At 36.5% G+C, this 288,358-nt stretch overlaps 1 protein-coding gene across 1 annotated transcript; it reads right to left on the bottom strand.

Moving 5' to 3' along the window:
• Positions 1-78,196: 78,196 nt before the first annotated feature.
• Positions 78,197-252,752, bottom strand: LOC124167640. The gene is made up of 7 exons (XM_046545620.1): positions 252,727-252,752; positions 235,692-236,120; positions 156,187-156,261; positions 125,575-125,649; positions 103,833-103,910; positions 86,639-86,713; positions 78,197-78,266 (listed from the first exon to the last, which is right to left on the bottom strand). Exons 1-7 carry the CDS (start codon positions 252,750-252,752, stop codon positions 78,197-78,199), a joined length of 828 nt encoding a protein of 275 aa, XP_046401576.1.
• Between the last annotated feature and the right edge of the window lie 35,606 nt (positions 252,753-288,358).

The following is a 288,358-nucleotide window of genomic DNA, read 5'->3' as shown; positions in this document are numbered from 1 at the left end:
ATGATTGATACAAAATCTCCGCCGGATGGTATTCCTTACAAGGTTATATATTTTTCTTTGCTAGTTTCATGTCCTTGACATAATTTCGCGATACGCCTCAATTTAATTACTATAATGACTTATGCAATAATAAATACACAATTGGAGTAAATTTATGCTTCACTCCACACTATGAATCGTGGTACCAGAAAATGTACTTAATTACAATGCCCTTACTTCTTGGAAATAACACGAGCCGCAGCTTAGTGTGGATGTAGAATATTGTGTTTCTACAAGGATGTTTCATTACTGCCGGCATTAATAAGATAAGATATTGTAAGGGCATAGGTGGGATTGTACGGATGAGACAAAAAATCTTTTCTACCACTCGGATGCAGCATTCCAAGGAGGTTGTGGATATCTGGAGGCGTTATTTCCGTGTTTTTAGCGTGGTCAAAGTTCCGCCATCTTGATTTGACAATTTTTAGACTTAGTCTGCGACTGATATATTGAGGTGGCTAAGTTTTGTTCGAAAAATGAACTACATTAAGTGAAAAATGCTATCAAAATCATCAGTATATCGCCGATGAATGCCATCGGATTTTTCCCATCATTCAAGATACTTCTATTAATGTGTAAGCTCTGTGTCTGTTAGCCTCTTTACTTTCGGGGATATCCTTGATAATATACTTTATTTCTGTGATTTTTAGATTTACGTTGGCTATAATAAAATTAAATACCAGCATAAGTGCAGGAAAACGACTAGTATACCCTCGTAAAACTATATTTTCAGCTGACCTGGATGTAGAACGTAACCATGGTGATTGATAATAATTTTTCCTTGAGAAAAAAATTTTTGAGTCCTGAATTCGCGAGAACTTCCAATTAAATAAAATAAAAAAGGGTTACATTGCGCGTTCCATAATTTATTTTAATGCAAAAACTAGTTATGGCAAAAAATTTCATCAAATAGTAAACATTAACCCTTATGGGATTGTCAATCTTTTGGTCAAAGTGGGCGTGGCTTGCCCTTCCCAAGCACCCCCATTCCGTCCAGTGGCACAGCGAGGGGGGGGTTTTGAGGGATAACCCCCCCCAGAGCTCAGAGAAATTTTAAATTTTAATCCATTTTACTTAATTGGATTGATATAACTGATAGAATAGTGTGAGGATTAATAAAATATCCCTCAGAAAGCCGTAAAACTCACCATTTTGAACGATTTATCTTAAAATTCTGCAATTTATTAATTAATTAATTTATTTATTTATTATCAACTTCCCCGTAAACAGCTCATGATGGCCTTTTACAACGAGGGTTTCCGACATTAACAAAGTACAGCACAGACATCCATGCTCTGGATAGGGATAACCTACCCAGGCGGGATTCGAACCCACGACCTACGGTTTGGCAGGCGAGGACTTTTACCCCACCGCCACCAAACTTGCAACTACCGCTTATCCTGGTGGGTATACAAGCCCCCACACACCCCGGTATTAGCTGCACCTAAACCCCCCCCCAGCCTTAATTCCTGGCTGCGCCCCTGATTCCTTCTACACTTCGCTCCACGGTCGAAAGCAGTGGTGCCTCCTCCAGATATTTACAACCTCCTTGCAGCATTCCAAGAAGAGCAACATAGTCATAGCAACGATCTTGCGGTCCAGTCTCACGTTTTCAACCAACTAATGGGCGATCAGGGAGAGGATGTCTTCGAGGTCTACGTGTATATTCCAGCAAAATATGAATTCTTCCCAGAAGAAAAATAATTTTTGAGATTTTACACTCGTGGAAACAGTGGGACGAAGGCCGATACCGTGAAATATTTGATAAAAAGGGAGAGGCAAGCAGCAATGGCCAGCCTCTAGCTAAAGGGTATTGATTGTAAGGTTAATACATTAAAAAATAAAGTAAAAATTAAATCTTGGCGTCGTTTTAATCCCTGCGGAACATAAAATATACAGATGATGCTTATCGTACTTCATATGCATACACATTGTAATCCATAACAACATACTAACGAAGGGAATAGTCTCATTTTCTTCCAGCATAACCACAAGAATAGAATTCACCGTGGGATTTCTCCTGGAAAGAGTCAACAACTAGACGTAAATGAGTCGGATATACATTTTGAAAACATGTTTTTCTCGGTGAATAAGACAGTTTCGGGGTTAATGCACCTTTCTTTCCGGGGTTAATGCACCTTTCTTTAGAAGAATGGCTAAATATACGCTTTATTTTTTTATTTTATTTTTTTTCTTACAACTTCCCCGTAAACAGATTACAACGGAGGATTAACAAAGCACGACCCAAGCATGCGTTCCCTGGATGGGGACCACCTACCCAGGCGGGATTCGAACCCGCGACCTACGCTTTGGCAGGCGAGGACTTTACCCAACGGCCACCGAGGTCTGCTTTGGCTGAGGATTTTAGCACGTAGGCGGGGATTATTGTTGGACAATTAAATGAAAAAATGCGACTGATACTTAATAAGCTTAACAACACCATAAATTAACATTAGGCTTTGGTTAGCGGTGAGATTTGCATCTAATCCTGATGATATACAAGCTGAACAATCGTCAAGTAGAAATCGAGGAAATTGAATAGGGCTTTAAAATATTCATGCCTATATACTAAAGCGGCAAAGTTTAATTTTTTCCTACTACTCCGAGACGATCGTCTTCTACGATCCTTTAAAAAGATAAAGCCTTACATACCTTTCCTTGAACTTGAGGCAATCAATCACAAATAACAAAGAAAATCCAAAACATTTAGAGAATAAAGTGTATGAACTTAGCGATAACATTAAATTTAAATTGCATTTGTAATAAATATAGCCTGAATTCCGCAATAAATGGGTCTTAAAGGAAAGATGATAGACTTTAATGGGACCTTACGTGTCACAACCCCGCATTTCGGGGCTTGTATCATTTTCAACGCGAGCAATTCAGTCTAAAGGCGGAAAATGAGCTACGTGAGGTTTCCTCCTTACTTCTTTGCTACGAAGCTTTAGCCTCTGAAATTTCTCGGAATCTTACAAAAATAATTTTTGGAGCGGAAAATACAAAGGGAGAAAATACAAAGTCCTCATAATACCAAGTATTTCTCTATATCTTCTTTTCATCGTTTCGTGTCTCCATTGAGGTCACAAGAATTAAAGTTCCTCCGGTAGCATCTCAAAAGGAGTCTCCCGCTCGCAGAATTAACCTAATTGGCGGAGGGATTGTAGCGACAGCTCACCTTCGCCGTGAATGGGAAGCCGTGGTATCTCCGGGAAAGCGCATTTCACTGACAGGATGTCGTCAAGAGCGAGGGGTCGGTGCGTTGGTGGCATAGTGACGCCGTGATCGAAGTAATGTGGGCGCTCCTAAGCAGGGGCGCCGACTTATAAAAAATATTGGGGGGCCCATATCGGAGGTCTTTCCCCGGGAAGAGGTTAAATTCAAAGTTAGTCGCAGCACCCAAACACTACCATGATTCACACTACTAATTCAGTTAACCTGCTTAACGTTATAATTATTTGTTTCAACACACATTGTTGAATTTATTTAAAAGGTAACTATCGTCAAACATGGGAAATAAAAATTACCAATATATTTTTGTGATTTCACAAAGCATAACATAACTTAATTATTTTCTTGAATTATTGAGGGGGCTCCGCCCCCCCAAACGAATCTTTGAGGGGGCTCGGGCCCCCTCAGGCCCCATGGAGTCGGCGCCACTGCTCCTAAGTTAGCAGCAAGAAAAATAAAATTCCGGCGATAGACCCAACTCGATAATGTTCAATAAAATGGGAACATTTTCGCTTGAAAAGGAAATTAACCACCGTTAAGCTAGCATTCTCGTTCACTGAAATTTTGCCCTACATTACCTTAAACATACGTCGTTGATTAACGTCTTGGAGTAGAGGCCTAAGAATAATATGCAAAATTGTTTGCCAACGTTTTGATGTATTTTTTTTATCTTCTTCAGGGCTATAAATGGATATTACATCATTAAATTGATACATGAAAATTTCGAAGTTCCCGTAAAGTTGATACATGAAGGCATGATACATTATTACAATGTTATTTTACAATAATAAAAGAAAAAATAAAAAGAACTTGATTGTACATAAATGAAAAAGAAGAGAAACAAAACTTTGGTATTCCTTATTACAAAGCTTTGTTTATTGTTTTCAACCTAGGTAGTACAAGCCTAGCACGCAATTATGCAATATTATTTTTTTGAACTGCAACTTGAAGGTAGGCTTCGGAAGGTAATGGTTTAACTCACCCTAGGCTAAGCACAGGCAATCCTTTTATGCTAAACATTAGGAGCGAGGAAATTCAGGGTAAAATTCCAGTTTCTACTGGGAGTTACCGATTTTAAGAGTCATTCCGCTTGTAAACTAAATTAACAACCACCAAGCTAACAAGCTTCATTTGTCCAGCAAAATTATGCTAATAGTTACCAAATAGGTGCAATACGCTAAATCTATACTCATAATGCCAACTGGAAGGACGAATAAGCTAAGAGAGACGTCCAGTTCCTAACAATGATCACCTCACCCGTTCAAGAAATAACATCCACTAAAACCAGTATTCCAGCTCTCTCTATCTTAAAGGTCCCAACCAGTCTGCTTCGATCCTTTACAATAAAGTTCCCGAAGAAATAAAAAATAGCAACTCACTCTCCGTATTTAAAAAGAAGCTAAAACTTCTCCTAGCTGAAAAATGCTACTACAGTGTTAATGAATATCTGGAGGATGCATTGTAAGGTAATTTCCTAAAAGGCAACTAGAATTGCCTATTTTTTCCATTCTTCTGTTAGTATTTATTAACCCTCTGGACTCTGTTTTAATGTTGTACATATCATAGTTGAATGATTATATTGGAAATTCCCAAGAATCTTATCCTGGTGATTTCAATGCTCATATATGTATGTAATTGTATGTAAATTTTATATTTGACTCAAGCCTTGCAGATGTGTGTACTACCGATGGTGAAATAAATTTATTTCGTCAATCAAAAAAAAAAAAAAACAGAGAAAACCTTTTCGCGTGCAAACTGAACGTACAACCACCCAGAAACAAGCTTTCTTGGCAGGTGAAATTATATCACAGATCTTCTTCTTTATGCATTTCTGTAATATTTTTACTATGAACTTCGACCTTAAGGTTGATTTGTATACGTAATCGCAGGATATGTCATTCAGCTATATTGAACAGTCAAACTATTATATGCCGTACATCGCCATAGGGATGAACTTGTGCAACATCATTATTACAGAGCTTCAAAGTGAAGGTATAGTTCGATACGCAAGAGTAAAACTCACACTAAACTCACATTTAGGGGTGCAGGCATCCTATTTTCACGGTAGATTTTCAGTTACTGCTAGAGGTCACCAATATATTTACTCATTTCCAAGAGAATGAGCTTTCTTAGCCGGTCTAACTATGCCATATTTCACCATTAAAGTGCAATCAATTTTTAATTTCAAATATCTGCAATGCCCCGAGATCAGCCCATGTAAGGCTTTCAGAGCGGGATAATGTAACATAAAACAACGTAGAAAAATCACAAACACCCATGCCCCGATAAGATCAACCTTCCTAGGCGGGACTAGAACCCGCGACCTTCTATTAAAACGTTCTAAATAATAAAAACTTTTCAATGCTATTCCTCGCAATCACAAACGTTATACTCCAAAATATTGGAAAAAAAAATTGTGCCGAATCGCACTCGTCACCGCATTACGGACGTTTTTGAACACCAATTGAAATTCGTTCGAAGTTGTAACGAAAATCAGCCTTCCAAGGGATGGAATTTGACCTCTTATGTAATCCCCTTGAAGCGAAAGATCGGCATGTTAGTATTTATGCAATTTTGTTACTCAGTGCTTCAACCTGCAGGTCGCTGTGGATAGGTAGAGGCAAGGTTCACTTAAGACTATGAAAGGTGTGTGAATACCACGTATTCAGGGTAGTAGTCCGATTACATTTCCTCATAACATGAGAATCTGTGCACGCGGCGTTCTAAGGACTAATCCGAGATCAGAACACGGTATCCATTGGCACACAGCCAGATTATACGCTACCACGCTCTCCGCTCTATGCAATATCCCATACAATATGCCGGCCTCGGTGAGGTAAAGTCCTCGACTGCTAAACCGAAGGTCGCGGGTTCGAGTCCCGCCTGGGTAAGTTACCCTTATTCAGGACATGGGCGTGTGTAAATGTCCTTCATTGTTAGCTGTTAAAACCCCATTGTAAAGACCGTAAATATGCTGTTTATGGGGTAATAGAAATAAATAAATAAATGAAAAATGAATAAATATACTCCACCACCAATGATATATGCTAAATGCTAAACTAGGCTGCATGGAAAAGTTTATCATTTAAAGAGCTCCACTTTTTCCTTATTTTTCACTAACCTCTTTGATTTTATTCGTACTTATAATTTTGGATCCATTCATGAAACTCTACTCAATACTTACAATTTACATTAAATAATCATTCACAGAACTAAAATTACATTTAAGTTACATTTCATAATGCCTTCCTATAACAAACCATCAATATAACTTTCAGCAATATTCAAACGAAATTTATACGTGATTTATTATAAGGTATGGTTTACTGATGCGTGTGAATTGATAAGGCCCCTATTAGCCGAGGCAACCAGACGCGCCACCGGTGGCGCGTCCGGTGGCGCGTCTGGTTGCCTCGGCTAATAGGGGCCTAAGAAAACATCAGTGTAGTAACCCGCTCAATTCTGAAGCTACCCTTCTTCATATCTGCGTTATTTATGCATTTTAATTATCCAATCTCCTTGTTGAGCTATCCTGATTTCTAGTTGGGTATAGTATTACAATAACCCTGATTATTTTAAATTACGACATTGGAATAAGTTGTCACCAGTCGTCAAGATAAAGAATTACAACCTAAAAAGAAGAATAAAGGATCGAACGTAGAATGTGCGTGGAAAAAGTTTATTCCACTATCACGACAGTTCTCGTGGTGCTTTTCCCTGCATGGGGATCCAGGCTTGTGCCAAAAGCAACCTATAAGTTCAATGCTAAAGTATACTGCATGGAAAATTTTATAATTTAAAGAAGCCAGCAGTAAAGCACTGTATTTTAAATAATAATATTTATTTCAATGTGGAGCACCCTCAGGAAGGGCTTTCAACATCTATATTTGAGCCTTAATACGTATATTGCGTTTGAGCCTAACACCACTTACTTAATTTTAAGTTGTAGATTTGATTCGATTCGGACGAATAATTTTTGATCCTATCATCAAACCCTACATAATAACTACTATTTACGTTTAGTATTCATTCACAGCACAAAAACCTAAGACTGATAGTACAGCTCTCCAATTCTTCCTTTTTTAACCTTTTCCCACTAAAGACGTATGTATACGTGTGGACGTTTCCTGACCCGGGAGACGAAAGCCGTATATTTACGGGTGAGATTTTCCTGGCCAGGAAAACGAAAGCCGTATATATAAGTTTTCTAGCTCTCCCTCTTTTATGAGTTATTGGTAGGTAGGGGTAGTTAATTCCCAGCAACAAGCAATTATTTCACCATACAAGCTGCGTCCCATCTACCAGCCAAATGAATGTTTTCCTTTCTTCCCTGGTTTATTATTTGCTATTTTTATATTGTTATTGTATTTTGTCTCATTCATGTTTTGCGAAAATTTTCACTGTAAATTGGCGTCACGACTGCGAGTAAAAATTATTTAAATAAACAAAAACAATATGCATCAACATATTTCAGCATAAATATATCAGAACAGACACAAGTGCGAGCTACATTGGTTGTGCTTTCAGGGGCTTGATTATCATACACATAGAATGTGAAGAACTTTCAAGAGCGAAAGATAGGATGTGGGTACCAATAGACCAAAAAAAAGACGCGCTATTTCGGCATTTTGAAATCGGTTCAAAATCGTGATAACATAGGAATACTGCTTTCACAAAAAAGTGATTGCAGGATAAATAAAGTTATCTCCTCCACGAGGCAAATAATTGAAAACACCTGGTTGGACATAACAATCTTAGTGTGGATAATTTTTCTCATGACCCTCACTCAGGAATCCTTACGTAAGCGGGAAGAGGAACGTAAGAGGACGCCACACGGTCGATTAGGTACCCATCTAGGATATAAAGAGAGGAAAATATCTTCCGCACATTTTTTCTTCCCACCGCTACTCCTGCCCTCACCGCCTTTTCTCCCGATTTAATATCTTCCGCCACCGTTGCTCTCTTTTTATCTCTCATCCTGACCCCGTTCTCACTGTATGGCATATCCTCTTCACAATTCCCCGCACACCTTTATCCACACTCATATCAAGGAAAAAAGGGATTTTCCCCCTGCCAAATATTTTCAGGCCCCCTGTATCCATTAGTCCAGGGATCTACCTTTGCCTTATAGGTCTTATTTGCTCCTCCAACCGTAAACGTGATTTAATTCTGTTGGTGAATAAATGTGAGCAATTTTATTTTTATTTTTTTGGCCTACCATATTCATTGTTTGTTGTTGGTTTTTAATATATATTTAAGTTTATGTGTTAAAACGGAGAATACATGTTCTTTTAAGGTTGAGGTTATCAATTAATTTCTATCCATCATAAAAATAAAACCCACGACAGCACATTCGTGCATTAAGTAGTTGATTGAAAAAAATAGTAGTGAAAGGCCTGTAAAATTTATGACCAACAAACCAATGGAAGAGAGTTGGAAAACCATTAGAAGTGGTCTGCAGTCGGCAGCTGAGGAAGTTCTTGGTAAAAGAAGAGTCGTTATGAAAAAACCATGGATCACGCAGGAAGTATTAGATCTCATTGAAGAAAGAAGAAAATACAAGGCTGCGAAAACAGAGGAAGGACAGAATCTTTACAAGAGAATAAGGAACGAAATATGTCGTAAAGCGCGGAAGGCTAGAGAAACGTGGATGAAAAGCATTTGCGAAGAAGTGCAAAACAATCTTAACCATGGAAAAGTAGAGGCCGCTTATAGGATAGTGAGGAACCACCATAAGGAAAGGGGCGTAATATGTAATACCCTTAGGGACAAAAACGGAGAACTATTGATTGAAAACGAAGAAAAAGGGAAGAGATGGAAGGAATATCTGGAAGATTTGTACAAAGGAAGTCGCCTCAGAACGAATGCTATCGAAAACGAGAGGGAAGTGGATGCCGATGACATGGGAGCCCCAATTTTAAGATCGGAATTTGATGCGGCTGTAAGAGACCTCAGGATAAATAAAGCGTCTGGCATTGATGACATTCCTGCAGAACTAATTAAAAATTCAGGAGAGAAGACGTTGAACAAGCTATACAAAATCATTAGTGAAATGTATACGACAGGTGAGATACCAAAGGATTTCAAGAGGAACATTATAATCCCTATTCCTAAGAAGAAAAGAGCGGAGAAGTGCGAAGATTTTAGGACCATAAGCCTTACTACACATGCGTCAAAGATACTGACAAGGATCATCTATAGAAGAATAGAACGAAAAGCAGAAGAGTACTTGAATGAGGACCAATTTGGATTCAGAAAAAACAAAGGCACAAGAGAGGCAATATTGGCCCTAAGACTGCTCATTGAGAAGAGAATGGAAAAGAACAAGCCAACATTCGTTGCGTTTGTGGACTTAGAGAAAGCATTTGATAACGTGGATTGGAGCACAATGCTTGGAATCCTAAAGGAAATTGGGGTTCTTTATAATGACAGAAGAATCATCCACAGTTTATACAAAAACCAAGTAGCCGTGATAAAATCAGGGCCCAGCTGTGAAGAAGCAAGAATTACGAAAGGAGTGCGACAAGGCTGTACATTGTCACCCGTAATTTTCTACGTTTACATTGAAAAAGCCATTAATGAAATCAAAGAAAAGTAATTGGTAGTGAATATCCATTGAGAAAAAATAAGCATGCTAAGATTTGCCGATGACATAGCCGTTATAGCAGAAACTGAGAAGGATTTGAAAAATATTCTGGTTAATATGGGTAGGGTAATGAGTTGATATCAACTGAAAATAAGCACGGAGAAAACAAGGATCTTAGTATGCAGCAGAAGAGAAGAAGTCAAGACCAACATTAAAATAGGGAGGCAAAAACTGATAGAGGTGGATGAATTCTGTTATTTGGGAAGCAAGATAACTAGTGACGGGAGAAGCAAGAAAGAAATTATCAGCAGAATAGCCCAGGCGAAGAGAGCATTCCACCAAAAGAGAGACCTGCTTACAGCGGGAAACTTAAATATGGAAGTAAAGAAACAATTTATAAGAACCTACATCTGGACTATGCTCCTATACGGAAGTGAGGCATGGACAATGACCGCAGCGGAGAAAGCAAGGATAGAGGCCTTTGAAATGTGGTGCTACAGAAGAATGATGAAAATCAAATGGATCGACCGAGTTAGTAACGAAGAAGTCCTAAGAAGGGTAGGAGAGAAGAGAAGCCTCATGAAAATCTTATTTAGAAGACGGAACAACCTTATAGGCCACATCTTGAGACATGATGGCCTGATGAAGACAATCGTCGAAGGACAGGTGGAAGGCAAGAATGGAAAAGGAAGACCTCGAACAAAATATATGGAACAAGTAAAGAGAGATGTGAAAGAGAAGAAATACGTAGGAGTGAAAAGATTAGCTGATAGGAGAATTGTGTGGAGAGCTGCGTCAAACCAATCCTAGGATTGTTGACCAGTGATGATGACCGATTTATATATAAATTTGTCCAATATTTAGTTTTCTCAACGAAAACAAAAAGGTTGGAGCCTTAAAATCTAAGAGTTCAAAATTTTTGACGGAGTAAGACCAGGGCAACAAGGAAATTAGGATATAGATTTAACAAACCTTGCTAACAAAATCACTTGTGCACACGGAAGGATAACGATAAGTGTATAACGTGGGTAGAGGCCCTGGGTCCACGGCGGAGATTCCCTTCCGCCCGACCTAGCCAGTCCGCACCTGTTATTCGGTATTTCGCAGTCGATAGCTTAAGAGGGAGGTTGAAGTTAAAATGTAGACAATCTTAAAGAATAAAAAGAAGAAAAGGCGGAAAAATGGGCCATTAAAGTTTAAGAAATACATTTATTCCAGAAACCAAATTTAGGACTTTTGTCGAATCTCATCCCACATGATCCAAGGCACTATAATCGTATTATACTGAAACTGTGAGTTTTTTAAATTTGAAAATTAATCCAAACACATTTCATTTCTATCACCAGCCCATTTAAGCCCTCAACTGATACCACAGGTTGCCAGATAAAAATATCCATCGACTTCCTTTTAGCGCAGATGCCCTGTAACGGGGACGCGCGGGCATACTCCCAGCTATGTCGTCAACAGCTTATTCCGGACGTAATGCATGCTATCAATAATTATTGATCACGATACAGTTTTCCATACCGCGGCTAAATAGAATTGATACATAGGTTTTACAGAAAAATATAAATTTCATAAGAAAATGATAAGTAAGTACTAAAAAAATTAAGGATAATATTCTAACTAAATGTATGTCATATTAAAGTCTCAAGAAAGAGTCGGCTAGAGTCGTAAAAATGGGTATATATAATAAATGGGTGAAATGGGTAAAAATTTTATTGGTAAATGTAAGATTCCTGGTTGTTTATCTAAGTAACGTTTCGGGAATAATGATTGGTCTAACAAAAACAGACTAGCCGTCTAACAGATCTGTCTGTCTGTTTGTTGAGTCTGTTTTTGTTAGACCAACATCTATGCTCCCGAAGCGGTGCATTGATAGACCACCTTGTATGTATGTATATGCTTACACGAAAGTCAGTATGTTTTATTAAACCAACATCTATGCTCTCGAAATTGGTATCTGCAGGCTATTATTAATAAATTATCCACCCCAATTAACCCGAAAATTGTCAACCTTAACCCAAGTAGAAAAATGGGTAACTTTAATACTTACGACCTCAAATTTGTGAAAATTCATGGCTAATTTACGTCATATTCTCTAAGCGCAATTTTATTCATGTCCCTCCTTTGGTAGACAATTGGCTTTTCTCTGATGATGTCTGCTATTGCATGAAAATCCGTCAACAATCATAAAAAAAAAGAAATTTGAGGTTTTCGATTTAATGACCTAATGAGCTTGGGGTTTATGCTTCTAACGTATCGCTTTACTGGAAATGCACAAACATGACAAAAATAAAATCATTGCCAAATATGTGAATAATATGGCTGATGGAACTTATTAATTTGTTAATGAAGGCTTCCGGAGTGTGGTAACGTAGATGAAGCTTTCCAGGTTGTCTTCCGCGTCGATTAGTGTTTGTGACAACAGTTTCACCAGCGTTGCAGAAGGCGTAGTCATGTCTGAAGAGTCGGATACATGTTATCAATAAGAGACACTTTGTTACTTCCACAAAATATTTAATTTTTTGACTGATTTCCGTTGTTATTTTCTGTACTTGATAATGGTGCAACAGCAGAAACCGGAAATATAATTTAAAAAAATATATATAATGTAGAAATAATAAAGAGTCTGTTATTGATAACATGAAGCACTCCCACCTCGCACAAGCTTCAAATTTTGATTTAAAGTCAGCAATGCATGTTTTTTACCGTCTTTTATAGGCATTTGTTATTGCCTGCTGCACCCTGATTGGTCGGTTTGTGAAAGAGCCTCTTCCAGGCATCGGTGAGCAAAGTGCTGTCCTTCCTGTTTAAAGTAGATGTTTTGGCTATTTCGATAGCCTCCCGTATGAGTCGGGGATAGTAATCCTTATTTCTAACGATGCGTTTAGAATTTTCGAAGTCCATGTTTTGTGTTGGGCCTTGCCACACGTGTTCGGCGTTGGCGAATACGCGAAGCTGTAATCACGAAAATAAATCGACTCGCAGAATAACCAGGAAACCTAACTGCACCAACTTATCAATTTGATCAAAGCGAATAGTTCATGCGAAACTCGTTCAACTGCGGAACTCCAATAGAATATAACTTAAACCCAAAATAACCATGGTAAACGATTCAAAAGCCTCGTACGTGATCGCAACAAGGTCTTTTCCCTTTACATCAGTCTCATGAGTGCAGCTTTGCCTTGCCATATAGAAAGAGGACTAACGTATCTATGGATGTGAGGGAAGAGATTAATCTTTCGTCACGTGCAATATTGGAATTGCTGAGTTCAGGCGCAATAAGCCTGGCAGGCACAGATACGAAAGAGCATTATTAACTTTTAGCATGGCTCGGAGGTACATTCTTAAAGTTGAAGCCATAATTATTAGTGTACTCGATCACTTACATGATGTATTTCGTGCTGCACATATACCCCTTCAGATGCCATTATACGGCCACGGACCGATCCAGCAAGGTGCGATTTAACGTAATCTTTAAGGTAATACTCTGCCGGCCTCGATGGCGGTGGGGTAACTTTCTCGCCTGCCAAACAAGAGGTCGCGGGGTCGAGTCCCGCCGCGGCAGGTATCCCAGGTCCAGGGCATGGTTGTTCGTGTACATTTACTTGTTACACCTGCTGAACACCCCCGTGTACAATAGCCAATAAGAGCTGTATCCAGTGGTTTGAGAATAAAATAAAAAAAATAAGTATCGTTATATATAATGTATTTTGGAATGTAAATTCTGTAAGGTCATTGTTTTTATTTTGCTATCTTATTTATACAATAATGCTTTTTTATTGATTATTTTTGCCATAACTTTGCTTAATTATGTTGAATAACCTGCCTTGTGATCTGTCGGCATAAATGCGGAAAGTGAAAGGATTTATAGAGCGTGTCAAAACAAAAAGTTACTTTAAGTGTCAAGGGTCTATGCCACCTAGTGTTACTAAGGAATAAAAAAATAACTTGCGCTGTGCCTGTCAGACCCATTACGCCCAACTGAAGGTTAAGGAGTGTACAGCAAAGATCGTCGTCTTGAAAAATGAATCAACGTGAAGGACAACCTGGAAACTTAGCTTGCCATCATGGTAACTAAACAAAACGAAAAATTCATCCAAGACTCGTTTAACTACGAAACGCAAATAGAATATAACTTTGAATAAAATAACCAAGGTGAATTATTCATAATCCTCGCACGTGCACGCTATGCGATATTTCCTCTTTGTATCAGTTTCATGAATATTCATTGAATACGCCTTTGATTTAACAAAAAGAATGAGGACCAACGTATCGGTGAATATGGATGGGGAGATTGAGGGATGCATAGCATAGACTGTCGTCACGAAGATGAACCGACGCGGAGAACAACCTGGAAATTTATCTGCGCCACCTTAATAATTTATTAAACGGAAAATTCATGCTAGACTCGTTCAACTGCGGTACACTAATAGAATTTAGCTTACACCTAAAATAACCAAGGTGAACGATCTAAAAGCCTCGCACGTACGCCCTACAAGGTTTTTCCCCTTTACATTAGTTTCATGAGTGCACCTTTGATTTGCCTAACGTAAGGAGAACCAATGTATCGGTGGATATGAGTGGGGGATTGCAGGATGTATGGTATAGATTGTCCTCCCGATGATGAATTGACGCGGACGACCACCCAGAAAAAACCTAACTGCATAACGTAGTGATTTGATTAGACTAAAAATTCAAGCCAGACTCATTTAACCGTGGAATACAAATAGAATATAACTTTAATTAAAATAAATAGGGATGTGCGAGTACTGGAAAATTCAAATCGAGTCGAATAGTTGGTACTCGACTAGACTCGAGTCGAGTAGTTTCCGTTACAGAGCTGAAGAAGACAGTTAGTTCTGAAATCTGCCGACAGGAGGCGCTATAATAAAACATTATTAAAGTGGTGCAAATGCTTTTAAACAGGGCTCTTTCCAGCAGTTTAGATACACTTATATTAATTAAATTGACCTCATAATACCAGAATTTTATTCATTTCAATTGTGCTTATGGAACTGTTCAAGTCGCTTTATTTTTTTAAAAATTCTTCTCCTAACTCTGGCACAATTACCGTCAACGTTCGCCATGATATTTTCCTTTTTACATCAGGCTCTGCTTTCTCCCACAATGGTGGAATACCTACCGACGGCCGATATCATCCACAACCATGGCCAAACACCAGCCCCCGAAGAAAGGCTAATTTCTCAATAAATTAATCACCAGCGCGGGAAGCCGTGCATCAACCCAGCAACAGCGACTGAGAGCCGGTAAGGGCGAAAAGTCGAACCCGTTCCCCGGAGAACGGGAATATCCTCACCTGCTATGCTTTCAAAATAGATAATGTACTATGGGATTAGAAAAAAGAGAATATTTTGGAGAATGTATTGTTGTACTGCCTGGTCCAGAAATGACGAAACTCAACTCGACTCGATTCGACTCGACTGGACTTCATTCGACTCGACTTGACCCGATACTCGCGAGTAGTTTTCAACTCGACTCGATGCTCGACTCGATGCTCGACTCGATAGTCGACTCGATACTCGAATCGAGATCAAAGAGTACTAATCGCACATCCATAAAAATAACCAAGGTAATTGATCAAACGCCTCGCACGGGCGCTATACACGGTCTTTCCTGTTTACGTCCGTTTCATGAGTACGCCTTTGCCTTGCCACATAGAACGAAGACCAACGTATCGGTGTATATGAGTGGGGGGAAATGCGGGATGTATGGCATAGCAATTCGCTCGCTTCCGAGCGCGGGATTGTAAAGGTATACCACCCGCTGTGCGATGCCGCTGTAGGTATTTCCCTTCCCTATTAGCACGGTGCTGAGGGGGGATTTTTGCCGCTGAGCCTGGGGTCCCCACTACCGCGTCTGCCGGCTCGAAACTCGATAACCCCATGCTCGGTCGCCCTTGCTTATCGAGTTAAATCTACCCCAGCATCACTCCAACGCGCACTCAGCTGCAAACGGGAGTTCCCAATTTTTTTCTTCCCCCATGAGGGATGGGGCTCAAACGATTGGGTGGAAACCAGACGATCCTCATTGACAACGGTCGTCGCGTTGATGGGAATTGACTGTGGTTCATGTGGAGACGACCAGTACGCATGGAACTACTTCGTCTATACTCAACTAAGGAAAAATTGCCATTGAGTGCAGTAATTATTTTAAGATTAGTTTCTTTCAATTGAAAAAAAAATTGTAAAAAATTGATTGTAAAAAAACATGATTTTTAGTTAAAATTCATACTTTTTTACACCATATTAACTAACCTATACTTCGTGAATAGTTAATTTACTCACTCAATGTTCAATCAAATAATAAACCACCTTTAAAACCTAAATAAAATCAAACATAACTGATGTAACATAATGAAGGATTAAGTCATAAGTAAACGGTTTTCCTTTTTTACCTACTACTCTGCCATTAGCTCAAAGGGATATTTGTTTGCATAAATGAGGATAGAGTTCACTCCGGACTAATCCTCAGGGGAGTTAACGTACGCATTCACGAATAATTAGCCACTCATTACTGCAAAAAACTATAAGTAATTTTTGGCTAGAGTCATAAAGCACTCGGAGATATAAAAACATGGGCTATGTTTTTATATCTCTGAGTACTTTGGAATACGTGGCGGAGATGATTTGTGATAATAGTTTCATTCATAGGTATACGTTTTGGGAAAACATTACTAATATCTTCAAAATAGAAAAAACGATTTTATTTTGATAAGTTTTATTATCGTAAATTTTAGGCACGGGCAATGCTGGATGTTTATTGTTTGACGTCATTTCTCATAGCGGTTGCTGTTCTTGGGATTACTCCTCGAAAACTAATGTATATAATTAATTAAAAAGTACCATATATAAAGTACCATTTTCTTTTATTCTGTCTGCTATTATTGTAGATAATATTTTATAAAACCTGAGTGCGTTGCTGTTCCCAAATGTTTCCGAATAAGGTCTGAAAATTGTAATCTCTTTCATTAGTGTGTTTGCAAGGATAGTAATTGTAATATTCGGCTGTAATGATTATCGGGGGGTCATAATGGCTGAGTAAGGGGAGCGCTTGGGTGCTGACTGAAGGTTCTTGGGTTCAAAACACGGTTGAAGCCATCGGACGCACCTAAACGAAAAAGCTTTGAACGTGATGTTACCTAGATACAAATGCTGGCTCTGTGAAAACCTTAAATATTATCGCTGATGAAATATATTAAATTGAGTATTCAAAGAATTCATCCCAGAGTCACTCAACTGCAAGGAACAAATAGAAAATGACTACATGAAAATGATCATAGTCAACGGTCTAGGTAAATAAGGAAAACCGTTTACTTATGTCGACATCCTCAATTTTTTATTTGAGTAATATTTGATTGTTTTAAGGTTGTTTATGGTAGGTTATTATTTTGTTGAAATGTAACTAATTTGTAGATTATCCAATTGAATAATATATATTGCTTACACTGACATTGCATGGAGGGTTGTTTAAATGTCACGGCGCGAGCTATGATGGAACTCAAGCAAAAAATTACTTATAGCTTTTTGCAGTAATGAGTGCGTAATTATTCATAAATGCGTATGTTAACTCGTCTGAGGATTAGTCTGGGGTTAAGGTCACAAACATTCCTTATATCTGTTCTCCACGATAGGGTCGAAGGTATATGTATGAATGGATTTTTGTCTCCCGCTACATAAGCCTTAGTTGAAATTATGACCCCAAATCATTTTAAAAACTTTATTATTCTCAGTAGGGTAGATTTCCGGGTCATTTTGATGGCAACGTTTCAGCTGCTGTCCTGTAGGGGTCCTCATTTCACTTCAGCCTACCTTGAAAACGCCTACAGCACAGTAAATGAAAAGTCGCCATCAAAATGACAACGTGAACGGAACCCGGATATTTACCCTACTGTGAACCTGAACGCCGCGAAAATCTACATCAGAAACTTTATTATTGTCTCAGTTCTTATATATTCTTTAAAGATTGGTTGAAGAGCATGCTAGTGGACTCACGTCCAAAATAGGTCCTTCGTGCCGCACCTCGTGGGAAACGGTTTCTTTCCCCCTAAGGATCCCCATTCTGTATCCAAGTCGCGTAAACCACATTCCGTTTCTCTTCTTTCTTTTCGGCCCCTTTTCGCGTGCCGAACCCCATTGTGAGACGGTAGCCAGGGCAAACACACGAGCCTCTAGCGCCGTCATTCTTCATACCCTTCGCCGCCGCCACCACAGCGCTTCAACATAGCGCGTGCACGTTCGCTGCATTACTCAGCTCGCCGCTCCTCGCGTCCAAAGCGTTCCACATTCTCGTGGTACCACACAATTTGAGATTTTTGTGGGTACTTACCGAGTGCACTTGGGAGCAGAATATTTTCCACTGCAACTGCGAGAAAGCACCATTTTACTTTACTTTTCTCTTTCGATTCTTTGAACATTGATGCAGTAAAGATTACCGAGCTGTTGTTAGTGCATTTTGAGTAAAATATTTTGCACTGAAACTGCGTGATGAAATTAAGGTACCATTTTAATGTACTCCATCATTCTTTGAACAATGATGCAGTAAAGACTACCGAGCTGGTGTTAGTGCATTTTGAGTAAAATATTTTGCACTGAAACTACGTGATGAAATTAATGCACCATTAAGTTAAATGTCCTGTATCATTCTTTGAACAGTGATGGGGTAAAGAGTACTACCGAGTAGCATGTTTAAGTGATTAGGCACAACTTTAAAAGCAAGCGCATTTCTGTTGTGGCCTCGCGACGTTTTTTTTACAAGAAATTAGCATTTAAATTAGGATATTTAATCACATTAGTCACTTTAGACCAATAATGGATTATTTTCAGAAACAGATTGCCTGTAATCGTAGATCTGAGTAGTATGGAATAAAATAAACTAGTTGCACCGTTTAAAACAGAACGAAATTATTTCAATCATGCCGACGGCATATTTCAAAGTTTCTTTTGGCTACTTCTTACAGGCATAAATGCAGGAAAACCGTTGTAAAGTCAAAAAGCTGCTCAATACAATGAATGAAATATTACGAAACGATAACTTTCAAGGAAGTTTTTATTACATTATTTCTGAGCAGAGGAGTAAGGTGAGGATGGAGAAAAAAATCTTGCCCTTCCTTCTCCACCCTCAATGGATGTGCAAATGGAACAAACTATGGGAATCCAGAATATATTTTCTTCGCTACCGAGCGTGATGGAAGAAGGTGGAGCCAAGAACTGAGGAGGGAAAGCTCTTAAAGGTGGGAGAAACCGGAGGAAATTGCGAATGGAAACTAGGAGAGAAAAATATAGAACCTTGCCACAAAGCAGAAGGTTTATGAATTTTCGGAACACTCTCCTATGGAAGCTAAAAAGTATTCGGCCCGTAGTAACAGAAGGTGAAAACGAAAAACGTTACCTCTCAACACATTTTTTCTGTATGGAAGACTGCCGACTGCAAATCTTGCTTTCCTTATCAGGGATTGATATCTCTGTACCATGAAAAATGAAAATGAAAATTTAAAAGGATTATTAAACGAACAGTTTGCCAAAAATGAGATCGTTTTCAACTTCGGTCCAGTTACGAAAAAAATATTACCAACATTAAAATGTTTTCTTTAGTTTACTGCATTATGAAAAAAGATGCGAGCTTTCAAGTCACCATCAAATAGGGGGACAGAAGCGGTGGCGCGGAGAGGGGGATTTCAGGGAATAAATCCCTCCCAGAACTCATATAAAATTTAAAATTCAATCCATTTCACTCAATTGTATAAATATTACTTACATAATAGTATAAGGATTACCAAAATATCCCTCAGATAATTGACCATTTTGAACCATTTATCATAAAAACTTTCTGGAGGAGGGCACCCGCACCGTATTCCATACCCCCAGAATTAGTTGCTCCTAAAATCCCTCCTAGACTTACTTCATAGCTGCGCGCCTGGACATAAGAGTACTTAGAGATGCATATTTCACCTCAGTTTTCATTAAGTTAATTTTAAGTTTTTTAATTATTATTATTATATTTTTTTCCTTTTCTTGACCTTGTTTAATACATTTTATGATATTTCTTGGAGTTTAGGTCAATTAAAACAAGTTTCAGCCAACGTTTCGATTTATTTTTAAATCATCATCAGGGCTATGTAAGAAAATAACCTATGTACTATATAGCTATGTAGCTATGCAGTTTGTAAAAGGGCTATGTACTTTTTTCTTACATGGCCCTGATGATGATTTAAAAATAAATGGAAACGTTGGCTGAAACTTGTTTTAAAATTGACCTAAACTCCAGGAAATATTATATTGTGTTTAAGTTTTTTTAAATTATGCATTTACATAATTATCAAGCACATAATTTGTCAAGTATCGCATTGAAAAAGGGAACCATTAGATAAAATATTTAAAAGACAAAATATTTAAAATAAGTTTTATCTGCATAAATAATATTTTAAATACATTTTTCATGCCATTTACGTATTAGTGATTGTGAGAACTGAACGCCAACCGCAATGCAGAAAGCTACACTGACGCCAAAAAGGATTTAAATAAGGAATGAACCTTCCAGAACTATTTCAATGTTGCAACCACCCTATTAATTAGCTGGTACTCTCAATACGAACCTGAATTAATCCACGAAAGTAATAAAAAATTGCAGATGGCAAGTCAGAATTTAATATTTAGTTTGAATATGGCTTGGAAGTAGTAAAAAAGTTTTCAAGTACTCAAGTTCTTGTGTATATTTTAATTTAAATCCGCGATTGAACAAAGTATGGAAATAACATCGCTCGACCTCTTCCACCATAATTTTGGGCATCAAATATTCATTTAAATAAAAACCATGAAAGTAAATCACCCTTCCAATAAAGCAGCAGTATTCAATCATTGATTTAATTAACGTGGCAATTCGACTGCGAAGAGGAGTCGGGAGAAATTTTTGGTGTGGTTTTTCAGTTTACAGGTGAATATTTTTTAGACATAAGTACTAATTTTCGGAATGAAAATATCCAACGTTGACACCGGAAATATTATTCTTCAATATAAAATTTATTAAATGCAGTAACAATAATGTTCAGGCCGTAGCAGGAAATAAATACCGTGGCAACCGGGAAAAATGAAATGTTTTGATGACCATATTATTTTTTATAACTCTTCCCCGAGGTATTTCATAATATGGTTCGCATTTCATTTCTCGTGGCTCGATATTTAGCGAAATTTTGCTAGAGCAATCCAAAGGTCGGTTATATATTCCTCATCTTTACCCAAGCTAAAGGATCAGTAAATATCATTGCAGGGATTCTCTATATATTTACAGGAAGATTTAAACTAAAACTAAATAGAACTAAAATACTTTGATATTGGATAAGAAATGAAAAATGAAGGTGCCTGATGAGCCAGAAACTGCTTTTTAGTAAATGATATGTTACGGAAAAGATTATATTACTAGAGCCGCCAGCTAGGTTGTTCAAAGATACATTCCATTTTGCTAAGTTGCCTACTTATCCTTTCATGATATTCACGACATCCATCCAGACTAAACAGCGCAAGTTTTTGCTTGGTAAAAATCGCAGACTTCTTCTCAGACTAAACTCACTCATGAAGAAAACATACGATCTATAATGTACCAATGAGTTACCTCTCCGAAGCTGATATTGTGAGTAGCTTTTTCACTGTAAATCTCAAACATGTATGATCTTGATTCAGGCAAATTTTAAATCCTAGGCAAATTTTAAATTATTTTATGAGGCATAACAATCGAGCTTTTTGAACCTCCTTCCATGCTGAAAAAGTACTATTTAACATATTATGCTTAGCCTTACCGCTGTCATAGTTTAAATCAAAAGAAAAAACGAATATATTTGAAAGATACCTAGAAAGTTCATCGAGCAATCTTAATGGATAACAAATAGTCAGAATAAAATATAAGCATGAATCTTCACTCCAGGAGGTGAAACAGACTGTGAAAAATATGATGACCTTTGTATGAGAAAAAAATTAGCAAGTAAACCGCTAGAAGTATCCAATAGAAAATGCAAAACAATTATTCATATTTTCATTTCATCGCTATAGAAAGTTTCAGGAAAATAATAATATTTTCACAATGGCTGTTTGCAAATGCGGAATGAATTCATTTTTAAATCCACTTTTGTTACAAGCTTGGCTGATGTTACCCATATTTAAAGTGAGCCGAGAGAACATTACGGTGATGAGACTTCGCGCTAATTAAGCAGCTAATTGAAATACAAAAACAAGATAAAATGGCATAATTGACTTAGTATTCCGAAAATATACGTTTAAAATTATTTGATTAAAAATTCTTGTCAAGAGAATAGTATAAGCATATTCAGAAGCATAGTTTCCTTAAACAACAGACAGCTAGAGACCTTCCCTCTAGACAGCTGTCAGAGAGGTTAATCATTTTGAAAAATATTTTATTAAAAAAAGATTGCATTTAATATTGCTCCTTAAATACTGCTTGATATAAAATTGTCTAATTTTTCGTTTAAAAGCGATGTAATTAAGGCATCATATATGCGTTTTAATAGAGCAAAACCTCAAAACTATGACATAAGGCCAAAGACAGAATAAAGAAGATTCATTTCTCATCATGGATAAATGAATTTAGCCGTTAATGAGACTACTCCAACCTGCTCTTTTTTGGATGACTTAATTTTAAAATGAAACTAACGAGATAAAGTAGGATAATATCATTGCAAGAGTGGAGTGATCAACATTTCTGGGAAGAATTAGTGAAAATATTTCAATTACGTTAGTGAGTTATATTCCAGCATTCGTGTATGGAAATACACCTTTAGGCCTCAGTATATTAATTAAGATCAACATTCTGGATGTTTTATTCTCTGAATGACGACGAAAAATTTTATCCAATATCTAATTTCGCTTAATAAAATAAGAATCGTATGAGAAAGGTATGATGTACACAGCTAAACGTGACTGTTGGGGTTTTAAGCAACTGGGTAAGAGGAAGTAATTTGATGGATATTTCCTGGTTAATCTTCCAATGTAAAAGCAGCAAGGGTAACGGTTTGGAATAAAACATTGTAAAGGAGGAATATGTGCTAATTTCATCATTGCTTAGTCATTTACATATGGCGAACTAATTTTTCACCTCACAATTACCTAGCACGATTAATGCAATATAGTGAATACATTTAAATTATCGATGGCATCCAGTTCTACTTATCCTATCAATAATATCCTTCTAACATGGAAATAGAAACTTCAATCTCTTATTCAAGGTGACTCGTTCTGATTTACTGATTTATTCACTTATGAAACATATATCGCCCAAAATATTGCAGATGTAGTCGTAAGGGTTTCAGGATGTATTCCCCGTGTCTTTCAAGGTCTCACTAAGAAATAGCTATTGCGATAACTATTTTGGGGTTATGTTAACAGTAGTACTACTTACTGTTTTACTCCCATAAGGATAGCATGGTAGAAGTTTGTAGCGGTTATGGAAGCATATTGGCCACAGTGTTTGGCTGCCAATACATACATAGCCATAGTCATTGAATGCCTCATGGAAAAGCGTATAACAGGGTGCGCTCTTAAAGAAAAACCCAACAAAATCATATTTACACGCCTATTAAAGATTATTTCAACCTAATAATCATTAGAAGCTAGAAGATAAGATGTGTGATGAACGATAGAAAATCTTGGCAGGTATATTAGCGAACAAGGTTCTCTGAATTCCATTGAGTGAATTTGGCCAGTTAAAAAAAATAAATACATAAGAAAATAAAGAATCGAGTTATCTCGTTGCGTCAACCCCATTTGGGCCTATACTACTGCTGCCATTCACTCTTAGATTCTGATAGTTCACGAATCATTCAATAGTAAATATATATTTTATTTTTACATTAACTATATTCTTTAAATTCAATAATATCCATCTAAAATGGAAATATAAACTTCTATCCCTTATTCAAGGTGGCTCGTTCTGACTTATTGATTCACTCACTTATTAGCAATTTTTAGGCCAACGGAAGAGTTTTATTACCTTACTTGCAGGCCACCCGGCGTCTCTCGTGAAGGATAGGACCTGGAATAGTGGTAAACTTGGAACTGGGAATTCATGGTTAAATTGCAGGGTTTTTAAGTTAAAGAACTTAGCAGGTGTGATGATGGTACACATATATCACAGAAAAAAATGGGAAACACAATTTTTGCGTGCCACGAACTGGATATTGGGGCCGATTGTGTAACTTTACGTTCGAACGATCGTTAGAGATCCGTTCACTCTCGATTGAGTTCCCGGTATTCGAACGTAAGCCGTATGTGCGATTGTGTATGGACGATCGTCAACAAGCAATCGAAAGTTACGACGTTGTCATATTTACTTGGAATTGGGAATACGTTACGCGATTGTTTTCTTTCTGCTCATGCGCAGTAAGGCTGAGAGTGCTTGTGGTTGTTTTGAATAGCGAAACTAACTTAACAATATTGGTTTCAGAGACAATTGGCCAATTAAGTTTATATTAATGAAAGAATTTAACTTTGCGTATAAATCAATCTCTTTCAATTCAGTATTTCCTTTCCTCCTTTTCGTTGGAGCGTAGCTGATATTTGGGATAAGTAGTTTTTACTTAGATATCGCTGACTATTTAGAAATGCCGCGGTAAGTCTCCGTTTCGTTACTTTTGCAATTCGCTAAATAATAACTTGTATCATTTGTAATTGACTAAAGTCATTTAGATCAAACATATGAACGGATATTCGATATTGATAGGCTCTCGTCTTCGCCTTTGTGTGTCTGCAAGGAGCAATGCCGCAGAATATTGAATATTTGCAAGAAATAAAAACTGACGAGTGTGAATTAGTACAACGTCTTAATAATAAGTCGTAAGGTAAACAGTTAAAAAAGCATGTAACTCACGAAATAAATAAGTACGTTAATATTCTCAATCAAAAACATTCTCATCATCACAAACCTTTCACCCATTACTTGAAAGAAAAAGCAAATATGCAGAGTCATCTTTGATATCCCCTCTCGTCTCAAACACCCGAATATCACTTCAAAAAATTTACCTTTATTGAGGAAACCATATCGCATCAGAGACATTAATGGAAGTACATAAACCATATAAATTCAACTTAATTTACGACGTCATTGAGAAGTTAAAATAAACTATTTGAATACATAAATTAAATCATTTACTTGTCAATAACCGCCCGATGATCCGAATTAAATTAAACCTCGTAGAGAATATAAATTTGGCAATGTATTATAGCACAACTATAATTTACCTAATATACTATAGTGGAACCACGTTTAAATCAAGCATACAAAAAGGATAACTTCATTTGAATTGCACACACATTACATAGCGAAGCAATTGTAAACGTCCTCATCTTTGTATCGTATAGTAAACTAACACGTACAAATTGTAGTTATCGATGTAATTTCACTACTTATTCACGTTATTAAAAACATAACACAATGATGTATAAATTAAATAGAATGTTTAATTCACTTAATTCCACATGAGATAATTTCATTTCAATTGCACACACATTACATAGCGAAGCAAATGTAAACATGCTCATCTTTATACCATAGTGAACTAATACGCATAAATTGCAATTATTAATGTCAATTCACTACAATTCACGTAATCAACAACATAACACTGCGATTTATGAATATAATTGATTGCATAATTCACTTAATCCCAAAAAAAAGGACATAAAACGTGGCCATGAAAGGTAATAAACATTTAAATTCCATCCCAAACCTCACCTGTGAACGATTCGATAGCCTTATCGCCAAGTGATGTGTTGACGAAGAGATGCTTTCGATCGAGAGCCGGAATACTTTCGAACGTAAAGTTACACAATCGCTCCTTCAATTGTTTTCGAGTTGTTGATCTAAATTCCACGGGAACCGGATCGTTACGTTCGAACGTAAAGTTACACAATCGGCCCCATTATCTATATAACATGAAGCCCCTTAACGACCACTCATTCATTCATTCATTCATTCATTCATTCATTCACGTATACAAATGTTTGGGGTGAACGAGACGAGATATAACATGAAGCCCCTTAACGACCACTCATTCATTCATTCATTCATTCATTCACGTATACAAATGTTTGGGGTGAACGAGACGAGATACGGCAAAAAGTCTAATGAAGACCCCCTCTAAAATTGTCTGAAACCCCAGGAAAAATTATGAAAACACTAAATTTACAATTATTTATCCGTTTATTCATATAAAATTGAGTGTATGGGGATTAGTTCAAAAAATGGCCACCAAATTCCAATGGCGGCGCGGCAGTCATACAAACGAACAATCATAGCAACAGATTTGTTTATGCAAACAAGAGGAGCTAAATTGGGAAAGAAGATAAGGGAAATGAAACGAAAAACTGATAAATATAAGGTAGGAAATTAAGAAAGTAATAATTGAAGTGTCTATTTCTTTGCGTCTTCTTTCCGCAAGAACAAACATCTGTTTAAATCAAAGCGCATTCAAATCAAAAGCGGAGAAATGTAAGGTAAGAAATTAGTTGTTGTTTTTGATATATTGCCTCGAGAGTGTGGTGGTTATTAATTTCAAAGTTAACAAGTGCTCTAAATGCCATATTAGAAATATGATTCGTGCTGTTGACTATAGTTCGTATCTTGTTGGCGATACACGATTGTAGTAGAAAGACTTTTAAACAAGTCTTACATAATATAGGTTGGTAAAAATGATTTTATTATCGTGTTTTGTGATGGTGATAACTTTTTATTTTTGTTTACGTTCTTTTTTTCCGTTAATTTCCTTTTTAATGTATAATGTTATCCGTGAGCTGCAGGAGTGAATAGGCAGTGAATAATACAATATGGAAGATAAGTGCAAATAAAGGTATTTCTTATTCAATTATTTGTCTTGCGTTAATCACGTTTCCTTGAGTGACTAAGTTATTCAACTGTGAAAATTATCGAAATCTTGACATTCACAATGTCTTGTACACCAAAGGCTGTGATCCGTTACTCACTCCGTTCTCACCAGAGTTATTGCGCATTGCGTTTTGGATATTAAAGCTGAGATATTTGTGTATCCCGATTCATTAAAACTTTAAATAGAGGCATTTCTGAAGTGAAATCATTCACGATCACGATTAATAATATTTCGATAAAATTCGTTATACTAGCCCCAATTCATGCTAAGGCGCATTTGTTTCTAGATATTGATATTCAGTCCCAACGTAATTCGCTTACGAAGGGGAACAGCTGTTACATCTTATTCGTATATCAAGAATTTGGTTGTTTTGTGGAAAATAATTAATAAACGTGTTTTTCATTGTAATTCGTAAAGTCGTTATGTTATGATATTACGTATGCATTGGGTGTTACAGTGGAACGTGGTCTCAACGTTTTTTGTATTTGAATTGAATAAGTTTGAGAAACTCGTAGAAATTTATTTTACTTTTTTAGCCCCTCAGAAAAACGTTTCTCTTTATAAATATTTACATTCACATTGTAGCCTACGTACCATGCGCTCGTTTTACGTGAAAGTGGAAATATTGCTTATACCGAAGTTAGCCAGCTTAAAAGTAAACGATCCTTAAGTAACAAGTAGCAAACAAAAAGTGTAAGACCTCCCACAGTGAGCATAACAGGCCGAAGGCCTTTTTCGGGGGGGCCTAGGGGGGGCAGAGCCCCCCCAGCGAGCTAAGCGAGTACAAGCATACACCCCCCCTACGCAACCTTGACCGGTATGTTGGTCCGTACGTACACAGACCAAAAACGTCTTGTGAACGCATACCCCAGCAAAAAGGTTTTCACCACGAGGATTAATATGTACTATTATAGGGTAGTTTCCTTCGCCAAAGAAAACGAAAGGCAAATAATGCGATTCGTTACCCACCATTAGTGTAATCATAATATACAAATTATTTGGTTTTAGAAATCTCAGTTCAGACGAATGGCAATGGTCAATTTTTACCGCATTTGAAAAGGCCAGATTGGCGCCCATGCGATACCACTCCACGTGACGTCACAAGGGCCTAGTTTCTATCGGAGTAGATAGGAGTTTTACAGCGTCTGAGGTTACCAATGCATGCATGAGGCACAGAGCTCAGGGAAACGTCTCTTCATAATCACCTATTAAAACTTCCTAAGGTTGCAAAATTTCCTTCGTTTGATAGGGTATTAATAATCCTTATTTAAGCCAAGTGTTACCTGCTAGCAGGGTACTCTGCTTCGTGCTAGCAGCCTTCATCGTATCAGCGCTCAAAGCCTCACCCCAAGGTCACCTCATACGCCGACAGCGGGAACCAGAACGATGTCACGCGGGTTTTTCCCAGCATTCATACTTAGCTGTCGCGTTTTCTCACGCTTGAAATTTTTCACTTTTCATTTAACCGCTAAAAATAGATATCGTCATTTAAAAATCTAAAAGCGTGAAATACGTACTCCAGGAGTAATAATCTTTCGATTTAGGCAATTTAATAAATAAAAGGAAACCACCCTTTAGGAGTAGAATCCCGTGAGTTACGCTATCCCTTCAAGCGCATTGAGGCATGTGCCTACACAAGAGGATGTACAACTACAGAAGTTACTCCAACCCAAAAATTTGAAGATAGATAAATACGTCGGTACTGGGTTAATTTGGCCCATGAACGGGGCCATATTCACGTTCTTAACTTGCACTAGCCAAAAGTATTTTTAGGGAGCACTTTTAAGGCATAAAAATACTCAAATGGACCAAAAGTTAGGGAAAAAATTTCTCAAATTTCACATTAATTAACTACGGCAAGGGTTTTTCCTCAATTTGGAATTGGCTCTTGAAGTCACTAGTTTAAAACTATTTTCATTTCACATTCGAGAATATATGCTATTGATAGCAGTATTAATTTTGAGTGACAATGATTTAATTTAGTAAACTTTATCGAATGGATTTATTTATTGAATACAGCTAATTAGTTACTCTATACAGTGGCGTAACTTAATTTAAATATATGAGAAAAAATCATAAAAGAAAACCAAAATCCCTTTTCATTGTGCCCTAGCCTTTCCTCCTGCTGTTATTATTTTCCACAGTATCCGCTGGATAAAGCTTACCCAATTCAATCATCGTCTTGTAGAATTTAGGCAGCTATAAATAGCATATTTTCTCGGAAAAGTAATGAAAATAGTTTTTAAACTTGTGACTTCAAGAGCCAATGCCAAATTGAGGGGACGTAAAAGAGGAAATAACCTTCAACAAAGTTATTTGATATATATACTCATAAACTCTGGTAGACCAACGGCGAACATCCTTTTTCCCTTCAGGCCGGAGCTTCTGTTCTTGTTGAGGATTCTCGGCTTACTGCGATTCAATTTCCATTCTCCGACGCCGCTTCAAGGTGAAATCCGCTTTTCTCATAGGGAAAACCGGACCGACTACCGTGTCTAATCTCATATTGGAATCTTTCGCTCGAGAGAAAACTCCGAGATATCAGGACCAAGTGAAACGGAGATATGGGCTTTCTTGGTATCTGAAGCATAGATTTCCCCCATTCCAAAGAACCAGGTTGGCAATACAAGGAAGAAAATTTGCATTCAATTTCTTTCTTTGTTTTAGCAATCCCGATGCATTCCTATAGTTCCTTTGCAATCTATCCCAATATAGATTATATGCCTATCCCATTTTGCGCTAATGACAGCTGTCGTTCATCCAAAAGCATACGCTCAAGCATCAAGTAGGTTTTCCCACACCCACTTATTTCTAAGTAGTCACTCAAGGTTAGCCAGCGGGATGTTGCGCACAGTGGCATTTTGTAGAGGTTTCAACTGCTCGGAAAGAAGTAATATTGAGAACGAAGTATACACAAAAGGAAGTGTAAACATAAGGTGATTAGAAGAGACTATGAATGGAGACAAAAAGAATACCAGGGATACATACTGCATTCAGTATTGATGGACAGGATATAACTCAGCCCAGAGGGGAACGAAAAACGAAAGTTGTGAAGGGGTGTGTGTCTCCACAAAAAAGGAGTGAATAAACTTAATAACTCCCCTAGTATTTTACTAAATTTCTGTGAAAACATTTTAAAAAACTGTAGAAAATTAGATTTATTATATTATCATATTAGTTTGGATTAGTTTTGTAATTGTTCGCATTTCATATGAGGGTTCCATGAAACTAAGTTAATGAGAAAAACAGTTAACTGATGAGTACAATCCGAAATTACGTGAATGAAATTCAATTTTTCAATCAAAATAAAAAAAAGACCTCAAGCAAAAAGATAAGTAAACATTAATTGCAATCCAGTCAAAATGGAATATCAACGTTACTTCCACAGAAATAGATGCTTTTACTGTTGGATATATGAAACTAACCAACGCAGAAAAAAAAACGAACTATACAGTTTTCAAGAAAAGCAGCTGTCACAGAACAAATAGAACCGTTTGACATAACACAAGAAGCACAACTAAATGTGAAAGTGCATTTCAATATAAAAAATACAATATGCCTACAAAATATCAGCAAAAAATCACTCGCGTGTACCTTGTCGGTAGAACTTAAAAAAAGGTTTGGGGTACAGAAGAGTGGAGGCCATGGATTATGGACGGCTCTTGCTAAGAAAGAGAGTTTGTTTGTAGTTAAAAGAATCCGGTACCCTACGTTAAGCGCACGATTTATTAATTATCCGTAGTAATATATGGAATGCACTCCAAGAAAGAAGCCTTTCAGTGTACTTCTTGCAGTACCCAGCGATTGCATAATACGAGTCATTCGTAAAAATATTTATTAATTTTACTGGAGATTATTTTCTATCACTATTATCCAGATATAAAGTGAATATGGCAATATCGCATCCACGCGATTGCCGCCTCGCCGTACTCTCCGCCGCCGTCGGCCAGAACCGGAGTCGACCGCACGCTCAAAGACACGATTTAAAATTCGGGGTTGCGAATTGGTGCACGATTTTATTTTAGATTCACAATTTAGAAGCTTCATTGAACGACGTAGTATAAGTTTTTTGGCGAAATCTACTTTTTCTTTACGTTTGAGTAAAATTTTTTTCTGAAAACAGGCTCCACCATTTTGTTATATCTATCGCAAATGATGAAACAAAACTTTAAAAACCCTCCAAATGTAAGAAAAGAAGTATCAATTGAGATAGTATAACAATTTGGTCACATTCATTTGGTCATATTCGACTCTTTGTATAAAGTGAACCGTTAATGATAACAGAGAAGAATATACCATTTTTCTAAAGTGCAGTTTAACGGAATAACATATAATGGTAGTATATTCAGACAGAAATATATGCGAAGAAATGGTATTCAAAAATAGATGACGGGGGAGGAGTGCATTATCACGGCAAAAACAAATTGATTTGTCACAAAAGCCGGGCGTTAAGTATCGGAGGAAACAACAAGCTAGGAGGATCAAAATAAAATGAGTCTAATTTAAACTAGCAAATCCTAAATAAACGAAGCATGACCCTAAGTTCCGTCCACGCATTTCGTATACCCATTCGATGAGTATCTTGAACCAGATGCTGGAGCAACAATTAATTCGAGACATTAATGAAAAATATGAACGTTTACATATTTGAGGGACCGGAGATGAAATGTAGGATATTGACGAGGAAGAAACTGAAGGATATGTAGTTACAATTTAAAGAGGTAATTCATTGGGATTTGAACCTGTGCCTCACAATTTCCAGTCAATCAGTACCACTCCTACTAATAATAATCTATAAAATATTGATATTTGTGAATGTTGATAACTACTATAAACGTCTTTTTGTCTGAAGACTTTCACAGCTTCTTTTATCTATGTTGCTGGTGGTTTTCGGGTATTGCTGTGTAGAAAACATTTTAACTCGACGTTTCACTCCTCCTACTGGGAGCGTTATCAAGAGAATGGAAGGAATTTATACTCGTCCCGAGCTTATTTATGTTTTTTTCGCTACTCATTGTTGTTCCGGATTTGAATTTTAGCCGATAGCCGTTGGCCATTATATTGTGCTAGGAACCCTCTCCATATACGGCTGAGGTTATACCCATCCTCCCTATTAAAGTTATTAGGTCTTTTCGCAATCTCGATGGATTCACGTATAAGACGCGGATGGTATTCTTCCGTCTTCGCTAACACCCGTGTAGCGTCAAACATTATTCTATGCCCAGGGCTGGAGGCAAAATGTTCAGCAACAGCTGATGCGTCCCACTGATGTAATTTTAACGCCCTTTCGTGCTCCTTAAGCCTTTGGGAGATTGAACGCTTGCTCTGTCCCACGTAGCTTCTGCCGCAGCAGCAGGGAACCTCATACACTCCCATAGATTGAAGGGGAGGATGGCTATCCTTCGGTGAAGGTAGGATATTCTGAATCTTCTTCACGGTGCAGAAGCGAGTCTTAATGTTGCCTTTATGGAGGATTCTGGCGATTCTATCGGTGACCCCGGAGATGTATGGAATTTTAGCGTATGTAAGTGGCTTCTTCCCCTTGTGGCCGTCATCTTGAGGAGGGTGTTTTTCTTTCATTGCCCTTTTAATGAAAGAGACACTATAACCATTGCCTTTCAGTGCCCACATAAGGTGTTGCATTTCATCACTGATATGCTCAGCATCACACACGATTTTGGCTCGGTGGGTTAGCGTTTTAATGACGCAGGCCTTTTGATGTGGGTGGTGATGCGATGATGAATTCAGATACCTGTCTGTGTGGGTCTTCTTTCTGTGCACTGAATGGCCTAGGCTTCCATCCATTTTTCTTTTAACCAGTACATCTAAGAAGGGAAGACAACCTCCTTCTTCGAGTTCTTTTGTGAATTTTATGTCTGGATGTACTGTATTTAGATGTATGTGGAATTCCTCAAGTTTTTCTTTTCCATGTGGCCAGATCACAAAGGTATCATCCACATATCTCAACCAGCATGATGGTTTCTTCTCGCTCGTCTCAAGTGCCTTCTTCTCGAAAAACTCCATATATAAATTGGCAATCACAGGTGAAAGTGGGGAACCCATTGCCGCACCACTTTTTTGTTCATATATTTGCCCGTTGTAAAGGAAGTAATTGTTTCTAAGGCAGAATTCTACCAAGTTTGGGTAGTCTCCTGGTAGTCCATCACCTGTAAGAGTTCTTAAAATTTCCACTGAATCGGGGACAGGAACTTTGGTGAACAGCGACGTGACATCAAAGCTGACTAAAATATCTCTTTCGGTCACTCGAAGGTCTTTCAGGATCTCTATAAAATGCGCCGAATTATTTATGAAGGAGTCTGTTCTACCGACGAAATCCTGGATGCCTCTTGAGAGATAACGGGCTAACTTATAGGTCGGCGAACCAATGGTATTTACAATAGGTCTCAAAGGTGTACCTTCCTTATGGATTTTTGGTAGACCATATAAGCGTGGAGCTCTGGATGCGGAGGGCATTAATTTCCAATGATTTTCCTCGGGAATTGAAGACCTCTTGATCAATTCTCTCACTTTGCGCTCGATTCTGGCTGTCGGGTCTTTATTTAGTCTCTCGTAAGTATCGTCATCCAAAAGGGAGAGAACTTTCTTGCCATATTCTTCCTTATCCATGATGACCGTTGCATTGCCTTTGTCAGCTGGAAGTACGAGGATGTTGTTATCACACTTTAATTCGTTCAAGTAACGTAGTTCAGCTGCTGGTAAATTTAATTTAGGCATTTTTGAACGTCGAAGCACTCGCACAATTTCATGTCTCATGCTGTCAGCCTTGTCTGGAGGAAGTAGACGTATTGCAGCCTCTGCTCCTGCAATGATGTCTTCCGCTGGTAGGTATTTAGGCGCAATTGCGAAGTTCAACCCTTTTGAAAGAACTGAGACTGTCTCTTGGGCCAAATTCTTCTTCGATAAATTATAAACCGCACTTGGTAGTTCAGTCTGCGGCTTCTCCTGCCTCAATGCGAAATTTTCAAATTTGCGCTTCTGCTTGAGAGTGGTATCTTTGAGAGTATGAGCGGATGAACTATTAGTAATTCTATCTACGATGTCCCAGTACTCACGATTCAATATCCCAGAAAGCTCCAAATGAAGGTGATATAATTCCTCCGCCACCACAAAAAGTGACATACGCGTAGCACGAACACGTTCACGTAGGAGAGCTAGGCTGGTTCGCTTGAGAATATTCTTGGCCTTTGGAGTTTTCAGGTGGTGTTTCACTCTCACACAAGTTGGAATTATTTCTGTATCCCGGCACCGTTGTAGGAAGGCAAGGGATGAGAGAAGTTTACTCTTCTTATTTCGAAGACATTCCAGTCTTCTTATCTTCTTATAAATGTCCTCCCCGTAGAGGATATTAATTTTCGTCTGAAGACTTTCACAGCTTCTTTTATCTATGTTGCTGGTGGTTTTCGGGTATTGCTGTGTAGAAAACCACCAGCAACATAGATAAAAGAAGCTGTGAAAGTCTTCAGACGAAAATTAATATCCTCTACGGGGAGGACATTTATAAGAAGATAAGAAGACTGGAATGTCTTCGAAATAAGAAGAGTAAACTTCTCTCATCCCTTGCCTTCCTACAACGGTGCCGGGATACAGAAATAATTCCAACTTGTGTGAGAGTGAAACACCACCTGAAAACTCCAAAGGCCAAGAATATTCTCAAGCGAACTAGCCTAGCTCTCCTACGTGAACGTGTTCGTGCTACGCGTATGTCACTTTTTGTGGTGGCGGAGGAATTATATCACCTTCATTTGGAGCTTTCTGGGATATTGAATCGTGAGTACTGGGACATCGTAGATAGAATTACTAATAGTTCATCCGCTCATACTCTCAAAGATACCACTCTCAAGCAGAAGCGCAAATTTGAAAATTTCGCATTGAGGCAGGAGAAGCCGCAGACTGAACTACCAAGTGCGGTTTATAATTTATCGAAGAAGAATTTGGCCCAAGAGACAGTCTCAGTTCTTTCAAAAGGGTTGAACTTCGCAATTGCGCCTAAATACCTACCAGCGGAAGACATCATTGCAGGAGCAGAGGCTGCAATACGTCTACTTCCTCCAGACAAGGCTGACAGCATGAGACATGAAATTGTGCGAGTGCTTCGACGTTCAAAAATGCCTAAATTAAATTTACCAGCAGCTGAACTACGTTACTTGAACGAATTAAAGTGTGATAACAACATCCTCGTACTTCCAGCTGACAAAGGCAATGCAACGGTCATCATGGATAAGGAAGAATATGGCAAGAAAGTTCTCTCCCTTTTGGATGACGATACTTACGAGAGACTAAATAAAGACCCGACAGCCAGAATCGAGCGCAAAGTGAGAGAATTGATCAAGAGGTCTTCAATTCCCGAGGAAAATCATTGGAAATTAATGCCCTCCGCATCCAGAGCTCCACGCTTATATGGTCTACCAAAAATCCATAAGGAAGGTACACCTTTGAGACCTATTGTAAATACCATTGGTTCGCCGACCTATAAGTTAGCCCGTTATCTCTCAAGAGGCATCCAGGATTTCGTCGGTAGAACAGACTCCTTCATAAATAATTCGGCGCATTTTATAGAGATCCTGAAAGACCTTCGAGTGACCGAAAGAGATATTTTAGTCAGCTTTGATGTCACGTCGCTGTTCACCAAAGTTCCTGTCCCCGATTCAGTGGAAATTTTAAGAACTCTTACAGGTGATGGACTACCAGGAGACTACCCAAACTTGGTAGAATTCTGCCTTAGAAACAATTACTTCCTTTACAACGGGCAAATATATGAACAAAAAAGTGGTGCGGCAATGGGTTCCCCACTTTCACCTGTGATTGCCAATTTATATATGGAGTTTTTCGAGAAGAAGGCACTTGAGACGAGCGAGAAGAAACCATCATGCTGGTTGAGATATGTGGATGATACCTTTGTGATCTGGCCACATGGAAAAGAAAAACTTGAGGAATTCCACATACATCTAAATACAGTACATCCAGACATAAAATTCACAAAAGAACTCGAAGAAGGAGGTTGTCTTCCCTTCTTAGATGTACTGGTTAAAAGAAAAATGGATGGAAGCCTAGGCCATTCAGTGCACAGAAAGAAGACCCACACAGACAGGTATCTGAATTCATCATTGCATCACCACCCACAACAAAAGGCCTGCGTCATTAAAACGCTAACCCACCGAGCCAAAATCGTGTGTGATGCTGAGCATATCAGTGATGAAATGCAACACCTTATGTGGGCACTGAAAGGCAATGGTTATAGTGTCTCTTTCATTAAAAGGGCAATGAAAGAAAAACACTCTCCTCAAGATGACGGCCACAAGGGGAAGAAGCCACTTACATACGCTAAAATTCCATACATCTCCGGGGTCACCGATAGAATCGCCAGAATCCTCCATAAAGGCAACATTAAGACTCGCTTCTGCACCGTGAAGAAGATTCAGAATATCCTACCTTCACCGAAGGATAGCCATCCTCCCCTTCAATCTATGGGAGTGTATGAGGTTCCCTGCTGCTGCGGCAGAAGCTACGTGGGACAGAGCAAGCGTTCAATCTCCCAAAGGCTTAAGGAGCACGAAAGGGCGTTAAAATTACATCAGTGGGACGCATCAGCTGTTGCTGAACATTTTGCCTCCAGCCCTGGGCATAGAATAATGTTTGACGCTACACGGGTGTTAGCGAAGACGGAAGAATACCATCCGCGTCTTATACGTGAATCCATCGAGATTGCGAAAAGACCTAATAACTTTAATAGGGAGGATGGGTATAACCTCAGCCGTATATGGAGAGGGTTCCTAGCACAATATAATGGCCAACGGCTATCGGCTGAAATTCAAATCCGGAACAACAATGAGTAGCGAAAAAAACATAAATAAGCTCGGGACGAGTATAAATTCCTTCCATTCTCTTGATAACGCTCCCAGTAGGAGGAGTGAAACGTCGAGTTAAAATGTTTTCTACACAGCAATACCCGAAAACCACCAGCAACATACTATAAACGTCATGTTGCCAAACGGGGCCGCGCCGGGACAGTGCCGGTTACCAGGAAGCAAAGGTTCGCGCGCAAGACGTGGCAACGCAGCACTCGTACGCTCCCGCGTATTTTTTTAATGCCCGTATATAACCTAAACTATATAAAAATAATACATTTTCGGATAATGGAAAATTTTCAAATAACTTAAGAAGTGTTTCTACAAGTTCTATTTGGTAAACTGTAGGACTAGATAGTGTTTAAAAACTTTTGTTATTTTACAACAAAATATGCGTTTTAAAATTACGAAAAAGCCATTTTATTAGTATAGATTAATGTTTGCAACTTTTTGTGGAAGATGAATGTTGTGGACGTAGCAATTTTCCCTAGGTTGAGATACAGATTTCATGAAGTTGACAAAACGGCTAATTTTATGGTGCGCGGAGTCATTTATTGCACTAGCGTGTCTAGATTTTAAAAATTTTCATAAAAAAATTAATTATAACTAAAAATAAAATTTCCTTTAAAATGATGTATTATTTATTGCTATGGCATGCACTGAAGTCCAGAAATACAGTTGCAAAGTACAACGGCACATAATTCTGACGCCGACAGTAAATCAGATCAAGTATTCGTTACGGGAATTTTCATTATTGAGGATTGATCTTCACTAGGAACGGACACATGAAGTAGTGATACGACAATAGAGTACAATCACTTTTTGAATCACCAGATAATAGATTTATTTAACTTATTTATTTAACTACATTTAAGTTACTCTCTTCCAATCCATCAAGATATCAGAAGGATAGGAAGAAAGCTTCAATGTCAGGAGGAAAGAACATTTAAGTGCATACAGAAATGACAAAGATGATAAAAGTAATTTTACTAAATACTTAACATGCAACTGCCATGGGAGAAATTTTAAAATTAATATTTTAAAATTATGCAAAAAACTCAACGAATTAGATTCTAGAGAGCAGTTATACTTTATACTAGAGCAGAGGAGTTGTACTAGTTTAACTTTTATTTTGCCGTATACTCTTATCTGAAAATTGGACCTTGTCCTTATTCTCCCCAATGGAAAAGATTATATGGGAAAGAACAACAAAGCTTCACTTATCTAAGCATACTCGTTTCATCCGTCTACTGTAATATCCATATAGGTATATTCGAGGCCAGTTTAGAATGCTGTAAATAACGAAATTACAGAAAAGACTGAAGAATGTAGGTTTGAATATTTTCCCGGCATTGATCTGATGATTTCTGCACTTTATCACGGTTCTCTCCGCGCCCGTTTCCTTTTGTTGGCCATCGACCTGAAGACACTTACTGGCAGCGAGAACGCTATCGACAAAACCCAGCGGACTCGGTGAGAACCCGAAGAAAATACAGTGATCAAGATTGAAGAATAACAGATTTCGTGGACTAGGGTGTATTTGAGATTGGAAGGGGATATTCCAATTTAGCGTGGTTAGGTCGAACTTGACTAGTATTTGAACTCAGATATTCCTACTTCTAGATAAGTGTACTACGTACCTGAACATCACTGAAACGGTGCTACCAGATGCATGGTGGAATCGGGTGAAGCGATTTTAAATTTTAAATTTCCTACTCCTATAGTTGAGAAATATCGACATGAAGTCTCAGAGAAAACATTAAGATGACCGAAAGAAAATGGTACCTAACGTTTTCTATGGATTACTCACAGTTATCTGGTCTTAAATCTCGTAGGCCTGAACGTGGAACTGTAACCAAAGTATAACCTCGTCTTTACTGCTTGTATGCATACTATCTAGTGGATCTCTTCAACTTGCTAAAGCATTAAGTTAAATAATGATGTATCTAAGGAATGATTTAAAATAAGACAGAATCTGGGGTCTGGTGAGGAAATGAAGGGTACATTCGAGGAAGGACGGAAAATACAAAGTACGAACAAGGAGCCCTGATTTGACTGAAATACAAAGTCACACCTTCCACGAGTACTAACCAGCTACATCACTGAATCAGGCCATACAATTGTTCATGAGGAATATGTGTATAAGGAAGCTGGACGAGAAACATAAGGAAAACTTAAGAAGACAAAAGCTGCTATTATTGTGTACAGCGTTAATTTTAGCTACAGCATATCTATCTTGTCTTGTAATTAGGTCACCTAAGCCTATTGATGTTGTAAAAAAACAAATTTAGGAAAATATCAAGATGGTTTCTTGGATAGTTAAGTATTAGCTCTCTTTCACATGTAGCAACCCGGGTTTCGATGAGTAATCATTTTTATCCGGCGTAAATTATTATGTATCAATCTGATTATTTCTACCTTTGTCTTGATGATAAAAAAATCAAATTTGTAACAGCTCTCTAGAATCTAATTCGCTGATTTTTTTTTGCATAATTTTAAAATATTAATTTTAAAATCTCTCCCATGGCAGCTGCATATTAAGTGCTAAACCAAATTAATTTTATCATATTTGTTATTATTGTAAACACTTAAATGTTATCTCTTCCTGACATTGAAGCTTTCTTCCTATCTATCTGATATCTTGGTGGATTAGCAGAGAGTAACTTAAATGTAGTTTCATATTTCCTCCGCACGCACTTGCTAGAAGATCTGTTAGACCAGTTCAGGCTGTGAAATAATAAATAAATTAACTAAGAGAGAGGTTGAAGGAAAACAGGATTAAGGGATAAAATAGGGGTTAGGTACTTGCTTTCAAAGAGGATAAAATGCAGGAAACCGACGAGAAAGAAACAGAAGGATGTGTTGTTACAATAAAAAGGGGTAACGTCATTGGAATTTGAAACTTTGCCTTCAAATGACCGGTAAATAAATGAAACCCTTAAATTAGAATCAAATATTTTTGGGGACTTTTTATTCATGAAGACGGATCGACACTAGGGACGGAAACATGAAGTAGAATTGTTAACTCTACTTTAAGGTCACCAACTGATAATTTGGAAAACCAGTGTTATGGTGTAGAGCGTTGATTATGGTATAGACATAGCGGTTCCAGTCTTATAATTACATCTCCTAAGCCTATCTATGGTGTAAAAAATAACATAAAATTTGGAATGTATCTATGGATTAGCTGAGTGTTAACTAAATTAAGTTTCATATTTCCTCTGCGCGCTCTTCCTAGAAGATCTCTTAGACCGGTTTAGCCTAAGAAATAATGAATGACGAAACTAAGAGAGAGGTTGAAGGGAAGCAGGATTCAGGGATAAAATTAAGGTTAGGTACATTGTAGGGGAAGGGAAGGAGATACAAAGTTGGGGGCTGGGCCGAGGGTGGGTATTTCGGGTCATTTTACCGCTTAAATCCCTTCCGCCGAGCGATGAAATTAAATCCCTCGGAAATCGTATCCTTTCCGCGCGAGGATGATGCAGGCCGGGCGTAGGTACCTTACACCGCCTCAAGTTGCCGTCTCTTCCTTCCTGCCCCCCTAGGGGTCCGCCAACTCCAGATAACACCACCCTCGCACATGTCTCTCCCCATTCCCCACAGAAGAAGACCTCCAATCAGGTCGCGTTCTCCGGAAAGTCTATTAGCTGAGTAAACCGACCCCTACTCCCTTAGCCACGGGTGACTGCTCATATACTAATCTCCGTGCTCAGTATCCATTGCACGTGTGCCGAACACATTGAGGAAGTGCTCACGATGAATTATGCGCGTGCACAGATGCAAACATCGATCATTCACATGATAGACTCATAGTATTATGATGACGGTTTAGTTTTGCTCAGAAAACGTTGATAAGAGGATGTTTTAACCTACTTTTTGCGGACATAAAATTCAATAATAACTGATCGCTTGTATTTTGAACGTCTCTTCGTCCTGCTTCAACGTTCCTAAACCATTGGCGCGCGTTGCCATGAGAGTTTCACAGTACAAACAATTTTTTTATGACTTTCGGAAGTATTGAGCACAATGAAAATTGAAATTGACACTGAGTTTGAAATGCTTTTCTTGCAACATTTAAAAACACCGTCCACCTATTACTGCTCACAATGAGTAATTGAGCAAATATATTGAAGTATGTATATATGCATTGTAAATTGTTTTGTTCTTAGAGGACATCAGTCCTAGAATAATAAATAATCTTTCTATCTATCTATCTATCTATCCACATACTTTCCTACGTAATTTACGTTTAGACTTTGACATTTTCTGTGGAATAGCAACAATTTTTCAAAGCCCCCATTACATTTGTTAGCCTCCTGTGCTCTCAAAAAATCCTCTACGCTGGTCTGTACATATTTTTATACAATATGCTGAATAGAATACGGGAGAAAACTCTGAAAGAAAAAGAAAGTTCGATGGGAACGTCAAAATGGTAATATCATCGTAAATTAGAGAGGAGAATAATACTTAAATAGTCGAAGGGAAGTACGTGAACTGATGGTGTTACCTGAAGTCTACCAGCGTTATGATTGACTGAAAATAAACAATAAGGTTGATAGCATAAGTAAATGAATAGATTTTTAATGGGTTTGACCTACTTTAAAAGGATACGTATTTTTTCCCTTGGAAAGACGGTAGAATATGACGTTTAGGCTTAAATAATTATCTAAGAAATAGGATACTTCGTCAAAAGAGGTAAAAGGTTCCATTTTTAAACTCTACGCGGATTCGGGGAACCCATATTCGCATGGAGGTGAAAAATTATTTTTTCTTTGATGAATTTATGCATTTTTTGCAGAAGATTTAGATTTATCAAAAAAATTTATTCCTGAATAGCTCGTAGTTTTACCATGGCAAAATGGTTAAAGAGAGTGCGCAGAAAGAGGTGAAAATAAATACGTTAAAGTATCCAAAACAACTAAGTAGTACGAAACTTCTGAAATGTGATACAAATATTTGCGCAGAAAATTATTAAAGAAAAAGATAATAGCAATTTCACGAATTGAAGGACATAAGATAAAACTTTTATGCTCACTCTATAATCTCACCTTTGCAAGATTATATGGTATATTATGCGCGCGTGACCTTATTAGGTTCATGTAAAGTTTCCTAAATATATTATATTTCATTGATCACCATTGGTGCACTAAAACGGATAGGTCTAGCTGAACTGTCTCTGTCGCTCGAAGATTTCTACAACTGGAACTACAACTTGAATTTTCACAGCTTTAATAGCAGCTTAATCACGGTTTGCAAGCACGACCCCATATATAAATATACAGTCAGAGGCCTAACATAGCAATATAAATGTAATCATTGCAAGCAGGCCAGCAGTCGGGCGGAATGTCTTAAAAAGCTAACTTTGAAACTTAATAATAGTGATAAAATATATATTCATACAAAATAGAAGAGAAGGAAATCCCACTCATCTATCAAAGAGAGTAATTTACCACTCATAAAGTTTAAAACACATCACAAAAAAGTAGAAATGTATGCCGAAAAAATAAAATATTGTTGGACCTAAAAAAGGTATGAATGAATGAAAATTGTACTTTGTTTTGTAATTGTACGCACTGCGTCATCATCTGGCGAGTAGTACAGTACACGTTGTACTCCTCGCCAGATGATGACGCACTGCGTCGAAACCGCGGTCGCGTGTAAATAAATGTATTTGGAAAAACAAAGTACAATTTTCATTCATCATGAGCAACTTACATAAAGTGACGCCTCAAACCATCAACTTCCTAAAAAAGGTAAATTATGCCTGAGATGCTCCACGGTTGGCGGTGCACGAGGCCGATGCAAAAAAAAAACACAATGAATTATCCGTGTTGGGTCTTCTGCAGTGAAAATATATTCCTTGCGTGATTTTAAAAACGAAGTCCACCTCTTTCAGCAGACCTAAATATTGATAATTCATAAATTTGCAACTTTTGAATCCGTAGTAATTTATGTGGCTGTTAATTTGAAACTAAAGAAACTAAGGGATTTACATATTCAGGTTGCATGGATGAAGCACGATTCAGGGGATACACGCTTGGAAGAGGCTTGAACACTTTTATTTCAAGTATCTTGGAATGTCTTATCCGGTGCGAAGAATAATAATTAATGAATATTTTTGATAGAGAAAGACTTTTTCATCAAGCTGAAAAATTCATCACCATTGAGCTTCTCTTTGAACTTTCTCAATTAGAAGATTATTTATTCACGCCTGGTTTGTCTATATTAAAAACAATCGTAGGTAGGAGTATTGTAACATGCATATAAATGAAAACTTTCATTTCAAATGTGACTGATATCGAGTAAAATTTGGGCATTGGTCGTGCTTAAAAATTGGAAGATGTAAGAATCGGCCAGCCTTTACGAGAAGGACGCGGGGCAAATAATACTCTGAGAAAAAAACATCGCGCGGAGTCCCACTCATTGTCAGAGCAAAAGACCATAAATTCGCCGTGAAAGTAACCTGCCAGTGTGCGACTCGGCTAATTATATCCGGTGTGAGAAACTCATCCACTGCCGAGCTGAACAAGGAGACGATGTAAACAATGAGTAAAACTTTATCTCGAGCATTTTGCTATGTGCCAAGGTACACTCGAAAAAAATGCAATGTCGGCATGACCCTTTTCAGCGCGCAAACGACTATTGTAGTAGATGTGCAGCAGGTGGGATAGAGAGGAGAGAAAACATGATAGGCCGAAGGAAATGCTGAACAGGTTATTCGTATTTTATACAAACTCTTGAAATAGAAGGAATATTGTTTTTTCTGTGAGAATTTAGCTTTAACGAGAAAACGGGTGATATTATGACCCAAAAGAAAATATAGTGATACTGATGGGACATAATTTTGCTGTCAAAATTACGATCCCATGATAATACATCTATTATAAGAAAATTCGAAGTCAAATGAAAATCATATTTTAAAATCTCCATTGTTTTACAGAAAAGATGACAACTTGCTGTTGGAAGTTGAAAAGATACTCAGTCATCAGAATTGAGAAGGAAAACTTTTGATGTGTTCCAAGCATTCATTGGAACTCCTTGTTCTGTGAAGTTTAAATCAGGCGGTGATACATATTCCTGTAATTTTATCATATAGAGCATAAATAATACCGGCTGTAATGATTAATATAAATGACTTTGTAACATAAAGTTGCGTGTACCATAGCTTTTAAATCATTTGGCAATATCAAATAAACAAGATCCAGTAAGTAAATTCACAAAAGCACAATGGAAAATACAGTGGCCTAATTGGGAATATACATGACGCATAAATGTCTTCTGGGGGCATTAAAATGGAGTATAAAGCAAAATGTTGACTAAGTGACCGTTTTTATGACCGCAACCGCGTGGTTTTACGCGAAAGTTACCACCAATTGAATCTTAGAAGTAATATATTCAATTATTTTAAGAATAAGAGTATTAAGGTAAACTCCTTTCGTAACATAAAGCTAACCATGGTTTCATTTAAAATGAAATTGCGCTGCGACATCGTATTTCTTGGTGATTGTCACAATCGCAGGAAGAGAATATGATTCAAGAGCATCAAAAACAACATCCAAGCGCTCTGATAATCCTCTCTCGGCTATTAAAAGAAAATTATCCCAGTATTCATCTGTGACAACCTAAAAAAACGATGCTTACGTATTAATAGAGTAATAACGAGTTGATAATGCACGGTTTAATATTTTTTAAGTTATTTACTTGGTGCAATAACGCTTCAAGGGTGAAAAATAAGTACCTGATGGAGTGATGTATCCATAAATTTCCTTCCTTCCTACGGGTCAATTAGGTCTGGCATCCCTCAGCAGCACTTATTACTCTATCATTCCTCTTCAGGGTGTGGGCGGGTATAATTCATCCCTACGGCTTGAGCATCAACCTCCTAAATGAAATGAGTCGGATTTTGTTGCCTATATAAGTCAAAGGCGTCCGAGGTGAAGTTTCACTCTGTCAATTAATCAACATAACTATCCAATCAAACCTTCGAGTAGAAAATTAACATAAAAATTTGGATTATATAGTCAAACTTTTGTGCAAAGAGGATTAAGATAATGTGAAAATACATTTTTTGATTGTTCCCCATCAAATTGCTATTTGGCCACTACAAATTGGCAACATTGCTGCATGTGGGCAACACTTTTGATTTGAAATAAATTAACTCATTGGCAGTGGAAGAGAAAGTAAATACGGATTTTTTTCCAGCGTATCATGAGTCATAAAAGGCGTGACTAGACAATAATGTGGCATATCCATATCTCGGACTCACCTATAACGGAAATATACAGGCAAAGATTCGAGAACCATTATTGAATCTCTATTAGAAGTTGTCACTTATATGACCTAAAACTCGATTAAAACTGAGATCTTAAGACCTTGACACCTTGTAAGCACAAGCTGAAACATTTTACTAATTAAAAGAGGTTTCCCCCTCAATTGTCAAGGCTTATGTCTATGCGTAGCAAAAATTATACCCACTACATACGAGAGGGGATAATTAGCTCCAGAGAGTAGACTAACTTGCTATTGAGGCGTAAATCAATTTTCAATTCCCCCGAACATGCAACGATAGCACCAAAATCGTCCTCCAATGACCTCATCAACTTGATATCCAACCCTGGGAAAATATAGTGATGCTCTTGATTAGACTTTGCATCTCACACGAGGGATCAATTTGTCATCGGGTATAATTGATTTTGCTGAGCACGCTGAACAAGGCAAAACTAGGCATCGAATTACGGTGGAGGCATCGTCATCACCTTTCATTGGGTATTTTTAAGCTGTATCATGTTCCATTCGCTTCATATCATATGATCCTTTTACTGTTTATTGGATCTCAAGCGATCCTAATTCCTAATTATAATGTCATCTTAAGCTAAAATTTCATTGCAAATTAAGCATGAAAATGCTAAATTTCTCTACCTTGCCTAAGATCATATGAGATTTTACTGATTATTATGGTACCTTCTGGATTAACTGATCTCTATTCATAACTATTCCGCTTCTCGCATGGAAATCACAGGTTTTTTGAGAAACAGCATTAATTAAAGTTTTATCCATTAATCCATATATATTTTCAAATATTTCCTTTATTAGGCGCTTAAAGAAATATGCGTGAAAAGATTAGCTGATAGGAGAACTGAGTGGAGAGCTGCGTCAAACTAATCCTAGGATTGTTGACCAGTGATGATGATAATGAAAGAAAGATGGATATTTTCTCATCTCTTATATCCTCTGCCAACTTTAATAAATCTATTGTATCTTGGTGCCTATGGTATTATTTTTCTTCTCAAGGGGTTATTTGTCAGGATATAAGGAACGATATTATAGAGAAAAATTTACAGTGAGCTGATTTGCAATTACTATAAGGTTTTTAAAATTCCCCGTAAAAATTATAAACGTAATAATTTTATGCCAAAGGAGTTTGCATTAAAATTCCCTTTTATACATTTTTGATAAAATAACGATAATTGCTTAAAATTTTCCCTTTCCTCTGGCTACTGGAACTTACTATAAATATTAAATATGAGTCAGTGAAAAAATGATTACAGCAATACAATTTTTATTTAACGAAGTCTGGAATAAAGTTCTCCAGGCCAAGGTGCTGACTAACATTAAGAAAGAGAGGTTAGCTAGGAATAAACGTTTGTGGGAAAATTATAATTTGAGCAGATTGGTGGTTTATGAGAGCTGATAGAAAATGAGAAATCACAAGTTTGATAATCCTCGCAAATACATTGATCAGTTTATTGTTACAACGGACACCGCGTTAATGTACCAACATCACTTAAAACCAGATCAGTTCTTCAATTTGTGTGAGTTTATTTTATTTTATTTTCAGAAATGATTAAGCCGTTAGCCAGTGACGGATCTAGGATAGCGATTAAGGGGGGCTAAGTGGGGGTTAAAATTCCAGCAGTAGTGGGGGTCGGAAAAAAATCACCATTCTATCTACTGTAAATTGGATAACCAAGGAGGGACCGTAGCCCCCTTCCCCCCCGATAGATCCGCCACTGCCGTTAGCATTTATAAGTACATATTTTTTGCGACAACAGTATGAATATGAACAAGGGATAGATCTAGCAAACGCAATTAAAACTTTCCGAAATACTTATTTTTGCATATGAAATTAAAAGAACACTGAAACTGCTTCTAAAAGATTAAAGCTTGATCCCTATTCATAAGCAGTGAAAAGTGCTTGTAGCCTAAGGGTAAAGGGATGAATGAGAGAAGAACTCCAGAGATAATGAAATGCTAATTCAACATCGCAGTCGCATATTCCTAGACAAGGGTATTTTACCCCGAGTGAGGCATTATAGTCCACAACGTAATGACATGACCTAATACGGTCCCAAACAATGGAATGTGTTGTGGCCAATTCTCAGAAGCAGCGCCTCCTTGTTTACCTCAAAAACTTTTTGGCATTATCTCTCCAGTGAATCCGCATTGAGTTATCTCAAGGCTGCTTATAAATGGGCCACGTGACGTCAATTTCCCACTCTTTAAGTGCCTCGTGACGTCAATTTCTTTAAGTGCCTTATCTGAATCTCTCTGAAGGAAGTCTTAATGACAACGAAAGTACCCATAGTTTGCAAATATCCACTTACCAATCCAAAAACAGAATAATATCTTTTAATGACATTCTTTTTATTTTTACCCAAATTTTCTTTCCTCATTATTCAAGAATGTCCCTTCAGGCAGTATAGTTCATTGCGGCGCCGTTTCCTTCGATGCATCATGTGTGCACGATTTTTCTGGCAACCAATCAGTCCTATTGTGGCTTTACCTATCTAATCCGTGTTTTTAAGCTAAAATTTCATTTATATTTGGAGCGTAACTTGCCCATATTTATCGTAGTTTTCAAAATGTATACGAAATGCAAGCTTTTACGGTTTCACAGCTCTTGTACAAATGAGTGCATAAGTGAGTTTCTGGTAGTCTTTTGGCTACGTATTCGGAATATTTATTCACTTTTTTCCTATCACTATAGTGATGTAAGCTATTATTAAGTATTTTGTGGCTCTAAGTGAAACAAATATATTAGAAAAGAAACTGACCTACTCTATACCCTATGCTCAATATTTAATCCCCTAAATTCACGAAGAAGGAGTAAAAAGTAATATTTTATGTTAAATCCACGAACCATTGAGTATCAAAAGAAGCTAAATGAAGTGTTTGAGCTTTTTTGAAGTAAGTTGACAAGACAAATTCGAATCACACTACCTTTGAGAATTACGCCTCAACACGACGCCACCTGCATCTAAAGATGTAATGTAAGCTGGAAAAACTAGAGGCTAAAAATTTGTTGTTTAATTATCATAACCCATCAATAATTAAAAACAACAATCTTATGAAATTTTCTTCCAGGTGAGATGCCATAAAACTATTCGGGGGGATTCAAAAGCGGCAGACAAGCATTTTATAAAATAGACATTGATAATCTAATACCCCTCAAAAATCTTAGGGCGCGAGAAATACGCTCGTATTTTCATTTTGAAAATGTTCATTCTTAAAAAAAAATCATTTGGAACTTCGCGCTAAGCCGTCTTGATTAAACTTCATACCGGAAGTAAAACTACCCATGATAAACACCTCTTTGGATTTTAGAATAGACTTTGTCCTTGAAATATGACTCATTTGCCTGAGTACATTTAGCAAAGAGGAATAAACAAATGATTCTTCTTTAAACAAAAATAAGGATGCACGTGAAGGAAAGATAGAACAGTTACAAACATTAACTAATGGAAAAATATATTACTACTATTCAAAGTGAGATTTTTTATTGTGAATATATAATTTTTTACATGTTATTTACATTTTTTCTTGCGATACACAGTATTAATGCCCCAAAAGAAGATATAAATGAAATTAGTAATATACTTAAGAGCCATGAATTATTAGTTGTTTCACAGAAAGCCATCCTTGGAAATATTATTAACTCTGTGGTATTCTAGACCGCTATCGGTAGCTAGCAAGGATATTACTCCACCTCTATCGATGATTGTGGTCGGATTCCATAATCGAGAAACTGCATAGCCTCTCCGTGAAATGTAAACAGTGACTATGCTCAGTCAAATAGATTCAAGTGAATTCATAAAGTAAATTATCGGTTAATTCCACCCTAACTTATTTTTCTGGACTAAATTGACTTCCGAAAATACCTTCACGTTAATGCTAATTAAAATCTTTACACTAATCAACTGTTGTCAAAGTGAAACGAGAAGTGAAAGCTACAATTTATCATGTTACCTATAATGTTGCTATTCAAAACGACCACTAGGTGAAATAATTTGCCTTCCAGCATTGAAATGAGCGGTGATAATCTGTAAAATATTTCTCTAGCTTTAAAAGATTCCACTGAATTTTGCACTATTTTTTATCATTTCGTAAACCACGGCTAGTTCCTGTTTGAAAAATAAAAAGAACATTATATGGTAAGATGCCGTATTTATGCATGAATATGTTTACCATATGGCCTAAAATTGGTTTAATTGAATAATTTTTAATGAGAGAAGTGAATAAGGCAGACATTTATTTAATTATTAAAGAGATAGCCAAACATTGACCTACAGTCACCCCACTTACATCTCAATGACTAAAGTAGAAGGCTTGTTAAGATGAGAGAGCTCACAGCCTCTCCTAGCGCGTGTAAATTAATCTCGATATTAGGTTAATGGGCCTGTTTCTTTCCGTGAACCTACTCGTCATCCAAAATTGCTTAGGGCATCTTAGGATCACTTTCGGGGTAGAACCGTGACCCTTAGATCAAAGCCAAACGTTTGGTAAGGGCTAATAAAAATTGGCAATTAAAAAAATATAAATGACAGATTAAATTAGTTTGAATCCTTTCCATGAACTTACTTGACGATTGTTCTTACAATTCCGTGACTAGCTGAACTATGTAACAAGTTATAGTTTTAAGAAAATAAATAGCATATTAATCTTGTTTCCCTGCATAGAAACAGTCCTAGAGTTACAATTCCTCAATATTGCTCGAAAAAATGGTATATCCGACAACCAAAGTGCTGTCTCGGACAAAGGAACTTTGACGAGCATTTTTCTGAACATAAATTTATTCTTATGATTAGAAAGTTTACTGTGGTTGGACGCAAAACTAAATTTTTTACACTTAAATACGCAGCTTCGGCAAAAGAGAGAAGCGCAATCATTTACTCATCCTGAAAAAGCATCTTAGAACCACACAGTTTTACTATTCACGAAGTGTATTTTGAGAGAATAAAATCGGTTGGCATGCTCGTAAAGGTAGTCTGTATAAATATAAAAAGATTGAATATTCGGTGCTTATGTTGAATAATAAGTATTGGATGAAAAAATCCAAAACAGAATGCTAAAGTTGTTTAATAAAATTAAATTGAAAGACTAGTTTAGTCTGAAATGCCTACTCAACGACGCCTTCAATTAGTACAGAGTAAATGTAATAAAAGAGGAAGTACCGTCATATTTGCGTATTGAAATTAGCGTCGTACATGTCAAAGCAACATACGCGCTGTTGCAAGCCTCCGTAGAGAAAAAATACCAACGCTGAGTGTAGGAAATACAAAATACGGCCGAAAAGCAGACATCAACATACTCCCGCTAAGCCTATAAGTTTTTCCGAAATCCAATCCAAGATAGGTTGGGCAGAAGAGTAGAGCGTTTAGCTTCATGCAGTGCTGAAACAAAGGACTAGAATACATTTGACTTAGAGAGAGGACTATGCTCTTATGGATGTGAGGAAGAGAAAATTAAACAAGCCGCCATTAGCGCCCATATAAGAGCAACAAGTAATTTGCATAGTAATCATCTCATTGAGCTAGGTTTCATCATAATTACTCAAGGCTACTTATCAAGGCAATATTCCTCAGTGGAATGGCTTTTTATCATCGAGCTACGACAATATCTCGGGAAAGCGTATTAATTAGTGGGGAGAAGGTTTATAAATATCTAAGGATAACGTTTACCCAGGTTACTGATTTCATTGCTGAATGAGATTAATCTCAGATTTTATTTTAATTATGCACTGTATAATCACAACATTAGACCTAGGATACTGCGATCGTAACCCTCGCTAAACCTTGCACTATCTTCAACATTGAGTCAGGGAAGGCTCGCCTCCTGTTCACATAGTGTCAGAGGTGAAACCAACGACCGACTGCTAACTGCTTGTACGCTCCAAAAAAGCGTAATTATAATGTTAAATATCTATAACAGCAAGCTGGCTCAGTTGTATAAATAAACGAGTCGATAGTCGCTTGAACTCATCAAGCGGGTAATTAGGGGGTGGGGAGCATTGTTGTGTCACGTGTTTCCGAGTTATGTGCCCATAAGTGGCTTAAAAAGGAAAAAAACTCATAATATCGTTTAAATGGATGAAATATACGGAGAGTACGCTTTTTCGCCGTCAACAATATTTAAGGTCGTCTTAGTAACCACGATGGTATAAGCGTTGAGAGATTGTTTTGATTTTAATATTTACGTAATCGGGAGATATAAATTAATAATGACCGGTGAACTTAAAATTATTAAACTTAAAATGGCCGATTTTTTGTAATTTAGACATTTCTCTATGATTGCAGCTACTCCCTATCTGATCATAAGGGTTTTAACGAAATAAACTTAAGAAATTTATAACAGATTTAAAAAAATGAAAGATCCGAGACCAATTAATACCAATACTACCAATCAATACCAAACAATATTATGGACGAAAATAATGAATACGAAAAATCAAACGCAAGATCCCCTTGTCGAGAGCAAGTTAAAAAACACACCGCTATTAAAGGTTTGATAAATATTTCTATAATAAATTGCAATAAGATTTTTAACTATCGGTATCCCGCCTCAGTTATAGAAATTTAAATACTTTTCAATTTTAAGCGTTTACATTACAAGCACCCAACTACGGATAAATATTTCACTAAGTCTCCCTCTTTCATCGGCTATTTCATTATCCAACGAATAAGTGCTTTAAATGTGATAAATACATGCTTTTGTTCAAAAGCACTCTCACGCAAAAACGACGAAAACTTGTAGACCACTCTTTTTTAGCAAAATGTCAGCAAATCTTTATTTTAAGGCATTCTCGTCACTGGGTAAAACAGATTAAAATTAGTTTGAAGTACATGCATACGGAGGGAATAAATGTAACTCCTGACAGATTCATTCCAGGATAAATTCGTAACCCTTAACCCATCCGTTTAATCATGAATACTTGAGCTAAATATAAATAGCAATCCGTGGGCTACCAGAAAAGTAATTAACAAGCCACTATTTATATATAGAAAATTGTTTCCGTGGAGGCGTGGAGTTAGTTTCAATAGTGGAGACAAAAGTCAATAAAATTTAAACTTATTAGCATTAGAGTATGGAAAATGATTATTTGGGAATATATATCACCAAATAAGGCCGTTTTGAAAAATTGGTAAAACCAATAATTGTTTTGGATTTTTTCATTTTATAATTCACTAAGTTACATAAAGCACAATAATACTCGTTACCTTGTAGGCGTTAACTATGTGGATAAGCTAATTCTATAATATTTATTAATTATGAGAATTAATAAAATATTTTACCTCATTACGTAAAACAATAGGCCAACGAAATTTTGGCTCATGAAGAGCATAACGTAAAAATAGCTGCATTAAAATATTTCAGTTATACCGCAAAGTAAATTATTCGTATAATTTTAACTACTGCATACTCTATGGTAATAAAAAAGTTATAATTTTTAGCTAGAGCTAGAAGGAATTGTGGCCTAAATCAAGGAAATATTTATACTACCGTGTTTACAGGGGCTTATGCTAGCACATAAGCAAAAGTATCGCTCAAATATTAATGAATTATAACGTTTTCCCACCAATAGAAGATATTTCCTGCTATATAGGTATGCTAGTGCATGAACAAAAGTGTCTCTCAAATCTGAATTACAACGCTTTCACGCCAATAGATGATATTTTCTGATAATACATTCATGATTTTAGTTCCCTGAAGAGTATTTCATGAATTTCATCATTTTAATTAAAGGAATGTTGAATCGCTGCTGCTCACACTCTGGATACCTACTTGTGATATGCGACGTAAAAGCTGAGCGCATAGCAGGGAAGAAGAGAAGGTACGTTCACAACAGCCTATCGTGCGAACGTACAGAGCACGTTTACAGCAGCGAAAGGGTTAAAGTTAAGTCAAATATTGCTTGAAGACAGAAATAATTTTTTTTTACCGGTAAGATTTTAATTGAATTAAAGGTGTGGGAGACACTCAAAGGCAAGAATCTTTCATATCTTTCACCGGGCTACATACACTTCTTAATCTTATCAACAGTAAACTGGAAAGGCCATCTAATTTTTCTGGTAAATTTCGTATTTCGGATTTGAAAAGCACTAATGTGCCAACCCAAAAATCTAATGAAATAATCCAAGCTAGGAAAGCTGCAAAAACATACAACAAGATGATTTTTATACTCTTTGGTGCAAAATCATCGGATAATAAACTTGCAAGCCATAGACTCCAGAATAATTAAATTTACTTCAGATCTTCCGCAAGACCAGAGCGTCGAATCTGGTGATGCATGCATAGAATATAATCCATACCTTGACTAATATTGAATATGGAATCTTAATTTTCGACAGTCATCGTAAAATCTGACCTTTCTTCCCCGAGTCTATGTCAAAAATACTTCCCTTCGTTGGTAAACTAACTAGCATATAAAAATGAGAATTTAAAAATCAGATTTTTTCTCCTGAATGCAAGCGATGAACGGGATGAACAAAAGTTAGATGCGTCAGTAGTTAGATAAGGCAAAAGACTCGTTTTCTGTTTTTGATTTTTCTCCGGGAAAATTTCTGGTTAAATTTCTAATCTGGTTAAATCTGGTTCTATCACAGAAATGAAAACTAGGCAAGTAGAAAAAGAAGTGGAAGAAATATAGAGTGATAGATACGAGGACCAGGAGAGACCTTATTGGATAAGGGGAAGGCACACGTCTATGACTATTCCACAAACATAAATTACGCATAAACTAACCTTTAGAATGGTAAATTTAATGAAAATTGAAGTGAAGATGAGGAAATTTAATGAAATTTATGATAAATAAATAAATAATCGTTGATTTTCAGAAGGGCATCAGGAAAGTAAATAATCCCAAGCAGGTAAGCTCAGTGCTGTCTATTTCATGCAGCCAGCAAGATATAAGCCTAACCATAAATAATAGAGTTTTTAATGTTTAAATGTCAGTTAACCAATGAAGACCTTAGATACTGGTTGGTTGAAGTGGGATATGTTACTTGAGGGACTTAATGACGCGTATATTGCGGCTTTTGTGCTCATCAGGTTAACAGCGAATTAAAAATGTTTAGATGATAAATTTAGACAAAAAGATTTACAAGATATTGCCGTTAAAATTATTTATTTATTTAGGAAATCACATTTGAATACTTTACTTCTAAAATATTTTAATTAGAATCCACATTGTTCATAAACGATCAGAATTGGCTTTCGACGTGAATTACTGATGAATTCATGTCATTACTTTTGTCAAAATTTTCTTTAATATATTTCTGTAAATGACAATCATGATGTAATTTAAATATTCGTTACTATTCTAACCACTTAAATAATATCACTGTACATGGCATATATCGACATTATACAGTTTTAAGGCATTTATTGCATGATGAATATTCCTATTTTGTGACAATTTGCCACCATAATGTGAGGTTTAACACGAAAAAGATGACAAGAATTCGGAAATTGTGTTTTGCTGAACCAATTAGCGTGAAAAAATCAACAGCTCCGCAGATAATTGATTCTACATCACCAATAAAACCACGGAGGAGCACTTTCAAGGAAATATCATTTCACAAGCAGGGAGTAGCTGCACATGAATATTACCTATAACATACATAGGCTACCACTCGAGTCGATAGCAGCATAGGATTGAGGATAATTGATATTTTATAGGTGACAACAGCGTAGTTTCCGCTCAAAATTAACTTCACGTATAGCAGTTTATCGGCAGTATTTCTAATCATATAATTCATATTTCATCGTACCTTTCTGTTCGTAATACGTTGTATCTAAAAAAACAAACACAGGCAATTAGGTCAACAGACAAAATGCAATCTGAAAAACAATCGATTGCGAATTTCATTCCTTCTTTTATGTGCGCAAAAGGAAAAAAACTAATGAATGTACTAACATGTACTAACATGTACTAACTCCCTGACTTCTTATATACATTTTGGTAGGTATTCATGGTGATGAAGGTCGTGAATAACAATAAATGTCTAGAATAGAATTTAATCAAGCTAATCAGTTATTATTGAAATAAAAAAATATTCACACAATAAAAGCTTAGTTTTTTTTCAGAAAGCTCACACTTTCTTTCTAACGGCCGTGATGAGTTTTAAGTAGCACAAAATTATTTACCTTTTTCTTCATCTTTCTAATGAAAGTTTTGGATGTGGCTACAATTGTCAAAAATCCAGCAAGGCATGTATATTCCATCAATTTTTATCGGATGAAATTTGTTCAATGTAGAGCAATATGCAATGAAGGAAAATGGAGATGTACCACCAAAAGTACCTGCTACGTCATGCAGGAAAAAGCCTAATTGCGGATTACTTTGGCAGATTTACCGGGGAGGAAACGTTTGAATTGGGTGCTAATGAGAGATAAGCTCACAAGTGAAAATAAATCTGACAACTCCCTCTCAGTGTGCTTAGTACAGTTCGGATATATCAGCGTGAAGTGCACTGAGGTGAAAAGAGCAGTAATTTGGCGCAGACCAAGCTTAAAGGGCGATGAATCAAAATTCCTTTCGCAAGAGTGACTTTGCCATCAAATTCTCAACTCCGACCAACATTAGCAGCACACGCTCAAACTCTGCACTTCCTTCACCACTCAAAGGCAAAATTTTCGATGAAAAAAATATGAAGATCTGATGGAGAGGCATCCCAAAGGGAACGAAGTGATTAAACACCCTTATGCGACTATCAGCTAGCGTCAAGTTCCAAGTACGTCTTGAAAGGGGGCGCAAAAGGGCGGAATATAAGGTGAGGGCTGTTGAAAGGATATTTTTTCACATCTCTGATGGAATAAACACATGGCTACGAGCCTCGCGAAAAAATGTAAACGTGCCAAACTTGGAAAAAAAGGAATGAACGAAAAGAAAACATTTTTCGATGCGCAAACGAGTCTGAGACCGTGGAACTAAAAAGAGCAGATAGGATCGTAGAGTACAAGGAAAAAAAGGACTTGGCGCCCAACCTACGCTACGACAGATTGAGTTGCCTCGGGGCTGAATGGAATGGTTTATTTACGTTCTCTCTTAGCTCACCGGGAGCGAGAGCATGGAACGGCAGCGCCATCGGAGCTCAGATTCTGAATCTAGCCCCCCGAGAAAGTGAGCACGCACGCAAAACAAAAGCAGAACGCGTGCACAAAAAAGAATAACAAAGGCTCCCATTTCATGAAACTGAGGCCCCCAAAAGCGATTTGTTTTGGCAGGAAACGTCCATCAAAAACGGTTTTAAGACGGGAGTATTTACCTCAGTACAGAGATCTTTCAAGTACATTGATTTTGTCCTCTAACTTATGTAGAAGCATAAACAGGCACTAATAACTAAAACGGGAAAAAATAGAACAACTTTTTTTTCTCAAGTTAATCTTTCAAACTATTGCTTTTGCTATTATTGGAGAAAAATTGAAACCAGCTACATTAAAGTCATCGCTATTTAATCACAGCATTTATTTCCTGGTCCCAGCTGTCTTTTTAAAAGAGAAAACACCTAAAATAAGAACATTTGCACGAATGGGTGGGCAGGTGACGGTGATACTAAACATGCCGATACATTTGTATGTTTCAGAAATTTGAGGCGAGATCAATTAGTCGGAATATTGCCCATATTTACATATATTAATAAATAAAAACACGTATATGCAGTAACTGGTGCCCTCGCATGACCTTCTGCTTTAATAAAAATTTACGCATAATATTTAAAAAATCAGAATGGTGATATTTTACTCAAAATAATTTTTGAACATAAAATATCGCGAACGCTTTATTGAATTTTTTAAAATTTTCGAATACCATATTCACATCAAGGATGAAATTTGTTATGACAAAAAACATTCAAACCTGGATCTCACGATAATCGTTCAGGTATGTTACTAGTTACACAAGCATTTTATTAAATTATTCTTAATTCCGTCAACAATATCTATGCCGTCACAGTACCCTACTGAACTTCTCATTACAGAGTAACGTTATTGTGAACTAACGTCACATGAAAATTAGCAAAAAGCAGCAAGCGTACAGCAACATACCAAGCAAGCTGTCTTAACAGGCGTGTAGAGAGGGTGATAGAAATCAGCCGTTTGCTAAAAAAAAAAAGAATTGGATAGGTGCGTTGGAAATACGTGACTATTGACCGTCACGTAGCATTCAATAGTATCCTTTATTGCTCGAATTCCAATATCTATCCGTTCGGAAGAGGAAATTTCTAATTTTACCATTTCTGTCGCAACTAGAAATATAGCATTGTTCTCTGTTGCGCTCTGAAAGATATCTGCTCCTCAGAGCTCACAATTAGCTGAAAAAGCTCGGGAACTTATCCAGAATACGTCAAGGAAACATCTATTGTGTAAAAAAATATGTGATGATTTGACCATGGTATTCATACATGAAGTTAAATTAACCCATTTCTTCCCAACGTTGCGTGAACGCAACGCAAAATTTGCGATTTTTTTCTCCGTATTTGTTACTGATAAGTAGTTAATATTTTTAACATAGGTATTTCAATGCTTTCTAAAATGTTATGAATTTTTTCACAGAAGAAGTTTCATAACTTTTGTTTTTACAATGGCCTTTTCATTTATATGTAAGTCGTTATTTTAGGTTATCTTCTAAGTTTACATATTATGTTAAATCTGAGGCACTCGATGATTACCTATATCTCTCTGCAAATACAATGATGCATTTGTATTCTAGGCCATTGCAACAAATTCGGTGAATTTGATTAAGTGGTTTCCTAATTATTTAAGAATAAAGCAAGTGTTGCGTTCACGCAACGTTGGGAGGACCCCGGCAATCTAGGGAAACGGCGCGCCGCGGTGGTAGTCGTGTAGAGCGTTTCTTTTTGGACTGAAAAATGAATAGCTTATCAAGAATATGTTACCTTTTTAGGGTGAAACTTTAGTTTCAAGCAATTGTACAGTATTTTAGTCCTAAATATACATCTACATTAGTGTTGAAGGGTATTTACTAGGATGTTTGGCAGGTGGTGAGTTTTCACCGAGTTGTGACTGTTTGATATTTTTAACTTCACGTATCGAGCTAGATTAAATCAGCGTTTATTTGTGCTATAGTGGAAATTTACTGTGACCTAAACAACGGATGCATAAAAACTTTGTTATAGAGTTGTCCAGAAAATATAATGATTTCTGTAGGCGTCTGCAATTTCAAGATATACTGGCATCCTAAGGTAAGAACGATCTGCTTACCACAGTTGACAAGTATGCAAAAAGCAAGTGAGTATGTGAGGGTTAGCAAATAGATCGTAAATTCGTATTTACGTGGTGTTGTTGACTAGGATCCAAAGGGAAGGTAGTGGGAGGGTAAAAAACATAGTTAGGCTGGGCGGGGATATCCCGGCACCAATGGGTCTCCGTGCACAGCGGGGGTTGGCGAGTGAGCACAATGAATGGAGAGATAAGAGGGATCACATTATCGCAGTATTTTCTGAGAAATTCATGCCCACTGGCCGCTGACGATAATGAGCTGGTAAGGCTCCAAATGAGGGTGTAGGTCATTTTGAAAGAAATTTTTTGAGAACTATGAGTGACTATGAATGCACAGGGATTCCAAGAAAAATATTTCTTGGTATATTGACTCAGGTCTTTCTGGGTATTACGGTATATAGAAGGGGCGATGTTCCGTTCCATCTGCTTTTACTATATCTGTGGTTGTCTGTTGAACAATCGTTCCCTCCAAATAACCTGAACTCACATTTGCAGCCTAAGTTTTTCACTATATCCAGTGATCATAGTGCGTGAAATTCTCAGAAAATATTCCAATAGCGTGGTATTAATTCCGTTCTGATGTTTAGTGGTAATTGCACCTTAGCAAAAAACATTACTGGAGTAAGGGTGCGTTCCTAATGTGCGTCAAACGATGTCCCGGAAGCATTTTGTTGAACCTAAAATGTTCTAACGCCTGACTGGTAACAGAAGTTTGGACCAGGGGGATAAGTTTTCTAAGATACGTCCATATTTTGCGAGCTCAACCAAATATTTCTACGGTTTGATGCAATTTCTCATAAATTATCTTTTGACGAGAAGATGATGCCATATTTTGGCGAAAGTGAAGGAGTAATTAGGTACTCATTATCAACAGCAGACACTTTGTTATTTCCGCGATGTAAAAATTCCTATTATTTGACCGGTTTCTTTATATTTTCTCTACTTTATAATGGTGTAATAGCCGAAACCGCTTAAATAGTATACATTTTTATAAATACTTTGCGGAAGTCACAAAGTGTCTGTTATTGATAATATGGACCTTCTACCACGTACAAGCTTCAAGTTTCAATTTGAGCAACTACACTTTTAGTCACTAAACTTGCCGTAATATAGGACATAACGGAATAAATAGTTTGCGAAATACAGTAAGGAAAGACAAGGTTGGCCACAGTATTGTCCGTGACGAAATAATTCACGACGAAGATGCCGAGTTTGTAGCAGCCAGATGTTTAGTGACAACCAAAAGTGCAATATTCATTTACAAACTGATTGGTCCTCTAAATTTCATGAAAAATACCAAGTTTAATCAATATTTTGGGTTAATTATATATTTGGGTTACAATAAAATCGAATTATTTGCAAAAATAAAAGAGTTCCCAAAAAAAAGCAAAACGGCTCATTTGACCCGGGGAACTCCCAACGTTGCGTATACGCAACGTTTCACCAACCGCAAACTAAAAACAATAAAAATATAAAAATCGATAATTTTCCTTATTTGAGTCTTTTATTGCTAATTCATCAAAATATTTGGAATTTTTAAGTTATTAACATGCTTGGGATTTAATGGGTTAAGTTCAAGGTCTTTTAAAATTCAGCTATAGAAAAATAACTAGGGATTTTTTTCAGATCCAGGATTAACTTTCAAAAAGTTTGATTGAAACTTTGCCTATCGAATAAGTAATGCCGACCCACGAAGGAAATTCTAAAAAAATATTAATATTTGCTCCGCAATTTTTCATTAATATAATCTATGTATTGTAACCTGTGATAATTATTATATTAATTAACCAGTAATAATTATTATAATTGATTATGCTATAAATTTGGCTATGGTAATGAAATAATGTTGGTTTTAGCCAAACCTGAATTAGGAAGTTGATAGTGCAGAGGTGCATGGTGATGCTTGCTTTTTAATTCCTGTTACAGGGGAATATTGTGTTCCCGGGATACTTGACTACATCACCGCCATTCATGCGAGAGGATTGAAGTATTTCATATTCACTGTCAAGCACGGTTAATGAACTTGTATTAGGTATTGAACTGGTTGTGAGTTCTTGGAATTCCATTCTCCTGAGAGGTGTTAGCGCCTGGCACCGTAAACAAATAGAAAAAGGCAATGGAACTCAAGGAGCAACGCATTGGCCTTGGAAGTGGCCCAGGAAATCAAGAATCTGCGGTTTATTCCCCGGTCATTAGGAATTTTCCCCAGGGAATAATGTGAGCATATGAAGATGTTTAAATTTAACTTCATGAAATTATATAGCCTTCTCATTACATGAAAGCGCGTATTACAGATTAAAGGCCATGTAAAGACTAAAAAACCAGTAATTTATTTACTATTTATTAAATACACAGTATTGATATAGTCGGAAACGTAAAAGCGTTATTTGAAGGAACACTGACTAATGTGAATGGTGTGGTACTGGAGTTTTTATTGCTGTGAAAAACTAAATTTTCAAATAACGCTGGGAAATTTTGAAATGGTTAATGCACACAATTTCATACATACCTGCTTCAAACCTAATCAATTAGAGAATCAAGAAAAGACGAAAATATTATTTAATATTTCTTACATAGCTGCCACCAAAACAAGGGAATAGGCACTAATTGATATTAATAAGGCAGTTTAAATCCTTAGCAGACATTTTTCGAAGCATAATTCCTATAAATGAAACTATACATATTTTCTATATTTTTCATTTTATGAACCACAAGTTTTCCTTGTTTAGCATCACATTTCTACGATAGTCGACAGTTATTAAGGCAACATTCAGAGCAACAAAGTTATTTACAATGAACCAGACGGCAATTAACGCGACGAATTAAAAAATCTTGACCAAAGATACTCTTCAGGTACACTAAAATCTACGAAAATAACATTTGAGAAAATATTTTACATTATTCACATGTTATTATGCGTATAGTTTCCGCTCCTTAACCTTGATAACATATGTTTTTGCCGTAATTATCTTTAGACTACACGTAATCCGACCAAAAGTTTCATCATATGCTTCATCCTTTGATGTATTCAATTGGTTCATACTATGCATCTCATTCAATATTTTGTATTCGTATGTATCATATCATAATTTTTCACTACGTAGGTTGTCGCAGGTTTATCGCGCCCCCTTTCCCTTGGCGTTTACCTGCCCTGATTTCTTTCGCTGTGGTAAATTACTCCCCTATTCTCATGTTTTTTCCTACAAACAGGAATGTATTTTATAAATATTTACCTGTATATTTGGTTAGACATCTCATTAATAGTGAATATTGTGAATTGTAAATTTTTCTATTGAAATGTATATTTTTCTACTGAAAATGCTTATTAACTTTTGTAAAGGTATATGTTTGCAATGACGCTAATGAGGGATTAGGTGGAAGAATAGACTTTTTAGTCTCAACTTCGCCCGAAAGGAGACAACTATGTACATTGATAACCATCGCGTATAGTATTTAATATGGCTTATGAAAAACCCCTCTCTTTTTCCTTGTTCAGTGTAAAATTATTGCGATAATCGAAAGCTTTTATAACTACATTCAGAGCAATAAATTGATTTCCTAAGAACTAAACTGTTATTAACGTGACGAATAATAATGAAATAACCAAGATACTATTCAGGTACTCAACAGCTAACTAAAACAACATTTTAGCATTTATTTTACGACGGTTAAAATTTGCTTTGTGAGTTGTTTTCCTTCCCTTGGCTTGATGTAGTAATGCTTTTGGTAGTGATGAGCTTCTGACTTTACGTAATATGGTCAAATGTTTCACCAAGTATTTCATCACATGCATCCATTCTATTTGTGCATACTATGTACCTCATTGAATATGCTACATATATAATATCACAATTATCTATCTATTAATCATGCTGGCTGACTATAAACAAAGTAAAGGATATGATATCCAACTCACAATGACCACCTCAGTCATATAATATGTATCCAACTACGAAATAAAAATCTTAAAAGAAAGAAAGCACGTATTGTGGGAGATCAAGAGAAGCATTGAGATAATATTTCCTTTAGGACCACGGAAACAAGAGGTGGCGTGTGGCGGGGGAGGGGGGAGAGGTTTGTGGAGTGAGACGATGGAAACCAAACTGCTCTGGGGACCTTGTGTCCGTCCCAAAGGTCATTCTGAACCTCGACCTTCTCCATTTCCCCTCCCCCAACCCTACCCGCAGACTTCCTTTGCAGTGATTGCGTCCCTTTCTTCAACCTCCTCATCCTACCTCACACACTCCTGCTTCATTTCCCCCTTTTCGTTCTACGTCGCGGCTTTGCGGCCCCCTTGATTAGAGCATCCAGGAGCCTCGACATTTTGTAACGTTCGGCCATCCACTCCCAGCTTCCCAGAGAAATTCTTCAGGTTTTCCATAACCATCGAAAATGGAGAGAAAAAATAAAAGGAATATGAAAAAAGAAATGCAGGGGAAAACAGCTACACGTGAATTGTCCGTAAAATTGGAACTGTTCTAGGTCCAATAAAGAGATAAAAAATCGGAAATGAAAATGGAATGCTTTGAACAAAGAACTCTAAATGTTTCATGGTAAAGAGGCTAGAGACTCTTCGACACATTCAAGAAATTCCTACACTATACCAAACAAAATTGAATACATGTCGCATTGCTGAAAGGATTCATCTTAGAAATGGGAGCATAAAAATGTAAAATCTATATTCATTTTTTGTCAAGAAATTTCGCAAAAGGCAAGCATAAACAAAAAAAAGAAATAGTGGGCGAAATGTCAGCACATGGTTAGGCCAAAATTCTACTTATGGTCTGGGTAGGTTTAAAAATGAATCCGTGAAATTAATATGGACTTATAAATATTCATTTGATTTTCAATTGAAAACGAGTAACTATTTCTGCTGGCATACATTTATATAATTCTGTGAGGTGTTGAACGAATAAGTATAAATATGCCACATTGCTGTAAACTTTGGCCAGAAATAGACTGTCCGAAAAACTTAATCAGCATTATAGGCAAAATAAACAAAGAGTTGTGGATTAAAATTGGGATTTAGAACATGGGGCATATTTATTTTCCAACTAAAATTACACAAGAACGTTTTGCTAAATTGTATTCACGTGTTTCCTACTCTTAAACGAAGGAAAGTGGCCAAAAAAACAGCACCATGCTGAAATCTGTATTCTATGTACTCAATAGCTCTATTATTTGACCTGCAAGAGGAGCTAAGAACATAGAAAGTCTTTCATTTTTAATATAAAATGTGTCATACCTTCTGCTTCGTCGAATTTAAAAATCACTAATTCCCTTTCGAAGAAAGAAAAATAAAATTCTTGCAGAAGCTTTTCCAAGAGAGAATATCCAGAAAACATGAAGGTAAAAGAATTGCCCATAGTACAATTCTCTGGATGAAAGTTTCCTCTGGGAATGCAGATGACTAAAATCTTGCTTTCTGTCTTCATATTTCTTATATACAATACTGAAACATTAAAATCGTAAATCTTGCCAATACGTCTTATGCAAGTCTATGAATCATTGAAGAAAAATGGAACACATAGAGGAAGTGGTGATAATATGCTTGTGCAAAACATACTAAAGCTAAGGCATTCTAATATATATAGAAATACGAAAAAATCAGAGAAAATTTATTCCTTCGTAAAATTGAACTGACACAAATTGGTTTGAATAGAAACCACAAGCTACAATGCATTACTGAATGATGAATTATTAGTATGAATATCTAAATCTATATCAAAATTTCTATGTTTCATATTTGAGGGATATTTCAATAAATTTGTTCTTTATAGATGATTTAGATTAAAAAATGATATTCCAGCGGTGCTCCAACTGCTCTTATCTATTAGACATTTGCTCATATTAGGCTACCAAACATAGCCTTTTTCATTAATTCGGATGTTATAAAAAACGACGCAATGGATATTGAGCTTTAAATAAATAGCAATTAAAACGACTTACAGAGAGTCATACATCTCTTCGTGCATAACTTCTAACATACGATATTAGCAAGAATGAACAAGGTAATTTATTCAGCACATAGTTCCTTCAAGTCAACCAATAGGAAGTTAACTGCCACACTTCCACTAAGAGGCAGTCTTTTCTAATGAAAATATTATGTGCATAACATTACAGAAATAATTTTGATGACAAATCCATTACTAAAATAATGATTGAGTTTCCTTAAAAATGATGGATAGATATATTAAAAAGCAAGCAAACCACAAACTACTAACATTTCGAACGAAATAATATCCTACACTATATGCTTCTTGCAATGGATGAACGCCACACAGGTTGCGTGTATACCGAATTGATAAACGGGAATCGCAATTCATACCTCACTCAGCCTGAACTAGATTTTCTTCGTCAGTAAAAAATTGTTTATGAAATTGAATAAAAGCAAGAAAGCCTTTAATAAGTGTAATAGACTCTGAATTCCTTGATGAATAAATTTTAAAAGTAATGATGGAGATTTTTTTAAGTAAAAGGAATATGGTATTATCAATAACGCTTTTTGAACTTAATGAAGAAATTATCTCTTTTACAAATATAACCTATGTGAAACGATGCATAATTCTGATCCCATTTTTAGCGTGTAAGGCAATAATTGCTATAATTCCCAGCTCTTACAAAAGGTTAGACAAATGATAGACATCATCCAAATATGAAATATCATGAGCAAATTGCACTCTACTTTCTCAAAATAATAAATTCCCTTCAAAAAATTCTAATTAAGCACCAAATGGAAAGCAATATTTGATATTTGCAAGATACATAAATATTTCTCTTTCATTCTTAAACAATGTTTTATCGATCTCATTCAACCTGAAGCATGTCTATTTTAGCATAAAAATATACGGTATTAATTATAAGAGCGAATAATATCTCAGTATTTATCCGATTACGCACTTTTTATGACTAATAATATTTTTTATACAATGCCTATGGATTTCACATAAAAACGATACACATTTTACACTGCTATCAAATTATAAAAATGCTAATACATGCATCATAATTAAGACGTAAAAAGGTATTGTCGATCAAATTAGCCAAAATACATAAGTGATATATTATGACAGTTATAGTTGAAATATATGTTTCTAATGGCATAAATATGATATTACAATATCGAAATAAGATACACTCAATAAACAAAAGAACCTTTACTACAGTTTTATCCCAAAAAATTCCATGAATATAGCAATTAAATGTCTTCATATGAGTTTTAAAAGAACCTTCCCGAGATATGTCGTCGATGCTTATGCCGTCGAAAATTCATGAAGGAACTTATTTAAAAACTGACAAAATATGAGGAAATTATTGAATTTTATTATAAAGAAAAATATTTTTAAAAACTCAATTGATCAGTATTCTCTTTTTTATAATCAACTATTCTATTTTTTTATTTTATGGGACTACACCCTAATATGTAGCCCCAGAAATCTTGTTATTTTCGGATAGGTATAAAAGTCTGCAAATCAGATTCACTCCTTTTCTTTGTCATGCAGCGCGCATAGCTTAGGTATAACACGAAAATTTAACTCTTATGCCTGCATGCAATCCTTGGCTTTGTACCAATCTAAGGATGCTAGCAATTTCAGAATTTCCAAGAGGTAAATATGAATGTAATTAACTGTTCTCGGATGAGTCACACGATTCTTGGACTTGCATGACTTGTGTTAGGGATGGTTTGCTATGCTACCATGGACATCCTTACCTACCGGAGTGCAGAATGGAGAGCTGATATCGCAAAGACTGCACAGTACGGAAAATCAAACACGAGATAGGCCCAAAAAATATGTATTTTTCATTTCTTCTATATCATCAAATGACGATTGTAATGCAAACGGTATAATGAACACATTTTATTGATTGACGCCCATTAGTGGATTAGAAATAATAAAATTAGGAGGGCGCCTCAAGAATAAACAGTAAACAGAGTAAATAAGATTCAGTATGTGTGCGCAATGATGGTACATAGTTCCCAAATACCAAGGTTAATATTATAACTCCAATTTCAATATAATTATAATAAATGTACCTAAACGGTTTGCAAAAAAAAAAATAATTTCTAATCTATAATTTTTTTTAACACTAGAATGCCGGGAAATTTGTATCCCCTAGAATGCCGGGAGGGTGTCATTTTGACACCCATGCTTTAATATGCATTTAACGTTGAAGATTAGGTTTATTTTGGAGTAGATAGTGTCAACTTTTGTTTAACACTGATTTTTTGCCCTAATATTAAAAAAACTTAATGTTTTAATAGAGTACCACTGAATTAAAAAAATTTTTACAAAAAAATACTCTCCTGGAATGCGGCATCCATCGAAAATATTGCGCTGAAACGTCGGAGAACGCATGAAGGTGTAATAATACCTATATATAATCATTGAATACTTTTTTGTAAGTATTTGTTGTTCACTTTAATTGGTTAAATTTTATGTGCATATAAAATTAAAATGAATATGACAGGATTGAAGAGATAGAATAAAATGAATAGGACATTGTTTTTATTTTTATTATTATTGTTAACTTTTTTCATTAATTCTTCGTCATAGAAGTGTGCTTCAAAAGACGAAAATTAAAATAAAACCATTGCGGTCACAAAACTACGAAATTTTTAAAAATAAAATACAAAAACCTCATATGAACCCAAAAAGAAATCGAATTCTTTTTCATAGAGACTTACGAAAAGCTTCATCAAAATAGTAGATTCTCTACATTCTGGCACTTTTGGTCTGTTTTGGCCTTAGGTTTACTGACTTTTCACTAAGCTTACAAAAAGCAACAGTTCTGTTTTCATTGCATTTTATCTATACTTGACAATCCCTAGTCAGTTCCAGATTTGGTTGCCAGATATTCGTTGACTCAATGTAAGGGAAAGCAAGCTATTCTGATAAATTTTGTAAAAATAATTCGGGACATCTTTTTTGAAGTTATTTCATTATATATAGTATTCAGGAATTTATAGTGACCAAGTCAAAAGTATTTTGGAAAGAAAAAAACAGGCAATCGCCTGGTTCTAGTTCTGACCAAGTATTTCCGCCCCATATGATCAATAATATTTACTTCAAAGTTTATCTCATTACAGCACCTCACTGTTTCGGGCGATTTGTTAGAGTTGTTACTAATGCCAATATGAGGGCGAAGAGATCATAGAACAAGAACACATTTTTTTCTGTTTGCCCTGATGAACAGTAAGTGTTACGTCACCATTTTTGTTCAATTTAGTTGATTACAACTCTTCCCGAGAAGCTTTTATTTCACCAGGTTATTTCCTTTCTTCCCTTATTTACGGTTCCCGAAAGGCAAGTACCCTTTTGTTTCGAGTAGAGCTAGCAAAAGTGATGTGAAACAAATGCTAGTGGTTACATTTCTGCCCTTGCTCATGTAGGGTTGCATACGTTTCAATACAACATGATCTGAAACGCGATCGCCAGCTTGACGAGAGCAGTCCTTGACGCCTCTGGTCAATTTGGAAGTTAATGGAATCAGTTTACCAAATACATACTGTCTTTATATACTGCAAACCAGTATTTATGCCCATACTTATCAGGCTTTGGTGCCATGAATTGCTTGAATGGACATCTAGCTTTGCTTAGAAACAGCTGTTCGTCAACGGTTATATTAGGCTCATGTTATGATTCCTCAGCATGGCCATCTCCTTCTTAGGATCTTGAACAAGGAGTTGAAGTCGCCTTGAAGTCTACCCAGCGCCCACGTCGGCACACCATGTCACGACCACGCACAATTTCTTTTCTGTCCGATAACCAGTGCAGATCCAGTAACTCCATTATGTGTATATGCGTATTGTAAAATAAATATGTGTATCTTTCGTGATTAAATTACTAAGCTGTAATATAAAAAACACTGAAACTGACCGTGCTCACTATTTTAATCATTTTTGGATGATCTAAATTGCACCTCCTGTGCAACCCAATCGTTGTCCGTCTCAAGATCTGCATCAGACCCTTTCTCCGACACGTCTCCAGAAATATCGTTTAGTATTGCAATACTTTGCTCCGTCGTAACACGTCTATGCAGTGCCATTATCAAGACAGAACTGCCGAAGCAAGTCAAGCAGCACGTCGCGACACACAAGCGACCCAGTCCGCCAAACACGCGCGCGAGCCAGGCAGCCGAACACAGAGGCTCGGCAGCAGCTAACTGCATTGTCGCGCGCGTCACTTCACTGCAATGTTTCAGGGCAAATAAGTGTCACCGCGGTAAAAAAAAACTAGCTGGTTTCAAGGCGAATTATTTGAAAAAGGCAGCGGAATATACTTACCTTACGAGCTACTAAACTTTTGAAATAAGTAGTATACAGCCTATGCTCATTGAAATTATGTAAAACAAACAATCATGAAGGTAATATACTATACTAAAATATACTATACTATACCTAAAGGTACTACACATGAAGATAATGTACTAAACTATACTAATTTGACAAATAATTATCAAGCCGCATCCCACGAGAGACCTAAACCGAAGAAAGAAATGATATTATATACTGGGTGTCAAAATGACACCCTCCGGCATTCAAGGTAAATTTGAATTTTTGAGACGAAAAAAATTAGGGGGGGTATCCCTTTTACTGTCGTTTTGTTAAGATATAAAAATGAATAAAAGTCACGAAAGATTTTTTTCTAAAACACTCTCTAAGGGCCAGCTCCGTAAAAAATGTACGCGTAGGGTGTCAAAATGACACCCTTCGGCATTCTAGTGTTAAATCATTGAAATTTAACTTCTTCGCGAGTATTTCATTTGATTGAAACAAAACACATATTCAAAATGAGAAACAGGAAAGCAAATGATATCGTCCTGGTCAGCCATTCAGGCCCCACAGATTCGTCGTGATATGTATGTTTTTTGCCATTTCAATAATTGCCCTATGTACAGGAATCGATGCGCGCTGTGAGGAGGGTACCACTGATGAAAATGAGCACAATAAGTGAAGAGCTAGGAATAATGGAGTTTTCTAGTATGCTAACACTGAATCACATGGCACTGACTTAACTGGATATCCTGACTTAACTAGAATACTACCTAATTGTAAGTCAAAATGTAGCTTCCTTGGCCAGATTGAAGCTTACCCTCCGTCTCAACATTTACGTAGACCATACTCCAGAACCTGATTCAAAGTTAATTATTCACTGTACCTTGTTAGTTAGGATCAAATGCTGAAATTAATTACTGTTAAGCTATTTATTCTAAGTTTTATTTTTGAAACTAACTTCAACTCAACTCACTAAAGCCGGAGTAACTGTTAAAACATTCAGTCTTATAAAATTTAAAAATAATGCTCGATGAAATTGATGATAATAGTTGCGGGAGAAATAGATGGCTAGAACGGAAAAGGAAGACCTCGAAAATATCGAGCAGGTAAAGAAGGATGTGTTAGAGAAGAAATATGTAGGTGTGAAAAGATTAGCTGATAGGAGAATTTAGTGGAGAGCTGTATCAAACCAATCTTGCGATTATTGACTGGTGATGATGACAATTATAATGCTATCATGAGCAGATTTATCAATTTTACAACAAATCACTGGATGGCAGTGCTCAGTTACTTTTAGAGTCTAATTAAAGTAGAGGTTCAAAAGTTGTACAAAAAACAGTAATAAGAGGAAATTTGTAGTAATTATTTACATTTTATGGCCACGGAAGAGATCGGAGAAAAGGTTGTCTATAATCACATCACATTGGACTGTGTTCGCGGGAACGCAACTCACTGCGAAATATTTCGAAGTCTGCCACGTGTAAAGCGGTGATACATGAATCGTGATGAGTAAATATTCCCCTGTGAGATTCGAACCACGGACCTTTAGATTTCAGGGCATCTGCGTAGACCACTACGCTATCCAGGTTTCTGATGTTCCAGGTCAATTGTCCAAGGCTGATTGCACATCTAGTTAACGTATGAGTGCCATGAGCCTTGGAAAAATTTCCATGGGAAATAAGAAATCTGGATAGCGTAGTGCTAATTTTTGATGAACAGGGGATGAATATCAAGCAATGCTCAGTTACCTTTATATGAATATCAAGCATATATATATATATAAATATGAATATCAAGCAATGACCCAGAAACTCGAAGGTCCGTGGTTCAATTGCCGGTCCATGGGGATATTTTTTCATCAGGTTCATGTGTCAATCTTAGGATTGTTGACAACTGATGATGTCACTATCACCAGACTGTTACCTAAACTCTTGCCACCTATGATCTCCTGTTCATTAAAAGTTAGCATAACCTGAGTATACTATTTCGATGTGAAAAGACGATAAATTTAAAATATATTACTCTACGGCGGAGGACATCTTAGATTTTGGAAACTAAATTTGAACTTGATTTCACCCTATCAATTCTGGAGTATTTTCTGAACAAGGTTGTGGACTCGGCGAGTTCTCATAATACCAACGTGGCAACCGATTTGAGTTTGAGTCAGGATCAAGACTTGAGTAACGTTCTGGAATACGGCCATTAATCCCCAAATCCTTTCGGTGAACTCCCCGCACTTCTCCTCCAACCTCTCCGATCTCATCGCTAGGCAGTCGCTCAGGACTTACGCCGGGGCATCACGCACCCAAATCCATTCCGTAATGAAAAGCGTCTCATCCCCTCAAGGAGCCGCAGTTTTCGAGTGTCATCCCAGCCCATCCTCGTCCGATCGACCAAATCCGCTGTCCTCAAGAGCTCAACATACTTACTCATCCCACGGCTCATCTCTGTACGTCCTCTCAGGATAAAAAATATTCATACGATAAAAAATTTTAGCGATGCTTTTGTTTTCCTTGGTGGACTCTCTCAAGGGGACATCTTTTCCTGAAAATTTCCAGTGAAAGCGAAAATATTTGGGATGCATTCACAAGATTTAAGCGAAATCGTATGGGAGCAAAGAAAAAGTTCATAAGCGTTAACAAGTATTCGGGTTAAATTTTTGTACTTGACCATCTTGAAAAGAAAAAATTCAGTCTTCAGTAAGTTTGGCTACCAAGTAATGGCCTAAACTGATATTGATAATTCCGTTTTGTATTTTTCCAGCAAAAATTTCCGTAAGTTACGGCATAACTTACTACTGGCAATCATCCACTATGTGCATAAAAATATCATCACGGTATTCATTTCATAGTTGAGGCGATAAATTACCAAACCTTTTATTAAGAGTAGGCTTTAAAATTTGGGCTCGCTTGATACATTCCTAATGCGCATTGGAATCCATTTTGTTTGATAAATGGGAGGGTGCAAGGAAACGGAGGATATGCTTAATACAGTGGCGTAGCCAGGGGAGGGTCCGGACCCCCCGAAATATAATAACACAATTTCTCTCGGAAGTTAGGAAATAAAACTTTGTAAGGTTCACTGTTATTTAATTATGGGCACGACCCGGGTTTCGTAACTTGGTTACACCGTCAGGTGACTGATCTTGCATGCATCATACATTTATACATAAAGTACACAAGTGACAGTGAGGACATCTATCGGAAAGGAAAAGGACTGGTTGATCCTTTCCGATAGATGTCCTCACTGTCACTTGTGTACTTTTGTATAAATGTATGATGCATGCAAGATCAGTCACCTGACGATGTAACCAAGTTACGAAACCCGGGTCGTGCCCATAATTAAATAACGGTGAACCTTTCAAATTTTTATTTCCTTGCTTCCAATATGGAGAGGTTTCACAAAGTAAAGCCTGAAGTTATTAGTTACAATTTATTTCCTTCATAAGGGAAAACAAAATTATGGAAAATCATAAATTTACAAAAGATTTCTCTTACAAATAAAGTTTTTCGATTATGAAAAGTGCTAAAACTAGTTTAAAACCCTCTATTTAGTACCCCCCATTTTTCAAACATTTTCAACCTTGGTTTTGGACCCCCCCCCCCACGAACGCAATTCCTGGCTACCCTCCTGGCATAATGTATGAACAAGTGAGCACTAATTTCCAACCAATACTACTTCGCATTTACCTAAAGCCTGTACCACACCCTATCTTTTAGGCAAATAGTACCGCCTAAAAAACTTCAGTGGTTTCGTAATATTCTATTGCACACTTAAAATGTATGACTACAAAACCATTGGATTTAATGGGTCAATAAATTGACAATTTTTCGACTCCATATGAGACATATGGTGAATAATGTACGGTGAAGTAAATGAGGGACGCACCAAAAAAATTAACATTTGTAAACATACTCATTATCTTCAAGCCCAAATTTAGGATAAAATGCATCAAAAGTATATTTAATACAAGTTATCCTTCCAATGACCTAACTTTTCAATAGTTTTTAATCACTACGGTATATAGCCAACAATGTATCACATTTTAGCACACAAAACAAAACAAATTTCCCCAAGTATATAGTTTCGGACAGCTAAGTATCATAAAATTTCATGAGCGCCATTTTTACATGTTAATGAAATAACTGAGTGTTTTAAATTGAAGGAATTAAAAAAATGAAAAATCACTTGAGGTAGGTAATAAAATATAGACGACTTTAAAGAAATTATCTCAAGGTTAAATTATTTATTTTAAATAAATTATCATATTACGGTTGCGTAGATGTACAGATAATATGGAAAAAATTTAATAAGTCTACTGAAGGTGTAATTGCTTAATCAGCAATTTGTAACCCAAGTTCACGGGACGGGAAATCGTGTTAAGAGATATGTTATTGTTAAACTAGTACACCACGGAGCACGACATCTACCGCAAAAATATATTTATAAACGTAGATCTTACCATTCTATCCTCATGGAATGGGTGAATGAATATTTAGAATTTATCCCATCCTTATCGCACTACAAGCGGGAAATCCGTTTGTCCCTGATGGATACAAATTGAGAAATAGTTACAGTACACTCCGAATACGACTAGCTACTGACACTACAACATATGAATGATGAAACTTTCGCCAATTAGTACATATTTGTGTAAATGTGATGTTAACTGCCATTTAAATTGTTTTGCAATTTAATTTTATTTTATGTGTAGCTAAAGAGAATTAAGTGTGAGGAATTTGATAATTTTCTGTTTTCAAAATTGATAACATTAACATTTTACCATAAAGAAAAGTGTCTATTTTCCTCTCAGGAACTCATTAAAAAATAGGGGATAGTGAAGGATGCTTAAATTTCCCTTAATTTCGAAAGAAGCTTTTATTTTAATTGGGTATATATCTCCTTCAATTAATCCCCAGAAAAAGGACACACAAGTACCCAAGCATCTTTTATTTTATGAGAAAACTCTTGAAGAAAAGTAACAAACGCCTCACATCCTCCTTCGCTGGTAATGCATTATGCCTTCTAATTGCGCGTGAGGTATAAAATTTTGCTAAAAACATAAGAACTCCATATTTTACGCTAAAGTCAGTGGCCAATGTTTGAGTTTTACTCTCTATGTTTTTTCCACATCCTTTAACTGAACCTAATGTGAAATTGGCGGTAAACTAGAGGATATTTAATGAATAAGATAATCTATTACAAGAAAATTAGTGGAAAAAGGCAGCGGAGGAAGACAATTATCTCAGTAAAAGGCTAAAATTCGGCAGTTACCTTTAAAATAAACTCATGGTTTACATAAATATTTACTACGAGCGTGGTGCCTTGGTGAGCAGTAATGGAGCGTAATTTTTCTGTCAGCACCCAAAGATAAATCTTACAATTTTACAATTTGCGAAGTTGTTCCATGTCGATTGGAAAACATTTTATGGAGTTCCATTCACATAAAAATGAAACTAAATTGTTGCACCCAACAATTATATAATGCTTTACCATCTATATTTATAGTATTTAAATATTAGAGAGTTATTTAAAACGGTTCTCGAGGAAAAGCTTGCTGCTAGATATTGAAAACTTTATTCCGATGCGATACGACAGAAAAATGATTTCCATGGCAGGGGATTATTATCCTCAGGATGAAAGCATAGTATTATGATTTCCCGAAGCAGACGTTTTCGCATTCCAAAGAAAGGAGCAACAGCCGGTATGGAGTAAGTACGAAACATGCATGCCCTTTCCTAATATGAGCCGCGTTCTCTGCCTCAAACGTTCAAAACGGATCTCTTTGCAATATCGAGTCGGCAGTTTAGGTTTTGTTTCCGCCGAGCCACACACCTATTGCCATGGATATCCCACGATATGCGATTGCTTTTCATGCGGAAAAATGCGGAAATTGTGCCTTTCCGTCGGGGATCAGTGAGCAGAACCGTTTTTGCCCTCTTCGATTTTTCTCGTGGAAACATTGGGCCCACTTGGAAAAATAAAGGTCAGAGAAAAAAGAACCTCATGCTGATTATTAATACCCTCTATTTTTGTAGACCTATTCCATCTCATCTTTCCTATTTGTATACTCTTTCTGAAAGTCTTATAAAACTTAAGGGATTCTGAAGAAAATTGCTAGCTAAGCTTCGATTATGAAACACATTTGTAAAAACGACAGTAACAGATGAAAAAACAAAACTTTTTTCACACAAGAAAGCTTTAATGCACAACCAGTTTCCACGCTTTGCGAAATCTATAGATAGAAATACAGACATATGAATTTTTTGTTATTATGTAAGTGTGGTTGAGAGATCGTAAGTAATGTTATTTCCTGCATTTTTACCGGCACATATTATGTAATTTTAAATTAAATGGCAAATAAAGTTTAATTTTTTTGGAAAAAATATGCAATCAAGTTCCGTTTCAGGTGAAATTACTATATTAACCCTATTCTATCACAAAGCGATATAAAAAGTCACGTAGCAGACCATTCGTTTTTATGGTGTTTAATATTTGGATTCAGATTTAGGCTTTGAAAGAATAAGTATGCTCTGACAGTGATATTTATCTGAAATACTTTATTTCTTCACCCCACTTTGCGATTGAACTTCCAGCCACCTCGTTGTTTTCACTGGCACAAAGGTTTAGCGACAAGAATATCATGCTGATCATTAATACCCTCTTTTGAAATTCGTGCGTAGGTTTCCGCGGCGTTGTTCACGATGACTGCTAATTTCCGGGTTCTCCAGCCGCGTCTGTCGTTTATGGTTGACTACAGTTTCGGAAGCCATCCTGCTTCCGTCTTCAGGTCGAAGGTGAGAAGTTTCCATCTTTTGCCGTCCTCCTGTGCGCTGAGAGTTCTGACCTATCAGTGCACAGGAGGAGATCGGCCATAAGACGGCAAAAAATGAAAACTTCTCACCTTCGACCTGAAGACGGAAGCAGGATGGCTTCCGAAACTGTAGTCAACCAATACCCTCTTTTTATGTGAATCTCTTTCATTTCATCTTTCGTACTCATTCAATTTTTCTGACAACCTTATGACACCCAGGTTTGTGAAGAAAATTGCTTGTTAACCTACGATAAGAAATGCAATTACAACAGGAACAAAAAAAGACGCAACTTTTTCTGACAGAAAAAAGCCTCTAATGCGCAATCGGTTTCAACGCTGTAAAGCATCTATAAATAGAAATGCACAAATATGAAGTTTTTAATTATGTTAGTGTGGTAGAGAGGTTATAAATATGTACGTACTGTTATGTCAACCATTTTTATTTTTACCAATCGATGTGCCATACCATTATAAGTATATGAACCTTAAAGTTTTACACCACATGAATTTTTCAATGCTGTATGCGTGGTATAGAGGTCATAAATATGTAAGTTAGTTATTTCTTGCAGTTTTACCTGTAGGAACTGCATAATATTAAAATTCAATGAACGTAACAGTCAAGTTTATCGGAAAGAATGATGCAATCAGGTTACATTTCAGGTGCGATTACTACCTTAAACTTTATCCATTCATAGATCGATTAAAAATGTCACGTGGCAAATCGTCCATTTCTATGGAATTGAATAGTTGGTTTTAGTTTTAGGCTTTAAAAGAACAAGTACACTAGTCGATCTCTGCATTCTATTCGTGTTTTCACCACGTCCGTTGTGTTTCTGTGACCACAGTTTCGCTGACATTGCAGTCAGCGTCTTCAGGTCGAAGGTGAGGAAACTAGGAAAATTTTTCCGCCTTTTATAGGCATGCAATTTTTCTTTTGATGCATTCATTGCCGCATGATTTTTGGTGCCGAATTCAATTTTAAATATGTGGTACCATTCCAGTTCCTTATTTTAGAGAGGCCTACTCATGCTTCTCGACAGAAAAAAACACATGGATCATCTATAATTTATATGGAATATGCTAATACCATACGCTGACTGCCATGTCAGTGAAACTGTTATCACTAAAACACAACGGACGCGGTGAAAATCCGAATAGAATTGAGAGATCATCTAATCAACGCCGCGAAAATCTTCGAACCTACAAGTACACTAGTCATTGATATTTATCACCACTAACAAAACACAAATACGCCTCCTTTGATAATGCACCACTGAACTTCATTTCCTATTCCTTAGGTCAGTAAAATACTCTTCTGTATTTTTCCACCACAAATACAAGGAAAATTGTGAATATAAATGCAAATTACGAATTCCTATTTGGAATATTCTCTTTCCCAGCTCCATCTACTGACAAAAACTTCTTCCAAGCACGCTGTTTTCACTGGCTCGTGCCAACTAGTACTGGTTTCTCCACCCCAAAATAAATTTTGTTTCTTGGATCATCCCCAGCTAGGGGACCCTAACCTGCCTTCATGTTCAACTTCCCTGACAACACCCCCAGAGAGATGGCCACAACCCTTCTTAAATAAATACATAAGCCCTACACAACTCCACTATCATTTGTGTGCACCCGGAAACAACCTAATGTCGTAATTGAAAATAATTATAGATGATCTTTCAGATGAAATTGTTCTTTTAATATATTGGCATATTCCATGTAAATTATGGATGATCTAGGTGTTTTTTCTATCGAGGAGCATGAGTAGGCCTCTCTTAAATAAGACAATGGAATGGAAATATTTAAATTGAATTCGGCACCAAAAATCATGCGGCATCAAAAGGAAAATTGCAAAAATAAAATTCTCCAGCGATAGCACAAATGCACGAAGGAATATCTGAAATTTTTTAACATATTTTGATTCCCAAATAACATTATCATCGACAATGGAAATCTTGAATTTCTAAAGATGCATCCAAAAAGTTGGATGGACATTTTTGATATCCTGCACTAACACAGAGACTAAACTCTTTTAAATAGCTATTCTTTGGTTGAAGGTTGAAATAATGACTCATAAAATGAGATTTCTTCTTGAAACAGTTAATAATGTGTGTTGAACGTTTGAAATCTCTCACAGTTTAGCCTTTTTCCTTTCTTGATAAATGAAGCTGAATTATTACGTGAAATAGGAAGACGTGAGCCTGGGTGAGATGAGGAGGAAAAGGACACCGAGCAGCTATTTTCAAAAAAGCACGTGCAAGGAATCAAATAAAAGGAACAAGTCACAAAAAATAATTTTAAGCCGAGCATTTTTTATAAAAAAATATAAAGCATACTTTCCCATTCGCGTAGGTATATCATGTCCCATACATAATTTGCAATAAAAAATTAGGACAAATAAGATATTACGAAAAATGAGAAAATTGATAGAACAATAAACCACATGTGGTTATTATTATTGCATTATATATATTGTATTTATGGGATTTAATACGTACTAATATCAGTTCCAGTGAATAAAGGCGATTATTGATGGGAATGTACGATTTTAAATCATATTGTGGCAGGGGTTATGTATAATTGTGCGAAGTGACATGATATCGGTAAATATAAGTCGGGGAAGCCCTGCTTTCATTTCGAAATTTGACGAGAGTGCGATCTCAATGCTCTTTTGATAGTGGAAACACTGTTTTGCATTTGAATTGCTATTAATTTTTCGTTAGAGTATCGACGAGCAGGTAAAAGCGTAGCTTTTCTTTCGTAAGGCTATAATCTACTCTTTCTATTTTCTTTGAATTTGGAGATTTCAGGGTATCAATTCCTCTCATCCAGTCGTTTATTCTTTACATATATTTGTCATTTTTTATTATTTTTTTTACATATTTTTGTATGCAACTTCCTTCTGCCCTCGTTGATCATGAAATCTATTTTAAATGTAAAACTGTAAATAATAGAATTTTACTTACAATTGCTCACTTCTCACTTTCACGCTGTTGGAGTAAACCCGCTCTATCTGGTTATTCTCCAGGTCACTAGAAAAGAAAAGCAAGTAATTAGTGTTAAAATTTATAACCAAATGGATAAGACGGAATTCATTCACTCAAGTACGAGGATGCAACTTCTATAACTTCTACAATTGTAAGACGGGAGGAATGATGTATCATAATAATGTTTTTGATAATAAAATAATAATGTTTGCTCACTGTCTATGCATAATGGATATAGCAGATTAAGTATGGTTGTATATTGCCAGAAAATGCGTGAATATAAGTATTTCTCTTCCGGACCTTCGACAATCGTACTGTCCAAAAAGCTCGTCGAAATAGCGGCATCTCTGTTGTGGTGAAACCATCCCAATATAAGTATCAAGTAATCTCCATAGCGTGGAATAATGGAGACAAATGTATTATTCCCATAGTTATGAGATTCCCAAGATTCCGTAAATATAAGTTAATTTCGACTTTGAATATCAGCAGTGAATGTTGACCTGGGGTTGTAAAACGCTATTTAATTCTAACAAGTTTTCGAGTATCTCACTAAAACTGGGGACACAAAGACGATAGATAGCAAATTACTCATAAAAATTGTAAAATTACCATTAAAATCTTACATTCACTCTACTACAAACTGATGTTTGGAGCTTTCAAAGAAAGTTTACATCACATTTTACCGCTTAATTTAAACAGACCACTGGCAACTGCTTGCAAATTCGTTGTCTACTTCTTTACCTTAAATATCTTTTAGCGAAAAGTTTCCTAATGCCAGACCAATTATGGATGAGGAGAAGATGTAAGAATGGAGGGAGCCAGTTAACAAAACACTGTGATTCCAAGATTTTTTCCACGATGCATTCGCAAGCTTACGGACTTTAACATTGGATTCATTGTTCTTTTTCAAGAATGCTACATCAAAGTTATTCCACTTTCTATCATCCTGGTCTCAATTTTTTCTCTAAATAAACAAAGGAACCAGGCCTGAAAATGCCCAGTTGAAAGCAAATTCTTATCGCAAATGTAACTGAAAAATTGTTTCTCCGTCACTGTCATCCTTAAAAGTTAAAACGCCAAATAAGGGGAGAGATGTACGATTATTCCATCCTTTTAAGTTAATGCTACTTAGCTATTTGAGCAAACTAGCGCCATTTTCATGTAACTAGAGTAACTTATATTCAAGCACAGATTTTTTTGTTCAAAGGAATCAAAAAGTAGTCCAAGGGCGAATCTTAATTATATTTCTTCTATTGAGGCTTCAGGAAATTTTTCCTCAAAGCGACTCATCTATTCCAGATTTAATCTGCATTTTGGGACGCATATACTAGTATTAACACAGTAACCTTTATACAAGTGTTGACTTTCAATTGCAATTACCACAAAATATGGTTCAAAAATCGTAATTTTGCGTTTTTAAACCAATGAGGTCTGAATAGTAAATTATGATTTAAAATTTTCACGAAAATGATATGGATATATTTTATTTCTCTTACCGAAAACTACCTGACGAATAAATTCATATTACAAATGGAATATGCGAAGTTCTATCCAGCAAGCAAACGGAGATCGAGATTTATTTCATAATATCTCATCCTTGGTTCGAAATTGAACCCAGGACCTTGGAAAGGGATGATGATACTCAAGAAACATTAAAGAACAAAGGAAGTGTTTGAAAAATAAGTATGTAGACACATGGACGTAGACGCTGGACTTAATGGAGAGGAACCATGGTGTAAATGAAAGAAAAGGATCAGAAAAGCTGATCGAGATAATTTGCCTCAGAGGTGAAGAAAGAAATGACTCATAGATCCACCAGACGAAGAAAAATAATGAAAGGTATTCAAGCCCTCTCAAAGGACGATAGAATCGCCTTTTCATGACTCGAATGACGAAATACATTTTCTAAAAAAATAATTAAAGACCTTATAATGATTCCGCATAGTCATCAATCGGCATTTGATGTATCCAAAAGTAAGTATGAGCCTCTTTTGAAAAATTATGGAGAAACAACTAACGCAGGAATAATCTATCCTCCGCAAAGAGATTTAGAACCAATTGATTTACTCGTGAACCCACTTATGGAGTTTTTGGATCTCCTCTAGTTCGCTTGCGTGAAAAAACCCTGTTCCATCCTCGCATTACCGGTAAATCTTTTCCCAACCGCTAGATGTCTCTTTACTAGCAGGATAGAAATGAATCAAGAGATAATTTGCCGCATACGTAAAGAAATAAATGACTTATAGGTTCACCATGCGAAGAAAAATCATCACAAGCATTCATGCCTTCTTACAGGACGAGGAAAATCGCCCTTATATGATAGGAATGGCGAAATGTATTTTCGCAGCAAAAAATTAACTAAACGATTAATAGTGATGCCGCATAGCCATTAATCACGAATAGATGCATCCTAAAAGAAGTATGAACATCGTTTCAATTACTATGGAGAAACAGCCCATGTAGCAAGTACACAAATAATTTTAGAACCATTGGATTTACTCGCTTGCGTGAAAAAAACGTGTTCCATCCTTGCATTCCGGTAAATCTTTCCCCAACCACTAGATGTCTCCTTACTAGCAGGATAGAGTAGTAGTTATCCTCATCACACCCGTGTAACTGGATCCGTTCCAGGGATTCACAGGGGCGCACATACTTCGGGCGAGAATCCCACAGCGTAACGTTTACTTCCTTTGGAACTCGTCCAAGCGTCCTAAAGGAGAGCAGGAGGGACAACTTATTCGGGAAAATTTGCTTCGCTACTCTACTCCCCAAGTCTTTGCATGAAACGCTCATTTAAAGGCAGCCGATGGAAAAATTCGGTGTATTCTGCGAGAAACACGGTTTTAAGTCCATTTCTTCTTTCGACTCAACGAATGTCGCAATTCAAGCATCAGCGAAAAGTTTTATTGCATATTTACGGGTTATATAATAATTATTATCAACATACCAAGTTGAAGTCAGCTTTTTTGCTGAGAGATGTCGTGGAACAACATATCTAATGGTCAACTAAGATATGGTATTGCCCACAAATAATATAATAAATGTTATAATGAAATTTTTGGGCAATAAAATATCATAGTTCATCTACATCTACATAATACCCCGCAAGCCGCCTAAAAGGCGTGTGGCAGGGGGTGTTAGGACACCAGCCGTTTACAGCTATTTAAAAAAAAAAAAAAAAAAAAAAAGAAGTGCTCTAACGAGGTTGGGACAAGCGTTTATTAAAGTCCTTTATTGTTCGGGGGAAAAACGAATTCTTATACCTATCCGTTCGGCTAAAAATCTCTCTTAATTTATCGCTTCTGTCGGACCTGGAAATATAGTGTGGCTCTAAGATTATGTTCTCTGTGTCGCTCTTAAATATATCCATTCTTAATTGTTCAAGCAATCTAAGCCTAGCGCGCAGCCTCCGAGTCTCCAACGGCTCCCAGCCTAATTCGCTTAACATCTGGGTAACACTGTCTGTACACCCGTAGCGGTTTTTGACGAAACGCGCAGCCTTCCTTTGTATCTTATTCAGCTCGCGGATTAAGTCTTTCTGCACTGGATCCCATACCCTCGCTGCATATTCAAGGTGCATATTGTGCAATAGTTGACCATACTAAGATGAAGATAACGTGTGCTATTTAACTCGAGAGGAAGAGAGAGAGATATCAACTTTTGTCAAAAATCGAGAACATTTCAGCAAAGATGAAAATCTTTGCATTCCATTGAAAACGCATTTTCTTTTGCTATTTAACCGATCTCAAAGCACTCTAAAGGCCGTATCACACTAGCGACTGCGGCCGGCGCTGCGGCTGCGACCGCGACTGCGACTGGCCCGTCGACCAATCAGAGCGAGGCAGTCGACGCTGCGACTGCGACTCCGTAGAATAGCCGACCGGCTATTCTTCTGAGTCGCAGTCGCAGTCGCAGCCAATCAGAGAGCTCCATTTCAATCTCGCGCGCTTGCGGCAGACGTGTTTGTTTGTTTTGGTTACCGTAGCGAGGGAAGTTCAAGAAGGTTATAAGATAACGCTGAGATAATTTCGGATTTTTAAAGTGAAGATGGAAGCCCAGTATATTGGATATTGCACCCGAGTACACAGGTGAATGAAAATGAAGTACGTTTTAACATATTTTAGGAACATTTTCAACAATTGCTGCTCTCTATCTATTCTTTGGGCTTTCGTAAACAAACATGCCACAAGCAGAAACGTTCATACGTGCGCATGCGCGATCGTGGCGTCGGCCGCAATGTGTGATGGGGTGCAGTCGCAGTCGCAGCCGAAATCGCGGTCGCAGCGGCGGTCGCAGTCGCTAGTGTGATACGGCCTTAAGTAGGTAAGGATACTGAGCGATAGTGAGTTGAAACCAAATGAGCAAATTGCTAGGCGACAATGTCATATCATATTTACTGAAACATGGGCATTTTTATTGCGTCACCGATTAAAATGCTTGAGTTATGCGGCGTTATTTCCGATAAATATAAGACTATATACTCCCCCACTCCCCCGACTGTATACCGCATATCTCAAATAAGAATCGCCATTATTCCCGACTATTACTATCTCACTTTACTATTCTCAATGTGTAGTTTGTGAATGATATTGTGGCAATAAAACTAATCTTTGGACTTGCCGTTATGCATATTATCTTATTATATCGAAGCCCTGGAAACAAAGTGTTTTGCATGGTGCTGTATCCAGACTATGAGGAAAGTCGCTGTTCTATTATACCTAGAAACACACGAATAGGTGAACTCTTACCAAGAAACTTGTTTTACTAGACATTGGGCTGATACTGATAACTTTTAGCGTTATGGTGACCACGAGCTCAGTATAAATAAAGGAGAAAGAAGAAAAAATATTTTTAGCTTTCAGTTTTTATGATGTTTTATAAAGGTCAGTTGTGTATTTACAACTCCATCTAAGAGAAAAAATGCAATTAACGCACTTCTAAATTATTTTTTTTTTGGTGTGAGCAGCGTAAATTACTTCTGAGATCCAAACGAAGGATGGAACTTATCCAATTAAAATGGTGATGCACTTATAAGGAGTGGCTGTCCTCTTGAAAGCACATGCAAATTGGCTTTAACTTTTCAACAGATCCTAATTCAATCTGTCTTATGGAACTTTACCCTCCAAGTCCGTGAGAGAGTAGTAGCATATGTACATCACCTATTGTAGCGATCAGTTTAAAGCTTTGAGTCCCACCTAGGATGCGTATAATAAACCTTATCCCAAATCTTCTCAGCTACTTTACTGCAGAAAATAATCATATATCGTCTTCCCCATGCAAAGAAAACGAACTCGAGTAGTTAAAGAATTGTTTAAATAGTTAAAATGTAGCTGCCTGCATAGAATAATAGTGCTCCTAGAGGTAAACAAAATCTCGTATTTGAGGTTAACTTAATAGATCTCACACTTATTTCGGTTATCATTCTGATCTTAGTTCGAGGACATGAATGATCATGAATGAACAGAACTTCGCATACTCCATTTTCATTATTAATTTGTTCGTCAGGTCGTTTTCGGTAAGAGAAATAAAATATGCCTATATCATTTTCGTGAAAATTTTAAATCATAATTTACTAATCAGACCTCATTGGTTTAAAGACACAAAATTACAATTTTTTAACTATATTTTGTAGTAATTGCAATTGAAAGTCAACACTTGTATAAAGGTTATTGTGTTAATACTAGTATATGCATTCCAAAATGCAGATTAAATATGGAATAAATGTGTCGCTTTGAGGGAAAATTTCAAAGAAAAACCGCTTGATTAACCAAGAAAAAAATTATAATATCTCACTGGATACGTTAGGGAAGGAAAGTGAATGGAATCAACACATGTTGGAATCTTTGCTGAACGCGAGAAATCAGAGTTGTAACGGTTTCCTATTCCCTCCGGCTCCCTTTGTTTCTGGCTCCGACCAACACTTTGGTATTCGAATGTCATCTTGGTCGAGCACGTAGTCCCGGATTCCCATTGGAGTGAGGGAGAAATGGAAATAGAAATAGACCCTTGAGGGACACACATGCGGGATGATGGTATGGGTAGACTAGATGGTCACACTCAAGTTTCCTACTTCGGTTCTGATATCATTTTGCCCTCATGTTTCTGCTTTATAAAAATAAAAAAAGGCATGAAAGGCGCATCAAGAATACGGGGCAAAAATGATAAAGCCATATTCAATAAAATATCCACCACTTGGTAAGGGAGAAAAGATATATCTTTGACGCACTTAAATTGCCATATATTTGCAGCGACATACGTTTGATGTCCTAATAGCCGAAAAAATAATTCTCCAGACCTTCTAAAAGTATTTGATCATTTGTAGGTACAAGAATTCATTTTATCATTTCATGCGTGTACCTACAAACAAGTCATTATTGCGGAAAAAATATTGATAGAAAAAGCATGAAAGACTTCGGCAACACAGCATTGTTATTTCACATGAATTGGTAAACATAATGACGCCATTAACAATCTTACCGCTAAAGGAAACTTAAAGCTAACAGCTATGTTATGAAACATCAAACAATTATTAGTAATCTGATAAATATGAAACGGTAATATACGATATTAACGTTTTTGAAAAGTTAAAAAAATCAACAAAGTAAGCAATTTCACAGTTTTTCATGAGTCTATGCTGAAGCCTTCTTCCGTGTGCCCCCGATGTTTTGTGAAAAACTCGGAATTATTTAAGCTAGTTAGAAATAAATTGGATTTTAAAAATGGCAAACATTATTCTAATGATATTTTCATGCACTTATTACGTTTTTATTAACTAGGTTAATTTTGCGAAAATTCCACGGCGAAAAAAATCATTCGCATCAAACCAGAATGATTTTTTGTGTCGATTTTTCGCACCATTTGTGCATTGCTGGCGACTCAGTAAAGTTGTCGCCGTGGTTAGTCCCGGTATTCTGAAATTAGGTTAATTTTGATAAGTATGCCAGAAAATAAAGGATAAGGTATATTTTTTATTTGACTAGCTTCAATCAATTCAACACAATCATTCAAATGTTTAAACCAAGTTTTTCCATTCATCTTAAAATAAATTGTAAATTAATGAATTATATGGATGAAATTTCAAGGCAATATAAAACGTATGTCAGGTAAAAGTTACAAAGCTACTGGTAGTATCTGATTTGAATTGAAGTTCAAAAAATTATCACTGCTGCTAGCATTACGTCATATGGTGCAATTGCGCGAGGTTGATTGAATGTTTCAAAAATTAAGTACTGATGAAATTACATTCTGTTTTGTATTATTTTGATAAATTCAGTAAAAGTAGGTTCAATAAAAATGGCGATGTTTTTTTTATATATTTTTCATGTAAAAAAGATGAGATAACCTAAGAAGTAATTACCGGAACAGCCGAATTTACTTAAGTGTTGGGGGACTAGCTAATTGGAGGGCAGCGTAGAGCCGCGTCAAAACAATCTTCCGGCTGTTGACTGATGGTCATTAAAACAACAGTTAAAAAAGAAAACAGAATGATTTTTTAAAATTTTTTAAAAACTAACTATATACCTATGTGATAAAACGATAACTAAGATGCAATTTTTTTCATGCTTCAAGGAATAAAAATTTAGAGCTTTACCAGTTGCTTACATATAATATTTTGTAGACCGACCATACGATGATGATTATACCAATATCAAAGGACATATTTATTACTCATAATGTTTACGTTTAAAAGCAGTTAAGCTTATCTTCATTGGCCACTGACGAAAAAAGTAGAATTGAAGTTACTCAGCAGCCTCCACTCTGGGTGATGCGAGGTTAGGATTCGTGGAGAGATAGATGTAAGGTTAGGCTTTGAGGAGAAATTTAAAGTTAGCCGTCGCGGAGGGATGTTAGTTTAGGCTTCGTGGCTCGTAATCAGCGGTGGTGATGGATACTGCAACCAATACGAGATGATTAGGAGAGAGGGATGTGTCACTTAATGCTAGCTCTTAGAACGGATGTTATTTTAAATTTGGATTATAATAGCGATATCAAAACAACTCTCAAAACGTATTACCGAAGTAAAGTTATGGGAATAATCGGTGTGAAAGATAATAATCTCATTTAAGTATACAGAGTGTTCACCGCTTGGGCTCTCAAATCAACTCATCCTCCCTTCATTCCGGTGATGACAATTGTAATTGACAGACGTAACTGAGAGCCAAAACGTTGGCTCTCCTAGCCGGCTAAAAACCCTAGAATAGTTCTTGCATGCAATTTGACGAGAAAGTGCAACGTTACACTTTGCACAGCCAATATTTGAGCCCATCTACTTAATGTGATAAGTGAAATAAATGTTATGTATCAAAACCACGTTAAATGGCTAAGCATCACAACTAATAAGACTACAGCATGCGTAAGGATAAATTTGAATATTTATGATATTTGAAGTTCTAATTATTAAACATTTATGTACTTACATCATGTGAATAATTGCATCCACCCTTAGGTCGGAGAAATTCGGTATTTTATTCAGCCCTGTGTGCACTATTCTCCTGAAAGATGAAAGGAAGTTTTTTTTAAGTGAAAACAATCATATAAATTACAAACATATTTGAAAAATTAAATCTAAATATGACATTTATATTTAATGCTATAAAGTAACGGATCAATTACTGTAATTACTCAAGTAAAGTTCAGTAGCTTGAATCCGCAAAGCTTGCGATAAATATTTTCGTGCTGGCCTTGCATAGAGTTAGCAATGCTTAGTCATAATATTATGCCAGAGACGTGTTTGAATGCATGAGAGTATTTAAGAAACTAAGCACTTATTATCAAACTCTTTTTTACGGAACCACATTTTATAGTGAATATCCATACTTAATCAAATTTTTTCCAATTAACGAAAGCGTAATTTCCATCTCTGTAAATGTTCCTGGGTGAAAAAAGTTCAAATTCATACCCAACACATGAAGAATTTTTAATAACTAAAACTTTTAGAAAGACACTCAAACCAATCCACCAAATATATGCCAGTAGCTAAAATGCATTGAAATAAATAAAATAGTCCGGCAATATTCACTTCACACTGATACATCAGCAGTTTTAAACTTCCCACTCTATTAATAACTTTCTCACCATTACTCATTGCAGTGGCATAATAAGGGGATGATGAGGTGGATAGGACCCTCCACCAACCCCCAGAACCATAAAAATTGATGTAATAAAGAAAAATTTTGCGTACTGTTACCCATGATGAGGTGAAATTGAATCTGATTCATATCTCCTCCAAGGCCACATCCTAGTTACACGACTTACTGTTAGTAACAAAGAACACGGAGCTTCTAGTGGTCAACACATCAGTTATACTCGAGGAAATACATGTTACACCAAAACGATGTTCTGTACGATTATATTTTTTAAGCAACCCTGATATTTCTATGACAATATTTGTAATTGGTTCTATTTTCTATCGCAGTACATGCTATAACTTAATATTTTTTATAATGCCTTTAAATTTCCACCTGAAACACCCTGTGTTTTAACGATGTGATTTACAATAGCAAGTACATAAATACATGTGTGGCTGAGGCCATTGTCAACAATATTTTATGCCATAATATTCTATTCATGTTTTAGTATCATTATCGTGGATTGCATGGACCAACTTAGTAACTCAGCATTAAATGGACACATGCTTGTTTTGTGGTTGATTATGTCCCTCAGTAGGCTTATGATGAGGCGAAAAATTTTCGATTTATTTTATCTCATTTGCCTAACGTTAGTAACTGATATTAATTAAGATAATTTTTCTCAGTTAATCAAGCTTAAACATAGAATTTCCTAATCATTAAAATCATTATATCCTACAAATGGACTCCACTTGAAGCTACTTCTGCCGCAAGTGTTCAGGATTAATGAAATTTTGCTTTGAATGGCAAGGACCCAAAAACCGGTTATTTTGATTGGCAGAAAGAAGGAAAGAAAACCTGAAATAATAACATAACAATGTTTACATCAGTTAAGAGATTGTAATTGCGTTTATGTAAATACTCACTTTCACACGAGTCTGCTCTTTTTGAAAGAGATGTTAGAGTAATTACTAGCTAATATCCTTTTATACAACCAGAGAGCTTATTGCGTGAATTTACGTGGTTTAATCTTTTTATTTTAGAAAAATATAGTATGGTCGCTCGCATAAAATGTATACCTATCAACCAATCAATATATCTTACCAATGAATTCAACCCAACGACTCAATTATCCCATTTCATTATCCTCAATTATCATATTTTCAATTCCAATTATTCAATTCAATAGCTCAAAATGCATTTCAATACTTACTCTTTAGAGATGTGTATTTTAAAAGGGACCCTACAACGTGGTAAAATGAACTTCTTGGGAATTTCAGGCATATCACTCCTTCCAGTCAAGAAATCCATAGCACGGTTTAAAAGGAAAAATATATTTATAGCGATATGCTATATAGATTAATTTAATTGGTGAGTGTGGGACAACTTGACCGTTTATATAAGCCCTACCAAGCTGAAGAAAATCCACTTGCGGTCATTTCATACGATGTATCTATAATTGTTGCCTCGCTTGAGGAATACAGTATCCATGCAGAGGGAAAAAGAATTTTCTGAAGCCATTTTAGAAGCAGGACAGCATTTTTAAAGGTACAAGTAGCAGAGTTATGAACCAAACAAATTCTACGCGTATCCCTCACTCAATAAAATTCTAAAAGAACAGTATCATAGGCGGATTTCGACATCAACGAAAGATTTTCTGAGAGTCCACACTGTCTCGCAATATCTTTTTAGTTTTCTTACTCCAGTTTTTTAAAATTTTTTTTGAGTGACTAATGAATTAAAGTTTTGGTTAATGTAGCTTAATATTAACTTAGCTTACCAGTAATAATACGATTTAGTGCATTTTGGCGGATGAAACACATAAAAGAGTTTCTTCAATTCAATTGCCATAGAAGTGAACTCTTGCTGAAAATGTCACCTTACTGTAATTCTAAAGAAGCAATAATAGCATGAGCTGCCACCAAATACTGAAGTGGTAAATTACAAAAGCAGGGGAAAATAAGATAAAGAAACACAACAATCAAGTACATAAACTTTCCCTCAGCATTTAACTGCGCCCTACTGAAGTTTTTATGGACGCAACTGAGCTTGGAACAGAATCAAGAGGTCTTGAACTACTTATTAGGGAAGATCCTAGAAGCTAGAAACGTTCTCCGAGAATCTTAGGTGAGTAACTGACGATAATTGAGTGCTCTCGAAACAGACCCAACAAATTTCGAAGATCTGGTGAAATGAAATAAAACCGCGGTTTGCTCTGCGCATTCCGATCCGTAAAGACATAGTGACGTTTTACTGCGGGCTTCAAAGAACATAATTCACCTCTGCCAACAAGAAGACGTTCGCCAGCTACAACGCTTGTGTCAAAGGAGCTTTTTATAGCCGCAGAGAGTAAATGGTCCGCGAGTAAATCAACATGGGGTTTGTAAGGATGTTTGCAATAAAAGGCGAGGCAAATTCTACGAAATAAGAACTTCCCCAAATGAGAAGAAATAACCCAACCCTTCAATTAATCCCCTTTAAAATTGCAGCCACTAACAGCGGAGAGAGTTACAGGCTACCCGGTCACTTTACGACTATTAAAGAGGCCATTCCTTAGGGCTACTGGAAATGAAATAATACTGATGAATTAATTTTGGACTCGCGTAGGGCCAGATAGAATCGAGGACACTAGACTTAAAAAATTGGACATTTGTTAGCAATTTAAAGGATAAACATAATTATAATTAAATTGTTACAATATAATATAATTATATTGTGAAACAATGTAATTATAATAATATAATTATATTGTTAACGCATCGAATGATTGTAGTCTTACACGTTCTAATAAATAATAACAGAGAAGCATTGATAATCGACAAGTGTTGATGACTGCCAAAAAAACTAATAAAATTTTCATTGCTACGTGATTTTTAAGCCGCGAAGATAAAATATTTTGGCCTTTCCCTGACGATGCATACACGTTGTTTTTTTCAACAGGTTTTTACGACAAGTGATTTGAATCTCAAGGATTGAACGTCTATAAAATATGAACGTCTATATCCTGGGGTGGAGTAGATTGATTTTGCTAGTATTATCTAGAGCCAGTCTGCCGTCCTGATACTCTACATTAGAATGGGTTAAATTTACCGTGAAGAAAAAGAAACAGCAGTAAAAAAATCAGTACTTCTTAAAGGCTCTCGCGCACATAATTTGATATCTCATACACTATGTACTAAAATGATCGTGAGCCCCTGCATATAAAAACCAATATATATTTGAATTACTCTGAATCCCCGTGGAGTATTTCAGTATCATATTGCTAATTAAGTAGAATCTCAGATTGATTCCTGGAAGAAATTTGCTAGCTGAATAAATGCTTATTTGAAATTGCGAGTCACGAGAAACAAAGAATCCATTCCTAATTCATTTTAAGCCACAAACGCAGTCCGACAGTTGGGCATTTAGACGGAAAGGAGTCCGGATTCGGCTCCTTCGGGGAAAATTTATTGCCCAGCATTGAGCCGATCCTTGAAGGGATTTCAAGACCTTTCTCCATTGTATCTTCACCAAGACCTATGAATTAATGACCGAGTAAATTAGGAAGATAAATCACTGACCAAGAACAGCGGCATTGGGCAAATAAACCCGTATTAAAGGGCTCTACTGGCCGCACCATTCGTAAAATAAGAGCTATTCTTCCAAATAGAATATTAAGTACTCTTAAGCGGCATCGGCTTATACCAGAGTATTTATAGTAAGCCGTAGTACCTACATTTCTACGGTAGTATTAAGTATCATTTGTAGACTACTCGAGAAATCACTATGGAAATAATAAGCCACATCAAGCACCGTTCTCCACCCTACAATGCTATTCCCATATATTTTACTCACGCCCTTCTAAAGGGCACACATAATGAATTATCTTCCGTCGTTAAGCACATCTCCTGTTCGTGCTTTGCTTTTTATAATATCATTTTCATTTCCTTAAAATTTATTTACCCATTTTTCTTCTTAAAATTTTTCTCATCCGTCGCATCTGCCGAAATTAATTCAACAGTATCTATATGCATGTTATTTCGTCACATTAGGTGATTAAACTTTATAAATATTCCGGACAATGTCTCTCGCCTGACTGATTTCGGCGCTTACCACGGAATTATCGTATTCATAATTTTAATAGGTATTCAATCCAGATGATGGCGCATTAAGCGCCGAAAATGGTTGGCTCAATGAAATTATGGGGAATATTACCAAGGCTTATTTAACTCCTATCTTTTCAGCTGGAAATTGACGTCATGTGGGGTCATTTTCTCTACACTGGATTACGACGATGAGTGTCAAATTAATTACAGAATGTATCCATTGCAAATAATGAAATAACCAGCGTATGCGAGGCAGAGGGAAATCTAATAAATTCATAAATTAAAGTGGCCATATGGCCTGTTGAATAGAGTTTTGGGAGAAGAAATACCCAAGGAAACCCGAGTCACTCTCGGGAGAGTTAGCTAAGGGCTAGCCAAACCAATATCTCTCAACCCAAAATTACGGCTGAAAAGTCTAGTGAGTAAATGTTTCACAATCTTTGAAGTACATAAAGAACAGTAGAAAGGTAAGGGAACGCCTCAGATGAGATAAATGGAGCAGGAAATGAAGAATCTAAGTAAGAAGAATAACGTAAGTAATGAATTATTGTTTGATAGGAAGATTGAGAGGAGAGCTTCGTCGTATCAGGAATCGGAATGGTGATTGCGAATAATGAGCAAAACTGGGCAAGTATGTTTAAGGGGAAAAAAAGGAAAGTGAGAAGTGTTTAGAGGTAGAGAATAATTCATGCATGATGTGTGTTCCTAATATAAGATCGTAGGCAAAATACTTGATAAGTTTTCATCACTGCTTAATTTTTCAGAAACCCTGGCGATGTAAAGCGATGGTAAGTGATCAGAGTATTCAGACGGATATTGACTTTCTGGATGGAAGAGAATCAGGAGTCATTCCAATAGAAGAGTACAGAAAGACACGGACTTGGAATACAGGGTCGCGGAAATTACTAACGAGTTGTCATGGCTTTTTCAACAAGTGTACTCTAATCAAAACTTTCTCTCCATCAGATTATTCTGGTCTTTAAAAGTCGTTCTTAATAATTTAAAAGGAATTTTAATGATCCAATTTTGCAACAAATAAAGATTATTTCGAAGTAAATAATGCTTCAATGAAATATTAGCAATTTAGCCTGAATGCTACAATAGCCAACCAAAATTTAACACCAAAAAAATAGTTGTCACGATGAAAGAAACAGATAAACTTCCACCACTTTCCCTATTATATAAGTGACCGCCGAATAAATTGGGCACCCGCTTCCGATTCAGAAAGATGGAAAATTTCTCGGTTTTGTTTGTTATTTTACTGATAATTTGTGGCTAGCTCAGGCTGTATGAGACCTCGCCAACTCCTCTGAAAGTACGTTTTCATGAATACGTCTGGCGCGCACCCTCACGGCAAGACGCGTGATACTTCGCGTGAACTGTTCCCATGAAGGCGAATATACTCGTAGGAGGCACGCGCGCGCTATTTACAGCCGAGAAACGACAATAAAACAAACGAAACGTGACGAACTTAAATACAGTTTCCACAGTAGTGGTGTTATAGCAGCCTTGTATGGATCATCTAACCCAAATAAATATAATTCTTCCATTTTCTCTAGGAGCCCGTTATTCTCATCCACACGTGGATTTGCAGTGGATTCTGGATGAGATATTTGTCACGTAGAGATTTCCATCTGGCCGACACATCTTTCGCTACGAAACACAATGATATTACTACTCAAGCTTCATTATTCATAACCATTGAGAATCATCAGAAATTAATGTTCTCATTATCTTCCATTCCAACAGATGCTTTCAACAAGTCTACTCCAACCAAATCGTTCTTACACACCACACATTCCTATATGATTTATATTTGACATTTCTAATGCGACAACAAAACAAATTAAACGTGACGAACGTAAATACTTCCAGTACTGGTGTTATAAGGGTCTTGTGTGGAACATTAAACCTAAATAAATATAATTCTTCCATTTTCTCTGGGAGCCCATTACTCTCATCCAAACGACAATTTCCAGTAGGTACAGGGTGTGTCATTTGTCACGTACAGACAAATGTAGAAAATGCGAAGCACAATGATGCTGCTACTCAAGCTTCAACATTCGTAACCATTGCGAATCATCAGAAATTAAAGTTCTCATTATCTTCCACTCTAACAGATACTCCCTCCAGCGAGACATAATTATATCTCAGGGATACTCATTTGAGATTTCTGTTTCGGTATCTTTAATCTCTAAAATTGTATAATTAAGTATATTCCTCCTTTATACCGGATTTTATGAATGAGAAGAGTCACAAACAGAGACCAGACTCACGCAAGCAGCCGAGTTTCACGAGTCAAAAGTTGAGAAGATTTCAACTTCGGGCGACAATTTTCGCGCGAATGCACGCGAAGAATCCCAGGCTTCTGATTGGCTGAAGGACTCGCTTTCGCGTCCCTTCGCCTGAAACGCGTCCATGAAAATGTACCTTTACTTTCACGGTCTCACTATTGTGGCTCGGCTACATATCCATTTCAAGGTCCAAAGATCTTTCACAAAATGTTAGGCGGGAATGAACAGGTCGGGACGCATGAAGATGGATGTATGGCAAGGACATTAAAGCGAGGGAGTATGACATGCATGAAAGGCAACTGGAAATAACGGAAGAGAGTGAGTAACGAAGTGATAATACAATTTGACAGGACCAGAAGGAAATCGTTTTGAAAATTATTCCTTCGAACGTTTTGGACTTGTTGCTAATGTTTGTAATGTAGTGTTGCTGTTTATTTACAATTATATTGGGATATGATTAAATCTCTCATTTATATAATCAGCAAAATTTAATGAATCCAATATAGGACAGCACAAAAATTAAATCACCGCGAACTTATCAGTCAAATGCTATCTCTGGTATAAAAACTGAATCATAAAAAATGTGATCATATTTATACCACAGTAAATGTTAACCACTACTCCTACGAATCAGAATCAGAATTTCTAAAACAGAGAGATTAATTAAATTTACATTAAAGCAGAAAAAATTGGCGCGCAATAGCCTTTATTATTTTGAGAGATTTTTCTTGCCTGCAAGGTTTTCTGAAAAAGCATTTAATTAATCAAATCCTCGCATTCTTATTTGGGATGTTTCTCTCTTCATCCTCATCATACTCTTATTCGGGATGCGAGGAATCCCCAGCAATATCGAGCGTAGGGTCAAGGATTGCCTTTTGCACACAAATGAGACCCTGAAATACGGCCCCAGTGACTGAATGATGTGCGAAAGATGCATAATTTTATGTCTCTTCAAGTCGCCTTGTTCGTTAAGAGCATGTTCTGAGGTCACATTACTTGTTCATGCTGAAATTCCCCGCAGATATGCTGAGACATCTAAGGGTGGCCTCATTCATATGAATGAACCACAGTGTTTTGGTGTCAAAAAATATTTGTATTACTAATTCCATATGACCAACCCATGAATATTTTTAGTATCATGAAAAATGTGTTTCGAGAGAAGTTATGGAGTTATTTTCCCGTAAGAAAAAAGTCTCATGTTTAAAAGAAATTACAACTTACTATGGCCACTTGGTATCAAATATGTTTAAAATGTACTATAAAAAGAACAATCAAATGTGAAACAGCAAGAAAAAAACGAGAAAATTATAACGAACTTATAAATTTTCTTGTGAAAATTTCATTATAATTATATCTGAATGGTAATATAAGCATTTACTGGAAATCAAGGCCAGAATAAGTAAACACCCATATATAAATAACCAATCCCTGAAACTACTCAGATAGCGTGATGAAGGGAAATTTTCATATCCTCCACTGAATGCAGGCCGCACTTTCTGCCTAGGCTGCTTCCACGATTGAATATGAAGCAAAGTCGTGGCTTATACAAAGCGGCGGCTAAGTCCACTCTAACTAAGTAACTAACTTCTCTCATCAGATGGACATTTCAGGGGCTGCGCCGAATTTCGGCAGCATTTGCAAACTTCATGCGCTCCCGTACTTGAATGTGCGTGAATTGCCGGAGGAAGAATCGGTAAACCGTCGGAACGCGCGCAAATTCTGGCCGCCACACGGTAATAACCGTCATACGGACTCGGTACGCAGCACAGCTTGCTTCGGTGCCAAATAAACGCCAGGTCACATCAAAGGGCAATACTTCCGGGTAGTCCGGTCGGAGCAATCGGTGCATGGAACGGAACGGAAATTACGTTTCGGCCCAAGAGATTTATCTGTCACGAGATTAAACCCGCGTAAATAATCTTTCCCTCACACGTGGCGCAGTACTGCACTTGTGTCATAATTCTGAAGGGTGGACCCCTGCGTTTCCAGGGTTAAGCAATTCTCATTTCCCCTGATGATGTAACACGAACAGCCATCACATTACCCTTAAAAATTTTGTCTGCTTGAAATACACTTGAGAAAACTGAAATAAAAACTTACTCACGAAGTTATAAGGTAAAATTTAAAATAAATTGGTATAATTTAAATTTTAGTTAATTCGTCATAGTTTAAAATTCCTCCACTATAGAAAATTTCTCGAAAAACTTCAGATTTTTGTAGCAATATCATAATTACGAAGGTTATTCCCCAGAGGTATTGAGACTAGCGCCGGAAGGCCTTTCTGGCACTAGTTAACAAAGACATAATAGTCAAATAACACTTTTATCAATTTTGCTGCCGCAAAATTTCTAGTTTATACATTCGTAACCAAAAAAAAAATTAATAATAAAATGTAAAAAATGACTTGTAATAAAAAAAAACAAAATAAATATTTCACTTCTAAAGAAATTAAGGAAAGTGCGTTCCGGCACCGCTAATTTTGACATGACGTCACTGGTGTTCCCCAAATATTAAACCGCCATCACGATTTTATTATAGAGTGGCCTTAAAATGCTGCTTGATCGAAATACACCTGGAAAAACTTTCGAAATTATGACTTGAAATATAATACACAAAAAATTATTATTAACATTTTTAATTATTTCATAATAATTTACCTACCTCTGAAACGAAGTGAAGCAGCAAAAAGAATGCTTTCCTCAACCTTTGTGTAGGTTTTTGTAATAATTCCATAATTTTAAAGGGTGCTCCTCAACGTACCTAGGGCACAGAAATACTATAAAATCCTTGCCTCATAGGCGTAGTACTGCACTTGTGTCATTATTTAGAAGGGTTTAGCTCAGGTGATGAAGTAATTCTGAAATCCGTTGATGATGCACCCTGAGGTGTCATCACGATCATATTAGTGTGTACTCTTAATAATTTAGTTCGATTGAATTACCCACCGAAAAACTTCAGAAAGTATTAATTAAAATGTAAAATGCCACAAAGCAATCCTCAAATCTCATGACGGTGAACTAACTCATATTCGGTATACTCATTTTTAATTCTCATCAGAAAACATACTTATTGCTATAAGAGCATCAAAAGTTTGCTAATCCAACATGTTCTACCAAATAAAAAAGTGAAATTGTTCACAGTTTCGTTATTTGTGATAGTTGAAATAAAAAAAAATACAAAATGAAAAAATATGAATCAACGAAGCAAGACAACCATGAAAAAAAATCCTTTCTAAGGTTGAGAAAATTTACTTTTTATTTTATCTTTGAGGAAATCCATGGAAATTCTTAACTATGAATCCACATATTATTCTTAAAATGAAAAATGTATTTCATTTTTCATATCTTTTAAATAAAAAACAGCTGCTATTAAATATCAGACATTGACAATCTAAGTAAAATTTATTCTATTTAAAAACTCGAAATTGACCGTAACTTTGATTTTGCACTAGCTTAGTTACAGTCAGTAAACAAAACTTGCAAAAAAGTCATATCTAAATCCTTATCTCTTCTTTTTAACTTATGTACAAATGCATTATTTTCGTTACTTCATTTTAATATTGTAAATTATTATTATTATTATTAAATAATTGGTTACAAGTCGACCATAAAGTCGGGTGGTAACATAAAGTTATTACACATACATAAACCAAAATGCAAAACAAAGTACTTAGTACCACAAAATTTTTAAAAAGCCCTAAAAAAAACATTTTTATACAATATATAAAATAAAAATAAATATAAAAAAATATAAATAAAATAAAATAAATAAATAAAATAAATATAAATAAATATAAAAATAAATATAAATAAATATAAAAATAAATATAAATAAAAATAATTCTTTCCCAAAAAAATGGTGTAAATTTTTGTACATGTACCTTAATTATGAAGAATGCTCCCCTAAATATCTACGGCGCATAAAAGCTAAATATTTCATAACCCCACACGTGGTGCGGAGCACTGAACTTATGTCGTTATTTTGATGGGTTCAACCCTGCGTTGCTCGGATGAAGCAATATTCAGATATTACCGTGATGATGCATCAAAGCTGCAATTACGATGATATTACTGTGCACTCTTAAAAATTTATTTCGATTGAATTACACACCGAGAAACTTCAGAAAGTATATATTAAAATCAAATATGCTAAAAGGATGTTATTTAAATTTTAATTAGGCTTTAATTACAGATGCAGTGTAGATTCTCACACGAGATAAAGCCGCAAAAATAATTCTTTCCTCAAGCGTGGTTAACATTTTTGTTAACATATTTAATATTATAGAAATATTTCGAAAGAAAATGCTAAATTTTGGTGTCAATTGTGGCCCGCCCGCATAACGTGTACCAAAATGCCGCATGCCTACTTAAGGGATAATTTTTTTTTTTTAACTTACATACACGCGGAGAAGGCGTAAACAGCTGCAGTTAAATTTCCATCATTATCCATAAAGTACATACGCATAATGGAAGATTACAAACAGCGTTGCTACACGAATTGTTACCTACTTTTATAGCATTCTTCCTTCAGAAATATTTTTCATAATATAACGAATACATTTTGGACTGAGATAAGAATTAAAGAACTTAATAATCCGAATATTTTTGAGGTATTCTTCTACATTTAAAACATTAAATTAAGCACATACATCTTGTGCACGCTTTTTAGTAGCTCACTATTAGCCCGATGGTTATTTTGGAAAGGTATGATTATAGATCAAACCCTACTAGTCCAAAGACAAGTGAAATTAAGATATTCTAGGTCACCTCACACTTTGAGGATTAAGTTTGAAGCTGCCCAAAGGCTTTAACTAGGATTTCAAACCAAGAATCCGGTCAGCAGCCAAGCGGTCCCTTCATTAAGTGAACGCTATCTTCCCTCTCCACCGGTCATATCCTTCATTTTTTGGTGACGAATAACTGTGTAACAGGTAACATACCGGACCGGCAATTGGGAGAACCAGGTTCGAACCCCGGCAACGTTTCGGCCTGGGAAATTCGAAGTCAAATTATTTTTTCATGACAAATTTCTTGGCGAACCTTAGTGTTTAAAAAGAATATCATCTTTTAAACTTGTGTTATCATCTTGATATTTTCAGAGAAAATAAAGTGGATATGTGTGAACGTTTTCTTGAAATTGATTTTCAAGTACAGCAAATGAGAAAACACTTAGTCAAGTTTTTCAAATTTGAGATATAGGCAAATATTCATAAGACCTCACGTTCCTACCGAGTAATTCGTCTCTAAAAAAGACTGGTCCCTTATAGTGCTTTGCTGCTCAAATATAGCTAATACTAATAAATTTTTGCTGTCGAATAACTTATTTAAAACTTACACTCTCATATTTAAAATTTAAGAGAGTGGACCTTATTTATCATTAACCTTGTATATAATCAAATATAATAATTTAGCAAATGAGAAAATACCGAGGAAAATTTTTCTAGTTTGAATACAAGCACAAGTTGATCAGGGTCTATCCAGCAGGCTAAAATTTCAAGATTAGAGCTCACGTTTTTAGCGGATAATCCGTCTCCAAAAAAGACCAGTCGAGCGGTGAGGTAATGTACTATCTTAAGGTGCAACGCTCTCAAAATGTAACTAATAAGTTGAAAAAAATAAGCATTATTTTGTGAAGTGTTGATAAATATATTTTTCCAGCGAAATTCTATTTACGCGAAGGCCAAGCTTATCTGACCACGAGCTTGAATTTATTTAGCAGGCGGATTGAGACCTTTGGGGTCATTGGGTCATAGAATCGTGAATAAGATCTAGGCACTTATCGACCTAGAGGATGATTGTCCATGTTTACAACCTGCAAGGTTACGCCTGTATCGATCAAGCGTTGCGACACATATTGTTTACACCTTTTCAAAACTTCCCAGGCATAAATTCATCATTCCCTGCTCTGTTACTTCCGACAAGATAGCTACCAGTCGTCCATCACAACTCTGCCAACTCATGCAGGCGATTCCCCCTTCCTGAGTAATTTTTGCTGGTGAATTTTCATGCCTTTCCCTTGAGCATGACGCTTGCATAATAGGGACGTGACGTCAAATCAAATCCTACACATTGAGTGATGAGATTGATGCCTGAATTTTAATTTGATATTACTTTGATAACTTTTTATAGTGAATGGAAAAAAATGAAGATTAAATTGCAAAGATATGTATTAAGATTATATATTTGTGAAATTAATGTACATAGGAAATAAATTTGCAAATCTACACAGGCATATATTTGTCGATAGAGATTTCGATGCGCTAATTCAGAGGAAGTATGCTGGAAGAACTTTCTCAGACGGGACTGTAACCAGAAAAACTTATTCCAAAATATTTATGAGTTTTTTGAAATTCTTAACGGCCAATTACCTCATCTCCTACTCCTTCCTCATGATGATTGCTTCATTCTCATTTACGCTAGAATTGAGGCTGCCAAGGGCATATTAAGCCAATTATTAAGCACTATGCGCGCGTTAAACATGATTTTTTGCATAATTTTCGAAATTACTTGATGCTCGTAATACATAAGGGAACGAGGGAATAGAGAATGATCTTTAAGCATTCCTATGCCGGCCTCGGTGGCACCGGGGTAAAGTCCCCGACTGCTAAAATAGAGGTCGCGGGTTCGAATCCCGCCTGGGCGGATTGACCACCATCCAGGGCGTGGATGTTTGTGATTATCAATCAAGTTAATTGTAAGAGAGGACAATGTTGTCCTAAATTCGCTTGAATAATGAAGACGAAATTATTGCTATTATAGTTATTATTCCTTTGCATAGTTACTTTTGATTTTCTTCTGCCTTAGTGAAATTATGAGAATCTTAATAGTTCTAAGGATATGTATTTCAGTAGCCAGACTTCTGCGAATGTTGTGCGCGCAATGTATGACTGGGCATTATACTTCAAATTTCGGTGGCAATTGGATACCAGCAAAACGTTGATCTGCCCATTACAATTGAAAATTTAAAGGGATTCTAAGTATATCCTCAACTCAAATGTGTTGGATCGATTTTTAAGAGTAAACGTTGAGGAAATTCATCGTAAGATAGAGAGACAACCATAATTATTCTCCACAAATTTTTGTTTACCAACTTTTTGAAACGCGGCTGTTGGTATCCTTCGTCTCGATAAAAATTGACTGTCCGGGCAATTGGAATGGACTAGAGTAATATATGCTCTCTTTTTCAATTATCTGTGCTTCGTTACTTTTCACGTCGGGCCCTGTGGTCCAGGCCAGCTCTGATATGTCGGAGAGTTGAAACTGTCAGTTCTTTGAGGCTACCAGGTATTCCTGCATGCGCAATTTCAATGGCCGGTGATTCTCTCCATTACATGACTTCTCGGTGTGGTATTTGTGACTTCGTGGTATTAACCAAGAATGAAGAATTTCATCGCGCATAGCAGATATTTGCGTTCTCACAACAGAGATTCAATTAACTGATGGAATGCTGTAGCACCTATGGTAAACGGATTTAAATAGAGGTTACAAATTTGAATCACTTGAAGGCAGTAAGGGCTTGAATGGGTTTGGAAAGCCGATAAATGTATTGACTACAGTGGATTTCCCAAACCTCCTCAAAGGCTCAAATTAAACGTTCTTGGAAAGGTGTATTAGGTAGACAAAAGGTCCTCTCCGAGAAAGGACAATTAAAGCACCTAAAAGCCAACGAAGTATTCCCCTAGCAAAGGGAAATGAAGTGAGGGAACCAAAAGAGGGTTGTTTACGTCAAACTGTAAAACAAGATCGTGAAAGTCTAAATCCCTTAAACCGTCTTGTAGAAACCTCAGGGGCAAAAATAGAATGTGAAATTGTGGATTGAGGTACTTTAGTAGAAGTGCCGTACATAAAACGACACTTTAGATTCAAGAAGCCTGTCAGTTTTTAGTCCAATGTATGATTACATTAAGGCTAGAGATATTCCCAGTTAGCGATTGAATAAAACTAATTAAAGTTTTTGTGATCAACTCTTCAAATACTACTTTTAGAACTAAAGTGAGCTAAATTACATTTTTAATTTTAATTAATCTAATATGGCATTTGGAGATATATTATTCTATTAAAACCCCAAAAATATCACAGTCAAATTTCTAGACAATTCCAACTTTCAGCAGCTTAAGCTTATATTTCAAGACACAAAAAGTTTAAGTATAAGGTTATTCTCACGTGCATGTTAGTATATGGAGTTCACCTTGAACATGGAACTTATAGTTGAATATAAATAATAGGTTCACCAAGGTACTACAGGTTTTCCTACCAAGGTAATAATGTTTCTAATAAAATGTAAAAATGTGAATTTTTTAATCTCATAGGTTACTGTTGAATTAAAACTTTTGGGCGATGTCGCCGCGTCAGATTTTGGGTGGCCCCAACGTTTCCCGATCGATGCTGGTCGCTTTCTCAAGGGAATCTGAAGAGGTGGGATTTAAAATTGGTATATATAGGTATACGTGTCAGAAGGTGGGGGGAGGGGAGTGAGAGGTTGGAGGAGTAGGTTGTCGATTATTTTTGCCGATTACGGGTTGCCAAGTACGTTGCCAAAATCTGACGCGGCGACATAGCCCAAAAGTTTTAATTCAACATGACGAGCACCCACGAAAGTTTTAACGAAGAATCACAGGTTACTGTCGAAGTTAAATCAAATTGAGGCATGAAAATGCTCCGTTTCTCACAAATTCTAAATATTGTTATTATGATGGCCGTCATGACGCGACGAAACGTTTTTTTTAAATTTTTTTTAGTTAAATTTTTACTAGATAAAATTTTTCGCCAGAAACCATGTATTTGATCTATTGTACGCGTAAATATTCAATAAAAATTCCTCAAAGTGGAAGAACGTATTCCGCGCTCAATATCTACAATACTGCTCTTGGCATATGACAGAAAGATTACGGAAGTTAACCAATTCAGTTTGAAGGCTTTCTATACGGATGCAAGAAGAAATCGTGACGCATGGCTAGTATCTCTAGAGTATTTAATTCTTATTGGAAAAATATAATAGAGAGGCAAATGATTCGAACTTGACAGAAAGTACGAAACTGACAGAAAATCGCTTACAATTTCATTCTTTTGCTTCAAGCAGTAAGATATAAAAAAGCTTCTCTATTAAGAATTTGTTTAGTATGTATTTGACTTAGAATGGAATATTCGATCCTGTTTCCTAAAACAATTAAACCAACTAAACCAAAATCTGATAGCAGGATGGTTAAAATTAAATAACCTTAGATTAGTACTTGTCTATGAACGTCTGGTCTATGCTATTATAGAAAAGATATTGACATGTAAATTTGTTTTGATTTCCCGAATTACCATGTAATTCTCCTGTCAAATCGTGCAAAAGTTATACATTATAAATAAAAAGCTGTTTATGCGCTTCAGGAAAGATTTTACCTAACAATTTAACCCAAAAAATTTAATCAGGAGGATCAAATGGGCACCTTGAAATTTAGAACAGAGATTTCTCAGCCAGTGCTTAAGCAACGCACTTGCAATCTTTGTAAGAAGCCCCAATGACAAACACATATGGGTAAAGTATGCGTCCACAAATGCAAATTAATACCATTGTTTGGCGCACAAAGGGAATTGATAATGTTATGCCTTTAATCAGGAAATAAAAACAATGCCTTCCTTATTTCGACAATATAGTGTACAGTAAAATTCATTTACTCAAGAAAATCTGAGGGCAAGAATGACGGAGAGAAATAAATAAGTATAATGTGTTTCATAATCTATGCATGTACTAAGTGTGAAACAATATGCCTGCTAGGTAGCTAGCTAAACATGGCCTCTGAGTCAAATTATACCAATTGACGAAGTGCTTTAACTCCTGTCCCGAAATTCTATCGTATCGCCAAATTGAACGGCCGTGGAAATGATATTTTCTCAAATGGATTAAAATTTGGTTGTGCACCTAATCACACGCATAAGTATAAATTTTTATGCTGGGTACTTCGTGACAGCCACTATGTTAGATTTTTATCTAGACATCTTCGATACTATCTTATGCAACACTGTGCCTGTTTCACACTTAGGTAACTTTGTCATATGTTGTCCGAACTATTCTAGACTATGCAGTTTACTTTCTGCCTCGGCACACATGCTCAAAACACATATTTGCGATGGAAATGGAATGTAATTAAATAAAAAATGGAACCATCAGAGAACTTACAGTATCCTTAGCCGAGGGAGATGGTCTCCAAACACTGAGTCTGATATGTTCCGCAGCTTCGGTGCATGGTCGATGTATCTGGAAGGTTAAAGAAAAATATTAAGACACCATAAAATGTGGAGGGCTACCGTAATGAGAATATTATTTCACATGAGCAGAATACAATTAGCATATTTTATATCATAGAGTCCCATGAGTAAACCATATTATTTTAACTCATTTTAATGTTTAAACAACGTACCACTTATGCAATTATTTCTCCCCTCATGCAAATATGTAACAAAAATATAAGTAGGCAAGTAACGCAAATCCTAGAGGTTGAATTTATTGAATAAATACTTAATATTCGTATTAGTCACGAAAAGAGTAAAAGCCAGTTTATTAAAATCAGTGTCAATCTATTTAGTTGGAAACTTGCCATCAAACTGCTACTATTTAAAGTATACTCTAACTTTTAATTTTGCAAATTCATTTTGCACTTATCACAAATTTGAGCAATATTATCTACACCTCTAGCATAGCTCCTCAACCATGACTTTTCAAACGCTAGACTTGAATCAACGAATTTGATTTCACCCATAAGATAAGATTAAAATAAAAGGTAACTTGGAGCTTTGAATAATAAATTAAAATAAGGTAAGGACCAACCTGTATTTATGCTTAGAGAACGATTTTTAACGAAGAAACTGATTTGTTGAGTAAAAGTAGCTCCTTTTAAACCCAAAGGTCTGTGATTTTTTTGCGATTAGGTAACCGACATACCCAGCGGGAAGTAACAGCACAAAGCTTCCGGAGAGAAAGATAATCTCTTTCCTTCGATAGAAAGATTGAGCGAATAGGATGTGCCTCGTCTTTCTTTGGTGTCTATTCCTATTCTATGCACTCTCTCTTGATGGTAAACTCATTAGTCTCAAGAGGTTCTTCTATCCAACCGGATTCTCCACGAGGAACAGATACAAGAGCGATTTCCACGAAGCTTTTTCCTCTCCAGGGCATTAATTACGGCTCTTACACCGACACCTTTCCCCTATTAAATCCTTTGTTCGGAACCAACATTCTTCCAACAACTGAACAATGGGATTACCTCGAATTAAACGCTACCCATTCACTTCATACGAGTTAACCGCCGCATTGCGTCATTAAGGATAGAATAGGAGCCCATGTACTTAAATAAACATAAAGATGTGCTCAGACAGCTAACTACAAAAAACTATACAAAGCAGCTTAATAATTTTATGGTTTTGAAATATGAAACTATGGAATGATCTATCAAGCTACCAAAAATTATTTTCTTTTACTCTCAGTGGTTTCTCTTACAGCCTTATAAGATTTGCTCAGACAAATTACCTCGAAAAACTATAAAAAGCAGCTCAAAAATTATGTGGTCCAAAAATATGAAACTGTGGAATCTATCGAGCTATCAAAATTATTTTCTGCTCTTACTTGTTAAATTTCTATCCTGAAAAGTAAAATGGCTCATAAGTTGATACCAAAATTGTTAATGTTTCCTCACGGCTCTAGTTATAGGTATCAATCTTTTCTAAAAATGGACGATTTTGTTCCAAATTAGTAGGACCTACGATTCTAGTGTTTGGAAATAAAAACATAAGTTTGAAATTTCCTGCACAAAGAAGCCTGCTGAGCGAAGGTACTAGCTTCCAAATATCCGTGCTCTCCACCCGTTATCCGCCAATGGATTGGATTTGGAGGGCGTGAGATGAGGACGAGAATCGTTTTCTTGATTATTCCAATATATTCCTTTCATTTGGAAACTTAAGGTTATACTCCCGCTGTACAAAATGAATGTTTTTTTTTCCTTAGCACTAGAAGGAAAAGACGCGTCATTTTGACCGGTAGCATCTACTTACTAAATCATATTGTCCTTATTTTTTTCTGTCGTCTTATTATTTTATGACTTATTTATTTTTACGGTACGTATTCTGTTAAATATGATTTCATTTTTTCGTAAGGTAATATCACCTGCCTATCTTGAAAGAGCAACACCCGTGAAAATGATGAGTTAGGCGTTTCTAATTCATTTTAGCGGTCACGGGTGTTTTATTCACGAAATCACTACACCATATTCCCTCTTCACTTCACCATTTTTATGTTTCAGTTAGCATAACTATGCTTGCAACATCCCTTATTAAATTTTGAATGGGAATTAGCAGCATATCTGCCTTACCGAATGGCGTGTGGTAGGTGAGTGCAGGGGAAATAGGAGCAACGTGACCTCTGTTCAGTTTAAATTTTTTATTGTGAAATGATTAGTAAAATACTACTTAGTTGCACTAGGGAATTTCCATAAAAATGTCAATTATTTCTCTCAAATTAAAATTTTATCTTGATAAATCAACAGAAAAATAGTAGAATTCTATAATCAATATTTGAAACATCATTCAGAGCCTTATTAAAAGTTTTCAAATTATACTTTGAATCACACAGTTTTGAAGATGTTTGGAATCATTACACATAGGAAGTTCACCTAGCAGTAATTCCGTCACATGTTAATTTTGGGCATATTTAGAAGGTATTTCGATTGTTATTTTTGCGTACGTATATGAACATCACCTTCATAAATGCTTGTTGATCATGCACCTTTAGAAGTTTCGAATTCTTATTGTATTTTACAATTTTATCGAAATATCCAATCACATATTTTTCCTCTAAAGGAAATTCCGTCACAAATGGAATTGCCCATTAGTAAATAAAGGAATATGTTATATTTAATGAAATTATCAATTGATTTTTACATAAAAGAAGAAATATTCAAAACAATTACTACCCATCAATAATGACGGTTAGTGGTTCTTCTTCAATATGTAGCCTGCATGGCTACCCCGGTCATTCTAGTGTTACGTTGGACAAAATTTTTAAATTTTTGAGTATATTTTATGGTATTTACTGCCTACCGAATGAAGAATAGAAGATGCATTTTTTATGAGATCACTTCCTATAAATATCATGGCTTTAACGGAGATTTTATGCCTGGAAGAAGTTTCATTCGTCATGAAAAATATATTTTTACTATTAACATTACCATTTGAAAGCACATCATCTGCACCAAATATATATACCGCGGATTACACAGACAACAATATTTCATTCTAAAAAGAATACTTATCAGTACTGACAGCTGTGTTTTCCAGTTTTAGTACGAATTGGCGCCTGTTTTCTTCGAATAAAACGTAGTCATGTTTTTCGGTGAATTCAAGATTTATACGTTAGATTCGAGGGACTACGCTATCGCATCATTTTGACGGCCTATAATTCCCTTTTCACATTCACATGTCATCAGTACCAATTGACAGTGGCTAGTATTCTAGGAAATGACGGATTAGAACTCCGAAAACGCCTATATACACGGCTACAAAGCATTTATAGGAGGCAAGAATGTAAAAATGCCATGATCGCCGCTCATCTAATGTGCGGAAAATGGATCCCTCGAGTGGTAAGTGCTTGCGCGTATCGATGTAACTAAACTCGCACGAGATAATTTTCTTAAATAGTAAAAATTCCTTCACATAGCGGACGGGTCACCATTAAACTCGTATTTTCAACAGTCTGCCTTTATATGTCACATCGTAACCACATTGTACTAGCAGTGATTAAATTAGTGTACAATCAGTGGGGAATCAGGGGATGTCCAAAACCAAGGGGGGAAGATTTTTGAAAAACGAGGTACTGAGTAGGTAGAGGGTTTAAAAATAATTTTAATAATTTACATAATAAAAAAAAACTTCATTTGCTAAAGAAATCTTTTCTAAATTCATAAATTTCAATATTTTGTTTTCATTTATAAAGTAATTGTGTTTTCATATTTCGGAGAAGGTCCGGACCCCCTCGCTACGCAACTATAGACAATGTATTACATTCGATTGGCTTTATGTTTACGTTAGTTATTAAGTAATTGAGTATTTAAATTAATCATATTGACTGCATAAAAACAAGCTTGCTAGAATATTAACCCGGTTATAGGAGTAAGTTCGAAAAAAAATCCATCCGGTCTTTAATGTGTTAAGCAAATATCAGTTTCATTCACCATTCCTAAATACCCTACGCCTGAGAAAAAGCTATTCATTTGCTCAGCGGCTATATCATCCTTTGTGTCCCTGTAAGTCCCTTAAGCAAATAAAATTATCGGATTAATCAAGAAACTTCAACGGAAAAGTTTTAATTAGTAAAAAAAAGGTAGCCACCGTGCACACAAGCGCAGCTGATAAAGTACAAAAATGCAACAAAGGGCGTAGAAAATCTAGTTAAAATGCATACAATAAATACTTTTTCCAGATATATCATGAAACGAGCTCAAAAATTCCCCAAATTCTCTCCTATCACTTTCCTCTCCCACTGGTTTCCATGGCTCTTCTCGAGGCGAGACTACATTTGACAAGGGTTTGTGAAGAGGGCGTCTGTTAATTATTTCCCTGAAAAGGCGCGTGAAATTGCGGGTGTCGCTGAATAAGGACTGCGCTTGGCGTTTTCTTATCTCATTCTCCTCAAACCGCACCCTCCCTGCACTCACTTCTTTCGAGCACTTCCACGACCACGCCTCCTTTCAAGCAAAGTTCACCATAACTTTTCTGCGGGAAGGACTCGGTGGAGGAGATAATTTTTCCCTCGTCTTTCTCTTCTCCTCGAAGAGACATTCTCCCCCTAATTTTGCACTCCTTATCTCACTGTTTACAAATCATTTGAATACCATTCGTCAACTTAAAGCTTTGATTGAATAATAGAAGAGATTTTGAGAGAAAAATGAATTAAAGGAGGCTCACAATTTTCACCTCTCGCAACTTTCAGAAAGACTCCTCAATAGATGTTGAGACACCTTCCGTTAAAAAAAAAAAACTGAAAGTGCACGATGAAATGGTTTCAGTTCCACTTAAAATTCAATTTAAGCCGTATTATAGTTCAAGAAATATTACTTCCCAGACCTTTCCTTCCGGAACAATGTCTTATTTCATCGTTTTTGCCAGACCTGTGTAGATAGACATAGTTACTACGATATCGTTCTCCTTATTGCATGTTTTTAATTAATAAGTTTAACTTTATTTTTCCATAGAATATTTTATCAAATCACGACCATGGTTTCAGTGGTAATGTCATCATCTTTTTTACCCATTTTTAGATATTTTTTTCCAAAATTTTCAGAAAATTCCACAAAGTATCGTTGGAAACCACCAACTTTCTCCAAGTTGCTCAAAAGAAATATCCCCAAAATTGCTCAGGCAATGTACCCATGCTTGGCGCGTAGCATCTGAGGCAGTAGCGGCTCCCAGCCTAATCCGTGCAAATGCAGTGTCAAGCTTTCCGTGCGCTCAAAGCAGTTTTTGAGGAATTGCGAAGTTTTCCTTTGCGTTTTATTTGGTTCACGCACTAAATCGTTCGAATACCATATGCTCACCGCGTATTCAGGAGGTGCGGCTGTAAGTGGCGAAGATGCACATCTCTTTTTTTCTTTTTCATCCGTAAATATTCCCAAAACACGCCAAGCGAAACCTAGCTTAGTAAGGACTCTTCCACAAATATGTTTCCCACGGTAGATTTGAAGTAATCGCATCTTCCAGATATATTAGTGTAGAAGACTGAGGGTATTAGTGCCTCCGCCGCGATGACGAATATTAAGAATAACGTAAAGAAGTGTTGGGTTGATCGTAGTTAAGTAAAAGACCAGGACTCCTTATCTTGCTAAAGTTTCCCTTGCTGCTGCAGTCATGACCTCCAAAAAACTACATCTTCACCCTTTACCTTTATTTGGGATGTACCATCACAATTCCACCTCTTGGAAAACGAAAACCCGAAAGTCTTTTTGTAAAGCATGCAAAGGTTCCACAACATGCAAGACGAATAGAAGCTGCTTTTATTTTCTGTGTGCTCACCGATTAGGCATTTTATGCTCCGTGAATATTTAATTAAAATGCACACATATTTATTACATGCGCAAATACTCAAGTTTTATTTTTGCATCAGACCACCTTACATAACGCTCGCTGGTATCCTACACTTCCAAAACGTCTACAACACATTTCATCTACCCCATTTTACTCATTAATTCAATCCAATGGTTGGTATGCATTGGTGAGCGTAGAGCTCATCTGGGACTAAGAAATGGATTCTCATTAATTTGATGGTAAGCTAAGAGTATCTTTTTGATTTTGTTCTGCCTAGGAAAAAAAAAGATTTGCTGCGATATAGGTGGATTAATAGGCCGGTGATAAGGGGAGAGAGTAAATATTGCAAGCCATATGAAGTATGTGTATCTCAAAATCTGATTGTTGACAGTGATTAATTAGATAATACACTCCAAAGGCAAACTAAAGGGTAGGAATCAGGGTCGGCGGGCAATGGTATATTTCCCTCTCCCCGGAGGAGCAAGCGGAAACAGGGGGAAGTGGGATCAGGTGGAAAACAAACAGTGAGCTCTATTCGAAACCACCCAGCGGAGCGTAGTGGAACAAGACAACCTCGGAGAGAAGCAGAGGGGGAAATGAAGAAAACACAGGGGTTATCAGACGAGAAAAGATAGACCATGTCCCAAGGACTAGAAATCATGAGCCTATCTCTGAATAAAAACGACCTGGAATGATTCACAAGCTTCACGATGTTGTCACGTGTCTATTATTTATAATTTCTCGTTACTGAGGTTAATAGCCTAATTGAATAAAATACTTATTCTGGAGGAATAACATATATTTTAAAAGCACACGGTATAGTCCCCTCATCGTCGTGTAATAATACCAAACGGGCTTGCAACAACTGCGAGTTACATTAAATATAAAATATTTTCATACATATTTTCTCATTGTAGAGTAAATGAATTGGGGCATCTTATGTTTTTAGTTGATCACTATAAACTAATAATTTAAATGGGATTCTAATATTTTAAAAATCGTTGTGAAAGTGAATTTGAACGTTCCTATGGTTCCAGATATTAGCCATTTTATGGAAATACCAATAAATGTTATATATGTAGAAGTTTCTTTTGGGTTTACCCGGGCTTATAATGAAAATATGGCCAACTCTGCCAGATACCTTGTCAGAGATAACAATATCGTCTATTATGCGTGTCAATATATTTTTTTACGATGATAGGAGTGGATTTGGAATATTCCGGATGATGTTACATAGAGAAATTACTGCAACCTATGCGTCACTTATCCTTTGTCCTTCGTCGCTATTTAAATTGTTTTTATCTTTCCTAACCCCTGGATTCCAGTAATTTCTAGTAGTCACGCCGTCTAGAATATTAAAAATCCATCCTCGTGATCGTGTATTGCATATATATTGATGCAAACATAGACATGATTATAATCTCTGACGAGGTCTCTGGCAGAGAAGAAACGTTCGCCATTTTTTAATCATTGACGCGGGGAAACCCAAAAATAACTCTTTTGCATATGAACTCCACCCGAGAAAGTTTCATTACTATGACGGAGTATCATTGTGTGATTTTATTGATACACCGTAGGATTGGGAGCCAGGAATGATTATAAACAAGCATTCCAGATAAATAAGGAAAAACGTATGTAACTTTGTATTTGCCTCACAATTCACTACACTTATTTGATATGTGCCACGTCATTACTTGCTGTAAGGCTTTTAAAAAATGGCTATACCCATGATATCCTCATCCAATAATCATGGATAATAATTATGTATTCCAGCCCCTCAGGCTTCTAAAACGGAACTCGAGAAAAGGGTTTACCAGTTAAAATGTTACGGGGCTCGCAATGTTTTTTTTTCAGTTGCTAGCTAAGCGTTCCAGAATGAATTGAGAAGAAAAAAAATGATGTTAAGTAAGGAAGTACAATGTATGATGGGTGAGGAAAGAAAGCTTCTAGACGAGATAAGAAGAAGACAGTGAGTGCGGTAATGTTGTCCTAAAATCCTTCAAATATTACAAAGAGACAATTAAGGAGAGAGGAAAATGAGATGAAAGAGAAAAAAAAAACGTTTGACAGCAAACAGCGAAAGGTATGGTGTGGATCGTGAAGATAAAGTGCAATTCAATGCTGGGCATGGTGGGTGAGGAAAGGAAAATTTTATACAAGGTAAGGAAGAAATAGAGGGTATAGATGGAACGATGGACCCGCAGTGGTTAACAAAATATCCCATGTCTGCCTATCTACTAAGACACCGCAAAACTCCGCAGGGATTTATCCGGTGTACATAAACTACTTAAAGATTTTATTTAGGATTTTCCAGGATGTTGGGTAGATACGCGTTGTCAACATTGCGATATTTTTATTTTTTATTTAGTATTTTCCTATACCTCACACTGAAATTTTCTCCGTTGTAGAATTAATGTATTTGTGGAGTATTTAAATTTTGGCAAATTTGGTGCTATCATACATGAAAATGACGATGATGATGATGATATTTGATAGACATAGATATATATCACGAGAAAATTTCAAGAAAAAAGATTAATTTTCAACAGTAACACGTTACGAAAGCAGAAAAAAATACGCTTGGTTGTGAGAAAATGCTGTAGCCACTCCTCAGACGGAATATAATAATAATGATATACGTATTGCTTCTTAAAAATTTTAACTTTTAAATATCTAAGATACAAAGATATTAAGGTTAAGGTGACCCCAAGAGGCTATATCCTGTTAATAATAATGAATTGCGGCCAGCTAATATATTTTTATAAATATTGAAGCTTGTTTCCTATGCATAAAAATAGTATTACTATTTTGAGAGTCATCGCGGAAGTCTGACGTTTCTACGCTCTTAGTAAGGGAGGAAAAGGACTGACCTACATGCCCCTCCGAGCATGACTTCGACATGAAATCCACATCTTGAGTTTGTTCACTAGGATATATCTGGGAGTTTTCCCTTCGGAAGAGGGGGCAATCAAAGCGAGCCGTGACCTTGGGATATTGCAACTCGCAATCCTTAGCGTGACCTCTTTTTCTCAATCCGAAGCCTCATCCTTCCCAACCTTCGCCCGTTGGTTGGCTATAAACAGGGAAATTGATGCGGCAACGTTTTTCTTTTTTCCTCCTCCCCTCGACAGTGCGCCGGATTTCCCCGAGGTATTCTAGTCTTTATATCGATCTTCAAAGGCAGGATGAGCAAAAACATAAGAGGTACGCCGCCCGAGTGATTGCGTGCATAAAAAATGGTGGAGTAAAAAATGGTCTCCTGAAAGGTCTGATGTTTCCTGCATGATTCGGGATCCTTCTCAAAGTGCACAGTCGTTTATACCACCAGGTCCTATATTACCCTTCTCTAGCTCTTAAAACATTTTCCAACTACGGAAAAATAAATACCGCACAAAATTTGACTTTCGAAGCCGGATCTAACGAATACGTTTTATTGAACATAATGATTGGTCACCTCGTTACCATTAGAAATAGCCCGGTCAAAATAGACATTGACCCTTGCATAAATTCCCAATAGTGTTCCAAGATCCAATAATGTTCGGAGAGCGCAACAATATAGTCACGCATATTACGGAGAATACAGCTCCAGCCTACATTCGAATGGCTTTTTCTCAGAAACGGTTAATCTTAGACAAAAAAGTCAGGTGACAATTTTGTAGATAATGTTTTGATCTACAAATTTGTTCTGAGAAATTTTTATCGTAAAAGTAACCGTTTGGCCAAAATATGCAAAAAACTCAATTTTGTGACCTTTGACCTTGAATAAAATTTTTTGCACAAACGGGATCGATGGGGACTTTTCAGGATTTAATTAGAGTGGTATCCTCAGGGTTAATGCAAATTTTCAGACTTTTTTTTTTTGGGAATATATGCAAGGGTACCCTTATTTTTTGGGCTATTTTGACCGGACTAATACAACAAGAATGCCCAATATTTAGGGTTCGGTAAAAATACTTAGCGCTCACTGGCAGTGAATAAAGATAAAGTCACACGTAAGGGAAATTTTCGATGCGAGAAACATATAGGCTTCAGGACAAGAGCCGTTAATCTCACAAGAAGACTTTAAAACTAAGATGCGTGTAAGAGAGTTGACTGCTCGAGTTCGATCTTGCATTTATTCAAGTCCTTTAATGTTAAAAGAAAAATGAATTCCTATACATATCCCTTTAGAAAGAAATCTGTTTATATATCGCAAAATTACTCTTGAATTATAAAATGTTAAAAAATGTGCGTATATCACCAAACTTTTTTTCAACTGTGACGAGATCCTCCGTCGTATCACGTTCAGAATCACTTTTTAACAACTATGGTTCAAATTAGTTTTAACCGGTAAATGGTGAGTATAAGGCCGCAGCCAGCAATCATCATTCAATTCACCTTTCATTATTTTTTCGCGTACAAGCGAATTCATACGTCACATTCCATATTTTTTGTGTTGATTTCCGTCCATTTTTCTCGCGGAAATTTTGAGAAATGGTGCAAGTAAAATATTTTCTGGCAGTGTCCGACATCACAAGTGTTATGGCTCTTTCTGCGCGCATACTTTTTTGATCACTTCATCAGGAGAAAGGTGTGCGGTATACTAACGTAGTAATGCGATCTTATGTCAGTATTCATATTGAATTCAATCAGTTTTTAGTTAGATTGATAATTTAGAGATAATTGTCCTAGTTTTGGCAAATTTCAGCAATGTAAACTCGCTGAATTGAGCAAAGTTGAAATTCCCATTTGAAATTCCTTCAAATTTGCTCGGTTAAGGAATTTTGGAATTGACAGAAAGAGTAAAAGAATTTCTGCTCCTCGAAACCAAAGGATTTCAGAATTTTTTTTAAATTTATGCAAATTGTTATTGGCTTATATAATCGGCTCAACAGTAAAATTTCCGTTGCTTAAAAATATTATGATGCCATCCACGCTCTGTAAACCGGTTCAAATTCTCAAATAGGAATTTTTAAATTGTTTCAAACCTCAGACCAGCCAGTATAAAACAGCGGGTGTAGGATAGATAAAACTTTTTCCTTAATTTTTTTATTACGTAATATTACTTTCAAGCGCAATTAATTGAGAACTAACATTGCGTTACCCTATGCTAATCTATGCTAGGATATTCGTTACGCTCTAAAAAAATATGACTTATGAATTTCCAACAGTGCTGAGATTAGAATTATTATTTATTAGAATTAGACTGATTATTAGGTAAACAAGCGAGAGGAAGGATAAGAATAGGACTTTTAGATAGAATGAAAGAGAGTAGGCCTTGTTGTGAATTTAAGAGGGGAGTGCTTGATGGAAAGGGAGGATTCCAAAATTCTTCTTAAGTACAACATGAAAACCTACCTCGAACGGTAGAATACTTAAAAGAAAAAGAATTTCATTAGATTTACTTACCTAAAAATAATGAATTTCCTTGCGTCGTACTCAAGGCTGACCAAACGCTATCATCGAGTTCCGAGTGTTTCTATTTTTATAAACCTATGCATGAAAACATCGATAAAATCACCCATATTATATACCCAAAGCTGCCAATGGAATTATTTTGTGACAAAAATATAAGCTTCATGCAAAATATAATTAACAACGAAAATGCCAAGTTTATTTATTGCGACGAAATCTGTCAATTGCGACGGAACATAACGAAAAAATACTCACATTAAAGACCATATATGCTGATCTGGATTTTTATTCCAAATCCGATTTCCTTCCCGATCTACAAGGGTGGAATATTTTATCACATTTACAGGTTTCTCATCACGTGACTGGTTCTAGTCCAAACTGTCTCCCCTTATCTATTTTTTCGTGTGGTCGCAGAAAATATCGCTGTCCTCTCTGAACCGCTGATACCATATAAAATACTGAGTTGCGAGTGGATGAAAAACAACTGCGGCAATAATTCACTTCCACATCTCAAGTAGCCGACAATTCCAATGGATATCAGAATATCCATTTTCTGGTTTTTTTGCGTTGATTTCCGCCCATTTTCCCGCGGAAAATTTCGAGAAACGGTGCAAGTCTATTCGATTACTACATCTAAATTTCAAAGTTCACCAATTCAACACCCTTTCATAAATTTCCAACCGTCCACTCAATACTTCCAGCACATTTCCTCTCATATTCTTCCTTTTCAACGCCACCGGATGCGGGTCAATGACAGCAAATTCTTTTTCATTCCATAAACTTAACCGTTTCACCTTAAATCGATTCGACTCTCGGCATAAAAACCTGTGCCGTTCTCACCGCTATCAAGCACTCAAAAACGTTCAGCCCTTTACCTTAAAAATAATTCAATCGGAGAAAGACTCACTGGAGAGATTGGACAGAAGATATACGTGATCGTAAATCTTACGTATTGAGTCGTGGGATAAATTTACTTCTGCCACATAAACCATTGATCTATCGATCCAGTCAGGTCCCATTGGGAAGATCCCTAAGGCTCCATAGAGTTCGTAGAGCGTCGACGATTTTTCAACTCATCAAAGTGTTTTCAATTCGCGTATCAATCACTCTAGCTAGGGACACCCGAGAAGATATAGCACTCTTGGTTGTCTTCACTCAGCATCTCAGAAAATAGATATTTTTCTAGAGGAAATTGGGGACCTTCTTACTCAAGAAGCCTTATGCTAGCATAAACGTGGTTAATACCTACCCTTCATCTTTTTCCTGTAACACTTGAGGTCAAAAATCCGTTTTATATTTTGGAAATTAACACGTCAAAATTATGATATTAATGGCGGAATTTACTATTTAGGGATACATAAGGTGTATATACGGAGAATTAAACGACTGATTGAAGTAGGCCTGACTCATGCTCAATATTATTTTGCAGAGATGGGACCAGAAAAATTTGACATTTGTCAAAAAAATTCACTTCAACCTAATAATGTTTCTTTAAGATACTTTTCCGGCTGAGTCAAGTAATTATTTGCAAATAAAATAATATAAATACACAAATAATATAAAAACACAAAATATGAGAAGTAATTTAGCTTTATTAGGGTTTTTCAATGTGCATTCTCTATGTAGTATGTGGGCCTGGCTGGCTGCTTAAAGAAAGAAAGGGAAGTAAATTATCACATTATAGATCCTTAAGCAGCAGAGGATGAAGTCATATCCATATTTACTATATGCTGATAAAAAATAACCCTGGCTGACTCGGATAAAATAAAAATTCATTTTCAAAAATTCTATAACCGTAGTGGTGAAAAGGCCCGACCACAAAACTATGACATTAGAGCTTGGAGAAACTTCCATATACCTAGGCCGACGACCGAAATTTATCGACAGTCATACAATTACTTAGGGCCTAAATTGTTTAGCATGTTGCCGAGTAATGTAGCAAACTCGGAAAAAAGATGGGGATTTAAATCCGCCGTTAAAAAATGGCTTATGATGTGTGAGGAAGTAGAGTTTCTACTAAGAAAGGTGGGTTAAAAAAGTTTACAATAAAAGGTATATTGTATATTCTATGTATGTAATTATGCGTTTATATAAGAAAAATAAGAAAAATAGTTATCCTTGTCCAAATATTTGAAATACGTTTTGTAATAATGAATGCAATCGGCAATAGAACAAATAACTGAATACAAAGAAATTTTACTTCTCATGTGTGCTAGCACCAGACCTATGTAAAAAGTTTATGATGGTAGCCCCAAAACTACTAAAAGGGGTACCTATATATTCCAAAATATTTAAGTATGTTCTAAAATGTAATATTTGATTGTAAATGGAATAAATTATATATTATTATTATTATATATTATTATTTTAAATTGACATTTATCATCATCACCATCACGGTCAACAATCCTAGGATTGGTTTGACGCAGCTTGCCAACCAATTCTCTTGTCAATTAATCTCTTCACACCTACGTATGCATTTATTCTCACTAACAAGCTCCTTTACTTGTTCAATATATTTTATGCAAGGTCTTACTTTTCCGGTTTTGCCATCCACTTGTTCCTCGACGATTTTCTTCAAGAGGTCATCATAAAATTGCCATTTAAATTTTTATAAATTAAATGAAACTGATGAACACTGGCGTAAAAATCCTCGAAAGTCTAAGACCTTCTTTAAACTGAGGGAAAAGTTAAAAATTGCAACTTCCACTAATTGGATATTTTAATATTTAACCTCAAGGTCTTACCAATTTTTTTTGTTGGACTCATCTGTGCCACCTTTCAATTTATCTGGGGTGAGTTCTACCCTCGCCAATCTAATCAGCTCTTGCGCTCAAGCAAATAATGAGTAAGGTGGAGCTAAGCGATTAACTTTATATATTAATAATCCTCATTGCAATTGAATTGCAATGAGGATTATTAATGAACGAATGACCATGAATGAACATGAATAAATAATATTACTTACTAAAGAATGAGCTAAAGAATAAATAGAATATTTCCCTTACTAAAGAGTGAACAAGGAAGTAATCAAATATATAATAGAATCCAGGGCAATTCTACAAAAAGGCTTTTTGCAATATTTTATTGTCACGATTAACTTTTCAGCCTAACTACCCAAGCAAAATCCTATTCAAAAGATGAACTAGTGGAAAACGCACAGCGCATATTCACCAACGAAGGCATCAATTTTCATTCAAGTTGAGTCTACCGACATGTAAGTCCTACTAAGAGCGCTCGATGGGGAAATGCACTAGACTGCTCTAATTACTTGAGAAATTACAGACCTCTCTTTGCGGGGCGGAGCACATAGTTAATCATATTCTCACTCCACATCACCCACTTAATGCACCAATACTACGGGTACCTTTCTATGATGCGGCAAGGTTGCATGCAAGAAAGAAATTATTGACGTTAAGCGTAATTTCTAGTACAATTTCAAAGCGTACAACGTAAAACTAGCGATGACAACTGAATAAGATAATATGATAATTGGTCACCATTATAGCGAATAAAAACAGACATTTTTAAAAGAGATTTCTCAGGAAAATGGAATTTATTATTATTATTGAACAAATAGTTAAAACCTGACCATGTGGTCGGGAGATGACATCAGCACAAAACTATAAATAGTCCGAAATACAAAATTTTATATGATAAATACAAAGATGTCATGATATCAGGTGGAAACAAACAGTAAAAAGATAAATATGTGATCCAGCACACAATATAAAAAGCAAAATCGAAAAAAATATTTTCACAATACATTCATTTAAACAATTCACAAAAGTATAAAAATACAGAGATCCTCACAATTCATTATTATTATTTTAGCCTCGTAATTAAAATCTGACAATTAACTGACAAGGGCTCCATTATTTCGACGGGTAAACCATTCCAATCATAAATCCCCCAATGTATGGAGGAAAATTTTTATATTATTATCGAGCTGAGATTATTTTTAATAGGGTTTACTGAAGCATTCTGGAATAAATGTAAATCCAAAAATGGAGCAGAATGATAAATCGAAAGAAATCCTTTCAGCTCGGTAATGGAAGTAGAGACCTAGTCCCCAGAACTTCGGAGAAACATTCAGATTACACTTTGAACATGAAAATAAAGAGAATTTGTTGGATAATTGTGAATTACGGTAGCAATCACGATTAAATCACTCATCATTAGGGATTGATTACGACGAGGGTAACAAATTGCCAGAGATAATACTTCTCCAGCACTCCATCAATCATTTATCACTTGGTCACTTCCAAAATATTACCTATATAACGCTTCCTTGCCACATTCTGGAGCTCATCAATCAACATCATCGCAAAACGATAAAAATCTGAGACTTTCGGCTTCCTCCGGACGGCAAAAAACTAGGGATGCTTACAAAGGTTTTGAAAATGCATCTTCCTTGAAGAACCATTTTGTTCCACTCAGCGTTCGAGCAATAAACGTTATTTTTATAGAGAAATCGGCCCTAAGGCTTGGCTTAAAGTAGATTTTACTTTTTACAACTTCCCTCAATGCTATAAAAATGACTTTACTACGAATGGCAACGAATTTAAAAATTCCAGCCAGATTTAGGAATTTGACCACCAGTTTATCTCAGAAAGTTCATAACACTGCTTCGCCATCATATAAATCATTTAAAACTTATATTCCTCACAGAATGACGCATATTTATCCCATTTTTGCTTTTTAAATAGTTTGATTCCGTGCGTAATTCCTTTGGCAGTTACATAAGAGAACTTCAGGAGTGAATAAACGAACTGAATAAAATTTTCACGTGCAGGTATATGTATAAGGTTTATTTTTACCTTCTTTACCTTACTTACGTACTTTCGGAGATCACGGAATGGAAATGCAATCACAACACTCAAAGGGATAAAACTTTGAAAGGTTCACTATTATATTATGGGCACGACCCGGGTTTCGTAACATAGTTACATCTTCAGTTGACTAATCTTACATGCATCCTATATTTATACAATGAAAAAAACTATGTTTACGGATGCAATGCGAAGTTTGATCAAAAGTTTGAAGTACAATTTTGCCTGCCCTGTCATACTGGCTTCCAAAATATAATTGATAACTTCAGGTTTTACTTTGTGAAAACTTTCCATTTTATACATTGATAAAAATGTTTAAGGATGAAATGCGAAGTTTGACCAAAAGTTTATGGAGAGGTTTCACAAAGTCAAGCCAGAAGTTAACAGTTATACTCAAAAGGACCAGCATCATTTTGGCTACTCATTTTTTAAATTCAAAAATGACTTACATCAAAGGTACTTGGTAATTTCTCTAAAAACCAAAAAAACCTGAAATTTTCTTTTTTAGGAGTTAACGTAATGAAAAAATTTAGTTTTATTTGAATAAATGAAACGTAACTAATGTGGATAACGGTGATCAATGGGGCAGAGAGTTCATCAGAGAGTCGGGCTACTAATGTAAAAGCATCGCCCCCCTGAGTGATCCTTTTGGACATTCAAAGCAATATTCGTCGAGCGAGATGGGTCAGAGAAAAAACTGAGCCCGTAACCTGAATGTAAAAAATTGATACGCCTGCAGGGTAGGATATAATGCCACCTATCGTTAGGCTCTAGCACTGAGTATATACTGCCGGAAAAGTAATGCCGCATAACGCAAAGTATTCATGAGCAAAAAAATAAAATTATAATAATTATTATTATTAGTCATGATATTAGCTTGCAAGGTTACTCAAATAGTTGTGATTTTTAAAATACAAGAAAAAGATAACTACCTGAGTGAAGACAATTATATAGTCACCTGTGTTAAATGCATCTTTGAAGAAAAATTAAACTGACTAAGAGAACTTTATGATTTGGGACTATTTAATGCATTAAAATAAGGAATGATCTTAGGAGGATGAGGTAATTTAACAGTGGCATAGACAGGTAAAGCAATATTAAATTAATTAAAGGGGATAAACAGCATTACAGTTGATAACTCCAAGAAAAATCGCAGCATGATATATCAGATGATTGGCGATACGATATTTGATACGGCGATAACGATAGCAGGGGATGTTATTTTCAACATATGTATCACCATTTATGTGGGTATTCTAAAGTCTCCCAAAACATTAAGTAGAGAATGTTTTCTTATTCTAGCAATTATCAGCCGTCTCATATGTGAAACTTAGTTTTACAGCTCTATTTATTTAATCATAACTATATCTCAACGTGAATTCGGGAATATTATCTCTTTGTATACCTACTAGCACCTCAGTTCAATTTCATTGAAAGCTACGTTAAAAGTACGGCCTTACAAAAATATAAAATTTATATTCTACTGACATATTTATTCGATTAAACTGGTACGTATCACTAATTTTCTACGTCATTCATATGAAAACGGCCACGATGAAATTCTAAGCACATTCGTACAGGCGTGGCAAATATAGTCATGAGGGAATGATAGAAGTTTATTAAATCAGGGGACATCCTCCATAATTTTGAAAGAAGGCCTTCCGGGATTCCGAGAAACGTCAAATTTATCTCGAAAGGTGAAGCGCGAAGTCCCTGTATGGGCCTCAATTGATATTTGACACAATGCGACACAATATCCCGGGGATCAATGTACCGCTACATATCCTACCCTCTTCCTCGGCTTTAGGTCGTTGCCTTATGATTTCAGAGATTCAGGATTCCACTGTAGGTCTTCCCATACAAATGTTTCTCAGAGTTCGAGGCAACTCGGAAGCTACCCGCATAGGGCATACAAAAGTTAATTGCATGGCTTGTGAATATGAATTCGTTGCCTTGACTTGAACTTCGTAGGATATGGATAGGAGGAACACCATTGGAATCTTAATCCCGGGTTTTCACGATATTGAATTCACGACCCTTGACGATTAGAGGGTAATGATATCCTTGGTATTCAAAAGCAGTCACCATGGAAACTAATGTCGCTCCAAATATACATCAAACCAATTCAATATTTACTACGTATATAGGTAAACCTTTTCTATCCTATTATACTCCTCGGGTCCAGCAATGCTATCTTCAAACGTTCCACAAATGCGTTATTTATTTCGATCTCTAGAGAAGAAGAGGAAAGATACTTAGTGATGTGTTCGGCATACCAGAGTCTTATTATAATGCTGTTTAACATTTCGTAAAATTAATTTTGTGAATAAGAATACGGAACTCTTTCAGCTACCCGAAATCGTCATGCTAAATTCAACATAAAAAATCATTCCAACACGTAAAAACACGTAACAACTCACTGTAAGAAGACCCTAATTATTCACAACTTTTTCCTTTCATATTGTAGGTACTCTAAATAATAGTCTCATGGCATTTAAAAGGGTTTCCTTTTTTCTGCGCGTGTAATGAATATTTTGGCCATTGTTTTGCACCCTAAAATTAAAAAAATTGTAGCTCGATGCTATTAAAATCTCTTGAGAAGCAAATTGACCTGCATTCCTTATGGAATTTAATGGAGAAATAATTATGCTTTGATTTTTACTGAACTGGAATTAATACTTGAACTTCGAGGACAGAGTTCTTTGCAAAATTATACCTCGTTTTTATTCAATTTGCTTTATGAATTGATTCCCTTTCATTGAGGCTACTTCATTATCACACAGTCAAGCTTTTTTTGGAGCCAACGATGTATTTACACCATTGTGTAAACAATTTTTCCATTGAATACCAAATCATAAGATATTTTAGCGAATGAACACTTGCTACTTCAGTAGTGCTTCTGTTAATCTTATATAATGTAATTTATAATTATCAGAGTTTTCCTTAGAATGAGTGATAATTAACTTTTTGATAAACATAACAATCAGGAGATGGAAAGCCGGGAAGTGAATTTAGCGGATTTTTAAATGCTCCACTGGTTATCAAAAATCTGTCACCAGGAGAAGCATATTCTTTCGGGAGATGTTAAAAATAAGACTTTCCCAAAGTTTGTTTATTAATAAATTGTAAACAGGAAGTTCATTGGCAGTGACGTTGGGAAGATACAATTTCTTCCAGTGGGAATTGAAAGCTATCGGAACTAAATAGTGGTAGAATTGTAGCAACTGATTTAAAAATTTCCTGCTCCCCTCCACCAAGCTATTCAGCCAAATACATGCAAAAAATTTATGGTACTGTATTACTTCAAGTTAAACCTGTAGATAAGTCACGATTGTACTGAAATAGGAACGCGTACGTATTGCAATAGGAAACATTAACTTACAAACAATTACTTTCTTTTAGTAAATACCCTAAGCTTTTAAATTGCTGAAGATTCGGAATAGGGTGGTTTGCTATTATTTTTTGATTGCTTTAATCGAAAGATTATTACTCCTGGAGTACGTATTTCTCGCTTTTAGATTTTTAAATGACAACATCTATTTTTCGCGATTAAATGAAAAGTGAAAATTTTCAAGCGCGCGAAAACGCGACGCTTAAGTATGAATGCCGGGAAATATCTCCGTACGTCGTATTTCTGGTTCCCCCTCCCGCCCGGTGAGGTGACCTTGAGGCGAGGCTTAGCGCTGATACGTCGCAGGATGCTAGCGGATAGCTAAGTACCTTGCTGAATGGTAGCGCTTGGCTTAAAAAAGGTTTATTAATACCTTATCAAACGAAGAAAACTTTCCGAACTTAGCCAGTTTTAATAGGTGATTATTAAGACATGTTTCCCTGAGCTCTGTGCCTCATGCATGCATTGGTAACCTCAGACGATGTATAACTCCTATCCTCTCGCGTAGAAACTAGGTCCCTGTGACGTCATGCAGAGTGGAATCGCATGGGCGCCAATCTGGCCTTTTTCAAATGAGGATAAAATTTGACCCATGCCATTCGTCTAAACCGGTATTTCAAAAACCAAATAATTATTGTATTATGAATACACTAATGGTGGGTAACGAATGGCAATCAATGCCTTTCGTTTTCTTTGATGAAGGAAACTACCCTATTAATGCCAACAGAAAAGATTTAAAGTTCTATCGCAAAGCCATCCCTAACATTTCATCGCTAGGAAAGTCAACCGGTTCTTTACGCTATTGAACAGTATGGAATGCGCATCGTATTGCTAATCCCCCAATCCATCGGGCAAAGAAAGCTAAAAACAGGCATTTGGACTCATAAAAATTCAGAAATAAACTCCGAGAAGGGAGTCTACTTAGGAGAACTGCATCCAAAGGATTGAAGTAGGTACATTTGGCCTGTGATACGAAATATCTTATCAATTTTGGGTCATTCCACCTTAACTCTACAAAATGATGAAATGGGTTCTGGACATCGAATACATTTATTAATTATAATCCAACGAAAAAGACGAACCATCTAGAGATAATAGCCATTTTGGTAGTACAGACAATTTTTCTCAGAAAAAATGCTTAAAACTAAAAATTTGCATGAGGGGGAAAAATACTTAAGTTTTGTAAAAAGGAAATTATGTTGTCGCAACCTGTATGTTTAACTCTTTTGCATGATTTTTTCATAAAATTAGGGTGGATTCCTACCAAACTAAGTCGTCGCCTAACCCAGTCATTAAGAGAATGCAAGGAGAATCTGATCGGGTGGTCTTGGTAACTATGGAGACAAGGATTAATCATCTCAAAGAGCAGAATTCCAATCCCTATTGTGGTGGAGAATTATCAGCGTCTTCTCGATCGATTAGGTGCCATGCAATCCGTTGGCGGAGGCCATCTGTCGCGATGGAAACGGTAACGGTAACTTAGCACTCCGTTCATTTAGTATCCTCTACTTCGTGGATTCGATAGACGACCGTACGATAACACAACTAATAGAATGAAAATTCGCATTTCGCGTTAATATCATTATACAAGCATTACCAAATAGTTATTATCTCTGACTCTGAAACCAATTACCATTTATTTTATTTTCCAGAAAAATTTCGTGACTCGTATGGAACAGATAAAAAAATCAGGTAGGTATTCAGAGAAATACGATAAAAAATCTCACGGAACATAATAATGCACAAGTAAATATGAGAAAATGACATAAAATTGGCTGGTGAAATAATACAAATACTCTGGATACTTAGGTTAATGAAGAGTGTGATTCAGAAGTAAGCACCGGCATAGTTTCTATTTATTTTAGACAAATCAAACTACTCATTAATCATTGGATGCTTCAGCATTATAGTTTATAATTTTTCCAAAACGATAAGAATAAATTAGGATGTGAAAGATGAAAAAAATGGGAATGAACAGAAATGTTAAAAAATGCTGTCTTGAGTGACTTCGTGGTAATCCACTATTTGAACAAAATGGAGAATAGTCAAAAGAATGTACTAAAACGCAGGTGATATACAAATTTGTAAGTGACTAGTCTTGATCAAGGTATGAAAAAATATCTTTGATGAGGAAAGACACTCTTTAAGCACAAACTACCAAGAGGATATACATTGTAAAAACCTAAGTTGATAGGTGTCCCGGCTATAGGTGTAAGGAGAAAAATTGTACTTACATTGTTCGAAGCTCCGTTAAGTTTTCAAATGCGTGATCTTCTATTGATTCCAGGTCATCAACATTCATGAGAACCCTGAAATGAAATAAAACCACAGAATAAATACATAGATTAATACCACCTCATATGACACAATTGAGAGTAATAAATCCATTCATTAATTGCAATCAAATTTATCACATAGAATTATAGAAACCTGCAAATTTGGATATAGTCCTAAATGATAACCCTACAGTGTGCGAAAAATCCACAGAGAAAAAATTCATTCTCCTTGACCGGGATTCAAACCCGGATGTGGAAATTTGTGGACTACACCGGACAAGGTGTTATGGTCTGCTGAGCATATGATGCTACGGGCAGTCCCAATCCTGCGCACGGCGCCACAGCCGGAGAGCAAAGAACTTCGAACACAAAGAGGTGTTTGCTCTAGACGAATTTAAGTATTCCGGGACTAGCCACGGTGATAACTTTTCGGAGCCATCCGCAATGCACAAATTGTGCGCAAATTAAGCGGCCGGAAATCGAGGGATTCGGGTTCGAATCCCGGTCTAGGCGAGTGATTTTTTTCTGTGGATTTTTCTCACAATTTGTGCATTGCGGGTGACTCCTGTAAAAGCTATCACCTAGGCTAGTCCCGGAATACTAAAATTTTGGTCACGGCTTGATTTAAAACAAGTAATGTGGCCAAATATGATATTTTTGTGCATCTCCAATGATTTAGAGTGCCTAGCTATTTGTTGAAATGAAGAGAAGGAAAGAAGAATAATTTCTTCAGGGGTATGGACGGCGAGGTAGGGTCGGCTATGTACCTATGCCACTGGAAGTTTCATGGCCCACTATGGCTCGGATTTGGTTATTTACTCAAATCCTAAATCATATTTCCTCAAAATAATCCGGTAGATGGAAAGAAAAGATTAATAACGACGAAAGGAATTTTTTCTCGCACAGCAATTCTCCTGTAACATTCAATTTAAGAAATAAAGTTCAAAACAGAGTGAGTTGGTCTGCAGTCGGTAAAGATTCTCATTTTATGCTATATTTTCCTTTTGCCATATTCAGTTGAATACTTTCGCTAATTAAAGGCAAAAATATGAAATCAATGACACTAAAAAACAGTGGAAACAATAAAATGTTTTCCTGCGATAAAAAATGCTTTCATACCCATTAAAATATAAAAACGTGATTCAAAACACAATAATATACATTCGATATTGTTTTTAGCTCTAAGATTAGGAATTTCACACGCTTAAACGGCATTCTTAAAATTACCAGTGATACAAAAAATGAAAGTCTTTTCTAGGTCTTTCAACAGCCGAACTAAACGTCTCACCTTTCTATGCTTTTGGAAAATCATCCATCGGTACTACAACGTTATCTGTTTGTAGAAATGTGATACTCTTATTTGGCAAGCGCTTACCAATCCTAAAAATTTCATTGACTCCAAATCATATGCTAATAATCAATTTTCCATAAATAAATCACAATAATTTCAATAATGGGCTGGATAAAAAATCATTATCTTAGAACTACTTTCCTTGGAATGTGGTGAAGAAAAGCAGCATTCAATAATTTATGGTGCTTAGCCATCAAGGAAACAATTAGTCAAAAAATACCAAGAAATCTCACAAATATGCGATCATCTGAGACTAGAAATTAATAAATATATAGATAGGTGAATTTTTGTACCACACAAAATATTCCTTGATTGCCATATTAGCCCAAACAGTTCAGAAACAATGCAACGCAATACAGCTTCGAACGCTCGTCAACTGAATACCTACTTTCCTGCCCCTAAGTTTACGCTCAACTCACAAAAACGATTGCGGAAATGGAACCCGATGATGCGGCTAAAATTAGTTCGAGTGAAAAAGGTAATTTGTTATTTCCGAATCAACTCCCCTCCCCATCGCACCTGTGGCCACAAAATTAATGATTCGGAACCGTTTTGCGGCGGAGGCACCGGTTGCCTCGAGAACTTGTTAAGCCATCGGAAACAAAGTTTGAAAACGCGCAGAACACGGTCGAACTCATATACACAATCGCCCAAACACTCTTAACTAAGTAAGACCCCGAGAAAATTAGAAACCCAAAAGCTACTTCCGCGGAGATAAGGTGGTAGTAGGAGGCCGTTCGTTTCCCCTCTGAAGGAAAAACAACCCTACTTTTGTTTTCTTCACCACGTCTCTGAACGAAATGTCCCACTGCATCGAATGAAAATTTACCCAAAAAATTAAATAGACTGTCCATATTAGAGGTGTTCAACATGAAATTGTCTTGAGGGACATGGTTCAGAGAGAGTCGGATTAAATAAAAAAGATGGTCAAACCATTAAACTAATTCCTAGTAAATTCTGGTCATAAATAAAAGCAAAATGCAGATAGATACCTTAAAACTCTTTGTCAAGGCGTACGCAATGTGGTCATAATTAATTTTACAACATCATCTTCCTCTTTCGAGGGTAATTAATGGTAATGGGCAAAAAGAAGGGGGTAAAAACAATAGAATACACAGATAAATATGTTTCATAATGATCAATTTTGTTCCCTTTCTATTTACCCAATCCTTCCTTTAACTCAATCAATACGTATAACACATTTATTTCGCTTTTCTAATAATGAGAATGGGAATATGATTCATAAATTTATTTAAAACAGGGAAATAAAAAATGAAATACGAAGTCTACAGTATATTTTGTTTTTTTTTAATGGCTGCCATAACAGTTATTAAAATAATGAAATATAAAATGGTTTCTCATTTATTTGCCCTTTTGTGAGAATTTTTTTTTCCGATTTGTAAAGTGGTTTCCTTCAATTTCTTTGGTAAGGGAATAAAACTATTAAAGGATATTATCGATAGAGTTATATTTCTCATGTAACCATTGAATTTTAATTATCTGCGATGCACCAGGAATGGCCTACTGGTATATATTTTGATTCCCTCGAGTTTCTGGGAATAATACATACTACGTCATACAGATGTCATTAATGCAATGTATTAGTGTACATTACAGTCGTACGGTAATTATAATAGAGAATCAAATCAATGGTTCGCGAGTTCACTTTGAGGAATGGTGGCATGATATATTAAAAAATAAACTTTGCCATATTCCACATATTTTTTAAAAACTCTAAAGGTTTCAATCTTTTCAGGTCTTTACCAAGAGGTAACATAATTGTTTTTGTTCGTGTTCACTCAATTATTTTAATTTTACCACAATGAGCATGGCCATGGTGAATAAAATGTATTAACTACTTCTAGAGAAAAGAAACCAAGAATGAGAAACACGGAGCCAAAAGTATATTTTGAGCTGTAGAAATCATTTTGCGATTTTGTTCAGAACTTGTTAAATACTTTGTGGATTAAGACAAATTTTATTTCTGAATTTATTATAGAGTGGAGTTTTTTCGAAGATGATTCGACACAAAAGCTGCTCTATTGATAGTACTTTAGAGAAATATAAGACCATTAGGAAAAGCTAGAATAAATACTCCTAAGTCTTCAACTAGCGAATTATGAAATGATTCTAACAATTCATTTCTATCACTTAATTACTAAGTAAGACTTACAACCAAGAGTAGGTTGTAATCTCTATGTGAAACCGGCGGCAAAAGTTAGAGATTCCCTCATCTAGGCGACGATGATGCAAACTCCACCCTTTGGGACCAAGAGGAGGGACTTATCATCCAATTTGAAGATGGGAATGGGAGGAAGACCAATTATCACCTCATCAAACGGCCTGGGGGTATTGAAACGACGATTGTGTCGTCTCCCCTTTAAAATTTTAAAGGGAGATCGCGAGGAAGTGCCGAAAATCCATCAGCGGTAAAATTTTGTCCCCTTAATTACATTCCACAGTTGAGCGGCGAAGCGTCGAGGAGGCGAGAGAATGTTTTCGGGCGTCTAATGGATTCCTTCGTTTTGCTGTTGACGTTCAGGTCGATAGTGACGGAATTTGGGCAGCTGTTTATATTCAGGGGGGGGGAGGGTAACGAACCCTGATTTGATAACCCTCAAGCGGACGGAAAACGCGAATAGTCCAATGGAAGCGAAGAGTTGTTTGAGCATCAAACTAAAGCAAGCTCGTGGCTACAAGCCGCTGTAGGTGACGGTGAAAGGGTCCGATGTAAAAAACTAAAAATTAGATTATTTACCATCGCGCTAATTGCGTCCACGGCACCCGACTAAATCTGTCAACAAAAGAAACACGTTAGCTTCCATTTGCACGCATACAGCATTGCCCAGGTTTTACTGAGACTATTCGGATTTTCCACCTCAGAACTTTCCCAAAAGCGAAGTGGTATTAAAAATAGCACAATGGATTCGTTAATCGCCGAGGAAAATACACAAAAGCTGACATAGGTGAGATTCGCAAATTATAAAAAAACAATAAATCTCCAATTTTAATGTGATGGAAGAGATACAAATCCACAGGGCACTAAATATCTACTTGGTATCTACAGAATGCAGACCTAAGATACCTATTGTAAATCCTTGAATATGAAAAAATCATCCTCATTTTATTATGTTGTTACAAAGGCAATTAAGGCTTTTAACTCTACAAATTTTCTTCTGAAAAAATGTTACCAATGACATCCTAATCTGTTCTTTGGCTCAAACCAAACTGATTTCATTTGAAAAGCTGATATTATCTTAAGTAATGAAAGCTTAGTAAAAACAATTTATGTTTCATGCCTAAAATTAATCAAAATTTGAAAGCATTTCGAAAGCATTGTAAACGTCTCAGCACCTTAAGTACTAATTTTGCATTTACGTCTCCAATGTATTAAATTACAACGCTGATAATATTCGGTATTTCGCGCGTCATGTAGACTGAATACTTGATCTTATGAGTAGATCAGGGAGAGAAACTAAAAAAATTAATTACCGTATAAACGCTTGAGAGACTAATGTATCCTCAATTTAATACATTCATCATTCAATAATTCGTTTCTTTATACAATACCATTTAACCTTATGTATACTATAGTTATATTAAATCCAATACTTTCTGTCGATAGCATCGCTTTTACAACTATTACCTCGAGGATCGAAAAAAAATGAGTAAAGGAAAACATGCAATAGTGGAAAAAGAGGTGTAACCTACGCGTTAATTATCTAAACGATTCACTAGCCGACTCAGGAAAAAAACATTAAAAACAAGCCCATTCTCTGTCTGGAACCATCTTTCCAGACGGAAAAATGTTTCGAGAAATTACTGTAGATACCTAATAAAAATCTGCCAATCTAAGGAATTTAAGGAATAAGGTATTTGAAATTGGCATTTCTAAATTATTTAAATCTTTTAACTCAAATCTAATAGAAAAGAAAGCCCGAGGCTATAGCCAATACATTTATTCCGGCATGGAAAGAGCGCAAATGAACATAAAATCACTATAAAATTACAAATTCCTGGATAATAAATTATTTAAACCTTTTAACTCAAATATAATAGAAAAGAAAGCCCGAAGCTATAGCCAACACATTTATTCCGGCATGGAAAGAGCGCAAATGAACATCAAATCACTATAAAATTACAAATTCCAGGATAATAAGGTCTGTTGGGAACGAATTTCGGGGAAACCTTCCAGAACGCTTGATGTCGCCATGACGTGTAAAATATATTCTCCACAGAGTTCTGGTGTGAATAAATGTTGTCAGCCAGGTCGCCAAAACTTTTGAGTTTCTTCCAGCCTTTTGCATTCACATTTCAGTCTCCATATTCATGCCAAAACGCATCATTATATGAGGTAGAATTCCGATCTGGAATTTCTTTGCAAGGTACCACAGGTGCCAGTCATCGAAAGACGAGGAAAAGCTCCCCTGAACCTTCAGGTGCAAATAACAAAAGTTGAAATCTACCGAGTTCGTTTCAAAGCAGGGCAGATGTGAGTGACAACCTGGCTCCATCCTGGATATCAATGGCTAACGGTCAACATGAAATAAAACGACGGTAGGGCAAGTAAAATTTACCAAAGATAAATTCATCAAGACCTAAATATGCACTTGGCATATTTAAATTCGTAACAGGCTCGTAACAGGCTCGCAGCTGCTGAAAGATCATACTGGAGCCTAATCAAATAATTTTAAAGCAAAATTCTATCAAAAACCACTAAAATAAGAATGCATAAAACCATAGTACAACCTGTAGTTATATATGGATCATAAACGTGGGCATTCACGAAAAAATTTTAGAAGAGCCTCAGTACTTTCGAAAATAAGATATTGAGAAGGATTTTTGGACCGATAAAAGAAGGAGATACATGGATGATAAGGAAGAATAGAGAATTGAAAGAATTGTATAGGGAGCCAGATATTGTGGGCGTAGTAAAAAGTAGGAGGTTGAGGTGGCTGGGCCATATTCAACGCAGAAATGAGAGAGAAATGATAAGACAGGTGTTAAGAGGCAAGCCAGAGGGTAGGAGACCGCTAGGAAGACCAAGGATGCGATGGATTGACGAGGTGACGAAGGACTTGAGAAGAATGGGAGCAGACATAGAGCTGGCAGAAGACAGAAGTGCATGGAGGCGCATGGTTGGTGAGGCCAAAGACCACTTAGGTTTACAATTGCCACAGGAGTAAAAGTAAGTATATTTAACATGATTCCTGACCGATTACATTCGTCAGAGTAGCATATTTCTCGTTGTCTCATTTCTTTTCACACAATGCCTTCACGACATGAAAGGGTTTCGATAATACGATCATAATTATCAAATCACACGTAGAATTACGGAGGTGAGGATAGGATATATATATTATGCGGGGAATTTCGTGTATCTGCTTTGATTCTGCACTCAATGTATTCTATATATCATTTTATATTTTATCATACATCATTCTACCAGAATTGAAGAGGTCTCTGGACGATAATTGCATACGATGTAAAATCAAACATTTAGCAATTTACATGCATTTTTACAATTAATTAGTTTGAATTCAAAATAGACCAATTTTGGAGGTAAGCGAATCCCTCCGTTTGAAAGAAATATGTGGTGCAAGGAGGAGAAAATATTATTGCCGAAGTCCGCCTCGAATTGAGAGAGGCCGCAGCAAGAGAAATACTTTGCCTACTTTGATTTCTCCTCGCCAACGACACGGGATTAAATAAACGCAATAGAAAACCATTTTTGGATATTCTCAGATAGCTAATGGCAAAAGACTAGTCATATCTCAGTAAAAAATAAATACATGAAATGAAGAAAGTGGAAATATCAGGGTAGTAAGTACTAGAAATACTGATCAGAAAAGAAATTATGTGCTCAAAACTGGCGGCAAAGAAGAATTTTGAAAACTATGAAACGCCATATACCAAATAAAAAATAAATTGGCATCCTATAAGATAAAGTAGTCGAGCTGTACACAAAATAGAGATGTAGATATATTTCACGAAAAATGTATAAATCCGAAGGAACAAAAATAGGATATTAATTGCTGAAACATAAGGAAAATTGAATGCTATCGCAAAAAAGTATAGAATTTAAAATTCTCAATCCTTGAAATACTTGCAAAATCTTTATTCTTATTTTCTAAGGTCAAAGTGAAAAAATGCCTCATAGGTGAGAACATACTCCCATTCGAAAAAAGCAATGATATTTTCGAAAATGAAGACCTCTTATCACTCAATTCAAAGGTTGTTCTGGATAATGAGGGGGTAGAGCTCAACTCACACTAATCCACAAGAGTGTGAATAACTCATGTAATGGGTAGGGAGCTAATTCCTTTTCCCCGGCCTGCCCATGACCACCGAGCCACCGAGAGACCGACTCGAGGTTTTATTTTCGGGAGTGCACGAAGATTACGCATCGCATTTATTTGAGCCTACGTTCAGAAGTCAAACTTTCCAGCTGCGAGGCTGCCTTGTTCTTAATTAGCAACCAAAATAAAAACCTGTAGCATTTCTTCGCATAAATTAATCTCCACAGCTGATTCCATAATACTATCACAGTTACAAACGGTAAGTAAGTATGTCAGTAATTACCAAAGACTGTGGAGGTTTAAAATTACAAATCACGAGAGAAAAATTGAATATCATTTGAGTAACTTCAAGGTCAAAAATAAGCTAAAATTCTTATCAGGCGGGATTAATTCGAGGTAAAGGGTACGCTAAAAATTTAGCCAGTACTATGTTTTCATTGATATGGGTAATGCTTCAAAATTTTCATTATTAAGGTGGTAGGGGCGGCTGAAATTCAGTAAGTGAATCAGCAGGTATATAAGTTTGATGAACAAAAATACAGGATTATCTTAAAATAATGGTGCAGTTTAATTGATTCATAGGAAGATAGGAAGGATAGGGTGGCAGAGATTTTTCGAAGATCCCTTCTTAAGTGCCTTAAGGAGAGAACTTGCAGAAGTGCAGCACTCCGTCCGTCCGTCGGATGGGACGTTAAGTCGTGGACCCCTTGGCGCCACTCGTTAGGAGTAGGATAATTTCGTCACCGTGTTTATTTCTTGTCGAGTGATTAAGGGCGCACATATCATTATTAATATGTATTAATTGTGTAAAAAAACTGTTTGAAACGACATATTCGAAAAATAAATAAACGTTAACTATAACTATTCTGTTTTCATTTTAACGACGTTCAAAACCGCACCATTATTTCATGATGACCCTGCTTATAAATTAATTGGAATGAGCGAAATGAAAACTAATGATTAGATTTAGATTACTACTTTTTACATTAGGAACTAATAAAAATTTGATGATTAGTAGGAATCAAATACCTAAACCCACACCGGAACGGAAAACCCATGGAGGAATAACTACAGATGAGGAATATTGGCACTGTGGCAATATGAATCGCAAAATTTATAGGTATCATATAATAATATTTTACAGCGCCAACTATTTCCTTCTTTCTGCTCATTTCATAACGAAGTTAGAATGTAATGGAATGTGGGCGGAATTTTTTTTAAACCTCTCGATATAAGTGCACCTCCGAGAAGGCAGTAAAAATTCCATCCGCACGCCGTTTTCATGAATTGGAACGGTGTGGAATACCTTCTCGGCGGAAGTGATAAAGCACCTATCGAAAATGGAGGTAAAAAGGGGCTGACTCAAAAGCACGATCTGGAAGGGAAGAAAATAACCGATAGAAAAGCCATATCGCGCCGCATTTCGTGGATGGGATGAGGTAATTCAATCAAATTTGAAGCGACCACGGCCGCGATGGTGTAACCTGGACGACGACGATCGAAAAGTAACGAGTGGGAAGAGTGGGTAATTTTCGACAAAAAAAAACCGCTCGAAATTTGAATATTTTTTTCACGATTCTACAGAGGAAAGAACCCAAGGAAACAGGAAGAGAGGCCATGTCAAGGGACCCTCTCTTCCTCTCTCTTGTGAGACTCAAGAGTGGGCTGAACAATGAGTTGGGAAGGGGGATAAATTGAGAGAATATTTTCGGCGGGAGGGAAAAGCACCTCTTGTAGGAAGAAAGTGATCTTGAGCTGCTCTCTAGAGAGAACTTTGATAGGGGACGAATTTACGACCGGAAGGCGACGCGAGGACCCTTGGTACACATATATAAAAGAGGATTTTTGGGATGGAGAAAATGTGGCTGCTTTCGAAGAGGAAGAGAGACTTTTTCGCGTTAAAAAAAGAGCCGACGCAAGCTTCAATTCGCGTCGATTGGAAGCTTTCCCCAACCGAGCAGCAGTTATCCTTCATTACCCTCATGGAATTTGCTTCCGGCTGTGGACTGCCACTGGAGACTGACAATATTGGTTCCTAGAAGGCGGTAACACGATGAAACAACGGTGGTATGTTACGGATATTAGCGTTTAAGAAACACCAGCAATGGATCCTATCACTACAATTCAACAAGACTGTAACCGCAAACATTGCAACAGCCCATTGACTTCATAGATAGGAAATAAAAACAATATAAAAGTGATTACGTGTCCTCAGAGTCAGTGAACACGAATGTGCGAACTGATTCTAATATCTTCAAAGGGTTATCATGTAAATAGTATTTTGTTTCATATTTCGAGCTACGGAAACTGTCAATACCTCATTTAATTGAATCACAGTCCGTTATTCACAAGCTTTCCTTGAATTCAACCATTATTCATTTTAATTACTAAATTTTTTCCGAGAATTTAACGTAAATAAGCCTATTGAAATTCCCTGCCAACAATTACTGAGGTTACAGTGCACAGACACACACGCGACTTATTTTCTCATTTGTTTCACGTTTCTGAAGCCCATTTTTTTTTAAATATTAAGTCCTCTCAGTAAATTTTTCAACGTTAAGGAAAAAAATGTATTCAAGCTATTCAGTTGCGTGAAAGGGAATGCCGGTACTTTTTCTATCAAATTAATTAATAGGATAAGAGGGATTTTTCTGTGAAATGCGTGGTTACTATGAATCACGTAAATGTTATAATAATACCAAGAGGATTTATTCACCAAATAATTAGGTGAATGAAAATTTTCAAATAGTAGCCATATATACTATTACAAGTTTTTATTGGCGCAGAACAAATAATAACAACAGAATTCTTACTATTGATAATACCTAATTTCACTGTATTGCTAACAGATATATTTGGAAATTACACCATAATGTAGGTAAATAATAATAAAAAAATCGGCTATTAAATGATCCTCAAAGAATGAAATGTTGACGAAACAATCAAGTGGAATTTCCCAATCCCAAATCACAACTCAATTCCAAATAAATGCGGTTTCCAAGTTAATTAAACTAAGTTCAGGGAAGCTCAGCGTCTTATTATGTTTTACAGCTCTAGGTAACTAATCGTTACTGTTTACGTTTCGTTATTGGAAGCAATGATGTATATATAAATAGGGGAGAAAATATTATTGCCCTTAACCTTAACTCCGTTGCCTGGATCTGTGCCGTGACTTTACTGCCATTATTTGAAAGCAACCAAGCGTTGAAAAAACACCCAAGAGACAGCTGCAGAGCTGGAAATTAAGAACTACAAAGTAAAATAAACCTGTTCCGTGCGTGCGTGGATAGAGTAAATGACGCCTTAACATTTATAATAGCATGATGTACAATATTTTTTACAAATTTAACAAACAAATTTCAGTTTTAAAAAAAACTTGAAAAGCTCCAAAAAATTGATTTCGTATCATTCAAACCGTCTTTCCGCACAAATATTACGTCACCTGACATGACCTTCAAAAGAGATCATTTTAACTGATAAAATTTTATGTATTTCATACTACGAGTACAAAAAATAGTTGAAATTCGAGATTAGTAAGGCTTAAGAATCCATTTTATTGCTACAAACACCAAAAATTCCTTATCATTCAAGCATGACTAAAAGACTACCATGCTCAGCTAATGCCTCCTAACATGTCAGACGATAACTTTCTCACCATAAATTTATTTTTAATTTATATAGTCTTACATTTGATTTTACTGTTGAATAACAAAGATGACATATAGAGGGAGCTTTAGGTGGTCTCCAAGGTCATAGGACCAGAATTTAGCCACCATCAAATAACAAAAATGTATGCCAAAAAAAGAAAATAATAAGCTAATAAATGTTACACATGTGTTTTGAAGAAATAACATCAAAATAAATGTTCAATTTACATGTCAATATCTAAATTATATTATTACCAATACTGCAGTTAATCAATGATGAATCTTCTTCTGCGGCCATCGGCAAAATTATTGTCAAACGTTCTTCGTAACTATTTGCGATCGTTAACGGATTGCCTGAATTTTGAATCATCATGAGATATGAGGAGAAGTATCTCAGTCACGTTATGCAGCAAACCAAATGTTGGTAATGGAGATGCCTCAGCTTTTGACGTCATCATTCCACTTTCCAGTCGCATGATATTGCTGACAATTCTTCTCTCTTCTCACATTCAAACCCTCAGCCCCTATTTCCCATCAATACTTTTATGTATTAACCCAGGCGGAAAGAGTGGGCCACCCCTTGAAGACACGGTCGACTTCTCAATCTCCATCCCATATCACATGGCTTATTTCACGTGGTCAAGCTCACTGATTCTATTTGTTAGCCGCGGGCAGGCTGTGCTTATGTCCCGTGAATCCCATCACCAGAGTAAACTTTCGGCTGGGAACTTGAATGTGGTTTCGACAAACAAATGTCCGCGTATTTTTAGATTATTAAGTGGAACTCAAGCGAAATTGATTGAAGTTGGATTCAGACATAACATCTAGTTGTAAAGTCACATAATCGAAGTATAATAATAATATCGTTTATTTTCGTAGGCACTGGGGCCCATGAGAAAATATAAGTACAGCTTTCTACATTTCACATTGAGATAGATAAATAAAAGAAAAAAGTAAATAAATATATATACATATACAGTCAAATGTGAACAGTGCATCGCCTAGTGCATGAAAAAAAAACAATACAATATTTTCGACCTATAGTATTTTTAGAGTATTTTATTTTATTTATTTTTAGAGTACTTTATTCGAGTATAGACAGAAATAACTTCCCACTTTTAACGATGAAAGTAACTCATTAATCAAATAGGGGCTTTTCCAACTTGCATCGATTCTCATATCGTCTAGGCTATCATTTATGTATCACATGTATATGTAATGCCATATTCATGTAATAATTTAACAGTATCGATCCAAAATTGAGCATGAATACCATCACCACCTCAGTCCTTTGATCAGGGGTCGACCCCATGCAAATAAAAACTTCATTATTCCAATCTCAAAATATCTCTCAACTCTTAAATCGTAAAATTAGACCCAAAGCAGCCTTTGGAGTCCTATTTCATTGGACGATCAGTCTTGAGGCTAAATAACGAATAGTTAATTACGGGCCAACGCTCTATGCATGGAATGGTAGGAAAAGGTAATGTTATAAATAAATAAGGTAATGTACGGCATGGTATTTGTCGGAGTTGACCGATAACAAAGGTAATTTTCACCATGGGGGAAGGATAGGTTTGAATAGGTGGGGAGAACCGCGGCGATGACATTAGCCTAATCTTACCGAAAGGCGCCGAGAGGACCACGGCATAACGTCTCATCCGACGGTCGGGGTGTTGCACTTGAATTGCCCTCCATAAAGCTATCAAGCATGCATCCGTCAGCCTCTGAACAAATGCTGCCACTGCCGGAATTTGAACCCGCAACATCGGGGTGGGGAGTCAGCACTTTAGCCACCATACCAACACGAACTCTGAGAATTTAAGTCATGGCGCACTTGATAAATGTGAATTTATTCCTTTTGATTAGTTTAATTGATAAAATATACGAGTAGTTACCAGGTATTCAAGCAGTGGCCGCCGGAGCAAGAATAACGTCACACGGGCTTTTCCCAGCATTCATACTTAGCCGTCGCGTCTTCGCGCGCTTGAAAATGTTTCTTTTTTCATTTAATCGCGATAAATAGATATCGTCATTTAAAAATCTAAATGCGTGAAATACGTACTCCAGTAGTAATAATTATTCGATTTAGGGATTTAAAAAAATAGGACACAGGAAAAAATAGGAAAAAATAGGATAGGAAAAAATAGGAAATAGAAACGAATTTTGTCGGATACAGCTGAAGAGTAAAACTTGTGTGTTACGCGTGCAACAATTCTGTGAGAATAATCAATCAAATCTTCCTACACAAAGCCAAGCAATCGTACCGAATAGAAAGGAAGAGCAGGCTCTAGGCACAAATGGGTAATTACTTGCGTGAAACTGAGGAAGGGAGCGAGCACCAATCAGAATGCTTATGAATGGGAGTGTTAGGGCTTCTTTCCGCCAAAGAAAACGTGAGAAATGGGGGAGGTCTTCAGCTCCTCATCACGTGCTCACGTTAATTGGTGGCAATTTAATAGGGCAGTTTCCTTCATCAAAGAAAACGAAAGGCATTGATTGCGATTCGTTACCCACCATTAGTGCATTCATAATATAAAAATTATTTGTTTTTAGAAATCCCAGTTTAGAGGAATGTTAATGGTCAATTTTAACCTCATTTGAAAAAGGCCAGATTGGCGCCCATGTGATGCCACTACGCGTGACTTCACAGGGACCCTGATGCTATTCGAGTAGTCAGGAGTTTGACATCGTCTGAGATTAGCAATGCATGCTTGAGGCACAGAGATCAGGGAAACATTTATTTACAATCACCTATTAAAACTACCTATGGTAGATAAGTTTCCTTCGCTTGATAGGGTATTAATAATCCTTATTTAAGCCAAGCGATACCTGCTAGCAGGGTACTTTGCTACCTGCTAGCAGCCTACATCTAAACGGCACTCACATCCTCGCACCAAGTTGGCCTCACACGGCGGTAGCTGTTGCCAGAATGACGTCACACGGGCTTTTACCAGCATTCATGCTTAGCGGTCACGTTTGCGCTCGCTTGAAAAATTTCACTTCGCATTTCATCGCGAAAAATAGATATCGTCATTTAAAAATCTAAAAACGGTAAAAACGTACTACAGGAGTAATAATATTTTGATTTAGGCAATTGCAAAAGATTGGAAACCACCCTATTGCATTCAATAAACCTTTGCTTCAACCCAAAGGTTTGATTGAATAGGATAGGCTAGAGCTCACCCTAGCGTGAGAACCGGAGTATTTATTTGTTCACATTCAAGAAAATAATGGGTGATTATAGAATCGAAATATCCACTTACTCGAAGTTAAAGCTAATTTGCAATCCGTTGCCATGTAATGTGGTATTACGAATTAAGAAACTTGATACACCGTTAGATATTAGAGAAAATAATCAAACGTTTCCACACATTTCTACATTTTGATTTTTAATGTGATCTGGAAGTTCCAGTCAATTTTGATGACCAAAGGTAATACATCTTATTTGGTAAAAATAGAATTCGGAATGAATGTGGAAAAATATCATCATACCACTAGAGTGAAATGCAGCATATTTTTTGTACCAATAAGAAATATTTTGATTGAAAAGATGTTACCCCCAAGCCAAATCGGATAAATCTCCGCCAGTGAAAATATTTTTTGAATAGAGTTATATTATTTCTCGCAGAATTGATTCGATCTGAGTTTTACAAAGTTTTACTGCCAGAATTCAAATCAGTGAAATTTTATAGCCAAAAGAACGGCATATCTGTTATTTACATCTTCATCGATAACAGTAAGGTATTGAATTTAGGAAACGTTCAATTGGAATATACTGAAGGATAGTTGATGAATGTGTATTGATTTATGCCTACGGAAAAGAAATGTAAACGAAATGAAGTGGATCTAATTTTAATGCAAAGATGCTCATAATTCTTGCAAAGAGCAATGCCGTGGAAAATATGAATTTTCACTGGAGTTGGTGTTCTGCACAGCTGGTCTTTTATTTATCGATATCATTCTAAAGGTTTCCAAAAAGTTTCTGAAAAAAACTTAGAATCGGAGTCCGACAAGGAAACACCCTTGTCCTCCTTCCTTCATGTACCAGGAAAACATATATTAGAGCACACCTCAATGTAGGCAAGTAAGCATTCAGATAACCTCAAATATAATGTTTCTTAACTACCTGGGAATAATCAACTTCGACTATTTGGCTAGACGAAATCCGGTTTCTCTCAAGAAATCCCAGATTAATACTTTAATTTTTTTAAATTTCAAACGTAAAATTAATAATACTATACGATATTGGTGGTATTTTTTCGATTTAGAGCTACCGTAAACGGTTTTGATTAAACGTTAATTTACTAAACTAATAGATTCATATTTGAATCACAATAAGTAAATTTAAACCTTAATTGGCATAAGTTAATTCAACTCGCATTCATGAATACCACCAAAGGTACTTACAATGCGCGAAGAAGTATAACGCAAGGATCAGGATCTAGGACTCCTTACATGCATTTTTAATATCTTTGTTGGCTAAAAGATAAACAATAACCACACTTACAAATTTACATTACCTTTGGTTCCATCGATAAATTGTGCCGATAAATAACGATGAATAAATACATTTCTTACAATCTTTTTAATGTGTTTAGTTATCATATTAAATTTGCGGTGTAGTTCAAATTTTAATGTCCCAGAAAACTACCGCAGTGTTTTATGGAGCAGGCGTCGCGCCTTCCCTTAAATGATATATTTGTTTGGAGGGGTGTCGATTAAGGGTCGTCTAACTGCTCCACGCAGACAAAACACTACAAATGGCTATATGTAAATTAGAGGACAATCATAAAATTTCTCATCATTCGTAATTTTTATATGGAACAAAATATCCAATCGAAATTAATACCATAATAACAAAAGCTAACGTCATAGCCTACCAATGAGATTCATAACTTGACCTTGTATTTTGCCATTTCTACTGTGGTCAAACGTACTAAAGTCGAAAATCGATCTCGTTTACATTTACTCTGAGACTGACCCTTATTTTATGGAGCAGGATAAGTGACGGCAGGGAAGGATTGCCAATGCTACTACGCCGCGTTGAGCTGATTCGACCGATATTGGTCGGGATTCTTTTTATTCGCTTTTGGGATATGTTCCCTGCTCTGAATTTCATGTCTTCACTTTTATCCTTTCCCGTGCCTCTCCAGTACATTTTAACTCCCTTACACTTTGTATCTGAAGGATGTAGGCTTTATTGAGGATTGCTGTACCTAGTCATGGAAAAATCTCGGTCGAAATCGATTTTTCGAGCAATCGATTTTCCAATGAAATAAATAGGTCGAATTTTCAACACAAATCGATATTTGAACAAAAACATCGATTACTTTTAAAAGTCGAAAGTTTCTTAAAAAAACAGTGCGCACAGAAACATGTTTATTATTGATTAAAAAAACTCATAATACAAATTTGAGAAGTAGAAAAAATATACTAGGTACATGATTCAAATAATAAAGTAAAAATAAAATAATGGGCATTAATTTAAATTAATAATTAAAAGCCGTTAATTTTTTTAGAAAACCTTTTTTAGATGCTTTCTTGATGATCAAGGGCCTGGCATTCAATTTTACCGGCCTTATAGAAAATGTTTTCACGTGGTACGGATGGCGTTATCATAGGCCGGTAGCGACGCTGCTGAAACCAAAAGAAATGCTCATGATCGAAGTTGGAAGATCGAGTTTGAATCAAAACTCGAAAAATCATGGCTCGTTCTCGATTTACTCGATATTTCACCATTAAAACGGCAAGAATGGTTGCATAACTACCTAAAAGGGCCATTACCCGTCATTTTGACGATTAGATATTACTCTTAGGGCCCGCATTACAATGTCAGGTTAACGCTAACCATAATATGGTACAGCCCACAACTTAATGTATAGGTGGTTAAAAGTTCAGGTTACCTAAAGTATTATATCAGCTAACCTAGCTAACCAGGACTTTCAGTCACCGCCAGTTAAAGGGGAGGGTTGTATCATTTTATGGTAAGCGCTAACCACACACTATAAAACCGGCTCTAAATTTTTCTTCGATTAAGTTAAATTAAATTGAAAACTTCATTATATATAACGTTTTTCTTTACTTATCAATACAACTGGGCATTTTTTTATAAATACTTTTTAAATAAAAATTAAAACTGAACTGCGATCACGTCGCTCCTTCTTCTCCTGTACTGACCGAACACACGCCACTCGAGATGTCAGTTTTCCTGATTTTTTTTCCGCTACAAATGTAATAAAATAATGATAAATGCATAAAAGTGCCGACTAAACATCATATTAGCTAGACGTAACATAGTGTATTTATTTCCTGAATAAAACAGGATTCGTCATGATCGAAATTCGAGTTCTAATTTTTTTAACTCTACTGCAATAGTAACAATTAAAAAAAATTAAAATCGCACTATCTAGTAACAATAAACTGACCGCAAAAGTACGCCGTGATGGGCTGCCTTCGGGAAAAGGGTCGAGGATTATATTTGCACGGCTGCCGAGGAAAGGGTCCGGCACCCCGCTAGGAAATGTCATTGAGCGGAGGAAGCGACTACGTGGACAATTCCTTCCCGAGAAACAACTCCGTACAGGGCGAAAAAGAAATGCTCAAAGCCTTCCTACAGCCAAAAGCAACTTCTCTTGAAGGAGCCCGGCGCGAAAGAATTAAAATTCGAACTTCGATTTAAATCGATTTGTTAAATTCGATTCGGAAATTAATCAAAATCGACTTTACCATCGCTGGTTTTATCTTTGGCTTTTATCGGAAACATTTCTTCCCTAAGAGTTTAGTCATCCATCAATTTCATCCCCCGCGTGAGAGATTTCACTCTCGATTAAAGCGTTATTTCGCGAGAAAAGACACGGGTCCTCACGAGGGTCGTTTCAGTTCCAAAGGGCGCAAGGAGCGAGAAATTACCCTCGCGCAAATCCAAGCTTTCCCCTCTAACCATTTCCTCTGAGCCTGCCAATTCACTTCAAATGTAACTCTTTCTCTTTTCTCCTCAATCTTCGCTGGAATGTCAAGATCCACTGTAAATTTAAAGAGACTCACTAACTCGTTAAAGAAAAGCAACGCTTCCAACTTTATCTCCGTACAATTTCCATGGAGATTGAGGAAACTGGATTACTTAGTGAATAGCTATCTTATTATTGAAATTAATATAATATTGATTACATGGAAACGATCACATAAATATGGTTTATTGAAACCCTCTGACGTGGTGTCAGAAATTCCATCATTTAGGGCCTAACTGAGTGAAAGTTGCTCTTGAGGGGATCGGGTTGGTGTAGTAGCTAATTTGTTAGCTTCCCACTCCATGGGCTTACGTGCAATTCCCAGCGGTGGCAGAGAATTTTCAGTGACCTACTTGAATGCTATGTGGAGGAATTTTCAAGCGCAACCCACCGTCCGTCGAATAGGACGTTAAGGCGTGGTCCCCCTGGCGCCTTTCGTTAAGAGCAGGTTGATTTCGACGCCGGGAGTCTCTCCATCTAACCTTTCATAACCTTCCCTCATGGCGCAAATGACCTTTGGTATCGATCACCTCCGATATATACCATACCATACATTACTTTACTTCTTTATAATATTACCTTCAGTAATACTCCTTACTTTCCAATGACCTCAGCTGTTGGTCGCCTCCTTTTAATGTCAATCCACTGTACTCTAAAGGGGACTCACAAATTCGGCGAAAAAAGCATCGCTGTAAAATCTATCCCGGCAATTAAGGAAACTGTATAGCGTAATGGTCTGTGCAGTGGCTATGGAATCCAAAAGTCCGTGTTTCACTCCACGTAGAGGAACATTTATTCTCATCAGAATTTATTCGAACGAGAGTGAGAGCGTTTTTTACAACTCTGAAGTTTATTGTCTTTCTTGTGAAAGTAGTATAATCATTGGTTGTGTGCACATTAATTTTATTAGTTATGAAGTATTTTATGCTCAGAAAGTAATACATACTAAGAAGCTAAAAACATTCCTCCTTGCAGGTGACTTGAGCAAGAATAGGTTTTTTTGCAACACAGTAGATAGTAAAAATGAATATCCAACTGATAATTTCGTTATGAAGCGCTTTTCCCAGCTTTCCAACTGTAACTATATTTTAATGAAGTAAATAACTAATGTATAGATAGAAGTCAAGAAAGCTGAAAGAATTTCTTCACATTCATTTTTTCTTCAATTATAAGAGCGAGAGTCATTAAATGCTCTACGGACACTTGGAAATCGTATATTATATTAGATTATTTTATTTATATCCGTTCGAATTCAATGAAGGAAATAACTATCCGTTTCCCATTTTTCCCAGAGCTTGTGAATAAAGATATATGGAATATATATAGAGAATAAAGAATGAGATAAAATTCTTCTTCATCTTGTACATCTATGACGTAAAAACACACTACAATAATGACGTAGATTTTCATTGAATCTCCATTCTCCAATCTCCATTCACTTGAATCATCTGAGAGAAGCCCCTTCGCCTCTCTGAAAGGCATTAATCAAAGGCTATTCCGGATACGCGCGTTGCCATAGTAGATCAAGTGGATACCTTAGCAATGCAACGAACTAGAATAAGCAGCCCTTCACCGCCAATTCCAAGCCCTAGACCTTGGAATTTAGAGGAACATGATAAGGTCAATCACCTGGCATAGGCTTCTGCGTTACGCCTACACGACACCCATCTATCCAAGCGGATTACATATTCTATAAAATTATTTATATATTTACGACGGGAAACTTTGGAAAGCTTTCTCTTTCATTCGCGGGATACGCATCATACTCATTTCAAGAGCTTTTATAGTGTTACCATGCATACCTCACGGATAAAAAATACACACAATAATTACTTTTGTTTCGCTTTCGTTCGTTTTTTAACTAGCCCCATAATATTTCTGAAAATTAGAATTTTCCAATACGAGCATTTTTTATTGAATACCGTCGCCATATGATATTTTTTTTTCATTTTAACATGGTCCTTTCTCGTATCAATACTATTTTCGCTTCTATTCCTTCCCCTCTTAGAAGAATTATGGACAGACTCGTCGAAATGTAAAAACATAAGTAGGTAACTGTACGTTGGGAGGGAAGGGCGTGTATAATTTAGAAGTGAGAGAGAAATAAAGATACGGAAGAGCAGACTGAAAGCAGTAAATAAAACCTCAAGCTTTTGAAAAGGGGGCACGGAGTGTGAGACGCAGAGTATAATTGAGAAACATGATGTAAATCGCGATTCATTTCTGTCTTTGCGCTATAGTGTACTGCGTTAACTATACATTACATTAGAGTTAACGCAATGTGAAACAGACATCAAACACATTCTAAGAAAATATACAGATCAGACACATTCTAAGCTATATCTGCGCGTCGATATTTTCGCGATCAACCAAATTCAGTCACACATTTTCTGCCAAACATGAAAAACTGCGGTTAAATTCGGGAGTGAAGAAAGGGTACGAAACTGCCATATTTGCCGAGAAAATACCTTAATCAGCAGTCAGAGCACGTATTCCATTTTCCTGGAGAATCGAAGCTGTTTCATTGCTCCACCAATTCTTATCGAAGCAAGATGCAGGACCGGAATCATAAACTACGTATCTATAGACCGTATATTCAGCATTTGTTTTGCACGCGTGGTGTGCGGAAAGGAAAGCACATGATGAGAAGACATCTCACTCAATAGTGGATATATCACCTCATCTCAACACCCAATAAGAGCCAGTCATCTTCAGAATAGTAACTAAATTTTCCCACCAAGTTCAAAGCTTAAATGCGATTTTGGAAGATATCTGCTGAATCTCAAAAGTAAGGAAGTGAAAGCAGAATATGTGAAAACGCGTAGACTTTTACAATAGGGAAAATTGAATAGAATATTATCATTTCTGAAATGAGCTAGCGGTGCCTTTACAGGAAAGCTGTAACGGTTTTAAAGCGGAACATGGCTTCAAAAAGTTATGAGTATTTTACTGCAAATAATGAACTCCAGTAAAATAATAAAGTATAATAATCTGCAGTAAAAAACGATGCTTATATAAAGTAACACGGAAAAACTTATAATCTGCTCTATAAACTTACTATTACTATTATAAACGTATCGAATATCAATTCAATTTTTGAAGTTCTCAATATGATATTAAGGTGGAGGAAAGATTTCTTCCACAATCATAAGAATATCATCTCTCGTCTCATGATTCCTTTACGAATATGAAGCTAACTATGTCAATGGATCCTAGGCGCGATGCAAAGAAATTTGGCCGACTTTTTGCAGAAATGGGTTGCGCCGGAAAAAATAGACGGTACTACTACACAAATATTTTTACAAAACCGATTTCAAAACTTCGTTGTCATTATCAATGGATAGCTATTTTAATTCAAGACCTATTAGTTTAGGTGCGAAAGAAATTCACATGTAAAGGAGGGGAAGACAAACTCATTCCCGATCAGCGCGTGGGGATTCAAAGTAGCTAGCGATTATGTCCATTTCTGCGTGATCTCAAAGTCTTCCAGAGGTTCAAACCTGAGGCATCAGGTTAACCAATTTAACCTTCTACTTAGTGATGGATGCGTCTAATAGCTATATGTGCATGTCTTGCAGTACCAAACAACATTAACTAGCTAGGAGTTACAAGTCGTTATGAGTCATTTCTAGGACAGTAATTAAATCATCGATTCAGAATAAGTAAATGTTAAAAATGGTTCCACGACGTTTGTGAAATAGTATACATTTCAATAAAAAAGTATTTTTACTTCGATAAAAAGTTTTCAATGTTTAATAATTTTCATATTCCAAATAAATGAATAAAATTGCACAAATATGTACAAAGTTTTTGGGTAATCTTTCACTATTATCATTCCATCAAGCCTGATTCCTTAGAAAAGTAATTAAAGGGAACAACTATTTCTTGAGGATTGGATATAAATCTTTGATATTTATTTCAAAATTTAATAAAAAACTTAATCAAAATTTTACAGGAAAAATTAATATATTTTACATAAATTATTCTTTTTTCTGGCCTGCTACAGAATAAAATTATGATTTCAAAATAATTTAGTTTTTTTTGGGTGGGTTCGACAATTATACCATACATAATTGAAACGCAGCATTTACTGGTAAAAGATAATCAAAATGATGACGTAAGAGAATTTGAATAGCAAAGGTAATCGAAGGAAATTAATTTGTCATACCAGGAGCCAAGGAGGTCGCAATAATGACGTGCATTTACTATGGCGGAAGAGAGAAATTGAAAGTCTCCTCTTGCATCTTACCCCTGGTGGGAAAAGTGTAGCGTTTTTTTAACGAAAAATAAAAAACTTCCCCGTAAAAAAATCATCATAATAAATTTATTGAGATGAAAAAATATACCAGAATTATTGGCTGTATTTTATCACCAACACTTAATATCCGACAATAAACTGAAAATGCACCGTATGGCAGTTTCTTCTACGGGTATATTGCCGAATAAAATAAAATTTTACGAGGCATACGATCAGCTTTCCATTTTTACACTGCAGCATAGTGCCTTTAGCGAACAAACTAATAAGAAGGCTAACTATCAAATATCTAAATTTTTCAAATTTCATATTTACCATAAACTAGTCTAAAAATTTCAATAAAGAATTATCATTCTCTATTGAATTTTTTCCCATTCACCTTCACTCGCAATATCTGGAAAGAATTTGAAGCGACTCTGATCTAATTCAGCAATCAACGGAAATGGGAAATCAGTTTATGTTTTACGTTGAAGTTTCTGCTCTGCGTTTAATCTCAGGAAGGGTTTTTTTCACTTAAGTTATCTGAACACATAATTTTGTTAACCCTTGAGTACCAAATAAAGAAATTGGTTTCCTGGTAAACAATTCGCTCTCTAATATTAAAACAATTTTATACTTATTTTATAATCAATTGATGCCTAGATGATAACGTTGATTTGTCGAATTTGTGGGTAATTATTACGAGTTATTCTCAATATTAAAAGTAGGCCTAACTTCCTATATGGCATATATAATTTAAAAAACTTTAATTGGGGTCATTGAGTGTTGGAAATACGAAAATAGTTATATTACATAACGGGCATCATTGAAGTTATACACACTCCACATCACCGAAACACGTTAAAGCCGTTGGGATTCAGTTCTAGGGGTATGGATTAATTTAGAATAGTTGTCAGCCAGGATTCTAATGCTTTGAAGCATAAAGAGCTTGAATAAAACGTGGCTAAAAATTACTAAACAATCACGAGATTAGTGATAGCTTTCGTAAAAGGTCTCAAATCCCATTTCAATAAGAATAAATCACAGTTTTTGGCACTCGATTAAAATAGCTCTCAAAAGAAATAACTGAACTTATTTCTGAAATCATATTTTTTCAACAATCATCTAGTGAACAAAGGGCATTTTTTAATAACAGATATAGATTACATTTACTAAGTAATATCAGTACTGGCCATAAAGAAACTTAATTTAAAAAATTTTAATGCAAATAAATATAATAATAAAATCCAAAAAAAGGTTCCATAAACTAAAAAGAATGTATTTAAAATATGATTAAATGATCCAAATATTGAATATAAGAGCTTTTATTACCTAAAGTACTTTTTTCTTCATCAAAATCAAACTACTGACCTATTTTACTACAGATTTACAGATAAAGGCAGCAGATCACATGAACATAATCTGCCAGTGATTTTTGGTATTCAAATTATACACACCAAAGGAAAAAAGGGGGCTGAATTTAAAAAAAATCCTACTTTATGGAATAAATTACGAAACCAAAAACATTCGGGAGCATTTTCTAAACTTTTCCCCATTTTTTCTTTGATCCAATCTGGTACCTTATTAATATGCTCCCCTCTCCATTTCAATTTAAAGAAAAGCATTCGGACAATCCTGATTTATGCAGGTCGGTATTGGTCCTGAAGGTCACAGCATCAATCACTGAAGGACAATGGTGCCTAATGGCAAAAGTCGTCTGCACGAAAGACTAAAGATCCTTTCATATTGAGATGGAGTGGAATGAAGCAAAAATCCCCAAGGTAGGTAGATTTTTAGTCGTAGAATTTTCCAAGGCTTTCGACCCAATTTCATAACGAAGCCCTTGGAATTGAAACCTGCTGCGTCGCCCATCATATATTTCCTTATTTCATTTCCCACTCATAAAGTGACCGACTAACACAATTTTGAAAAGGAAGTAAAGCCACAAAAATGAATTCTTTGAAAACCAATTATGCATCGCGTCATCAACAACAAACGGCCACAGACGGAAATGTCGCGATAATACTTCGCTATTTTTATTTGATTAAAAGTTAACATTAAATAAATTCGTTTGAATGGCTTTCGTAAAAAAAATCAAAACTATCTCTTCGGATTGGACAAACTTGAAAGTCTACAATGGCTGAACATTAAGGGTCAAACGATGAAATTGAATAGTACGTAAAATTTATGTAATTTGCCGTTCCAACAACATCTGGGCCAGACTTGCCCATTGTGATCTGGTTAACCTTTAATTTTGTAAAATCTCCCTTGATAACCTGGTATTACGCATGGATTTTTATGCTTAATAAGATACCCATTGTAATCTGGTTATCCAAAAACAATTTTACTCGCAACAGGGTTAATAAAACGTTACATTACGTGGAATATACATTTTAAAGTGGATAAAAAAACGATAAAACTCCTGATTTATATCTAAATTTTCAAGATCCTTCCTGCCAATCAGGAGTAAGAGAAAAAATCTGATTGTAGTGATTGTTTACGAATGCTTCTTAAAGGATTTAAGTAACATGGTGTCCAGTCAAGTGAAGCACAAAAATTCATGCATAACTCCAGGTTTTCAAGGAAAATTTACAATATTTAAGCTTAATCTTACGTGATTACTGCGATGGATAAGAATTTTAAAACACCCCAAATTAATTCACCGCTTTTAAATGTTACTACATTTATGTACTATTTTACGTTCCTCATTTGAGGTGTTACACTTAGTAACAAAAATTTTGCACTTTGTTTATGAGAGTATCATTATTCACCTCAAGACATTCGTCATAACTTGCGGTGTTAAATAGATAATTTTTTTTTTCAAAAAATCCAATTAAAAAATATATTCATTACATTATAAAGATACTAGCATGCATGCACATTAAATAGGCCAGAAAATGAGTGTTGAAATGGAATATTTTTATGTGAAATGAATTTGAAGTAAAAGATTTTGATATTCCAGGCTGGAGCAAAATTTCATGAAAAACTCATGCACGATTCCAAGGACCAAATATTCACGCGTAATTCCCACAACAGACCTCCTGATTCCTTCTATAACTACCTATGTATAGATTTAACCCAGCAAAAATCCGGAGGAGACTTAGCAAGAATATTATGCGTGGAAAGAATTGAATCATTCGAGGGGCTGAGAAGCAAAAGGGGTACAAGTGATTTATTTTCTAAACAGATTTAGGCGCAGAAATGTGTGGAAGAAAAATTAAAATTAAAAAGAAGAACATTTTAATAATGAGTCGCTTTCACAAACTTACGTCTGAAACAATCAATTTTAGAAGAAAAATGAAAAAAATCTTAGTGGCCTATGGAAACGAGTGAGTCTCTGTTCTGTGCAGACACCGAGTGTTAAATCAAATGAAGTACTGAACATCTAATTGATCTTGTTGATGGAGACTTTCGCGGGGTGGTGCAGCATGCGTAGCAAGGTTTCCGGGTTGACCTCCGCGTCGATTCATCTTCAAGACGACAGTTTCGCCGGCGTTGCAGCTAGCCTAGCCCAAACCAAGGCCTATATAAGACGGGCAAAAAACCTGCATCCGATACTTCGTACCTGAAGACGCTAGCTGCAACGCCGGCGAAACTGTCGTCTTGAAGATGAATCGACGCGGAGGTCAACCCGGAAACCTTGCTACGCATCTAATTGATCTTGTTTGCTTTTTTCATCTAATTTCTGTATCTAACTCCTTTTCAGAAAAAAAAAACAATCACTTGTGCCCCATGGCTTCTCGCACCTAATTATATATCGATCTATCTCTCTTCTTTGGCTGAAAAAAAATCTCCCACCCAATTCCAGAAAGTTTTCGTTGGCACGTGTGGCTGTCCGCCTTAGGGGGGGGGAGGGAAACATTCATATTTCCGCGCGGGGCAGTTGCTGGCAACTCGAGCGTATCCGCAAAGAGGATTGGAGACGGGAAGACAAATTTTTTCCGCAGAAAATGCCCACTTGAATAAGAAACGTGTCCAACAATTGATTCTCCCTCTCGTCTGACGCCGCTCCGAGTCTGAGCACTCAAAAGCTTACGTGGCTTTGGTGCAAATAAAAAAAAACGTACCACTGGAGCGTCCTGGAATAAAAATTAGAAATTTCAGAATGGAGGTGAAAGTGATTTGATATACACCCCACAGCCTGGCTGAATTTTTTTTTATTACCTGCATATCTTTCGCCTCGATTATGTGACACGAAAATCAACACGTGTAACAAAAAAATCATGTTCTCCTCTAAACCTTTTTTTAGATGCCGTTCAATTCTACCATTAATTGTTACTGCTGATAATATATTTGATTATTGTCAGTAGATTACGATGCCAATACTTAGATAATATTAAAAAAAGACACTCCTGTTCCTTCGGTGTTTTGCGCTATTCCATAAAAAATTTAAAAGAGTGGTGTGGAAGTAAATTTATGAAGAGGGTTTTAATGTAAGAAAGTATTTTGATACATTTTCTGAATTTTACTCTATAGCCGTTAGTAGACGGATAGAAGGGCAAGGGACCGACCCGAATGAGTTACATAGGACAGGTTATAAAGATGTAAAAGAGAAGAAATACGTCGCTATGAAAAAGTAAGCGGATAGGAGAGAGGAATGGAGATCTGCGTCAAGCCAATCTCGGGATTGTTGGTAGTTGCTGACGGGAAATGCTGCGGAGGTAAATTATCTGCTCGACGTTTCACTCCTCGTAGTGGGACCGTTTTCAAGAGAATGGAGCGTTTCCATTCTCTTGAAAGCGCTCCCGAATGAGTTGCATAGGATAGCAACGAGGAATGGAGAGAAGCGTCAAACCAATCTTAGGATTGTTGACTAATGATGATGACGATGAGCCGTTAGTACATTAAAGTTATCTGTAACAGCGCAGATGTTTAAATTTAAAAATCAACTCCAAATTCATAGGGAATAATATGCTGCAAAAAAAATATCAAGCATGTTTTTAAATTTGTTTCCGACCACCAATCAATAATAAAAGCACTGATCTACGGTATTGCAATTCAAATTAAAGCTAAATATTCGAGTTTCAAAAGATCATGAATATACGCGGTATCATCGCGCCTCAGTCTGTGATACGATTCCGCTGAGATTGACGAGACTTAAAGTTTCAACGCTCAGGATGCTCTCGAAAGTCTTATTACGTATTCAACCTGAGGAACTCCTCGCTATCACCGAGAAAAAATGAATATTAATGACTTTCAACTTTACTTAAAGCGTTATCAGAGTCAGATTATGTAGGAAAGGATTTAGAGAGGTGGATGAAAATCATTTAAGAGATTCTGCTTGAAGACGCGAGACAATTAAAAATATTAGGAGCTAAGTTTTGGGGGTTTTAAATCTTGTCAAGCGGAAATAGGGTTTAGAAAACCATGAGTTGACCTAAAAATAAAAATACGTGATCTTCGAAAATGGGATTTTTTCAAAATTGAAAAAAAAATTAACCCTATGCATTTTGGATTTTAAGGAACCCGTTTGCAGAGAAAACGATTATGGGACCACGTTAAACCTATTTGATGAAATTATCGTAATTTTCCAATATTATTGGATTTTTATAATCATTCCAATAAAAATTCGGTTGCAATCCACAATTTTTACAAGTTAGAGTTCTTATTAATATTAATGATTAAATACAAACAACAAATGGAAATTTCCACACACAAATATATAATTCCATTGGTGTCGACAAAGTGAGGCGTTGAAAATGACATTAGTAGTGTCGAAACCATGGTCGGTAGCGGAGTTATACATTAAAGCGTTGAAATTACCATTTTTTGTTTATATTTTATCATTGATATATCGCATTGCCACCACGTCAAGAATCTTCTATCATGAGATACAACCCCTTAATCCTACAATGGTTCTAATATCTTCTGATCTGTCCTTCACCCACTAGCGTAGAGTGTAGATTCTCAGTTTTTGGCGCCTTAACGAGGTGATTTGTTATTCACTACATTAAAAAGACTATCGCACAGATCGTACAGTAGCCTCAGGATGACATGATACCCTTTTTGGCATGCAACTTCGATCACACTACGAAATTTCATGGCAAAAAGGGAATCACCGAACTAATACCCTCACAGTGACAGTAATCAAGATTAATTACCCACTGGATGGTTTGCGGTAAAACGAGTCCAAAATGCGACTACGAACAACCTAAGTAACTAATCATCTAAATATTTTGCTGCCGTAAAAAGCTTCCTTTGAAACACGATGTTGCACTCTAATTTCTCCAACGACCAACTGCACTCTAATTTCTCATTTAAATCCCATTATTAATGGTACTTAATTTATTTATTGGAGAATTTTGAAATTGGGGAAAAATCCCGTCCTTGGAGAGTTTCCCTAACTCCGCATTCCTACCCTAACCTTCCAGCTCGTAAATATCCTAACCTTCCAGCGCGCGCGTGCCAAAAATCTCCCGCATTATCATGCTTGACCGGTGGTTTTCGTTGACGTAATACTCGATTAAAACTAATGGTAATCAATTGGGATTTTCTTGGCATTCGGAGTGAATATTAAGAATTTTCCTGAATCTAAAACTTGAAAATTTACCAATGCATTTCCAAAGACGAAAAACTTGTAACTTTAAAATATGAAAAAGCTTTGTCTAAAACAATGAACCTCAACTCTATGTACTTTGAAATTTTCTATATTATGGCTTAAGATAATCAAATAATGAGTCAAAAGGAAAAATAATGTTCCGACCTGTTGGGAGGGAATGTTGAGTCTTCTAAAGAACAGGAAAAACAGATGTAGACTAATGAAAGTAAAGTAATCAAACCAGACCAAAGTTGACAATTGAAAATGACGAGAAAAATGCCGAAACGCTTTATTAATATACTTTATTAAGACTTTCACAATTATTAGTTAATTTTTGCAGCATTAACGCAAAACAAAATGTCAAAAAGATAAAATAAATTTCATGTGTTTGCATGAAAATCTAAGTTACTAGTAAATTTAAAAATTCAGAAATGTGAAAATTAAAATTCGAAAACTTTTATTTACCCAAAATTTGATGCATGGAAATTGGATGACATCTGTCAACTATGGCCCTCACAGTATCATTATTCAAGATTACGATTAATTACGCACTGGCTGGTTTGCGGTTAAAGGGGTCCGAAATTCGGTTACGAACAACCTAAGCTACTAATAATCTAAATATTTTGTTACCATGAAAAGCTTCCATTAAAACACGCTGTTGTACATAGTTTAAAAAATAAGTAATATAAAACTATGCCGAAGAATCCAGTACCACTGGATTAAGGTCTTTTTTACCGTATTGATAGCATAATTTATATGAAGTTGGTGCGCATTTATTAAGCAGAAATACCCATGACTTACTACATGAAACTCACTACAACTCGCAGATGATTTAACGACTCCATTGAAAACATACGAGAGCACTACTACTTTTCTCGGATAGTTGGTCAATTTATTTAAAAATTGCTATTTGATTACGACCATCAGCACTTTAATTTCTAATTTAATAGCCATTGTTAATGGTGTTAATTGTATTTATTGGAAAATTTTGAAATTACTAGAAAATCCTGGCCTCGGAGAGTTTCTCTGCATCTCCGCATCCCTTCCCCTAACCAATGGTGCCAAAAATCTCCCGCATTCCCATGCTTGACCGGTCGTTTTCGTTGACGTAATAATCGCTTAAAACTAATGGCAATCATTTTGAGATTTTCTTGGTATTCGGAGTGAATATTCAAAATTTTTCTGAATATAAAACATGAAAATTTACCAATGTATTTCCATAAATGAAATATTTTTAGTTTTAAAATATAAACAAACCTTGTCAAATCAATGAACTTCAAGCCTATGGACCTTAAAATTTTCTAAACTATGGTTTTAGATAGGAACATAATGACTCAAGAGGAAAAAAATCCGACCGATTGAGGGGGAATGTTGATTCATATTGAAAAATGAAAAACAATTGTTCCAAAGTAAACTGTTGAAAATGACGAGAAAAATTCCCAAACAAGTGAAAAAGCCTAAAATGGTCAAAATTATTTTAAGTCTACTTACAGATCTTTCAGTGTAGCTGCGTAAGGCTGAAGGACTCCCCGTCGAAGAGTCACCAGGCCAGCACGAACGATGGAGCTGCGAAAAGATGGTATGAAATACTTCAATTACTTTTTTATTTTTATAACCCTAAATAAGTACTGTTACACATGCGTGTCAAAAAAAACAAAAGTGACTATGGTGAAAAACACAACACGATGAACAATATTAAGAAATGAGTACTGAAGAATAATCGAAATTCAGAAAAAAAGTGACATTCCAAAAGGAGAGGAATAATATAAAATTCACTTAGTTCTCTGAGACGAAATGCTTATTTGTAAATTAATAATACATTATTATGCGTAATAGTGAATTATAAAAAATATATTTATACTGTTTCAATTTTATGTTGACGCCATGGTCGGACTGATAGTCGAATGTGATGAAGATAATATGGCTGAAAACTTGAAATACAGACCAAGCCATCCATATTGGTGTATAAAAAGTTACTCTCCTCCAAGATTAAATTCAGAGAATAAATTTTACAATTTTACAGAGGATGTAAGGTACAGGTAACCGATGTTCATTCACAAAAGAAGTTATCTTGACAATAAGAATATCATGCTGTAGGATTCGGCGGAAGTGGAATGAGTAGAAATGTTTTTTTATAAAACAAATACAAACCCACTGAAGTGGATGAATATCGATTTATTACAAATATTAAAGTGAAATCAAAAATAGAATAGACTATAACATTAGAGTAAAAATTTCTTAGGGTGTTCATAAAAAACAGATCCTTATTTCGAAATCCATCAATTCAGACCTAAAAAAATTCATTGACTTAACGCAAATAGATTTGTGAAAGGATAAACCGAAGAGGTAGACGATTTGACTGGCTCCGAGATTTGAACCCCATGGGCCCAAGTTGGCAAGTCGTTTGCAGAGAGTACCCGATCTCCGATTTTCCTGACTGGTAGTCTGTATATGGCCCAGAATGCGCAAGTGAGGGCAGCGGACGGTGAATCTGGGTGGGCAAGTATGGGCCGAGGAGTTAGGCAAGGCGCTGATTGCCTTTGCTTTTTAACGTTTTTGTTGAGGAATTGGTAAGAGAGGCGTGGGATGAATTGGAAGCGGAAGTAAGAGTGGGAGGAATAATGTTTAAATCAGTGAGGTTTGCGGATGATCTGGCGTTGATTAACCAGTCAGAGACGGGGCTGAAGGCTCTTGTGGATGCGATAGACAAGCGTTGCAAGGAATACGGCATGAAGATTAAATGCAAGAAGACAAATGTTATGCGGTTTTGTAAAGCATCGCGAGCTAGGCATGTGAGACTTAAGGTAAAAGTAGGCGGGGAAAAAATTGAGCAGGTAGAGCAATTCAACTATTTGAGCAGAACATTTGAGGAAAATGGATACAGCATTATGGACATCACGAAGGGAATTTTGTTATTGAAGGAGGCATTCATGAACTTGAAGGAGCTCGTGAGAGGATTCTTATGTAAGAGTTAAAAGAAAAGCCTAGAGAAGAGTCTGATCTGGAGTGTAGCGCTTTGTAGTGCGGAAATATGGACACTTGGGAAGGAGGACGAGAGAAAAGTGGAAGCGCACGAGATGTGTGTGTGGAGAAGAATAGAGAAAGGAAGAGGAAGGAAGAATTGCCTGATATGGTGGGTGAAGAGAGGCAGTTTCTTGATGAGATACGTCGCGAGACAGAAAGTATGGATGGAGCGAGTACTGAGCGGGGAGGGGATGTTGAAAACAGTGTTAAGGCCTGGTTACACGGTGCATTAACCCGTACGGGTTAATGTATGAATGCGTGTCTGTTTGCATGTCTGAATTCATGGACGTTTGCGTGAACGAGGAGCATGAATGAGCGGTTACACGGTACATGCGTTCGCACAAGTTTTCACACATTTTCTCGTAACGCGAGGCGTTTAGTTTTTGTTTATTCCCTTTACAGTGCGCAAAATTTAAATTTTAAAACAGTATCATTAGGTAGGAAGCAGACGATACCTACCAGAAAATAATTCCCTTTTCGTTGTTTCCTGTAGGTAATATATTTGCGCTGTCGTGTAAACAGTGGTTTTCATTGTAGTTGCCGAAGTTGTTTCATTTCGTGCCAGTAATATTTATTTATATTTAATATTTATTGTTACCGCTCGCTTAATGCTATATCTCAATAGTACTCTATTTATTTCAAACCGTTATCAAAGTTAATACTTAGGCCGAAAGTTTGTAGACGCATCTTGTTTTTAAGCCGTGTTTACCAAACATTTTTCTGTCATCTGTTTCACTGAGTGTAGATGATGTATGAGAGTAGATATTTTTAATACTTTGTTCTACTTTTGTCCGGGACGTTTATAAAGTTAAGAAGATATTTGCTGTTGATGGAAAAGATGTTGGTTTAGAGGTCTTGTCGATTTATGAACTTGCGTATTGTGAGTCGTATTTTTGTGTTGGGCCAGCGCATTCCCACCTCGGACGTATAAAAGGTAGAGTTGTCGTTAATTCGTAAGATATTAATTATGTTTAAATGTGTTCTATAAGTCGTATGATAGCCGTTGTATTTCACAAATGTCGTGTTGAAAACTCTGCGATAGCCTCATCGATTGTTTTGTTCCGGCATAATACAACCAATAAGATATAATAGGCATAAACTTGGTATGTCCGGCATACATACAGGGATAATCTATACGAATATTAGTGTAGATGCAAATGGTGAGTTTGTGGTAGGATTCAAGCACTTACGATACAGTACAAATGAACAAATACGCGTAAAGAGTTACTGAATAGCCAAGACGGCCGTGGAATAGCCCTGCAGATGACAACTAAATGTGTCGTTTCCCACCAGGTGGCTCTGTTATCAACTTGTGCGAATGCATGAACGAAATTAGAACATGTTCTATTTTCCGTTCACGCGTTCATGCATTTGTACATTTTGGGGTGGTTACACGGTGAATTTTTCCGTTCATTCTCGCGTTCATACATTTAGACATTAACCCGTACGGGTTAATGCACCGTGTAACCAGGCCTATAGAGAGTAGGATTTTGGGTAAACAAGGGAGAGAAAGAAAAAAAATAGGATTTTTTTATATAATGTAGTAGGCTTTATAGTGAATTGAAGAGGGAAGTCTAAGAGGGGATGAGAATCTGCCGGAATTCTTCGTGAGTTTCCATGCAAACCTACCTTAATCGGTAGAATACTTTAATAATAACCCGGTATCTGCATTACCTAGTGCTTTGAGGAGGGCACACCAACTACAACATTCCGTCCATCGAATGGGACGTTAAACCATGGTCCCCTTGGTGCCTTTCGTTAAGAGGATACCAATGCCGATGTTGGTTTCCTTTCCATCCTTCCTTCTCTAACCTTGCCTAACGGCTAAAGTAAAGTCTCTGGGATGACTCCTCCAAATTCAATACCATGCCTAGTTCCCTCCGCTCCGTGTTAATGCCTACAGAACGAATTTAGATTGTTTTCCTTCTTCGTAAGAGAAGAAGCTGATCATGAAGAGATGTTTATTTTTTATGGGCTCACGCCAAAGGCCATCAAATCTACTTTAAGAGGCCTCCATTTCTATTACATCAATCGGTTCTAAAATAGCCATGGATCGTGTTGTCTTGTGTGAACAAGATCCGTTTCTTTTTAGAGGTGTTGATATATGTTCCATTCAAAATGAATAACAAGTTATCGATTTATCCATGACAAAATATTAACAAAAAATGAAAATTGTAATAAATGTAACTCAACATTGCGTAAAGTTGAGGGCAAAAAGCGTGCAAAAACGGACGAAAAACAGCCTATCCCTAGAATGGGAGACAAAGAGTGGCAAGACTAAACTAATTCTTGTCTCCCACTGCAGTGGTTCGTCTTTGCAGAGCTCTAGTAAGGGAGGGCCAGAAACTGGCGCGCCACGATTAATTTCATGTCCCCCAAGCTCCCTGTGACCGTTTATCGCAATTGGGCCACGATTCTCGCGATTGGGCCATGGTTATCACGATTAGGCCATGGCAAGCAACGAGGTAACGATCGATTGTCCAGCAAGGTCAACATGGCAGCAGGGCGCCCATGTGAGGAATGAGTTGAGTTTATTGCGACTGACAAAATTATTATTAATACACTGGTGTCATTTTACTGCTACTCACTAAGCATAGTTGTTCAAATAAGGTTTATACATTTTTATTGGCCGATGCATAGAAACTATGCATACACAAACTAGATGCATACCCAAACTAGATGCATACACAAACTAGATACACAAACTATGCATACACATACATAGATGCATACACAAACAATGGCCGATGCATATAAAACGATATTAATACTTATGCAGAGAACGTAAACGTCGCCGAAACATGAAAAGAGGGAAATACTTTAGGACAATAATAGGGAGCTTTACAACATTTTAAGAAATCAGTCTGCTATATAAAACAGACTAATATGAGACTAAAACAGAATTAAGCGTCTGGTAAAAGGCGGAAAAAATCTGATAAGCTCACGATCGCGTCGGGTCTAAAATTCGGTAGCAGCGAACATAAGCAGTACTAAAAAATCCTACTCCACTCAGCGGTAGAATTACATGAAATAATAGACTAAAAAATATCAATATCAAACGGCGTTATTTAAATTTAAAAATCATCTATGAAAATCCAGTTGGGTCAGTATGACCCGACGCAACCATTAACATATAACTCCATGAGCGTACCCAGCGGGAGGCGGAAGGGGGTAGCTGCCCCCTCCGAGAAGCTAAAATTGCGGAATTCTATAAGAAAAATTTTCGAAAAAAGTCTAAAAGGAAAGGAAAGAAAACGAAAGTTCTGAACAAATTTTTTTCATACCTCCCGCGAAAAATGATATTAGTATAAGACATGCAAATTAAATAAATACAGTTTTTTTATCAAGCAAATAATTTTATAACTAATCAAACTCTGTTATTATTTTTGTATAATGTTGGTTTCATTCACCGTGCCAAAATATTAAAATTTGAACGACCAAGGCTTACATATATATAAGCTTTCTAATCTGAGGGAAATTTTACCGGAGCTTAATAAATGAATATACAATTTAATTAATGAATATATGATATGCTTTATTATTGTAGTTGACACGAGTAGAATAAAAATATCGCCCCGTGGCCTTCCTACGCTGCGCAGTCATACGCTTTCCGGAAAGAGTGAGATCGTGGCTGAACTCCCCAGTTTTGATCCTGGGAAGTATATAACACCACTACCATCTTTTTCGACACTCTATGCCATTTTCAAGTTGATGAAACAGAAACCCTCTCAAGTATATTCCCCCTCAATTATACCAAAGCCAAGGTAGGAGGAGGGGGTATATGAGAGTGGCGTGAGGGGAGTGGGAAGGGGGAAGCCTTTTTGTTTTAAAAATTTTATAACGGTTAATAACGGTTTAAATCAAAGTTCTTTGATTTAAACCGTTTGTAATTTTTTCGTTAAAACTTTCGCGGGCACTCTTCATGTTAAATAAAAATCTTCTGAGCCATATCGCTGCGTCAATTTTTGGGTGGCCCCAGCGTTTACCAACCGATGCTGGTCGCTTTCTATATCATTATCTAAGGAAAAGATATCATTATTTTAGATTCCCTTGAGAAAGCGACCAGCCTAGGTCGAGAAAAGTTGAGGCCATCTAAAAATTGATGCGGCGACATAGCCCAAATGTTTTTATTTAACATTTGTTGTTTATATTTTATCATGGATACATGATATCTCCACCACGTCAGCCTTGAATCGATTTCATAATTTCTCGGTTTCCTCTTTGCAATATAACATTGCCCAGCTTTAGCCACGATCTCATTCTTTCCGGAGGGCATACGACTGCGCAGCGTAGGATGATAACGGGATAAATTCTTCATTCAACGCAAGCCATCTACAGTAATGAAGCATACAATATTTATTATTAAAATTAAATTAGATTATATAGTAATTTATTTAGCGCCGGTAAAATTTCCCTTACCAAGCTTATTTGTATACCTCTCCCATTTAATCAGTAAAATATGAATGTCCATTAATATTATTCATTCCTGCATTTCAGTAGGCGTGGATAAGTTCATAGCCTGTAACTTTGTTCGACTAACTCCCACATTTTTCGATGTAAGGAGAAATAATATGCCCAACTCCCTCAACTGAGAGAATGTGCATGCAGCAGCCCGCACGAGTAAAAGGCTACTACAGTCGCAAAACGGGGTAAAGGATAAAAAGGCTAAAGGCTTATAATTGTTACAGTCTCCCATCCTTTCACCTTACTTGATGAGAGATAATTAAATGAGAAATTATAATTATTACAGCCAATAGCGATACAGTTATACCGGATGTGCGTTTCGTAACGATGAGCTTATGAAGTACAGAAAGGAAGACTCTCTGAAAGCTGAAACTAGAAATATGAGTACCAACGCAGGAAAAAATCTAAACTATTATAGGGGAAAAAAGAACAAATGCAAATAACCAAAAAAATTAAATGGATACATTAACGGAAAAATAAATTTAAAGGCTGTTTTTAGCAATTGAAAAGGCGTATTATTTACTTTAAGTTTAAAGCCTTTCTACAGTCATTCGTTTTCATTAAAACGCATAGATACTTAAAAACCCTTTCAGCAAGATAGTTATGGGAAACTATTAGTTAATAAGATCTGAGGTTTTCGCGGCGTTTATTCACATATATTACACTCTTTCATACGGAATATTCATTACTGCGAAACTCGTGATTAAACTGTTGCATTAGCTCTTTATTTCTCTTGTTGATTTAAAATTGTAGAAAAATTATACAATATAACTCGAATTTAAAAGTGGCATTAATAATGAACGAAATTGAATAGAAATCTATCCATTTTTAAATGCAAATGGAAACAATTGTTATTTTACTTGATTCAAAAATTGACGTGAACGGAAGTAAATAGATCAACTATAACAATAATAATTATCCTACTTGATTTAATGTATTTGTATCATTTAAGGATCGTCCTTACTTGCCAACCAAGTTGGCTCAGGCATTTTGTTTTAAATAGATTAGAAAACTTTTATTTCTGTTAGAAATTATATTTATTGTTATCGCTGTCGGGTGTAAAAGACAATATATGATACAAACACTTAGTGGTTGTGCTTAAAATTTAAATCGATTGCAAAATTCACCTCAGAAAGTATAAACATAACGTTTTTATAGAAACCACGTTTTGTTAAAAAGGAGAAAATAATAGACTACGGCCCCTTAAATTATTGAAAATTTCACATATGATTGATGAGAAAGTAAAATAAGTTTTAGAAGAATATTTTAGATATCACAAACGAAAAACATGGTACACATGTGAGATTATAAAATTAATAATTGCCGGTCAATTACTTACAATTACTTACTTACAATTAATACTTGTAATATATATATCAGATTTATCTCCTAGCGGAAGCAAATGTAATATTGAATGCGCACCTCGTTTTTCGTTTTTGATATCTGAAGTGTTCCTCTGAAACTCATTTTAAATTCTCATCAATCATGTTTGAAAATGGTCAACAATTAAAGGGGTGGTAGTCATTTATTTTCTTCTAATTAACAAAACTTGGTTTCTTTAAAGACGTTATTTTTATACTAATAATATTATTCTTGATACCAATGTGTAATAATTGATTAATACGCAATACGTGAACATTAACACAGCCAAGCATTTAGGAATAAAAACTAATGTTTGGTCAAACGGTATATTACTGTAACAAAGTTCAAGTGAAATCTGTAAGGGCAAGCTACTCAATTACCACTAAGGGGCATCTATGTATACTTCAAGTGATCTAGCACGGCTTCAAGTTAAGATTTTGAAGACTGCACTAATCTGACGTATTCGCTCCTATGAAGAAATTAAAATTTATGACTGACATTTCATAAAAGTGTGGCTCCAAATTTAAGTGGACACTTCTAGAGATATTGGCAGAGGCAGGCCAGAGATATTGGTTGCGATGTAGTTGAAAGAATACACATTGGTTGAAGAGAAGAAGACAGCACTTTTTTATAAGTTTTACTTTGGTTCTATGCGTTTCAACTGCTAGGTCATCATCAGGCACATATTTGCAAAATTGCCTTTTTCGTATGTGCCTGTATTAACCTAGCAGTTGAAACGGGTAGCGCCAAAATAAAAATCTAGAGGTACTCTTTTCAATTTAAGTTTTTGGGCTAAACATTCTAATTTAGAAGCAGTATTTTCTCAATAAGTCCTTCTGATCAACAAAAAAAGCAACAAATCTCTAAAACTTTTGATGGAACAGACAACGATAGTAATGCAAAAAAATATTTAACACGCGCGAGAAATAAATTATACTTCCTGAGTTCAGTATGGACATTCTTTTGCTAAATGATACCTCTGCTAATTTTCCCTTATTACCAATGGCTATTAGGATCTCGTTATTATCCTGCCAAAAGGGTTAACTTATCTTTCAACATGTATAAAATTCAATACTTGTAGGCATTTATGAAGCAAATATAGGTTGACTTTTATGCATGTTTAACCACTAAAAAATTCTTCAAATGTAGTTCTTCACAAATATATTTCACTTTAGTTTATTTATTTGTATTTGACCTTTTTTCGATTTAATAGTTTAAATAGATTTTTCTTCATTTCAGCTCGTCTTGTAATTCCAGCATAAATAAAAGAGAGCATTCCTACTACCGTTTTATTCAAGGCCATTTTCCCATGATAGGGAGTTTTGCCTTTCCCTTTAAGTCTCCCTTGATATTTTTGGGCTGATGGCAATAATATTGGGGCTCCGAGGCCAAAGAAAACATAATGACACCATAATACGTGGGGTTTAAAATACAATGCCGATGGCCTCTCGAGATTTTATCCCTTGATGTCGACTACGCATTGAATGTAGGCCAAATTTTCAAGAACGAATACCAGGACATCGAGATATGTTTACAAAGGAGACTCCTCTCACCACTTGCGCAAAGAAAAGAAAATATCCCACTGAGAGTAATGAACACCAAGAAGCCGACTTCCATATGGAACACATAAAATCCAAAGAGCACCAGCAGCCTGAAACTGGGTTAATATTTTTGAATGTGATTTTAAGAAAGAATAGCATAATACATCTCTCTATTTTTGAGCGCTTATCCTAAATGTGCGGTGGAAACTTTCATAGCGTAAATATTTGATTTTAGAGGCATAAAAACGTGTAATCGGACATCATTCTTAGGTATTCGCTACCTTGGTTTGACAAGGTTCTAACTGACCATCAGCTGGTTTTGAGAAAAACCTTGTCAAAGTTTTAAACTGCTCTATTTCTATTATTAATAGGAATTTATATTTCATTTTTGGCAATACACTAGTGATCCACTAGATACACTAGTAATTATTACTTTAATTATTTTTTTACGTGTTTATATGAGTAATAAAATAAGTAAAATGCAGTTAGAACCTTGTCACACCAAATATTAGTTTTTTTCTCCTTGCAGTTGGAACTTCGTCACTGATCTAAATCTGTTATTATTTTACATAGGGGAATGAAAACCGGTGCAACACATAGAGAAACATAAACTTAGTTATCTTGAGTGAAAACACCAAATTTTGTAAAAATGTCAGTTAGAACCTTGTCAAACCAAGGTAGCGTATTGCTTCTTCCGATGCTACCAGGCAGCTTGAAAGATGCATAAAATAGCAATGACGCACGCGAATCCATTTAGGAGAGGCATTAGTAATTTAATGGATGTTTGGCACCATCACGAATGTTATTACTGATTGTATATTGCAATGCTACATGAAGAGAAAGAAATTCATCACATAAATAGCAAAAAGCATAAAAACGGTAATTAAATTTATTTATACCACTAAAATTACCAATACCTTCCTATTGATGTACTGTACCGAAATATTTTCGCATGGGACATCAAAATGAAACAGAAAATTGCAGACACTCTCCTTTTTGATGCCTTTGAAATAACGGATGCCATTTGAATACACACCAATAAGTAAATGATCTCTCTTTGCCATTATTTTTCGCTCGTATCACTCGTATACTGGAAAATGATGAAAAATAAGCCCATTGATGTAATATTTATTTCATAAATTGTCTGGCTACACCCACCTATATCAACAGTGAAGCTGAAAATTTTAATTTTTTGGCGAATTCGAGACCGATAATCACCGTTGGCGGCGCCGAAGGCGCTGACGCTATTTGCCACTATGACCGACGCAGCAAGGATAGTGTAGTGATGATAAAATTGGTGTAGTAAGAGTAATCGTCCAGCCATTGCGAAAATTAAAGTAGAAAATGTCAAGAAAGATTTTTCTTAGTTTAAAGGAGTATTTCGATACCTAGTGGCAACGAAATAGCAATAGAGATTTAGGAAATAATAAATTAAAGCTGAAATCCCCGCTCCTAGCTCACGACGAATTTTAAAAGGGTTCCTAATGACCAAAAATGCGTTACTCCGACAAAAAATAATATTCTTAGCAGATTAGAAAAGAAAGAGTTTAAAACGTAGGTTATCTAAAACCTACAAACCACCGTCAGAGTAAACGATGAACTATAGCAATTAGTGGCAACTGAATGAATAAATATGAATGCATAAAATATATTTCTTACTAAGTCATGATAGCTAAATACCAATAAAATAACAAGGAAAAAAGCAGAAAAAAACCAACAATACCAATAGTTTGTCAACGTGGGTTTCCTTAGGTGATTGCTCGGTTTCATCAGAGCTCTAGTTCCGTGTTCGGCGGATAGTTGGCGACAAACTTGTTTGGATTCTTGAATAGCTTAAATTGTACGTATTCTGGTCCCATCGCTCCAGAAACCTTCATGGTTACCATAAACTACTTGCAATATCGGAAATCATAAGCTGATGATATATACTGAGATTCATTAAGACGTATTATACATAAACTATTAAGAATATCTAAATCGGGTATTTTTACCGACTTTTCTCGATTTTATTCCTTTAGTTCACGAGTACGCACCTTCTGTTACATTACATTTAGCACAGACATGTCTTTTTATTCCAAATAGCCCAAATAAACAGTAATATTTAATCAAATTCATCTATTTTATATCTAAATTTATCTTGAAAACATTATGTACCCCATATTAACATTTTAAAAAAATTAATCAAGAAAGGTTTAAAAATCAAAGGCAGAAATAAGATTTTATTTACCTAATCATCAAATAAACATACATGCAATACCGGTATTAAAGAAATGGGTAAAAAACACAGCTACAAGCTACTAGTATTACAACCATATATTCCCAACGACTAATTGATAGCTTTTGGGCATAAACTTCCTTAAACTTCATTAAAACAACGCATTGTGACTATTTATTTTAAAATTCAGGACTGTAACGTATTTTATAGTTATTTACTCCGGAGTTTATAATTAAAACAATACGGAAAAGGAGTCACGAACACACGGCTACCACGGCATTTGTTCCTAGAAGCACATAGCAGACAACGAGAATAGTACAACAAATTGTATTAACAGCGAGTCAACAGAAAATTCGGCATAACTTTAATGAAACCAAGTCCTTTGTAGCAGCTAAAACACAGACTTCTCATGGAGGTTGATTATAGAAGAGCTCCATTATATCGTGATACGTACGAAATGCGATTCAAGCTTGCATTCTGTTTTACTGAGGAGAGCAAATTTGTACCCTAATAAGATTGCGAAAATATTGTCATGCTCGCAATTTGGCTGTTAACATGGAAGAGAACTCGCAATCTCCTTTATCCGTTCATTACGTTTGCCAAACTCTGTCTTAAAAGCAGCTTACATCAACCGTTATAGGAAGGGAAAATACGCTCCGACATGTGTGTTAGACACAATGAAAAATAGGACCCAAATAACAGACTAAATTCCTTATAATGATTGTGCTCACGACATTTTAATTAAATTACAAAACGTTGTAAATAACGTGACGTAGTACCTGGTACGTTATTGCACGCCAATCAAAACTAGTGTAGTAGAGTTGTGATGTAAAATTAAGTGGTAGTATGACTGGTACTGGTAATAAAATTGGTAATGGCAACTTGGTACCACTTTTTTTTGGAAGAAAATAAACGGGAAAAATATCGATGAAATGAAAATATTTATGTAGAAAGCTTTTCTGATATTATTTTTTAACAATACAATTGTTTCGCCAATTTCACTCGAAGATTTTTCACTCGTAATTTCACTCACCATAAAGAATGCACTGAATTTAAACTGTTATCTTTTTAATGAAGCCTGTATGTCAAGTAAAAACTCAGGGGGCCATATAGTCATGACGTTATTTTAGGCGCATTGGAAAAAGTAGGTCAACTGCTGATCAGGAATGTAAATAAAAGAAACTAGAACGTACCTCTGAGGAGGCAAGAAACTGCAAAGAAAGTCGTTGTAATGAGATAAAGTCTCCCAGCTTGAAACAAGAAGAAAATGTGACACGAATACCAATGACAAAGATTCGTAACTTCGAAATACACGAAAAAAAGAATACTTTGGGAGGAAAAGTAAGAAAGATTTGTGCAAGATTCAGGGAATACGTAACACCTCGGCATATTTGCTCTCAATTATTCCACTAGGCAGATAAGATTCTTGAATTTGGTATTCATGTGGTTCGCAAAAAATCCAACCTAATTTTGGATTACAAAAGCTTATGGACGTCGGGAACTTTCTATCACGTAAGTTTCAAAACTTGTTAGTCATTAAGACTGTAGAGCAAATACACAATATAGGTGTTTTACATCTCCTAGCACGAAAGTTGTATTAATTAACACGGGTGGTGAATTGAATGAAGGGTTTTAGTAAGCTGAAATTAAGGAATCTACTTCCTCCCTTTCTTTCAATAAAGGAGAAGTTTTGGTGTATAAGTCTCGTTAACTAAATGAATTTGAATCGTCATTGAGAAAAACTTGGGAGAATTAATTGAACACCATTCCTTGGAACTTAGTTACTCCTTTAGACTTTCTTTCTAGAAGAAGACTTTCTAGTCCAGTAACGCAGAAATAGTTCTTTTCCTCGTACATTATACAAATAAGCCTCCAAATATTTAAAAATGGTGTTGTAGCGCCCCCGCTAAATGCCCATCTAGGTAGCTTGTGATGTTATACGGGTCGTGCATTTGTCGTGGTTGTAGTACTTTTGAGTCAAAGTACCTTGGCAGTCCAACAAAAGCGAGGTTTTGCCTCTATGAGTAGGATAGACCTTATCAAGTGTTAGGACAACCAAACGTGCAGTACGGAGGAATAATTTCTTCTACCAAAATAAAACATCCCATAATTATCAGCATATGGTAAAGAAGACGTCTGTAGCAACTAGCGAGACCATTTGATGTTTTTAACTTTCACGTTAGGTGTACAGTATCACTGGCAGCTGTTCGTAGTACCGGTGATATATAATTTCAGAATCGAGGAATCCTACTTGTGAGAGTAAGAGTTTAGTAAAGATCTATGAAGAGAAATAAAATATCAACAAGGTACAATAAAAAAAGTTTCACTTCACACTGAGCAGAATTGCAACAAAAGTCCCTACGGTCTACTTAATATAGACTCAAACATGATATTCCCCTTTTTCACTAAAAAATAGAATTTGAAGCTCTTTTAAAAATCAGTTATGCCAAATACTACTCATTTTGTACAGAAATAGTAATAATGAAAGATGATGAAACAGCATTTATACCTGATAATAGCTATCCTATGCTAAAATATTACGGAATTATCGCAATGTCCAAATGAAATAGAATTTTATTCTACAAGGTTGTAATATTTGAATCAAAGCAGTCTATTTCCTAAATATGAACACCTATCTTCCTCAAGAAAGGAAAATTCACTTTACCCTTCCAATACCTCCACTAAAATCTCTAGGCAACCGTAAAGTTAATGGTTTTCCAGCCTTTTATTCAAGTAGCCTGTTTTTCCCGATTATCGCTAGTTATGTCATCTGTACCCTTCCGTTTCTTCCTTTAGGAGTCAAAAATTCTATTTCCCATTCAAGCTATGCAGGCTTACAGAAGGACATTTTTGGAGATTGTATATTTACTGACAAAAAGGTCCAATTTGCATCGACAATCCGTAAGTTAAAAAATGCATCTTCTATATGTATAACAGAAGGTCGAAAATGTTAGTTACACCATTTATAACCCGAGAACGGCTCTACCAATTTAATGATTTTTGATTTTTTTGTTTTTATCTTAGCCCCGGATAACAGACTTATCATTAAAGAATAGTGAAAGCTAACGAAAAAATTGATGATGACCTCAGGGTTATTTTTTAGGAGTTGGTAACACTGCAAAAGCTATTTTACGATCTCGCGTCCCAGCAATTAACCTCTTTCCACAACGCAATGTTGACTGCGCCTTCGTACACGCTCTTCATATTGCGTATTCACGTGCCCCGTGTAAAAGGGCATTTATAGCCAAAGTATATGGTGGCTTCAGCAACACTTAGTGCATCGCATTTTGAAAAAAAAAGAGAATTTCAGTCCTCCGAAGAGAATGATTCAGCATTTTACCCAAGTTGCCCGATATACCACAACTTCTCCTCATGCTGTTGCCTCACTACCGCCGTCCATACCTTTGACACTCAAAATTTCGACTCTCCCTCCAAGCTTCGGAAACCTAAATCAGGAAATTTTGGAGACCCATGCGTTGTATATTTACTGTCCAGGAGGGGCAGTTTGCATCGAAAACCCGTGAAACGAGCGATAAAGGCTTGGTAAAACTCCCTCGCTCTGGTCTTTCCTCTACTTCGGGGTTCCTCCAAACATACGCTCACCCTCCTAAACCTTCCGCCGCTACCCTGAAAGTCCACGTAGTTATGTTTACTCTCATCGCACGCTGGGAGAGAAAATCCGGGCGAGAGGGAGAGAGATTCCGTGCTCTTTCCTTTGAGGTTGTCCCCCATGGCCTTCGGCTCGGAAAACATCTTTCCCCTTTACCCAGTGAGGTCAACGCTTCCGTCCCGCCTCCACAACACACCCCCCAGCCCACAAACCCTTCTTCTTCTTTTCCTTTGCCAGCCTTCAAGGATACCCACACACGCCTCCCCCTTACGACCCTTGACGCCCTAAATATATGTTCGAGACTCAAATCAGCGATGGCAGCGCTGAATGCGCTGACGTAACTTTATTTCAATACACTTCATTAACTATAGGGTGGTTTCCTATTATTTTTTATTGCCTCCAGGAGTACGTATTTCACGTTTTTAGATTTTTACATTACGATATCTATTTTTCGCGATTAAATGAAAAGTGAAAATTTTCAAGCGCGCAAAGACGCGACGGGTAAGTATGAATGCCGGGAAAACTCCGTGTGACGTCGTTTTGGTTCCCGCTGCCGCAAGTGAGGTGACCTTGGGGTGAGGCTTTGAGCGCTGATATGACGTAGGATGCTAGCAGGTAGCAGAGTACCCGGCTAGCTGGTAGCGTTTGGCTTAAATAAGGATTATTAATACCTTATCAAACGAAGAAAACTTTCCGACCTTAGCCAGTTTTAATAAGTGGTTATTAATAAACGTTTCCCGAGCTCTGTGCCTCATCCATGCATTGGTAATGTCACACGATGTAAAACTCCTATCTACTCATATAGAAACTAGGTCCCCGTGACGTCACGTGGAGTGGCATCGCATGGGCGCCAATCTGGCCTTTTTCAAATGAGGATAAGAAATTGACCATTGCCATTCGTCTAAACTGGGATTTCTGAAGACAAATAATATGTATATTATGAATACACTAATGGTGGGTAACGATTCGCAATCAATGCCTTTCGTTTTCTTTGATGAAGGAAACAACCCTATTGTGGGTATATCTGGCTCATGAGAAATTTTACAATAACACTGCGATTCAGGAAAATCAATCAATACAGGTACATGAAACCACGATAACAAGGCTCAACAAGTGCAAATACAAAGAAAAAGGCATAAAACAAAGAAAAGAAGAAGAACATAAGACATGTACCTTTGCAAATACATACACACACTTGCAATCCGAATGCGGATAATAATAATAATAATAAACGTCTTTATTGGGCGAGATTGGGACTAGAAAGTCCCATCTTCCATCTAACCCCTAGTCAAACGTGAAATATATGCAGTTAAATATATTGTCAAGTTGCTCATGAAATTACATGCAGAGAAGTTACATAAAAATAAATAGAAGGTCTATTTTTAATCAACAAATAAAATTATAAGTTAACAAAGTTACTATTGACCAAGTGTAAAAAGATGTTAGTGAACGTGGGAAAAACCTAAGGATATTGACTGTCGTCCTTATTGGAAAAAACCCACTGCAGGAAAACGCCCACACAAGAAGGGGGTCGTGAAAAACCTGCGAAAACCTACTGAGAGAGCTAATGTAAACCTGAGTATCTACAAATACAATGAATTAAATGGAAAATAAAACCCAGTACCTGTAAAGAAAAAAAAAACTAGATGAAGCCGGAGGAGATAAGTGATGAATATTTCCTACTGTTCCCATGATGCTACATGTCCCGTTGTTGTTCTCGAAGAAGTTTTACGTGTAGTGCCTTTTTGAAGGAGGCGAGTGATGATGATTTACGTAGTGGTAGGTCAATGTTGTTCCGTTCGCGGCATGCAGTAACAATGAATGATTTATTGAATCTGACTGTCCGGTGGTGAGCTGTCCCTCTCATTGGGATTTTTCTTCCTCATAGAAAAATCTCCCCGGGATGGTGGTAGAGAAATTGCGTACGCATGGTTTCGCTAGGTAGGGCCCCCTTCGCTTCCATAGCGCTGGGGTGTTTTATCCCTATTCCCCTCCCTTCCATCCCTTTCCTTTCCCTGAGGCGTCGGCGGGCTCCGATCGCGACGGCACCTCTTTCCTTTCTCCTTCCCATCCAGCCCCTCCCCGGGTGATCGGGCGAATAAGGCTCGGCCTTGGGTTCCCGGCCCCGGTGGTTGTATCCTTGTAGAGCTCCCCTTGAGCTCTCATGAGTCTGTCCGGTGGTGAGTTATCCTTTCCCAGAGGCGTCGGCGGGCTCCCATCGCGGCGGCGCCTCTATCCTTTTTCCTTCCTTTCGAGCCCCTCCCCGGGTGATCGGGCGTAAAAGGCTCGTGCTTGGTTCCTGGCCCCGGTGTGTTGTATCCTTAAGAGGGTTCACCTAGAACCCTCAAATTTCTTGTCCTGTGGTGAGTATCTAACGATTTGATCGTTGGATCATTCTTCCTCATAGAATGATCCTCCAAGATTGTTAGAACATTAATTGCGTAAGTTTGGTTTCGTTAGTAGTAGGACCCGCCCGCCTCTGTGACGGTGCGGGATTCCTCGTCCCTTCCCTTCCTTCCCTTTCCTTCCTCTGGAGGTGTCGTCGGGCTCTCATCGCGGCGATGCCTCCCATCCTTTTTCCTTCCTCTGTCCTTCCCCTCTCGAGTGGCACGGGCGTATAAGTCTCGGACTTCGTTCCCGGTCCTCGAGAGCGTATTCTTTGCGGGGCCCGCCCTGGGACCCCCGAATCCACTGTCCGGTGGTGAGGCATAACGAGCTTTTCATTTCCCCTCAAAGAGAATAATAGGGAATCCAGCCGCACAAAATGCCCAAACATATTAAATACATACATTGATATATTCATACGTGGGATACAATTACACAGCTCATTGAAACAATATGTTCAAGGCCAGCAGCATAACGCAACACTGGTAGAAAACATTTCAAAACTTGAATAAACCGACATAATTTGCTAATATGGCCAACGCATCGAGGATAGTTTTGTGTGAGAGATAAAATTGATGTAACAGTGGTCGAGCCGTTACGAAAAATAAAGTGGAAAATGCCAAGGAAGATATTTCTTGGCTATAAGGAGGTATTTTGATACCTAGGGGCAACGAAATAAAGCAATAAGGATTCAAAAATTAATAAGTTATGGCTGAAATATCCGCTACCATCTCTCGGAGAATACTAAAAGGGTTCCTAATGGCCATAAATGCGTGAAATACTATTCTTAGCAGGGTAGAAAAGAAGAGGTGTTATACGCTGGTTACCTTAAATGTCTTCAACCGACAAACCACCGCCACAGTAAATGATGAGGAGCAGCAATGAATTGCAACTAAAAGGCGTTATGCGTAAATACGAATCCATAAAAATGTTATCTACGACGTTATGTTAAGTTTAATAACAACAAAATGACAAGAGAAATCAGAAAATACCCAAAAATGCCAATTATGTGATGTCGACGTGGTATCCAAAGGTAGTTGCTTAGTAACCAAGAAGATCTGCTTTCCAACACAGCCGATATTTGGCGCCTCAGTGGTCTGGATTCTTAAATAGCAATGAGTCTTTTTCTAAAGGTAAATAACTCAGAAACTTCGAGCCTTCATACGACAAACCACCGTCACAGTAAATGATGAATTGAAGCTATGAATGAAAACTAACAGGCATTATATAGAAATATAAATTCATAAAATATACTTTTTAAATATTACTAAATAAAGGTAATTATTTCTTTTATATCTTTGAGCTAAATTGAGTGTTAAGATTAAATTTCTTATCGAACCATTCTTGTTACAATCAGTGTTGCTTCTATTTTGAAATCTAATTTGCAAATTGGATAGACCAAGTAATACGCGGTGGTTGTGACGTATTTCTGTATCATTTGTGTGAGTGGGAGCTTAATTGATGTTTTCTTAATATTATTTGAAAAAAATTACTAGCGATGTTATGATAGCTTAATGCGTACAAAATAACACGAGAAATCAGAAAATACCCGACAGTGCCAATGATATGCCAACGTGATAGATCGGCCGAATTTGGAAGCTCTACTTCGAAATTCGGCCGATAGTCGTCTGACTTGTCTGGATTCACCATTCTCTCGATTCACCGCCTCCGTTCGCCCCTACTCCCCCAACTGTTCCACCCCCCCCCCCCAAAAAAAAAGCGCTGACGAAGGCCGGATCGCTGTATACTGGCGTCAAGGTGGTATCCAATAGTGTAACAAAAGAGGAAATCGGTTCCAGCATGAATATTTCACGGTCAGACTCCCATTAAGCGACGACTGAACATGTCACAAGACGTCACCTCAAACGACAATCCAAAATCAAGAAGACCATTTCTTTCGGCTTAAGAATATTCCGGTTAGAATTCGAGACAAAATTTACTCTTGACACTCAATTTCGCCCTCAGAGATAAAAAGAAACTATTACCTTCAATCTTCTTTGACGTTCCTCGGTAGTACCTTGAACTCGAGGATAAATATTATAATTGAATCTCTCAATCCCAAAAGATGCTATGTTATACACTAATTCAATAAAATTTGACGATTACAGAATCACATATGAAGGCTATAAACACTCACTCATAGTATACAGAGATACGCAAAGACCGCGGCATCATACTTGGTCTATCCAATATGCAAATTTGACCTCATGATAAAAGCAATACTGATAGTAATAAGAATTTTTCGAGACTGAAATTACTCTTGACACTCAATTTCGTCCACAGAGATAAAAATAAAGAATTACCTTTGCCGTTCCTCCGTATCCATTTGCCATTCCCATTGAACTCGATCGAAAATATTTTAAATGATTCTTTCAATCCCAAAAATGCTACGATAGACTCGAATTGAATAAAATGCGACGATGACAGAATCATATATGAAGGCCATTAACACTGTAACGTTTATTATTTATGTTTATGTTTAATTAATATTTATTAATGGAAAAAAATTTTATCAATGGATTTGAGTTTTATGTTAAATTTGATGTTTATGCCAAATGAAGAGGTATGGAAGGTTGCCAAGGGGTTTTTGTGACATGAGAGGGGGATTATTGAGTGAGAAGCCATTAAGAAAAGATCTTGAAAGAAGGAAACGAGGAAAGAAATTGTATTTTTTATGAAATAAGAGGTATTGGAAGAAAAATTTGTCAGATGTCACAACACCCACTCAAAGTATTCAGAAATCGCCACGACCATTGCATAATACATTGTTCATCCAATTTGCAAATATGACCTCAAGATAAAAGCAAAACTAATGGTAATGAGAGTGGTTCCAGACGAAAATTACTCTTGACAATCCATTTTGCCCACAGATATAAAAAGAAATAATTACCTTCAATCCACTTTGGCGTTCCTCCAAAATACATTCCCATTGGACTCGATCATAAATATTCTAATTGGTTATTTCAATCCCAAAAATGCTATGTTAGACCCAAATTGAATCAAATTCGGCGAAAACAATATTATACATGGGCTAAAAACATCCTCTCAAAGCATACTGAGAAACGCCATGACCACTAGATAATTCATTGCAATATTAACTTCATGATAAAAGCTATACTAATTAATAAGAAATGCATTAACCCATTTCCGCCCAGAAAAATGTATGCTTGCGGTTTTGTAGATATTTGCACGTTTCACTCCTACGGCCGACTAAGGATATGCTTTTAAAATATTCTGGTGATGTATTGATCACACATTTTCCTCAGAATAATTCTTGGCCACATAGGTACATTGGGCGGTAACGGGGTCAAAATCTAATGTGATCCATATCCATCTATCACATAAAAGGGTTCAATCTTCATAGAAAGCATTGCTTTGGTAGAAGGAAAGTTAAACTTATATTTTAAATGTCAATCTATTTTCAATTATATCATTCTTTCAATCATATTTACAGAGAGGAAGTGTCTATATTGAAATTCCGATTGGGACGCGTCTCTTTCGGCACGTGGGATAGTTTCTACCAACTCCAAGTACGATTTAAGGGACAGATTAGTAATACATTTATCAGCATATTTGTAACAACATGAAAACAAAATAGGCCGCACTTTTTCACCAAGAGCCACATTTCCCCAGCACGGCATGGTGTAGCCATATGGCTACGGTGGGTGGAAATGGGTGTATGTATGTACGCAGACAGGGCTGGAGAGCATTTCTAACACGAGTAGGGGAGTATTGTACCACGGAACACTTTTTCAAATCTTTTTTATAAAGCAAAATATATTTACTGAAGATTCAGTCTAATGGTACAAAATTCAATCCACCAGGGTTTCTTAACGTAAGTTTTAATTTTTATACTTGTTCCTTTAGTATTAATGGATCTAGTTAAAAATACTAAAAGTGTTTAAAATAGTTCCTCGGTACATCAGGTTCATATACATAAAAACACTAACTATTTTATCTAGGAACACAAGTTAGACTAGTGGGAATAGTAATTTAAAAGTCAAGAATGGAAATATATATGATTTGTTTATTAAATTTGAAAATACATTAACGTGTCTTGTGAAGAAAATTAACGCAGCTTAGGTAAAAGTTCAATTTTAACATAAAACTTATTTCGTGTAAAAATAAACTTAGGTTAAACCCCCTAAATTAAGAGCATTCTTTAAAGTCCGATTACATAATGAATTTAAAATAAAAAAGGAAATTATAGAATATTAGACCATGAATTACGGCTGACTACAAAAATCACAAACACAGTAACATGCTCCTAGGTACATCATAGGCTTGTGTTCCTTGGTACAAAAGGTAGCCATTTTTAATGTCGGCTGAATTTACTGTTTAATATTATGTCTAAAATACCGAATAAGTAGCTAATGCTAATCATCATTATAGGTCGATTTCACCTATGCTACGATAGCCATTGCTGGATTTATCAATTTTTGGTAAAAGACTATATACAACCAAAAATTGGTTGTATATAGTCTTTTATAAATCACCCTCCCCTATTTTAAAATAGGTATTTGAAATACATTTGTAATTTTATTTGGTATTTCAAATAGGCGACCTGAATTTTTTTTGTATTTGGTATTTCAAACGCAGATTTTTTGTATTTTCCCATTCTAAAATAAAAATAAAACAAATTAGTAAAATACTTTCGAAGTAGCTCTCATACCACTACTGTAATATTATGCTTCAGAGATTACTTAGTTTTCGTAAGAATCGTTCTCTTCATGTTTCCAACTATCCGTAGCGTGCTAATGAAGGTTAAATTATTTAAAGCCTCTTAGTTTCCATTCAAATGTACTTTGTAATTAAAAAGGAATTTTAAATACTATTTTGTAGTTTGTTTTTCAAGTACCAATGTCAAAGGTATTTTGCATTTTGAATTTCAAATACATTTTGAGAGGTATTTTGTATTTCAAATTCTCCTCGGCCTGAATTTTACTCAGCCCTGTACACAGATATAGGTAAGTATCCTTCATAATTAGAACTGAACCATTTTTAGGCGTAATATTAACTTCCAAAAACATAATAGAAAAGGATCTCTATATATCTTTAAAAATAAAGTTAACTATGTCTAACTTTTAGCAAGACACACTGCTGCTTCATACGTCGAATGAGACGTAAGCGCTTGTTACAGTTTAATTATCTCGTGAAGATCAGTTTTGATAGCCATCACACGTGAGCCACGCTCCGAGATCTCATTGTGTGGATAAAAAATGATGAAGGCATCGACGGGATGAAATGAATGGATAATTTTTTAGCGGATGTCACTAGATGCTGCATATCTCATGGCCAGACCCCGATACTGAAAGGGCAGGGAGGGAACACATAGCAAGAGGAACACGCGGCCCTAACATCACACTGCAGAAGTTAGCAAAAAAAGCGAGTGGCGGCTCAATATGAGGCAATAAAGCAGATGCTGCCGTGGTGAGCGGCTGACAGGCCTAAAATTAGGGCAGAGTCAAGATGTATTGCAGAACAGAAAATCATGTCCAGTCCCCGCAGCCTATATTTACGATGGAGTGGAAAGCAGTAATGACCCTGATTCACTTGTTTGAGAGCAGCCATTCTCACTTTAATCAACAAATCCCACTAATGAAGCTTGAGAATAGAGATAATGTTTCTACTTCAGTGAATCCCTGGACTACGATTAAGAAAATCGAGGTTTTGAATGAATAAAATGGAGGATATTTTGATATTTAATACAGAGTAAAAAAATTTTTTTAACCCGGTAACGCCTTAATTAAAAATTTTATCCGAACTTTTTCGTGATATTCAATTTTAAAATCTGATGAATTAGATGAAAACTTAATACCTTTAGCACTAATAGTCTTGAAGATACATCCTGGTACAATGTGGTACCGCTAGGCCCTTAAGGGGTCAAAAATCTAAATTAAATAAGCGTTAGTAATTTCACATTTTAATCCTGGAAACGTTAAAAAAATTTCTATTTTGCACAACAAATTATCAAAATTACTCAAAAATGTCAAATCTTGCTTAAAAAAGCCGAATTTTCGGAAAAACGTAATTATAAATATTCTTATAAGCTTAAAACTCTCAAAATCTCAAACATAACAATGAATAACAAAAAAGGTTCGTTTAGATTGCAACACCATCTGGTACCATTATGTACCGCTAAGCGTTCACGGGTTAATTAAAAACAACATATTTATCGTGGACCAAAAAAGAACACAGCAAATTTTCTCCGAGCCCGACAGAGTCTCTAAATAAATTGGTTCACGTACAACGATAAAAGGTGGGCGCATCTTACCCTACAGCACTAAATCTAAATTTAGCAACAGTTAAAATTTAATTAACTGTGGTTCACTAAATTTCGTAATTTCAGAGTGTTATGATGCAAAAAAATTGATGTGATGACTCTACTTCATTATCAGTCCTGTAAATGATCGCAGCGCCGTCATCGGATTTTGGTGGCCATTTCTTTTAGCTAATCTCCATATTTAACTTTAAATTCTGAACAACATGGTAGATACAGTTAAAATAAAAATAAAAAGGATAGAATATAGCATTGTCATCTTGTTCTGAGTAATCCTGAAAAATTCAGCTTGATATCTAATCGGACAATTGGTTACAAGTTATTGAGGTGCAAGATTTGACCCTGAAAAGAGGACAAAGTGATTTTATAAACTGTTTTTATTATAAAATTCATTCATTTTTTGTTCATTAGGTTTTTTTAATGACACATTGTATGTGTTTTTTTTAACCCTAATACGGGCAAGGTGAGTTTCTTGGACTCATCGCATCACATTTTTGAGAATTTTATTATGCTATTGAAATGTCAGCATGTTGTAAATTTTTTACTTCTTCCAATGGTATATTTCCTATAAATTACAGTAATTCAAACTTCTTTCGGAATCAAAGTAACTTAGAAATATTTTTTTTCCCTGAATTCCCACAAATCCGGGCAAGGTGAGTCTGTTTGCACGAAATGTAAAAAGTAATGTGCATTTTACAAATATTTGGTTTGAATTGTCAGAATAATGTAAAATTATCACAATGTACATGTAACGATAAATATTTGGTGTTTTTTTGCAGTGAACACAGAAACAATTAGTCAAAAGAGTCCACTGTACTCGCTGTTTGACTATGTATGAAATTAATAAGTAACGTAAAACTTTTTTTAAACAAATAATAATCAATTTTATGTTAAATGATTCTACGGTGCACAATGTGTACAAATTGATGTGAAAAGTAATATTTTTCACTATTTAATAGTTTAAATTAAAAGCAAAAGTTAAAAGAGTCCATTGGACTCACCTTGCCCGATTACGTCAGAAAAATATGTTGCCCGTATTAGGGTTAAATAAAGAGAACAGCATTTTTCCCTTTCTCCATCCCTCGCCCGCGTCGAAAGTCACTCGCGACGAAAAATCAACCAGTTACCCATTAGCAGTTAATTTGATGACGTCACGAACAACATCCGAGCTGTTTCCCTTAATCCTCTCTACCTCAAGAATTGGATGTGTGTGGTTTGCTTGCTGTTTATACATTCCTGAGCAATTGTCTCTCAATTTAAGTTATTCCTGAAATCTGATGACGTCACCAACTCATCAGAAATGGGTAGTAACATTTGTTTTCTTTATTGTAAACTTGTGAGAGAACAGGTGAATGAGTAAGATTTAGCAATCTTAACCTAACTTTCTTCACTTTAACTTGACTTTCGCCTTAACAGTAACTTAACTTCCAACTTCACTGTTAATTTCGTCTTCCCTATTTTTCTCATCGAATTTTAAATTTTACGTAACTTACATTTCCCTTCCATTAACTAATTTATTTGTACCAATAGTGATTTCGCGTTTGATTGAACGGACTCATTACACTTACATTTTGCGGCAATAAATAGTTGCTACATTTCTCTGTCTACAGCAAGATTGTGATAACTAGTGAGCGATTATCTTCTCCCTTAAAATTCCATTTCCCTTATGCTCTGTTTCAGGAGATGCATAGGGAGGGAATTCGACTAATGCGCAGGTATACTAATGAGTACACCTTTCCTTACTCGGTATCACTATTTTGATTGCATTCCGTTACGTGAGTGAAATACGGCTTTTATCATGAAAATATATGATAAATTAATAGCTACACAAGTGAAAGTTTTCCTAGGTGAGAAGAACATAATTATGAGTTGGTATCTCAGGGTTTATTAAACTAGCGTCTGAGGTAGGCGATTACACTAAGGATTTAGCAGGCGTAAAACGTGCAGAAGAAAATATGTCATACTAAACACAGTTTAAGATCTTAACAAAGGGAATAAGATGCCAAGGATCAGAATATTTCCCAATATTACCCAGATATTAGCTGATGCTACGATATTTTTCAATTGCTACATCGTGCAACATATCTAATTTTTAAAACATTTGAGGCGATGATATACCTTATTATGTCTTAATATATATTTATATTATATTTTTAAAGAGATGCAGAGAAATTTTCAAGCTAAAACACTGGCGAAAGTATTACTACTGGATACTAGTATGGATTCACGTCTGGAGGTCTTACACCAGAAACCTGGTGGAGCAAAAATATTTTTTTCATAGTATTAATCTTTTTAGCACAGAATCATGCTTAAATCCTAATTATTACCTTGCACCACGAGCTTTTCGTATAAGGATTTCAGCACGACAATGTAATATTTAGTTACCTCAATCCTCTATATACATCTGAAAAATCTCAACGGAATATAATCACGGGAAATTCGATAAGTAAAAATGAATATAGCCCCAAAGCCTCATCGCAATAATCTTCGGCATAAAAATACATACAATTCGGCTCACCTATTTTGATGCTTGCTGATGACTCCAGATTTTTAAGTGGCCATTAAACTTTTGCTTGAATATAAATAGGCAAGGATCAATAAAATAATAATAAAGGCATCATGAAAAAGTTGACAAAGACATAATTATAGGACAAAATGCCTTTAAAAAGCGTTTCTATCGCATATTTCACCACTTAATATGAATGCTATGCATAAACAGCTAATACCAAAATCGAAGAAATAGTGAATTATGCTTTGTTCACTTACACATATTCCATACAAATTGTGTAGCAAAATTAGTTTACATTTGTAATTAAATAAAAATCTAGGGTTTGAACTCATGAACAGTCGAACCTGACTGCAGATGAATTGATTTACTTGCTTTTAATGAATAGGAAATACCAATTTCATATGATTAAAACATATAGGAAGAAGAACCAATTTTCGAAAGAAAACCGAAATTCTATAAGTTATTTTCAACCGCCAAAAATGAATTTCAATTAATAGCGGAAACATCTTAATTAAAAAAATGTTTTCGTTCAATGAATATAAAAACCCTATAAAAATAATTCAAGTTTTTTAGCGTCATTATTTTCATTTCGAAATATGCAGTTAGTTAATTCTATATTTTATTTTATGCAACCAATATTTGTTTGCTTCTAACGCAGAAAATCACAAATCTTTCAAATTTCATCAAATTACTTAGAAGGATAAAAATGCCTTTCAAAGGCCTCGCCTCAATTATGCTCTCTTCAACCAACCCATCAACTGAGTACTAGAGGATTATTCACGCACTTCTAGCGTTGAAGTAAATTCCACCTAGCTTAGGGTACGTAGTCTCATTTCAATCATCATACTCGCCCACTTTGAAGATGGGCCTCGGATGAGGTTTTCTCCCACGGCACTGCTCCATCTCAACTGTTTTTGCTGAATCCACTTCGCGCCTTCCGTGATACCAAAACTGGATGGCCTGGAGGCGGAAACTTAATTAATGCGGAAAGCTATAGATTTTTTTAAGGGCATGAGTGGCGCCTTCTTCTTGCACGAATAGCTGATTAGGTCGGAGAGGAACATTAAACGCTTCTAAGGTCAAAGGCTACACAGAAAGCCGCAGTGGTGAGAAAACAAGCAAAATATAATTCACAGGATTAATTCAATGAAATATTGGTCAAATAAGATATTAACACATTATAGCCAAAGAGCAAAAGATTTCTTTTTTGGGTGTAAATTCACATCAGAAAATAATGATTAAAAAAAAATACTTAAACAAAAATTGGTATCTTAACTACACATTGACGTAGTGTTTCTCCTGTTCATTATACCTTAAACATGATCTCCTTATCTACATCTTTTCGGACATAATCTAGTCATACAATAACATAACATTTCAAATGCAGCCCTCCGTCCGTTGGATAGGACGCTAAGCCGTGGTCGCCTTGGTGCCTTTTGTTAAGAGCTAAGAGGCTATAATGCTGACACTGGGTTTCTATCCACCCTTTTTTCCATACTATTTCCTTATAGCACCATTGACCTCAGCTCTCGGTCGCCTACTCAAAATACCATATCATACCATGAGCGTGATTCAAATGGAACATCTAAATGCATCACGTTTTTTGATACCTTTTCTGGATCTTCAGTCCAGGTAAAGTGATGTATACGATTTTAAATGCAGCGACATTCAGTGTATATTAAACTTTTTACGACTTTCGTCGCTGTACAGCTGCTATTTACCGCGCTATATAAGGCGCTAGTTGCCTTATCATTTGTGAGGAAAAAAAATTTAAGCCATATAATCCAATAGGGTGGTCCTATTACTTTTTATTGCCTAAATCGAAAGATTTTTACTCCTGGAGTACGCATTCCACGCTTTTAGATTTTTAAATGACGATATCTATTTTTCGCGATTACATGAAAAGTGAAAATTTTCAAGGGCGCGAAAACGCGACGGCTGAGTATGAATGCCGGGAAAATTCCCTGAGACGTCATTCTGGTTCCCGCTGCCGCAAGTGAGGTGACCTTGGGGCCAGGCTTTGAGCGCTGATACGACGCAGGATTCTAGCAGGTAGCGGAGTACCCTACTAGCACGTAGTACTTGGCTAAAATATGGATTATTAATACCTTATCAAACGAAGGAAATTTTCCGACTAGAGGCAGTTTTAATAAGTGATTATTAAGAAATGTTTCCCTGAAGACTGTGCCTCATGCATGCATTGGTAATCTCAGACGATGTAAACGACTCCTATCCACTAGTATAGAAATTAGAAACTAGGTCCCTGTGACGTCACGTGGAGTGTCATCGCATGGGCGCCAATCTGGCCTTTTTCAAATGAGGATAAAAATTGACCATTGCCATTCGCCTAAACTGGGATTTATAAAACCAAATAATTTGTATAATATGAATTCACTAATGGTGGGTAACGATTCGCAATCAATGCCTTTCGTTTTCTTTGATGAAGGAAACTACCCTATTTCCCGTACCACCATGGCGCCACTCATTAATAGCAAGCTAATGCCGACGCCGGGTCTCTCTCCACCCTTCCTTACCTACCCTTCCCTCATGGTGCAAATGACGTCAGCTTTCGATTGCTTATGCCATTTACTATGCGATACCATGAGCGAGATTTAAATGGAAACGAAACATCTAAATGCACTACGTTTTTTTATACCTTTTTTGGATCTTCTGTCCAGGTAAAGTGATGTATACGATTTTCAACATTCAGTGTATTCAGTGTATATTAAACTAATACGATTCTCATCGCTATACGGCGCTAGTTGCCTTATAATGTATGAGGAACAGAAATTTAAGCCGTATAATCCAATATCCCGCACCATCCTGGCGCCATTAATTAGTAAAAAGCTAATGCCGACGCCGGGTTTCTCTCCACCCTTCCTTACCTTCCCTTCCCTCATTGGGCAAATGACGTCAGCTGTCGATCACCTATGCCATTTACTATGCGATACCATGAGCGAGATTTAAATGGAAACGAAACATCTAAATGCATCACGTTTTTTTATACCTTTTTAGGATCTTTTGTCCAGGGAAAGTGATGTATACAATTTTAAGCGCAACGAGATTCAGTGGATATTAAACTTTTTACGACTTTCGTCGCTGTACAGCTGCTATTTACCGCTCACTCGGATGCGCATTATAATTTACGCGAAACTGAAATTTGAGCCATATATTCCAACATCCTGTACCAGCCCTTCCTTTCCAAAAAACACAAAAAAAATCACCACACCTGGTACCTTCTCTTTTTTTTATATTCATGTCCTCCCACTGTTTCAATTCCTATTCTTCCACTCCTCCAGCCAGGTTCCATTTCATTCCTCAGCGAGCTCACCCGAGCGCCTTCCTCATCCTGTCCTTTATATTCATCCCTTTACCATTCTGAGCGCCTCCACCCTCCGGGAGAAGTATCACCCTCAGCGGCATCCATACACGTACCTTATTCAACCTTGCGATGCTGCTGAAAGCATCCAACCCGGCCTCGGCTGCATCTTTATCCATATACCATAGACCTTTCGCTGTTTCCTTTTCCAGCATTGCACTGCCGGATTTAGTTGAAAACTTGTAAATTCTTGGCAAGCTTTAGAAGAAAACTTTTCAATATAATATTTTTTTTCTTATATATATTTAAAAAAATTATATTATTGTAAAAAAACTCTATCGTAACATTTATTTATGTAAAATTATTGTATATCATTGCATTTTATATTGTTCGCATGTTTTCTTTCATAGCCCTGATGATAGTGAATAGACTGAAACGTTGGCTAAAACTTTTTTGAATCACATACATTGACCTATACTCCGAGAACTATTTCACCATGAATTAAACAAGGTCAAGAAGAACAAAATTAAATAAATCCAGAAGTATATGCTAAAATGAAATAGAAATTGATGTAATCTCCGCACCGTTTTACTCTTACTCGCTCTACTTACAATTTTTGTCCTTGGCATATTGTTTTATCATACTGTTTTTATACTGTTCCTTTAGTTATCATTCACCCTACCTACTCTCCACTCTACTTATCCATTCACGTAATTCAAGATTTTTAGTTGAATTTAATGTATTTATTTTTTCTTTTTCTATTCTGATTTATTCATTTGTTCTTTATGTATATGTATTATTTTACTTGTACATCCATAAACGTTTAAAGGACTCAGAAGTCGACGAAAATAATTTTTTTGTTATTTTTGTTATTATTATTATATATATATTCTTTATTTTCCCTCTTTCTTCATCTTGTAAGGTTTCTCCATAGTGAGCGGACAAAGTTCAACGGTGCTCTCTCCAATGATTCCACAGATAGGAACTGTCGGACAATATGACAGCTGTCCAGTGTGACTGATTTCTGTATTTTTCCTAATATACCTTCCAGGTTTAGTTTTTTTGTGGAAGCCCTTCGCATGGTGTGATTCAAGTTGTTATGACAATTAGACATATATTCACCGATTGCATTTCACACATAGCTTTTATCTCTGGAGCAAGTTCGGCATATTTGTTAATTTTGGAGGAGTGTGCTGTAAATTGTGATTAAATGAGATTGCTACGTCTATGAGTGCAGTGTGTCGTTTTATTTTGCCAATTCCAACTATGTCGTCCATTGCTTTGAGTTTTTCGGTCACTTCTGATTTCAGCATTCCAGTATATCTTGCATTATTGTTGAAAATAAGTAAATAATAATGATAATTTTCCTTAAATTTCAGGTTGATGGTTTTTGTAATATGGCGCATCGGTGTCCATAATTCCATTTTTCTTGCCAATTATTTTATTATTATTATTTGAAAACTTTGGTTGGAGTTAAAACAAAAATTAAGGCATGGTTACCGACTGGTGGTTCATGATGAAATGTAAAGGTGTTTTATCGAATGGTAAGCGTATTTATTTTTTTTATTTTATGCCAAGAAAACTTACGCGAAAGCTGCGTGGGGTATCTCAGGGACCCCATTTATAATTCATAAATTATATGTTGCATAAGTTATATAAGTCTTTCCTGTAATACAACACCATGGCTCTTTTGTAATGATATAATACCTTGCTTTGCATAATTTGTAAATAAATTGTAGGCTACATTTAGGTTTTTACATTGATTTTGTGCGAAATGGCAGGAATATTTCATAGTTTGCTATTGTGAATGTACACCGACTATCATGCTATGAAAAAGCAAGTACAGAATGTGCCATGCAGAATATTTGCGTTATTGAAGTTATAATATATTAAAATGTATTGCATTCATATCCTTGTACTCGTATGATAAACAAGTTTTTTTGTAACGCCGCCAACAACTGTGCGGGGTAACTCAGTTACCCCAACAATAAAAATTGAAGTTTTCAAAAGCATTTTCAATGCGAAGAATATAATTCGTCATCTGAATAATAGTGGTTGAGCTCAAATACAACAAATATCAAAGGGACAAAATGAAAAGTAAAAAAATATACACCTTTAACATAGTTTGGGGTAACTGATTTACCCCAAACAGTCACGAAAGGGTGATGAATGTTTATTAAGTTGCTAGATTTGTAAATTGACTTGATACAAAATATAATGCTCAATGTGGCAGCTGCTGATAAACCTAGTTCGACTTCGCGGGACCAGAATGGACGCTATTTAGAAGTGAAATATTTAAAACGTTTGCATAAATCAAGATTTCTTGCAAACATACACAAGCATTTTATCATTACTGTAGTAAATAAATACATAATAATTATTGTTCAAAATTATTATTATTTTTATTATTTATGTCCACCCTCTATGCCACCTCAACCTATCTTTCGCAAGAACATTCCCCTATCACTCACGCCCTCCTCTTACGGCTGAATGCTCTTATTTGTCTCCCCGCACATTCAAATTCCTCGCTCTCTCCCACACGGACGCGTGAATCCAGCTTCCTTCCACACCCATGCGAGGCTCAATTGTTTCCCGTGGCCTATTCCATCACTCCAAACGAAACGCTCTCTTCATCATCATCATCATCCTCCTACCAAACCTCCTGGAATGGCAGGAAGTTCATTTTTTGAGGACGGGTATATTACATACTCCTGGAATCGATATAGTATGGTTTCAGCAGAAATTTTTAAAAGGTCCATCTTCTTCATTTGATCGTCAACGGCGCAAAAATCGAAATGATCTTGTCCCCATTTTTTTGTGATAGAGAGTGTTTTGCTATAGAAAGTTGTGATAAATATATTCATTTTATCTTTTAGAAATCCGAATTCCTTTAGAATATAGTATTAAATTACGAGATATATGTAGACAATCGGCAATCGACACAGGGTTAACAATGTAATATATTACAAAAATATGAAAAAAAGAACTGAATTTATTCTACTAACACTAAATTACCATTAAAAATAGCCATAAATAAATAAATAAATCAATTTATTAATTCAATGGACCATAGACGTAAGGTTAACAATAGGAGCAATAGAAACATGTCGAAAAAATTCACTCAATGTATCCTACACTTTAAAACTATACTTACGGCTAACGTTTAGATTGCCCAGCAATCATTTACAAAGTTGTACTCTGAGTGAAATTTCCAAATATAAGCTTCCGTTACGTATTAAGTAAGATAATTTTGGTAGGAAAGGAACGTATAGGTATATTTTTCAAGGATCTCACTTAAAGTTATCGCGAGTGGAGCATAAATATTTCGACATCTACATCAAAACGGTGCCCCCCAAGTAGCCAGAATTTACGTTCAGCGAGAAATGCTAATTCAGCACCGGTTTTTTCAATCATTTGCTTAGCATTACATATAAAATACATAACACTCAAGTTAGCTTCAAGTTTTAACGCCCAATAATACTTTTACGTATTATAATTATCACAAAGGTGCCTTACATCGTTTTGTCAAGAGAGCATTACGTTCTCTTCATTCAAAATGTATTATACTACTGCAGATGTTGAAGTTTAAGACTATTTTTTTTTCATATGATGTCATCTTTAAAATAAAACCTTCCCTGCGCTATGGTAATCTTTTGGTAGTGATTCTTCCAGAAGTCCAATAGTCTTTAATTGATAGCCTATCCATCCTTCCCTACTCCCTCATATTTTCCCATCTTGTACGCGTAGATTAGAAATTTTATAGTTTAATAAGCTGAATTTTACAGAACGGATGCCAACATAAGTATCTGGAAAAGTAATGAATAAACAATTCCGCAGTTGAAGAAATGCATAATAATCATGCATTATGTAAAAAATACAGAAATAGAATAAGGCTTTAAAACATGAACGAATGCACTTAAGCTCCATATTTTCGTATTTAGGATGGGAAAAATCCTATGCTATGTACATAAATATTAAGTACCATAAATACATCTTAGAGCTTGAATTTTGGCAGATAGGGGACAATATCCAAGTCTAACTATATAGCTATCTATTTTTCTATATATATTCAAACTACGGAGTCGCGGTGTTACATGCATGACCAGTCTGGCTTAATCAGGATGAAAGCTGGTTTCTATTGAAAACTAGATCAGTGGGGAAAGTTTTAAGAGAGCAGTGATCGAGGACCAGGAAACACGGCTAGCACTCCAATGCCGTGCGAAAAACTCAAACTTAAGCCAGTTCCTTCAAAGACATAAATGTTTAGGTATTTAATTACGATCCAAATTTAGTAAGGGATTCCACGGGAAACTTCCCAGTATGTTGCACCCTGAATCCAAGTTATTCTTTACTCCTGGACTCCTGCCTCCAAGAGCCTCTTATCACAGCTGTCCAATTAGGAGTTTTTATGGAGTGCCCGGGATGCTTGCTGCAATAAAAGTGCTTGAAACTCGAGAGCACTACATGATCCCAAGTGCGGGGTAGTAGGGGAGGTCTTAAGGAAGTGAAAAACTATGTGAGGAGATAACAAGAGGAGATTTAGCAGAGATGTAAAGGAAGAAATATTACCCTGGACCATAAAACCACCAAGTCCGGAAATTTCTCTGGGCGTAAACAGAATCTCACACCCTACACTTAACCGTCTGTGATTACATACTTCTCGAGGCATATAGCTCATCGTGCGCATTGTGACCATGATATAGTCAGTAGTCTCACAGAAAAGCAAGTGCCCAGTTCCATGAAATATTCCCTTACTTCACTCTTTACCATTATTACGTACTCTAACTGCATGAATACTACAGCAAAGAACATTTTACACACACATAAGGAGTTGATAACAACATTTTCCTTTGAAAATATATAGTTTCAGCGTCAATTCGTAAATGACATTTATAGTTATTAGGGTGTCCCTTAACTTTGCGACTTTCCGTTTTATGAAGTAATTTAAAAAGAAGCAGGAAACAGAAAAAAATCACTCATTCTTTAATTAACTCAGTTGCAATTTAATTTATTACACATTCAGATCGATGCAAATCCCAAGAACTATAATTTAATCAAAATTTTCCGTGAATAACGGTATGAACAGCAGTGCCATCATCATAGGTCTGGTATTTGATGATGCAATATAGAATAATCCGGCGAACAAAGCCATTCTTTTGCTAATGCGCTACTCAAAATAATCAGATCGTTATTATCGAAGGTTACCTTTCAACTTTTTAGCTATAGACGCTGTAACATAACGCTTGCCGCGCCATTTTCTTTTACCACTTCATGGTTTATAATAATAATAAGGGACCCACCATGTTGTGAATTTTGAGAATAAAAAATAGACCTAAGGAGTGGAAGCCGAGCGTGAGGGGCATTGTAGATCAAACCGTCGCGTCGTAGTGTACGGTCGTGCAAGGAGAGGGAACGCAAGTTATGGTAGAGGGAAGTTCCGGAGTGTGGCATTGTGCGAGACATAGCCCAAGTCGAAAAGGAGAATAAACAAAGGAGCTGGAATTAAGGAGAGGAACGGGAGATTTTACAACAGGACGAGACCCAAAAAGCTGTGGGCCCGCCATGGACGAACACAACGCAGGTTGAGAGGATTTTCCAGACCACAGAGGGACAAACCAACCTGTGTCGTCGAATATTTGTGTTGAAACTATGAACTTTTATTTTCATATAAGATACAAGAAGCAGAAGGCAAGAGGTTTCAATTTGCCAGGAATTACGTTTGTGACTGGTATCCCTTTGTATCAAGTAATTGGATTTTTTGAAAAGTTTAAGTGATTAAGTGTGGCAAATAATTAGACAGTATACTTAAAAGAAGGAATAATTATTCATATACCAAATTGGTGTATAAATTAGAATATACAGCTGGTCATAACCTGAGGGTATAAGGAAATATTTAGATTATTTAAATGGCCTGTAAATTGAATATTTCATTTTGTCAAGTATATTGCAAATGCATGTCTAACCCTGCAATGTTTTATGTATTTTCTTTTCCTACGAGCAAGCTGGGGCAACGTAATCAAAATATAAGGTAAGAGAACATATCACACCCGTGGTTTCTTTCCAGGTAAAAGAATCAACAGTTTTTCGTGTTCCATGTTTATCTACAACGTGTGGGGTAGGATCAACGGCCAATCTGGCGAGAAGAGTTCTTACACCGTCTCGGCAAACAGGTACACACCAGATATTCTACATCCTCTAAGTAAAAAAAAAGATTTTGCCAAAGTCCAAGGAAAAAGGGGCTGGTCTCAATATAAAATAAATCTTCTTCTGCATTCCCAATACTAGAGTTTTTTCTACTTTCCTGAAAATTTGTTTGAAGAAAATCCATTTTTTAACCACGTTAGCGAAACACGTAAGAACGAAACATTTAATGCCCTCAGAAGTAGTTGAAAACATCATTATCTTTTTAGAAGATAAAGCTTTCAGAGTCAATTCGTACAACATATTTATATGCATTAGGGTGTCCCTTATATTCCGACTTCAAGGCCCTCAACCCTTGCTTTTAAGACCTGTTACATCTGCTTATACAAAAGTTTAATGAGATTGTAGTATTTCAACCCTTGCTGAATCGAATGCGAAGTTGCGTGAAAAATATGCCCTGAGATTTCGTGCAGAATCATCCATGGGCCGGCCGGTTCACGGATGTCCACGTGACCTTTAGGCGACTTCAAGCTCTTTCATTTTATCATACGTTTAATTGGATAACTTCTACGGTGTACAGAAGGGTGTTGGATTTTTTATTCTCTGATTTTTTATTTCTACCTCTTAAAATATGCTATGGGGTGCAGAATGGATATCCTAAATATTTCAGCCCGATTTTTTAACATTAAGAGGTCGCTCATAGAGCATCAACGCAATAACATTAAAGTTTCCTTATTTTAGGTAATAAAATCATTTTCAGGTGTTACGCACAATTTTACAGCCCTTAAGGGCCAAAATGCGCTCCATTATCACGTCCGCTCCACAGCTTTCCAGTCTTTATACACCCTGCACATTGTCAGGAGAGATCAGAGGGAATCTGCATTACCTGACTTGTTAATTAGATTTAGCGTGGCAACAGATGTAGGATGGTTTAACGCTTTGAATAGTTCAACTGAAGAAGTTAAATGCTGCTATTTTACTTTTGTAATGGCACGAACGACGCTAAATATCATATTTCTAGGTATCTTTGCCAGAGCCATCGAAACGTATCACTTTTGTACGATTGAATAATTGATTAATAAAATCTTCTATCGAGAATGCAATATTTTTGAAATGAAAAACCTCAATTCACTCAATGTTCACTTTAGCTATCTTAAAAGTAATTAACTTATAACTTTCAACCTGACTTAAGTAAAAATAATCATTTACTCCCAATTTCCCATTAAAATCCCCATTTAAACTTTTTATTCGACTGAGCACGAGTTAGCGAGGTCCAATTGTGATAAACAAGTTTAGTTCACCAGGCCAAAATGAAGAATTGGGGGATGAGAGGAAGAAATACTTTATTCTTTTAACGGAAATTTCTAAATAATAGTGGTGAGCGAGATTTAGTTAGAATACTCAGACTTTATTACTATTATTTAACACTACGACGGTGATTTATTTTTTTTGTTTATTATCATTTTTTACAAAAATTATCACGTGTAAAAAGCATAACTTTTATTCCTTATAATCCCAAAAGGGAATATATTATTAATAGTGATGAATCATCTCTTGATGTAAAATATTTCAGAGTATTTGACCTTTCACATTAAAAATAATAATTTTCTGCATCCTCTAAGTAAAACATCCTTCCTGGATTTAAAAAAAAATAAGTATTTTTCCAATTTTTTGGATCTTTTTACGCAACCTTTGACCTTGATATCACCTCATATACTTCAAGACTTTAACGGAAGCATGTAATGACACCCTTGAGAATTTTCCACCTCTGTCGCAATTTAATTCACCAGAAGACTTTACTCAGGGGAAACGCCATCTCTTGGTGGGAGGTGAATGGGGAAAACGCGAAGTCTTAAATCATCTCACCACGGCACTCCTAGACAAAATACGGGAAAAAACTGCCTTCTTGGTGTCACTTTACATGATAAAGTTCTAGGAAAAATGCGAGTTGGTTCTAGGTTTCAGTCTCTTTGAGGAAAAAGCACGGCCCTGATCCTCGCGAAATGTTGACCCAGGTTCACGCGCAGGGTGCACATTAAGCCGAATAAAATATTTTTAACCGCATATTTTTCTATCCCTTTGAACCAATTTCATTTTGAAAATTTCGAGAAGATATTAGAGCTCAGTTACGAATGCTAATTAGTCTGAAAAAATAATTATGTTGCATATTTCTTTTCATTTAATACCATATGACTCATCACGATACTCCTTTTTATAACCCCAAATATTTGGCGTACTCTCCGTTACCGTGGGAACAAATTAGAGCACTGAAGAGCAATTTATTGCGATATTACAGTAAAAAATTCAGTTACCTAATTGAGTAGAATATTCAATATAGACTGATTGGCCATTTTGATTGTTTTTTTACCTTTATTGTTTGCTCTCAGGAAGCATTAAATTCAAGCAATGCTGATATTTGGCCGATTTCACTTTCATTGCTAACTACGGCTGGCTGAAATTATAATAAAAAATGAACAAAAACAGAAAGAGAAAGCACTCCGTCCAATTACGGCGGTAGTGGAGATGAGCTTACCAATTTTGCAATATATTTGGCCGTGGAAAAGTAACATCAAGCATGTACCTGCCTTCGCTGGAATCCCATAATGGTCCAAATAATTACCTTGATTAGAGCAATTTAAAATAAAGCTGGAAACAAAAAAATCATCCGTTATTTAATTACTTCAATTACAATTTAATTTTTTAGAGATTCAGATACTATAACTTAATTATAACTTTCCATGAAGAATGGTAGGAATAGCAGTGCCATAAGAATGGATTTGGTGTTCAATTTATGTCATGCGATATAAATCAATGCGACGGATACTTTCCCAACAGCGGAGTTTTGCTCGACATTTCTGATAATTTGTTCCCAAAAAATATTTTTTTAGCCACGTTAGTGAAAACAGAGCTCTTCCAAAACCCTACCTCCTGCTTTTGGTATCGCTGGTACTATTAAAATGATTTTCAACCCGGTGGTCTTTGCTCATTTTTTCGCAAAAGAAAAAAAATCCCTCACCTGCAAATATAACCCAAAGTTGGTCCAAATAATTACCTTGATTACAGCAATTTAAAATAATGCCGGCCTCGGTGGCGGCGGGGTAACGTTCTCGCCTGCCAAACAAGAGGTCGCGGGTTCGAGTCCCGCCTAGGTAGGTTTCACCGGTCCAGGGCATGGTCGCTGGTGTACGTTTACTTGTTACATTTGTTGAACACCCCGGTGTAAAATGGCCAATAAGAGCTGTATCCGGTGGTTTGAGAATAAATTAATAAAATAAAATAAAGCTGGGAACTAAAAAACCATTCATTATTTAATTAATTCAACTACAATTTAATTTTTTAGACACCCAGATACTATAATTTAATCAAAAATTTCTATGAATAATGGTAGGAAAAGCAGTTCCATCAGAATGGATTTGGTGTTCAATTTATGTCAAGCGACATAAATCAATGCGACGGATACTTTAAGTGATGATATAGGGCCGAATCTTAGTCCATATGCCGCTACTTAAAGCGTTTTCACCGGCTCACGCCCATGGCTCTGAAATGTAAGACTCCTGACCATCTTCAGGGAGGCATCCAGGTGAAAGGGAATGCACGGGTTCACGCAAGAGCGGGAGGTCAGACGAGAGAACGTGGGTGTGACCGCCGGAAGACTAATGGGACGGACGACGTAGACAGGGGATGGAGCAAGGAAAGGAGTCGCTGGACCCGAGAGGAAAGTGGAATGAAAAGAAGAGAGGAACAGAGAGAGGAAAAGAGAGGAAGGAAGACTGAGAAGAACGAGAGAGAGAGAGAAGGAAAAGGAAGATCCAGGGAGCTATGGGCAACAATAGAAAAGTGAAGATACCAAAAAATGACAGTGAAGGGTATTTTATTACTTTAATTATGCACACAAAGTTTTGGAAAAATGAGATGCACGTTGCACGTAATATAAATAGTTCAAGTCAATATCGATAAATAAGAATTTCTTACTTAGGTTGAGAAAGAAGTCAGTAGTACTTCGAAAGCTTCCAAGTTTATTTTCCCGTGTGGGTTATTCTTTTTTTGTTTTTCTATGTTTATCGATATTGACTTGAACTATTTATATATACTATATAAAATATTATAAATTTTTTATATATATTAAATTACATACATAAATATATTACCACGATGAGTGTTGTTATCCGGGTTCTCCATCCACCTACCTACCTACAGTTTTTACAGTTTACAGTTAGGCTAAAGTTTTGAAAGCTATCCTGCATTCGTCTGGGTCGAATATGAGGAGCTCGTTAAAACTTATCACATAATCACCGCGAATATTTGGGCTGTGATTTGGGCTGGTGACTCCAAAACTCACCCCAACCAGCCAGTTGGCACAAGGAATTGAAAGAAATTGGCGCATGTTCACCGTTGTCAGTATTACGTGTTGTTTGTGTGGAATGTGAAACTTAAATCTAATAAATTTGAAAGCAAGAACAAAAACAATGCGTTGAATTTCAAGTTCAAAGTTATTTATTGAACTTTGATGCTTTTTATTTTTTTAAATTTTTGTTTCAAGATCATTTTTATAGTCACTCACTGGCAGTGCCGAAGTGCAATATTATTTGGTAAAGAGTTCTCGGGATCGCCACCGGGTCAGGAACTCCATATCTGCCAACGTTTCGATGACCGAGTCGGACATCGAAACGTTGGCAGATATGGAGTTCCTGACCCGGTGGCGATCCCGAGAACTCTTTACCAAGTCCATTCGCCGGGAAAGCACGAAATCTTTCTTTACAATATTATTTCTTTCGCCGCCTTATACTTATAGCGTATTCCGTCATTCCGTTGAGCGCTGATTGGCTAGCACTCTCTTCCACGGGTTACTGATAAGATAGCCATAGTCTCTCTAAAGTTTTCTATTTTAGGGATTTCCAAGGCTTCTCTAAAATCTGCCTTGGATAAAAGCGACTCTCTTTTACCAATATTTTTGCACTTTCAAAATAAATCCTACGGCCTACCTTACTCTACACGAGTTCCGCAATAGCTGATAGGTTAAATTACTTCTCCCTCCTACCTCTTAAATGTTTCTTGATTTTCGTGGCCATTCCTCGGCATGTTTCGCACACACATGGTTTTTCACAGGAGATAATGGTCTCTCTTTTTCCAAGTTTCAGCTCGTCTCAAACTAATCCTCGCCCGTCAATTCAGGCGTCAAAGCGCGATCGCTACGGTGAATTTGGCTTGGAGGAATTGGACGATTACATCAAATTTTCTATACCATTTTCAGACACATTCAAGTTGGCACCCGGCTATTAAAAACCCAGCCAATCGGTGGATGCCGGTTGGTGAGCTATTGCGTGAGGTCAAGGCGGCAGCTTTTGTTTACATAAAATTATTGTATCAGCTTTGCATAGGGTTCCCAGTTTCCTAGAGAAAAAAAATTTTCGTCAAAGTGGGGTAATCAAATCCTTTAAAATGCGTTGACAAGCAACTTCGCTAAAATACTTTTACTTTCGTCGCCTCAGCATGACCGCTTAATCGTTGTGATTTATCTACAAGTACGTACAATGCATGAGGGCTCAGGGGAGCCCTTCGAGGCTACAACACACCGGGGCCAGGAACCAAGCCCGTGGCTTATACGCCCGGTCACCCGGGGAGGGGCTGGAGAGGAAGGAAAAAGGATAGAGGCGCCGCCGCGATGGGAGCCCGCCGATGCCTCTGGGAGGGGACGGTGAAAATACCTCAACGCTACAGAGCGAAAAGGGCCCACTAAATAGCGAAACCAAGCATACGCAATTTATTTTCCACCATCCCGAGGAGATTTTCCTAGTCCCAGATAGGGACAGTGGGAATACAAGTACGTACAAGAACTCTCAGGGTTCAAGGCGAACCCTGATAAGGGTACAACCACCGGGGCCCGGAGCCAAGCCAGGGGCTTATACGCCAGGAATCCCGGGGAGGGGGCTGGAGAGGAAGGAAAAGGGAGAGAGGCGCCGTCGCGATCGGAGCCCGCCGACGCCTCCAGGGAAAGGAAAAGGGATGGAAGGGCGTGGAATAGGGTTAAAACACTCCAATGCTATAGAAGCAGAGGAGGCCCTACCTAGCGAAACCATGCGGACGCAATTTTTCTACCACCATCCCGGGGAGATTTTTCTATGAGGAAGAAAAAATCCCAGATAGGGACAGTGGGAATACAAGTACGTACAGCAGGCTAACGTATTTCAGCTCGCATTATGGATTATTTCACATCATACTTCCATCATTTTACTCTGTGATTGCATATCGAATATTGCCAAAAATACTTAGCATAATGGATAAATATGTTGATAGTTTCAAGAAAAATATCCACAGCGATATTACAACTATACGCTGGATAATAACGCGTGAACAGAAAGGAAATTGACAATCATTTATGCTCTCTCGGCCTCCAGTAAGAAATGAGGACATATTGGGAACAAGGACGTGCAAAAAAAAAGGGAATGTATATGAATGTTTTGCCCTAAAAACAAGTTGAATGCGAAAATAATGGGAACCGGTTGAGGAAAGACAGTAGTAAACAAGCCGAGGACGAAATGAAACGACTTTTCACAGGAAAACGGTATCACTAGGAGTTTTCGTGGGAAGTTTAAAGAGCTAACACCAAAAACTGCCGCAAGTATTATGCTAAATATATACATCTGATAAAACCATATTTAATCAAGAAAAAATGGAATTAACGATCGATCAAAGTTTAAGCATTGTGCTAAATTGAAAAAAAATTATTGAAGAGACAAACTAAATGAATCGTAAGGATTAAGGGGGCTCTGTTACATCCTATTCACAAGTTTTGAGGTGGCTAAAAGCCTTAAAGGAGGGCTGGGAAGAGATTCTCACACATAAAGGCAAGAAAGAGCGAAGAAAAAGTTAAATCAGTGCTCATTTTCTTTTTCTACAGCAAAGGAGTGGCCCTTAAGGAATTCTTCCCTTAAGCACAGACGGTTAAAGCTGCCTATTTCATGAATGGGCTGGAATGACTTCGACAAAGGGCCATTGGGACAAGAATAGACACCTCCGCTACCTGGCTACTCCATCTCAAACGCGTCTTGCCACAATGCGAGTAAATGAGTTCCTGGACAAACGTCAGATTCATACACTAACACTTCTCCACTTTAGTCCGGAAGTCACCCCAGCAGACTTCTTTATACTCTCTCGGATTAAGGCAGCCCCGAAATTTACCCATTTTTCGTTCATGGAAGAAATCCAATCACCCATGACGAAGACCTTGCGAGAGGTCCCCGAAGGAGTAAGAATCGCTGGCATGGCAGAATCGGTGGAAAAACTACGCACAGGACCAAGGGAAGTAGAGGAGACTGGGGAACGTTGGCCATATTTTTTAAAATTTAAAAATATTATTTATTTGTACGCATTTAAAATTACGAAATTGCTGTTAAATTTTAGAGCAGTCTTTCTGAATTTAGATGGCAATCATTAAACTTGAAAATATGAGCTATAAGTTAAAATAATAAATAAATTCTGGGCATATGTCAAATGGGCCAATCTGTCCCTGCATCGGGGCAAGTTGGCTTAAAGGCTGGGGTACGTTGGCCTATCTAATTTTTTGATAAGCTAAACTACAATGATTTTAGGAAATCAAAATAAAAATAATAGTTATCAAGAAAAATATTTTAATGTACGTAAATTAAAGTAAAATACTGATTTGGATTCCAACCGTTCCAACCGTTCCACCCAAACAACGGGAAAGCTTTATCATATTAGGATTTATAGCGTCTTAATACAAACCAGTTAATTTTTATGACCATTCACGTACAAAGGATCAGCACAGTTATAAAACTCATAAAATAGTCCACGGATTTCTACTTTGGAGAATATAAATTGCTTGTGTAAATCAATTCAATAATTTTTTAAATTGCATTTCTATAGGAACGCACCCTGTATTTTGGTATCAATTCGTATTCATAGGAAAACCTAGCATTTCAATTAATCAGCAGGATGTTTCATTGAAATATGTTTAAAGTAAAATTCATCCATGTTATTTTTGATATTATGAAATGTAACTATATGGAAGTGTGAAAGAATAAATGCCCCTGGAATAGTGGTCTCCTGAGCTGATGCATCACGGGTAGCCACCACAATGGAAAGAATATCGGGGAAGGGGGTTGAACCCCACAAAGCCGCTAGTGGCTGCATGCCTCGATGACGTGAAAACTAATCGTTATTCAAGCTCATTTAATTGAAGTAGAACATTAAACTGATTTTCGTCAATGTGCCCACGATCATGTTAAAGAGGATCACCAAAGTAATGTGTAGGGCCTAAAGGTATTGTGATATTAAAACAAAAATGGACAGTGCATAATCTGAAAAAATAACATTATGAAGACGCTTCACGTATTTTACCCGGTTGAAGTACAACGGTAAAATAAATCGCTAAGTGGATTCCAAAGGTTGCCTTGGATGAAATTCCTATATTACGTATTTGTAAAATATTATAAGATATCGTTTCAAACAGCATATGAAATGAAGATGGGCATTGCATATTTCATGTATAAACATCAACTTCTTCATCAAAAATACTCTAATTATGTTGGAAAGTCAGCATAAACTACCTGTCAAAGATGTGGGAAATAGTCGTTCTTGGAACAGATTTGATAAAAAATAATGGATCATCTTCAACGATTCAAGCACTTAAAAGGTAATAATTAATGATGTTACCCTTGATCCTGCGAGCTTAATCACAGAGTTCGGGGTAGGTTCCACGCAATAAAAGTCGCTAAATGGTGTTTTAAAGTATATCTTATCCTCAGTTGAACTGCCCTTTCTCAGCATATATAATCACATGAAAATTAGTCATTATTCGAATTAATTATATGGCAAAAACAAAATTATGGATGGCCATTAATACTGAAACCATTAGAAAGGTCAACAGCAATTACGACATCAAAATGATGAAATATGGCGCTTAATAATATCGAAGATGATAATATTATCTAAGTGCTCAGCCCAATCAGCTCGTGATAGGTGCCGGGCAACGTTAATCGCTAATTTATGCCAAAACGTGTCTCATATCCCCGGTTTAACTACTTAATCTTTCTCATTAAAAAAATATGCTACAGGAGTAACTCCATAATAACACTGAATTTCCGAAATTCTCCGATGCTTACGAAGTTAAGTATAATGAACGCAATCAGCAATGCAAGCATTAATATCTATTTTTCGATGTAACCGCTGCATAAAATTCGTCTTTAGTTGTTGAAAATGGCAAAATCAAGAGCAAAAAAATCTTTAAATTTTGTACTGTTTCAGTAAAAATTAAACATTTAATGCTTAAGTCAAATATTGATCTATATAATGATTTGCCAAATAACCTTCTTTTGGCAGAAATAGTCCCTATAACATCTGACCTGAAATATGTCAAAACACGTCACCTCTGAAACGTATTTTTTTTAAATATATTAAATTGCTCCAATTGTACGCCATAAACTATCTGATTTTTAATGAATAATGCCACGCAGACCGAAAAAAATATTTGCGATACAAACTCAGAATGTTGCAAAAACGTTAATGGATGGCTTGTAATGCTTAGGGTCTTAGAATGATCACCTGCAATTATGTTATTTTTAGAATAAAGGGAGGTGCTTAATCTAATAAGAGATTATTATAATATTGTAATTGGGGATCAGGTTAGTGTGGTGGTTACAGTGTTGCCTTCCCACCCTGTAAGCTCGGGTTCAAATCCCGGCAGTGGTAGAGAATTTTCAGCGTGTACCTGAACCCTGCTTGAATGTTATGTGGAGGACAATTCAAGCGCAACACTCCGTCCGTGGGATGGGACGTAAAGCCGTGGTCGTCTTGGGGCCTTTCGTTAAGAGTAGGCTAATACCGACGAAGGGTTTTGTCCACCCTTCCATCCATACCCTTCCCCAATGGCGCAAATGACGTCAGCTGTCAGGCGTCTCCTTTTTCAGCAAGCATTTAGGCAAAATTTAAGCAAGAAACAAGACTTGTCCGAATACTTTTCGCACTCACTGGGGTAACCACTTTGCATGGCATTCCTAGTTATGGAAGGAAACTACTCCTTCTACCTAAATACACATCCGTAGTTAAAAACAGATTAACATAAAACCCTACTCTGGAAAAAAAATGTCCACCAAAGTTGCGAAAATTACTTGTTTTCCCAACTCATTACAGAATAATTTAAGCATGCCAGAACTACCCAGGGTGAAAACTTTAAGTAGTCACCCGCAACGCACAAAATGTGCGTGAATGCCACAGAGAAGAAAAATAGAGGCATCTTGTCCGGTAAAGTCCACAATTTTTTACTGAAGGAAAAGAAGCCTTAGTATCGTCTCTAGCTAAAATACTAGACCTGAAATCGAGAAAACCGGCCTCAAATTCCGATCAAGGCGATTGATTTTTTTCTCTCATTAGAGTAAACTAGAAAAAAAATAATGGGTAGTTTTTAAACCTCAAAGTGCAGTTATGGACACCAAGATGACGGTGTTAAAAGAATCAAGGATGATCGTGTAACTTACGAGGTGTGTTAAAAAAATATCGCGACTTTTGTTTTTTTTTCAAAAATTATTTATTTATTCATGAATATCAATGAGTTCTTGCCACAGGGTAGAACGGTCAATAAGGAATATTACCTGCAAGTTATGCGCAATTTGCGCGAAGCAATCCGCCAGAAACGCCCGGATTTGTGGAAGAACAAAAATTGGCTTTTGCACCACGATAACGCCCCTGCTCACACATCGTTGCTTGTGCGCGACTTTTTGGCCAAAAACAACACACTAATGATGCCGCAGCCACCGTATTCCCCAGATCTGGCCCCCTGTGACTTTTTCTTGTTCCCTAAACTGAAGAGACCCATGAAAGGACGACGTTACGCTACGATTGACGAGATAAAGACGGCATCGAAGGAGGAGCTGAACAAGATTTAAAAAAATGATTTTTTGAAGTGCTTCGAAGATTGGAAAAACCGTTGGCACAAGTGTATAATATCTCATGGGGATTACTTTGAAGGGGACAAAATAGATATTCATGAATAAATAAATAATTTTTGAAAAAACACAAAAGTCGCGTTATTTTTTTAACACACCTCGTATATCGGATGGTAATATTATTTAAAAGCTTCCCGCACTGAGCAAACGGGTAGGGTGAACGAGCCAAGCGAAGGGATCGCTAATTGGCGTGGACGGTCATCCGAGGTGGGACTACCAGTGGCCGTGGTCGTCCATCTCCGCTTGCGCAATTTTTCTTCGCCCCCATCGGACGCGACACCCCTCTTTATCTCTGCTGGCCCACATTTCACGTCAGGGCCGCTGCCTCCAACTCCTCCTCCAGGGCCCACCGCGACCTATAGCCTCCGGCGAAGGGAAGGGAGCCTCGTGTAAGGGAAGAGAGAAAAGTTGGCATAACGTTTTTCTCTTTTTTTTATTATTCTCTTTCCACTCCACCCCTTTACCCTCGACCCTATTCTTCAAATCCTCACGAGCTAAAGGAAGAGGGTGCGGCCATATGCCGCCCTTTCCCATGCTCGACACGAGGCAAGGGCTTGTTCCTATCAGCGTCGGAACCAGAGCGGTAACGACCGGATTACCGTTGCTGTGGGTACTTCCAATTTGGCTCGTTAACCAATTTTTTTCAATTTGTGGATTGTAATATAGTTCGGAAGAAAAATAAATAGTGTATTTTTCCGTTTTTCAATCCGTCGCGATGCGGAAAAATTCCCTAGTTGGCAACGTGATGTATGTTACCCGAGTTGCATATTTCGTAAACGAAACATTATGCATACTTTATGTCAAAGTTCACGTGAAAAACGTTTCTTTGCGTTTTATTTTCCGTTTATTGTGTTTATTTCATTTTTACGTTGATAAACTAGACGAATGTGGTCCAAAAATTTAAAAAATCATGGGTAATATAAGAAAAGCATCAAGTCAAAGGAACATTGTGCTTTTATTCCACTTAAAATCATACCACCCGCCTTAATTCAAAGATTGTATAGAAAAACTAGATAGATACTAATATAGATATTGAAGAATTGGAAATGTTTGGGTTACTGTATCTCAGTAGCGGGTCACTTATATGTAAAATAGCATATAAATCCATCATTGGGTATAAATCCATGATTTATGAGTAATTACGCTAATTTTCCAATCTGTATCTCAAAAAAAGCCTTTTTGGACTAAAGCCCGGCCTTTTCCGATTTCGGATCATTATGCGTCGGATACCGGGGTACGTGGGATACCGAAAAATTTCCGCCTTTTAATCCTTTCGCAAATAAATTGATGACGTCACCGACTCCTGTCGAGTGGATCGCCGCAACTCTGCCACTACCAGTACTCGCCCATCGGCGTCGCGAAGCTCGTTGTTATTTACACTATATCATCATCATCATCACTGGTCAACAATCCTAGGATTGGTTTGACGCAGCTCTCCACTCAGTTCTCCTATCAGCTAATCTTTCCACACCTACGTATTTCTTCTCTTTCACATCTCTCTTTAATTGTTACATATATTTTGTTCGAGGTCTTCCTTTTCCATTCTTGTCTTCCACTTGTCCTTCGACGATTGTCTTCATCAGGTCATCATGTCTCAAGATGTGGCCTATAAGGTTGTGGTCCGATGTCTCACTCCAGGATCCACGCCGGCCTTCGGGCCCAGCGCCCCAGCATTGTCACAACTGTGAAAGCAAGTTATGAAACTACTGTATGCCACATGTATTTACACTATAGTGTGAGATTTACTCATTCAGTGAGCGGTTCTGTCTGAAGGAGTCAAATAGGCCTCTGGGACGAAAATATAATGACGCCACCAACATTTGTAAAGTGGAAGGCAACTAACGCATTTAGGTGTGTTTTCAATTCAATAACAAAAAATTAACGAGGACGATTTTACTATCGAAGTTATCTTTTCCTGCCATCTAAAAAATTCATTTAATGAACTGCGATTCATAATATGAATGAATGATCGCAATGAGCCTTGAAGTGGTAGTGAGAATGGATGAATATCTTTCTTTCACAACCGGTTGAATTTAGTCTTTCCCGGGGTCATATAACTCATTTGAGACATAGGTACGTTATTACATTGAAAGTTCTCCTGTCTAAAATAAGAAAATTATTGAAGAGGGTCTACTTTGTATGCATCCAAATATGTCATTGCAAGGGGAAAGTAGTTATTGGTATACTGTACTATGGTATACTCTGATGCAGTTGTAGTGACATCCGCTGTCTCACCACAAAGTGATGCATAGCAAATTCTGGAAATGTTATGGATCCAACGATTAAATTTTTGTATCGACACAAAAATCGTTCATTGTTCCGAGAACTCTCTGCCCATTTCTTAAGGTATGGCCATAAGATGAGTATTGTAAGGAAGTATAGTGAGGAAGTCATTGAGAAATTTCAGAGCATCAGGATCTTGTCTAAATTCAGCCCCCACGATAAATGATATAGAATATTTTATTTCTGAGTGAATGATTTTCCCCAATTTAAATATCATTTTATAGATATCAAGTCGTGTAATAATGTGAGGAGGCATTTTCATATGAACGGCGGAAGGAGCCTAAGTACAATTGAAAAATAAACAATTAATATGTAGAACCCATGGTTAACCAATGTCCTAATGAGTACACGGGGAAGAACGTGTGGTAAATGTGTAAGAGACACGAGTAATCTATAAGTCAAAGTAGAACTGAGGGTATGATACACATTTAAAAACCTCTTTTGTTCAAAATATGCATATAAATGACCTCTTATACAGAATTAGCTGTAAATATGCAAACAAAACATTCGTCTATAGAAAAAGTAGGAAAAAAGAAATTACTTCCGACGTAATAAATTCATGGAAATGCGCTTGTACCCCGATTTGAAAAAAAAAATTCAAAGTGCACGAGACCAATAGCTATTTACGATAGTTTATTCGTTAAGTTTAATCAATAGAAATTAATCCATTAAGAAGAAATGTTTATTTAAACTGGGTTAAATAAAAGCCATGTTAACTCAATCCGTTAGAATACAGAATGGTAACTGATTATAGAGTCACGATATAATTTTCGTCATGATAGGTTAGACTCCAAATTAACCAGTTTATTTTAGCACCAAATCTTTGTACCACGGGATGACTTTTTTATTTTTCTACTAGAATTAGTCGCGAGATAATTTTCGCACTCAATTATTCCATGCATATAAAACAGTGCGGATAATATTATTCCACACGTGGCAGGTAAAAGTAAATAACAGTTGGGACATATAGAGCGAAATTCAGAGCAAATTTCAACCTTCAGAAGCTTTTTATCGTTCATTATTTTTACTGTGGATATCCAATGCAACTTATTTTAAATGATGCACTCTAATGAAAACTATCAATGTTATACATAAATGGGCATCACAATCTACTTCAATTTAGCTGAGGAAAAGCATACGATATCAAATAAACTGATATAAAATATCCTTTAACAATTACCAATACGAAAGCATGTCGAATTTAATCCAAATGCACGAATACTCTTTCACCGTTGGATAAAAATATTAACTCTCAAATTTTATACCATCATATGTATCATTTTAAATTCATTCAGTAGCTATCAATATCCTGAAAATTTCAGAAAAAGAAAGTCAAGAAACATAAGTAATAATTTTAATGGATTGAATAGATTTAAAAAAAAATAATATTTTGATATGTGAGGCAATGTTCCTTTCTTTAAAAAAATACGTTAAATTGGATTAAAAATGACATTGAAATTAATGAAATAAGACTTCAGTAAAAGATTTAAAACCACTACCTAGGCTAAGCAAAGATTTATGTACAACATATTCACTAACTACGTAAATAGCTTGTCTTTACATGATAAATCACTACACTATCAAATCTAAATGCGATTAAAATAAGTTTATATAAGGTCCATTTTAAAAATGTCAGAAGAGTATGAAAATGCGTACCAGTTAATATAAAAACGTTAGTACCCGAAAATGCGCCGTTACCGACACGGTGCACGTTGCCGAATGAGCATGAAGACTTTTACATTTCTCTATTATTTTACTGGCCAATCATCCATTACAAAGCTACAATCAGGCCATAAATATTAAATTACTATGGTAAAATCGGACTTATAAGGAACAATAGTATGAAGAAATATATATAACAATAGTTTGAAGAAATATTTATTTCTTCATACTATTGTTCCTTTTAAAATATAAAATGCTTTGACAAGTAAAATGTAAAAAATGGCTAAATATATGACTGGTCGCACGGTAATGACGTATCCTATTTATTTGCTGCTTATACTTAGCATATCATCACCAGTCCTCCGATTGGAGTACAGTAAATAGTATGGAATTATACCGTCATCAACACAACACGCTTTTCTAACGTGGGTGGATGTTGCAGACGCATCAGACTATTCCAGAACTAGGTCTCTTAGAGTCGTGGCTTTTAGGATAAAAGAAACGTTATGGTAGAGAAAAAATAGAAAATGAGATAGAAGCTTCCTCTCTGTGCGACAAGCCTTATGAGGTACTAATGGATGGGACGATCCAAATGACGCTAGACCGATCCTCTCCACTAGACGAGGTTGGCTAGGGATGAATGGAGTGGGAGGAACCCGAAGGCCAAAGTCAAAGTGAGCTGCCGAACGCTATTACGTATTAAGTGCAGTAAGGTGGGCGTTCTTAGTGGGTTTCTTCTAACACCCACTAAGCGAGTGAACATTTCTATCAAACGATCTGTTACCACAATATATTTCATGACGTGAGGGGCGCAGCTAGGAATTAAGGATAAGGGGGGGGGGGTTCAGGCGCACCTAATACTGGAGCGTCTTAGGGCCTGGTATACTCGCCAGGGCAAGCGAGGGATGCGGGGGCCCTCCGCGAGAAAAAATTAAGATAAGTGGTTCAGAATGTTGAGTCTTACGGCCTTCTGAGGGATATTTTGTTAATCCTCACTCTATTCTGTAAGAGAAAAAGTAAAATAGATTTAATTTAAAAATTTCTCTGAGCTCTGGGGGGGGGGTTTATCCCCGAAACCCCCCCCCCCTCGCTGCGCCACTGCATGACGTGATACGCAATGACAGGGTCACTTTTATTTTATACTCCCACAGTAGCCTAATGTAATACTGATGGTTTCCCGAAGAACAAACATCAATTCCAACAATGAGTTCATAATAAAATCGCACTAATGCATTGTTAGTTTTGGGATATTTCCCATTGGAGTTATGAAGCAGTCTTTTAGCACACGTATCAGATTCATTTTCATTTGTTCGAGAGCGGAATTTGAATTTTAACAGGGTGAAATAAAAATCGCAAACACTGTTAATTTCTTACATGAAAATTTCCGGGTGCAATACTCAATGACAAGGTCACTTTCATATTTAACTACCACATTAGCCTAATGCGACACAGATGGTATTCAGTGGAATAAACATCCATCCCGCTAACAAATTTATAAAAAATCTCACATTTCCATGGGTGATTATAGTGTTAACGATACAAACAGCAGTAGTACTCAGAGTAGTACATAGAAAAAGTAGCACATAAAACTGTATGTAAAAATTACTACGACACATTGTATCATTACTATCGATGAATTTCCACAGATCGAAATGGTCAGCAATTCATCTGAGTCACGGTGTATTTTCCATGGAGTAATGGAGCAATCTTTTCGAGTTTCATTTTCCGTCCAGAACTTCAATTTTAGCAAGGTAAATTTAGTTAGAAAAATATTTTACTTTATTTTATAAAAATTGAAGTCTGTTTCATTCGTTTTCAGATATCCTGAGGCGATTTTAAATCGTACAGTAATTTTCCAAATTTCTTGTGTGAATGCTTGGATAAAAAACAGCGCAGTGAAGAAATGGAAAACGGGGTAAGACCTTGCGCGTGTTTCTGAGTTACTGCAATGGTATAAATATGCTTACAAAACGATAAAATTATTTTCATAAATTTTTCCTGATGCCCTCAAGGTACGTTAGGAAGGTATTAATAAAAAACTACTAAATATTTGATGCAAAAAAATAATGACACAATGACTTAAATTCGTTCGTATATTTCGAAATAACCATTGACAACAATCATATTTTGAAATTAGATATAATGAAGCTGAGTTGTGATGACATTTCGTGGCCTATTCCGGTCACATCTTCAGATCAGATCTTAGTGCCGATAGATGGAAATGGCCTGGTATATATACCATCCTCAGGGTAGCCTACCGAAAGTTCGACCAATCAGCGTCGACGACCTCGATTTTTGGCGTTCTGTTTTGTGTATAAGTATTTTCCAGGTAGTATTTAAGGTGTGTCAATCACTTCTATTGAAGTTTTTTGTTGATTTTTCGATTTTAATAGCCTCCGGAATGATATTAGGAAAATAAAATCGTTCTTTGGCCACGACCTTTCATTCCTCAATCATGATTATGTCTATGATGTGGATTATTGAACGCATGTTCTCCTACTGCCGATCGCTAAAAATTTTCGAGATTTAAAAGAGTTTAAAAAATTTTTGAGGGCCCTTCGGTGTTCGGTCAGTCGGACGAAGATGGCTCTTTTAGTTTTCCCGACGTATTTTTGCCCGCAGCTGCATGGGACCACTCTCATACACTCCTTCATATTGTAAATCAAGTAGCGGTATTTGTGTTTAGGGTGCCTCGACAACTAAGGTCATTTGCACCTTGTAAATCAAGGATTGCGCCTTTGCATTTAGGAAGAAGTTGGCCTATCTCCTTCATAGCACTGTATATCGGTGTTATGACATGTCTTTTCAGAATTCTCCCGATCTTTTCTGTGGTGCCAGAAATGAAAGGTAGAGTTGCGAATCCTCTTGGTTTTGTAGTCTCCAAAATCTTCTTCCCTTCCTTCGTTTTCTGGATATTGGCCCTAATAAGAGAGAAATGCAATCCAGCGATGTGAAAGCCTTAAGCAACAATTCGAAAGCAGAAGATATAACGGTATAAATTTAGGTGAAACATATCTTTGGAGAAAAAATATTATTATAATTCACTGTAAAGAGAGATTATTTAAAATATTATGACCTCAACGACGACAGGTATTAAAGCCATCGGCACCTTCCCCTTTAGGATTAACCTTTCATTCACATTAAAACTAGGGAAATTACGAGGAAAAAATATTTCTACAGTATTATCTATCGGTATAATCGGTAGTAAACTACAACGGATTCCGACCAAGATTCCGTAAACTTAAATTTTCCGTTGTTTCTTGTTAACCCTCGGCCTCCACCTGCTCAATACTTACGTGAACTCCACCTGGGGTCTTTTTTGACCCCATGCCGTAAATTTATAAACAAACAGGTATTTTTCAGGATATTTTTAATTATACAGTTTTAAATTATAATAAAGACATAAATAAGTAATGTAATTGCTTTATCAAGTAATATTAACATTTTGAACGGAAATAACATTTATCCTAGAAAACTCAACAAATTATTGTTCATCCAGAAAATTTCTCCTATAATTTTTCCGTTACAATCCAAGACAAAAACAAATATTTTTATAAAATTATGTATTGAAATAGTAACTAATCTATCTTACAATCCTTCACATTTTCTGCAGGATGTAATTATATGATGACATGATCATTACAAACGAAGACTTCACATTTTTCACACCTCGGATTCATTTTCGTACCGGATTATCTCTTACAAAATGAACAGCGTCCACGTTTTTTTCTACGTAGTGGCAAATCCCTTCTACGCTGCAGTGGAATAAATGTTCAAATCCTGCAGAGGTAACTGCTTCCCTAATTACTTGCATTCGTGTCCGAGGATTTTTCAACTGTCTTCTTATCTCTGGTTCTACTAGCTCCTTTGCCAATTCAATAAGAAATTTTCTCCTTGCTCCTTTTCCTGTTTCCCCATTGAACCTCTTTGAATTTAACAAAAGCAATTATTGCTGCAACATCAATAATATAGAAATAGAGCAAGAGGTCATCTTCTTGTCCCATGCTTTACTGAGTAATGGCTTGCCATTAGATCTAATGTCGACGCCGGATTTTGTATGATAATAAAATAAAATTACGTTTTTATGTTTACCGCGACTAATATCAAATGACCGGCGTTGAGTTGAAAGTAGACTAACTGCCTTTCTTGGCTTTGGGATATATGAAACCATTAGCGTATTCTTTGCATAAGAAAAAATACTTGAATGCTCTTCTCAATGCTTGGCGGGTAACATCACCCTCGGAATTCCTTCGCGATTTGATCTTAGTGTACCTACAAGTGTTAATTTCCTTTTTAGGAGTTCCTGACCCAGTTCATTGCTTGTGAAGAAATTATCCGTAGTTATATTATTTCTACTGCCTTGCAAGTGGCAAACCAAATCTAGAACTGCGCGTTTACTTTGATTCACTTACCGGGATCCTTCAATTTTTTCAATGTATATCTGTGCATTTACAATATACTGAGTTTCAAGTCAACGGCTGCCCATACTTTTATTCAATGTTCCACCGGCTTTGATGGCATGCACACTTTGAATCTAAATCTACCTCTAAATTTGCACAAATACTCATCAAGTGTAATGTTTGAGGATGGTTTGTATGATAAAATGCAGGCCTCCGTAAACATTTCAAACACAGTTCTTATTGCCTCCACTTTATTTTTAGATCTCTCTTGCCTAGCCGCACGAGTCTCATTATCAAATCGGAGACACCTAAGAATATCTTGAAACCGGTGACGAGACTTTGTAACTCTAAATATTAGTAAGCCATAGTATGCAGACCAAAACTCTGATAGCGGCTTTCCTCGTCCTTTCTGAACACCAGCCATAATCAGAAGACCAAGGAAAGAATTTAGCTTTATGATATCCAAATCCACCCATTTAGATAGTTGAAAGTAACATATTTATATTTTTATTAATGTTTTGGATGTCACTTGAAAAATATCAATGAAATATAATGGCAAAATATCAATCAAAATGAAAATATATACATATTTACTACAACGTTTTGAAGGTACAATTTTTTACTGATCCCACAAAATCGCTTGCGAAATGGACTATGCACCTATGGAGCTGGAACGAAAATAAGGCCTGTCCTCCTTGACATGAGAGTTGTGTGAAAGACAGCGGTGGCTAGTTTGAAAATGAGGAGGAAGGGGAAATCCTGCGACAAAGTAAAGGTGATGAATCACCGTCACAGTTGAGGCAAATTGTCCCATAGAGTATTTTCTTTTCCTTCTCTCAATGCACCCACTGATGACATAGGGTTACGATGCTCTAAGAGGCCAAATAGTGCCTTAGACATAGGCGGGTTAATGCTTTCGGTATAGGCGTTACATGCCGTTATTATTTCATGAGTGAAAATGCTAAGTTTTTGACATGGAATAATATGAGGATAATACATCAACATGATACCCTCCGAGAGAACTCAGGCAGACGGTGGCTATTTTCACTCAACCTTCACTGGGCCCACGTTACAATATCTGTGATACCTTATATTCAATATATAACTCTAAACGGAAGAAAAGATATTGGAATCTACAAACATCTTCAGCAGGAATGACGGGAACCAACTACCCAACTCATGGAAAATAGTACACATTGGGTAAAACATAATCACCCCCTGCCTAAAACCTTAGAGGTGGCTAGGAGTTTATCATGTAAATTTAGATGTTGAGCAGAATGCTCCAACATAATACGGAAAAATTTGATAGGGAAAAAAGGAAAACACGAGGAAGGATTGATCAATGAGATGAACCCAGCCATGAACGAATGATACAAAAGACAATATCTACCTCCACTCTGCACTTCAGTGACCTGAAGATGCTAGCTACAATGCCGGCGAAACTATTGTATATGAAGAAAGACACACGCGGTGTATAACCCGGAAACTTTGCATATGAATCTTCATCCCACCATGAAAACCTACATTAGGATTATCTACCTTTCAACACGTTTTATCAATTATATTTCCATAGATATACGTTTCAAAATTTAATACCTACACAGTCTCCACCTGGGGTCAAATTTGACCCCACCCAGAAAAAAAATTCCCATCCATTAGTAACTCAAAATTTTAATTTCAAATTATTATGAATTTAAAGACAAATCATGCGGGAAGGCATATCTGTAATATAGAAAGATTATCTGAATTGAGTCAAAAATTGCAGGCATTTTATCAACCCTGGGGTCAAAAAAGACCCCAGGTGGAGTCGGAGGGTTAATGTATCATGAACAAAAATGCCTCTGAAAGTCCAGTTCAGTGGAAGAGGGGAAACGCCCTACTATTGTTTTTATCGTATTTTACCCACAAAACCCTATTAACCCTTTGTCAGTCGCGTCGCATTATGAAACGCTTTTTTTCACACGTCTCACAGACACCATTTTGGAATGGTTTAACACAATGCTTCAAAGTAGAAATAACTGTTTTCACTACAATAAATCATTCATTCAATACTTAATTTATTAACTCCATTAAATACTTAATTTCATGAATGGACAACAGATTTATGCATAATAATGATGGAGATATTGGTATTAATAAAATACTGAATACTACTTATTTTGATGTTTCTTACAGTTTTTCTTTCATCGAAAATATATCAAATTGTTTAATTTGGAGAGTAAATCTAAACATATATTTTACAGTTTCACTGCTCGGATTTTGCTAATAACCTAAAAAATAGTTTTGGCTACAGGGGTAGTTATTCATTTTGAACACATTTTATAATAGCGCGTTCACTTGAACTTGAACCAAAATATCTCCTATCATATTGGAAAGTTATTATTCGATGCAACCACAAAATTGTTTTGTGTATTTTTACCGTTAATGTTAAGCATCTATATCAATGTAACAAGCCATCATAAACATATGTAGCTAAGGGAAAAACGGTGTATTTTACGCCAAAATTCACCAAAAGTATGTGAGAGACAGTATATTCTTCGAAATAATAGTTTTATTAAGGTGTTAAACTGATAACAATAAAAATTCGTAGTAATAAGACGAATATCCAAAATTTAATGTTTTCAATACTTTTTTAGTTTAAATTATAAACTATTTGAAACACTCGCGATGGATATCACGAAGCTATTATCATATAACGTATTGTAACTCAAGTTGTCACGTGGTGTCTACCAGACTCCAAAAACAAGAAAATATCAAAATTAATCCCATGAATGCGACAAAACATATAATTATATTGGAGAATTTCAGAATCATTAAACAATGAGATACAAGGGAAATGAGCGTCCTTATTATGAAAATACGATGTGGGCAAAGAAAAGAAAATGGTCTTGCTTATAGTAGACGCCACACGACCAACGGATGGTCAATCGTATGAATTATATACACTTATCGATCAAATGTATCGACAATCCATTCTCCTTAGACGCTCCGTGAACCCAAACCATTACTAATACTCAGTCATTATGCTAATGCTCTCGATGGACCCCGACCGATAGTCAGGCTAGCAGAAACCGTCACCACTAATAAAAAAAAAGTGCCGCGAGAGAGACAGATCTTTGAAAACACAGATGCCTGCGTAGGTACGTCACGCTCAAACCCGAACACAGAGCACCCGTTAGATGTGGATGGAAATGGATCCCCTCTGGGTTTGACTTCCGATTCGTCTCTCGGTGCGTGAGTGATGGGGGATGAGCTCGTTCAGCACAGGGAATCGAAAGGCTGTTGGTCCATCGACTGCCACATCATGCGACATTGATCGAAATTCCCTCGACATGCCCGCCAATTTGACTTTGCATTCGGTGAACCTACGCCATGATTCGAGTCCGTCCTCATAAAAATGGACCATTCATTTTCTAACTCCATCATTTGGGTAGGGAAGCTTGAATCGTTGTTAATTCTGTGTTCTGCCGGGTATGTTATGCATTTTTCGTCTGTTGAAATACTATGCGCGTTATAAACCAAAGAGAATAGGGATTGACCCGAAATTTGTAAAACCACTTTTCTAGAAAGAAATATTTCTGAAAAAAGGTTAAAATGATTTCCCAAAAAATTGACAATGGCATAAAATTGACTGACTACATAGGGCACAAAAGCTTTAGCAATTGCTTAAATAGAGCATTTTTCAATTCAGAAAGCCTTTGAAAGAATGCCACGACAACAATCACCATAAAAAAGAACGCGGTTAGTAATGCCAAACTTCCCTCGCATTTGTTCCCATTAATTGAATTATGCCCCATTATTCATGAGTATATACTTTTATTAGCCTTGTATTGATATCGATACTCCTGGGCCAGTATACTGCAACATAAAGATCTAACGAAAAATAAACCAAAAAGTTAATAGCAAAAAGAAAGAGCAAATAAAAACACAACAGACGATTCACAGTTACAAATCAGTATTGAAGTAATTATATGAAAGTAGATAAAGTCATATTATATCAACCACAATTTTGCGAAATAATACGGAGCCATTCTGGCAAGTATTCAATGCGATAACATTTTCCCTATTATTATGCTCTCAACAAATAGGTAGTGCACCAATTTTAATGAGGATTTCTGTGATCTTACCAGCTAATTATCTCGTTATAATAACTTATTATTTTGATAAAACATTTTCACAGAAACAAATAAACATGTCGAGGATTGTGTTTATAGCTATCACAGGGAAAAAAAACTTTACTTTCTCGAGGAAAATCGAGCGTGAATAAAATCTATATTCGAAAATCACTTTCTCTTCTGACAACGAGATACTCGTTCTTCAGTTCCATTGTTGGGAAGGAAAAAATTTCACGTACTTTGCTGCGTTATGGTGCGTCAATGGATATGGCGGCCTTCACACTTCAAAATGCGAGTGACCTGGATTTAAAAGAAGCCTCAACGCTCAACGGCGTGGATTGAATCGGTGTGGAGAAACACACAAACCGTAAAAAAGGGAAAACCTTGGCTAAAAACTATGAAGAAAAGTTTCTGAGAGCCCGGCAGGACGCATGGACGGCACGAAATTGATCAACAAGGAACTCCCCGAATCCCTGAAGTGAATGGATACATACTGCGAGCGTGTTTACTCTTTCCGATGAGTGCATATTTTTTTAGAGAAGGAGAGAGAAAGGCCAGGGGATATATACGTATGTGGGTGGGCGAGTCTGGTCCCATGAACTTAATTGGTAATTTGTCCGAAAATAGTACTAAGCCTTTATATCCAAGTAAATCGGAAACAGGAACATCACAACTTTAAATACATTTTAGTGCTAAGGCCATTTTACACGGCACACGGAATTGCGCAATCTTGACGTACGTGCGAAGGCGCAATCAAAATTGCGTCGTATAAAGCGGTGAATTGCTAGAACACATGCGAGAATGCGTGGACGCGAGACGGCAAAATAGCCCGTTCTAATTTCGTCCATGCATTCGCGCAATTCCACGCCATTTTAAAAATTAATGCAGCTCCAACCTGCGCAATTTTGTACCCCGTGTAAAACGGCCTTTAGAAAGTACTTAATATGTTGTTTTCATAAATTAATTTAAATAAGATAAAAATCATCATCATTAGTCAACAATCCTAAGATTGGTTTGACGCAGCTCTCCATTCCTCTCTCCTGCCCTCTAATCTTTTCATAGCGACGTATTTCTTCTCTTTTATAGCCTTTATACCCTGTCCTTTGTAACTTATTCGGGGCCGTCCCTTGCCCTTCTTCCCTTCCACTTGTCCCTCAACGATTGTCTTCATCATTCTTAAGAGGCACCACATTTTAATTACAATGGTAATTTACACTCTTTAATACAACACTTAAATACCAACCTAGGTTTCAACATTCTATGTCATTTTTAAGGTAGTAGAATGTCGAAACCATGGTCGGCAGTTAATTTTTGCATTAAAATGTGAAGAGTACCATTTGTAGTTTTCATCATGGATGTATCGCACCTCCACCAAGTTAACCTCTACAGTTCCTTCATGTACGCCGTTATTTTTGGCCTGAATTTCAAGTTATCTGGATAATTAGATGTTAACACAAAAAATTAGCAATTTGTGTGCTCCTGTATGATGGGTTCATCTGTTAGGAAGCACTTAGGCTTTCAATAATGACATTTCACTTAGCCAAGCGGAAAAAAATTCAAACGTTGATGTCTTCTATACAATACGCCAGGACCGAAGAGGTTAAGCCTGACACGATTTTATACATATTTTAAACAAGTTTTCCTGGAAAACATAGGAGCAATGGAAAACCTCCCTCTACAATAGCCCCCCAACATTCAACTCCAAACTTTGCTCATTGGTATATAGAAGCGATCTTTCTATTCTCGCAAACTCTGACTTTAGCGCAGAAAAAATAGACTGTCCCGGAATCCAAAAGGAAACCTTTTTGGCGATACAGTTAGGAGGAAAAACGGTTCGTTTAAAATTGCGCCGAAACACATTCGAATCCCTATCCGTTCTTCAGCCTTCCTATAGCGGCGGAAACGGCAGAGATGTCCTATGGGAGGGGGGAAGATGGGATTTGGAACGATACGCCAGATAGTGTGAGAGAGAGAGAGTTGGCTGGGAACTTGCCTGTCCCTTTCTAGTACGTCCCACTGCGGTCACCCCCAAAGCCTGGACTGGTGGCACGGTAAACATTTGAGCGTCGAACGGCGTTCCCTTTTTTCGATTGTAGTGGAGGGGTGCATGAATGGATACCTCGTCGTTACATTCGAGATTCCGTGTGCCTCCACATGGATTGACTCTCCGTCGATGGTAACACTGGAGAGGCAGCGAAGCGTATATCCATGCTATTCACCCTCTACGTTCTTCACGTTCGCAATTTGGAAAAAAATGGAGCCTCGTGACAATACCAAAAGAGCTGATATCATGGTGGAGTCACCACAGAGCTTTAAAGCGTCAGGGTAAGATAGATTCTTTCAGCTATAACGGTAAAAAATTGCACCCGCAGCGTGTTCAAGGCCAAAAATGATTCAGAAGTATTCCTTCAAGCAAATAATGGGGTAGTTTCCTTCATCAAAGAAAACGAAAAGCATTGATTGCGATTCGTTACCCACCATTAGTGTATTCATAATATCCAAATTATTTGGTTTTAGAATTCCCAGTTTAGACGAATGTTAATGATCAATTTTATCCTCATTTGAATAAGGCCAGATTGGCGCCCATGCGATGCCACTCCACGTGACGTCACAGGGACCTAGTTTCTATACGAGTAGATAGGAGTTTTACATCGTCTGACATTACCAATGCATGCATGAGGCACAGAGCTCAGGGAAACATGTCTTAATAATCACCTATTAAAACTGCCTAAGGTCGGAAAGTTTTCTTCGCTTGGTAAGGTATTAATAATCCTTATTTAAGCCAAGCGCTACCTGCTAGCAGGGTAATCTGCAACCTGCTAGCATCCTGCATCGTCTCATCGCTCAAAGCCTCGTCCCAAGGTCAAATCACATGGTGACAGAGGGAACCAGAATGACGTCAAACGGGGTTATCCCAGCATTCATACTTAGCCGTCGCGTTTTCGCGCGCTTGAAAATTTTCACTTTTCATTTAATCGCTAAAAAACAAATAGTCATTAAAAAAATCTAAAAGCGTGAAATGCGTACTCCAGGAGCAATAATCTTTCAATTTAGGCGATAAAAAAAGAATAGAAAACCACCCTAATCATAGTAGTAGCCTCCAAACTGAAGCACGTAGGACAATTGCGGTTACCTCTTATCCAGCCCGTGGAGATCTTATATCAATAGAAATTCATAGCAGCATTGAGTAATCCTGTAACGTTTTCGGACAATCGGATAAATTTCAAAGCACCCTTAACCTAGGAAATTCCTATTAATAGTCCTTTAATTCGATTTGCCATCATTCTACGTGCCCTTTGTAATAGATGACTATTAGATAAAAAATATTTGCCTACTTAACGAATAGCATATGATCTCATTAAAATGGTTCAATGCGTTTGCTCAGGTTGTAATCACACTACTTCATGGACATTCAAGAAACAGCATTGATGTGTTTACCGATTGACGGAATCTCAAATTAAATTCCCATATCATTTAAATTCTCGACTAGCTAATTACCTATTTCTTTTATTAAATTAACCGTACATCTAATTAAAATACAAAAAGTGTTTTTCATATATTTTCTTCACTTGAAAAATATCATTAAAAATTTATCTAGCCATTAGCATACAACACATTTTCCCTTACTGTCCCAAAAGATGACTTGTACATACATTTCTCATTAGTCTTGTCTGCATAGCTACTAAAGTTGGATAAGTATCTACGATTTTTCATTTCAGGAATTAAAAAAAAATTTGTGACGGCAAAGGAAAGGGATTCTACTCTTTAATATATATCGGTTTCCTTCAACTGCAGTAAATGAGCACATAATAATGAAATTTATAAAAGAAAAGGAACTTAACTTTGGGAGTTATATTAAAAATTCCTCAATCGACAGAATGATACCCTTCGGCATTCAATTACTCCTTTTTCAAATATACGGATTGTAATTCTTCTTCGCTGTCGTCTCCACACTTTCAGATCCTTTTCTCCAAACTGAAACTGGGAAGTAATACAACTCCTTCTCTCTCACTGTACAAGAAACCGATGAGAATTTCAAAGAAAAATATTTCAATTCCTTCTTTCATTTTTGACTCGCCGCTAATCCTTGAGCAATACAATTCTTTTCAGAGAAATTCACCACTTTTTAATTGAAACGAGTGGAATAAAATGGGTTCCACAGATTTAAGGACATGCGTCTATCTGTTTGATGAGAATAGAAATAATATTTTTGAACAGCGACATAAATTTAAACTAAATGCACTCAAAAGGCGACCTTACCCATTTCATTGTCATGGACGTGATCAACTAAAGTAATCTCTCATTATTGTAATTTATAGGGCCAATGGGCGAAACTATTTCAATCTATTTATTTCCAAGGCCAAGTTAAGATGTTTGAATACTGATCCTTACGATATGGCTGCAAAAAAGTCAGCTTTCTCCGCAACGACTGCAAACATTTGATTCATCTTCTGACATTCACATTTAAAAAAACGCTGTTCTTCGCTTCATCTATTCACATTCACATTAAGAAGTCGCTGTCTTCTTAAGGGATGTATCTTTAAACATGTAACCAACCTAAAGGAGCTGGGAGCCATTTTTTGCCTTGTTTTTTAATAAATGAGATTATGTAAGGATTATTTTCACACTCAATGGAAATATTCTTTAGTTGTGCTGTGATGGAAACCACTAAAACGTTTTAAAACTGATTTTACCTTCAATTCCCTTTAACTTTTCGCTTGAGATACTCTCTTTAGAAAGAATAGAGATGGTTTTTGAGATTATCCACTCAATAGAGGGAAGAAAAATAGGATAACGCCATCAAAAAAACAAAGCGTTGTGTCATAAACACTAAGTCTAATATCAAAAGGTAGGATAAGGCACTTACCAAAAATAAACTAATCACATTTATCGTTACTTATTTGTGATAGCAACTTTATTTGAAGGGAACAGAAGTTGAGATAATCGAGGTAAAAGCTTCAATGAATTACAAAAGCGTAATATAAATTATTTTTTAAAGTTATCATGTTTAGTTTACAACCGCTAGCACTCTAAGGTGCTACTGCTTTTAATCCAGACAACGCTGAGTAGAAACTGTTCGGTTAATATTGCAAATGTGCCTTCTTAGCGGCGTAAAGAGAAAGTCAGTACGCGTAACTATTACGATCAAATCATGGATAAACCAATGCACTTTTCGAATCGTAGACTGCTAATTGAATCACCAAAACATTTAAAATTTAAATTTATGTGAGATTACTTTTATTGATCACGTATAACGCACCTAATCATACAGATTTCTTTGAAAAATCAAAATATTTTAGAGAAGAGTAAGTTTTAACTTTTTTTATTGTAATATATGATTGTTTTCATTAACAGATATTTTCAACAGAGGATATATCTAAATGTATATTAAATCCCGTTACTGGACGAGATAATGACGACTCCCCATGTTGAGAGGTTTAGGACACCAGCCGTTATTCTGTATACATGCCAATAAAATCAAACTGAGTTCTAATAAGGTGATTTGACAATCAAATGATCTATCATTAATTTACACCTCTAATTCTTTGAAGGAAAAACAAATTCCTATTCCGCCACGCCTGACTGATTATCTCTACTTTTATCATATAAGCTTGGACAGTAAATGTATCGCGGTTCTAAGATAATAGTTTCTTTTCCTCTGCGAAAGAAATTCAAGATAAGGTACACCATACGTTCATTTACCCATCGAAAAGATATGTTGTAGTTTTGCCCATTCAAAGGAAGGCATCGAACGCAGCCTTTACAAAAAAATCTCGACTGTCTCTAAGGTCTAGCGTGCCTCAGAGAGAGTTTAATGACGAGCTGAAGTGTGCTCAGGGACCGGAGGTCGTAATGTCAACAGCCCACGGGGAAACTTAACAGCAGCGGCGGTGAAAAGAGATAATGACATCTCACACGCTGCTGGAGTGTACACAATTATCATCACGTCCCCACGGAGGTCCATGAAACGTGCATGAGTCAAGATGAAATTAAATCCGAAGAGGTATTCTGCACTCAAATGAGATTTAAAATTGTCATATCTATGCCACGGATCCGCACATGTCCTGATTTGACTTATTAAATGAATGCACTATAAACGGTACAGCTGCGATAAAGTCGAAATGAAATTCAAAGAGGAACATTGAACTGAATCAAAGTTTGGTATTGACTAGTAATATATATGCAATGAAACTCTTAATGCCCCGACTTAAAGATGTACGTAAATAAAAGTATTGCATACAGTATAGCTTCAGCTGGATAATAATAAAAATATATAAAGCAAATTATGGAGAATATTAACTATGGAAAAACAATTCTATTTCATTCCATTGTTCATTTTTCTTTCTCCCTAAGCAATAGTCCCTAAGCAATAAATGATAACAATACGAAAATATTTAATGTAAAATTATTTCTACTTTTACTAATAAGGGGAGCTAAACTTCTCTTAAACTTACTTCTGTAATTATACATAGCAACATAAAAATACATATCTATTTTTTAGGCAAGTGCCTAAGACTTGTAACGCTGGAAGCAATCCTTTCCATTTGTAATAATAATTAAGTAATAATATATATGCTAAAAGCGTCACGTACTAGCCTACGTATACACATTAAAAATATTTTTAACGTAAGACTTAACGAATTCAGTACTTCCACAGGAAAATTCATGTTAAAAGAATTGAATAAGATAAAGTAAGTAATTCGCTGAGTAACTTTTTCTACTGATGCAAAGTAATCGACAAATACTATCTAAAATATACCTACGTATGATATGCCAATTTGGAAGTGATGTAGTTCTTCAGTTTATAATAGGTCGATAATTTATCCAACGCATGAGAAAAAATTGTTTTCTGTTCTTACTTGCGATAAATAGCCTTAGTGCAATAAACTTACTTCGAAAATCCTCAACACATTCACCAACACATTCGTGAGTGACAGGTTCCATATCGCAATGCTTAACTAATTCCTCAAACATTTTCCCTTACAAAAACCGACTATTCGACTTTTCTTGATAGAAGAATGTGCTAATATAACATGTGTTTTTCTCCGATTGGATTGTTTTATTTATCAGTTATGCCATAACTTCAAACATAAAAATAAAGATATGTGACAGTTAAATTTTGAGGTTAGTCTGAAGTAGATTTTTATTACAATAGCTATGGAAATTTCATAGTTCACGCCATTTTAATATTCTAGTGTTAGTATTAATGGTTCGGAATTTTCAGTCACTATCTTTATATTTTTCTCGATTGAGGGAATTGATAATGTCCTTGGTAAGAAAGAGAATAAAACCTTTATCCTGCTAAAGTCCTGGGTGCTTTTCCTGCCATAAGAAACGGGGCCATTTCGGTAAGGTGATCACAATTGGTCTACTTTCTTTGTAGTAATAGGTCCTACTTGTAAACCGTTTCTACAGGACATACATCCTCGTGTGATCATTGATTACGTATAATAAATAAATATGATTCCCAAAAAGCCAATAAGAAACTTAAGACTGAAACTTCATTTCGCACAGTAAACAATGAATTCCAAACTACACCTTATCATCGCGAGGTTTCGTAGAAAATGGTATCATGCATAATCCGCTACTTCCCTGTTATAACTTTCCCATGAAAAAATAGCATCGGACCTCGAGCAAAAAAGAGCCAGACGAATTGAAAAGGGAAGACGTAAACCATAGTGGGGCACATTTTACTCTCAACTCAATCAACGTGTTGATTTGTCGACTGTAGGATAACTAATAAGCTGATTCTAAAATGCATTCGAAAATGCCCTCCCTAATTCTTTCTCTCACGTTCGTTCCAAATACCCTAAGAATACCATCAAAATATTCGTCAAATCCGGCCATCGAAAAAGATTACAAGGAGGGCACTATCACTTCACCGTTTGCTTTACGATCCGATACATAAGAGGTTGCATTTTAAGCTAGGTTTACACCTGCCAGAAAAGTTGCGACATAAGTTGCGCGAGTGGTGTCGCATAGTGTAAACTCACAGATGCAATTTTTCCCGAGAGTTGGAAGCGAGTTATTTTGCGAGCTCTCGCGTTAGCCAGTGTCACTGTTGGTTGCGACAGTTGGTATGAAATCCGTTTACATTTGACAGCATTCGGTGCAATTTCAACTCGCGGAAGTGGTCCCTCCCGTACAGTGGTCAGTAGCGTTTTACAATGCCACGAAGTAGACGTGCGCAAACTGCCGCTACAACAGTGTTACTTGATTATTGGCATAGGCCGTGTTCCAATCCACCGTAAATGCACTCTTGCGCTCTTTCCCGCACTTTTCGATCGTCACATTTCGGAAGTGACGTCACGTAGTGCGATTCCAATCCGCTCTACGTTCTGCTCTGAAGAGCGCATAATCGAAGAGCACGAGAGAGCGCAAGGATCCACCCTTACTCGCTCTTCAGCCCTTCGTCTACCGCCGTTGAGGTGGAATTTTCGTGGATTCGGATGGGATTTGATTCGGAGCAATGATTCGGTTCTTTAAATCGTTAATAAGGAATCGAGTGAATATCGAATCCGAATGAATCTTGAATAGATGTGAATTTAAGGGTGTCCAGTGACCGGGAAAGTCGGGAATTATGCATGAATTTTTGATCCACCCCGGAACTGTAGAAACGTTTATATCAAATTCATTTCACAGATAATTTTTCCAGTTCAACGCCCATTTTCTGGTTAAAATGTGTTTGTTGTAGATTTAAGTGCAATAGCTGAGAAGAGTTTTTTCAGCTGCAACGAAACGTGCAATGTCAGACGAGACAACAGAACCGAAATATACTAATATATGTACTCTATCTGAATGAATGTAAATATCTAACTATGTACTCAAGTAAGATTAAAAAACACGAAGAATAGAATGCCAGGTGACGTCGACATCTAGTTAGGAGTTTGAAGCAGCTCGTCAGCCTTGCTTTGAATAATTTAAATGCTAACAAACGTATTCAATGTGTTAACTAACGTATTTCTTTTCCTTGTAAATACATGAATATGATAATGATATAACATGAAATCACTTCAATGATTTAAAGTCATGTAAGGGATTCGGGTAAACTCATGTAAAAAATTCGTATATATCGCAGTAATCACGTAAGATTAAACTGGGATTTGTAAAATTTCCCTGGAGAAGCTGGAATTATGCATGAAGTTTTCTGCTTTGGATGGACGCCCTAAATCAGTCGACTTACTGCATTTCAAATATTATGACGGGTACCTATTTACAGTGATTATAATTTTTCATTTTCACTACATCTTTAATAAATTGTTTTCAGCTATAAAAACCACTTAAATTTGTCTGAATGTACTACGAAATTGGTTGCCTACACGAAATTAGTAGCCTACAATTGATAAATATGTCGCCTATGCCGTATTTTATTCGTTATAACTTCTGCAATTCCATTTATAAGTACATATAAGCATATATACAAGTACATATATTTATAAGGAAATAAATTATTGCAACACTCACTTCATAACAACAACAACATTGCACTATTTTCTTACCCTTCAAATTTGTTACTCAACTTTTTTCAGTTTCGAAATCTGCCACTTGACAGTGGTGGCACTACTTGCAATAAGAGCAGGAAAGAGCGAAAGAGCCGTTTAGAGCGTAAGAGCGCAAGAACGTAGAGTGCACCCTATGGATTGGAACACGGTTATAGAGTATATAAACAAAAAAAAGGAAGAGGAGTATCTGGGTTAAATAATGGATTGATAGAAGGCAACTGTTGCTAACTTCTGTTTGATATATATAGTATATACAGACTCCGGGTTAATCAATAGAGATCGAGATTTTATGATATGAAAAAGCAATATGACTTTAAATTGAACCTCAAATTCTACATAGTGGGAACTACTTATCCGAATATGAATAAGCAACAGATTAATTTCAAATAAATTCTGAATCAGAATAATTCAAAAAACGCATGTGAAGATAAGGGTACAGTATTTTTTACAGTGATATAGTTACCAGAGGAGCCTCTAGGTAGGCGTGAAGATGGTTTTGTAAAGGTGACAATGAGATAGGTAAGTTAAATTTGCTCGCATTGTATAAATTAGAACTCTTTCACACCCTGCATTTGAAGATCACGAAAAAAAGAAGTATGACTGAAGGCCAAATCACCGACTAGCATCGTGATGGCTCTATTACATTATACCAAGCAAGGGGACTGCATAGAGGAGGCCCAATTCCATCCCAATCAAGGCTGATTTCCGTTGCCACTTCAGTCACATTTTAATAGGTTTTCGCAAATGACCGTGGCGCGGTGATGAGTGCAATGCGATCCACTATTTTCTCCAACGTTTTGCAATATAGATTTTGCAAAAGCTAAGAATAACATTAAAGAGTTATGAAGTTGATAAATCACATCATTATTAATTTAAAATTCGGTTGGAACCCCTAATTATAAATTTATAACTTATTTCCCTGTGAAACTCGGATCAATTTGTCCGTCAGCGACGCGAGTGGCGACTTCTGTAAGCCTATTAAAACGCGCGGTGGTTGACAACACATTTAGAGGTCATCTTGAGGATCCTCTTTTGTAGTATTCGTGATACCAAGCCTCAAATATTATTGCTTTTGTGACGGGAATTTTGCCACTTGACATTCGGGACAAGTTTACGGGAAAGAGTGCATTGGAAAGGTCTGATGAATGTAATGGAAATCGGAAGAGTGAATGTATCGCATGCATATGACTGCATGCACAAGATGTGAGGTGCTGTTGCAAATGATGAAAGCGATTCTTAATTGCGACCCGATATTCCGACCCTGATTCAGGGACGAAGATAAAGTGAGTACAATACGGTCCCAGATGAGTTATTGATAGGTCAGATGGATTGTTGTAGATTTAATTTATAATTTTTGTGAACCAATTTAATTTTTGTGAACGAATTAAAAAGAATATAAAAAAATCTGCATTGGAGATTAACGATCTTCTAACATGGATTTGCTCAAATTGCTAATCCAACCTAAAGGGCAGAAGAGAAATTTTTTTCGATCCTAACAAATAAATGATTAGGCAATTGAAACCTGTTGCTGTGAGAGATTTACACCTTTGGAAGTATGGCGGAATTGATATTGTAATTTAAAGAAAATTTATCCAAGGAAATCTACCGGTTAAGATAGATGTTCATGAAGATTTTGCGCGAATCATCACGCCTCCATCAACTCCTGAAATTGAAGTTTCACCTGCCATTATCGGTACGTCCTATTCCCTGTCATTCACTATATAATCCTATTCTGTTCCTCCAACTTCTTCGCTTATCAAACATTTTTCCCTCTCACACGGATTTTATTTCCTCTTGGCTCAGTACTTGATACATCAAAAACCTCTGTCACCTCCTTATCTCATTTGGAAGTTACCTCTACTTGCCCATCATGACTAGCACTTCATTGTAATGGATGCCTCTTGTGCAAACGGATTGCGGTCAATAAATTAGTTTCCTTTACATACCTACGTATTTTCTTTGTTAAAATATGCAGCAGATTTTTTTTTAAGTTTTAAAAGAATAATGATACCCTGATTATACTTTAGATATTGAAGACTTGTTATAGACTAGATTGATAATTTTGTTCACTTTTATGGAAACATACAATTTTATAAATATTTATTCAGTATTAAAATGTTACAAATGATTGATAACCAAATCTAAAAAATCATCTGCGAATTCGAAGACGAGTTGATATATTTTATAGACTTGAATTTATTCATAAAGTTAAACCTCTTAATTTAGATGGGGGTAATTGTTGGAAAATTATTCCACTCACGAGTCATTCAGAGATCAATTCACATACAGCTCAGTGTCACATATCAGAGGAGAAAACAGCAAAAGATTATTAAAGGCTGCGGATTACAACGCCGCATCCAAAATAACGCTGCGCTTAATGACCAGAAACCATAACTCACATTTAGCATGATAAATTGGGGAGCCACTGGATCATTGGAGCCACCCATCCATTTCGCATTCACCATGGATTCAACCCACATACCTCGGCATTTGAATATTTATCCTCATAAATCGGTAATCCGCATTACGAATGCGTAGTGGTGAAGCATCAAAGGCTTTTGAGTATCCAATAAGAAAAAACATTTGATTTCATGCCTCCACGAGAGCATCCATATCATAATGTACGGACCTTATTCAGGATTAAACTCTGCCATCATTGACCCATATAAAAATAACTGCAAATTTGACATAAAACACAACCCTTAGCAAACAACGGAGGAACTCGTTTTTACTCATTGGTTAATATTTATGAGAGATAGCACCCAAAGCGTGCATCGGTGATAATTGAACAACTTTTTAAAAATTTTTATCGCATTGAGAATGAAGAACTACCGCTCACAGTTCAAAATACTTCACGTCTTTCAGTTCCATAACAGAACATCCTTAATTGCATTAAAAAATGCATTCATGTCGATACAAATCAATGAGAATATGGGTCTATTTAGTATGATATGTGCTATTCTAATGGGGATATATAAACTTTATTTTGGTAAAATGCATATTTTTATCATTCAGATCATACTTCTATAGAAACTTGAATAAATAACTAGGTATTTTACAATATATTGGCGAGCAACAAAAAAATTGGAGTGAGTGCCTATGTTAATAACAACAGCTACCAGCACAAGAAGCAGAAGTGAGGCAATAGTGTTATGAGTTATCAAAAATCAGTAGAAGATTTCCAGGAAAATAAAGATTTTATAAGATAATTCCGTTGTCTAAATTAAAACGCATAAATGTAGCTACAAGTTTGGATAAACGAGTACACATCTCATACCATTTTAAGCAATAGGCGAGTAAATTTTACGCTTTCAGGTAAGTGAGGCCCTTATATTTCAAAATTGAGATGAGTTATGTTTCTCTAATCTCAAAATGATCCAAAATGAGATTAATAATCACATGTTTAAATATAAAAACGATTTAAGTTTTTCCTGGTGAATACTTCTGACAAATATTTCTCGGGTTTGCATCCAGGTTAAAGCTTTTATGCAAGCCGACGTTTCGGAAGACGACTTGTCTTCCATCCTTAAGGCTGTGTTACTTTATTGAACTTCGATAAAGTAACACAGCCTTGAGGATGGAAGACAAGTCGTCTTCCGAAACGTCGGCTTGCATAGAAGCTTTAACCTGGATGCAAACCCGAGAAATATTTGTCAGATGTTAAAATATGGTTACTTTAAAACAACGAGAACACATGCCCCAAGGACCCTCAATTTAAATGTTTGAATGTGAATCTCATTTGGATCATTTGAGACAAGGAAAATGTAACTTTTCTTTTTTATGAAAAATAAGGGCCAGCCTAGTGAACAGGCTTAATTTGTACTTGAACCCGAAGCAATTTCATCGGCATAAAAGAACTCTTGAGAGGACAAATAACCACCGCATCTGTTTTCATCATGTACTTTTTCATGACTTGATGGAGTCATTAGATATCGTTATTAATATTTTGTAACTGTATTATTACAGAGAACCATTGCCAACTCTAAACAGTACGCATCTCAAATTCTACAACAGGGTAAATATTGAGGAAAAATTTGTTTGAGATACAGAAGACTGTTCGCAAGAATGTATACCTATCCATTTCTAGCAACCTTGAAAATTTTCAACTCTGCAGTCCAAGCTTTAAATAAGTGATAAATCTCGGAATTGGACCTAGTGGTAGTGTTAGATTATCTTAAGCATAAGGCCATCACGCAACGAGCAAATCATTAAGGCACAGGAACAAAGTCCTATATTATAGATTTCTTAGCTTCAGTCATGTATACAAAAACAAGTGAAATGAATGGAAATATCAGCAGCAAGGATCAGGGCCAATAGCAAAGACTTCTAAGGGATAGTATTCTTTGAAGTGAGATGTATACCTCTCTTCACGTCAGAGCTGACGGGAAAGAATGCATAATATCAGAAAGGCTATTGGCGATAGATATTTGTCTGGGACGGGTGTAGGTGACAGGTTTTCCAAGGGCAGATTTCAAGAACTTATGCAGACGGGGTGAACAAAGGGTTAAGACAAAAAGCGTAAGGGTCGATATTTGAGATTGAATGTGTCAAAAATTGAGGGATACATTTTCATTTCCTGCGAGATCTAAATGCACACACGGAGAGCCGACGGAGACGGATGGAGATAACTAAAATTGTTTTAGAAAAATGCATTGTAAAAAACGCATTCCAAGTGAGAAAAGACAAAGCATGATTGAAAAAGGCAAATAATAAATAATACAGTGGAACTTGGTTATAACGGCATCGGCTGTAACGTCAACTCGGGCTTAACGTCACATTTTATACGGACCCGCCAAAATTGAACATTTTATCTTGTACGAAAACCCGTTTATATCGTCAACAAATATTGCGATGCTCGGGTATAGCGTCAAAAAATATGCTGTTCTTAGGTTGCAAAAGTCGTAGTGTGATTGTATTATGTCCCAAAGTTCATAGAAACCATGAGTAGAAACATCAAAAGCAAAAACAGGTCACAAGCTGGACGTTGAGCAGGTGACGGGACGCAACTCTTTTGTTTAATTGGTGTCTGGAGGGAGCAGGGGCTGTCCCGCATACCTGGGTCTTATCACTTCCCACCCCTATATTCTACAAGGTCACTGACACAGGCAAAATGTATTGTATTGTTTGTTTCGTTAGTTACGGTAGATCATCAGTCACATCACTACCTGCCTCTGTGTGAGCATCGCGTATGTTGAATATATTTAATGTTCCTTAAACAACTGAAACATTCCATTATAATTCCCACAAAACCATGGAAAGAATTCTTCTACCAGATATATCCCTATAAGACACATCTGACGGCAAAGAATGCATTATTACATGCGTAAAGTTATATCTATAGTATACCTAAAGTTGGAAATGAAAGTTTATTCCTCGATTTCTCACACATTTAATCTCAAATATCGTGCTTTATGAATCTTTTCTTAAGCCCTTCTTTTACAGCAAGCAAAATCATAGCAAGAAAATAAGCGGAACAAGATATGTATGCAGGTTTATCGAAGTTCAATACAATTAATGCCTGGTTTAACATCAGAATACTGGAGGAGACGTTATACATTTCATTATTCACTCAGTGCCAACTTATTTTCCAAGTTTCTGAATGAATTTTCATGAACATGGAAGTAGCATAAAATTAGTTTTTACTTCAAGACAAATCTTTAATGATGTATAATGGTAAAGATAAACCAATGAAGGCATAAAGGATGATAGAAAAATCCAAATTGAAGAATTGGCCATAAAACTTTGATGTGATACATTAATTATGACGAAGGCTGAAAATCATTTTCTACAGTAACTAAATAAATGAAAGCTATAACTCACTCTCAAGATATTTTTCAGTCGTCACGGAGATCAACTTAAGCTATCGTATAATTCAACAAAATTGGTCCCTATTGGCCTTTTTTCGTGACGCATATTTTAGGTAAAACATCGTCATATCATTGAAATTGTTAGAGCATGGAATTTTAACGTCAGAGAGAATAATGACGCTAAAATTTCTCAAATGCGATAAATGTAAGTGCTGGCAAGGAACTGAACACGAAATTCCTGGATAAGCAGTAAAAAACTGAAGTTGATGGTACCTCTAAAGCAATAGACCGTTAAGGAGCCGGATTTCAAATGTTTCATGATACGGGACACAATTGGATTTACTGCTGGGTTGGCGTTCGAGAGCCCAATGAAGCTGCAATTATACCCTTTCTTCATGAGGGTGCAACATTGCGAAATCCACAATGGAGGGCTCATCAAGATCTTTATGAAGGTCAGCTCACGGAACGCCAGTATATCTGACGGCTCATCGAAGGAGAAATACAAAGAAAGATACAAATATGAGCTAAAACAGACGATATATATGTTAAATTTTTTGGATCGGTAAAATACCAGGCCGGCAAACGGTATTTTCGATTTTCAAATCATACAGTAAAGTATACTTACGATTATTTCACGTTAAATTTCTTCCTTGGTGCATTAAAAACATTTATGTGCAATCTGGCGAAAGAAGGAGTAATGTTAACTATAAATATGGCTAAGATACCGACAGGTTGATCGAGAAATAGCGCAATATTTAGAAAAATAGACGAGAATATTTTTATAGTGGATCCAGTTCCGTTTCAGTGGACACCGGAGTTAGTTCTCCGGAATTCACTTTACCTGGGCGCCAGTCAGCGTGGGTAGCAGATGCGGAGACTATGAATTGCTCTTTAAGGCTAGATAAGCTCTATCATTGAGCTCTTCTATCTCATACAAATGTAAGTAAATAGTTACTCGATAAACACTTCTAAACTACGATAAATGAAAGATTCAACCAGGTCGGCGAAAATTACTCTAGAATATACAAGACCCAAGTCGTTCGATGGTGCTTCAAATTCATTAAAATTTCATCGTCTCCACTATAAGAATAAATTTTGCTAGATCAATAGTGCAAACGATTCCGAAAACTACAGCAAAGGCAAGGAAGAAATTGGCCAGCCGAAAAATAGCAGCCGTGGACGGTATCAGTTAGATGATTTTATCGGGTCTATTTTTCTTAACTCACCTTAGCTGAACCCCAGGAAAACTAGGCCAGCAATAAGTGAGGCGTATTTGCAACCAATTGAATAAATTCTCCGAAGGCCCTCCATGCATTTTCCATGAATGGCAACTTCGCCAGATGGTCGTATAATCATTATTGAACAAGAACCTACTGGTTAAAAGCTTCGTCCCTGTTACACCGAAAGTTACTGCCGAAATAAAGAAAACTAGTGTAGAATGGGAAGATATAATTAACGTAAGTAGCTAGTTTCCACATGATTGGCACCGGAAAATTCCCTCTTACATAATTGGGATGCATTAAAATACAGCGAGTAAAGATTAAAAACGATCAATGAATATCTCCTAGGATTAGGAAATAATAAAGCAGACTAGGTACTGAATCCAACGATGACAAATATAAGCTAGTCTTTCTTCCCCTTTCTTAGGATTTAATTAAAATGCAAATTAATTTTTACCACGACTTAATCCGAAAATCCTATTGGAAACTTAATCCATAGAGGAATACATATACAACAACGAAAGGAGCATGCAGCATTCTCGGGATAATTAATTTTCTGTCCAGCATTTTAAGCCACAATTTTATGCATCGTGATGCGATGAGAAAAGTGTAGCCTTCAAAACGATGATTCAATGCGGGAACACGATGAAATAAAAAATAGAATTGCAGTGAGAAAATTTTCAGACTCTATCCTTCATCGTTCCCTTCATAATTTAGACATTCTCTATTTAAAAATTATTCCTTACGCAGGAAGTGATGAATTCCATTTTTCATTCCATCAGTGACTGGCCAAGCAAAATTTAACTCCCAAAAATATGTTTGTAAAATATTTTATTGTACTGTAAAGATAAATCTTCAGGTAACTTGGCAAGTTGATCGCCCTCTCTTAACCCGGTAACGCCTGAATCAAAAAGTTTCTGCGATTTTTGTGGTAATCATGTAACTAAATGTCAATGAAATTCTGAGTCATTAGGTGCCAAATTTATTCTATTACCACTAATAGTTACGCCTATCGGCACCATATGGTACCACCAAAATATTTTGCATCATAAATATTAGGCTAACATCAAATAACCATACTTTATATGGTATAAAAATGTTACAACAATCATAATTACATTATAAAACTTTTGCATTAACAGTACATAAGGCGTAAGTAAAGAAAATTGAAATGCTTGCTCTAAAAATTCCGTTTTTTGGGCAAGTTGATAATTCTCAATTTTCAAAACGGCTCAAAATGCGTTAATTACTGCTTTAAAATAGCAAAATTTTCGGAAAAATTTTAATGTAAATATTTTCATTATTTTAAAACTCTCAAAAACCCTGACAAATTACGATAAATGACAAAAAAGTTACGTTTAGCACTGCACTACCAAATGGTACCTCTAGGCTTTAACGGGTTAATATCCCATTTAACATTCTCTAGCTTTCAAAAACTCAGTAGCTCCTCCATATTTAACTTATTTTACTTTTCTTATGATATTTCTTGGAGTTTAGGTCAATTGAAACCAAGTTATAGCCAACGTTTCGATTTATTTAAAATCATCATCAGGGCTATGAAAGTGAAAATGTGAACAATATAAAATACAAAAATGACAACGATATACAATATTTTTACATAAAAATGTTACGATCGCGTTTTTTACACAATTATATAATTTAAAATATACACACACACATATATAAAACTCCAAGAAATATCATAAAAAGTTATTAAATAAGGTCAAGAATAGAAGAGGAATTTTTTTAGCTACAAAGACGAGTTTAAATATTGAAAATTGATGGTAGGATTCTTCTACAGTGATTTTGATAGAGCTACTTCTTTCTCCTTTAAAAATTTGGCATACATGATGTTATTTATTGCTCGGAATGAGCAGCGAAATAAGTAAGCCGTTACTTCCGTCGTCTAGTTTTAAACACTTCAATAATGCATGCGATTAACTTACCAAGTCGTGTTTTTTGCATTGACACCACGACATTCCCAATTATAATTAGGAGAGTAAAACGCTTATACTACATTTAAAATATATAAAATGCACAATCTCTAGGAAAATAATAGGTACCCACTGAAAAAATCAGCCAAATTCCTTTATCTCTCGTTCCACAGAATATAAAAGAGACATTTTAATATCATTTACCGTAGAATTTTCTAAAAAATTTCAGTGTTATCTTCGTGTTATTCACTTGCCACGGATGCATTTCCGGAAATTATTTTTTACACATCATCAGCTTTCTTCTTAACTAACTACAACCGAGTAAATTAATGATTTTACGGCATCAAGCGGAATGCTTATCAAGGACAATATCTAGCCATTAAAGACTATTTAGTTTTTATATAGTTGGGTTTAGGCAAAAAATTCAGCTCATTAAATCAATTGGTTACGGAAAAATTTGAATAAAATTGTAACTTTTACTGTCTCTATGGCATTTTATTAATTAGGATGAATCCCTTTAACGGTTTCTGGAGCGCATTTTTTAACCTTTTTTCTCAATCTATTCGTTATCTGGATAACTTAAATTGGCATGATACTAAATACACAAATTACCTCAGATGTCTGCCACCTCCTCCAAATAATATGCCATGAGCGAGATTTTAATGGAAAGGAAACATAAATTCATCACTTTTTTATACCTTTTTTGTATCTCCTGTTCGAGAAAAGTGATATTTATAATTTTAGATGCCTCTAGATTTGATGGATATAAAACTTTTACGACTCCTATCGCTGTACGGCGCTATATACCGCTTACTTGGCTGTGTATTATAATTTCCGCGGAACTGAAATTCAAGCCAAAACACTCAGTACCAACGCTTCCTTTTCAATAGATACAAAAAAGCGCCACACCTGGTACCTTTCCTTTTTTTGTTCATGTCCTCCCATTTTTTCAATCATAATGGCTAATGCTGATGACGGGTTTCTGTCGAAGTGTTGCAGCTAAATTATTTTTAGATCGGCAAATGGAACCGACAGTCGTGACGTACAAAGTTCGCGGTGGTGTATTCTCACGATGCCATTTTGACTGTCAGCGTGAGATTTTTAATCACAAAGTATGGTATTTTTTTTTTTAGATCGTCAAGAGGAATCCGACACCCGTGGCTTAAAATTACGCCGCGCAACCGGCCGTGTACTACCTGTACCACCTGTGTACCTTTATATATGTACCATCTATAAATGTAGGAGCTTGATCTAATTTCTACAAATAAAGTTACATTTCAACAAAAATAGAGTGTTATCATATCAATGCATATCTCGTGGACAAAGTACGCCACGGGCCCGGTCATTTAAAAATATCAGGCGCGCCCGGTCGAGGGTTAATATTGAAACATATAGCTGCCACAATTATTTATGATTAGGCATAAAAATTTCCTTTTTTTGAAATAAGAAATCTTAATATTTAATTTTTCACAGAAGCAGCTATGGACTACAAAGAGTTAAAGCGCAAATGACCTCAGCTGTCGATCACCTCCTCCAAATACCATTCATTGAATAGGATAGTTTCCTTCATCAAAGAAAAGGAAAGGCTTTGATTGCAGTTCGTTACCCACCATTAGTGTATTCTTAATATTCAACTTACTTGGTTTTAGAAATCCCAGTTTAAGCGAATGACAATGGTCAATTTTAACCGCATTTGAAAAAGGCCAGATTATCGCTCATGCGATGCCACTCCACGTGACGTCACAGGGACCTAGTTTCTATACGAGTAGATAGGAGTTTTACATCGTCTGAGATTACCAATGCATGCATGAGGCACAGAGCTCAGGGAAACATATCCTAATAATCACCTATTAAAACTAGCTATGGTCGGAAAGTTTCCTCCGTTTGATAAGGTATTAATAATCCATAATTAAGCCAAGCGCTACCTGCTAGCAGGGTACTCTGCTACCTGCTAGCAGCCTGCATCAGCAAACTGCGCCTAGCGGCATACATGTCCCCGCCCCAAGGTCACTTCACTATGCGGCAGCGGGAACCAGAATGACGTCACACTGGGTTTTCCCGGCATTCATACTTAGCCGTCGCGTTTTCGCGCGCTTGAAAATTTTCAGTTTTCATTTAATCGCGAAAAATAGATATCGTCATTTAAAAATCTAAAAGTGTGAAATGCGTACTCCAGGAGTAATAATCTTTCGATTTAGGCAATAAAAAAATAAAAGGTAAGCATCCTATTAAAACATATGAGAAAGATATTTGTTACTCACATCCTGCTGACATCTTTGGTAAGATTCCCGGGGATGTCTAAGATATCGTCTCCGCTGCATCGACACTCCACTTCCATTTCCTTTCCATCCTCTGTCGTGTTCCAACATCCGCTCTGCAAGAACACCCTCTCCAGAGACTCCGTGTCCCTCTTCTCCTCGTCTGCAGTGCCGAAGAGCGGCGTCAACCAACCTCCGAAGGTCCCATCGGGTCCCACGTCGTGCGGGTCCGAGAAGTGCGGTGGGCCCTCCGACGGATAAGGGTCTTCCACGCTGTAGACTTCGCCCATGCCGAGGGCCCCAGAGGTCGTTGCGAAGGCGATGGTTGGGAAGAGGAGCAGTAAAACGGCGGAAGATGTATACAGGAACCAGATGGATTCCCGACGATGCCGAACATTTCCCCCACGTCTGCCACCAGCTCCATCACCGTCACTAGAAAGACAATGCAACAAATCACAATTTAATTCTGGATTTCAGCCTTGGCCACAAATCAAAATACCTATACAGTAGGATAGGCTGAAAAAGGTTTTTAATTAATTAATTTTCTCTAATTTTTATTTATAATTATTAATTTTCTCTACTTGGGAAAGTTTCGTAATGATATCAGAATCTAACAAACAAGTTTTTTTATGAAATCGGATAATAGTATTAACCACATCCGCCCGAGCTCTAAAGTTTAAAATAAAAAACTCAGGCTGATTTTAGGAAAAAAAACATTTTTAATTGAGACAATTTTCATGCAAATATGGAATTTTGAATAATATTAAACCATGGATACATGTATATAGTTTACGCACTGCAAATTGAAGTGCTGTATTGTATACTGGGTGTTCTAAAAAGAATATGCAATAATTCAGGAGATACGTGATTGTTTTTTCGATGCTTACGAGTTTCTTTTTGATGTTTACTTTCTTTGCGATGTATATCATTTTGTGATTTCAACAAAATTTCATGTTCGCTTTCTTTATTTGGTTTATTAATTACATGAATTGCATTATTTCAGGTGTGATTAAAAGGACTTTACTAATAGTTACAAAGGTTTTTCAACATCAAAAAAGTAATTAGAAAGCCTTTATAATTCCCTTTATGACTAATGCACAATTCGATACCTCCACTGAAAAAACGCTCAACAATCGCCCACCGAATCCAATCCGCTCATCTAGTAGCCCAACAGTACGAATCCGCTCAGCTAGCTGTGTCCGGATCATAAACGCTCATCTCCTATTCTCCAATCTTAGAGGTGAGCGTTTACACTACGGACATTGTAAGCTGAGCGGATTCGTATTGTTGGGCAACTAAATGAGCGGATTGGATTCGGAGGGCGATTATTGAACGTTTTTGCAGTGGAGGTATCGAATTATTCTGCTAACAAGGTCTCGAAAAAGATCTTCATCATGAAGCACATTCGACGTTGAATAAATTGAACATTTACATAGACCTGCTTAATGATTTGTTTCCGCTAAGTTATTCCAGGAGTGCCATAGGCCATTATGCGAAAGAATAACGAGAAAATATTAATAGCATCCACCTTCTATACTCTTATTGATAACTAAAATACACAGTGCCGCACGTAACAATTTCGATCAACCCCAGTATGCACGTGCAGGACTCAAACCTTAGTCATCACTTTCTTGCATTACTTTTGAATAATTTATGAAATCGGACGATAGTCTTAATGCGATATGATTCAAGTTGATGGAACACACCTCCGCGTAAGTCACCCAACTGATTTGAAGCAATCTTTCCAAAGACTCCAAATGCTTATTTTACATATCCCGGCTTATACATTTCATTACAAGTATTTATTCCTTCATATTATAGTAATTTACTGGATTAAAAAACGTCTTATTGGATTTTTGTAGGATTAATGAAGAAAAATTCCTTTCATGTTATTCCTTATATGCAGCGTGAAATAACTGTTTTGATAGCTTCTTACGCATGAGAAACGTTTCTTAGGAGATAATGCATTGTAAAATATACTTCAACAAGAATACAAGCGGAATATCTTGAGTCTTTAGGCTGACCTTTCTAACGCCCCTGAGTCCCAGATGGCGCCACAGCCACACGAGAGAAAAATATAGCGTCTTTAGTCATGCCAACGTGACCAGAAAGAAGATGAGGTGGCATGTCCACTTTATTAATCGCTCAGACGTGATCACACGCTTGTGAGTGATAAGTAATGAGAAGTCCAATTGTACATCTTTCTCCGGCCATTTCTGTATGCACTGCATATAATAATAAACAGATGACTAAATAAATTAAACTGCTATCTAACTAAAAAATAGAGGTCGTAATTATTCAGGATGTTTCTGGAGGAATCTGAAATAATTCAGGAGGTGTAAGGGGTGACAATTTTAAGCATTTTTTTGTCCATAAACATGGGGTCACAACTCCTCAGTTACTGAGCTATGGCAACGCAAATATTTTGTTTGATGCACTTCGAAGTTACCACTAAAATAGTTTTTCTTGGTTATTCTGCCTTTTCGGCATTTTATTCAATACTCAATTCAATTTTTAAGGACATTTGATAATTAAGGTTGGACGAGAATGTGCGATTATAATTGCATGAAACAATTTACCATTGAACTTTATTTAAAGAGAGCCTTGAGCGAGAACCAACAATGCGATTGCGTATTCTCATTCATTTCTTGGTTGTGTTATTGAAATAAGATTGCGTACTATCAACCTCAGATTAATTTTCTAGGTAACCGCAAAGCGCATCGAAAATAATGTTTGTGTTGCCATGGCTCAGTAACTATGGAGTAGCCATCTCATGTTTATAGGACAAAAAATGCTTAAAAATGTCCCCGGACCACCTTCTGAAGTATTGCATATGCCTCCAGAAGCAAGCTGTATTCTTGGAAATCGGATGTCCAATTAATACGTCAAAACTTTCATTAAAAGTACGAAACTTGACATCCTTTCCGTAACGGGAATAAATTAGAATTTTATCATAGTACCAATCAACTGAGATGCTACCGAAGGTTCTCCTGCCGTTTGTTGCCTTTATTAACATTTCATGTAAATCAATGGCGCTCTTTATAATACGCTTTTTTTAAGGATTTTTTCTCAATATCTCATTGAACGTTTTGCAATTGAAACCAAAACTTCAGAGATTATTTCGGAAGCTAATGAAATTTTCGTAGTGGTAATGACAATAGGGAAGTGCACTAGTGTTTCAAATGCACCAAACACATTCTTTAAATTGGAGTTCAGAATAACATAATGTCGTAAAACCACAGTTTAAATCCTAATAGTGAATACTTTATTCGAGATGACCGTCTGAAATATGGAAAAATTCAAAGGCCGCGAAAACGGGTGTCCATGTTGAATATTGGCCGTGACGTCACAAGGCAGTAGCAGAAGGCAGGTTCTACACCGTTTAGTTCTACCACATTGCATTGTCTATTGCATAGAAAAATTACAGAATTTGAGGGTATCCGTTTTTTGCTGTCATAAAATATCTTCAGAATATATATGTGGCTGCTTCTCTTTTGAGTAAACGACTTCATCATTGCGTAATATATTAATATTCATTTACGTGTCAACTTCAAGTTTGGAAAGAGTAGTACGAATAGCACATTGAATCTTTAATAAATGCATGATGGCATTTATTTTTCGCTGGGTATATTTTGACACAATGCCGTTTATCATGCCAAAACGTTTTTTGTAAGAACCGAGTCAAACTAATAAACCTATTTCAGACGTTTGCTGCAAGACTTATTCGTTGCGTATGTATTCACGCCGGCCGGAACGTTCGCCCTTCGCAACTAGAATCATGGGATGTTAGCCTTATTTCCGAGCTGGCTGGTTGTTGCAATGGTTCGCTGTCCAGGATGGGTTCAAGAAAAGATAATCTTGGTTGGGAGAAGGAAAATTCCAACGATTTATAAATGGTATACCAAACTTTGATGTATTTATGGTTACTGAATTTTTGAATAAGGAGGACAGGTTCAACGCTCCATAGAAATGCGAGACGTTAAGGCTAACAAGGGGAGACCGCGTACCCTGCTGCATCTTTTTCAATTAGGGCGTTAGTTAGGCTGTAATTAATTAATTTTCATGCGTTACTTTTTACTAATTATATATATAAATTTAAAATGTCCATTATTTTTCCATGGGTCGGTTGGGGTAGTGGTAGCGTGCACGTTTGTTAGAATAGATCTCACCCAAAGGACCGTGGTTCAAGACTGCGTCACGGCATTATTTTTTGTTGTCTTCATTGTGATTATACGGCATCAAGTTTATCATTAATTATAATTGCGGCAATTATTGACATGAGACAATTTTTTTATCATCATTATGGCGTTTAGGTATTTTAGCAGTGTCACTACAAACGCAGAGATACGATGACTACAAGGGTTGGTGTGCGCTAAAATGTTAATTTTTTCTTTGCTTATACTGACCAACTTCCACATTAAAAATGAAAACCACTCTTGCAAGAGCACATACCATTAAAGGCTCGCGGCAAGCAACAATATGCGTACAGGCATAATTAATAAGAACACAAAGCGAATATAAAATGCCATATATCTCGAACACTTGTAATTCACATTACTCCAAAGGGAGTTTACTTACTCAGTACATACCTCAGTACCTTGTACTCAGTACCTACCAGTTTACCTCAGTAGCAGTGCTAAAAGAACCATTCTGAAATATAATTTCAACTAACAAATAGGATGAAATAAAAGTTGATAACCCTGGACCGGGCGCGCTGGCGTTTAAAATACGTCAATCTTTGAAAACCAAGGATTTCGACATTGTACGTACATTCTGGGCTATAATGGTCTCGTGTATTCTTACAATGTACTTTGACTGCCTATATTGCGAGTTTTCAAAGTTCGAGGTATTGTAGCTAATTTTTTGGATCAGCAAGATGAACCCGTCACCAGTGGAGTACAAATTACGCCGCGCGACCTGCCGTGTACCTTTATATCTGTATCACCTATAAATGTACTAATTTCAACAAATAAAGATTAACTTTAACAAAAATCGTTTGTTATCATATATGCACATATCATGGGCAAAGTACGCATTTTGCCCGGTCGTGTAAAAAAACAGTCGCGCCATAATTCTTTAACCAAACTACTTTCAGTTTATAAATTACGTAGGTCTACGCGGAAGATGCTATATTTTGACTCAACACACTTTCTGATGTGACTGAGGTACCCATTAAGTAAATTATTATAATATAAATATCAATTTGATCTTACAATACCTTCAAATGATCTTCAAAACAGAATACCATCGATAGGTAAAAGTCAGGAGTAGCCTTGAACCATTTATTCCGTATAGCTTGTGCTTAAGGCACGGAAATGAATATCTTCTCCAGGCTTTTGTTTCGACGTCGAGATGAAATTTGGAACAAAAAGTCATTTATAATTCTATTTTGAATTCATGTTTTCGGTACAAGACGACATTTTTAGGAAGCAAACTCCACCGATTCCCGGAAACTCTCGCCGCGCTGAAGAAGGCGACGGAATTCAGCGATACTCCACTGGTGACTACTGCCTTGTGACGTCACATCTCAATCAAGATGGAGGCACTGTGTTTCAGCGCAACATGAAATTTTCCGACTTTCAAAACGTTTTAAAGTGCATACCCCAGATGCAGAAAATAAAAGTGACTATACTAATGTTTCTTTTTTAGGCTAAACTTTCAAATTCAGCAATAAAAAAAAATGAGTGCACTTCCCTATTAGTTCTGTGGAAGCAATACCAAAACTGCGAAAATTGTTGTGGAAAAATTATTTAAAGCTAAAATACATAAGGTTCAAGAAATTATCAGCACAGCGTTCTTTTTTAATTTTTTATGCCCTAACTTTTGGAATTAGTGTACAATAGTGTTTGTCGTTGAAACACATAATATTATGTTTTCTCAAGACTGTTCAAAGATCCAGATAAATTAACAAAACATGAACGTCATTCAAGAATTTGGACATAATTTTGATCAGTACAATAAAAACAGAAAACTTTTTCTTAAAATTTAATTATTTAGGGTAAATAATAGCGCTGAACGTAGACGCTCATTAAAAAAAACGTGGAGGTCAACTTTGAAACCAAAAGCTTGTGTTTTAATACCGAAAAAGGAAAAGGTGATGATAAAAACTTATAAATAATTTTTTACCGTCTTTTTAAACATTTAATTTAATGTAAGAAATATTTAGAACCGTTATAAACCGAGTGTAAAAAAATCTCACTCACTTAGTGAGTCAACCCAAAGATTAGTTTGGGTGGGTGAGGTTAGGGCTCACCCAGAACCAAGACAGGCATTTGGATTTCGTGCACTCAAGGTGGGGGTAGCTTCCTTCGCCACTGTACTGCAATTTAACTAAAATAATTGACAAAATTCTTCGTTTCAAATTCATTATTTCCACATCCTTGCGTTCAGCCGAAATAGGAGGAAAACGTGTTACCACAGAAGGAACGTGATTTCCATACTAGAATATAAAATGTAGATTCCCCAATCAATTAACTCAAGAGCCTGTTCAAAAGGAAGCAAACTAATCTTGACTGGGCTTCTTCATTTCAGACGGATTCCTATGAAGTCAGGTCGATCGGTTTTCTGATACCTTATAAATGCCGGCCTCGGTAGTGCCGGGGTTAAGTCCTCGTCTGCAAACCTAGAGGTCGCGGGTTCGAATCCCGTCTTGGTGGATTGACCACCACCAATGGCATGGATGTCTATGATTTTCAATCAAGTTAATTGTAAGAGAGGACAATGTTGTCCTAAATTCGCTTGAAAAACAAAGACGAAATTATTATTTTGTTTTGCGGGAGTTTGAATAATTTGTAAAATTAAACCCAATTTTATTAACCCAACCTATCTATGTACTATCAAAATAAATTCTCAACGGAACTACCCATGATGAAGCCGGAAGGAATAATTCATATGAGAGGTATATTACATTTTTGGAAGTTTTTATTCACCGACCTCGGTAATAAGAAAAGGTGAAGTCCTTGCTCGCAAAACCGAAGTTTGCCGGCTAGAGTTCCACTTACATCAGCTCTATTCAAGCCATAGGTGTTTTAATCGTAACTGGTTAAGTGTTGGAAGTATTTTGGTTTAGAATCCGAAGTTTATGGGTTAGGTTAGCTCTATTTTAAGCATAGATATTTGTCATCGTAAGTTGTTTTGTTGGCAGGCAAGGAATTTACTCGGCCGCCACCGAGAAGCTATGAAGCAGGGGAAGCATATGAAGCTAAACACAGTCAAGGATGAAAGACTGCATAATTTCTGATAAAAATTTCCAATTTGACCTGTTTTCGAGGCACTTGGATATTAATTATTCACATCTTGGCGAAATGCCTGAAAACACAGCCGAAATCTGTGAAATTAATTCAAACTTGGTCGCATACATGGAAGCCAAAAACGTTCTCATAAACATTAACTCTTTCTGTTTAAACTATAATGCTTTAATTTACTTATTCCTACACCACCGAAAACAGCACCGTAGGCCTTTAACATATTTATTTAACATAACAATGAAACATCCAAGAACATCCATGCCCTGAATCGGGGAACCTACTCGGGCGGGACTCGAACTCGATATCTCTTGTGTGGCAGGTAAGGACTTTACCCCACCACTACCGAGATCATATTAAGCTGAGCAGGGTCAAGGAAGAGAAACTTTGAACTTCGCTGGAGTATTTCTGCTTTACTTGCTTATGGCTGGTGTCCTAACACCCCCTGCCACGCACCCTTTAGGCCGTTTTACACGGAACACAGAATTGCACAATCTGACGTACGTGCGAAGGCGCAATCAAAATTGCGTCGTGTAAAGCGGTGAATTGCTAGAACACATGCGAGAATGCGTGGATGCGAGACGGCAAAATAGCCCCTATTCTAATTTCGTTCATACATTCGCGCAATTCCACGCCATTTTAGAAATTAATGCAGCTCTGACCTGCGCAATTCCGTGCCCCGTGTCAAACGGCCTTTTGAGTCAAATCGCGGGGTGGTATGTAGATGTTTAAAACATAATGCCTCGAAGCTTATTCAAGCTATCTACGGTCAAGGAAGAAAAACTTTGAAATTCGTTAGAGCATTTCCATTTTATTTGCAAACGGCTGGTGTTCTAACAGCCCCCGCGACACACCTACTGAGTTGACTCGCGGGGTAGCATGTAGGCGTAGGGGTAACAGCGAGGTCTTCGATCGAATACCGCACATTGGGTCACGCCCCCTAAACGACTCAATGTCATGAGCACTAAACCATTTCATTTAGCGCCCCGCGAGCACGCTATTGAAACCCTATGAGCCACGTCCAGACTCGCTTAAACCGCCGCTGAACGACACATTTTCAAAGGGTATCATGAGCTGTAGCGTAGGAGAACTCCCTCTAAGGGGGAGGATGTCGCTATGGCGAATTAATTTGATGCTTGTCGAGGCGGCTTGACACGTACCACATTGGAATTTACCCCCGCAGCCCACTCGCTTGCTCAAGGCTCGCTTCTCTCTTCAATGGCGAGGGGGAAACTATTAACATGTGACATGCCAACCCGTACTATCATGCCCGCCCCAGTGGGGATAAGGTTTTTGAAGTAACCAAACGATGTCCGTGGGTCCTGTCGCGAGGGCTCATATCATGCACGTGCACAAAAAAAGAAAACGGTAAACCATGTCATTCACTTAAAAAAGATATACAAAGATATGGTAGGGTCTCCCTATTTTAATTTTACAAAATATTGCCTGATAACGACCGCAAGCCAGTTGAAACACGTGAAGTAAAGTTTTTGTAATTAAAATACGTAGACAGTGCGGTTTGTTGAATTACCTTTTAGCCATGCCGTTCTACGATACGATAAAATGCCCCCTATTAACAGAAAAAAGTAATGTTAAATTATTGGGACAAGAAGATGGCCTCATTTTTTCCGCGGAAAACTTGCTTTGGGTGGTAGTATCAAGATTAGGAGTCTTAGATATTTATGGCGGGATAAATTAAGGTATAAATGAATGATCAGTGATAGTTAACAGTCTATTATCGAAAGTATATCTATACTGTAAACAATTGAGGAATATTTCATTTGTTATCGTAACATATATATCTAATAATGGTAAGGGCATCGTAAGTCATTTAGGCGTTTTAGTGATACAGGGAAACCCTCCGCTGACTGAAAAGGAGAAATGGTAGCTTAAGGAGACGACCGCTACATGCAGGTGATATGTACATTGTGTTAGGTAATATGAACATACCAAGCCCTCCACAGAAGACAGATGGCATCAAATAAATGGAATTCCAGTTAAAATCGTCAAAAATACCATTGCATGCCATAGGTATTATTCTAATGGAGATATAATATTTTTTTTAGAAAAGACAATGCAGCGATAATTCAGTCTAGACAGAGCGATAGACTATTTAGCTACATCATGACAGGGAACTCGGGACTAAAAATGCTGCGGTTGGTATCGGTTCTTTACACAGAAAATGATTAATCGTCTATGTTTTGATTTAGTTGTTTAGATAAATTTTCTCTCGGAAAAACATAAGAAATTTAGGTTATGTGTACTGCATAGGAAATGCATAACATAGGAGGAGTAAAATTTTTGAATATTCAGGACATAGTAATAATGAAACGCCTTTAATGGGGAAAGATTCAGGTTATTAATTCAGATTCAGGAGCGAAGTCAACGCAATGTATGCGTCGAAGTCAAAAGTCGAACAATGAATTTATATTAAATCATTAAATCAATGTGACTTACGTTTTTACTCAATTTGACATATTCACGTACCATTATGTTATTAATTCCAGTCAGTTTATTAAATTTGTCTCGAATTCATGGATAAAGGATGACATTATTTCTCATTACTTACACAGGATTACACATTAGGAGAGAAATTACTTCATGGTAGCGTTTTGAATTGGAGGATAAATTAACCCTTTAAAGGTAAATACTAAGAAGGAGAGGTTTGAATACTTGAAGAACATTAGCCAAACTGAATTGTCTTCAAAAACTCAGCAGTGCAATATAACCGTAGTATGCACCATTAAAGCGAGTGATCGCAACTATATATTTATACAGCATTATATAAATAATGCTCAAAAATAAATTTAAGAGAGGAAGAGCTTGAAAACAGCATTAAGAGTCACTTGTACCAAAATGAGAAATTTATCTATCTTCCTCCATAGTGAGTTCATTTTTTACTCAATATGATTAATTCACGTACCATTGCATTACTAATTCAAGTCAGTTTATTAAATTTGTCTCGAATGCGTGATAAAAAGACGACATTATTTCTCATAGATTACACCTACATCAGGAGATCAATTACATCCCGGTAGCGGTTTGAATTGAAGGTTAAAATAACCATTTAAAGGTAAATATTACTGAAGGAGAGGCTTGAATACCTGATGATCAATTGCCAAACTGAATTGTCATCAAAAACTTAGCAAAATAATTTTACCGTGGTATGCATCATTAAAGCTAGAGACTATAACTATATCGTGGTAGAGCTTTCTATTGAGAATGCTCAATGAATTCGAATGAGGAAGAGCTCGAAAACAGCTTCAAGAGCCACGTAAACCAAAAGGAGGCAACACAAATCGCTCATTCAAGTCACAAAGGCCCATTGTCTCAAATCAATGAACAGGCATCTCCATGCGTGGGTTAAGTCAGCGATCCAAGTCAGAAAATCGTTAATCAACGACGTGGCAGATTTCACGGATGAGGAACTTATCATAATGACAGCCAGGGGAGTAGTTTCCGGAAAACAACGAGGAGAAGGGAGGCATTGCACTCACTGATCTTATACATACTAATGCTTTAGGGTTTTTTCATAGAGCTTCACGCCGTAATCTATCTAATATGACATTTCTAAATAAACTCCGTAACTGCTTTGCATATTAAAGCACTTAATAAAATGTTTAAAAAAGTTTACGTTCATGCATCATACAGGAAAATACCATACAATTATTGCTACAGTCTGACTGGGAAAAAAATACTACTACCTTTGACATAAAAGACGATTATATAATTTAGATTAATTAGGGAAGCATTGGGACATCGGCATAGGAGATGATAGGTGCTTTGAAAATCATTGCCTCCAAATATATCAACTGTGTCTCCATGAACCGATTGTTAACTAATACGCTCAATAAATTTATTTAAAATTATTCCACGAGGTAAATAACAAATAAACTGGGAATGAAATTTGCGGAATTTTCTAACATTGGAAAATTGTCATTGGAATCCTGGGTTTATGGCATTCTTTCATTTTATTCAATGCTTACGAAGCTATGAACTTCATAAAATTCCATTTAATTACTACCTTGTTAACGACGGACAAGGGTTTACATTGTCACCAGCGCTGAATCAAAACCGATTTTTCGGAACATGAATAAAAATGGATTATCTTATCTACACATGAAATTCATGATTTGCTTTCTTAACATCCTCTATTCGAAATTCTCTCCAAAATGTTTATAGCTATACAAGAAAAATTATGAGAGGTACATTTCATGCCATTTCATCAAGTGAATTAACAAAAATAATTTAATCCGAAAAAAATGCACTGATTTCTTTTCATTGTCACCTACTTTAAAAACAACCGGGGCCTCAATATTCCTGCTTCAAAATTCATCATAACGATACTTTAGTAAACCATTAATTTGTAATAGAAAAAACTTTATATTTGGCCTTAACTCGTCTTCTTAGCCCTGAATCGGACCGTGAACATAAATGGCAAAGTTCTGTATTCTATTTTGGAATACTTGTATATAACTATTCTATTCGCTTCCATAGATACTGTAAATTGTGTAACGTCGAGCCTTTTCCAACTTCATTTTTATTTATTTCATTTAACTATATTTATTTCATTTCGTTCGATATTTGGGTTATTGGTCGTATTAATAAATATATTAACGTATGTTTTGCTTGGATGATGTCTTAGGTTGTTGATTGTTTATTTTAAAGAATGTTCTGTATAGAGTATGCAGTTTATTCCATTTGATTTTTCCCTCCACTTGCACTCCAGTGACAAATGCTCATTTATTCATAAGATAAATGTATATTACGCTGTGAAACTTAGTTTTTTGGTCAAGTGTATATTAATTTTTCAAAAAATAGCAAAATGTTGTGGCGTAAACCCATTTGGGAGCATGCTTGAGAACACATTTAAAAGTTTTATTTGAGTTTTCTTTCACAAATTTCATAATTAATTTTTAAATAAATAAGATACACAAAAAAATTTAAAAATCAGTTGGTAAGTTAGATCGGTCCTTAGAGGGTTAATAGACCAACGCAAATCAAAGTGACGGATTAGATGTATCTATTGTATTTATAACGGTAACGCGCGTTTTATCCACGAGACCGCTGTTCATTTTTTTAAATTTATTTATTTATTTTTTTTATTTTATTCTCAAACCACCGGATACAGCTCTTATTGGCCATTTTACACCGGGGTGTTCAACGAATGTAACAAGTAAACGTACACAAACGACCATGCCCTGGACCGGGGAAACCTACCCAGGCGGGACTCGAACACGCGACCTCTTGTTTGGCAGGCGAGAACGTTACCCCACCGCCACCGAGGCCGGCGATAAATAAATTGATATTAAAATACTAAATTGTATTTATAGATAAAGAAAAAGGTTACATTCAATGTCGAATTTTTTAAATTTTAAAATAAACGAAGAAATACCTCGAATAAAATAATTACTGCTCGTCTAAAATGACGGGTAATGATCCTTCTAGGTAGTTATACAACCGTGGTCCTACTAGTGTTACGAGAGAAGATTTGTAATAAAGAGGGACAATGTCAAATTGAAATGTCAACGGAGTTTATATTTTTTTAGAGATCCCGACGTCACAATAGATCAAATGCGAGCTCCAAAGAAAAGGAGTACAGTGAATTCATCGAATAACGGAGCCACTCAGAGTCATGCATATGGAGGGTATACCAAATAGGCTATCTTATTCTTCCTATCCGCCAACACATGCCGTATGCGGAGCGCAATGCATGGACCTATATATGGAGGGAGATAGCTATAAATTGGTGAGGTTCCAAGTTCAAGGGCACGTTTCATTGGAGCTCACGCAATCGGGCCGCTAGAAATAGTTCGAGTGCAAGGTCACAAAGGATGGAATGGATATGCATAGAGCAGGCAAAATTTCATCCTTTCGGTGACGTTTGCCAGAAGCGAAAAGAGGGAGAGGAGGGAATAGAGAGGGAGTTCCAGAAGCGATGGGAAGATCAGTTTTATTAAGACACGCTTAATTCTTCCGATTTTACCCAAGAATTTATTATTTTCTCGTACTTTCGCCCTTGTTATCATTTCAATGATTTAGTTATTTACTGGCGTTTATTAGTGGGATGCCAGAAGCAAAAGGGAAATAAGCAGTAGAATACAACAGGCAAAAATAGCTTTCAACAAGAAGAGAAAGATATACGTTTCAAAAAACATGAGTATCAAGATTAGGATGAATCTACTCAAAACTTTTGTATGGAGCATAATGCTTTATGGTAGTGAAACTTGGACGATAGGAGCAGCAGAGAAAAAAAGAATTGATGCTTTTGAACTATGGTGCTACCGTAGAATGTTAAAAGTTTCATGGGTAGACCGGGTAACGAATGAGGAGATACTGGAAAGGCTGGGAGTGAAAGCAGGCCTGTGGAGTATTCTAACTGCAAGGAGAAGTAAATGGGTTGGAAATTTACTGAGACAAAATAATGGATTGGTAAAAACAGTTTTAGAGGGCACTGTGGAGGGGAAGAGGGGCAGAGGAAGGCCGAGGTTGAGCTATATCACCCAAGTAATGAAGGACATGGGCTGCAACAGCTACCTAGAGCTGAAGAGGCTGGCGGAGGACAGACAGAGATAGAGAGACTGCTGCAAACCAACCCAAGGGTTGATTACTTAGAAGAAGATTAGTGGGAAAATAACGCGAATATCCACGAATTTGCAATGAGAGAAAAGTCAGTTCTTCTATTAGGTGAATTAAGACACGCTTATTTCTTCTGATTTTACCCAAGAACAAATAATTTTCCCCCACTTTCGCCCTTTTAATCATTTCAATGGTTTAAATACTTATGGGCGTTTATTAGTAGGACAATGACATGAATATCCAGGAAATTACGATGAGTCCGCCACCAAAAAATCGAAATTATCGAAAATCGGCTACCGAGCATCTCTCGAGTGACATTAAAGACTATGGCATAGCGATCGCTCTCTGGAGTATTGCCCTATAATCGAAGCCTCCCCATTTCATTGTCATCAGTTATAATATAGGTTATCTTGCTGTGTTTTTATATTACATCATTCAAACTTAAATGAAACCAATGGCCTTTGCCGGCCTCGGTGGCGGCGTGGTAAGTCCTCGCCTGCCAAACATGAGGTCGCGGGTTCGGGGCCCGCCTGGGTACGTTACCCTTATCCAGGGCGTGGTTGTTCGTGTACGTTTAATTGTTGAATTGTTGAATCGATTTAAAATGGCCTATGAGAGCTGTATTCGGAGGTTTGGGAATAAAATAAAAAAAAATTTAAAAATGGAAAGATGGGAATTGTTTCAGGCTACACGTGCTGAAAATCCGATGCATCCACTAAAACTTACGTAAACTATAAATGGTAATTTTCACTCATTAATATAACTCTCCAATATCGTAACCATGGTCGGGAGTGGGCTTTTATATTAATTATGTTTGTAAATTACCATTTGTCGTTTATCATTAATTTATTATGGATTCATGGGAAGAAATTTGGCGCAGCGCTGAGTGATTCGCGGATAGGAATCACGTTTATACAACATTTCATCCTATATTATCATTGAAGATTTGAGCTGCCTCAGCCTAGTTGCCATTTAAATGGTTTAAATACTTATCTGCGTTTATTAGTGGGACAGTAACACGAATGCCCACGAAATTGCAATGAGTAAGCTGCCAAAGAATCGAAATCAAGGAAAACTGGCAGCCGGAACATCTCCCGATTCACATTAAAGACTGAAGCAAAGCAATCGCTCTCTCCAGCATTGTCCTACTACCGAAGCGCTCCCCATTTCATTTCCGAGAGAACTCTTATCTTACGTTCTTCCCTCCCTTGTTTCCTTCCAGCCAGGCACTCCCGATCCATTGCAAAACCCTCTTCGACAATCCACTTTCACTCCGTAGCCCATGGACCTCGCTAACACGAAAGAAAAGGACAAGCTGCCTCCATTCCTCTTCTTCTCTTTCCTCAACCCTAAGGCCTTCGTTATAATCAATCCCTACCGACGGAACCATACGCACTTGGGTTCCCCGATGTATCACGTCCCTTTACACATGCTCCACGGTGGAGATACGAAGGTAAAGTTGTCAAAATCCCAGAACAGAGTAATGTAATTCGAGTCTGATAGACACCAGGTGTTTCAAGGGGCCTTGAGACGTGGGGGTGTTTCAAATATTTTGTTAATAATTTGTACGCCAAATGAAAGAGCGTTTATAGTTTAGTTATTTTTACCCGGCATAAGACCTCACAACGCCCCATTATCTCATCGGACGTAAACTAAATAGGTGCTGTCAGAATCCATACTTTAAGTGGAGCACTAATTCATCCAGCCGAGTCATGTGACTCGAGTATGTTAGACACGAGGTGTCTAAAGAGCTTTAACGCTTGGTAGTTTTTCAAATATTTAGCTAATAAATTATGCGTCAATTAAAAGGGCAACCAAAACAGTTTAGCTTTAAATATAAAACAATCCACGTCCCTGTAAAGTAAACTAACCTAAACATTATCATTTATGGCTAATAATATTTCTCTGACGCAGTTCGTCAACGGAAGAGGACGTTATTGACTCCGTTGACAACTAAAGATAAGAACTATAAGTGTTTTGCGGGTCATTTTGGATCGTATTGGAACTAAGACATGAAAATATAGAGAAAATTTCGACGATTTATGCTCTTTTAAATTATCCCGACGTAGTGTTTCCGCAATTTTACGTTAGGGAGCGCAAATAGTGAAAATGGCAACTAACGAACGAAATATTATTTTGGACCGGATGACTATGCTCCAAGTTTACGCGATCCTCCTGCATATTTTTATATTGGGAACTATATGCAGGTATATAGTGCGTGCCTACAGTATCAGCAACTAACCCAGCAACTAACAGTAATTGGTAGTTATAACCGCTACAGTAGGTATTTTATCATTCAACCGATGATGTCGAAAAATGCACAGAAAGGAATGTCAAAAATATTTTCCCGTTAGCTTGAAATGCAATGCATCATTTTGATTTTAGGAAGTGTCTTAGCAGCAAAAAAAATTGCCGGTTGCCGTTAAGCTATCAGTATTTCTCGCTCTGATGGATGTATGCCAATCTCCATTACGATGGCCGAATTTTAAATTTCCCAATTCAGCAAAAAATTGCCTTCTGAGCTAATATCATTTTTCACATTTTTTCGGTCCGGGCATTCACCGAGTCGATATTAACAACACATTATTCTCCGTCACGTTCAAGGCTAAAAGAGGCTTGTCTCAATCCTCAAACAAAAAATTGAAAGGAAAATCGATTCAATTATAAAGGGAGCTTTCTTTTTTCAAAGGCTGTATATTTTTATGTAAATTTGCTCTTTCCAATGAATTAGGATAGGAAATATTGAACTCTTAAACTGCTAGAAGAATCTTTTGATGTTCATTCAGGTATTAGCTCTATGGAGCATCGTATACAGGAGTCATTATCCTATTTACATAGCTATTACTATATGCAGCGAAGGGACCATATCCGAAGTTATACACGAGGAATTATTGCAAAATAGGCCAGATACCTACTCTTTTGTACTCTCTATTCAGAAATGTGTATGCATTTTCTTTATAAGGAGATTTGAGCACTCAATTTGGTCAATCAAAGCCATGCACTAATCTATAGGGAGAACATATACAAAGCCTTTAAATGTATGACATCTCATAGTAAGGGAATACAAAAAGAAATAGATTCAATGGTTTCCGGCTCAACATTGTGGAAGTTAAAGTTCAACAGTAACAAAACGACTTCGTTACCTTCTACGGATTTGTTTTTTGGTACAACATGTTTAGACATCAATATGTCATTTTCATGTACCTGAAACTTACCTCTTGATCTGTTGAGGTTGAAACATGTTGTACCAAAAAATAAATCCGTGGAAGAAAACGAAGTCGTTTGTCATTTGTGTCTATCAGTAATTTTATTAAGCTGCAAAACTGAGTTTATAATTTAAGTACTGAATGATGTTGACTTATGTGCTTGATTTTCGGGAAAAATATCTGCATCACTCTTCTTTTCTTTTTCATGATTTAAAATGCTTCCAGAAGTCATTAACAAAATGGTATTATTTCTTTTCTCCAATAGGGTGGTTTCCTATTATTTTTTTATTGCCTAAATCGAAAGATTATTACTCCTGGAGTACGTATTTCACGCTTTTAGATTTTTACATGACAATATCTATTTTTCGCGATTAAATGAAAAGTGAAAATTTTCTAGCGCGCGAAAACGCGATGCGTAAGTATGAATGCCGGGAAATCTCTCCGGGTGACGTATTTCTGGTTACCGCTGCCGCCCTGTGAGGTGACCTTGAGGCGAGTTGAGCGCTGATACGACGCAGGTTGCTAGCGGGTAGCTGAGTACCCTGCTGGCTGGTAGCGCTTGGCTTAAATAAGGATTATTAATACCTTATCAAATAAAGAAAACTTTCCGACCTTAGCCAGTTTTAATAAGTGATTATTAAGACATGATTCCCTGAGCTCTGCGCCTCATGCATGCATTGGTATCCTCAGACGATGTATAACTCCTATCTACTCGTATAGGTCCCTGTGACGTTACGTGGAGTGGCATCGCATGGGCGCCAATCTGGCCCTTTTAAATGAGGATAAAAATGGACCCTTGCCATTCGTCTAAACCGGTATTTCTAAAACGAAATAATTTGTATATTATGAATACAGTAATGGTGGGTAACGAATCGCAATCAATGCCTTTCGTTTTCTTTGATGAAGGAAACTACCCTATTATTCATGAGTTTTGGCTTACATTTGCAAGAGTAATCGATTCGTTTCCAACTGATATGACATATTTAAAAAAATTTTCCCTTATATGGTTAAGGAGTGTTAACATCACAAAGCTGAAGGGGAAACGAAGTACCAAGATAGTTTTTCAGGACTATAGATATTCAATAGGCAAACTGACAGATTTGCTGACCTGAGATAAATTAACAGGAAATACTCAGATGCAGAACAGTTTTAAATACGCTATAAAATATTTTATATACGCTAATAAAATATTCATGAACTAGGATGCTATCATGTGATATATTTATCAGGATCAAAAAAATCATAATTTAATATCATCTTAGTTTATCCGCAATTTTCGTGGCAATAGGTACACGCTAGAATAATTGAATTTACGCTATAAATGTTTTCTATGATTTTATTGCAATTAATATATTTTACAATGGTTATTTCTCAGGCATAATATTTCATTTTGTTAGAGTTTTTTCAAATATCATTGCATGGTTTCCATTTCAAGCGCATATTTGGAAAGAGAGCATTCTTTATCAATGCTGATTAATGTGCATAAGCTAGAAATCAAATAAAAAATACTTTTTAGGGTATGAATTTTTTAACCATTCGTTAAACTTCTTTTATATTGTTGGTATCTTATTAATACTTCTAAGTATAGACAAGAATTCTAACACTCAATGCTACATTTTCCGGCCAGTAATGGTACGTACCAGAAACACGTGCACAGCACTATTTATAGCGCTGAATAGATGATAGATAGCCAATTATGAGGAGCTATCCCTAGTGATCCGGTGGCCAAAATTTACGACCCAAGCAATCACAATCAATTGATGATCACAAATTATAATAATGTTTTATCCATGACTAGAACGTGCGTTCTATTTTAATTTTCCAGCAGGAATAGATCTTAGCCTAGAGAACAGTAGCAAAGTTATCATCGCTATTGATCCATTTTTGCATTGCTTATTAGGCGATTTTATGCAAATATAAGAGTTTTTCTAAGAACTCTGAAATTACCGACATGCTTCAAGCGTTCTCCTCATCTGACGATAATATCATGTTTGCGGTTTACATAATCGCTAGGGTAACAATAAATAATGACAATTTATTGCCGTGGACTCATTGGTCCTTCAGACATTGATACATGGCAACTAAAGAAACAAAAATAGTACAACTCAAACATCCTGTATAAAAGTGCACCTTATACTTATGACACAAAGTGAAAGAGAATACGTCAATAATACTGCATACTAGGTCATTATACAACATACAACAATTAATTCCATTTTTCATTTTCAGCACGTTGGAATTTATCAAATTGAAAACTTATCTTTCCATATTTGCGATGGGTTTAAATGCTTTAACACCATCATGAAGTGAAATCCATCCGCGGGAAACAGACACCATGAAAGATCTATGATATATCTCTGTACGATGGTGTTGGATCAATAGATCGTAAAGATGAGCTATTGTAAAACGCTGTTGTATATTTAGTTTAAAGACAAATTTGTTGAATAAATAACGAAGACATTCACTCTTAAGTATTTATACTTCGTCATTAGGGTAAATAGACTCGTATTTCGCGTGATTTTTGTCATTTGAGATTGGAATATGCCTCACGTGTGTGCTCCCAGCGTTAAAGCCTTGCTTTAAGATGGATATACGAAAAAATTATTTAAAAATTTGTTGATGGAACGCTAGGAGCTTTAAAAGATAGTTGGAAAGCGTTTATAAAATCGTAACATTAAGTGAGAAAATGATGCAATTTTGACAGTGCTTGTATTTAGTTTTTAACTTACAAATCATCATACGTCATAAAATACAGGGATTTAAGGCAAAAAAGGCTGCTAAGAAGAGGGGTAGTGAGGCTTGGAGACGTTGACAGCAGCATAAGAGTCAAGAGTGGAAGCATTCGAAATGTGATACTGCCGAAGAATGATGAAGAATACATGTATGTACCATGTGATGAGGAAGTACTAAGATGCAGTGGCGCAGCGAGGGGGTGGGGTGTGGGGGATAAAAAACCCCCAGAGCCCAGAAAATTTTTAAAGTTTAATCCATTTTACTTAATTGGATTAATATTTATTACTAATAAAATAGTGTAAGGACTAATAAAATATCCCTCAGAAAGCCGCAAAACTCACCATTTTGAACCATTTATCTTAAAATTCCGCAATTTATTAATGTCGCACCTATTGCTCATCGTGGTGGGTATTCCGTACACCCACACACCCCGCATCTAAACCCCCCCCCCAGCCTCAATTCCTGGCTGTGCCCCTTCTAAGATGAGTGGGAGAAAAGAGAAGTCTTAGTAAAATCTTAAGCAGAAAAAGGGACTACTTCGTTGGCCACTTTATGAGACATGATGACCTGATAGAAACAATATCGAAGGACATGTGGACGAGAAGAAGGGCAAGAGTCGGTCCCCAATGAGTTGCATAGGACAGATTATAAAGGATGTAAAAGAAAAGAAATTTGTCGCTACGAAAAGGCTATCGGATAGGAGAGAGGAATGGAGAGCTGCGTCAAACCAATCTTAGGATTGTTGACTAATGATGTTTATGATGATGATGAAGGCAAAAACTTGATGCGAGAAACAGGCGAGTAAACTTCGCGAAATGTTATGATTTCCGAATTGCGAGAGATGCGAAACATACCGACCTCCGCCATAACGTATTAATGAATGTCACCCGGCGTAATATGCTTAGTTTCCAAAACTTCTTGAGCCCGTAATTGAAACTTGGTGTCATAACACATGCCACGAACCCAATGGGTGCGAGTTTCAAATATAATTCTACACTGAACTCATTAAGGGTGACAAGTCGCGGACATAATATGGAAGCAGAAACGGGAGCAATTTCAACAGTTTTGTCCGCAAACGTCCGTGTAATGAGGTTTCAAGACACGGTGAGATGGCCTATTCCAAAATTCAGTTAAAGATAAGCGCTCAGAGTAGATCTAACATATACGTTATAACCCTGAATAGATTTAACTTCAAGTAATAATTTTTATATCAAATAACAATGTGGAATAAATTTATGCATGCATATTTTCCTATCTTCTCAAGTATATAGTAGTTTAAACGAATGTACCTTTCAAATATATACTACTTTAAACTAATTAACCTCTCAAAAGCAAGTGATTGGTTTCTTATGTGGTTTCTAGAAAATAAAGTGCATGCTCTAAAAAAATTGTGTGAAGGTTTTTTGCCCGTCAAAATTGTGATGACTATAGGAGTTTTACAAAGTACGTTCATAAGGCATAAAAATGTGTAATAATTCTATGCGTAAAAATATAATGTCCTCATATTTAATTATATTTATAAGTGATTTTCATCTTTTTTGTCAAAACTTTAACCGCGTGTTACATAAGGATGATATTTGTACTATAAGGAGGATATTTGTAATATTTGGATCGAGGTTTCTTATGGTTGTTCCTTTATATTCCATTTTTATACTATCATTGAGTGTTGCTGTATGTTTTTAGAAAGGTCGGTTAACCCTTAATATGTTTCAATCTATGCACATCTGACCCCTAGTTAACTTTTTCATTGAATAAAATTTTCAATAGGTAATGGTGTGAAAAATGGAGGAATAAATAAATAGATATTCACTAAACCAGTAGAAAAGATACCTGGTCCCAGTTTTTCCTATCCTACTGTAGTCAGTTTTTGAGGTGCTGTAACATTATCATTCATAGGATAGTTATAGATCAGAATAAAACAATGGGGTTAAAGGATAGATTATGTTAAGGAAAGACAAGGTAGATAACTTAATACATCCACAGTAAAAATTTGAAAGAATGTATCTAATTCCAACTCTGTAAAAAGCATAATTTTCCTTCTTTTCAACAGTTAAGAGCTTTTTTTTTTTTAAGGCGAACCGTATTCCTTATGCATTCGCTTGGAAATGCGTAACTTTAATGAAAATATGCGTGAAAAGGCTCGCCAAAATTTCGTCATCTTTAATTAAAACATTCGTTACAAATGCTAGTCATAATTTTTCTCGCGCCTATAATAATATCGAAGAGAAGCGTCATTTCCTTTTCCTATACTAATTCATAGCCTTGCGCATGGTAAAATGCTGAATCACTCCATTTTTTCCTTTCTCAAGTAACTTATTTCTGATGTGCTTGTGAAAATATACGATATTTTTGTATTTAGACATTGCCACCAACCTCAAGTCTGTCGACGCAAAATTCCTAGGCCGATGAGGAATGGTGTTAACACAAAAAATGAAACGAACGAGCAGAAATAAAATACTCAAGGCGAACCCCACTGCGAACAGAAGCCCTGTATTCATTTGCGAAACAGGGAAGCCGGTCAAGAACCCCTATGCGCCAGGTCAAGGGCCCGCAACCCTTCCCTTCGGGCCACTGAAACAAGGTCTCCGAAGCGTTCTGGAACAAACGCGAAGCGAAAATGAGATCGCCTCGAGGGGAAGGGGGAGGATATGGAATGAATTAGGGAGTGGGGGAATGAGACGGCGGAAGCTGAATGAAATAATGAATCTTTTAAATCTCTTGAATAGGTGTGAGCGTTGATCAGCGGAGTTTCCCGCAATTTTTTTCGCCGAAGGGGCGATGAAAATAACCCTGCTTAGTAACGAAATTGCTACTCTCAACAAATGAAATATTCTTCATGAAAATGCAGCATGATAAAAAGCAAATTACTGTTGTTATCTTTTGCAAAAGAATTTTTAAGAATTTATATATTCATTAAACCTGAAAGTTGGTTAAGATAGCCGAGTTGAGACCTCACCCTAGAGCCAGAGATTTTTAAAAACACAGGGTCTAAGGCCATATCCTTAAAATGAAAGTAAACTATCCCCCCCCCTTTTCCTGGAAACCGTTATAAAATCATTCATTCCGACAGCCTAAAAGAATGATAACTCTTAAATCCCTTTGTTAACTCAGTTATTCCGTGATTCAACACCTAGGTTGGCTAGAATATATTATGGTAGATCTCTCTCTGGAATACATTAAGAATAGGGCCGTATTCTTAGTGGACCCTGCATATCCGTCCCTACATAACAAAAGGCCCCTACATGCGTTTCTCAGTCGACGCTACATAAGTGGTGCGGGGTGATTCCGTCGTCAAGTTCTCTGAGATGACATAGATGATGGCGCAGTGCTAATTTTACGCTCTGGTGGTGTAATGGAACTAACTATGAAACTAAGAAAAGACGACCGAAAATTTATGACCGAGCATATTGCTTTTGTAGGGTGTAGGACTGGTTCAGCTACCCTACATCAAGTAGGGCCCGTTTATTTCCAAAAACGGCCATATGTCGGGCTTGATGTGGCGTATGTAGGGCGAGATCGGTTTATGTAGGGGCTGATGACGTATCCAGGGTCGGTTGACCCTACAGGGTCGACTAAGAATACGGCCCTAAGGCTCCATATTTACTAAAGGCCTCTTTGAAAGAATGTGTCAAACCATCATTCGAAAAAGTGTGGTTTTTAAAATGCAATTGTTTTAAATTGCAAAATGCCGCTCCAGAACGCATAACGCAGGAAAAAGCGGATCGATTCGTAAAGTGAAGCATGAAAAGCATAAATTCACTCAGTCTTTCAACCCTAAGGTCTTTCGAATAGTTGAGGGCAGAGCTCACCCCTGACTAAATCAAAGACTGGCCAAGCGGCTAGATTCTCGAGTATCCGCATTCGGGTTGCAAGTGTGTGTATGTTTCTGTAAAGATATATGTCTTTTTTTTCCTTTTCCTAGTTTTATATTTTTTTCTTTGTACTTGCACTTATTGAATCTAGTTGTAGAACTTATTTGTACCTCGATTAAATGATGGGTCATTGATTGACAGCCATGGGCCAGAGAGGCCTACGATAAAAAATGAATTGAAGTTAATTGAAAGACGTTTGAAATTTCCGAATTCAGGATAGGGGGGAGAGTTGGGGAGCAGTGATTTTCCTGGGCCGTCGCACTACTAGGGTTTTCCAGGAAGACGTCGACTGTTTTTGAGGGATTTGATCCCGGTACCATTAGATCAACATGCTAAGGATCTATCCATTCTACCATTCTCCCTGTTCATTTGCTGAATAAAAAAACACATTTTCCATGTTCATAGAGCTACTATCGCCGTCAGGAAAGCCTCGAGTCCCATTTGATTAGGTGGAAATTTAAAAATTATATGATAAAAATCAATGCTTACTAAGCTGTATCCTAAGTAGCATAGTCATGACGGTAGTCCGTTTAAAAAATCTATGAAAGTATCATAGGAGTGGAAGGCATAATTAAGGGGATTTCAAAATACGCCGAATCTTACGATAAAGTATGGTCTTAGAATATTAAGAAGGTCAACACCATTAAAGAATAGGCACTTTCAAGGTGAAGAGTAATAATGCCTAGGGAAATGAAGCGGGAGGAATTTTATCACCCGGATTAAGGCACCTTTCTTAGACGAGGAGTCATGAAGCTCAACGCTTTTCATTTTATCCAATGAATATAGGGAAAACTGGACCCGAATTTCTCTCTTTTTTTCCACATCTACTCAGGCATTAAAAAAGATTGAAAGTTTTAGAGTCAGCTTAAGCTGAAAAATGGGCAGCCGAAGCTGATTTCTTAGTACTTTAAAAATAAGCCGATATTTTGATTTTATGGTGCCATAAAACTTGAAAATAGTAACCAAAATTACAGAAATGTGAAATGATCTTAAGCATTTTAATGCTCAGGTATGACATGAAATCTGATTTTATTTTATTAATACATGAAGCTATAACATTTACAACCGATTTCTAAAATTATTTATCTTTATTTCTCATAAACTTCATATTCGAAAATTCCGATCGTATTACATGTACATGTTTTGTCGAATATATTACTAAGCAACGGATATCTTGAAAAAAATGGGAACTTAATTTGCCTTTCTCATTTGCACGAGTTTCTATAAATAGTACCTTCTCTGAAAACTTGCACTAAAGATAATAATAATTATTTAACTCCTACAATTTGATTTCATAACTTAATAACAAAGACAGGCAGATTTAGGTGGTCTCCACAGTTATAGGACCCGAATTGAGCCACCATCAAAAAACAAAATGTATGTCAATAAAATAAAATAAGAATGCATTACATAATATATAAAAGTTTTAAAGAAATAACATCAAAGTAAATGTTCAACTATTTCTTGTGAGAAAAGGCAGTCTTTGGCAAGCCTTAACATTTTATTTGATTTAATTTTTTTATTTTAGTGGGCAGTAAAACTTTGACCCCATGTAAAGAAAACAACGTTATTATAATGCTAACCTTGGAATGTTTGTTACTGCAAATGACTCACTCCTTAAATTATATTTATATTTATCATATCCACTCGGCTTATTGCCACTTCTGCCACAAAACAATTTTAGGACTTGGAATAAATGCAAATTCCTCAGTGGCAACAATTTTAGGGCCACAAACAACGGAAGTGAGTGTTCCTAAGAATATTTGGACAGCAATTCTAAAATTATTATTTTTTTGCAAAACGAGTGCACACTTGAATGTGCTCATGAATGTACTGCCCCCGCAGATTGTACCATATGAGATTTTAGAATGAACAAGAGCATGACAAATGTTTTTTTTTAACCGGAGTCACATAACATTACTTATTTTAAATCTGAGGATGTGAATTAAGAAAAAGGAAGTTCAAAACGCATTTTTATTATAATATCAATGACTCCTACTCGAAAGAATATAAATCATTCTTCACAACTGCCAACAATGAGGTGAGTTCCAAGAAAGATCTATGAAATTGGATTCAGTCTGATGGGCTTCCCCTCGTATATCAACGACTGAAAGTTCCACAACCGCATAGAGAAGGCGTCTGATGCCATGAAAGTAAGTTCCAATCTCAAGTGAACGTATAGTATGAGAGGAGAACTTACCCAGGGGAGCTTGGAACTGCAGTTTTGCGTGGGGTGGTGGAGATAGAAGCAAAATAGTGAATTGCATGCCGATAGAGGAGCAGTAAAGAGCGAGAGTATAGCACTAGGTTAGAGCCGATAAAGTTGATATGTGAGAGAACTTGTTCTCTTTCATTGGCCGTGCGCGTAGTCGTCCATGAACGCTTATATTTATGCAAACGTCAGTCTCGCCGAAGCTGAGAGGTAAAAACCAGGTAAAAACATTTAAACTTATGGCACTGACAACAATTCCAAAACACTATAATTCCTTCCTGAAAATATTTTAAGGTGATGGGTAATCTCCTGGGTATTTGTTAAAATGTATTCTTGTTTCCTCGTAATTTGGCCATTATCTTTTTTGATAAATAAAATCATATCATTCCTTTTAGCTGACGTTTCGATTTTAATATATTTCGGATGAATATCGCATGAAAAACGGAGCCAATACCTCACAATTTTGCGCACACCGATCGATTTACTGATTAAAAACCATAATATTATATGAATATTAATAATATAAAATTAAATGACCAAAATCCGAGAAAACAATAACACATATATTAACTATAAAAGCTCGTGGAGGATAAAACGGAATGTGATGCCTTACAGTGAAGAGATCAATATCTTAAGTCTCCATCCTCCAGATCCTCCAGGAAGATTAACGAGGTCATTATCAAACCGTGTCTACGTCTTGCGCTGAATCGATTGCCCACCTATTTGAATGGTCTTAAGCGGTAATTCAGTATTATATGAATGGGTGTGAAGCCAAGGGGTACTAGTGATTTTTTCTCAACACAGTTAGGTAAAGTTAATTGTTAAAATAAACACACAAAAACCTGGTTGCCAAATGAAACGAATGAGTCTCCGTTCTCTGCTGACATCCAGAGGAAAATCAAATTCACTACTAAACATCTAATTGATCACGTTTGTTTCCTATACCTAATTTCTGTACCTAACTCCCTGTATAAAAGTGAAATCACTTGTACCCCTTGGCTTGGCTTGTATAGCTTGGCTATGATATGTGGCTATCATACGACGACACTATGCCTACCGCTTCAAAGGTGATATTCCTAAAAAGATAATATATTACTATGCTATGAAGAAAAAATTGATAGAGGGTGTAATACATTTAGCTACAATGAGATTTTTCCTTCACATCAGAAGCCAATTGTGTATGTAGCCTGGAGAACTTATATTCAAAATTGATTTTCCGTTTAGGTATCGATGGATGATTTTCCTTCATACTGAATCCAGTTCCATCGAGTCCAAACATTTACAGCTAATGAAAATGTCTGTAATGCCTGGGAACCTGTCGTTCGTTTAAATATTCAACTCTGCGGAGGATTAATCGGAATACGAGACCTTGCAATTAACACCATTTATTAAGTTAGGTTTACAATACAAGCAAATGTTCAACCGATTGCTATCAAACTGATCTGGTGCTGAATAGAAGCCTATCGTGTCAAATAGCCTAAAGAGATGGTGAAGCAGCTAACATTTCGATTCTCGTTCCGTGTAATCTCTTCCATATACGTAACACTATGAAAAATATTATCTATAGAAAGGATAAAATTAATATGTTACCAGATTATGACTAAAAGTCCTTCTTATTAAAAACTCAGTGAAATAAATATTCAATGAATGCAATGCCATAGAGTTTGTTTCACAATATTCTTCCATAAAAAAAGTTCTTAAAAACAAATGAATAAAAAATCATTATGTAAAACACATACAGTTGATGCATGAAACACTTGAAATATGATTTCAAAATTACATTGAATTAATTTTTAGCATCTCATTTATATATGTACTCCTGAATATTTGTTTTTGTATGGGAGGCAGAATCGTCATTCATTTTTTTTTAATGGTTCATATTTGTTATAGCGGCAGATTGTATGTTTAATACTAAATTTTAAGGTCGTATCGGCTGTTTTTGAAGAATTAAATAAATAAATTGCAACAATAAAGCTAATTGAAATTAATTATTTCGCCACCCCTATCAAAGTACGACTCCAAGTTAGCGCGCCCTTCCCTTTCAAAAGTTAACACCGGAGGATCTGAGGTGCGGAGGGAAGGCTATGAATAAAATATCTCCGGCGCGAGAACTGGCGCAACGGAAGAGCGAGGGAGATACGGGTATTTCATGCTCACTGGTCACGTGAGGATGGGGGCAGGAAGTTCTGCGGCGAGGGCAGAATAGTGAGATAGATATTGAAAGGGTATGAATGGGAGTATCTCCGACCGCGCCGTTTCCACGGTCGACGGCGCGTGGAGCATCTGCTGATACGCAGAAGATGCTTGAGCATAGGCGGGCATCGCGACCGGATTAACTGCCGACAATGGTGTCGTAAGGTTAAGGGTTGCGTCTTCCCAATGGAAAATTTTAGGCCACAGAAGGATGGAGGTTTATCAGTGGTCGTATTTCTTCGCCCATTAATCAAAAGCGTCGCTCAAAGCAAGCGGCCCGAAGGAAAAGACATGACCTCAGCTCTAATGAGGGGGCAATTCTGATGCGTTGACAAGAGATTAATCGATTCTTCAGCGTCTAAAAAAATTAAATTAATGACGAATGATTACCATTGATGGCATATTTATTACTCTAGATCGATTATGACCATTAGTTTTCTATTCTATTTTCGTCACACGGCTCCGATTCATCTTAATCTTGCACAACTGCGCGGAGTCGCGCAATTATGTTACGCAAAAATCCGTTTTTCTTGGCTACCATCAATTGTGATTAGTCAAAATGTTTCCGTGGCTAAAACCAGGGCTTATTCTGGAAGTTTCGGAATACTTTGCCTTAAAATAAATTTTGAAACAATTTATCACACGATTACCTGTCACTTTGAATAACTCATGAAAAATAAATAGTAAATAATTAGTTCATAAAAAGCCATGAAATGAAAACGTAAATAGGCGTATTAATGAGTCGAAACAAAAACTTAAATACGCGAAATCGTCAGCTTCATGCGACTGAAAAGCCACCGTTGAGCGTACAACGAGCCGTTATTGTCCCCAAAAATGAAACCTAATTAGTAACCATCCAAGAAAATATGCCAGTCTGTACAACTGTGTGTAATATTATTAATTAAAAAGTTAGAAGCAATTTATTATAAAGAACCCGCGAGTATCACGAAAAAGAGCAAAGAATTTGTATGATAAAAAAGAGAATGTCCCCAAAGAAAATATAATTTTTGAACCCTAAAGATTTGAATATTATGCAACTTCGGTAAATATATTATCTTTTAGATGCCAAAGCGGTTATCATGGGGAATTTGAAGTGCATAAATTTTAGTTGCACTTGAAAGGGTGCCAATCATGGTACACTACAAAACTAAATATCGCCTGATTGGGAGTGACCACATAACTATATAAAATACCACGGATACAATCTAGTGGATTTAAATCTCGCATTAAGTCAATTTTAGGAACATTTGATTTGAGTATTCTGGTGACGATTTTCATTTTCTGATTGGAAGAGTTCCACGAATAAACTAAACATCTTTGAATTTCAAGGTTAACTACTTCAGTCAAACACACGAATCAGACAGTGTTTCGTGCAAGGACAATACACCGTAACCTCTCACATGATTGCTCATGAATCAATTTTCTGCATTCATTGACACTGATACTAGTAAACCTCTTAGGGAGAAAAGAATAAGAAATAATCTAAATTCAATTGAAATCACTATTAGATTGACATCCGATCAGATAATATGCCAATTGTTTGAATGATTTTAAAGCCGTAAGGCACATGAGTGTGAATGAATTTGATGAATCAGTGACGCATCCGTAATGCACATGAGTCTGAATGAATTTGATGAATCAGTGACGCATCCAATTAATCGTTTTCACAAAACCTTCAAACTCAAAACAAATCCGACAAAACGTGATCCATTCAACGCACAGGGTCAATTGGTATGCGGATATTATTGATACATGCAAGACTACGTGCAAAATTCGCTCATTCCAATATCAGGATTGAAATATGTGCTCAATCACAAAGATTCAATGAATGATTCACTAAATCCATGGCCATGCACTCAAAACATCTTTATCAAAGCGTCAAACTTTAATCCAGTTATTCTCATTACTGTTATCTGACAGGTCTGCGTAAATCCCCACATTCAACTTTACAATTCGAAAGTGGGAAATCTTTGTATTTATACTGTCGTTAGGAGCTAACTGAGAGAATAAAGGACTTGAAATACCGTCACCAATTACTTAGCTCACAAGGATAAAATTAAGGTCTCTTTCGTCCGGTAGTTTTGTCACTTGAAAGCAATGGAGAGAGCTTTGCTGCTAATGTCGTCAAAAGATAGAAGCAATAAAAAAAGGAGGAAAAATTAATTTCTTTGATGCTGGTACTATTGAAAGAAGTGGGAAAGTCAACTTTGTGTCCCCCCATTAACAGCTGCGTCATTTAAGCACTAAGTGTGCTTCGTTTTACGCGACGAAAAAAAGGATTAAAAATTGCTTTAATCGCTTGAGAGACTAATAGCCTCTATCATTTATAGGTTTGTAAATTTTAGATGCCATGGACGTTTCTGATAGAATGTATATTCAACTTAGAATATATGTTTAATTTTTACTACTTTTTCGCCTGAAGAATTATGATTTAGGGTATAAAATTTTAACTTGCGCAAGAATAATGGCATGATTCTAAAAAATAAATTCTCATCATAATTATGATGAAAAGAAAATAAACTTAGAGATATTCGACGGTAACCAGCATTCAGTGATGAGATAATTAATGTCTGATGCACAATGCATGAGGGCTCAGGGGAGCCCTTCAAGGATACAACACACCGGGGCCGGGAACCAAGCCCGTGGCTTATACGCCCGATCACCCGGGGAGGGGGAGGAGAGGAAGGAAAAAGAATAGAGGCGCCGCCGCGATGGGAGCCCGCCGACGCCTCTGGGAAGGGATAGGAGCGGAAGGGAGGGGACGGGGAAAAACACCTCAACGCTATAGAAGCGAAAACTGATGCACAATCAAAACCTGGGTATATATAAAAGAATCCAGTGAAAAATAATTGAACTGATCCAACTAAATTTTCATTAAGCATTTTTTTATGAAGCCATTATATTTATCGTCAATTTTATTAATCTAGTGACCAAAAAATAATTTAAATTCGCCAAAAGGTAGAAATGAACATTTTTGGGCCAGTAAGTTCTAAAAAGCTTAACTTATACTTTTAAAAAATTAACGCTGCGCAAACCAAAATAAGTAAATTGGTGATGTTTCCCATAATGTTAACGGTTACTCGTGAAACGCCAAAGAAGAGAAAATTTATCTCCGGGAGCTCAGGTTTAGAAGAGCAAACTTCAGTATCATAAGCATGTGCAGTACTCCAATGCTTCTGGTGGACTGCAACCATCGATGCAATTCCATCGAATTTTATTTTCATGAAGATTATTTTCACTAATTTTTTCTAGCTATCGTCAATGTCACTTACCTAGCGTACGAATATTCATTCTAACTCGTAATATGGTAGCAATGAACTGTTTTTGGCTTTTCAGCTCTAAAAAGCTTCTGGAAAATTTTAACTCTGTGCATAAAATGGTTTACAAATTGTTGTTATTTTCCATGATGTTAAAAGAAACTAATCTCTTTGCTACAAAAGAGGAGCGAATCTCGATGCCTTTACTGCACAAACGCTCAAAATTCGCCCACCGAATCAAATCCGTTCATCTAGTAGCCCAACAATACGAATCCGCTCAGCTGGCATTACGATACCTCCACCGGAAAAACGCTCAGCAATCGCTCATCGATTCAAATCCGCTTATCTAGTTCGTACTACAAGAGCTACTAGATGTGCCGATTTGATTCGGTAGGCGATTGTTCAATTTCAATCAATTTATTATCGTGGGCCATTCGGCCAATGAGATAATTTACAAGTGCACAGCAGTTAAGTAAAAATCATTTGACAAAGGTTCAAAGAAAAAAAAACACTACAGCAAGACTCAGTTGATGCAAAAAATAGAGAAAAAATAAACAAAAACCAATTATAAATCTAAAGAAGCATATCTATACGTACAATTGCATCCCGAATGCGGATACGCGAGTATCTAGCAACACAGCATTTTTAGACATATTAAATACATTTGAAAAAGCATCACTATTTATTCAAAGAAAAATATTCAGGTGTAACATAATAACGTACGACTAATAGAAAATCACACAACATTTTCAGACATATTAAATACATTTGAAACAGTATCACTATTTATTCAAAGAAAAATATTCAGGTGTTAAATAAAAACGTATTGTTGAGCGTTTTTGCAGTAAAGGTATTGATTAGTCTGAGCATAAACGCACACCTCCTATTCTCTAAGCTTCGGAAGTGAACGTTCGTGCACCAGCTACTGCCAGCTGAGCGGATTCGTTTAAGCCTTAACTACTAGCGCGGGGTGATGGTAGACCCCCAGGCTGGTAAATTTGTTGTTTACTTCCAGGCTGATTCGGCAACATCGCTTAGCTACTTCATAGCTTCAAGTCTACTCCCTCCATCCCACCCAACTGGTTTCTCGGTCTATCTCACCCTTGTGAAGTGTAAACATTGTGGAAAGTAATCTGGGGACTCGGTATGTCCCCGAACCACTAGTTGCGTCATAGATACTTCGTTTTTTTTGCATTGATGTAAATACCATTGTGAAGTGAAGTGTGGTGTATATTACTTTATTTTGCATTTTGTTATAATAATTGAATTATGAGTTCCCAGGACCTGAATGAAGAGAAAATTAAATATGATTTTACGTTTGCACAAAAAATAAAAGTTTTTTCTAAATATATGAAAAAAATATTAAAATATTAAAACATCAAAATCTAATAATATACAACTGTTAAAAACAATTTAAACTTTCAACAATTCATGGTGGTTTTGACAAAATATCAGTAGTTATTAAGAAATTAAATAAATAACTTTGGGATCTGGTAGTCCCCACGCAAGTAGTAACGACCCAAAAAACTGCGCCAACAGTTAAGGGTCAAATGGGCCCCTAGATGAGTGGATATGATTCTGTGGGCGATTGTTGAGCGTTTGTGGCGTGGAAGGATATTTGTACCCGGGGCCACGGAGTTTAGGTTAAGAACTGATTATGATACAAATTATGAAACGATTATGATAAGAAAGGTTATGATACTGAACGCTTACTGATGATAAGGCTTATGATAGGGGTTAAGAGGTAAGAAAGCCAGCCATGTATAATTTTTCCTTTCCACTTGTCATACCTATACGATTACTATTTCATTATAGTCTTTAACATATCAGTATTTTCCCAGTTATTTACTCCGATAATAATTCGTGATATCACTGCTTCTATAACCACCATGACCTTAGGTGGACCATATACAGGGATGCAATTCCATCAAGCTTTGGAGGTAAAGTGGATGCACAAGATGGGAGAATAAAATTTAATAACGATGAGGACGGATGAGTCTGCGTGAAAATAAAAAAGGCTTGCAAGCAGAAAGGCTCGATTACAGCGGGAAAAGTTGAGACCTTACGAAGCGAAATGGGGAGAATGGCATGCTACCAAGGGAAGGAGCGAATGTGGTTGTCAGACAAGAGAACTTTTAAAATGCTGCTCACGACGCCCTCACAATTAATGGCTGGGTTGAACAGCCACTCCGTAGTCAGGATGCATACCCCAAGAGGGCGCTGATGAAGGTTCAAAATTTTAAAGTGGCGCAAACGACTATCGCTGATCTTTATCGAATGAAACAGGCCCTGAGACAGCACAAATGGCACATACTTCTCAGGGACATCTTCGTAAGGCACTTTAATTCTCCTGAAAGGGGTGGAGTAGGATGCTCATTCCTACATTTCATATTCATACATTCAATTGAGCGTAGCTCATTGCTACAATTAGAAGTCAGTGTTACTTTGCACGAATGAGGTAAACTATTTGATAGAAATATGATAAGTCATCATAAAATATTCTTGAGGTCGATGCACTAAAAAATAAAGTCGATAATCACTAACCCATTATAATCCAATGTTGCCTCTAAGTAACATAAAAATTTATACATTTTCAGCTGTATTCAGGAAAGATTAAAACTACCTGTTCTTTTGTTCTGCAAAGTTTAATGTCGAAATATGTAGCTGCCACAAAAATAATGATTGAGTAGAAAATTTACACATTTTCAAAATGAAAAGTCTCAAAATATAATTTCTCCCAGAAGCAGCTCTGGGTTATTAAGGGATTTATATTAAAAATGGAGAAAATTAGAAAATTTAAAGTCATGTATTTGATTTCACGACGCCTCATACTTGTATATAACATCTCCAGGTCCACTGATAAACGTTTCAGCTCTAAAATTCCGTTTTTAATCCTATGATGCAACTCTGTTGGTCATATAAGTAGTTACACAACCTCAGATTCTCATCTAAGGAGCCATTAAAGACGTATTGGAGAAGAAAAATGCTTCCAAGCAGAGCAAAATTATTCTCAAATATTTTAATCCTCTTTGTGATTTGAAAATTTTACCTGCGTTACTCATATAGACTGAAAATGTTAGCTGACTTCAATCAAAACAATTACATAATGTAAACAAAGTTTAGACATTGGAAAACATTTGATTATAATATATTCAGCATGAAACCATTACTGACTAATATCGCTGATCCCAACTCGACCTCCAAAACTTCAGAATACCATTGAAGGTACATTACTTAATATACCTTAATTAAGGTATATACTTAATATATCTTCTGAATTATTATATACTTAAGTAATAAGCACATTACGCTTTAGTACGAAATGTTCAGAGTCAACGGGAGATTAGATGCTATTCCCAGAAAAAATCCGTTTTTTGAAATAATATATTTGAAAGTTTCTTCTATTTCTTAGTTCATTCTATGTTTGGAAGCTAAGTCAATGCTCTCTATCGGTTTCAACGCTTTATATCGATTTTAAATGTATTGACTTTGAATATTAAATCAAACCACTCAGTAAAATTTAGTTTGATACAGTATGGAAAAAATCCACCATATACGGTCTCCATGAATAAGAGAAGAAACTTTTAAAATGTAGAGGAATCCCAAAAGAAATGTATTTAAATTCTGAAATTTTGTAATTAATTTATATGGAGAAAACGTGATGCAATCTAAACTAAATAGCATAAAGTTCCTCTACAAAAACAATGTACACAGTGCTTCCAGAAAACCTCAAATTTATCATTAAGTGAGTATATTTCCGCCTAATTAGTAGTAAATTTTTAAATTCTGATTTCTTATTAACATAAATTACGTAAAAGCTATCATTCCGTTGATGGACATTTTCACTTTTCCACTATAAAATTATATTATATACTTAAGTCACGGGTGAAAATAGAAAATTCTTGCGCTGAAGACCTGCGTATTGGAAGTAATCTTGATACGCTTTTTGATGGGCTCTTAGCGGTACCTATTTAGTGACAGAAAACACTTTTCAGCTACGTCGGTAAATTTTAACTGATGCTTTCGCAAACTTTATACTTGATGGGATTCAGTATTTTGATCTCTATTTACATCATCCTAATTTTAATGAAGTACCCTTGTACCTTAGATGGAAATCGTTTATAGCATTCCATAGAGCAGCGTGTCTTGTAAGACTAAATACGAATATTCGCTCATATAAAAACACGGAGAATTTCTTACAACCAACCAGCTCGCACCTTTTTCACGTTAATGAGGCAAAATCTATTTCCCCATGGATATTGCCCACACTTGAGGCATTTTATTAGACAAGACAAGCATTTTCGTGTCGCAGAATGGAGCAAGGCTTCACCACCGCGTGCCAGAGATGCTTGCGGCATGGATAAAGGCGGAGAAGAAAAATCGCTGCAGACAAGTTGGCCCAAATTGGTCTGGGATAAGACGGGAGAGAAAGCTGCAAAAGATGACTACCAAAGAGGAATGTGGTGACGGGTTTGGCAGTGATGAAAGGTAAAATGGATGGCTAGAGATAAAGAGGCTCCTTTCGGTGTGAAATGCATGAAGGATGGGACGGATAACATGAGGTGGATCGCGCTACCTACCAGGTGGATATTAAGGGAAATTGGCTCGCTCCTTGTGAAGGTGGTTTCCGGAGAAGGAGCTGAAGTTAAGATAGAGGAGGTAAAGAAGCCGCGGTGTAACCTGGGGCGTTCTGAAAAGAACAAAGAGGAAACTGGAGAAGGAAAGATGCCAGGTATTTCCTATCCGGGATCTTAAAAGACGGGTACGTCAAATAGGAGAGAAAAATTACCCTTACTACTGGATAACAGTGGAAAAGAAAGGAGGAAAAAAGTTATTACAGGATGAAAAAGGCCATTACACCACGGGTACTCAAGGGGGAAGTATATTACACAGGGTTTTGATATCATCTCAGCGTATGTATAGGTAACTTTCAGGATGGGTAATAAGAAGGTGGGCAGTTACTTCCAGACGTCATATTGATGCATAGGTATTTATAATGAGAGAAGTTTTGTATTTTAGTTACTATTGTTCGGTTATGAAGAAGACATTTATATGCTCTGCTACTGGGGATAGAATATTTTCTGTGCAAAGAGATTCTTGCAACAATCAGCGCCTTCTTTTATAAAATTACAGTGTGCTTTTCAGCTATGGTGTGGTAGTGGAAAGGTAGGAGCTATTCAATAGGAGAGAAAAATTGCCCTTACTACTGGATCACACTGGAGAAGAAAGAAGGAAAAAAGCTATTACAGGATGAGAAAAGGCCATTACACCATGGGTACTCTGAAAGGAAGTAGATTACACGGCGTTTTAATATCATCTTAGCGTAAGTATGGGTTACTTTCACGATGAGTCATCAGAAGGTGGACATCAAAAGGTGGACTTCCAGACGTCACCTTTATGCCAAGGTAGTTTTAATGAGAAAAGTTTTGTATTTCCTTCACTATGTTTCGGTTATGAAGAAGACAGTCTTTTTTTTTGCTACTGGGGAAATAATAGTTTCTGTGTAACGAGAACTTTGCATCTATGAGTGCCTCCTTTTACATAATTGAAGTGTTTGCATCTTCAACTATGGGGGCAGTGGAAAGCTGAGAGCTATAAATTAAGTTCAGGAAAATGAACTCCGTGAATATGCTAAAATACTGTGAATTTTAGGTTGGAAACGCATCCCTTTTCCATCAGGTTAATATAAAGAATGAAAATTAGCGATGAAGATACGTTTTTTAATTCGGCGTTAGTTATTTTTGCCGCATGTTCCATACCATTTATAACGCAATGACGATGGCCAAGAATTTTTGAACGTACACGATTCATAAATATGTAACTGAATGCATTCAAGTGAATAAATTAATGAGATATCAATGAATTACGTGAAATTACTGTTCTGCACTCATCAGCAAAGCCATGGAGATCAATTAGGAAGGAGATGTCATAATATATAACCATATAACCTTGTAACGCATAATGAATGCTATGATTAAATGGTTACATTAAATAATACGATTGAGAGTAGTTGGTATATGAGAGATAAATAATAAGCTAATATTTGTATAGAGCATATATTTTTTAATATAATAAAGAACATTTTACTTGCATAAAATGGAATATTACACCCCTGTCTGCCTCTATTTCACAGTGCATTCCCATCTTCCTCCATTAAATTCCAGCAATCAATAAAGTATAATTACATTTAATCTTTACCGATGATAATTCCTCTGCCTAACGCAGACAAAGAACTCATTCCACAAGGCGTATTTTCCGTAGTTTGAACGGAAGAAGATACGGTAAAATGCGAAAGAAGAGCCTTAAATAAATATCATTTTATAGAGAAATACGATACATTGCAACACAAACAACAAAGCCTATCGGATTAGCGAGAAATTCTAAAAATAAGTGGGATCAATTATTTCCAATTGAATATCAATTATAATGAATTGAATAAAAATATACAAAAAGTCAAGAAAATACCGAGTACGGCTGTCGAATTTTATTCCAGTTAATAGAATGCTACAAGATTTCAATTCCTACGTCAATGGATGATTTCAGTGCATTACGGCAAATTAAAGGCAACAAAACGAGACGGCATGTTGAGGATAAAGAGGTTCATGAACTCATTGTGCCGATGCCGGGCATCTGAGCAAATTTAGCCGAAGCCTAAGAGCGGGAAAAATACTTTCCCAGACTAGCGTAGTACGGGAGCGGGATCGTCTGCATAAAAGAAATGAGTACCGCTTCTGCTCCCGTTGGCTGCGGACGCAGGTGGAAAACACCAAAGGATGGATAAAATAATACTTTTCTTTCGAGTCAATCTTCGAAAAAATTCTTTGGATATTCGAAAGGCAAAATGATTGACTAAGTAAAGATACACATAGAAACTGTTCGAAGAAATGAAGCGCTGGCACAGGAAAGGTAGTAATTCAGAAATAATCGAAATTTCGTTTTTTCGAGGAGAAGGTAGTACATGCACATACCAATGGCAGAGGGGTAGCCAGGGGGTCCGGATCCCCCCGAAATATAAAAACGCAATTATGTTCCTTCATAAAAGAAAACAAAATATTGAAAAATCATGAATTAACAAAATACTCATTTAACAAATGAAATTTTTTCGATTATGAAAAGTGTTAAACCCATTGCATAGTATCCTGTTTTTAAAAAAAGTTCCCCCCCCCTGGATTAGGACCCCCCCGAACGAAATTCCTGGCTACGCCACTGGCCAATGGTATGGACAAGGTCGAAAGTCAATTGGTACAATATATCAGTTGCTACGATTGACGGAGTATGTATGCTTATATAAGCTTCACAATTATGGCAAGCCTCTTCTTTCGTATCCCAAAAAATTCATATACCTTTCCCGTGTAAACGCTATAATTGAATTCCCAAGTTGCCCTAAAATTTTATTGATAAAACATTCAGTGAATTATGAAATCCATCAACGAGAGAATAAGTCTCTTTCGCGCACTCCACCGTATTCCGCGATTAAAATTCGAAAAGCACATGTCAGTTTACAATCACCAAGAATTTTTCGGTTGTAGAAAAAATATCACGGAATGAAAAATATGAGAAATGAGCTAAAATTACTAAAATAAAAACAGCAGATTAAAAAATATCCTTATGTAACTATCCAATGTTTTTACATAAATATTAGCGCTAAAAGATGAAATCCTGGTTCGTTTTGGCTCTTTAGCAGGGCTTAGTTATGCACTATTTTTTTCATATTCACAGGGCATAAAATTCTGAATTCTGATTCAAAAATTTGCTCGTAAAAAAATGTGGTTCCACTCTTTAAGCTATTTTAATCGAGCTAAGCCTATCAAAATAAAATTATATTGTTTCCCACCAGCGGAAATCTTAAAAGTTATATGTTGTTTTCAAAGCGCATAAAACAACTTAATAAGACACCTGAGTAAATCTAATGATCACAAGTTAATCTCTTTAGTCCTTAAACACAAGTTAACCTCATATTCATTGCCTATTGTGTATATTAGAAACTAGTAATAACCATATAAGGGAAGATATAAAATATCGTTTCTTCTAACGTCATTTAATAAATATTTATTCATCTAACTCGTTATTTATCGGTATTCGCGCCTGTTCGAGAACCTATATGCTCTGGAGAAAGCCATATTTTTGCAAGCATCACTGCATTCCCTCCTTATCGATGTATCTCTAAATTCCAATCCTTTACCGGCTATAAACTACAGCGCTGTGCTATGAATTATGAGAGGGGTCAAGAGTCCCTTCGAGATGGAATTTTAAATGGAGTTCCATACGGAGTCAAGCGCATTGGCCAGCGATTCGCATCATATGAAATGGTAGAAAAAGTGAACTAGATAATTCTCAGTGTGCAAAACTTCCTCTTCTCTATTTTCTAATTTTTTTCATTCTACATGCGTTTTTCTAGCATCGATAAAAGCGAAATAAATCCATCTGCTTAAATGAAATAGTACATATGCATTAACTCGCTTACAGTATTGACAATGATTAAAGGAAAACAAATAAAGGTCGCATGCAGATCTCACGTTCAAGCCAATAATTATTCCCGAACTATGAGTGTGCACATACAGAGCTTCGTTCAAGGCAGTAATATAAGTCATGTGATTAAAAACACATATACATGTTACCAATAATCTTAAATTGAACCATTTGACGTATTTTAACCCGGTCCCCCTCTAATACCTCTGTCACCTGCTAAGTCAACCTTTATTCCTTTGTAGCAAATCTTAAATGCCTCGTTGCTTTAATGCATGGAATACCACCATCTATCATTTAACATACACCTACAGACAATTTGCTTGTTCCTCTGAGGATGAAAATGCAACCAATAAGTTGGTATATTATGTCTCATGGACCAAAAAGATGACCGAAAATTTCAATCCATTCTGATGAATTTCCGGTGGAATGGTGTTTTACTCCCAATAATGCGTTTTTTCATGATTAAAGTGATAAACATTTTATTACACAATTAAATAGTTTCTGTCCCATTTTTAACACTGTTTTAGAACATGCATGCATATAATTGGTCCATAATTACAAATGTAGATGCACTTTAAGAATGTTGCGGAATATTTTCAATTATTTTAAGAATGGAATGTCACAATGGACTGTCAGAACGGATCTCAAAGACAAATTCATGAATTTAACATTTTATTTCTGTCATACCTTCTTTTGAGAAGGTAAAGAACTGAAAAAAAACTTATTTCATGAGCCACTGCGGCAACGATTGTGCCCTTTTCACGGCATTATGTGTATGGCCAAAAAAACATCGGTTAGTGACAAAGTGAGCCATGAATTCCCTTTAAAATGACCCTGATTGAATTTCTACTCAAATCATTGGCATACGCCTCACTAATGCCAACGTCTGCCATGAAATACTCAATAGAGTCAAAGTCATCTGAGTAAAGAAACGATTTCTGCCTCGATAGGCTTCCTATTAAGCAACAAAAGGATTCTCGGCTTATCCGCAGTACTTAAGCTGCAAACATGGGCTTTGGGGTGCTTCCAATTTAAACATCTTTTTCCGGTTGAAGTGGAACGGTGCCTTACAAGCTCTTCTTGCATAGTACAGACTTGATCCAGCCGATCATATTAAGTTCAATTACCCGAAAAACTCAACTAGTCCAATTTAAAAAACATTGAATATTAATAAGTACCGGTGTCACGCCGTTTGACACCAGAGAAAAGATCATTCATAATACATATATCCCTTGTCATTTTTCTTTTAACTTAATTATTGAAGAGAGGAAGCCGCAAGTATTAAAAAAGAACTTCAATACAATCTCAATGGTAGTATCTTGCATTGGGTCATTTAAGCGCTAGTTGTGCTGAGATAATAATATCAACATGGATGGTTGGCGCTGATTACGAGAGGTTAAACGAAGTCGAGATTGAGATATCATGACGCACTGTAATTTATCAATGATATTGCATTTTATAACACCAATTACACCATTTCAGCGTAAAAATATGATAAAAAGGACGAAGAAACCAGAAAAGTTACGTTTATAAATTCAACAGCATGTTGATTCTTAGCAGCAGCATGATGGCGTCGATTTCACTTATGCATGGCAAAAATAAGTCTGCATTAGCCTATGAAAACTTAAAACGGCTATATATATTTAATTTGATTATCAATAGTTCAGTGTAAATGAAGGAGAGATCATAGTTAAGTTCTATATACATGTATTTCATAGTTAAATACAGGTATCAAACGGGGAACACAAGGCATTTTGTGGAAAAAAGTTTTATATATAAAAAAATAGTTTGATTCTTAATTTTAGTACCTTAAGGGAGTCTTTTTTCTTAGTTCCCCGCATCAATTCTTAGAGTAGCCAACGTTAGATAGATTATAGAAGCCCTGATGAGGTATCTGGTAGAAGAGGGGAATTGTTGGATACTCTTGCAACAAGCCAAAAACAATTTCTTGACAGATAAACTGGCGAGAGTTGTGATTTTTTTACGAGCCTTCATTTAAAATTTATATACAAAATGTGGTGATTTCCACTGATTTATTTCGTCCGTACGACATGTTTCGAAGCATAGAGGTCATTATCAAGTACAATGTACAAGGTTGTACTTGATAATGACCTCTATGGTTCGAAACATGTCGTACGGACGAAATAAATCAGTAGAAATCAACGAAGTCTCCTTTTCATTTTCGAGTATTTAATTCCATATCGCTGTGCCTAATACCATTGAACGAATAAAATGTGATGATGTGAGTAAAAAGTTTTCAGTGAGTGAGTGAAGAAGTGAGTTCGCAAATCGCTCACTGAAGGATGAAAAGATATTTAACACGAAGCATAATTTACACAACAATATCAATAGCTGTTGAAATTTAATTAAACTTGGACTACATTTAAAGTCTACAGGTATTCAAAGAAATAAATGCGCAAAATGATTTTTTGTCCCTCTTAAAACTTTAGCATTCAAACATATCACTTCAGATTCAGTAAGTGCAAATGCATTCTGAAACGATTCCCCTCTTTTTATTGTCTCACTGTATTACGAAATTCTTCAGAGAAACGTTTTTGAAAATTAATTCCAAAGGCTAAAAAGTCGACCACATTTCCGTGACAGACATGTGGCAGGACTGTTTTGCGGAAGGTGTGTCAGAAATATTTCGAGGTAATTGGACGAATAAAATTAATCCTCTTAAGAATCGAATTAAGCGCCGCCAAGCACCCACATCAAATGGATTTTAATTTGGAATGCCGAGTAGACCGTTGATGAAGCCTTTCTCTTCATGGCGAGACTCGACGGAATTAAATGAACCTTTCAGTGAATTTTATGAACCCATCCCCTGAGCCTTTTCTCCCTTCGCCTCCAGATTGGAAGAGATTGTTATTTCCTATCACTAGCCGGGAAATAATGATCGAGGGGATCGGGTTGGTGTGGTGGCTAGAGAGTTGGCTTCCCACTCGGCGAGCTCGAGTTCAAATCCCGGCAGTGGCAGAGAATATTCAGACTGCCCGATTTCTGCTTGAGTGTTGTGTGGAGGAAATTTCAAGCGTAACACTTCGTCCGTCGGATGGGACGTTAAGCCGTGGTCCCCCTTGGCGCCTTTCATTAAGAGCAGGCTAATGCCGATGCCGGGTTTCTCTCCACCCTTCCTTTCATATCTTTCCCTTATGGCGCAAATGACCTCAGCTATCGGAAGCCTCCTCCAAATACCATAACAAATAATGATCGATCAACGACATGCCTCAAAAATCTTCCTTAACCGTTACGCAATAAAATTCTATGGTCAAACTTGAACGTGTAAAATGAAAGAATAAATTAATATATATATTATTGAATATTAGAAATTCCTAAAGAACAATTCCTAGGAAGAACGTAACATATTTATATCACAGCTAATTTTTTCATGAATAGCATTGATAGAAAAGAATACACATTTTCAAACCTTGATAGAATTGACTTTTTCCAATACAATTATCAAGAGCATACAATAAGGATAGAAGCATGATTACTGAAGCAGTAATAGAGGTAAGCAGCACTCCTTAAATCTCGGCAGTCATTTTTGCATGCTTAAGGAATAATGTTTCTATCGGAATTGTATGCCCTTTCCCTGGAAAAAGGTCTATTCTATCTACTTTTTAAGTTGTGTGTTCTTTCTAATCAATTCCATTTATGAAAAAGCTAGCTGTAATATAAAATTTGTATCTGAGCTCCAGTCTTTACTCCGCACGATAACCTGATTATTAGGCTGATCGCTTGTGAATTGACCTAATTCTTCAATTCCATACCCTATTTCTGGACGTTTCAAGGCCATAACACATGTCCCTGCGTCCTCATTCCCACCGCAAGGTTTTTCCGCTGTCAGCGGAGCCCGTTGAGTACAAGCTCAACAGATACTAAACTGCACTCAACGGAGAGCCCATGTCTCGGGTCACTCGACGAGGGAGCGTCCCTTCCAGCAGAGAATTAGGTATTCCCTGCTCGTTGCTACAACTCCGTATTCATCTGAGACCTTTGGGAATGTTCTTTTCCTACCAAACTCCCTTTTTCGATCGCCCACACCCCACAAGGGGTCCCTTACAACCCCGCCAGCCCGACCAACTTTCAAGTCTATCGCCTCGGACCCGGACCGCCCACTCAAGAAAGATCTCACACACACTCTTTCCCTTTTTGGTCTCCTACATCTCATCGCGTATTCCATTTGTCACTCCAGAGTCGTAACATCTTTCCTATGAATGGTAGAGAATAGAGGAAGTATGCATGAGTACAAATAATTGAACTGTATAAACTTAAACCACGACATATATGAATGAGCATTTTAGCGCTCGAATTCATCAAGCACGTAGTCGAAAGGTTAGTAGTCACAACAGCCAAGGCATGTTAATACTCAATAAATAACTGAATGGTTTTTCCATAGATAAAAGGATTAAATTTTAAAATTATGAATTGAAAATGTTAGGCATTAATTAGTGCCAGGGTGGATTAAAGAATGATATATTTTTTACAAAATTCATGTTCGCTCCTTGGCATTCAGCGAAGAGCCAGTACAGCAATGAAATTCTTCCGAGCTCAGAGACTCACTTTCCCATCAGTTGACTCACTTTACCCCCACAGCCGGGCTGGCACGTAGGCCTCACGCAGACGACCCAAATACGAATTCAAATCGCCACACAACTAGTAAAGTATTTATAATTTCCCACGAAGCTGGTAATTATCATATGATAGCCTCAACTCACCTCTGGTTATTAACACTAGCAAACACTTCGTTGTAGTTTTTGTGCAGAAGCATAGAGTTTATGAAAACGAAATTTAGAAAATATTACGATCAAATAGTTAACAATACGCAATAATGCGATGAAAACACAAGCGAAAAATACGGATCATGATATCGTCATTGATTTATCACTGCTAAAAATTTAAGGCTCTGGTGGAAACATAAGTTCCAAATAAATGAAAAAGAGGCAAGTTTCTTTGTTAATAAGCAGAAGCAATTTCATGATTAAAATGCTTGTATTGCTCCTGATGATGCAACCCGTACGGAGATAAAGCTAACAAATAATAAGGATAGACATCTTCAATCGAGGTACTTTATTGAGGTAAAAGTTCCCTCGCTAAAGGAAAATACGAAATTATAGTTGAACCAAAAAGTATTACATTCCGTAACTGCATATATGATAAAATGTTAAAGTAGTTCTTGGAGTGTAGGTCAATGTATGTTATGCAAAAAAGTATTAGCTAATGTTTCTGTTTATTTTAAGCAATCATCAGAGCTATGAAAGAAAATATAAGAACAATATAAAATACAAATATAACAAAGATCTGCAATATTTTTACATAAATAAATGTTACGATAGCGATTTTTTACAAAAATATAATAAAAAAATATACATATATATAAGAACAGAATGCACACAAAAAATTGACATACCTCTTAACTTTGTACATATTTATTGATATTATGTTATTAAGCTATTACTACACCTAGTTATCATTAATTTTGATTGATTAAATAAAAATAAATTTTACTGAGGTTTTCAATAATTTTTTTTTTAACAACTTTTTAAAATTCATCATTTCCAATAATAAATTTAACGAAATGTTCCATCTAAACATTGTTAATATCTGCAGGTACGATAAAAAAAATCACAAAGCCAATTTTTAGTGCGGTCAAGAGAGATGCTTAAAGGTGACCTGAAAACCGAACAAGAACGCGGACGAGAATTTGCTTTGCTCGCACTTTTAGACGGAATGTTTTACCAGATTAAGTAAAAAAAATTGAAAGATCATGAGAGGTATATCTGATTTTTCCGCGCGAAAACGCAATGGCGCAATTAGCGGTCTGCTTTGGGGTAACCGGTAAGTTAGTTCATATAAGAGTGGATAAAGAGCTTGCGCACCCAAGCGATCATTTTTCTGGCCATAATTCCTCTCTGCGTAACCCCAATGATGGCTGGGTCGATGGAAATCAATGGCCTGTGCCTAGCACCGCACTGGGTCCGGCAGGCTATTGAGGTACGTTAAAGAGCTTGCGTCCATCGAGGCTCTAATTCATCGGTTCAGCCGAACTTCTTTTGATCCCTTGAGAGAGAACCTCAGCCCTACAGCCTTGATATACTTTCCCTTCATCCACCAATCACAATTTCTAACTTTATAGCATTTTAATGAATCTTACTTTTGATGATTATACAGTGATATAGTCAGTGTTTGTAAAATTAATCGAGAACATGTAATCGGATTACTTTTTCTTTAATTTTTACTTGTAACTATTACTATTCAAGAGAAGTAATTTTTATTTGTAATTTACTCCTTATTGTGAAGGAGGAGTCAATATTTTCTTTGTTGCTTGCTCGTAATTGGTTTAGTTGATTTCACTGATTTACTTAGGTCTACAGATAACTTCGAGTCCCTGAGTAACATAATTTGCTTGTTTAAGTCCAGCCACTCTTATGCTGTAGCCTACTAATGAAGGGTGCAAAACATGACACCCCTTATATTGTTACATCAGATATAATGGTATGTACCGCAAGAGCAATTGCAATAAGCAATTTTTATGACAAAATATTTCCACATGTCAACTGCAATATTTGACAGTTGCTAGGTGGTCGCCATAATATTACGAGAAGTAATTGTGATTCTAACTTACATTTTGCTGGTTACTTTTCAAAATAAGTAATTTTGAACTCGTCATCGACTACATTTTGTACAAAGTAACTGTGATTGAGCCCGATTACTTTTTCTCCATACTTACCAACAATGGTAATAATAAAGGATTGGTATCGATACCTCCACTGAAAAAACGCTCAACAATCGCCCACCGAATCAAATCTGCTCATCTAGTAGCCCAACAATACGAATCCGTTCAGCTAATAGCATCCGGAGCATAAACACTCATCTCCTATTCTCCAAGCTTGGAGATGAGTATTTATGCTCCGGACACTGCCAGCTGAGCGGATTCGTATTGTTGGGCTACTAGATGAGCGGATTTGATTCGGTGGGCGATTGTTGAGTGTTTTTGCGGTGGAGCTATTGTTATGGTTCTGGGCAAGGCTTGAATGAAAACAGAAGTGCTTACATATTACGTTTATTATTCTTCGAATTTTTCGTCTCAATTAGTTTCTTTTACATTAGTTATAAATTTCAATATGTGCGCCCGTAGTTGCTCAACTAGAAAGATACCAGGCGTCGACAATAGCCTACTGCTAATGAAAGTCGCTAAGGGAACCGCAGCCAAATGTCCCATCAGACGCAGTCATGCAGTTTTCTAGATCACTGTCATGATATTAGCAACCAAGAAAAAAGCCCTAAAATTCACAGGGGGTGTAAATTTCATTAGGGATTTCATTTAAAATCAATAACCAGTGGTGTAGCCTGGAATATCGTTCAGGGGGGGTCGTAAATTTTTGAAAACAGGGCACTAAGTAGATTGCTTAAAACTAGTTTTAGCACTTTTCAAAACCGAAAAAACTTTATTTTTTGAAGAAATGTTCTGTAAATTCATGATTTTTCTATATTTTTTTCTTTTCAGAAGCAAAATATGTGTTTTTATATTTCAGGGGGGATCCAGACCCCCCCGAACACCACCACAGTCAAGAACATATTTTTCCGAAAAGGAAGCTGAAAACGACGATCTCATCTCATTACGTTACGCAAAGACATTGTGAACCTCAAATGCTTTTCGTCCACATCTCGACGATGGGAACGTCAGCGTTTCCCTCTCCTTTAAGAACTGATCCTTGACCACGCAGAGGTGGACTGAAAGGATAGCAGGTGTATCGACGAAAGGGTATGAGATATAGAGGAGTGATTTCTTTTCCGCAAAGGGATAAAAGGATATGTCGGGATTTAGGGTAAAATGAGGAAAGAAATCGTACGACTGAGGGAATACCATGGCCAGAAAATTAGAACGAGATAAAATAATAACTCGATACAAATGTTTTCTTTTGAAAGTTGATTCGCAGGAAAAGGGAGGCATTTCTTTGTCAGGATGAGTAATAACTGAAGTATGTGAAAAGGTATAAGCCAGCTGAGAGATGAAAAAAGGTTGAACAAGAAATTTGTATCAATGTCCATGCACATTGCAGTAGTTTGATGTATAATAGTTACAGTTTCCAGGAGCGTAAATACTAAAAGACATCTAATCTCAATAAAATAAAGTTCAAAGTAATTTATCATATCTCCACAGTTAGTCAATCGATATTCCATTAAGGCCGTTTTACACGGGGCACGGAATTGCGCAGGTTATAGCTGCATTAATTTCTAAAATGGCGTGGAATTAGGCGAATGCATGAAAAAAATTAGAACAGGGGCTATTTTGCCGTCTCGCATTTGTTCTGGCAATTCACCGCTTTACACGACGCAATTTTGATTGCGCCTTCGCATGTACGTCAGATTGCACAATTTCGTGTACCGTGTAAAACGGCCTTTAGGCCTCAAACGGCAGATAATATCTCTACTAAGCTTAAACGTAAAAAAATAGGTCAAATAATCATTTTTAAATTTTCCGTGCGGCTAAACTTTTTATTTCATCACGGGAGAAATAGAATCAATTTATAATTTCAGTAATTTTGTGTTCCTTATCGATTATCTATACCCACATCCCTTAACATCATCGTATTACTCCACTGGGCAACAGTAATCCTATAATGGCAATAAATTGTAAAAAAACTGGATTAATTGACTTTTTTATGACACAGTTGAATGAATTAATGAAATAGTTTAAGACTAAAGTAGGAAATTATTTCATTTCCATTTTTTCTACTTCAACGTCGCAGCATTGGCAAAAGGCTTTTCGAGCGCCGATAATAAGGAGAATAGGTTATATCCAATTACTTTATGCACCTTTGAAATAACTTGTGCAGAACAAATTAGAGGGTCAATAAATTTGTCGTCCGTCTCTGCTGTGATATAAATATACATGTTGTTGAAAAAAGACTTATTGCGATAAAACAGGTTTAATAATAACGTACGGTAATACCGTGTGAGTATATTATTAAATAATCTAAAGAACTTCGCTTCTTGTGTTAGCTCTTCTTCTTGGGAAAAAATTAGGTGTAATTTCACGAATTTACTGCTCATAAGGAAGTTAAATAAAAATATCAGTTTTTAGCGGTAGAATAAAATCACTCACTCATCGAATACTTTTAATAATTCCATGTTTTGGTTAAAGATTTTTAATTTTATGTGTCCGTTAAGAGTAAACTGACATATTCAGATGAAAAATTTAAAACTATTACGAGCGTGGGTGCTAAATTAACTATTCCTATTTCCGCATTTCTTGAAAAACATTTATTTCGCAAAAAAAATATGCAGTTGCATAAAAACCAATCCCACACACACCATTTTCCGAATCCTCCTGGTTGATTTTCATGGGGTTAGCACATTAATATTCCAAATTTTTGGTAATGACCCTCAAAAAGGTTAAAAATTATGCTTTTAGATGTAAACATGCCCAGTTTGAGTAGATATTTCGACACTTTTCCAAAGTTGCCTGGTTAGGCGGAATTGACGAAGAAACATCCACGTGCTTTATCCACATTGAATGACCACACTTGATTACCCTATTTAGCATATGATAAAATCAATTAAAGAAATATCTCACTACTTAAAAAAAATTGAAACATTTTCACTAATTACTGGAAAAGAAAATAAGTTGAGCATGTTACACATGGATATTCTGACTAATATTAATAAAATATTATCCAAATAAAAATTTCGATAAAAAATATTACGTCCTTAGGTGAAAAAGTAACAATATCTATTTAAGGCACACTTTAAACACATTTATTTCCCCAGAAATGTTAATTTATTACCATTAAAGCCATTCTCTCCTGCTCCATTTTCCGAATCCTTCTCGATGATTTTCCTATTCCCTCGTCAATAACCACCGTTGCCAAGACTGTTGGTGATTTCTCAGCTAAATTTTGATGGAATCTACATGTTTATGAAGAGTTTTTTTATCTCTTTAAGCTGACATGAAGACTGAATTTTTATATCAGCAGCGCTCATCTTGCTGCCCGGTAAGAAATGTGTAGCGATTCAAGACGGTAATGGGGCATTCTGGGGAACACAATTAAAAATTCGCTAGTGGAAGCTATACCCCAGCTGTTACCCTATTTCCCACGGCCGAATCTTGGAATCAATTCTCAACGCCGGGCAACCTTACTCACGCCACTCTAGAACGGAGTACGGATACCCAAAGGCCGTGCCCATCACCTTCTACGGTATAAAATGTGGGAGAGAAGGGTATATCGGAAAAGAAATAACGGCATGACTTATAAAAAATATGACGGAGAAGATGAAGGCTGAGATATGACCGTGTTCGACGGCCTATTCAGAAAAATGATTAAGCGAAGAGACATTAATGCTTAAATGGCCACCCAAGGTGGTATCAGATTGCGGAAGTAAAAGAAAATGGAAAAACTATCAGAAGGGTGGAATTGAAAGGGAATGTCTTCAAACATCCGGACATTATCATTTGAGAGATAACAATTTATTAGCAGTGTAAAATATGAATGGAAAAGATGCCAAAATTTCTCGCTCCAATGATTCTCCCTAAAGAAAGTTCGTGAGCTAATGGCATGTGGTAAAGAACCAGAAACAATATACCAAATGTTCATTTTCCGTAAAAAAAATTATGATAATGTAGGAATGCCATGTTTTTTATATTCAGGATGCCGTCTTAGATTTATGCCGTACTTGAATGTTGTCTTCGCTGTTAAATGTGAGGCATGTTATCAATGTTTTCCAAGCTAAATACTTTACCGAATACCATTCAAAATTAGAAGAACCAGTTCTTGGCGTAGTTCTCTTTTGCATTTTGCTGCAATATTATATCTCGCTCAAAACTCCCATAAATATTCAGTAAGAAAAAATTAACGACACGATATGTACATGAAAATTGACTGATGCCTGTTAAAATGATGGTAAGAGGAGATAAAATACTTTCTCACCATAACGAAATCATGGAAAATCATGTTGAAAAACCATCATAGCAGAGAGTATACTTTGCGGGGCAAAACACAAGACGAATTTACGCAGGCTACCCGCTAAAACCCGGAATTATTCTTCGCGGAATCGACGAGGACGCAACAATCACTCTTTTCCAGCTATATTTTGCCTGTTTTGGCGAATTTTTACGCATTACAAACTTACGTTGTCATTTTGAAATTTTCAGGGTTCATAGGGAAGATATACACGAGGGCCGTATTTTTATTTTCAACCAAGTGTACACTACGGAGCGATTGCCAGAAAACTCCCCAAATGACTTCAGAATTGACTTGTCTTGACCTTTTTTTTCAACGTTAATGCAGCTTCTCATTGTAAAAATTACGTCCATTACCGTAAAAAAAAAGACATACCGACTTCTGAAAGCGTTTTGATCCATGACAACGCCCATCATCTCAGCGCCGATGCAGCCCCACTGAGCAATTTCAATGGGTATATTTTTATTTCAATCACCCGCCGTGCAGTGCCGACCTCGTACCTTATGACTTCCATATTTACTTCGAAATGAAGATGTGGTTAGAAGTTAAGCGTTTCCAAACGGAAGACGAGCTTAAGGACAAAGGCGAAATTCATCGGCAACATCCTATGAAGGCATAGTAACGCTTGTCCACAGGCAATAAAAATTCCTCAATTGCCGAGGCAAAAATGTCCAAAGTACACCTTAAAAGTGCTCAATATTTAGCAATGAAATAATTTATTTATTTATTATTATCAAATTCCCCGTAAACAGCACATGACGGCCTTTTACAACGAGGGTTTCCAATATTAACAAAGCACAACACAAACATCCATGCCCTGGATAGGGATCACCTACACAGGTGGGATTCGAACCCACGACCTACGGTTTGGCAGGCGAGGACTTTACCCCACCGCCACCGAGGCCGGCAGTAATGCTTAATTAATCACTTCGCCTTCGGTTCCTGACCCATCTGAGGTTGAAAAAAACCATCCTCGTATTTCAACATTTGCCCGTATCGCAAATATATGATAAAAACTTCTTTTAGAAAATCCCGGGGTAAAATTTTCAAACTTAAGATAGAGGTATTTGCTAAGCCGGGTCTATTGAATACAGGGTAATTCGGGAGAATTCTGGAGGAGGAATCTGAAAATAGGAGGTGGTAGGGGAAACAAATTTAAGCTTTTATTTGTCCATAAATATAGGGTCGCATTCCTTTGTTACGAAGCTATGGCAACACAAGCATTTTTTATGTACTTTGCAGTTATCATGAAAATATTTTCTCTTCGGTATCCAGCGTTTTCGACATTTTACTTAATACTCTGGAGTTAAGGAAATTTAATAATTATATTTGGACGAAAATGAGCGATCATAATTGGCTGAAATAATTTACCTCTAAATGGTTATAATGTTTTGAGATATAATAGGGAAAACAGGTTCCTTTCAAGGTAACACTTTCTCCTCCTATCTCGATTGAACACAACAGGGATGTGAAGTAAATGAATCAGAAACGATACCTTCTGAAGGATTTATCAATGAATTCCGCTATATTTTAATACTTGATAGTGACAAATGAAATACTCAAGGGAATAAAATATCTTAATACACATTTATAATCTTAAATAGGCAGATAAAAACGTTATCTTCAACTTTTACCATTTCATGTCGCTCAAAAAAGAGCTGTTTCCGTGTATTGCACATTTTCGTAAACCGAGAATTCGATGCATGAGGCCATTTTTCTAAGTTAGCAAAATGAGTATTGAGTGTGATCCCATACATTGTTGATTAAATATTTTTGTTAATAACCCAACAACAAGAATACAACTTTTGGAATAGAATCGATGAATGTGGAATCATACAAAAAAGAAAAATGCCTTAAAGGTAATTTCATAGCAATAAATGCAGACCAATTTAACACTATTCCGAGAACACACGAACGATTCCTAAAATATAATGAACC

The sequence above is a fragment of the Ischnura elegans genome, chromosome 11 (genome assembly GCF_921293095.1).
Source record: "Ischnura elegans chromosome 11, ioIscEleg1.1, whole genome shotgun sequence".
NCBI classification, from domain to species: Eukaryota; Metazoa; Arthropoda; class Insecta; order Odonata; family Coenagrionidae; genus Ischnura; species Ischnura elegans.
The sequence above is the reverse complement of the archived record's forward strand: the minus strand, read 5'-3'. Positions and strand labels throughout refer to the sequence as shown.

Coding starts and splice junctions, on each gene's coding strand:
- LOC124167640 (XM_046545620.1), bottom strand. CDS start 252,752: ATGTTTCAACCTCAACAGATCAAGAG. Junction 156,262..235,691: donor ACCAAAGATGTCAGCAGGAT/GTGAGTAACAAA, acceptor ATCTTTTCGCAG/CTCCATCGTTCGTGCTGGCC. Junction 103,911..125,574: donor TTAACGGAGCTTCGAACAAT/GTAAGTACAATT, acceptor TTAACCTTCCAG/ATACATCGACCATGCACCGA.